Source organism: Salmo salar, chromosome ssa16 (genome assembly GCF_905237065.1).
Source record: "Salmo salar chromosome ssa16, Ssal_v3.1, whole genome shotgun sequence".
In the NCBI taxonomy this organism is placed as follows: Eukaryota; Metazoa; Chordata; class Actinopteri; order Salmoniformes; family Salmonidae; genus Salmo; species Salmo salar.
In genome coordinates, this window is record NC_059457.1 from 30,470,513 (window position 1) to 30,712,370 (window position 241,858).

The 241,858-nt window shown below is 43.7% G+C and overlaps 2 protein-coding genes and 1 pseudogene across 4 annotated transcripts; 2 read left to right on the plus strand and 1 right to left on the minus strand.

The window, feature by feature from the left end:
* Nucleotides 1-1,609: 1,609 nt before the first annotated feature.
* On the plus strand, nt 1,610-83,348 carry hydin (HYDIN axonemal central pair apparatus protein). 2 transcript variants are annotated; one of them, XM_014149087.2, is made up of 85 exons: nt 1,610-1,691; nt 3,569-3,753; nt 4,093-4,218; nt 6,466-6,585; nt 15,905-16,039; nt 16,872-17,071; nt 17,182-17,306; nt 29,416-29,617; nt 29,849-30,032; nt 31,576-31,675; nt 32,102-32,220; nt 32,981-33,204; nt 38,403-38,470; nt 40,105-40,337; nt 41,541-41,641; nt 41,920-42,055; nt 42,278-42,442; nt 42,664-42,816; nt 47,927-48,165; nt 48,284-48,545; nt 49,791-49,934; nt 51,568-51,711; nt 51,880-52,193; nt 53,733-53,852; nt 55,190-55,478; nt 56,015-56,224; nt 56,507-56,644; nt 56,761-56,935; nt 57,026-57,153; nt 57,432-57,562; nt 57,663-57,799; nt 57,902-58,029; nt 58,216-58,410; nt 59,332-59,481; nt 60,014-60,253; nt 60,393-60,519; nt 60,775-60,927; nt 61,123-61,293; nt 61,380-61,553; nt 63,577-63,776; nt 63,849-63,986; nt 64,124-64,307; nt 64,402-64,543; nt 64,686-64,848; nt 65,246-65,461; nt 65,671-66,120; nt 66,243-66,452; nt 67,152-67,348; nt 67,425-67,607; nt 68,532-68,651; nt 68,755-68,914; nt 69,140-69,312; nt 69,479-69,677; nt 69,793-69,892; nt 70,050-70,149; nt 70,259-70,427; nt 70,531-70,772; nt 70,891-70,999; nt 71,152-71,356; nt 71,472-71,707; nt 71,809-71,960; nt 72,048-72,243; nt 72,343-72,451; nt 72,574-72,807; nt 72,914-73,275; nt 73,511-73,671; nt 73,779-73,873; nt 73,996-74,209; nt 74,324-74,545; nt 74,631-74,757; nt 74,926-75,091; nt 75,256-75,403; nt 75,555-75,765; nt 75,957-76,178; nt 76,296-76,465; nt 76,701-76,899; nt 76,993-77,151; nt 77,354-77,634; nt 80,442-80,661; nt 80,804-81,016; nt 81,254-81,417; nt 81,546-81,696; nt 81,890-82,120; nt 82,244-82,468; nt 82,710-83,348. In XM_014149087.2, the coding sequence occupies exons 2-85, from the start codon at nt 3,619-3,621 to the stop codon at nt 83,217-83,219; spliced, it is 15,333 nt and encodes a 5,110-aa protein (XP_014004562.2). In that variant the 5' UTR covers nt 1,610-1,691; nt 3,569-3,618; the 3' UTR covers nt 83,220-83,348. The 2 variants fall into 2 exon arrangements, with proteins under 2 accessions (XP_014004562.2, XP_014004563.2); XM_014149088.2 differs by having other exon boundaries at nt 63,867-63,986.
* Nucleotides 83,349-85,614: 2,266 nt separating this feature from the next.
* On the plus strand, nt 85,615-215,614 carry necab2 (N-terminal EF-hand calcium binding protein 2). Of its 2 annotated transcripts, XM_014149085.2 has the most exons (13): nt 85,617-86,003; nt 92,982-93,006; nt 129,409-129,517; nt 132,002-132,027; nt 132,695-132,792; nt 177,948-178,087; nt 179,902-180,029; nt 183,865-183,944; nt 190,928-190,984; nt 205,750-205,862; nt 209,423-209,500; nt 212,544-212,635; nt 213,611-215,614. In XM_014149085.2, the coding sequence occupies exons 1-13, from the start codon at nt 85,686-85,688 to the stop codon at nt 213,637-213,639; spliced, it is 1,293 nt and encodes a 430-aa protein (XP_014004560.1). In that variant the 5' UTR covers nt 85,617-85,685; the 3' UTR covers nt 213,640-215,614. The 2 variants fall into 2 exon arrangements, with proteins under 2 accessions (XP_014004561.1, XP_014004560.1); XM_014149086.2 differs by lacking the exon at nt 190,928-190,984 and having other exon boundaries at nt 85,615-86,003.
* Nucleotides 215,615-233,374: 17,760 nt separating this feature from the next.
* On the minus strand, nt 233,375-240,619 carry LOC123727829 (putative sodium-coupled neutral amino acid transporter 8; annotated as a pseudogene).
* Between the last annotated feature and the right edge of the window lie 1,239 nt (nt 240,620-241,858).

A 241,858-nucleotide genomic window follows, 5' to 3' on the forward strand; every position in this document is an offset into this window, starting at 1 on the left:
TCCACCCTTTTAACTATTACACACATAAGGGCTACACAAATGTTTTCACAGTTCTTAAGTGGAAAATCCAATGACAGAGCTTAAGCAGAGGGCACATAGTTGCTGGTGTATAATAGTGTGATGAACCTCTAGGAACCTCTAAACAGTCACCACTCGAGGAACAAGATTTACGAAACGCTACAAAATCAATATGTGGGCAAGCAGAGCTAGGCATATTTGTTATAAGGATAAAACTAATAGGATTTGTAAGCATGAAACGGAAAGCAAATTCCCCTCCTGTCATCCCTGTTCTATTTCTACTTTCCCTGAGAGACACCCCGTCCCCCACAGAGACACCCCATCCCTCGTGCAAAGGCTGGGCCGCCTCTGAAATACCAGACATCTCAAATAAAACTGAAGCTTTCTGGTCAGAGTTCCAATGAGGGTGTGTAGATGTGACACACAGTGAATGCACTATAGTAGCTTTGGGATTACAGTAAATTACAGTTTGTAAAATTAAATTACATTAACAAATAGTTACAATTTCTTATACATGCTGCCTGCCTCTTTCGACATGAATGAATTGTGCAATCTGGTAAATCTCTCCAAGATTATATTGTATTGTGAAATAATAACAATGAAATAAACTACCGTTTCAACCTCTGCATGACACATTGAGATAAATGAAAACAAATTACAGGTCACTAAAATGGAAAGTTGGAGGCCTTCTATGGGAACTTGGTGGGAACCAACTGAGTTAGTAGAAATGAGGCGACTTCATGAGAGTTTGTTGTAAATGAGGAGAAGAATTTTAGAACTACTACTACTGAATTGAAATAGGGAGAAATTAGCTATTTCTATAAAAAAACATTGTGTATTATTAATTTATTAGGCCACTTTTGCTGAAGTCAATCCCCTACACTGTTGTAATGTTCTAACTCAACCTGACATATGATATTTTATCAATGAACGTGGCATAGGGAGTTAGGCCTGGACTCATACTGTAATATTTTGGTGATGCAGAATAGTCATGTGTATTTTGAGAGAAATCCCCTGGTATCAGGGTCTTCAGGACAAAATAGTCTGCTACTCTATTATTCATTATCTTTCACACGTTCTACTACCTAGTGCATACTCATGCATATGTCTACTGGGATCAAATAACTGTTAAAGAAACATTAAACATCCTCTGTGTATTTGATAGCAAACATTACAAATATGCTGGCACCACAATTTATAGAGAAATACCCCAAATGTAGCATACATATTGTCTAACAAGACTTCCAAACTGTTTCACTTGTAGTTTGAGTGCTCAGAAAGGAATGCATGCACAGCCTACAAATTAAGCCTAGTTAGATAAATCTAACATTTGCCATCTTGATACACAATTAGAATGATTCACTTTGATCATATCTATTGAATTCAATTATTTACTTAATAATGGGCTACATAGGCTAGATAGAAGACTGGTCACTCTAATATCAGAGTATGGGTGGGGGGTTGGGTCGTCTCAGAGGTCCATTTGGATACATTGTTTCTGTTGGCTCGCGAACACCCACCCTTTTATTCCCGCTTTGGACACGTGACCAATGAGGACCACGTGACCAATGAGAACGACCCAGAACGCCCATAGAGTCGGTGCCATGGTAACGGCTAAATGCGCTACAAACTCAAAGGAGAGAAAAAGAGGGACAACTATTGGTGACTATTCTGTAAGTTTCAAAACAAATGCCAATGCCTGGTTATTAGGAATATAAAGAACCTAGAACTGAATATAAAATGTTTCAACTGGCTTGATAATGTAGACACATTTACTGAAGTTTATAGCTAAAGTTAGCTAGTTGCTAACGTTAGTTGGTATAACGTTATTGTACTGTTTGCAGATTTGGACGCCAGACGAAATATTGACACATTTGGATGGATTCAATATACCTTCGTTACCAATAATATTAAGTTACTCAGCCAAAGTAAAGACGATTCTAGCTACAGTGCTGAAGAACTGTTATCTGTGCGCACAGGCTGTAATTTATCCAAAACACGAAATAAATTACTTTTGAGCACTGTTTATCACCAGACTTGCCAAGTAACGTAACTTCAGTCAGAGAGAGGCCCAACTCCGCGGGAAATCTCTCATTCAAGCAGGTTTCGTTTTTTCGCCCACAAGGAATTCGTTTTTTGTATGGCGATTAATGAGAGAGTGGTGAATTTGGTCAACAAAAAATGAATGGCTTATTTGCTAAGTTACTTGAGGTTTATTTGATCGAATAGAAGTTTCGTAATGCTTAAGTTGTTACGAGTGTACTGATATAAGTAGGACACGAGACATCCAGGTGTTGTGCCGAAAATCTCCCCCCTGCCAGAATTCTCCACCCTTCGCGTTCTTCATTGCTGCGACTTGCTTGCTAGTTGAGATTTCTGCTCTTCACTCCGTTGTCAGTTTAGCTTACTGATCTAAATAACAGAAAGCATTTTTGGCTGCAGTTTTCGGTTTGCCGATTTGTTTCAAGTGTATGTGGCGGTTCTAGCTTATATGGCGCCCTGAGCGAACCCCCCCTTCAGTTCCCGCACGGGGGGGGGGGCGCCCGTTTCCGGCACCGGCAACAGACGCCTCACAAGTCCTCAACTGGCAGCTTCATTAAATAGTACCCGTAAAACACCAGTCTCAACGTCAACAGTGAAGAGGCGACTCCAGGATGCTGGCCTTCTAGGCAGAGTTGCAAAGAAAAAGACATATCTCAGACTGGCCAATAAAAATAAAAGTATCTTCACTGTTGATGTTGAGACTGGTGTTTTGTGGGTACTATTTAATGAACCTGTCAGTTGAGGACTTGTGAGAGGTCTGTTTTTCAAACTAGACACTCTAATGTACTTGTCCTCTTGCTCAGTTGTGCACTGGGGCCTCCCACTCCTCTTTCTATTCTGGTTAGAGCCAGTTTGCGCTGTTTTGTGAAGGGAGTAGTACACAGCGTTGTACGAAGAAAGGACTTTTTTTCTGGCCATTTTGAGCCTGTAATTGAACCCACAAATGCCGTGCTCCAGATATTCAACTAGTCTAAAGAACACAGCGTTGTTTCAGAAAAAATGTCTTTGTTTCTGGCCATTTTGAGCCTGTAATCGAACCCACAAATGCCGATGCTCCAGATACTGAACTAGTCTAAAGAAGGCAAGTTATATTGCTTCTTAATCAGAACAACAGTTTTCAGCTGTGCTAACATAATTGCAGAAGGGTTTTCTAATGATCAATTAGCCTTTTACATGATAAACTTGGATTACCTAACACAACGTGCCTTTGGAACACAGGAGCGATGGTTGCTGATAATGGGCCTCTGTACTCCTATGTAGATATTCTATTACAAATCTGCCGTCTTTAGCTACAATTGTCATTTACAACATTAACAATGTCTCCAGTGTATTTCTGATCATTTTGATGTTATTTTAATTGACAAAAAAAAAAAGGTTTTCTTTCAAAAACAAGGACATTACTAAGTGACGCCAAACTTTTGAAGGGTAGTGTACCTACTAGAATAAAGACTCTTAGTGAGTCTGTCTTGTTGCTTTCTAAATAAATTAATATGTTCATATTCAACAGGATCCGCTGTATTCTCAAACTAACTAAACAAAGAAAGATCCAACTTTGCAATGCCCACCTCCAAGGTTCAGGCATCCCATGCGGCTCTGCCAAGCCTGCCTCTGAAAATACCAGAGGGATTCAAGAGCAAAGTGGTGGCACCCAGGAATCCCAAACTAGTTAGAATAGAGGATAGGCCTAAAAGAGTGAGTACATTCATATGGAGTGTATGTTTTCAATATACACATAACTTGCAGCTATTATTGAATATATCCTCCTACTTCATTATTCATTTATATTTCAAGTAAAATAAAAAATGTGTCTCTGACCTTGAAATGAGTGCAGTTCTATGTTTACCTATTGATGAACTAACTGATGGAGAGATGTTATTGTGGGGGAAATTAAGCAGAATATGTGTTTGAGTTGGCCTCTTCTAAAAGGGGAGAATAATAACATTCCAGGAATATGTCTGTGGTCAAGGATGGACATTTTTATTTAATGATCACTCATGGATTCTGTTAATTGAATTCCCTTTCTCAATGTAGCTGACACCATCTGCTTTTGCACAAGAGATGTCTCAATCTACGGAGGAGCGGCTGGCAAATACACATGAGATGCACCCACCACGCATTCTAGAGCTGATAGACATGAGTGAGACCACTCACCAGAAGGTAAAGTCTATGCAAATGCACTACAACAGGACTTCACAACTAGCGGCCAGCTGGCCGAGTTTGGCCTGCGGGTGATTTTACAAGTTTTCTGAGCAAAAATAAATACATTTCCGAAGTATTCCCACACATACTAGAAATATACAGTATATGTGATTGTATACAAATGTAAGCAAGGTTTGAATTTATTATGTTTTAGTCTAATATTATATATGTTTGGGCTCCGGGGTCACGTTAATGCAGATTGAGTTTTTCACATAGAACAAAATATATAAAACGCATAAGTAATATCTTGCTGGCCTCCTGAGTGGCGCAGTGGTCTAAGGCACTGAATCACAGTGCTAGCTGTGCCACTAGAGATTCTGGGTTCGAGTCCAGACTCTGTCGCAGCCGGCCGCGACCAGGAAACCCATGGGGCGGTGCACAATTGGCCCATCGTCATCCGGGTTAGGGGAGGGATGTCCTTGTCCCATCGCGCACTAGTGACTCCTGTGGCGGGCCGGGCGCAGTGCATACTGACACAGTCGCCAGGTGTACCGTGTTTCCTCTGACACATTGGTGTGGCTGGCTTCCGTGTTAAGTGGGCATTGTGTCAAGAAGCATTGCGGCTTAGTTTGGTTGTGTTTCGGAGGGCGCACAGCTCTCGACCATCGGCTCTCCCAAGTCCGTACGGGAGTTGCAGCAATGAGACAAGACTGTAACTACCAATTGGGGGGTAAAAGAAGGGAAAGAAATATATTAAAAAATGAATATCTTGAAGCGTTTTGTAAACGCAGATCTAAAATGCTTCTTATTGTAATTTCTGCTCGTCATCAGACCAACGTTAATTTTGTGCTTCAGTAGGACGTTTCCACTCTGATGAGAATTCATGAACAGGCATTCTATGAGCAGATGTGTAGCTACCTTTCTCCGGTACTTTTCGTGCAAGATTAACTTCCTGCAAAACATTAGGAAATGTAGCTGGCTACATTCATTCTAAGATAAACAGAAATATGATGGCCATGCATCGTTTTTGCAAAAAATACCTTGCTTTTTCATTGTAAGCTCATTTACTTGTGTGGCTGCTAGCCGAATAGCATTGCACTTCTGTTATCATCTGATGAAAATGAAGCTATTTTCTGTCGAATGTGTTGCACTAATGTATTTTCTGTGAAGGAAAACCATAGTTTCACGCCACGTTCACTTGATTGAAGGAAAAAAAGACTGCTGACTTTTAATATAAAACACAGGTGAAATGGTTTAAAACACAGTTCATGATCCCTGCACTATAAACTCAAAGTCAAGCTTTCTTTATGATCACTTAGGATGCAGTATTACCACTTAGCTGTTTTTGTTGGCTTGGAGAATCATTTATTTGTAGATAATACTGATAATGCACAGGCCAAAAGCTTGTGTCGATTATCAAACCACAAGAAAACAACTAATCAGATCCTAGGTCACCCATCTCAACCTGATTGATGTTGGAAGCCTATGGTTAAAACACAATATTATTGCTCAGCCTTTACACCATCAAAAGGGCCCTGGTAGGGCTTTATGTCACTTCATCTTATCCATTGAACGTGCATCTGTAAATAGGACTGTGCATCCACCCCCTCTTCCTCCCTTGGAACATAAACTGGATTTAATTGGATTGATTATAGAGGCAAATCATTTAATTTACTGTAGGAATGTGAAAGAAGTACACATTTTCTCATCTTATAAAGCATCTGCTCTCTGCACCTCTCTCTCTCTCTCTCTTTGCCCCTTTCTACCTCTAGCGTTTTCTTGCCTCTGTAATACTAATGTTAGCTAATATAATTATTTTCCAACCAGCGTGTCCTTAAATCAGAGCCCATCTTCTAAAATTGTATACAAAATTAAGTCAAATAGGATGAAGGGGGTTCAAATCAAGGCATTCTCTTTTTCACTTACAAGCTGGCCGATTGTGTGGAGTAAAGTTCCACAGTTGCAGAATACAGAATGCATCATCATTATGACATGAAGGTCATTTTGACATAATTGATATTAAGTTTATGAACCAGGCCTGTAAGCAGCCTTCCCTTAGTCAGCGTTGTCTGATGTGACCTTACTGTAGTAGAGGCCATCAAATGTGACTTAAACAATTACAATTGTCTACAATTATTATGGAATATTCTTTTGTAATATGTGTGTTAGTAAAGAAAGGCACAATGTGGCTTGCTCAAAAAAGTATGTTATTGTTCCTGCCCTAAGAATCCTGTCTTTTTTACTTTTCCTCTGTGCTGTTCTCAGTTCTCTACCATTGATGTGGACCAGGCCATGTTCCAGCCATACCCCTCGGAGATTGTGTTCCAGAATTATACGCCCTCAGAGACCTATGCAATTTCACTGATTCTCCGTAACAATGACAAGGTAGGGCAGGGCGGGTTTGGGTACCAGGGAAGCGTAGAAGGTTGATGTGGACATTAGATTGCCAATACCTGGCTGAGCGAGCAGCCATGTGGAGAGTGGGTAGTTCTGGAGATTTTCTTGATCCATCTGACTTCCCAGTGATAATTGTACAGCATACGTTATTAGGACACAATGCCCACTGGTCTTTAGTTACAACCCCATATGTGCAACACCAATATGTGATTGGATTCTCTATTAAAAAGTGCTCCACAGCAAACACTCAATAAACTGTAATTAATCAGATAAAAGGGCTGAATCATGCATGGATCTATCATTTAAATGCGCTCAATTACAGTTAGAAAATATGTCTCTCCTAAAACCCTGTCATGGCGTCAGAGATAAGACAAGGAAATATATTGTTAGGCGTAGCCTATACATTTAATGCATAACCTACCTAGGATTTAGAAGAAATATCCAAATGTAACTGTCAGTCCATTATTAAAAGGTGTAAGGGTACTGTGCATGAAATCTGGAGAATTTCTGTTTTCGACACATGAAAAGGCATAACTGTAACGCCCTGGCCATAGAGAGGGTTTTTAAAAATTTTTTAAAATTTAGGTTACATTTACATTTACATTTAAGTCATTTAGCAGACGCTCTTATCCAGAGCGACTTACAGATTGGTGCATTCACCTTATAATATCCAGTGGAACAACCACTTTACAATAGTGCATCTAAATCTTTTAAGGGGGGGGTTAGAAGGATTACTTTATCCTATCCCAGGTATTCCTTAAAGAGGTGGGGTTTCAGGTGTCTCCGGAAGGTGGTGATTGACTCCGCTGTCCTGGCGTCGTGAGGGAGCTTGTTCCACCATTGGGGTGCCAGAGCAGCGAACAGTTTTGACTGGGCTGAGCGGGAACTGTGCTTCCTCAGAGGTAGGGAGGCGAGCAGGCCAGAGGTGGATGAACGCAGTGCCCTTGTTTGGGTGTAGGGCCTGATCAGAGCCTGAAGGTACGGAGGTGCCGTTCCCCTCACAGCTCCGTAGGCAAGCACCATGGTCTTGTAGCGGATGCGAGCTTCAACTGGAAGCCAGTGGAGAGAGCGGAGGAGCGGGGTGACGTGAGAGAACTTGGGAAGGTTGAACACCAGACGGGCTGCGGCGTTCTGGATGAGTTGTAGGGGTTTAATGGCACAGGCAGGGAGCCCAGCCAACAGCGAGTTGCAGTAATCCAGACGGGAGATGACAAGTGCCTGGATTAGGACCTGCGCCGCTTCCTGTGTGAGGCAGGGTCGTACTCTGCGAATGTTGTAGAGCATGAACCTACAGGATCGGGTCACCGCCTTGATGTTAGGCCAGGGTGTTACATTGGGTGGGCGTTCTATGTTCTTTTTCTATGTTTTTGTATTTCTTTGTTTTGGGCCGTGTGTTGCTCCCAATCAGGCACAGCTGAAGTTCATTGTTGTTGATTTGGAGTCACACATAAGGAGCATGTGTTTTCTTTGGGTTTTGTGGGGGCTTATTTCTGTTTAGTGTTTACTGTTTGGCTGTCGGTTTTCTTGTTTGTTTTGTATAGTGTTCTTACGTAATTAAAAATACAAAGATGAACACTAACTCCGCTGCGTATTGGTCCACTTTCTCGGACGATTACTTCTCTGTTTCGTCTGACGAAGAAGACAGCCGTTACAGAATCCCCCACCAACAACGGACCAAGCAGCGGAGGAAGGAGCAGCGCCAGGAGGAGCAAGAATCCTGGACCAGGGAGAGAAAAGACTGGACATGGGAGGACATCCTGGAAGGCAAGGGATCCTACACTTGGGAGGAGATCCTGGTCGGAAGGGATCACCTCCCATGGGAACAGGTAGAGGCACTCAGAAGAGTGGAGGCAGCAGGAAAAAGGACCAAAGGTATGAGGGAACACGGCTGGGTAGGAAGCCCGAGAGGCAGCCCCAAAAAATGTTTTGGGGGGGGCACACGGGGAGTGTGGCAGAGTCAGGTTGGAGACCTGAGCCAGCTCCCCGTGCTTACAGGAGGCAGCGCATTACTGGTCAGACACCGTGTTATGCGGTAAAGCGCACGGTGTCCCCAGTACGCGTGGAGAGCCCGGTGCGCTACATCCTAGCTCCTAACATCTGCTGGGGGAGGTTGGGCATCGAGCCAGGACGGGTTGTGCAGGCCGTGCGCTCTAGACCTCCAGTGCGTCTTCTGGACCCGGTCCGTCCTGTGCCACCTCCCAGGACTAGGCCTCCAGTGGGTCTCCCTATCCTGGTCTGTCCTGTGCCTGCTCCACGGACCAGGCCTCCAGTGGGTCTCCCCATCCTGGTTAAGCCTGTGCCTCCTCCTCGGACCAGGCCTCCAGTGGGTCTCCCCATCCTGGTCTGTCCTGTGCCTGCTCCACGGACCAGGCCTCCAGTGGGTCTCCCCATCCTGGTCCGTCCTGTGCCACCTCCGGAGCCGCCAGAGCCGCCCGCCAGTCAGGAGCTGCCAGAGCCGCCCGCCAGTCAGGAGCTGCCAGAGAGGCCCGCCTGTTCGGGCTGCCAGAGTGGCCCGCCTGTTCGGAGCTGCCAGAGTGGCCCGCCTGTTCGGAGCTGCCAGAGTGGCCCGCCTGTTCGGAGCTGCCAGAGTGGCCCGCCTGTTCGGAGCTGCCAGAGTGGCCCGCCTGTTCGGATCTGCCAGAGTGGCCCGCCTGTTCGGATCTGCCAGAGTGGCCCGCCTGTTCGGAGCTGCCAGAGTGGCCCCGCCTGTCCGGATCTGCCAGAATGGCCCGCCTGTCCGGATCTGCCAGAGTGCCCCGCCTGTCCCGATCTGCCATCGCCGCACGCCAGCCGGGCGCAGCCAGGGGCATCCGCCAGTCGGGCGCAGCCATCGCTGCCCGCCAGCCGGGCGCAGCCAGGGTCGTCCACCAGCCGGGCGCAACAAGGGTCGCCCGCCAGCCGGGCGAAGTCAGGGTCGCCCACCAGACCTTCGGCGCGGCCAGGTGCGCCACCTAAGAGGGCGACGCCAAGGGTGGGGCAGAGGCCACGTCCCGCACCTGAGCCGCCGCCATGAGAAGGCCCACCCGGACCCTCTCCTTCACTGTTTTGCGGCCGGAGTCCGCACCATGGGGGGGGGGGGTACTGTAACGCCCTGGCCATAGAGAGGGTTTTTTTTGTTCTTTATTTTGGTTAGGCCAGGGTGTTACATTGGGTGGGCGTTCTATGTTCTTTTTCTATGTTTTTGTATTTCTTTGTTTTGGGCCGTCCCATGTCTCCTCCGCGCGCCTGAACCAGTCGTCCACCGCAGGAGCCTCGATCTGACTCTGATGCCAAGGCGCCAGAACCGGCTGGTACCCCAGTACGCACTGGAAGGGGGAGAGGTTAGTGGAGGAGTGGCGGAGAGAGTTCTGAGCCATCTCGGCCCAGGGCACGAACGCCGCCCACTCCCCCGGCCAGTCCTGGCAATAAGACCGCAGAAACCTACCCACATCCTGGTTCACTCTCTCAACCTGCCCATTACTCTCGGGGTGAAAACCCGAGGTAAGGCTGATCGAGACCCCCAGACGTTCCATGAACGCCCTCCAGACCCTCGACGTGAACTGGGGACCCCGATCAGACACTATATCCTCAGGCACCCCGTAGTGCCGGAAGTCTGTAGAGCCATAGGGAGACCGGGCAGAGGGAGGAGACGGCAGGACTTAGAGAAACGAACCACAACGACCAGGATCGGTGAGGAAATCGACCAACAGGTGCGACCATAGTCGTTGTGGAACGGGTAAGGGGTGTAGCTTACCTCTGGGCAGGTGCCAAGGAGCCTTACACTGGGCACACACCGAGCAGGAGGAAACATAAACCCTCACGTCCTTGGCCAAGATAGGCCACCAGTACTTCCTACTCAAACAGCGCACCGTCCGACCGATGCCTGGATGACCAGTGGAGGGTGACGTGTGGACCCAATAGATCAACAGGTCACGGACAGCAGACGGAACGTACAGACGCCCAGTGGGACACTGGAGGGGAGCGGGCTCTGCATGTAATGCCTGCTCACTGTCCGCATCCAGCTCCCATACTTCCGGCGCCACCAGGCAGGAGGCCGGGGGTATGGGGGTAGGATCCATGGGCCGCTCCTCTGTGTCATACAGCCGGGACAGTGCGTCTGCCTTCACATTCTGGGAACCTGGTCTGTAGGAAAGGGTGAAAACAAAACGGGTAAAAAACATGGCCCACTTTGCCTGACGAGGATTCAGTCTCCTCGCTGCCCGGATGTACTCCAGGTTGCGGTGGTCAGTCCAGATGAGAAAGGGGTGTTTAGCCCCCTCAAACCAATGTCTCCTTGCCTTCAGTGCCTTGACAACAGCCAACAACTCCCGGTCCCCCACATCATAGTTTCGTTCCGCCGGGCTGAGCTTCCTCGAGAAGAAGGCACAGGGGCGGTGCTTCGGTGGCGTGCCCGAGCACTGAGAGAGCACGGCTCCTATCCCAGCCTCGGACGCGTCCACCTCCACTGTGAATGCCAAAGAGGGATCCGGATGGGCCAGCACGGGAGCCGAGGTAAACAGAGCCCTTAGGTGACCAAAAGCCCTGTCCGCCTCAGCCGACTACTGCAAACGTACCGGGCCCCCCTTCAACAGTGAGGTAATAGGAGCCTAGCTGACCAAAACCCCGGATAAACCTCCGGTAGTAATTGGCAAACCCTAGAAACCGCTGCACCTCCTTTACCGTTGTGGGAGTCGGCCAATTACGCACGGCTGAAATGCAGTCACTCTCCATCTCCACCCCTGAGGTAGAAATGCGGTACCCTAGGAAGGAGACGGACTGCTGGAAGAACAGGCATTTCTCAGCATTGACGTACAGGTCATGCTCCAACAGTCAACCAAGCACCCTGCGCACCAGGGAGACATGCTCGGCGCGTGCAGCGGAGTATATCAGAACGTCATCAATATACACCACTACGCCCTGCCCGTGCAGGTCCCTGAAAATCTTGTCTACAAAGGCTTGGAAGACTGATGGAGCATTCATCCATCCGTAAGGCATGACGGGGTACTCATAATAACCTGACGTAGTACTGAACGCCGTCTTCCACTCGTCTCCCTCCCGGATACGCACCAGGTTGTAAGCGCTCCTGAGATCTAGTTTGGTGAAGAAGCGCACCCCGTGCATTGACTCAATCGCTGTGGCTATGAGAGGTAGCGGGTAACTGTACTTCACAGTGATCTGGTTTAGGGCTCGATAGTCAATACACGGGCACAGACCTCCCTCCTTCTTCACAAAAAATAAACTCGAGGAGGCGGGTGAAGTGGAGGACCGAATGTACCCCTGACGCAGGGATTCGGAAACATATGTTTCCATAGCCGCCGTCTCTGCCTGTGACAGGGGATACACGTGACTCCTGGGAAGTGCGGCGTCTACCTGGAGGTTTATCGCACAATCCCCCCGACGATGGGGTGGTAATTGAGTCGCCCTCTTCTTAGAGAAGGAGAGAGCCAAATCGGATTATTCGGGGGGAATGCGCACAGTGGAGACCTGGTCTGGACTTTCTACCATAGTAGCACCAACGGAAACCCCTAAACACCTCCCCGAGCACTCTCGCGACCACCCCGTGAGAGCCCTCTGTTGCCATGAAATAGTGGGGTCATGACAAGCTAACCAGGGAAGGCCTAGCACCAACGGGAAATGCAGGAGAGTCAATGAGGAAGAGACTGATTCTCTCCTCGTGACCCCCCTGCATCACCATGCCCAGGGGAGTGGTGGCCTCCCTAATCAACCCGGACCCTAATGGTCGACTGTCCAGAGCATGAACTGGGAAGGGACTAACCACTGGAACAATAGGGATCCCTAAACTATGGGCGAATGCTCTGTCGATAAAATTCCCAGCCGCACCTGTATCGACGAGCGCCTTATGCTGGGAATGCGGGGAAAACTCATGAAAGTTAACATGCAAAAACAGGTGTGCAACAGAAGGCTCTGGATGAGAATGGTGCAGGCTCACCTGGGGTGACGCCAGAGTGCCCTGCCTGCTGCCTCGACCCCCAGAGGAACCAACCCGACACCGACCGGCAGTGTGACCTCTGCGGCCATAGATGGTGCACGTGAAGGCCCCTCCTCCGGCCTCCCTGAGCGCAGCACCTCCCAGCTCCATAAGCACCGGAGCGGTGGTGCTGGGAGAGGGAACCGACAGAGCCCTCTCTGAACATCTGCGAGTGGCCAGCAGGTTATCCAGCCGAATGGACAGGTCCACCAGCTAGTCAAAGGTGAGGGTGGTATCCCTCTGACATCCTCGAGCAGGCTGCAGTGATAGTGGTCAATAAGGGCCCTGTCGTTCCATCCCGCTCCGGCGGCCAGGGTCCGAAAGTCCAGGGCGAGATCCTGGGCGCTCCTCGTCCCCTGCCTCAGGTGGAAGAGACGTTCACCCGCCACTCTACCCTTGGGCGGACTGTCGAAGACTGCCCGGAAGTGGCGGGTGAACTCCTCGAAGTAGTCCAGCGCCACATCTCCTTCTACCCACACGGCGTTAGCCCACTCCAGGGCTTTCCCCGAGAGGCACGAGACGAGGGCGGACACCCTCTCACGTCCCGAAGGAGCCGGGTAGACGGTCGCCAGGTACAGGTCCAGCTGCAGCAGGAAAGCCCTGGCAGCGTGCCGCCGTCCCATCATATTCCCCGGGAAGGGCGAGACGAATCCCACTGAGACCGGGTGCAGGAGGGGCGAGTAGTGGTGACCCCTGTTGTGCTGGTGGAGGCGCTGGAGGGACTCCCTGTCTCTCCCAGCGGTCCATAGTCTGAACGACGCGGTCCATAACGGCGCCGAGATGGTGGAGCAACAGGTACCCCCTACAACAGGGGTACCTGCTCCTGCTGACTCCATAAGATGGTGTGGTATTCTGTCAGAGTATGCGCAAATGGTCGAAGGAAGTCAGGTGCAGGAGAGCAGAGATGAGTGAACAGGCACACTTTATTCAGGCAGAGGAAAACAGCCGGACGCAACAGCGTCACAACACTCCGGCCCAAGGAAAAAGCGATAGCGCACAAATTACACAAATAGGTACAAATAACAAAACCACTGGTTACAACAATACCCGGCACAAAACCAACCTGTAGCGTCACACACGTAACGAACGAACATACCACACACAGACATGGGGGGAACAGAGGATAATATACACGTAGAGTAATGAGGGGATGTAAACCAGGTGTGCGGGAAAACAAGACAAAACAAATGGAAAATAAAAGGTGGAGCGGCGATGGCTAGAAGACCGGTGACGTCGACCGCCGAATGCCGCTTGAACAAGGAGAGGGACCGACTTCGGCGGGAGTCGTAACAATTATTACCCCTTTTCTTATAGGCTACAGTGCATTATTACCCCTTTTCTTATAGGCTACAGTGCATTCGCAATATTCCTCTCACAATAACATAGCTCTCTTTCCCCTACACTCATCCTTTCAAATTCCAACTATTTCTACCGGTTTCATCCTTTCAGAACAGTGAAACTCATTAGTAACTACATTATGTGTTTTTTAATTAGGCCATTTTTTATAGTTTGAACAAAAAGTATTGTGATGAAAGGATTATATAGTGTCAACTGATTTGGTAGTCTACAACCTACATATTTTCTCCCAACCATTTACCTTTCAGGGAGATGGGGTAGGGTGGGGGTAGTAGTGAGATAGTGTGGTAGAGAGAGACATACTGTAATAAATATGTATATTAATTCCCTGGAAAAACAACCTCTTTGTTCAATTTATTCATGACCACATTGAAGCTGTAATGCATACAGTAGTTGGATTTAAAATGCAAGGAGAAAATATATGAAAGATTTAGCTTCGTAGTCAAATGTCTCACCTTCTCACTGCAGTCCCATGTTGATGGCAAATAGATAGGCCTAGAAACAGTTATTGGCAGTAGAGTCAAAGCCACAATTCCTTTTATTTATTGGTCATTTAAATCCTGAATGTCTAAATATACTATGTTGCATGCCTGTCCAAACCCCAAACTCTTTTTTAGGATGTATAGCATTTGGCTGAGTTTTATATCAAACAGAAGTTAAACAAGTGAACTTTTACGTTGATGCATTTGGTGACATACTGTTTTGTTCCAGTGTTAATTTCGTCAACAATAACTATGATGAAAAATATTTGTCAACAACCTATTTTTCCTCACGAAAACTATTGACGATAGCGAGACGAGATGCATGAAAAAAACAATAGCTTTAGTAACAAATTAGTTTTCATTTTAGTTGACGAAAATGTGACGAGACGAGACTTCCACATGAGACTAATGGACATTCAATTAGACATTAATATTTTTTGTCCAATCATAAGCATTCATGTCTTTGCAGAATATTTAATGCAATCCTCTCATTGGCAGAATTAACAGCTTTTCAGTCACACAGCTCCTGGGCAGTCACTTCAGTCACTCGTAAATATTTTGAACTGATGCACAGCCAGCGAACCAGGACACTTTAATTGTAACTAACCTCAACTAAAAACTATAATGTTTACTCTCTTACTTTCATGTTGGCTATTTTCGCTTTGATCACATCACATGCTCCATTTTCCCATGTGTGCTGTTATTCATCTGGGTTGCCGCACTTGCGGTCGGCAAATGCGAGTCACTGTTATTTACCCCCATCCCAAGGTTATGATTGGGAGAAAAGAGCTGTATGCTTAAATTGTTTAACCTGTTGCCAAGACTTTGTAGCCTATGGTAAGTCATGGCTGGCATTGGTTACAATCTGCCAAAATAGCAATGTGCCAGCTATATGAGGGGATAGTAGGCCTCGTTGGACAAGGCTATCTTAATGTGCACATGATGGAAGTTACAAGTAAATTATTTAATGGGAAAAAAATGCACTGACGAATATTTGACACAAATGACTGTGACTAAAACTACACTAAAATTGTCCTGAGTTTAAGTCGACTGATAATAACTAAAACTAAGGAGGATGAAATGACTAAAATGTGACTGAGACTAAAACTAAATCTAAAATTGCTGCCAAAATGAACACAGTTCTGTACCTTAGTATGGTCTGCCAAACTGCCACCAGCTTGTTGAAATATATATTTTTTTAAAACAGAGGAAGGAATATCATTTCTTATGTTCTTTTTGCAGTTATTTTTCTTAAATATGTTTCTTGTCTTTGAGCTTCTTTTGGGGCTTAGGAGAGTAGGGAGTAGGGATGTTGCAAATTCAAAGTGGAGAGTTAGTCATTATGTCCCCCTCTCTCTTTCTCTTTCTTTTTCTTTCTCTCTCTTTGTCTCTCTCTCTCTTTCTTTCTTTCTCTCTCTATTTCTTTGTGTGTGCGCGTGTATGTGCGTGCATGCATGTGCATATGTGTGTGTGTTTGTGTGTGTGTCTTTTTGGTCTTTAGATCCCACGGCTGGTGAAGGTGGTGGAGGGAGACTCTCTGTATTTTAAAGTGGTCAGTCCAGTGGATGTATGTAGCAAAGTGGCCCCAGGGATGGCGTCCACATTCAGTGTCCTCTTTACACCTCAGGAGAACAAGGTACTGTCAACACAAATAAAATAAAAATGATATGGCAACACACTTAACAAACAGTTAGAACACTGTAAAGTGCAATAAACTATTACGTTTTCTTTTAATTCTATGGATCAAAGCAAACAAGTGTTTCCAACTTTATTCAATCTGTTTATGAAATTTCCTCTTTCTGATTTAAAAAGAAAACAGCTTTCTTATGTTCTGAACATTACTGAAAGAAATGTAGGCCTAGTTATGAAACCAGTCTCATTCATTACCCTTGGTCTGAAGGAAAGATTTCAATGCTTCAGGTTTTCCTCTTCAGTAATGACAACACGGTGAAACATATTCCTTGTTAATGCGCCTCTGCACTGTAATTCTATCAGAGAATGTGCTTTGATGAGCATGGGCATGACAGGGAATGTTTCCACCACCGCCTACTCTCACTCCATTAGCTGCCATTCTCCAGGCTCTAATATGGCCTGGTAATCTGCTTTGCTCTGCTTGCACATTAATACAGAGTGCAGTTGTTAGAGAGATTCAGGGCCCTTGGTAACATAATCAGGCCTGGAGCCAACTCATCTGTATGGAGACAATAGGGAGAGATGAGGACTGTTTGGATGACAGACCCACAAAAAAACAACGTACTTGACAAGATGTGAACATTTGGAGCAGCAGTGAACCTTTGGTTATGCATGTGTTATAGTTCCAAGACATTGTTGATCAGGACATGTCCTTCATTGCACCACATGAGACAGAATCCAATAAGAAACTGATCAAAGTTGAATCTGAAGTCTACCTCTGTGCTGTCCTGTCCTTGTGAACTTCATAAAGTAACCTCTCCTCCCCCGTCTCCCAGGACTACATCCACAGGCTCATCTGTGTGACAGAGAGGGAGAGGTTTGAGGTTCCTATCCGGGCGATTGGGGCGCGGGCCATCCTAGACTTCCCTGACCACCTGCACTTCTCTCTGTGCCCTGTGAAGTGCTCCTCACAGAAGACCCTGCTGGTGCGCAACATTGGCAACTGTGAGGCCAAGTTTCAGCTAAGCACACACAGGTGAGAGATGATCTATGATAGGAGTCTGTTCTAGCCTCTAGTCTGTTCTAGCCCAAGTACTCCATGCTAAACCAACCATTTCTACCTGTCCATGCCTTTGTTCTGTCAAGCCCTTTTTCAGTGGAGCCCCCTCTTGGAACTATTGGTGTTGGAGAGAGCATGCAGGTGACAGTTGACTTTCTACCCAAGACTGCAGGAGACCACAGCCAGGATCTGCTGCTTCACTACCATACAGGTGCAAGACCATTACTATAAAGCAGCTACACCGCACAGGTCTGGCTAGACAAGATTCAGTATCCTTGGAGTCTTTATAGTCACCATTATACAGATGTTACACATGCATCTATACTCTACAATCATCTACATCCAAAATTCCCCCCACAAAGTACAAACCATATACAATATACAATGTACAAAACATTAGGAACACCTTCCTAATATTGAGTTGCACCCTCCCCTTTTGCCCTCAGAACAGCCTGAATTAGTTGGGAAATGGACTCTACAAGGTGGCGAAAGCGTTCCACAGGGATGCTGGCCCATATTGACTCCAATGCTTCCCACAGTTGTGTCAAGATGGCTGGATGTCTTTTGGGTGGTGGACATTTCTTGATAAACACGGGATTCTGTTGAGCATGAAAAACCCATCAGCGTTGTGCGGTGTAGCTGCGCCTGGCACCTACTACCATACCCTGTTCAAAGGCACATATCTTTTGTCTTGCCCATTCACCCTCTGAATGGGACACATACACAATCAATGTCTCAATTGTCTCAAGGCTTCAAAATCCTTCTTTAAGCTGTACGTCCCCTTCATTTACACCGATTGAAGTGGATTTAACAAGTGACATAAATAAGGGATCGTAGCTTTCACCTGGATTCACCTGGTCAGTCTATGTCATGGAAAGAGCAGGTGTTCTTAATGTTTTGTACACTCAATGTACACGTCTCCCCAGAGTCCCCACCGATAGACCCACTCACTTTGCATTACGCTAGCACACAAGTACTTGCTCTACACCAGTAAGGTACTTCATAGAAACAGATGCATACACACTCACATTTTCTGCATAAGATAATCAACTACATCAAATGGAGTGGAACTAAAAGGATGAATCTGTTTACCATACATTCACTTTGAACACAATAATAAAATATCCCCATCGTAATGACCCTGCAGCAGGAATGGTAAAACAGTGTTAATCATTTCAGGGGCATTTATTCACAGTCTTTAATCTCTGCTCTTTCACACAGGTTGCACCCAGCGTATAGGGAAAACACCCTAATTAGCATATATCCTATTAACAGATGTATGAGTGTGGATGGCTGGGTGTGCTGGTGTTATCTGTTGCCTATTGCTATAGTGTGGTCAGCCCAGTTAGAATGGACAGCCCCTGGACAGCCCCTGGAGACACGTCTGTCTTGTTTTGTTTGATTATACCAGCTAATGGTTTGAGATATTGATAGAACTCCATTGGAAACCCCAATATGTTTTATTTTCCAGCTGGAATGTAAGCGGATGTTGAATTATTTTTGGCTCAATTCAAGATCTTAAACTGTCCCACGTTTGTGATTGTGATGATGGGTAGTGCTGGCAAAGGGACCTTATAGGATTCCAAGGTGATTGCAGTGTTAAAGATTGATAAAAGTGTTTTTATGCTGTGGTGAAATCCAGATTTGATGGAGGATTTAGAGTAGTCCCCCTTTATCACTTAATTATTTTGACAAGCCTTTGGTAGAATTGAAAGTTGATAAAAGGTGAATTTGCAATGTGATGGAGAACTATATCTGTGTGAGATACAGTAAACCAATTAAGAGCCAGAGGAGTACTTGAGTGTGTGTGTGTGTGTGTCATGTTTATGTGTGTGCTTGTGCGTGTGTGTGCGTGCGAGTGCATCCCTGCGTGCATTCGTGTTTGTGCGCGTGTAAACGCATGTGTGTGTGTGTTTGGCTCAGGTGGTGCTTGGTGGTCTGCTGTCTCACTGCATACACACTCAGGTCTAGTGAAGGGCAGCAGTATTAACATTTTATAATGTGCTCTACTCTAAAAAGACCACTGCAGGCCCATCAGGGTTGTATCATTTTTAATTCAGCACCTTTCCCCGTCTCCTTCTCATGTATGCTTCAGTTGAAGCTGCTCTGGAGGCTACCCTCTGGAACCAGTGAACGCAGCAAATCATGAGTATCTTCTCAAGTACTACTGTACATTTTTGACCCATGAACATGTAATTTCAAACATGGTCCAATTTTTGCAGGGGTGGTTAAGCAGTGATTCTACTGTACATACAGTGTCCATCTATTGTAATCAATCCATCTATTGATTTATTAATATGCCCTTTAGTAGCCTTCATCTAGGACACATTTACATATTGTATATTTTATTGGATAGTAGCCGAAGCGTGACAAATTAGGCTCCTTTGCTCAAGGGTGTGACTGCTAATACTGAGATTCAATATGACAACTATATAGCTATATATGAATCCAGCTCCCCAGTCACTGCTATGTAATTTACTAAAATTAACACAATAATGCAAACAGATGTCAGGTTTCTTTCATTGCTCCTGCCTGGATAGTCGGCTTCTACTTGACAGGAGACAAGAAGTGGTACGTACTCTCTCTCGTTCTTGATGTGCTAGATCAGGGGTCCCCAATTACATTCAGCCGTGGGCCGGTTTTTCCTTGAGTGGATGGGAGGGAGCGAGGGCGGAACATAGTTATATATATTTTATACACTGCAAATTGACTGCAAACAGATATAGTATTTGACAAAAACAGAATAATTTCAAACCTTGATTACACTGGGATACGATCACATATGCCTCTCTATTTATGCATGGGAATACTTGGGAACAGATTTCCTAAATTAAACGAAAATACAGTTTTATTAAATTTTTTTACTTGAGGGGCCAAATAAAATCACCCGTGGGCCAATTTGGCTGCCTATTGGGGAACAATGTTCACAAAGAAAAAACCCTCAAAGTCAATTCTGGTGAGAAATGCTATCAGTGGGTTTAAGACAGGCTTCCTTTGCTACTGAAATTAATGAATTAGTAATAGTCTTTTAGCTGCTCTCGTATTTAGGAGCAAATAGTTCCTTGGTGAGTTTACCCTAGACTCTGCCTCTGCCTTGACTATCTGCAGTCTTTTAGGAAATCGCAGGCACACACACACACACGTCTGTTTTAGTATTGTCACGGTCGTCGTAAGGAGTGGACCAAAATGCAGCGGGTATATTTATCATCTTCTTTTTTATTGAAGGAAAAAACACTTAAACAAAACAAACGACAAAAACAGTCCCGTAAGATGCACAGACTATACAGGAAACAACCACCCACAAAACACAAGTGAAACAAACCCCAACTAAATATGGGCTCGAATTAGAGGCAACGACAACCAGCTGCCTCTAATTGGAGGTCCTACCAAAATCCCAACATAGAAATAGAAAAACTAGATAAACACATAGAAATAGAAAATGTAGAACATAAACCAAAAAACCCGAACCACACAAAACAAACACCCCCTGCCACGCCCTGACCAAACTACAATAACAAATAACCCCTTTTACTGGTCAGGACGTGACAAGTATCCTTAATGCCAAATCCCTAACTCCTTACCCTAAACCTAACCACTAACCATAATTCTAACCCTAATCCTAATTGTATCCCTAACCATAAACCTAACTAACCCCTTAGCTCTGCTCACCCTCTCCTCATCAGCAGCACTCCAGCAGAATCTTCAGAATTTTTTCAAGAGCTGTTCACTGAGGACTCAAGTCTCCTGTCAAATGCAGCATGGGCAATCAAAGGGAGAACTTTCAACATTAGTATCGGCTGAGGTTAAAATGTCCTCTGCGTAGCCTGGAAACTGATGGCCGTGCAGAATTAATCTCTTGAGGAAATTAGATGATGGAAGCATGATATTGGCTCGACCAGTGGGAGAGAGAGGCACATTTTTCTTGCCCATCAACCGTTGTCATAGCATCGGGATCTCAGCGATAATTATGGTCCCTCCATTTTCCCCTATTTTCTATTCTTTCTTTTTTGTAGGACACATCTTACAGCCTTATTGCACATGACAGGCTTGTCGTCATTAATATGTGCTGGTTTTAAGTGTATATTTGCTTTGGTGATGCTACTAATCATCTACGGTTCCTCCTGAGACAACATTAGGTTCTTTAACTGGGCAGCAACTACCTTAGCGAGCATGCTCACCCACCATGCGTTGTCCTTTGATCCCAAAAGAGTGCCGTTCACCGAGATATCACAGTCACACCACTGTAATAGGTCTACTTGGGTGTTCCACAAGAGTGGATAAAAGGAAAAGTGGATAGATTTATGAGGTTGTGACATTGATATTCATGTCTTAAAGTAAAAGCTTATTTCCCTGGATTTTGTACTTCATCTTACTTTGATGAAGACTTATTTACTTTGACTTTATTTGCAACACCCATTTAAGAGACATACTGTCAAGCCAATCCTTTATAGTAAGGTCTTTGAATTGATTTTGTTATAATGTGATTATTGTACAGTACTGTATAGCCTAATCCACATCCCTAATAAAGGATATATGGTTACAGGAGGCCTATATAATGGTTTAAGTGCATCTATCTTTTTTGACTAATCTTTTGAAGAGGTAGAGTACAGTATGCATACTTATTTGATAGAGACCGACTGTTTTCCAGCATTGGATTTAGGCCTACTGTTGTACCAGGCTAGCCTGGGTACCAGTCTTTTTAGCTAACATTACATTCCTTGCCACTCCTGTCATTTGCCAAAGAGACTGCAGGGTGGTGACCAAGAACACAATGGTCACTCTGACAGAGCTCCAGAGTTCCTCTGTGGAGATGGAAGAACCTTCCAGAAGGACAACCATCTCAGCAGCACTCCACCAATCAGGCCTTTATGGTAGAGTGGCCAGACGGTGTCACGGTTGTCGTCGGGAAAGGAGGACCAAAACGCAGCAGGGATGTGGATGCTCATCTTGATATTTATTTATAAAATAAAGTGAACACCAAAATAATAAACACGGAAAAACGCACGAACAACCAAACAGTCTTGTAAGGCTCACACACGCAAAACAAGAGACAATCTCCCACAAACACTAAACCAAACACATACCCATATATAGGACTCTCAATCAGAGGCAACGAGAAAGCACCTGCCTCCAATTGAGTGTCCAACCCCCCATTAACCTAAACATAGAAATACAACTAACTAGACTAAACATAGAAATACATTAACAAGGAACAGTGCCCAAAAACCCCGGAATACCTAAATCAAATACCCTTCTACAAAAAACACCACCCGAACCACATAAAACAAATACCCTCTGCCACGTCCTGACCAAACTACAATAACAAATAACCCTTATACTGGTCAGGACGTGACAGTACCCCCCCCCAAAGGTGCAGACCCCGGATGCACCTCATAAATAAATAAAACCCAAAACAACAACAACATAAAATCCCCCTAAACTAAAGGGAGGGAAGGGAGGGTGGCTGCCGTCACCGACGGCACTTGTGCTACACCCCCCCCTCCCCAACCCACCTATACAGGTGGTGGTTCAGGCTCCGGCCTACTGTCCTCCAGAATGCAGACAGACTTAATCCGTTTCGGGCCGTAGGCAGACTCCCCTCGTTCCGGATCGTAGGCAGACCTCTTCCATTCCACACTGTCGGCAGACTCATTTGAAACACAGTTACTTATATTTAGTTCTGGATCATTAATAGACTTACTCAGTTCCGAGTTGCTGCTAGACTCCTTCGGTTCCGGGTCACAGGCAGACCCCCTCGGTTCCGGGTCACAGGCAGACCCCCTCGGTTCCGGGTAGACGGGCCACTCTGGCAGCTTCGGGCAGGCGGGCCACTCTGGCAGATCTGGCGCGGCGGGCCACTCTGGCAGATCCGGCGCGGCGGGCCCCTCTGGCAGATCCGGGCAGGCGGGCCACTCTGGCAGATCTGGCGCGGCGGGCCACTCTGGCAGATCCAGGCAGACGGGCCACTCTGGCTGATCCGGGTAGACGGGCCACTCTGGCTGATCCGGGCAGACGGGCCACTCTGGCTGATCCGGGCAGACGGGCCACTCTGGCATCTCCGGGCAGACGGGCCACTCTGGCTGATCCAGGCAGACGGGCCACTCTGGCATCTCCGGGCAGACGGGCCACTCTGGCAGCTCCTGACTAGCGGGCGGCTCTGGCAGCTCCTGACTAGCGGGCGGCTCTGGCGACTCCTGACTGGCGGGCGGCTCTGGCGACTCCTGACTGGCGGGCGGCTCTGGCGACTCCTGACTGGCGGGCAGCTCTGGCGACTCCTGACTGGCGGGCAGCTCTGGCGACTCCTTACTGGACACTGTTGCCAGATACTCTGGACTGCACACTGTTGCCGGATACTCTGGACTGCACATTACTGCCGAACTCTCGAGGCTGGGCTGACGCACTGGAAGCCTGATGCGTGGTGCTGGTACTGGAGGTATCAGCCTGGGGACACGCACCTCAGGGCTAGTGCGGGTTGCGGGAACAGGCCGAGTCGGACTGGGTTGACGCACTGGAAGCCTGGTGCGTGGTGCTGGTACTGGACGTGCCAGACTGGGGACACGCACCTCAGGGCTAGTGCGGGGAGCGGGAACAGGACGAGTCGGACTGGGCTGTCGCACTGGAAGCCTGGTGCGTGGTGCTGGTACTGGACGTGCCAGACTGGGGTTTCGCACTTCCGGGCTAGTGCGGGGAGCGGGAACAGGACGAGTCGGACTGGGCTGACGCACTGGAAGCCTGGTACGTGGTGCTGGTACTGGACGTGCCAGACTGGGAACACGCACCTCCGAGTCCGCACGAGAGACAGGAACTGGAAACACCGGGCCATGGAGGCGCACAGGCGGTCTTGATCTCACCTCCTGCACAACCCGTCCTGGCTGGATGGAACTAGTAGCCCTGTACGAGCGGGGTGCTAGTACAGGGCGAACTGGGCTGTGCATGCGTATGGGCGAGATTGTGCGCACTTCAGCAAAACACGGCGCCCTCCACTCCATACGGTCCTCCATATAAACACGGGTAGCTGGCTTATGGCTCATCCTTGGCCCAGCCAAACTACCCGTGTGCCCCCCCCAAAACATTTCTTGGGGGTGCCACTCGTGCTTCTCCCTCGGCACGTACAAGGCCTCGTACATCCGCCTCTCCGCCTTGGCTGCCTCGATTTCCTCCCTTGGGCGACGGTATTCCCCAGCCTGGTGCCCAGGTCCAGCCCCGTCCAGCATTTCCTCCCAGGTCCATTTCTCCCGCCAGTCCATCTCGAAATCCCTTTGCTCCTTAAAGTCCACCTGTTGCTCCTTCCTCCGCTGCTTGGTCCGTATGTGGTGGGAGATTCTGTCACGGTTGTCGTCGGGAAAAGAGGACCAAAACGCAGCAGGGATGTGGATGCTCATCTTGATATTTATTTATAAAATAAAGTGAACACCAAAATAATAAACACGGAAAAACGTACGAACAACCAAACAGTCTTGTAAGGCTCACACACGCAAAACAAGAGACAATCTCCCACAAACACTAAACCAAACACATACCCATATATAGGACTCTCAATCAGAGGCAACGAGAAAGCGCCTGCCTCCAATTGAGAGTCCAACCCCCCATTAACCTAAACATAGAAATACATTAACAAGGAACAGTGCCCAAAACCCCCGGAATACCTAAATCAAATACCCTTCTACAAAAAACACCACCCCGAACCACATAAAACAAATACCCCCTGCCACGTCCTGACCAAACTACAATAACAAATAACCCTTATACTGGTCAGGACGTGACAGACGGAAGCCACTCCTCAGTAAAAGGCACATGACAGCCCGCTTGGAGTTTTCCAAAAGGCACCTAAAGACTCTCAGACCATGAGAAAAAAAGATTCTCTGGTCTGATTGAACTCTTTAGCCTGATTGCCAAGCGTCAAATCTGGAGGAAACCTGGCACCATCCCTACGGTGAAGCATGGTTGTAGCAGCATAATGCTGTGGGGATATTTTTCAGCGGCAGGGACTGGGAGACTAGTCAGGATCGAGGGAAAGATGAGCGGAGCAAAGTAAAGAGAGATCCCTGATGAAAACCTGCTCCAGAGCGCTCAGGACCTCATACTGGGGCGAAGGTTCACCTTCCAACAGGACAACGACCCAAAGCACACAGCCAAGACAACACAGTAGTAGTCTCTGAATTTCCTTGAGTGGCCCAGCGCAGAGCCCGGACTTGAACCCGATTGAACATTTCTTGAGAGACCGGAAAATAGCTGTGCAGCGGTGCTCCCCATCCAACCTGACATAGCTTGAGATGTCCTGCATAGAAGAATGGGAGAAACTCCACAAATACAGGTGCTCCTAGCTTGTAGCATCTATATATACGTATACACTACCGGTCAACAGTTGGAGAACATCTACTCATTCAAGGGTTTTTCTTTATTTTGACTATTTTCTACATTGTAGAATAATAGTGAAGACATCAAAACTATGAAATAACACATATGGAATCATGTAGTAAAGTATCAAGTTACTTATTGGAAAACGTTTAGACTGCTTGTTATTTATGTTTCACTTCCTGAATTATTTACTCACATTTGCTTTAGTGGAATCAAGGCTAGTAAAACCACTGTGACAGTGTGGGCCTGAGAGAAAAGAAAGTTAAAAAAAAAGAACATTTTTATTTGTGTGTATGTGCTGGGCTTCATGGATTGTTTATTTGTATGTGTTGGGCTTTAGCTGAGATTATTCTTTAAGGAGTCAAGCATATTTGTCCTGGCCTCAATTGTTCCTTGACTAGCATTAATTCTTGCTGTCTATAATTCAAACCTTTTAACTTCTAATAGTAACTGTATCTACTGGCAAATTGGGAGAGAGTGGGGCGATTGCCCTCTAAGGGCCAACATATATTTTTGCCTGCCAGCAGTAATCATTTCTGATTGATTGAGAGATTTAAGAAGCTATCATCGTTAATTAACATAGTAGATGCAACGCATTGAATATTTACATTCGCACTTCGTAATGAATTTTGTAACTTTGTCCCGGAAGCATTTAACTGCAGGGCACTTCCACATCATATGAAGGAATGTGCCCATCTGATTTAGGGGACAGAGTGAACAGTTGGGAGTTTGGGCCAATTTCATCCTAAACCTTTCCTTGGTTTTACAGTCTGTGAACAAAACAAAGTTGATGCTTCGGATTACGGGATGCCAAGGTTATATTTTTCCATATTTTGTTCCAGTTAAAGGGTTGTTCAGATTCACTTAGCTCTGTGGCCCATACTTTTTTAATGGCTAGCTCAGAATATGAGCTTTCCAAAAGTTGTTTATATATAATAGAGATCAGTCCTTTTGGGAGTCCAGATCATTTATTTATAAATCCCAACATTGGATGGTTTGGTAGTTGGTTTTCCCAAGGAAATCCATATGCCAGCATAGCTGACCTAAGTTGTAAATATAGCAAAAAGAAGTTTCCTGTTAATGTGTATGTGTCTTTCAAATCTCAGAATGTTCTCAAACCATTACTGTCCATGATATCGGCAAGGGTAAGGATTCCAAATTTGGACCATTGGGGGGATGGAAATGGCTGCCCTCCAGAACGCAAGGCATGCCATTTTGATTTTCAGTTACATTGTTTTTCAATTTTGCGCCACATAAAAATTGTGTGTGCAATAATAGGACCAAAGCGTAGTTTACATTGTTTAAGGGATATATTGTATCAGTGTAGACCACCTCTTCCAGGGGAATAAGATATACCGTTTTTCTCTCTATACTCAGCCAGAGAGTGGAAGAATCATGTCTAAAGCAAATTAGGATGGGACAAAATGCTAGTTCCTGGAAATACAATTTAAAGTTTGGTACGGATAGTCCCTCTACGTCTCTCCCTCATTGTAAGTTTGTTAATTTTATCCAGAGTCACTTACCTTGCCATATATATAACCATATGCATTTTGAAACCGCACTATCGATTTTATCCTTATAGCCAGAAAGGGGAGACAAGGGAAGCATAGAACTACAGAAATTAATCTGTGGCAATATATTCATTTTAAAAATAGATATTCTGCCGGTTAACCTCTTACATCTAGACGTTCCGCTAGCGGAACACCTGCTCCAATATCCAATGATAGGAGTGGCGCGAATTACAAATTCCTCAAAAATACAAAAACTTCAATTTTTCAAACATATGACTATTTCACAGCATTTTAAAGACAAGACTCTCCTTTATCTAACCACACTGTCCGATTTCAAAAAGGCTTTACAGCGAAAGCAAAACATTAGATTATGTCAGCAGAGTACCAAGCCAGAAATAATCAGACACCCATTTTTCAAGCTAGCATATAATGTCACAAAAACCCAGAAGACAGCTAAATGCAGCACTAACCTTTGATGATCTTCATCAGATGACACACCTAGGACATTAAGTTATACAATACATGCATGTTTTGTTCAATCAAGTTCATATTTATATCAAAAAACAGCTTTTTACATTAGCATGTGACGTTCAGAACTAGCATACCCCCGCAAACTTCCGGAGGAATTTGCTAACAATTTACTAAATTACTCACGATAAACGTTCACAAAAAGCATAACAATTATTTTAAGAATTATAGATACAGACCTCCTCTATGCACTCGATATGTCCGATTTTAAAATAGCTTTTTGGTGAAAGCACATTTTGCAATATTCTAAGTACATAGCCCAGGCATCACGGGCTAGCTATTTAGACACCCGGCAAGTTTAGCACTCACCAATATCAGATTTACTATTATAAAAGTTTGATTACCTTTTGTTGTCTTCGTCAGAATGCACTCCCAGGACTGCCACTTCAATAACAAATGTTGGGTTGGTCCAAAATAATCCATCGTTATATCCGAATAGCGGCGTTTTGTTCGTGCGTCCCAGACACTATCCGAATGGTAAAGAAGGGTCGCGCGCATGGCGCAATTCGTGACAAAAAAATTCTAAATATTCCATTACCGTACTTCGAAGCATGTCAACCGCTGTTTAAAATCAATTTTTATGCCATTTTTCTCGTAGAAAAGCGATAATATTCCGACCGGGAATCTCCTTTTCGGCAAACAGAGGAAAAAATCACAAAGACGGGGGCAGCCAGGTCACGCGCCTAAGCCCACAGTCCCTTGATCGGCCACTTGAGAAAGGCGATAATGTTTTTCAGCCTGGGGCTGGGATGACGACATTCTGTTTTTTCCCGGGCTCTGAGCGCCTATGGACAACGTAGGAAGTGTCACGTTAGAGCAGAGATCCTTTGTAAAAGATAGAGATGGCAAAGAAGTTCCAGAAATGGTCAGACAGGCCACTTCCTGTAAAGGAATCTCTCAGGTTTTGACCTGCCATTTGAGTTCTGTTATACTCACAGACACCATTCAAACAGTTTTAGAAACTTTAGGGTGTTTTCTATCCATATATAATAAGTATATGAATATTCTAGTTACTGGGTAGGATTAGTAACCAGATTAAATCGGGTACGTTTTTTATCCAGCCGTGAAAATACTGCCCCCTAGCCATAAGAGGTTATAGCAACTGGGATATTAGACCGTCTTCTGAGGTCAGATTGAATTGATTTAAGCATTCTGTAAAAGATTTGATGAAAATATGAATCATGTAATGTACGACTATACTGTTGTGGAAACATTGTTAGAATAATACACCATATTTGGTAATGATCCACAGCATCACATTGGGTTTACTTGTGGTGTATTACTCTGAATTTAACATGAACCATGTTTTTGCTTAATGAAGTTTGATGGCTGCCTGGTGCTTACTGCCTGTTTAAAACTCAGGATGCAATTTGAATACCAGCCTATTTCATTTTGGGTTAAATTTTTGCTCGGTTCACTCATTAGGGTCAGGTCAGGATCTCTGCTAAAGCACCATGGCTCTGCTTTGAATGTAACCAAACTAGCCAAACAAAAAGCTAGAGGTATTTACATATTCCACATGCTGATTTATGCAATGATTTTGCATTGTGTTTTTTTTTCTTCATTCTGTTGGCTGCTCCGGTGGGAACCATGTGACTTGTGTTAATGTCACTGGGTCCCAGAGAGATTGTGTTATTGTTGTGGATGGCTCAGACAGTATAGTCTACATGTCATGCTAATCCAACAGCGCCATCTCCATGACCAATTATGAAGCACCGACCAATAATAGCACGCTGACTAGCCTATAGCATCACATTTGGGGCTTTGCCATAAAGTCCTGAAAAATAATAGGCTGTATAGAAAAGCCTGTATTTTAGAACTACCCACATGTACTTTTGACTTTCTATAAATATATTGGACAGCTACAGTGCTCTTGAATAATTCAGTTGCTGTTTGTGTCTGGGCTTTGTTGTTTCTCCTAAGGGGAGGATGTTGGCATCAGTCTGTATGGAGCGTCTGCAGACGTGAATGTGAGGCTGGACAGGAACTCTGTCATAGTGGAGAAAACCTACATCTCCATGGCCAACCAACGCTCAGTCTCCATAGTGAACAGGAGTGATACTCTAGTTCACTATCAGTGGAAGAGCTTGGCCACTAAAGAGGAGGAAGAGCAGCAGAAGCTAAGGTGGGATGTCTGTTCATGCTCATCTCCATGATGTACATAATATTAACATGATCAACACATCAACAGACATTGATTTCCTGTAAACAAACATCTGAAGTGACCCTTAGCTAATGGATCATCAGAAAAGCTTGAGGATCAGTCCAGATCAATGCTGTTCTATGTAGCCTGTTCAGATGCTCCTCTGTCCTCATCCCCCACTCTCTCTCTCTGTGTATCTCTGCTCTGCTCTAGGTTCTGTTCCGAACTGCAGCGGGAGGAGGAGGATGACATGGATCAGTTCCTGACAGAGTGTGACGCAGACCCCACTCTACGTGACCGTCTCTCCCTGCTCTCACGCACCTTCCAGGACCGACGCAGGCAGCTGAAGGAGGAACGGCTGTCCTTCTCAGACAACTACATCACAGTGGAACCTCTGGTGTGTGATGTAGAGAGAGGGTAGAGGGAGGGGCATTTACCGTGTACTGATAGCAAATGTTTTGTTATATACCGTAAAGTACAATTTTCCTGTCATACAGGACTTTGTGCACGCACACAGTCAAACAAAAGATGAATTACATGATATAATCACTCCTGGTGATCCTCCTCTAGTAAACCTACAGTATGTGTTGAGTCACGAAGTGCAGTGCATTGAAGGCACAGTTTTCTCAAATATCATCATATTTTCTTATACAGCAGTAGCCATGCCTTCTTGCATGCCAAAATCCTCAATAATTGTTGGTTTGCATTGCAATGTCTAAGGAAACTTTATACACTAAATTAATGGATGCACTTTATTACACCACACCCTGTACTAGTATTCTGTACCTACCACTATAACCCAGTGTGGTGTCTGCAGCATAGGGCTTTGTTTTTCCATTGCCTGGCTCACACCTCCAGCCTCAGGTGACAGTGACAGATCTGGCTCTGTGGATTACTCAGCTGTGGTGGAAGACAAACCGCAGCCTTTAAAGCACATTTAAAATGCTCTGCTTATAATTCTGCCACTTAGCAGTGAGTCACTGCTCCACAGCAGCTATAGAAGTCCCATGAATATTCCTATATTTCATTTCATATTCTTCAACCCTATTTGTGTTTGTGGCAATGCACTTATGAGGGGCCATGTGTTCTTGTGTGTGTGAGAAGTATCAGTGTTCCCAAACACTGTGGGAGACTGCCTGATGAGTCAGAGGCATGGCCACGTGGATCTGATTAGCCTCTAACCTGATTTCACCTGCTGTCTCTGAGTCTGACCAATGGGCTGAGACGCCCCTGGGGAGACAGCCACTCATTCTCTCATCCATCCTGACGAAACCCAACTCGCCCTAGGCATCTGTTAAGCACACTAGGTCCTAAGGGAACTCTCACAATCATTTGACCTTGATGCCTCACTGTCAGAGAGATGGAAAACAGAGGGGAAAACAAACTCAACCCCCCCCCCCAAAAAAGCAAGGCATCCAAAAAAGCCAAGCTTTCCAGGGACAAACTCTGCAAGCAAATATTCTGTAAAGCACCTTGAAGAGGGGTGCTCCATCAGCACAGAGTGAGGCCCGAACCCCACCGTTACCCCAAGGCAAACGTGTCCTTCTGCTCTCCAGAGCTCTGCTGGTTATGACTGCATTAGTGTCTTTCTAACTAATAAGTGCTACATTCATGAGCACTCAGCTGCTTTTATTTTCCACTTGATGACTATCTATTTGACAGACACTATCATTTGGACAGAAGCTTTATACATATCTTTCATCAGTGTTGAGTTGTCTTTGCTCTTGCAGAATCACAAGTGTATAAGGGGAAGTATTATAATATATCATTTAAAATTATATATCAAAAGTATATCATTTAGCTACTCTACACTGTCTTGACACATTTGACACATGATGGATTGTACCACTTTCTCCTCCAGCAGGATTTCAGTAATCATGTTGCTACTGTAAGATGCACATTGTTTAAAGTTGCCTCTGTTGCCTTTGTGTTACTTGCAGGAGGGGGACATTTGGCCAAACACCACCTCAGAGGTCAACATCATTTTCAAACCACAGGAGGCAAAGATTTATCAACAGACGGTCTATTGCGACATCACAGGTGAAGTTTGATGCCATTAGATCAGAGAGAGGGCTCATGGATTATAGTCGAATCATATAGCCTACAAGCCATAAGGCAAAAAACGTGTTAGTTCACAATTATATTTCTATCCTCTCATACTGACAAAGCAGTTGTTGGTTGATTTGCATTTGGTATCCATCTATATTTCCGGTGCCGGAGGTCAGATTTCCATTAATTTCCATGACTGACAGAGTTTCATGGGCAGGTGGTGACCTCAATAACACAAGTCATAGAGAGTTGATTTTTGCCTAAAGGGCAATGTACAGTATGTCTAGATGTTTTCATTACACACCTGTGTTCTGCAGATGTGCTTGATTCATGCTCATTTGTTTACATATATTCAGTTTGTTTATTTAATTCCGTCTTTGTATTCTCTGCCTTCGTGCTCTTCGTTATCCACATTAGGCCGTGAGTCTCGCCTACCACTACGGATAAAGGGGGAGGGGTTAGGCCCCAAATTACAATTCAACTTTGACCTCCTTGACATGGGTACCATCTTTATTGGCTCCAAACACAGCTATGAGGTACTTAACCTTAGTTAGGAGATGTACTAACAATATTAAACAAAGCTAAGACACAAATCTTTCTACACTTACACTGAATGAGAGTTACAGAGTTTTGTTTTACACCTTTGTTCCAGATTATCAGCCCTCCCAACAAATGAGACTCATAATGTGCAAGGTCCCAGCTGTTGGAGGTGCAGAAGAGTTAGACAGGAAATAGAGATGTACTAGAAATAACAGCACTGTGATTATCCCCTGTAATAAGATGTGTCTCACATCAAAATAAATCACATTATTGCTGCTGGTTGTCTGCAGATACCCATACTTTTGAGTAATTTAAGTATAATTGTTACAACTGTTAGTCTTATAATAGAACAGCACATGGCAGGCTCTCTTTGAATTCACTGTTAGATTAATTATTTAAGGTATGCCTACCCAGTCAGCCCCTTTTGTTTTTAGGGCATTCATGGCAGCCTTGCTGTAAAACCCTGTGAAACTGGTTCCCACAGAACAAGACTGTAGGATCATGCATTGTTACCATATTACTAGCTTTCCAAAGCCAGCAAACAAGTATAGATAAGACCATGGAATATACACTGCAGTCACAATACACATGAATTCTGATTAGGCTAAATAAAAAAGTGAGAATATGAACACACAGAAAACAGTGCTTGGTTAATCAAATTCTATATTTACATAGTTTGGTTTTCCCTACAAATGTCCCCTCTCCCTGTTTAAACCTGATTTGACTCCACTATCCATCCATGCACTCTCTTCTCAGGTGCTTCTGTCTAACAATGGGCTCATCGAGGCCACCTTCAAGCTGGTGCCTCCCAGCTCAGGGTTTGGCCAGTGTTTCTCCTTCAGCCCTACTGAGGGGATGGTTCCCCCTGGGGCCTGCCAAGCCATGGAGGTCTGCTTCTCCTCCAGCACCCTGGGGGTCTTCTCTGAGGAGTTCATCTTCACTGTGGGGGGAAACCCACAGCCTATCAGCCTCACGTTTAGGTAACACTCGCCCTATCACCCCTCTCATCCATCCCAGCACAGTTCTCAACCTCCTCATCATTGTCTTGTTAGGGTCTGTACAGTACATCACCACTGTGGTAGATAAAGCATTGGCGAGCATGTCCAGACACATATATCAGCTGGGTGATTCTCATGAAACCAGCTTTAAACATGTCTGTAGCAAATTGAGTTACAAAACCATGAAGCATCTGCAAAAATCAACTATCATTCTAAAGACAAAGATGTCTAGTGTTTGGCAAATTGTCTAATTTTAAATTACATTTTACATTTTCGCCAGAATTTAGAAAACCTTCACCCCAAATTCTCATTACCGAAATTTGTCCGGATTAAATCTCAGATCATTTTATACAATTTTACATAACTTATTTGAATAAAACTAAAAATATGTAACGGATAACAAACGAGGGGTTATGCATTCTATGGAACATAATTAATGACGTGGAAGGTGTGTTCCACGACACGCTAGTGGAGTAGAACTGACCTTCCACGGAGTTGCATTATTTTCCATAGAACGCATAGAGCCCCGAGTTGATTATCCCTTTTTTACAATGGCTATAATTGAACACATTTTCCGTTTGCCGGTAGAAATGTGTTCAGCATTCACTGAAGTAGCTAGCAAGTTTACTAGATAGCTGCAGTAGTTGCCAAGGTAACCAAACAAACAAACTTGGCTTAACAAACCATCTGTCCTAGCTTGCCACGATGAAAATCGAATTCAACAATGCCAATAACGTTTTCAATTCGACTTTTGCTTTCAAAAGCAGCTCAAACACAGAACGTGTAAGAATGAACTATAGCCATTGCATTCTACTGACCAAATATACCATGTGTTATAGGGAAATAATTTACACTCTAGAATACCAATGCCATGGTATATGTTACTGTAGTTTAACCATATATCATAAAAATAGGAGTAGATCTAAAGGAGTAGTCCTTAGATGAGCACAAGTTCAGTTAATTTATTTGCTTAAATGCCCTCAAAATGATGTTCTTATTCTCAAACACCCCCTTTACCCCACTGTGCCTTCTCATGACCAAAATGGCTAAAAAGCTCAAATTGGGAAAAAGTCAGAGAACCATTACCTTACCAACATGGAGAGTATGAATGGGCTTAGTGATGTGGTCAATTGCTTGCTCACTCATTACAGCTGTCTCCTATTACTTGCAGATTAAGCTAAGGTCCTCTCATTACCGAAACACAAATGTCTCATTACCGCGTCATTTTTAGGTCCGTTTCATTAATGAGAACCTTCATTTCTGTATTGATTATATGCTAATTGTAATGTATAGTCAATGGGTGTGCTGTGCTGGTAACTTTATTTATTTACTAGGACCACATACCTATTGTATAGATTTTTTATAAAACAAAGTTATTTGACTAAGTAGGGTTTGTCAAGAAATATGGGATGTATAAACCCCATTTAACTTACTTTAAGCCACAATCTGCAATTTGTGTTTCAGCAAAGAGTAACCCCCCCATGGTGACATGTGTACCTGTTTTCACACTTAAGTACACTGAGTGTACAAACATTAGGAACACCTACCTAATATTGAGTTGCACTCCCTTTTACCCTCAGAACAGCCTCAATTTGTCGGGGCATGGACTCTACAAAAGTGTTCTAAAGGGATGCTTGCCCATGTTGACTCCAATGCTTCCCACAGTTGTGTCAAGTTGGTTAGATGTCCTTTGGGTGGTGGACCATTCTTGATACACACAGGAAACTGTTGAGTGTGAAAAACCCAGCAGCAACAAGTGTGAAAAACCCAGCAGCGTTGCAGTTTTTGCACACTCAAACCAGTGCGCCTGGCACCTACTACCATACCCCGTTCAAAGGCACTTAAACACACTGCTCAAAAAAATAAAGGGAACACTTAAACAACACAATGTAACTCCAAGTCAATCACACTTAGGAAGCAACACTGATTGACAATAAATTTCACATGCTGTTGTGCAAATGGAATAGACAACAGGTGGAAATTATAGGCAATTAGCAAGACACCCCCAATAAAGGAGTGGTTCTGCAGGTGGTGACCACAGACCACTTCTCAGTTCCTATGCTTCCTGGCTGATATTTTGGTCACTTTTGAATGCTGGCGGTGCTTTCACTCTAGTGGTAGCATGAGACGGAGTCTACAACCCACACAAGTGGCTCAGGTAGTGCAGCTCATCCAGGATGGCACATCAATGCGAGCTGTGGCAAGAAGGTTTGCTGTGTCTGTCAGCGTAGTGTCCAGAGCATGGAGGCGCTACCAGGAGACAGGCCAGTACATCAGGAGACGTGGAGGAGGCCGTAGGAGGGCAACAACTCAGCAGCAGGACCGCTACCTCCGCCTTTGTGCAAGGAGGAGCAGGAGGAGCACTGCCAGAGCCATGCAAAATGACCTCCAGCAGGCCACAAATGTGCATGTGTCTGCTCAAACGGTCAGAACAGACTCCATGAGGGTGGTATGAGGGCCCGACGTCCACAGATGGGGGTTGTGCTTACAGCCCAACACCGTGCAGGACGTTTGGCATTTGCCAGAGAACACCAAGATTGGCAAATTCGCCACTGGTGCCCTGTGCTCTTCACAGATGAAAACAGGTTCACACTGAGCACATGTGACAGACGTGACAGAGTCTGGAGACGCCGTGGAGAACGTTCTGCTGCCTGCAACATCCTCCAGCATGACCGGTTTGGCGGTGGATCAGTCATGGTGTGGGGTGGCATTTCTTTGGGGGGCCGCACAGCCCTCCATGTGCTCGCCAGAGGTAGCCTGACTGCCATTAGGTACCGAGATGAGATCCTCAGACCCCTTGTGAGACCATATGCTGGTGCGGTTGGCCCTGGGTTCCTCCTAATGCAAGACAATGCTAGACCTCATGTGGCTCATGTGGCTCGTTCCTGCAAGAGGAAGGCATTGATGCTATGGACTGGCCCGCCCGTTCCCCAGACCTGAATCCAATTGACCACATCTGGGACATCATGTCTCGCTCCATCCACCAACGCCACGTTGCACCACAGACTGTCCAGGAGTTGGCGGATGCTTTAGTCCAGGTCTGGGAGGAGATCCCTCAGGAGACCATCCGCCACCTCATCAGGAGCATGCCCAGGCGTTGTAGGGAGGTCATACAGGCACGTGGAGGCCACACACACTACTGAGCCTCATTTTGACTTGTTTTAAGGACATTACATCAAAGTTGGATCAGCCTGTAGTGTGGTTTTCCACTTTAATTTTGAGTGTGACTCCAAATCCAGACCTCCATGGGTTGATAAATTGGATTTCCATTGATTATTTTTGTGTGATTTTGTTGTCAGCACATTCAACTATGTAAAGAAAAAAGTATTTAATAAGATTATTTCATTCATTCAGATCTAGGATGTGTTATTTTAGTGTTCCCTTTATTTTTTTGAGCAGTATATTTTGTCTTGCCCATTCACCCCCTGAATGGCACACATACACAATCCATGTATCAATTGTCTCAAGGCTTAAAAATAATTATTTTACCTGTCTCCTCCCCTTCATCTACACTAATTGAAGTGGATTTATCAATAAGGGATCATAGCTTTCACCTGGAATCACCTGGTCAGTGGATTCACAATGTCATGGAAAGTATACAAATACTTTTTGAGATCAACTGACACTAACCAAAGAGTTTATCAAATTGAACAACTCCTGTTTAATTTACATGTTCCTAATGTTTTGTACACTCAGTATATTTTTTATTTTAATTTATTTAACTAGGCAAGTCAGTTAAGAACAAATTCTTATTTTACAATGATGGCCTACCCCAGCCAAACCCTCCCCTAACCCAGACAACACTGGGCCTAATGTGCATCGCCCTATGGCGGGCCCCGATCACAGCCGGTTGTGATACAACCCGGGATTGAACCAGGGTCTGTAGTGACGCCTCTAGCACTGAGATGCAGTGCCTTAGTCTGCTGCTCCACTCAGGAGCCTAAAAATACTGTTGTTGTTTGATATCCCAAGAAAAATGTTGGTCCATATCTCACGTATTTACAGTAGGTACTTTATAGGCATATTGTGTTATATATAAAATTCCTTACAACCATAAATATCCACGTACTAATACACCAATATTACCTGTAAAGACCTTGGATATTTTTTTGGGTCACTTTGTTACGTTTTAGTCTACTTTTGACTTTTGAAAATACTGTACGTGCATGTACTTACATTACTTATACTGAAATAAGGGGTATTTTAGTAAATTGCATTAAGATCAGGGATTTTAGTATTATGCAAGTCATTTGGGATTAACAAATGGCACACTTTGATGATTTGTTGGCTTACTGAATCTCTGATAAAGATCAGTAAAATTTTGCTAAACTATGCAACACTCATTATCAAAACATGTAGTCTCATCTCCGAAACCTGCTTATCATTACCGTAATGCACCAATATTTAGGAAATATTAAGAAAAATGTAACTTTAATTTAGCAATTTTGGCTTAATCGCATAGTGTGTTTTTGTTCTTTATCCAAATATGTGTGCATAAATAAAATGCATACATAAGTGATTATGACAAAAAAATATTCTAAAAAGGTTATGTGTTAAGGTAATGAGATAAATTACAAAATAAATGTTAATAATTTATTCGTAAATATTTACATTTTCAGAGTTATGTTTAATTTAGGTCTTTTCTTTAGACTTTGAAAACTGTTGTGGTAATGAGAATTTTTGCATTGTCACGGTATTTGTGGAAATTGTGGTAAAATACATAATATCTGATCCAAAAACATAATAATAATAATTATTAAATAAATAACTACAGATCCTAATCTCAGTGGTCCAAGAGGAAATTTCATGAAAAATGACAGTTTCGTGAGAATGACCCAGCAATACTTTTTTGAAACTACTTTTCTGAAAAATATGACCTACATTAATCCAACGAATGCTTTGTCTCCTGAATGCTTGAATACTTGCTCTCCCTGACTTACACGTTTGATTAGCACATTTTATACTCTAGGTTTGAGTAAATGACTCCCTTAAGGTTGTGTTTAAATTACAGAATTACCCTTCCACACTGTCATCCAAGAAATTGACTGATCTTGTTTTTTTCTTCAGTTGCTCTATACTTGCCCAACCCAGTGTAATTATTATGCATTGCCCAGTGACCTTCATGCTTGCTGGTCAACACAAATGTATTCTGTATTTCCTGGCTTTTTTATCTCTTGTAGGGGTTGCGTAATAGGCCCCACTTTTCACTTCAGCGTTTCAGAGCTCAACTTTGGGGATGTGTCCTTCGGTGAGTTAAGCTATGGTTTGTTTTTCATTAATCCTCATTGATGATGCCTGTGATGCTTGTGTTTGGCTTGGGGGCAGATTTATCAAACAGTGCATTTGAGACACACTGATAATACCTTCTGCTTTGTATTTACAGTATAAAGCACAAGCATAGCAATGAATAACAAACGCAAATAAACAACCATTACTGCAAGTCTACGAAATAGATGTAGCCCACAATATACACTGAGTGTACAAAACATTAGGAACACCTTCCTAATATTGAGTTGCACCTCCTTTTGCCCTCAGAACAGCTTCAATTAATCAGTTAGGGACTCTCTAAAAGGTGTCAAAAGCGTTCTACAGGTATACTGGCCCATGTTGACGCCAATGCTTCCCATAGTTGTGTCAAGTTAGCTGGATGTCCTTTGGATGGTGGACCATTCTTGATACACACAGGAAACCTTTGAGCGTGAAAAACCCAGCAGCGTAGCAGTTCTTGACACACTCAAACCGGTGTGCCTGGCACCTACTACCATGCCCTGTTCAAAGGTACTTAAATCTTTTGTCTTGCCCATTCACCTTCTGAATGGCCATGTCTCAATTGTCTCAAGGCTTAAAAATCCTTCTTTAGCCTGTCTCCTCCCCTTCATCTACACTGATTGAAGTGGAGTTAACAAGTGACCTCAATAAGGGATCAAAGCTTTCACCTGGATTCACCTGGTCAGTCTATGTCATGGAAAGAACAGGTGTCCCTAATTTTTTGTACACTCAGTGTATAATTAACCAATAAGGCCCGAGGGGGTGTGGTATATGGCCAATATACCACGGCTAAGGCCTGTTTTTACACACAACGCAACGCGGAGTGCTAGGACACAGCCCTTAACTGTGGTATATTGGCCATATATCACAAACCCTCGAGGTGCGTTATTGCTATTATAAACTGGTTACCAACGTAAAAATAAATGTTTTGCCATGCTCGTGGTATATGGTCGGATATACTATGGCTTTCAGCCAATCAGCATTCAGGGCTCTAACCACCCAGTTTATAATTGGCAATGTGTATTGTTTTGCAGTAATAGTCCCATACAAACATTATTGGCACACTATACCTTCTTGCAACATTTACTGCACACATTTACTCCCACTCCTCACTGCAAAGTTGTCATTTTGGATCTCCTAAAATAGGCCTTACTCACTATTTGACCCTTCCAAAAATTGTCATTGGCATTGGATTTATTTTGAGCAGGCCTATCTCTCCTACATTTTTATGGTCCACTTAATACTTTGCCTGCAATGCATCATGCATGTGCATGGCTTACAAATGGCTTACTGTAGAATGAGACTAACACACTATCAGCCACGGTAGAATGCACATTTTTCTTGTGATCAATAACAGCAAAGGTCTTCGCAGACATAATATTTAAGTATGCTATGACACTTTTTTAATCTCAGTGGTTATTTTTGTGGCCATTTTCCTCACACAAACCATACATTTTAAAACCTTACAGATAAATCAAAGTCTTGATTATGAGTTGCCCTGTGGCATTGCAGCTGTATATCAGATAACAGTGTTTGGAATTATCTCTGCACTAACCCTTAGAACTGTAACATTGCTTGCTCTGTGTTTCATTCCTTATCCCTCCTATCCTCCAGGTTTCCCGCACACACTGACCTGCAGTTTGAACAATACTTCTCTGGTTCCTATCAACTTTGGGCTGAGGGTTCCAGGGGATGGCAGTGGCCCTCCCAGCATCACCAGTGTCTCCCAGGTGTCAGACCTGAGTAGGACAGAGTGGAGCTCCAGTACTGTACCAGACCGGCCCATTGAGTTCACCCTGACACCCGACTCAGGAACCGTGCGTCCTCAGGGACTGGTTGACATCCAGGTGTGTTAAAGGAGCAGGGAGCATTACCAGAAAGTAATCAAACATTATTCCAATGAAAATGTGCTTATGTACTCACTGTAGAAGAGTACCATTTAATTATGTTATTAATTGCGGTGCTGTTGGGTCATGCTGAGTCAGCTAGCTTTCCAATTAGTGCTAAAGTGTATGCTGTAGGTTTTTCATTTGAGATTTAGAATAAACTATTCATTGGATTAATTACCCCTAATCGAAACGGATTTAATCAATGATAGCCCCCGAGGGGGGCAGACCGTAATTATAATCATCCTGTGGAGAAGTTGAATATAAAAAAAAATCTGTTGCAGATAAATCCCTGGGGAAGCTGCCTTTCTCCTTGTGGCTCTGCAGAGCTCTGATTATTACATCAGCCTGCTCTGGCTGCCTTTTGTTACTGAGTGTCATACGCTGGTCTTTTCCTATCAATGGGAGACTGTTTGGTCTTTTCCCATCACTTTTAGCTGTCAGCAGCCCTGCAGCGGGCGTATCAGGGAATCTGTGCAGCTGTCTTCGGTGCTTTGTATAGGGTGTCTCCTGTCTGCTGCCCTCCCTTTGGCTGTCTGCAGCACGCTGCTCTGCTCTCCAGCCTAGTGACAGCACTGTGGCACTCCGGGGCTCTAATGAGATCTCTTACAAGACCAGAATAATGTATGTAGAAGAGGTCAGGGGAAGTCAAATGTGCTGGAGGGAGATAATCTTCATCACCTAGACCAGGAAATGGGCCCTGGCTAACCTTTCAAAGTATAGGAAGTTACTCATGGATTGACCATGCAGTCTACTCTACATCCTCTGATGAAAGTAGCTTAGTAGGGTTCTACTGTATGTAATATAGGCTATGTCAAGAAGTGTAAAGAAAAAACTAAAGGAACATGATTGCAAATGATTGCAAATTAAAAAAGTAGTGTAAACTAAATATATTTTCAGGGTTCTCCCCCAGATTTTTGAAGAAGGCGGTGCTGCTGAGTACGTCCGGGGGAAGGCCCAGAGGGCGGAAGTTTAGAGCAAAAAGTGGTCTTATATGATAACACATAAGTACTTCTTTTTTTTTACAAGGTGGAGCAGCGCCTCTCTTACATTCTTTGGGGAGAACCCTGATTTGCCAAACAAGCACAGTAGAGGTACCATGGTTATGTCATGGCTATGTTTGTTTGTTTAACCAGTATGTCTGCTGTGTACCTACATCTGTAGGTGACCCTGTGCTCCAACAGTGTGCAGCGCTACAGCCTGGCTCTAGTAGTGGACGTACAAGGGGTTGGGGAGGATGTGCTGGCCCTACCCATCAATGCCAGGTTAGAGTTCTAGATCCAGGGTCAAACACACCTCTTAGCTACAATAATGTCCTGATTTATGATCAGGGGGGGGAACTCCTCATTCAGAGCAGATGATTAATAGTCCTTTCATTCATTTCAATGTCAGAGACTCCTTATAGAAAACTACTTCATAACCTCAACACATCAATGTGGAGCTGTAAGCACATAGGGATAATTGTTCTACTGTGCAGGCCAATATGTGTGTAACCTAAAAGGTGAGTGGTGTATTAAGCTTGGGTAAATGTCTGTGTCCGTAGGTGTGTCATACCAAATGTTCTTCTGGATACCCCAGTACTACAGTTCCAGAGATGTTTCCTGAGTTACCCTTACGAGCAGTCAGTGAAGCTTACTAATGACAGTGACCTGCCTGCATGCTATGGCCTTCTGTTCCAGGTTAGATTTGAAGTGTTCTGTTTTTTATAGTGTTTCAGTGTCTCTGACTTTCTCGTCTCTCCACCATCCATTTGTCTTTGCTCTACGCTTGGCTTCCCTTGATCACTGCCAAGGGGCCATTCTATTGTCTTTGACAGACAAGTTTATCAGGCCACTTACTCTCTGGGTGTTTCAGTGCTTCAGGCATTTCTCTAACACTGTGTCTGTGGTCCCTCTCTCCAGGAGTATGAGGAGTACCCGTCTCTGCTCTACTCCAGTGCCCACCCACGAGGGGTCATTCAGCCCCACAGTGCTGTGGACATCCCCCTGGCTCTGCGGGCTAAGACTGTTGGCAGGCTTCAACAAACGGCACAGATTGCTATATTTGGGAAGAAGGAGCCTCCTTTGGTGAGATTATGTCTGTGCTAGTGTGTGTGTGTGTGTGTGTGTGTGTGTGTGTGTGTGTGTGTGTGTGTGTGTGTGTGTGTGTGTGTGTGTGTGTGTGTGTGTGTGTGTGTGTGTGTGTGTGTGTGTGCGTGCGTGTGTGCGCGTGTGTGTGTGTGTGTGTGTGTGTGTGTGTAGCCTTGCATTTATACCCCTGGTCCCTCTAATTTCTTGTAATTCCATAGAACCTGCTCCTGTCCTGCATTGGGGAGGGTCCGGTAGTCCATGTGATGACCACAGAGGTGGCCTTTGGCAGCATACCAGTTCTGACCGATGTCTCCAGAACACTGCAGCTCTCAAACCAGTCCCCGATACCAGCACGGTTTGTGGGTCAAATGGTGGGTCAAACTTAACAAGGGTAAATTCTCTCTCCCTTTAACCGTTGGCTCTGTTTCCCTCTGCTCATTTTCTGCTACATGCTGCCTCTGATTCATTTCTAACCTAATTCAGTGTGTAATTAATGACTTAATTGGTTCAATGCTTTGTTAGCTTTCTAGATATCAGGCTGCCAGTGCAATCTAATCCCAATAGCAACTCATCAGACTTTTACATTTGCTCCATGGCCCTTCCTTTATTACCGTGTTACATCTGTCCTCCTAAATCTTCATAGTCTTCAAATTCGAAACATAACAATCATAATTTCATCGTCTTCAATTAATTAATTCTGCAGACTTTTTGCGATAGATGGGGCTTTGTTTACTCTCGCCCTAAGATTTTTTACACAGTAATGTGGGTTTGTTCTATTACACATACTGTACATCGTGTTACTAATGAATCCACTGAGTATAGTGTTTGCTCTGTCTCTATTTCTGTTTGATGCCTCTTTTTTTGATTGGAACCCTGCTATGCTGGGGCCTTCTAGTACTGCAGTCTACACACACACACACACACACACACACACACACACACACACACACACACACACACACACGGTATCTTGGATTGCGCTTAAATCCTTAAAGTGCAGTGCTGTGGAAATGCGCAAACCCTCTTTTCTCCTCCAAGGCTAAAGAGCTGTGTGTTAATAAGGCAGGAGTTTTTACAGAGCAATTTCAAGCATCAATCGTTGGTGATTCTTCCAGAATTATATTAGAGTCGATCGATAGCATGGCAAAGAGCCAGCCAACTGGGCACAGACGTCAGTTCACCATCTAGTTTTGATTTACATTTGGTTGACTTGTCAACTAGCGTGAATCCAACGTGAAATCAACAAAAAATGTCACCATGTCATTGGATTTAGATGAAAAGTTGGGTGAAAAGAAATACGAAATTCCTTTACATTGATAACTTTTTAAAAACCGATCCATTTTCCATGTTCATTCAATGTCATCACATTGAATGTATTTGTTAAAATAACATGGAAACAACATTGATTCAACCAGTCTTTGCCCAGTGGGAAGTAATACTGGATCGCAAAAGAATGTGAAAGATTTAAAAACAAAGCATACATTCTATTTGTACTTTGTCATTAGTATATTCTAGACTTTTCATGATGCTGTTCAATTTACTGAGTTTTGCAGTGGTTTCCATAGGCAGCCCAATTCTGATCTTTTTCCCAATCACATTAGATCTTTCACATCAGATCTTTTTCAGAGCTGATCTGCTTGGTCAAAATACCAATTAGTGAAAAAAAGATCAGAATTGGGCTGCCTGTGTAAACGCAGCATTTGACATGCCATGGTTCAAAACAATCAATTTTATTAAACCTCTCTAATGCACGTCTGATCTGATTATTGAAATTTCAGCTGGGTTGTTCTTCACTCAGTTCCCCCTCTCAGCGAAGACACCCCTCCATGATCACCTTTGTATCGACCGGCAGCTCATCTCTCACTAGCTCTCTGCCACATAAAGCCTGAGAAAGTGAACTATGACGCTCAGGCTGTGTTTACACAGGCAGCCTAATTCTGATGTTTCTTTCACTAATCATATCAGCTCTGAAAAACATCTGATGCGATTGGTCAAAAGACTAATTAGTGGAAAAAAGATCAGATGACTCCAGAATTCACACAACGCTCACATGGATGGTTAGCGTGTGTCTTCTATGTGAGGTGTAGTGGATCATTGTCTCAAGGGCAGTTTACTCCCCTTTCTCTGCAGGTCTATCTGTAATGAGCTGACATGCCACTTTGAACTGCAAGTGAATATAAAATACACTGTAGTGTACGCTCTTAGATAAAAAGGTGCTATGTAGAACCTTAAAGGGTTCTTCGGCTGTCCCCATAGGAGAACCCTTTGAATAATAATTTTTGGTTGCAGGTGTTCCATGTCCAATCCTTTCTACAGAGGGTTCAACATGAAACCCAAAACGGTTCTACCTGGAACCAAAAATGGTTCTCCTATGGGGGTAGCTGAAGAACCCGTTTGGAACCATTTTTTGTGGGTTCCAAAAGAGTGTAGAGAGTCTATTAGAATATATTCATTATGACTAGACATCTTCCTAAAAATGTACCCTCATTCTGTCTTACAGGCTGGCAGAATATGTTTATGTCTGAATGATCGGTTGGTTCTACATGACTGCTAGTAACATTAAGATCTTCTGTCGCCAGCAGACCATGCTCTGTTCAATAAGGTCTCCTCCACACTCGAACACACACTGAAACTCCAATTAAATCCAATGCATTGCACAATGTCAGTGTAAGGAAGTTGCATGTTGTAAAAGTGAGTATTACTGCCCTTGCTTATCTAGTTTGTAGACTAGCGAGTTTGTTAGATAAGATAAGCCCCCTGCAAACACTGAGCTCATTCAGGTTCTTTGGTTGGTTGCTGTTCAAAAGCAAACGTCATGATGGCAGTCAATTGTGATGATTCTGCTTAGTCCATGGAAGCATCCAGACAGTTGGATGAGGCCTCCAGTGTGGTGGTGAAATAAAGCATCATCTATCAGAATCCCAGAGCTGGATTCAGTCGGAATATCCCAATTAAAGCATTATGTGTATCAATCAGGATGCTGCTGCATGGATAATTGATTTTAGTCCTCTTTCAGCTAATAGCTAAGATATAGAGAGCTGCTGGTGCACTTTGGGCTTATCGCTAGATGTGAACAAGGCTGAAGATGTGGTTGTAGAGAAGATTAATGTGTCTTCTTTTTAGATTAGTTCCTTATTGAATGTAAATTCATTCAAATCGATCAGAAATCTGGAATGGAGCAGAATAGGATGGGGAAAGTAGGTTTCTCAGCTTTTTTTCTTTAGATGAAACACATTTTCAGATAAAGATCCAATTCTCAAACTGAATTAGAAGGAAGACTATTAGTGAAAAACAAGCATAGCGGGGTGATCCTTGTATCTATATCAACACAGCGTTTGGGCTGTTGATCTGAATAAACCTCAGCCTGTCTGTTATTGTTTCAATTAGCAGCTTCACATTCTCTGTAAAACTGATAGACGAGTGAGCATCCCCACTGCAGACTTCCTCTGCCTCCACCAGGCTCCCAAGAGGCCCACAGATAAGACAGTATAAGTTGGGAAGAGACTGGAGGGAGCCCGGACTTGCTATTACTATATGGCCTCTCATTGTAAAACACTGCATGGCTCTAGAGCCAGATAAGGTTCTGCTAAAGGTGTCAAATTGCTTCTTGTGTGCTGCCCTCGTTTTATTTCTCAATCTAAAGCACTCAGACCCTCTGTAAGAATGGGCCAATAATAGAGTTTAATAGAACATACAGTGAGGGAAAAAAGTATTTGATCCCCTGCTGATTTTGTACGTTTGCCCACTGACAAAGAAATGATCAGTCTATAATTTTAATGGTAGGTTTATTTGAACAGTGAGAGACAGAATAACAACCAAAAAATCCAGAATGTCAAAAATGTTATAAAATGATTTGCATTTTAATGAGGGAAATAAGTATTTGACCCCTCTGCAAAACATGACAGTACTTGGTGGCAAAACCCTTGTTGGCAATCACAGAGGTCAGACATTTCTTGTAGTTGGCCACCAGGTTTTTACACATCTCAGGAGGGATTTTGTCCCACTCCTCTTTGCAGATCTTCTCCAAGTCATTAAGGTTTCGAGGTTGACGTTTAGCAACACGAACCTTCAGCTCCCTCCACAGATTTTCTATGGGATTAAGGTCTGGAGACTGGCTAGGCCTCTCCAGGACCTTAATGTGCTTCTTCTTGAGCCACTCCTTTGTTGCCTTGGCCGTGTGTTTTGGGTCATTGTCATGCTGGAATACCAATCCACGACCCATTTTCAATGCCCTGGCTGAGGGAAGGAGGTTCTCACCCACGATTTGACGGTTTATGGCCCCGTCCATCGTCCCTTTGATGCGGTGAAGTTGTCTTGTCCCCTTAGCAGAAAAACACCCCCAAAACATAATGTTTCCACCTCCATGTTTGACGGTGGGGATGGTGTTCTTGGGGTCATAGGCAGCATTCCTCCTCCTCCAAACACGGCGAGTTGAGTTGATGCCAAAGAGCTCCATTTTGGTCTCATCTGACCACAACACTTTCACCCAGTTGTCCTCACTTCAGACGGGCATGTATATGTGCTTTCTTGAGCAGGGGGACCTTGCGGGCGCTGCAGGATTTCAGTCCTTCACGGCGTAGTGTGTTACCAATTGTTTTCTTGGTGACTATGGTCCCAGCTGCCTTGAGATCATTGACAAGATCCTCCCGTGTAGTTCTGGGCTGATTCCTCACCGTTCTCATGATCATTGCAACTCCACGAGGTGAGATCTTGCATGGAGCCCCAGGCCGAGGGAGATTGACAGTTATTTTGTGTTTCTTCCATTTGTGAATAATCGCATCAACTGTTGTCACCTTCTCACCAAGCTGCTTGGCGATGGTCTTGTAGCCCATTCCAGCCTTGTGTAGGTCTACAATCTTGTCCCTGACATCCTTGGAGAGCTCTTTGGTCATGGCCATAGTGGAGAGTTTGGAATCTGATTGATTGATTGTTTCTGTGGACAGGTGTCTTTTATACAGTTAACAAGCTGAGATTAGGAGCACTCCCTTTCAGAGTGTGCTCCTAATCTCAGCTCGTTACCTGTATAAAAGACACCTGGGAGCCAGAAATCGTTCTGATTGAGAGGGGGTCAAATACTTATTTCCCTCATTAAATGGGTTTTTCTGGATTTTTTGGTTGTTATTCTGTCTCTCACTGTTCAAATAAACCTACCATTAAAATTATAGACTGATCATTTCTTTGTCAGTGGGCAAACGTACAAAATCAGCAGGGGATCAAATACTTTTTTCCCTCACTGTATGATCTCTATTCATAAAAGGGTTCAATGTCTGTTGTTGCCTTTGGCTAACCTCATGGATGTTTGGCTAACCTGAGGATGTTTAATCAAAATTACAAACATACTCTTACAAAGCCCCTCAGTGAATCTATCGTGCATCTGTTTTGGCTCACTGCATACTTTATACGGTATGGTACGTGATTCTTTTTCTATTACCACCTCAAATGTTAGAACTTATGTAACAGAAGTCCACTGTATTTTTCCAGGTGCGCAGCAGGTCCCTGTGGCGGGTGGAGCCAAGTGAGGGAGAGGTTCCACCCCAGGGGAAGCTAGAGCTGAGGCTAGTGGCTCACCTGGATGACACCCTGCATTTCCAGGACAAGCTGCACCTGTCCATCCAGAATAGTGAAACACACACCATCCCTCTCTCTGCTACTGGCAAGGGTACTACTATTGTCACCAACCGCCCTTTTGCCCCCAGTCTGGACTTGGGAGCCCATTTCAGGTAGGCATAGCTACGACTGACTGAAAGTGCATACGTTTACATATTCAATCAAGTCAGTCATTCAAATCCTTTTTATTCTTTCCCCCTGAAACCTTGTCTTCTGTCCTCTCATCCCCAGCTCTGGTCCATGTCAGTACCATTTTAGAGTGACCAACCGAGGTCGCCGCTCCCACCAGCTGTACTGGACAACGGAGGGGTACCCCCAGTTTCGCCGAAGAGTTCCCCCACCCGCCAACACCACCAGGGAGGGAAAGGGTCGCAGCTCCCTGGTACCCCCACCTGCAGATGGGCCAGTCTTCAGCCTGCACCCCATGCGTATGGAGCTGGCCCCGGGACACACTGCCGACATGGTGCTGGAGGGCTCCTCTGACTCTCCCAAGGTGGGAACATGAGACAATGGTGTTAAACACTCCTCTGTCAGACACAACCTAGATATTCAGTTGAGATCTAGAAACATACACACTCCCTCAAAATACACATACGGTATGCTTCTCAATGAAAATCTATGCGGATCGTGCATTGTGTGTTAGGGAAAAAATGCTTTGGAGTCGACATTGACGACAATGGTCTACCTCAACACCTAAAGTTGTTGAACTTTGTATAAATTATTGAATTTTCTTCCCAAGACCTACTATGTTTCACCATATTATACCTTTATGAACTCCAGTTTGTTCAGTGTTTGATGATAGTAATCACAGCTGGTTATTAACATTTGATAACATTTGAACAAACGTGAAATACAGTCAGTGCACTCTTAGCTAGCATATTAGATCATGACACAGGGTGTTCAAGGTTGAATTCTACAGAGATAAAGGTGTAGAATCTTCCCAAAGTAACACTGCACAGGCCTGGGTGTTGACTTCCTCTCTGGGGTATTACTGGGATGCCTATTGATTGAAAGAAGGAGAGGGAAAGAAGCAAGAACCAGAGATAAGCCCACGCCACTGCAGCCTCTGCTGATCCCCTATATCTTTGAATGGCTATTGTGGAGTTGTAATTCAGGAAAGCCCAAGCAAAGCAGAGCGTGGCTATGTCTTTGAAAAGCTTTGGCAGGGCTGTATTTCTGTTGAGTAGTTATAGGAAACTATGTCACGTTTATACCTAAACAAGGTCAAAAGCTGAGCTTAAGTGCAGAATTGTATCTGCCGGTATAAAGGTTGTGATAGCAGTTGATGTTATTTTTCAATAACACAGACCCCAAAGCAAATCAGGGTTGGAAAAATAGGTTTATTCAAGAGAACAAATCAAAGTTGTTATGCTGGGACAGATGTTCTTTCTTCCCTGTCCTCAGTGATTCTCCACAGAACAAAGAGACAGGATGTAAGTTATAACCCATCCCTAGCTTGTGGTTGACCAATTAGAATTCCTTGCAGTAAAATTGGGCCAATGGTCAAATACCAAGTATCCTGTTTCAGGTTCAATGTATAGACAATTCGAACCAATGAGAACTTGCCACATGTAGCTATGAGTCCAGGACTGAAACCCCATACACAGATTCTAAACAGATGTTGAACTGAAAAACAACTATTTCCATTGATCGTTAATTTCCTATTGTCTTAAAATATTCTTATAGTTGTCTTGAGCTAATGGGACGTGTGTACTGAATACCTGTGTTTCTAACCCAGGTGGTCCGAGAGAGGCTGGTGTGTCACGCCATCCTAGGTCACCAGAGTGGGAAGGAGCGCATCATGACGGTGGACGTCACATGTCGGTTTGTCTCACCCATCCTGGACATCTCCTCCCAGCAGCTCAGCTTCTATGTGGAGAAGGTGTGTGACACCAATCACCCATCATCCACATTTGCTGCCTCTCTGCTCACACCTTACATAGCAGAAGCAAGCATTGGTGCAAGTGCATTGAAGCCTTAGTGCATGGAATTCTTCTCATAAGTTTCTACAGTCATGGTGTATTTCATAATGCTTGCAGTGTTTCCCCTATATGCATTTAGCAGCGGCGTACCGTCACTGCTAAATCATGGCCGCCACTGTAAAAAATGTTTTATATATAATGTAGATGTATAGATGTATGCCACAGGGTGACCCCGTCCGCCGCCCCGCAGGAAGACCCATCCCCCCTACTAACTCTGCCACCGCTGCTGAAAAAAATCCTAGGGGAAACACTGGCTTGAAACATTAGACCTCACATCAGTCATTTGTTCATTGAAGGCATTCAATGTTCAGCAGATCAGTGGCTGAGTTCTGTTGAGAGATTGTGTTTATTCAATGTTCTCCAGCTCCAGTGTCAGGAGTCGATTGCTCCATGAAGCTGGATCATAGTAATTATCTCCTAAGGAAATTATACTGTATGCTTCTGCACCAGTTCGTTCCTGATTTATGATGTGAAGATGGCAATGGTTCTGACAGAGCACAAAGCTTTGCCCCAGATTATGTTAGTGTAACCAATAATATATGGACCCAGTGGACAGGAGAGGAAGTTGTTGACCAGAGGGGTTCGGCTCAAATCCAAAATTAGTCCACTTATTGCAGTATGCTTAAACCTGAATACACATTATGCCTATTGGAAGATGAACTTGGCTTTAAGCTATTTTCAAGGATTCAATGGCGATAGCAAAAAGCACTTTGCACTCTCCATCTCATATCATCAGAATGATTGAATTCTGAATGAGAGAAAGAATGAGGCGTCACCACTATCATCATAATGAAATGATTTCCTGTCCCCCCTATTTTACTTTTATTATCACTAGCACAAACTCTATCGCAATGTTTGTATTAACGCCCCTTTTCATGCTGAACCTGTGCATATTTTTACACATACCTAACATCTCCTGGAAGCTGCTTTCAGGTTCTGTTGCTGATCAGCCTTTCAGAAATAAAAGTTATAATTTATTTCAGTGGAATTCTTTTATCTGACTCTGTCCCATTCATCTATGTGTTGACAGCCTTGCCTCTAGATTTACAGGCTGCTTGTGCAGCAGTGCTCTCCGGGATAAAGCAATTAGAGAGAGGGAAATGGGATAGGGGAAGGAATGGAGAGGGAGAGGGGGAGGGGGGAAAAGGAATGGGTAAGGAGAGACAGCAAGAAATAAAGGGATAAGAAATGCAGTAGAGTTGAGAGGACGAGGGAGAGAGGCTGAGAATGAATTGCAGATGTATAAGGCCTGCTGTACATTGTGTTGCCCACACAAGAAAGTGATAGATAGAGATTATAGATTGAGTTATTTCTTCTTTGCTTAACCTTTATTAAGAAGTTACTAACTGCAGGGCAGCTTTTATATGGGCATTATAGTCAGTTGACTCCCAGTCTCTAGAGTTTACTGTATTGAATACCGGTAGTTACTCTTAACTTATTTAATTCATCTTCACAATCAGTCTTATCTTTCCTTTTCTAATGTGTTTGTGTGTTACAATTCTGAACGTGTGACTGTTGGTGCCCCCACTGCAGGCTCCAGGTGTCTCTCTGCTTCCTCTCTACCAAAAGCTGCTCCTGAGGAATGTGTCGTCTCTGGCCCTCTCTCTGCAGCTCACTTTGGCTGAGCCCTTTGGTCTGTCTGACCACGATGGTGATCACACATGTGTCACTTCTAAGGTACATCCTTCTGCAGGCAATACTTGTACAATACATCACAGGGATTATAGCCTTGGTTCATACTTAACATAATCTGACACGGTTGATTATTTAAACATTTTAGGTGGGTATCTGTGCCTAGTATTGAGGGGCAGGTACCATATTATGTCCATGTCTCTGTGTTGGTAGACTTTGGTACTGGCTGTAGGAGTGCAGACGGAGCAGTGGGTGCGCTTCGACCCCTTATACCGCCAGGACAGTATGACGCGGGTGGCTGAGGAGGTGCTGGAGGTGCGCTACTCAGACCATCCTCAGCAGGACACGGTGGGCCTGAGGGGAGAGGTCCACTTCCCCAACCTGCACTTCTCAAGCGCGACCCTGGACTTTGGCTGTGTACTGAACCACACGGAGGTTCAGCGCCAGCTCACCATGACCAACTGCAGCCCTCTGTCTGTGTCCTACCACTGGGCCTTCCTGGTCGACCAGCAACAGTACAATATCAGGTAGAGAGCCTAGTCCACCTCAACAACATCACTGTTAGACTTGTTTAGCCACCATCCCTGGGAAAGAAAACTCAGGAATTAAGCAGAGAATATCCCTGACCTTTGTATGTGTACTCCTAAAAACTTCATTACCTTCCTTATATTGGATGGCTTATTGTTATAAATGGTTGGGGACATTGTTTATTGTGGTTCCACTGTTTATTTGAGATTCTATTGAGGCATAGGAGGGCTCCAGTTTTCATGTAGTTCCAGGAGGGGACAGATGGTGCAGTAGCAGCTGGCATAGCCGAGGAAAGGAACTCCTTATTAAGACTCCATTTAATCAAGCTGTTCATTTCCCCCTCAACTGAAAAGATGCTGAGCACCAGACTGCTCATCAAGCCACTTTCCTTCCTCCTAAGAGGCTGATACGAAGTTCCACTCCTGTAAACTGTGTGTTTGAAATGTGTAAGCACCTACCATAATGTACTGTACTGGAGTGGCCACCTCTGGGATTATGGATTTAAAGTTGTCTGAGATGGGAAAAGCAAGATGATTGCACCTTTAGTAAGGCCAAATCCAGCCATTCTCTAAGGAAACCAACAGGAAAAAATTATCTGAGACGCTTCAATAAAAAGTTTGATCTACTGACGGTGCACACATATTGCTATTTTCATCTACATCTCTACCTTGGCAGCCATTCCTTGGATCCATCTTGAGAACACAATGTAAACCAGTCCAAAAGCCTGTCCTTGGAAGTGACTACTCAGCACCACACTCCCTTAATCTCCTCACACCAGTCAAGAAGGGATCCAATCTGTTACACTACAACTATTTGGCTACTATTTCAAGCTATCTATTTTGAGGGAATATGAACCTCAAGCAGCTCCACAATATGTAGTTGCCTTCAGTAGATATCAGTTCATTGTGCACCGAGATATATAGACTCCATATCAGTGATGTCCTGCTTTTTGTGATCACAGCAGGGTTTCTGTAGTGTGTACAGATAACAGATTTTCTGCAAAATAATTTGATTGTAGAAATTATTATAAGTGAACTAGAAAAGAAAAAATACTACACTCTAAGCACTCAAAGTAGTCAAAAGGCCCATGCTGGCTTTGATGTTAAATCTGAGCTGTCAATACAGCTCCAATCTCTGGCAGTGTATTGTTGAGTTTTTATAGTTTTTAATTGTTCTTCAGCTGCTGCCATGTCCTGCCTCAGAGGAATCAATAGCGCTGTCTGTGGGGCTATAGTGCGGGCCAGGGAAGATTTATCACTCAGCCTCCTGCTTTTCATTTCTCCAGACCCACCCCTTAGAAGTGGATGACCCTTCCTATCAATATTCACAGGGTTTACACAATGCACAGGCCAACCTGCTAATTAAATACCTATCAGTAATTCAATCATTGGTGATCCTGCTATTATTATTGCACCATTTTCATCCGCTTAGCTAACTGATTTACGGCGTGTATGTTGCTGACGGACAGTTTGTCTTGACCAGCTCAAGCCCCTTGCTGTCCATTTCTGATTTGGTGCTGATGGATTACACTTCCTCAGGTTTCCAGAGCAGACCAACGTGAGTGAGGGAAGAGTGACCACCACACATGAGGAGGAGAGGGATACACGATGGGACCTGTCCAAAAATAGAAACATTGACATCAGAGTGGACTCAAACAGGTCTGATCCTGCCGTTCACCAAGCTCCAGTACTTGCACCCTGTTTCTGAATAGAATGAGCAATATAATGTATTTATATCATGCCAACATATAGAGAGATATTTGAGATCAGAGATTCACAGCAGGCTTATTTCATACGATAGTGACTGCATATAGAATCCCATTTTTTTAACTTCACATTAACTGGAAATAATTCCAAATGGTTGAAGAACTGGATTGTCAGCATCTAGCCCAATTATAGCAGAGAATAATCATTTCAGCGTCTCCCATGAGGGTCTTCACTTCAGTCAATCTTTGAAAAGGCATTGGGCTTCGTGGGCTACATAAACGATATAAAAAAAATCTACTTTTCTCTCTGCTGATAGTTTTGTGTAATTGAAATGTTATTTGTTCCAGAGACTTCTGAGGTGTCTGGGGATTAGTGTGATGGAATGTCAGCACATACACACACTCGTGCACAGACACACACATGCACATACATGTGCACTCACACACACACACACACACACACACACACACACACACACACACACACACACACACACACACACACACACACACACACACACACACACACAAATGCTTACAAATGAGAGCAATGGGACAAGATAGAAAGCTTAAAATCCTATATTGTATAGTGAGAGAAAATATGGTGGTTCTTCCTGACAGTGGTCCTCTGGAGAATATTCATTTTACTTGTTAAATGATCTTTGCTGGTGGCACGAACTGCCATAGAATTCCCCATACAACACTGCCCCCTGCTGTTACTCCCCAAAACACCTACTCTTACTATAGTCTGCAGGCACTACCTGCTTTGTCTCTTTCATCACCATGTCTCCTTGTATTTTGTATCTCTGTATGTATCTGTGTTTCTCTATGTCGCCATTTCACTACATTTCTGTCAATGTGCATGTCTGTCTCTCATTTATTATCTGGCAATATCTGTCCGGTCCCCTTTCTTGCAAAATATGTTTTCAGTTCATTGGAGCAGTTCTATTAAAATGGCAGTAATTAATGAGCGTTCTGTAATGAATTAACCTCATGGATGTACCAAGCGTGTAGCTACCGAGGAGGGGACAGGGAGAGAGAGAGACGAGAGAGTGTTGTTGGGGGAGGATCAGGAAGCTTCTGAGAGGACTTACTGTGCTAGAATGAATTCTTTCACTGATTTATTTTATTGCTCATTTTAATAGATAAATTCAACTTTATTTTTTACTTTGTTAATGTGTCTGTTACTTGGATCCCTTACTTGATCCAAGATTAAATATCCAGTGAGTTGTCTTTATTACAGTTCAATACTGTAGATATAACATAACACAATATATACTTATTCTTCAGGGAAATTGAGGTTCCCAAACTGTTCCTGGATGAGAAGGTGGAGGAAGAGAAGGGAGACCAAGAGAATGAGACTAAGGAGGGGAAGGGCACTCCCAAAGATCCCCTGTCAGCTCCAGTCACACTCACTCTCATCACAGAAGGGAGGCAGAGCCAGGGGCGAGGCAGCTACAACACCAGCAGACAGGAGATCAGCAGGACCTCACCAGCACAGTGGCCAGCCAGTACTGATCAGAACACAGGCACAGCAAGCCGCACTACAAAGGACCACCCCAGTGTTGGAGTGGAGGAGGTACAGTACACACTATCAGGTGCCCAGCTGATAAGCTTTCCTCTCTGTTTTGGTAGGATGGAGTTTTGGCCTTCCATGGTGACATCACCAGGTGGTAAATTAATTAATAGACCAATACAAAAGAGTTCCGAACCTCTCTGCCAATAACAGCTAGTTTTCAGTTTTCCCCTCCCCACTCAGACCAGGCAGTCCTAGCAGAATTCTTGTTTGAGAAATTGATCTTTGCTAAGAAGCTATTTTCGATTATTTTTCACCATTTTAATTGAAATCAATCACAGTAAGGTACTTAATTGTTACTCAGAAATGATTTAATATTGAGAGAAAATGGCTGCATTGGAACCAACAGAGAACATTGTTGAATTGAATTACAGTATTGAATCAAAGTTTCTCACCTCTTATCAACTATTCCTTTGTGCATCCCTAACCCTCTCACTGTTGTTCTATCCATATGTCCTTGCCTTTCTCTATCGGTCTATCATTGTTCTGACCTACTGTATACCTCCTTATATGTCTCTCCTCCTCTCTCCTTGATGCAGGTGTTTGATATCCTACCTATATATGGGGTGCTGGAGCCAGGTGAAAGCCAGCTGGTGTCCTTCTCCTTTTACGGTCATGCTGACATCAGTGGTCAGGTTCTGGCTCTGTGTGAGGTCGAGGAGGGCCCCACGTATGAAATCACACTCAAAGGAGAGGCTTCACTAGTCACCTACAGCCTGAACAGAACAGAGATAGACTTTGGCCTTCAGGTATTTGTACTATGGTCACCCTGAGGCTGTGTTAGTTGAGTCCAGTTCACTTGTGAAGGATAGAGGTATCTGTGTTGGCTTTCTTTGCTTGTGTTTTTCATTCGTCCCTGTTTGGGTATGCAATGAATGCATTCAGGTAATTATCATTGATATTCAAACAAGGACTTATTGATTTTTTTATTTTTAAAGGAGTGAATCAGCAGAATCTTATCCTTGCCGGTTCAGCATACATTGTTTGGATCCATTCCCGCTCTTCTTCTTCTTCCCTTCTTTCTCCTGCAGTTGTTTGACCATGTGGCCGAGGCAGAGATCACCCTGAGGAACACAGGGAAGGTGGGCTTTCAGTTCAGTGCTCTGTTGGGGGAGAAGGATGTGTGTGAGGACCCTCGGCCTGGACATCCCCTGGTCATCCCCAAAATGGTGAGACAGCCCACAGCACAGGGGATCCCTCCCTTTCGCTACCAATCCTTTAGTGTAACTACATACACCCTTTATGTATTTTATGTAACCCTTTGTTTGTCTCTCATTACTCAAAGGGTTACATCGAGGCGAATGCAGAGCAGAAGCTTTCAGTGTACTATCTCCCTGGGGTCCCTGAGGTTTTCCACAAGACTTTCCAGCTGCAGGTGGCTTTCTTTGAGCCAGAGAGCATCACTCTCAGAGGAGAGGGCATCTTCCCCAGGGTGTGCCTGGACCTACCCAGAGAGCTCAGTATGTGCCTTTGGTCATTGTGGAGGTCTATCTCGATACTCCAAAACTGTTTTGTTGCAGTGTGTAACTTGCTATTCTTGTATTGTGTAGATGATGAGAGGTATACTGCAGTGGTGAAGGAGGCCAAGGAGGCTCTGGAGGAGGACAGGAGGGAAGTGGGCATCAGCCGGCCTGCTACTGGAAATGGCCACCTGTCAGACAAGGACTACATCCCTACAGTCAGTACCTACTGTAATACAATCACTCATCACTTTCACCTTGATTCATGTACAGTGTATTTGGAAAGTATTCAGACCCTTTGACTTTTTCCACATTTTGTTACATTACAGCCTTATTCTAAAATGTATTAAAATGTATTTTGTTTTACATAGATCTCACCATTATGATTGTCTTCATAAGACGAAACAAAGCTGTGTTCAGTTTGTATGGCAGACATGATACCTGTGCTGTGTGGCCAGATGTGTGTGAAAATGTATTTCTGTCTCTCTGTGTGCAGTATGATGCCCTGCTGCAGATGGAGGTAGAGAGGCTCTTGGTGAAACAGAATGCCATGGCTGTTGAGAACAGACAAGTGGACAATAGAGACACACCTGCGTCCACTAGCAAGTGGCGCAAGAAGCTTAGCAGGTAGGCTCACATGCAAATGCACCATCTCTCCTCCATGGCTATGCATACTGTATATTTGACTCATTACTGAAAGTGGGATCTCATTGTGTCTCATGTTTAGATTTCTCCTGCCGGAGTACACACTGGATTTTGGCTATGTGATCCATGGTAGTGTTCCTAACCACATAGTCAAAGTGACAAACACTGGACCCATGTCTGTGTCCTTCCGGGCTGACCGCCGCCCACTCACAGGCACAGGTAGGTTCTCCAGTATTCCTTAAAGTAGCTACATATGGAGCTGTGTGGCTGTTTGGGGAATATTATGGATCATTTTTAACAATAGATTCGTTTTTTTTCTAGGATTTGTTGTAGAGCTGGATAGAGTGAAGAATCTGCCCTATTGTGAGACTGAGACCTTTGAAGTGAAGTTTGACCCAAGTGGAGCAAATCTGAATTTAGGGGAGATCAACACTGTCATGCCTATACAGGTACAGTAGGGAAACTGTACCTGTAGTTCTCTACTTCATTATATCACATTTATTTCCTAAAGCTTCTTGAGTGTATTTTAAGTTTTATTGCTTTCCCACCACATTAAATATTTAGACCCATCTTTTTTAAGGTCAAACAGGCTGAATGTGCCATGGTGTCATTATGCTGTGTGTTGTGATTACCAGGTGGTTGGGGGCCCTGCAGTGCAGGTCCATCTGTGTGCCGTAGTCACCATGCCCTCCCTCACAGTCTCCACGGATACGCTGCAGTTTGACAGCATCCAGTGTGGGCTGTGTCAGGTAACCACCGTCCAGCTGTTCAACCCCGAGCCTGTCCCCTGTGAGTGGAGCATCACAGAGGAGCAACGGCCCAGGAAGAAGGTACAATACCCAACTTATGCACCAGTATACTGTACTGTATTGCCTCCTGGTATTTTAGATTCTTGCGCTTTTTAACTTTTTACTGCAGTGGGCTAAATCAGGGTCACACAGAGTGTTTCTTGGTAGTCTTGAAATCTACTTTGAAACAAAAGTATACACCTCACACACATGGTTATGGGCTTAGAAAAAGAAGACACCAGTACCATGTCAGATACAGAGTTGAAATGTATTACATTTTGAGTTTGCATCCCAATATTACACTTTATATACATCACAGAAGACTGAAATGTAACAAAAGTGTTTAAATAGAAACATCATATTTTCAGCGTTGTATTTTATTAATACAACATATTAAAACCATTCCACCCATGAGGCCAATAGAGGGCGATTTGGTCATTTGACCGGAGGAAAAGCCAAACAGTAGGCAGCAACACTGTAGAGTAAAAAATAACACGACCTTCAAATAGAGTGTGTTCAACCTAAATTATGTGCTGTTACCGTTAACACAAATAGCTAATTAAGGGCATTTTTGTTCATTATCTCGTGTTTTATGATGGATTAAAGCTTTTAAAACTGGATATTAAGGGCATTAGCTGCAAGGCTTTGGCTCATTTTACTTCTTGTCTTGTGTCTTCAGAGGATAATTATAGACCCCAGGCCCCACACTGAGTCTACTGAGGGGCAGTCAAGCTCATCTCATTCATATTTTGGTCTTTATCTTTACCAATAAGACGTCCTAGTATTACAGAGCATGCCGACATCATGATACATAAATTCCTCTTCAGTAATGACGTTATCCACATAGTTATTCATTTGGGATTCTCTAATTAGTCTAGGGTATAGATATTGTATCTCTGTTATTTATGACCTGTTAATAATTGTTAAAAACTCAAGGAATATGTGTCTATGGCCTGTGTGTAGATTGACAAGCATGTCCCCCTCCACCTGAGACGGAAGGCCAGATTGGAACAGTGTCCTCCTCCAGTGGTATTTGAAATGCTACCTTCAACAGGCGTGCTGTGTCCAGGAGATAGAGTCAACGTCCAGGTCAAATTCAGCCCAGCCGAGGGGGTAAGGAAAACCAGGGGCCCATAACAGTTCAATATATTTCATCTGTCATGACTACAAGGAACACTGTTCTCTCATAATGACAGAAACAGTTTGACCCTGTGTCTTGTTTGTTCTGTTAACACTGCATGTCGACATTTGCACAATATTTCCAGAGCTCATCTTTCTCATGAATGATGGAGTCAGGTTGAGCTGGGAGACACAGATAAGAGACCAGACTCACAGAGGGCCTTATCTCTCTCTGCTGCAGTATGGATCTCCTCCATCAGATACACACACACCACACACACCCCAAAGACAGGTCTGCTGAGAGTCTTGATGGTGTCTCGTGGAGATTAGCTGAACCTAGCTAAAAGCTTGGTGAAGCCTCTACAGTACATGACTTGTTGGTCTAAGTAATGTTGAAGAGTCCAGGAGAGACATACACCACAGGGAATACTGCGAGAGAGAGACTGTTGGCTGGGCTGCAGATGGTGTCTGGTTGCTTCCCTGTGATGTACTGTAACTGTCATCTTGGCTGTGTTGTTCGCCATAGAGGACGTACAGCCAGAGGCTGGTGGTGTCAGTGGCCCAAAGCACCCAGAGGATGTTGCTGCTGGCCCAGGGGCAGGGAGAGGAACCCCAGCTGGAGTTCTCCTCCTCTGTGCTGGAGCTGGGACCCACCCTGCCATTCAGTGCTGGAGAGGAGGCTGAAGTGATCGTACGGAACCCCTGCCCCTTTCCCATTGAGTTCTACTCCCTGGAGTTTGACAAGAAATACCTGGAGGAAGATAAGGTGAAATCAATTGGCTGCCTCTAATGGTTCACTCTGGAAGACATGGTTCTTTTAACACATTTCTCCTTTGTTCCATTTCTGTTTTCTTACCTTTCAAGCACTAAGAAAGAATGTTTGGATTTAATCTCTCCCTCTCAAGATTCTGCGTATGATGAAGGGCTATGATGTCCAGAACGTCCTGCTGTTGCCCCCACGCGCCCCGGGAGAGTCACTACCTCCTGAGCTAATCGACTATTACAATGAACACAACTGTGAGGAGGAGAATGGTAGGTCTGCTCTGCAGTGGAACCACACTCTCATTCTGCAACCAGACTGTTCAATTATCTCTTATCAGGATGGATAAGACACATCTACAAAATGGGAGCCTCTGCAGAGCAGTAGATTAATATTTACTGATGGCTTACTTATTTAGAGGTCATGTATAATCCATAGGGGTGAGCTCTGGGACTTACTGTGTAAAGGGCCTAGTTTGAGCTGCAGTGTAAGCTTTGATTTGATCAGAGCTTTGTCTGGTTCCCCAGAGTCCAAGGCTGGCTCCCCTAAAGATGAGGAGGCGTCTGAGGCAGGGGACAAAGGAGAGCAGGAGGAGGAGCTAGCCACCCCACCCCTTCTAGAACGATTCGTGGAGGAGGAGAAAGAGGCAGCTCCCTCCAAGGATGGGACTCCATGTGGAGGTACTGAACAAGACCAAATATATAACATTAACATCACAACACTCAGAACAGTACAGATTACCTTGAAGAAACAGACAGAATAGCTGAACAGCTCTCACGCTGCTCACAGTACACAACTTTGCCACAGGATACCACGGACACTGTAATAGTTATAGAGATCAAAGACAGCAGGTATCATGTTGCATTCTGTCACAGACCTGATCAAAGACACAGTGGAAAGCAGGACTGCCAGTGTGGGGGACATGGAGGTCAACCCAGTGTCCAGAGCTATTGCACGCCACATGGGCATTGACCTGTCACCTGAGGGCCAGGCTGCACGAAACCGCCGGGGCATCGCAATCATTGTGCATGGGGCTCCCCTCTCAGGTAAAGAGTTGCACATCCACCAAAAGATTTCAACACTTTCAACACTCTGTTTTTTCTTTCAACCATTTGCATGTATCTCTGTGCAGGTAAAACAGGCACAGCAGTGACTCTGGCCAAATACTATGGTGCAGCGTGTCTGAGCGTTGATGCTGTAGTGCTGGAGGCAATGTCCTCAGGGATGACCTCTGCTGGCCTGCGGGCCCGAGAGCTGTGTGCCAAGGCTGCTATGGAGCATGCTCAGAAGAGGGTGGAGGAGGCCGGTGAGTCTCAGCTTAATGGATAGGTATTTTTGGTGTGTCTCACTCTCTCAGCCAATGATAACTGTATCAAACAAATGGTCATTTATGGCATTAAAGCCCAACAGTAAACTATCTGTGGATGAACTAGGCTATTTTTTAAATTTTAATTTCACCTTTATTTAACCAGGTAGGCTTGTTGAGAACAAGTTCTCATTTGCAACTGCGACCTGGCCAAGATAAAGCAAAGCAATTTGACACATACAACAACACAGAGTTACACATGGAATAAACAAAACATACAGTCAATAATACAGTAGAACAAAATAAAACAAAAAGTCTATATACAGTGAGTGCAAATGAGGTAAGATAAGGCAATAAATAGGCCATGGTGGCGAAGTAATTACAATATAGCAATTAAACACTGGAATTGTAGATGTGCAGAAGATGAATGTGCAAGTAGAGATACTGGGGTGCAAAGGAGCAAGATAAATAAATACAGTTTGGGGATGAGGTAGGTAGATAGATGGGCTGTTTACAGATGGGCTATGTACAGGTGCAGTGATCTGTGAGCTGCTCTGACAGCTGGTGCTTAAAGCTAGTGAGGGAGATATGAGTCTCCAGCTTCAGAGGTTTTTGCAGTTCGTTCCAGTCATTGGCAGCAGAGAACTGGAAGGAAAGACGACCAAAGGAGGAATTGGCTTTGGGGGTGACCAGTGAGATATACCTGCTGGAGCGCGTGCTACGAGTGGTTGCTGCTATGGTGACCAGTGAGCTGAGATAAGGCGGGGCTTTACCTAGCAGAGACTTGTAGATAACCTGTAGCCAGTGGGTTTGGCGATGAGTATGAAGCGAGGGCCAACCAACGAGAGCGTACAGGTCGCAATGGTGGGTAGTGTATGGGGCTTTGGTGACAAAACGGATGGCACTGTGATAGACTGCATCCAGTTTGTTGAGTAGAGTGTTGGAGGCTATTTTATAGATGACATCACCGAGGTCGAGGATCGGTAGGATGGTCAGTTTGGAAGGAGAGTTTACAGTCTAACCAGACACCCAGGTATTTGTAGTTGTCCACGTATTCTAAGTCAGAGCCGTCCAGAGTAGTGATGCTGGACAGGCGAGCAGGTGCGGGCAGTGATCGATTGAATAGCATTCATTTAGTTTTACTTGCGTTTAAGAGCAGTTGGAGGCCACGGAAGGAGAGTTGTATGGCATTGAGGCTCGTCTGGAGGTTAGTTAACACAGTGTCCAAAGAGGGGCCAGAAGTATACAGAATGGTGTCGTCTGAGTAGAGGTGGATCAGAGAATCACCAGCAGCAAGAGCAACATCATTGATGTATACAGAGAAGAGAGTCGGCCCGAGAATTGAACCCTGTGGCACCCCCATAGATACTGCCAGAGGTCCAGACAACAGGCCCTCCGATTTGACACACTGAACTCTATCAGAGAAGTAGTTGGTAAACCAGGCGAGGCAATCATTTGAGAAACCAAGGCTGTCGAGTCTGCCAATAAGAATGTGGTGATTGACAGAGTCGAAAGCCTTGGCCAGGTCGATGAATACGGCTGCACAGTAATGTCTCTTATCGATGGCGGTTATGATGTCGTTTAGGACCTTGAGCGTGGCTGAGGTGCACCCATGACCAGCTCTGAAAAAAGTTTGCATAGCGGGAGAAGGTACGGTGGGATTCGAAATGGTCGGTAATCTGTTTGTTAACTTGGCTTTCGAAGACCTTAGAAAGACAGGGTAGGATAGATATAGGTCTGTAGCAGTTTGGATCTAGAGTGTCACCCCCTTTGAAGAGGGGGATGACCGTGGCAGCTTTCCAATCTTTGGGAATCTCAGACGATACGAAAGAGAGGTTTAACTAGGCTAGTAATAGGGGTTGCAACAATTTCGGCAGATAATTTTACGAATTTTTTGTCTAACTGTAGGTGTAATGTGTGTGTGTGTGTGTGTGTGTGTGTGTGTGTGTGTGTGTGTGTGTGTGTGTGTGTGTGTGTGTGTGTGTGTGTGTGTGTGTGTGTGTGTGTGTGTGTGTGTGTACAGCCCAGGCTGTGGTGGAGGTGATGGGGCCTGCTGGTCAGGGTGCTGGTACTCTGAGTGTGGAGGCTGTAGCCAAACACACAGCTGAGGGCAGTCAAGTCATTGACCCCAAAGCTCTAGCCTCTTCCATCTCTACACGTAACAAGAACAGTGTTGTGGGAGGGAAGAGGATCGACGGATCACAGCCCACCGCCCCCTCAATGGTACCCTGATCATCACAATAGTGTGTATTACTATATCAAAGCTAGGACACAGTTTGTAATGCCTCTTATTAGTGCATGCTTTCTGTGCAGGGTGGTGGTCCTATCCACCGGCAGCTCAGCATCAGTGTGAGCCAGGTGGGCGAGCTGGGCCTGATGAGCTGCCTGCTACCAGACCAACTGCTGGTGGGCATCCTCTCAGAGAGACTGCAGGTGATATACAGTACTGAGAGACACAGAGCCTATATGGGCCTCCCAGTCCTTGGTCTGGGATGGACCCTCAATGAATCTCCTGTGTGATCCTCGAGAGTGTTGATGATGAATGGAATGTATGTGTTGTCCCCTGGCAGCTGAGTGACTGTCACCGGGGTGTTGTGATGGACGGGCTGGAGACGCTGTACAGCCTCTCCCCCAGCAGCACCCTACAGATCATCCTCAAGGCCTTCAACAACAGATCCTTCATCTACATGGTCAATCTCTCCAACAACTACTATGCCTTCAAGGCCAAGGAGAGGGCACAGAGAGAGGCAGAGGGTGAGGACAAGCTTGATCTGGGAGCTGTGCCAAACTAAACAATAGTTTGAGGTAATTACTACAGTGACTGGTAATAACACTCCTTCCTTCACAGAGGTCTTACAGAGGGAGCACGCTGAGAAGGAGAAGCTGCGCTTGCAAGAAATGGATGAGGAGGAGTATGATGCCCTGCCAGAGGAGGAGAAAGAGAGCATCGACCTCAGACACCTTGTGGCACTGAGAGAACGAAAGCGCAGGTATTGGATGAAAAATACTTATGCAAATATTAGGTATAGCAATGTGTCTGACTTAGAGAGTGGTTTAAACAGACTGGAATGTGAATAATTATGTATGTAATTGTAGAGTTTATGTTAATGTAAATGTATGTAAATGTGATAGGGAACAAGAGCGGGCAGAAAGGGAACAGGAGGAGAGGAGACAACAAGAGGAGCTAGAGAGAGTGAGAGAAGAAGAGGAGATGAAAAAGAAAAACAAGAAAGGCAAGAAGGAGCCTGCCAAGGACGACTCATCAGGGAAGAAGAGTCAGCTTGGAGGAAAACAGGTCAGTGTTTCGTCAGATCAGCCAACTGTGTCACACTGTATTATAGAAGCATTGGAACTGTAAATCTGTATATTCTCTGTTATATTATGTGAATATTGGCTATAGTTGAAGCGTAATTTGCATTATCTGTGACTACATATTATAATTGTTTTTTGTTTTTATTATTGGAAATGTGAGGACTTTTTTCTGTTGTTAATGTTTGATTGTTGTTGAGGGGGGGTGGGAAAAAATAAAATAGTATTTCTGTAATTGTTGATTGTCCAATTTAGAACTAATAAAAATGTCTTTAAAAGAAACTGCATCACACGGTGCTCATTGCAGCGCATAGGAGAAGTGGTAGCATAACAAATTACATTTCTTAATGTTTTCCTCCCTTATTTCCACTTTACACTGACAGTCTGCAAGTGCCCTACGCTCAGAGACAAAACTGGACCAGCCGGTGAAAGATGGGAGAAAAATGTCCTCCTGTGCTGACGGCAAGGAGTATAAAGACTCTCCCACAGAGGGCACTAGGGAACCAGAGGAGGGACCCAAGAAGAAGAAGCCCAAAGAGGGCAAGGCAGGGGGTCAGGATGAGTCTCCATTACCAAGCGAGGACCCAGAGAGGGAGCTGGTATGATACCCTTATAAATAAAGTGAAGCATAAGAACGCACAGCCATTACGTGACAAACAACTTTTGAATATGAGCTAGTTCCTCTCCTCCTTTTACGATTGTACCTCATATCTTTTAAACAATAGCTGACATCCAGATGAATGAAACATTTAATAGCTGTTTAACTGGCATGTAATTGAAACTCCTCTACTCCTTCTGTTCCCTGTAGTCTAGTGAGGGTGACCGACTGCTGCTGTCTCGGTTCAGGCTCTACGAGCAGAGCCAGCCCCAGCTTCTCCACATCCTACAGTTCTGGGATCGAGCCCAGGGTCAACTCCTCCAGCCCCTGTTCTCTGAAGACAACATCCAGGAGCCAGAGGAAGTAGTCCCTGAGAGACAGGCCCCCTCTGGCAAGAAGACCAAGAAAGAGCGGGAGAAGGAGAAGGTAGAGAAGGAGAAGGAGCGCTTGGAGAAGGAGAAGTTGAAGGCAGATGCCACAGATGTGAAGCTGGTGTCTCCAGCCCCTAGCCAGGCCCTTCTAGCAGTGGAGGGGTCTGAGGGAGGGGACAGGGAGGCTGCACCTGAGACTGTGCCCCACATCCTCCTGTCTGTTACTGGGAGGGACTATCTTAGCGGAATAGAGATCCTGAAGAGCAACAAACTGCCGCATCTTGAAGAGGTACAGTAGATACTTATTTCCTTATTTATTGCAGTAATACTCTCCCTTCATTTTATATTTTATCCCTATGACGATCTTTGATAAAAAAGCTTTAAATGATGTCCACCTACTCTGTCCCTCAGGTGTTGGATGGTTTAGGCCTGGGACCCAAGGGCCCTCCTATCCCCCCCTCCACTATCTTCTCTGTCACACCCTACCCTAAGAAGAGGCCTGTGCCCAGTGCACAGCAGATCACTAGTTGCTTCACCTTCATGGTGCCCTCAGTTCCAGAGGATCCAACAGGGGAGAAGAAGGATGCAGACATGGAGGCTGAAGCTCAAGGCTCAGTCAAGGTATAATTGGTCCTCCATGGAAAATAGCATAACCTCACACATCAAACCACTATTGCCACCATATTCACTCGTTTATATTTTTTACTTATTGCTCACTTTAAAAAACACCATTGATGACACAGTAATAACACTATGTCTAGAGCAGGGATGGACAACTGGCGGCCCAACTCAGTAGGGATCTCAACTTACTGTTGAGAGTTAGAATAGTAGGATACACAAGGTGCAATTTCGAAATTTGGTTGTACATCAGCAGTTGTTCTCTTATGTCAGTCACTTACACAATTCTTACTCAATTTGCCCATGTCAGCTAACATTTTTTAGATTGGTAAGTTAGTCTAGCGGCCAGCTATCTAAACTTATTAATGGTTGAATTACCGCCCGGGGGGCCCCCATTGATTTTATGAGTTACTCTCACTTAGATATCATATTAAATACTGCAAACATTTCTCTCCACCCTATGGCAAAATGTGAAGAATTGCAAGAAATGTGTTATAAAATTGCTAAATCTTCTCTACGCCCCATGGAAAAATGTGTAGAGTTGCAGGAAATTAACTCTAAAACTGCTTAAATGTTTTGCTCACAAAATTGCATGTGTGGGTATGGACGTGTGTACACAGACCTGCGAGCCACTGCATCCTCTCTTGGTTTAATTAATGAAGCTATTCATCATAGTCGGGTCTAACTGAATGGGTCTTACAGGAAGAAGTGGTGACCCCTACCAAAGGACGGGGGAAGAAGGCAGACCCAGGCAGAGAGAGTCAGAAAGACAAGAGACGCACCCCAGCCAAAAAGGGGGCCAGGTCCAATGAGTCTCGCTCCCCTCCTCTCAACGCTGTGACCCCCTTATCTGACACTGAGCAGTGCCAACAGGAGTCCCAACAGGAGCGCAACCAGCGGTGAGACAATCTATACACTACATAAGAATACACCCTAATGTGCATAAATGTGACTTAAATGTGTTGTTTTCTATAGGCTCACCACATTCCGCTGGAATGTCCCACCCAATGGAGAGGTGACGCTGAAGATCTGGTTCCATTCCCAATTGCCTGGCAAGTTTGACCAAACACTGAACTTTGAGTTGTTGGGTACAAAGAGACGGTACCAAATGTACTGTAGGGGCATCTGTGCATATCCATCCATCAGCAAAGACGTAAAGTGAGTATTGTTATTTGTTTCTAGAAGACATTTGTGAAATAGAACCAATGTATATACTTAAAGATGCACTATGCAGAAGTCGCGCCATATCCTGGTTGCTAAAATTCAAATAGTTAGCCTAATTTCAGTTTATGCGACAAAACAAGCGAGTATCATGTAGAGAATCATTGTACTATCTAAACCGGTGTGAAATATATTTTCCATAAACAGAAAATATTGTATTTTCAGCTGTTTGAAGCCGAAAGTAAAAGACTAAAAAACAAAACATAAGAATGGGAAGCATAGAAATAGCACACATAGAAAAGATCTACCACTTCTTAGACTTGCTTTCAATTAGAATGACAGATCTATAACACACATGTCTATGTGAATTTGGTCAGGTCACCCAAAAAGTTACATATTGCAGCTTTTAAAGGTCCAATGCAGCTGTTTTTATCTTAATAACAAAAAATGTCAGGGTAACAATTAAGTACCTTACTGTGATAGTTTTCAATTAAAATGTTCAAAAAGAAACAAAAATAGCTTAGCAAAGATCAATTTCTCACACAAGAATTTTGCTAGGACTGTCTGGGAGTGGTCTGAGTGGGGAGGGGAAAATGGAAAACTAGATGTTATTGGCAGAGAGGTTTGGAACTCTCTTTCTTATTGGTCTATTAGCTAATTTACACATTTTTACAATTTCACAGTGTGGACCCTCATAGTGTGGACCCTCATAGTGTGGAACCTCATCGCGTGGAAATATATATATATATATATATATATATATATATATATATATATATAAACACATCAAAATCACATTTTTGACTGCACTGGGCCTTTAACTGAATTATGTCAGAGCTGTTCTAAGTTTTATTATAGGTTTATATGTTTTATTATCACTGTAAATGATGTGTTGAGTGTGTGTCGTTTGGTCTCTCCCAGGATGGTGTTTTCCCACAGTAAGCGGGTCCTTCAGTCTGATGAGGTTCTGCAGAAGACCTACATCATCCGCTCTGGCCTCTATGAGTTTGGCCCGCTGCTCTGTGGGAAGACCAGAGATAGGTAAGGGAATTATTTTCCACTACCCTACTCTGTGAGTTTATTCACTGTAACTCCATAGAGGACAACATGTGTGATGCATGCCTGTGTGTTACCTGTGCCATAGGTATAAAGAGAGGAAGTATCCAGAGAACATGGAAAGGCTGGTGATACACAACAACTCCCCACTGGATGCTGAGATTCACTTCTGCTTCCAGCATGACACCAAGGCTACCACCTACCTATTGGACCCTCCCAACATGACCCTCAAACCCACTGAGAGACAAGTAGCCAATCAGAACTACTCATAACATAGTTGAATGTAGTCTGAGCTGTCAGAGTTGTGATACGAACATACCAGGAAGGTGTCATTGTCACTAATATTATCAATGAACAGTTTCACATCCATACATTTTTGATGTTATCAGTATACAACTGTAATAACCACATTTTGTTATGAAACTTTGTATGGTAATCACAGAGTACCACTTATCCATGTTGTGCCCTTGCAGGAGCTGACAGTGTGGGCGTACCCTACGAGCCCGGGACAGATAGAGGACAGTGTGGTGTGCTGTATTAAAGAGAACCCAGAGCCAGCCATCTTCCGCTTCTCCTGTCGCGGTGTCCGGCCCGAGCTCGAGATCGAACGCAAGCAGCTGCATTTTGATAAGATTCTACTGCACAGGTCAGGGAATGAATTAATGCTGTAGTCCACATTGCACAGAACTACTGTAGTGCTTTTTAACGTGTCAGTTTCAAAGTAGAGGCATTTGTTTTTGTCATGGTAGTTTTCTGTTGATTTTCCTTTTGCCACTATACTCCATTCTCCCTGTGCTGGTTGTGAATCTCAGGAAGGACACCAGGAATCTGTGCCTGCGTAACAACACGCTGCTGCCTGCAGCCTGGAGGCTGAGTGGGCTGGAGGTGCTGGGGGATGAGTTCAGTGTGTCTCAGGACCAGGGCATCATCCTGCCACACTCTGAGTTCTGCTTGCAGATGCATTTCAGAGCCATGAAGCCCATCAACCTGAAGAGAGCCATTCGCCTCGAGGTACAGTACTGGATGATAATTGATTTGATGATTGCTATCATCATGTTGCATTATTCCTGTTTATCTCATATTGTTGTTGTGTGACTTTCTGTCTGTGTGTTGCTGTGTGTGTTAGGTGTCTGATGTGGAGAACATCCTGGGTATTGTCCATACAGAGAACATACAGATCCTTGCTGAGGCCTATGACGTGGCTCTGGACATCACCTTCCCTAAAGGTCTTTACAGGAGTTCTCACAGACAGATATGCTTGTTTCTTTCACACATGCATCATTTTACCAGCTCCCTTTGATTTGGATGAATTCCTTTTCATGTTTGTGAAAGGGAAATGAATGCTGTTTCCCTTGATCTACCGTACGTGTGTCTGTATTTTAGGGGCTGACGGCGGTCTAGACTTTGGAACCATCAAAGTATCTGAGGAGGTCAAGCTTTCTGTGAACATGAAAAACAAGGGCAAATATGAGATAGCTTTCAAGTGAGTATCAATCAACATACACTATCCTAAAGCTAACTGTTAATCATATAATTGTTGACCAAATTAAGCACATTATCCACCAGCCCTCCCTCTGCCTCCACTTTCCCAGGTTTATCCTGGAGGCCACAGACCCAACCGTGCCAGACCTGAACCAGATCTTCACCATCACACCACAGAAGGGCTCCCTCAACCCCAACGACCGGCCCACATGCGTCCAGTTTGTGTTCCGCCACAACAAGGAGGTGTCCATCCGAGAGCAACCAATTCTGCGCTGTCAAGTTAGTAGACTCATGAAATAAAACTTGTGAAGAGTTTCAGTAGTATGCTGTTTCAGTTTCAGTATCCACTGGTGCCTTTAAAGGTGTCTGCTTTTTCTCACAGGTGATTGAGCCAAATATTGCAGAGGGTGGAGAGACCATTGCCATCATTCCCATCAAAGTATCAGTCCAGTCCCTCTTCTCAAAATACAACATCATGCCCTCCAGTGACATTAACTTTGGCCCACTAGTCTACGGCTGCCGCAAGACACAAACCTTCACCATAGAGAACAAGGGAGACTTTGAGATCCGCTTCAACATCAGCAGGATGTGTAAAGACCTGCCACAGCCTGCCCAGAGGAGAGGGTATGATCACCATCATGAACTCTGACCTTACTGTATCTCACTCCTAATACTTCCTGTATTTTAGCTCTTTCTCTGTATAACCCAAAGTCATGGAATGCCTCTTTATGTCTCACTGCAGCATTGTGGGGAAGAGAACATCACGTGAGAACCACTCTGCTAAACCCCTCACTGGAAACAAAGTGCGGCGAGCTGAATCCATCCAGAAGGACATGGGCATGTCCACTCTGGTAAGAGTTCCTCCTAGTATTACAACATACCTAAAAATTAGGGACTAACTTCAGCAGATGTAAATGACCTTAATGAAGAGAAACATTTGAATATGTATCCATAATCCACCACTGCCCCATCCCCATGCCTCCCTCTTTTCCCCGGTGTTCAGGCCCGTTTCACCATGGGCGTGTTCTCATTGGTGCCTGGTTTTGGTATCCTGGCGCCGGGCGCTCACCAGGTGGTCACGGTAGACTGTGTGGCAGAGCAGGTAGGACGCTGGCAGGAGTGCCTGGCCCTGGACATCACCGACCGAGACCCCTCAGACAATCCAGGCGGTATCCCCTACCGGCTTGTGGCTGAAGTCTGCATGTCAGGTGTGTATATGAGTTAGCAATGGTTGAGAAGGAAATGTGATGTAACGTTACCCCTGGTCCTGAGCGCTTATGTTGAAATTGGGACTCACTTCCCAAAGGTCTGTTTTTTCTACAGGGATTGCATACAAAGACATTGCCTCTATTTTTGAGGAGCACCGTATCTGCAAGACCAGCACCATGTTGTACTGTGAGCAGTTCCGTGATTCCATGGGCATCTATATCCAGGATGAGAACAAATTTGTTTTCAATAATGTTCTGGTGGGTCGTCCGGCCAAAGCCCGCTTCCGCCTCACCAACAACGGCAAGGTGCCCTGCGAGCTGAGCCTCGCAGTTAAACCTGTCCTTACGAAGGTATGGGTGGTTTTCTGATGAACATGTTTATGAAACAGAGATTGATTGTGTTTGTAGGCTGTAAGGCAGCAGGGCGAGCAGTGACTATTTGTCTGTTACAGATATCAGTGCGTAGCACGGAGGTGTTTGAGTTGACGCCTGGCAGGCTTTCTATACCCAGTCACTCTCATGCCTTTGCCATCATCACCTTCGCCCCTCAGACCATGCAGACCTACCATGCTGTGTTTGAGGCCACCCTGGAGGGAGCTACCAGGTACATACCTCAGTTTGCGTGTGTGTGTGCATACCTGTGTGTGTGGGTAAACTTTTCTCTCATCATTCACTCTCCTGTATTTCCTAGTCTGCAACCCATGGCCAAGTCCAAGGTGTTGGTGTTTGATCTGATGGGTGATGGCAATCTGCCCAGTGTGGCTATTCTGAGACCAGTCCTGAGGACCAGCCGTGGACACCCTCTGCTGCAGTTCAAACGGCTGCTGGTGGGCCGGGCCCAGACCCTGCCCCTGGTGCTGAAGAATGATGTCAATGTACCTGCTCAGGTGAGAACATCCTCTGTTTATATTACGTTTCCATTGAAATAGTTGTGATTAAATGGAACAGTGCTGTTTATACATTGGCATTATTTGACTGCTTTGCAGATTCACATTGATCTTCTGGATAAGATGGGGGTTTTCACTTTGAGAGCTGCTCCCAACACCATCTGCAGCAACATCTCCTCATCACAGATAGATGCAGAGGTCGGGACAGGTTGGTACAGTATACGACTGGTCCATGAGAAAACCAGCAGAGACACTGTATAGAGACACTGTATAGTAATACGATTGTTTCAACTGTAAAGTTCATCCTATCCATCCTTCCTCTCCCCTTAGAGAGACAGATGGCGCACACTGCCTCCTTGGTGCTGTTAGGCGGTCAGCAGGCAGAGTTTGAGGTGGAGTTTAGTCCTGTGGTGGCTCAGAGCTTCGAGGCCAACATGCGCCTCCTAGTGGTGGACAACCAGTATGAGGAGACAGTGGTGCGGCTGCTGGGGGAGGGCTACCATGACGTCATCTCCCTGGACAACATCAACAGCAAGGCTCAGCAACAGGAGTACTCACCAGATGGTAAGGTCTCAAAGCTTTTTAGAATGATACAGCAAAGGTGTACATGTTTTCCACTACTTCAGGCCCTTAGTTGAATATGTGTCCCTCCCTTGTATTTTGTCCCCAGGTAAGGGGGACCTGCTGTTCTTTGGAGACTGTGACGTGTCCAGGCCCTACCAGGAGACCTTCACCATGACCAACCTGAGCAGCAATAACGTGCTGAGGTTCGAGTGGCCCGCTGACGGCCCCCAGGTCTGCTTCTCCCCCCAGGTGGGCCACCTCCATGCAGGCTGTGCCAAGGAGGTGACTGTGACCTTCTGCTCAGAGCAGCCTGTGGTGCTGATCGCCCAGCCTATGAAGTGTAAGCTGTGCAGGGTGGTGTTCCAGCAGCCTGTGGACCAGGTTCCAGACTGGGACGACCGCCTCAGGACCATCAAGTGGGTCGACTCTGGAAAACAAGTGGGCAGTCAACAGCCTACAAAGAAGAAGGTGAAGTCACTCAAAGATCTGTGACTGACCGCCCAGTCATAAAGCAGCTGGGATAAAGCAGAATCTTTCCTGATCTTTTTTTAATTTATAAAATGGAAACACATTTTATTTATCCAGAAGCTTTACTTGCACTGTATTTATGTGTATAATGACCCATGAAGGAATGAGAGGCAATTCAATTTAAACACTGATAGAGAGCTCAATATTAAATTGAGTGTGTCCTGTCTGTCCCCAGGTGATTGAGACAGACCCAGAGCCAGTCCACTCTGTAGTAGAGAAGTCATTCAGGGAGACGGAGCTGCGCATCAGTGCTGTGTGTGATTATGCTAAGTTCACCTGCAACGCAGAGACCATCCGCTTTAAGGACACACTGCTCTATCAGACCAGAATGTTCCAGTAAGTTAATGTCTATTTGGGTTTCTGTGCCTTTCATATGTAAGTCTGAAATAAAAAATGATGTCATTTTAGTTCCTCTAATCTTCATCATGTCCCATGGTGTGCAGGCTCCAGATGGTGAACAAAGGCAGTGTGAAGCTGGAGTACTCATGGCAGGTCCTGATGGACAGATATGGAAAAGGTGTCAACTTTGATCATGGAGGTAACTTTCAGACACTGCCTTCTGGTTTTGAGGGAAAATGTAAAAATATGCTATCAATATACTGTATGTACTGTATATCAGCAGACCTTGTAACTGACATGATCTGTGCTCTATATTTCCAGACGTTAGCCCTCGCTCCTGTCAGAGCAGTAGATTAGGGGTGAGACCTGCCAGCTCTTTAGAGAGCGTGTCATGCCTGATGCTGGGTGACCCAGACCTGCCACCCTTCTCCGTGGAGCCCAGTGTGGGTATCATCAGCCCTGGAGCCACCCAGACCTTCAGGATCAAGTTCTCCCCCTTGGAGGTAGCAGAGTGTGAGGCCAGGCTGGTCTGCAGGTCAGGATTAGTAACATAGACACACTTACAAATCAAGGCGGAGTGAATTTTTGATGTGTGCTTTCGCACTTCCATCATCTCAAATATTGTATTTATGTGTGTGTTTTATGACAGCATCCCCAACCTGAAAGATGAGCAGAGCCCCACCATGGTGGTGTGTGGTCGCAGTTTACTGCCCTACTGCCACTTCCACCTGGAGGACTCAGACTACATCAGTGGAAACAGACGTAACCCAGAACTGCGTGGTCCTCATGGGGCCCTGCCCAGGGCCCCCCTGGACCCCAACACCAGGGTCATAGAGTTCAGATCTGTGGGCATTGGCTCCTCCATCCTTAGGTGGGTTGTAGCTTGATCACTCATGCCATAAACATGTTCACTACTTTTGAATAGTATATTTCACTGTATCTTTTCCCCCATACAGGCAGTTCAGCATTGTAAACCCCACCAACAAGCCTTACTCCTTTATCTGGAGATGTGAGGATGCAGGTGCCTCCCCTTTCCAATGTCTCACACCCAATAACTCCATTCAGCCTGGGAAGAAAGTAGAGGTATGGCTTGTGTATATTGTGCTTCACTTTGAGGTCCTTGATCAGTGATAAAATGTCAGCTACTCTTACTGCTTTTAGTGCAGCTCCAGCGAACCCTGTTCTCTGTTGTTTTACTATTTTACTGTGAGAAAATGTCAGCTGTAAAATCTCTAATTCTTCCTGCTGCAGGTATCTTTTGAGTTCCAGGCCCAGGAGCCAGATACAGTGGAGTCATTCTGGACCTTCCTGATCCCAGATCAGAACCTGTCTGTGCCCTTCCTGCTTGTTGGAACAGCTAGTGAGCCTGTTGTCTACATGGACCATGCCCATCTTAACCTGGGAAACCTGCTAGTGGGTAAGTGCAATACAGCAACTAAGGTAGAAAATACCCACTGCACTAGAATCATTATCATATGAGATAATTCTTAATAACATTATCCTAAACACAACATCAGTCTTATATATATAACCTGGGAACATTTGTTGTGACAACATGTCTCTGTGAATATGTATCTGTAGGACACAAGGCTCACCGAACAGTGTATGTGCTGAATGGAGAGAATCAGCCCTTTCAGTTCTTCATTAAGGAAACGTCCCGTTACTCAGAGGCCTTCCTGGACAGCCTGCAGCTGGAGCCCCTGGAGGGGGTGGTGCCACCTAAAGACAGGTGTGTACCTCAACTTCATCGGTGATACACCTGAATCTAATTTAATAGAATGGTGTATCAGCCTAAGAGGGAATGTCTGTAGTTATGGTTACTGTATTGTCAGAGTGATACCCTTGACACAAAACATCCTCTCTCTCCTGGTGTCTTGCAGGTTCCCTGTGCTTGTGTCTTTCACCCCGACACAAGATGGAGTGGTGACCTTTAACCTGCTGGTCCAGGTGAAGGGGAAGGTCCAGCCCCTCAATATGAACGTCAAGGCAGAGGGTTACAGCATGAATGCCTGTGTGCAATGTGAGAGCACCGAGGGAGGCGTCACCGAGCTGTCTCCAGGCAACTCTTATCATCAGGTGGACTTCAAACAAGTGAGAAATTTCTACTTCAAAGCTTAAGACTCAGACAGAAAGGCTAATTATACACCGAACTCCCCGTAAGCCTTTGTTGTGTGAAGTACAAAAATCATGCAAATTCAGAGGTACTTTTTCTCCCCTTTGCCCTATTTCAGGTTTTATAATGACATTTTGTTCTCTTCCTTTTGCTTTTTGTCCTTGTTCAGGTGGAGCTCAGTGATACGACATTGTGTACCTTCTTAGTGTCCAACCTGGGGAAGTTCAGTCTGGATGTTCAGTATGAGTTATGGGGCTCGGCGGAGATGCAGCGCCACCTAAAGGTGGAGACAGACAAGGGGAGTGTTGAGGTGGGCAGACAAAGCCGCTGTACTGTCACATTCTTCCCTCTGCAGAAGTGTGTGCTCAAAGACGTGGGCCTCAACATCAAGGTGAGCATCTCATCTTAGCATCATTGCTCTCCCTTTTCCTCCTTATATATCTACTGTGTGTATGATTCCAATCTATGAATGATTCCATCTCTCTTTCTCTCTCTCACTTCTCTTCAGATTAAGAACGGGCCTGTGTTCAGCTGCTCCATCCTGGGTTCAGCGGTTGCCCCTGGCCTGGATTTCTCCTTCTTGAAACACAACTTTGGAATGAGCTTTATCTACTGTGCAGGGATGGTGCCAGCCACACATACACTGATCATAAGCAACAAGGGAGAGAGAGGGATCAGGTACCAGCTGACAGGTTGTCTGGCACTTTGCCTGTGTTTGAGCGACAACTTCAAAACCTAAACAAAACAGCATATATCCATTGTCAGGCTCGCTGTCAGACCATTTAATTTCCTCTCAAACTACCAAATGAAATGTAATGAAAAAGGCCTCACTGCACTGACAGGGAAAGGCATACTTTATATATCAGTGTTTCTCATTGAGGGAGCTGCCATAGCAGGTTATTGTCCTCTCCAGTCTAGATTGTCAGTTCTCCAACACCCCATTCCTGGAGGTGGGCTTCCAGCCAGAGGTGCTGCCCCCTGGTGGGTCCATGGAGGTGCCCATCACCTTTTACCCACGGGAGGCCATGCGCTACCATGAGAGAGTGGTCTTCGAGATCAATGACTGTGCCAAGCAGATGGTCGAGATCCTAGGTCAAGGCATTGAGATGAAGGTGAGGAGTGCGTGTGTGGGAGCTTGCGTGTGTGTGTGTTTATGCTTGTGTGTGTCTTTATGCATACCTCCCCTGTGAACTTCCTGCTATCAGGTTGACTTTGAGGACCCCAGACACAAGCTGGTGAATCTGGGGGCTCTGCAGATTGGTCAGAAGATCAGGAGGGTGATTCCCCTTGTGAACAACAGCCACTCCTCTCTAACCTTCTCCCTGCTACTCAGCTCTACTGTACACACTCTGCTGGACTCCAGGGTACGCCTCACAGCCACCTCCACACCACTGACACTATTCCCTCTCACTGACACACAAGTAGTACAGTTGCTAGATTAATGTATATTTTGCTCAGAATTAATCAATAAAGAGAACACAGTTGAGCCAAAAATAGTGTTCCTTTTCATGGGGTTGTCATTCTAGATGTGAGTGTGATGAGACGTGTTCCTCTCCTGTACCGTAGGTGCTGTCAGTGAACCCGCCAGGTGAGGTGACCCTGAAGCCGTTTGGGGGCCGCTGTCTGGTGGAGGTGCTGTTCTCTCCCAGGCAGCGCATGGCTCCCTTCACGTCAGAGCTGCAGTTTGAGTGTCTGGGCACGGTTCGCCCCCTGTTGGTACTGAAGGGCTGCTGTCAGGGAGTGGAGGTCAAGCTGGACCAGGACTACCTGCCCTTTGGAGCTGTCGCTCAGCGCTGCAAGGTCACAAGACGCATCATCATGCAGAACACTGGAGACATCGGAGCCAGGTAGGTACTCTGACACTAATGCTGAGTGATTAGTGCTTTTTGAGGTCCATTCGGTTTCGATTCAATTATTAAAAAACAATCACGGTTAAAAAAAAAATAGTTTTGCACTATGCATTATGTGGGTTGAATGCTGTAACAACACAGCATTAAAAAAAATGTGTCCCATGATGGTAGTGACTGCTCATTACTGCTTATCACTTAATAACCATCATTTATTCACATTACTTGAATAAAATATTTCAGTTGTTGTGTATATTACATTTGTTTTTTTTAATTTGATGACTTTATTATTTCATTCTAAGTCATCTCATCTCTAGAGCTTCTGCCTATGCTGTCTGACATCACTATTTTAGCCGTTCTTCTAAGTAAATAAGGCATACTTATAAAACATTAAGAACACCTGCTGTTTCCATGACATAGACTGACCAGGTGAATCCAGGTGAAAGCTATGATCCCTTATTGATGTCACTTGTTAAATCCACTTCAATCAGTGTAGATGAAGGGGAGTAGATGGGTTAAAGAAGGATTTTTAAGCCTTGAGACAATTGAGACATGGATTGCATATATTTATTTATTTTATTTAACCTTTATTTAACTAGGCAGTTAAGTTAAGTTAAGAACAAATTAAGTTAAGTTAAGAACAATTTCTTATTTACAATGACGGCCTGGCCTGGCCAAACCCTAAGGACGCTGGGACAATTGTGCGCCGCCCTATGGGACTCCCAATCACGGCCAGTTGTGATACAGCCTGGAATCAAACCAGGGTCTGTTGTGATGCCTCTAGCACTGAGATGCAGTGCCTTAGACTGCTGCGCCACCCGGGAGCAAATATATGTGCCATTCAGAGGGTGAACCGGCAAGACAAAAGATTTAAGTACCTTTAAATTGGGTATGGTAGTGGGTGCCAGCCACACCAGTTTGTGTCAAGAACTGCAACGCTGCTGGTTTTTCACGCACAACATGGGCCAGCATCCCTGTGGAATGCTTTTGACACCTTGTAGAGACCATGCCCTGACGAGGGCAAAACGGAGAATGCAACTCAATATTAAGAAGGTGTTCCTAATGTATACTCAGTGTATATGACTGCTGAAAACCAACTATCAATCACTTAGATCATGTATTTTCAGGTAGAGATACACTATATATACAAAAGTATGTGGACACCCCTTTAAATTTGTGAATTTGGCTATTTTAGGCCACACCCGTTGCTGACAGGTGTATAAAATCGAGCACACAGACATGCAATCTCCATAGACAAACATTGGCAGTAGAATGGCCTTACTGAAGAGCTCAATGACTTTCAACGTGGCACCGTCATAGGATGCCACCTTTCCAACAAGTCAGTTCGTCAAATTTCTGCCCTGCTAGAGCTGCCCCGATCAACTGTAAGGGCTATTATTGTGAAGTGGAAACATCTAGAAGCAACAACAGCTCAACCGCGAAGTAGTAGGCCACACAAGCTCACAGAACCAGACCGGCGAGTGCTGAAGTGCGTAGTGCGTAAAATTAGTCTGTCCTCAGTTGCAACACTCCCTACCGATTTCCAAGCTGCCTCTGAAAACAACGTCAGCACAAGAACTGTTCTTCGGGAGCTTCATGAAATGGGTTTCCATGGCCGAGCTGGCGCAGACAAGCCTAAGATGACCATGTGCAATGCCAAGCGTCGGATGGAATGGTGGAAAGCTCGCCGCCATTGGACTCTGGAGCAGTGGAAACTCGTTCTCTGGAGTGATGAATCACGCTTCACCATCTGGCAATCCGACGGATTAATCTGGTTTTGGCGGATGCCAGGAGAACGCTACCTGCCCCAATGCATAATGTCAACTAAAGTTTGTTGGAGGAGGAATGATGTGATGTGGGGATGTTTTTCATGGTTCGGACAAGGCCCCTTAGTTCCAGTGAAGGGAAATCTTAAAGCTACAGCATACAATAACATTCTAGATGATTATGTGCTTCCATCTTTGTGGCAACAGTTTGGGGAAGGCCTGTTCCTGATTCAGCATGACTATGCCCTCGTGCACAAAGCAAGGTCCATACAGAAATGGTTTGTTGAGATTGGTGTGGAGGAACTGCACAGAGCCCTGACCTCAACCCCATCGAACACCTTTGGGATGAATTGGAACGCCGACTGCGAGCCAGGCCTAATCGCTCAACATCAGTGCCTGACCTCACTAATGCTCTTGTGGCTGAATGGAAGCAAGTCCCAGCAGCAACGTTCCAACATCTAGTGGAAAGCCTTCCCAGAAGAGTGGAGGCTGTTATAGCAGCAAACTGGTGACCAACTCTATATTAATGCCCATGATTTTGGAATGAGACGTTCGACGAGCAGGTGTCCACATACTTTTGGTCATGTTGTGTACCTTGTGAGGCAACTGCTCTCTATCCCTCTCGATCACACGTTTTTCTCTCTTCTCTCCATCTCTGGGCCCACACACAGCGGACAAGTAGGCATGTAATGGATTATGTAGTTAATTACCACGTTTTCTGCACTAAACTATGTAGAATATTGGCCTGTTAAAAACTTCAACCCCATGTTACATCACACAGTTCGGGCTTGATCTGATTTCTCTAGATAAACTGCGCATTGAGCTGACAAACCCCCAAAATAAATGGAATTCAAATAATTGAACCGATGTCAGTCAATGATAAAGTTGAATACTTTATTAGATACTGTATGCTCTCCTATTATTGATGGTCATAAAAATGTAAAGTATGCTATGTTACTGCTTGATACTTATACTATAGGTAATAATGGCCATTATCTAGCATCCGTTTTTTTGATGTATCCATCCTTGTGACTGTGTCAGGTTCCAGTGGGAAATGAAGAGGTTTGGCAGAGACTTCTCCATCACCCCTGTAGAGGGCTACATCTGCCCCGGCATGGAGGTGCCTTTTGAGGTGACCTTTTCCCCTGTGGAGCTGAGCCATGAGCTGAGATATGATGACCTGCCCTGCTCTATAGAAGGAGCCAAGCCCATCAAACTCACCCTGGCAGGCTCCTGTATCCTACCCCCGGTCACCAAAGAGGTAAGGCTGCTTGGAAATCTCTTTAATACAACGCATGTGCACAATATAAACCCAAAATCTGCATAGAAAATGAGACCTGCATTTATTAATGATTGTTCCCTATTGCTTGTTCCCCTTTCTCTACCCCTCTCATTCTTCACAGGTGTTGCATTTTGTGTGTCAGGTGCGCTGTCAGCACATCCAGTCACTGACCCTGTCCAACCGCACCAACCAGCGCTGGACTCTGAAGCCTGTGATGGAAGGGGAGCACTGGAGTGGCCCTCCCTCCTTCATCATCGAGCCCTACCAGCAGAACAAGGCCTACGAGATCACATACAAACCCATGGTCACGACCGCCGATGGCAAGAAGCACCTGGTGAGACACTTTCACTGCAGCGCTTTCTTGGCTCTAGAACAGACTGAGCATATGTGTAGTGTGAAGAGCCTTGAATAGGATGACAAATCATTATTGTTGCCGACAATTAACATATTTTGGTTTTAGTCAAATAATATGTTCATATGATACAGCATATTATAGCATTATGTACTATAGATGCATTCTGTGATTTGTCTCTGTTGCTTGACCATAGGTGTCCTCCTCTCCCTCTTCCAGGGCTCTGTATTCTTCTCCTTTCCAGATGGGACAGGCATGCTCTACACTCTGCATGGCACTGCTGAGGCCCCCAAGGCTGTAGCCACCATCACCCACGAGATGCCCTCCAAGACCCAGTACACTGAGATGGTTCCCGTCCAGAACTGGCTCTCCAAACCTCAGAGGTACCACCATACTACTACTTTAGCAGGACGTCTATCAGCAGCTTACTGATTCTACCACTGTCACACTACACTCCTAATACGGTGCCACAATTTTGTTAGCTGCCAGTGTTAAGCTGTTCTGTGTGCAGGTTCCGTGCTATAGTGGAGATCATGAAGCCAGAGAGGCCAGACAGCACTGTGTCCCTGAAGGGCCTGGACTATCTGGATGTACCAGCTCTGGCCAAGAGGGACTACAAGGTCTCCTTCTTCACCTACAAGGAGGGCCAGTACAACGCCAAGGTGAGTGGAGATCTACATTATAAATGCATACAGGCGAATACTATCTATCTTCAGGTATGTTTAGATTGCAAAACCCAGATCAATAATCTACCATGCTAACTACACATAGATGAAGAATGCCAAAGGCAGCTGTTTTCCAAGTTGACTTGTATTTAACCATGTGTCCTGTCCTCCTGTACTCCCTGCCCTCCAGGTGACATTTCGTAATGAGTCTACAGGGGAGTACCTGTTTTACTACCTGAACTTCAAGGCCACAGCGCCGGGTGTCATCAGCACCATAGAAATGGTGACTCCGGTGCGCCAGACAGCCTCTGCCTCTGTCAGGGTGGAAAACCCCCTCCCCATTAGCCTGTTCTTCAGTGCTGAGTGCCGCAGTCCAGACGTCAGTGTGCCTCCACAGCTCTCTACGCCTGCACTCTCCAAGGTGGGTCTACATGCACCTGACTTCATCTATTATCTTGACTATGATTGCTTTTCCTTAGCATATACACTGTATCAAACCAATGCATGATTGTTCCATTTCTGTTTGGTTTTATTTAAATCGCAGGCCACTCTTTCATTTGAGTACCAGCCGCTGCGTGCGGGCGAGTCCACTGCTCGTCTCATTCTTCATAATGGAGAGTTGGGCTACTTCCACTATGAGCTGTTGCTGAAAGCCCTGCCAGCGTCGCATGAGAAACCGCTCTACTTCCGTGCTCCGCTGGGCAGCGGACACTCCGTCTCTGCCAAGTTTACCAACTACTCTCGCATCAAGGCAGAGTATGCCTGCAAGGTACTGGATCCACCTGCAATCATATACCCACACAGCCAGGCACACAGCTCATGGTTGATGACCACTGTTACCTGGAAACCTGTTGTCTTACTGCCTTTCTCTACAAATTGTACTTTTTATAGAATATCTTGTAGACATTGGACAATACAAGCTATAGCATTTCCATTATAGATTTAATTCATTATCTCGGGGAATGCATGATCATAAAATTATGTCTCTGATGATATGATTTCTCTCTTAGACGGACAGTCCTGACTTCATTGTGGAGAAGAACATCAACGCTGCAGCTGGCTACCAGGCGGGCACAGACATCAGCCTGGAGGTTTACTTTGAGCCCTGTCAGTTGGGAGAGATCCGTGGCATGCTCACCCTCTCTTCAGGGTTTGGTGGAGAATACATGTTCCCTCTCTTTGGGTGCTGCACCCCTCCCAAAGCCCAGGGCCCCTTCACCATCCGCGCCGGATCCAGCGTGTCCATCCCCTTTAAGAATGTGTTTGTCCAGACCACAGCCTTCTCCTTCCAGGTGGACAGCCCATCCTTCACTGTGAAGGGCGTGGAGACCATCCGGCCCAAGAAGACCCATAACATTCTTGTTATGTTCGAGGGGCCTCCCCCTGGCTCCCGAGGGCCCTGCAGTGGTAAGCTGACCATCTCCAGCCCGCGCTCCGAGGGCCACGGCCAGAGCATCTCCTGGGTCTTCTACCTGAAGGGCTACTGCCCTGAGCTGGCCCAGAGGGACAAGACCTCCTAGAGGAGGGTGGACCTCTTCTATACAGTATCTACAGTCCAATGCACATTGTGGTTGATACTACAATATGTTTACTCCACACTGATATAGTTTTAAGCAAATGTCAAGCTAATAAATGTCATATAGATGGGTGTTTTTCTTCTGTTGCACTTACATTTTTACTTTGAGCACGGAATTGTATTTGTTGAATGTATTGATTTTACAAATAATAATGTGTTGTTGTCCTATTTATAAAGCCTTAGGAGATTTATACATTGTGAGACTAAATATTAAATATATTTATAGCAGAAATGGTCTATCGTATCAGCTCTGTTGGGCATTATCTCTTCTAGATCATGTCCCTCTCAGAGCCACTAGGGAGAGCACTTACTCCTTCAAATAGCAATCATTACGTGTCAGCACCAGTGACTTCCTACATTCATTTGTGGGAACAGGATGGGTGTTCAAGGTGCATGAAATATAAAAAGAGTTTCAATTTGCATAAACAGCCGTTGAATAGGTGTGTCAGAACAAGAGAGCGTGTGTGTGTGTGTGTGTGTGTGTGTGTGTGTGTGTGTGTGTGTGTGTGTGTGTGTGTGTGTGTGTGTGTGTGTGTGTGTGTGTGTGTGTGTGTGTGTGTGAGCGTGCAGTTAGCAAGCAGGATGAGTCCCTGTGTTTTGGGACAGATAACTATTGCAATTTTCCCTCATTCTCTCAATCAATGAGTTGTTAAATTCTTTCATATTTAAATATTGCGCAGGGGGTTGAAGTCTCCTGGCAGAGCTTTTAATCTGGTGAGTAGGAGAGCTTTAATGAGGGAGTGGGAGGGTATTGTACAGGCACACACATATATTGGCTCTTTTTCCTAACCACGGAATTCAAATTGTTCTTTCATTTTTTTCACAGGATTGTAAATCCACTGTTTCTTTGCTGCCGTGTCAGCTGTCCCTCTGCCAGAACTAACTTAGTACCGTGGGCTGTGCTATGTAGGCTATCAGCTCAATAGGGGTGGATGGCATAACCACCACTTTCCCACTGTATGTCTCCCTCCCACCCCCACTGCATAGCCTTTGGGTCTATTTGATGGGCTTGTTATATGATCAGATTGTTCTTGATACCCCTATCTTGTGCGGTCTCTATAGAAGACGGTGACCAGAAGAGGAAGAACAGTTTTGACAGAAAGGGCATGTGTTGTGTTTATGATTGTCGGTTTCAAACTGGCTTAGCGTTATGATGCAGCTGAACTGTAATCAGAGTAGACAGATAAGATGATCCAGTGAAGGAGCTCTCTCTCCCCTCTATGGAACGCTCCCAGCTCTTTGCTAAGGGGCATCACATCCATCTGGGCCTGACCACAGGAGAGGCCTGTCTATGCTGGGCTGCCTGTATTGGGCTTGTTTGCCTGATCTGTGTGGGGAAGCAATGAGGCAGATGAGGCTCAAGTAACCAGAGTCACATAAACAGAAGTCCTGTTGAGACCCATTTAGTGTAACCCAGCCAGGTCTGACTGGCTGTGCTCTGCTGGGCACCAGGCCTTCTGTCAGAGACCGGAGGCGGATGGATGCACTTCTAGTCGCCTGAGGCAAGACTTCCTCTAAGAATGGGTTCCTCCTCAACTGCTGTGGAGGATTTCCGTATGCAGTTTTATGCCACAAATTGAAATGCCAATAATTATATATAAAGATTTCTAAAGGCAGAGCATTCTTCCTACTCTGGTGGATTTGGCTAATTAAAGAGAGAGGCCTGGAATGACTTAATCACCTCTCTGAAAAGGGCAGGACCAGGGAGTCTTTCAACTCACAAAGGTTATCCTGCATGGGCCTTTATAGTAGCACACATCACACACTAGTAATGAGGGACATTCCTCAAAATTTAGAGGGGCTCAGATGAAACATGTAGGTGGGGCATTCTGCGCTCTAGGGTGAGGCCCAATGTCTCTGATCATCATCAGCCAAACTTTTCATCTAGCAGAGATTATGAATGCAACAGGGGGCCTAATCAGTGGCTTAATTAATGAACCATATACACTGGGTGACATCACCCCACTCAACCATGACACTATCCTAATGGAAACCTAGTTAGCTAGTGACTTGATTCATTTGCCCCACAACTGATAGAGGTCTGTTAGAGGTAGTGTTTAAAGGACTCATATACTTTTCTTTAACTTAATTCATGGTGCTTCAGTCCACTTTGTACAATGTCTCTCAACATGTTTACTTACATTTCTTTACAATTACTTCTACATATACAATAACCTCTCATATATTTAAGCAGTAGACCTGTATCAGGCAGGATGCTGATTATGTCTAATCAATATTGCCAAGGCATCAATAGACAGTCACCTGGAACAGTATACTAACCCTCTTAAAGTTTGAAGTGATGTTGAGGAGAGGTGTGTTTTCGGAAATGTTCGGAGGGTCGATGATGATGTAAGAGGGGAGGGAGGGATTGGCCCCATAGCGCTCAGCATGAACGCTCCGGTGCAAAAGGATGTGTGAGCAAGCAGCGCGCTACTGCAGGGACGGTGTCCACAAACTGCTCCAAAAAGAACAACCGAAACTCCGGGCTCAGGACAGCAAAGAGCAACCAAAACCAGTGGACCAGGACAGCGAGTCAGCAACGGCTGCACAGTCCGGAAACAGCGGCGCCCAGCCCGGTGCAATTGACGGGCTTGTCCGCTGGATAGTCACCAAGATGAGCGACAACAAAAGCATCTCTACCCGGGAATACGCGAAGGAGGAGGCGTCAGTTGCCCAAGAGCAGTTCTTCGCACCAGAGCCACGGAAAGGCATCTCTGTTATATTGGATGTAGGTATCGCTAACTTGATTGTAGCCTTACCAGTTATTTTACCTGCACATGATTCGTTGATATGGTGGCTGAGGTGGAATAGTTTGCGGGAGAAAGTCCCATTTTAATTCAGTGCGCACTTACGCGCAAAGATCAACCTCAATGTTGTGCAAATACTGTATATTAATTCTAGCTTCTCTGAATACATATGCACTCACTATAAATATCTTGAAAATAAAGTTTCTCTGTAATCTGTTGGCCTATCTGGCCCATATTTTCCATAAATAGTGGAATAATTCTAAGCACCCATAAACAAATCAAATAGGCTACTCAGAGTTACGTCCCCCCCATATTGGCTTTGAGTGGTGTTTATAGGCTATACATCCTAGAATATGTATCACACCCGGCCGTGATTGGGAGTCCCGTAGGGCGGCGCACAATTGGCCCAGCGTCGTCCAGGTTTGGCCGGGGTAGGCCTTCATTGTAAATAAGAATTTGTTATTAATTGACTTTCCTAGTTTAAAAAAAAAAAAAAAGGGTTTTATCCATGTTCCAAATTCATATCAATAGATGTAAATGCTCCTAGATGTGTGCAGTTTGTTACATAATTGGCCTTTGATTTCACAGCATGCATATAAAGTCATTTAAAGCTACAATATGCAACTTTTTGAGTGACCCGGACAAATTCACATAGAAATGGAATTTATAGATTTGTCATTCTTATTGAAATCAAGTTTAAGAAGTGGTAGATATGTTATAGGTGCGCTATTTCTATGCTTCCTGTTCTTAAGTTTCGTTTTTGGTCTTTTACTTTCAGTTTTGTACACCAGCTTCAAACAGCTAAAAATACAATATTTTTAGGCGTGAAAAATATATTTGACAGAGGTTTAGATGGTGCAATGATTCTTTAAACTATACTTGCTTGTTTTGTCACAAACTGAAATTAGGAAAACTATTAGAATTTTAACAACCAGGAAATGGCAGAGGGATTTCTGCATAGTGCATCTTTAAATGTTGTCTTAATAAAAAAATCTTATAAAGAGCTATAGAATAACATATGACTGATAGACATTTTGTCTTTAACATGCACTAGCACATCCTGGACAGGCATATCTTATTTTTTATAATTTATTACGCTTTTGCAGTGTACCCAGCAATTTGCCTACACTGTCGGGTAGGCTGCTGAAGCTGGTCTCACCAGTGTTGATTTAGTAGGTCAAAGTGTTGCCATAGTATTAGTCATAATTGCCTTATGTATATCTGATGCTCGTTTCTCTAGGGATCTACATATTGCTTTTAGGGATAAAAAAAACCTGAGAGAGTGAGAGAAACTAGTTCACTTTTAGACCAAGACCCAGATAAGATGATAAAGAAGTGGTGCATGGAAACTGATTATAGGAGACCAGAGGAGTAGAAGTATCCGTGTGTGTGTGTGTGTGTGTGTGTGTGTGTGTGTGTGTGTGTGTGTGTGTGTGTGTGTGTGTGTGTGTGTGTGTGTGTGTGTGTGTGTGTGTGTGTGTGTGTGTGTGTGTGTGTGTGTGTGTGTGTGTGTGCGCGCGCGTGCGCATGGGAGAGAGCAAGAGAAAAAGAGAGGGGAGAGAGAGTACTCAGTATTTGAAAGTGAGAGAGACAGAGTGGTACAGGGTGGCCATTTAAAACCAGATAAGACATTCTCTGCAGAGCCCACTTTTAAGTTCACAATAACTTGCCCAGCTGATACTGTATAAAGTCTTGACTGCACCTAGTGTACACTGAATGACAATGCAGCTTCATACAGTATACTAGATATACAGTATTAGCAATGTAGTTTGCTTCTGCATTTGCCTGTCGATGTAGTGTATTGCTCTAGGACATTCTAGCTCTGTGAGTGACTTAGAGGTGATGATTGAAGGTTTTTAATTAAACTGTCCATATAGATCCAGCAAGTGAAATTTACAGAAGATTTTAGTTGGATTATTGGCCATGAAATGCAAATGTTGTTGTCATTTGCACCGTTTTTAGCCTCAGCCATACCAGACTTTACTACTTGCTTTAATTGCATGTTATCTCTTTTTGAAGGACAAACATATCGTATTAATTAATATTATTTATTGCTTGCTATGTGCCAGGATTTTTTTTTAAATAAAATGAGGCTGAGACAGGAGGGGTCAGGAGACACTGTGGCCCCATCCGACGATACCCCCGGACAGGGCCAAACAGGAAGGATATAACCCCACCCACTTTGCCAAAGCACAGCCCCCACACCACTAGAGGGATACCTTCAACCACCAACTTACCATCCTGAGACAAGGCCGAGTATAGCCCACAAAGATCTCCGCCACGGCACAACCCAAGGGGGGGCACCAACCCAGACAGGAAGACCACGTCAGTGACTCAACCCACTCAAGTGACGCACCCCTCCTAGGGACGGCATGGAAGAACACCAATAAGCCAGTGACTCAGCCCCTGTAATAGGGTTAGAGGCAGAGAATCCCAGTGGAGAGAGGGGAACCGGCCAGGCAGAGACAGCAAGGGCGGTTCGTTGCTCCAGAGCCTTTCCTTTCACCTTCACACTCCTGGGCCAGACTACACTCAATCATAGGACCCACTGAAGAGATGAGTCTTCAGTAAAGACTTAAAGGTTGAGACCGAGTCTGCATCTCTCACATGGGTAGGCAGACTATTATATACAAATGGAGCTCTATAGGAGAAAGCCCTGCCTCCAGCTGTTTGCTTAGAAATTCTAGGGACAATTAGGAGGCCTGCGTCTTGTGACCGTAGCGTACGTGTAGGTATGTACGGCAGGACCAAATCGGAAAGATAGGTAGGAGCAAGCCCATGTAATGCTTTGTAGGGTAGCAGTAAAACCTTGAAATCAGCCCTTGCCTTAACAGGAAGCCAGTGTAGGGAGGCTAACACTGGAATAATATGATCACATTTTTTGGTTCTAGTCAGGATTCTAGCAGCCGTATTTAGCACTAACTGAATGCCAGCATTGGTTTGTGGTGGGCAGCTACGAAAAATATAGATGACAACTCTCTTGGTAAATGGTATGGTCTACAGCTTATCATAAGGTATTCTAACTCGTTATAGCAAAAAACTTGAGACTTCCAGGACCTACTGTATATTTAAATGTATGTGAGTATTGAAACCCCATCTGATTAGAAGAGAAAACTCACAGTAGCTGTTCTTTGTACAGTATTCCTTACAGCCCCATTATTCTCCTTTCTTCTCTCCTCCACACCCCTCCTCCACACAGCAGTGACTGCCTAGGGAAAACAGATCCATCCATTCTTAATGAGGAAAAAAGTCAGGGAGAACGCTGCCTCTCTCTCTCTCGCCCTGTTCCCACCATTCTGTGGTCGCTCTTTCTCACACATTTTCTTGCTTATTGTTTGTCATGTCTCTTATTCTTTTCCTCTGTCTCTCATTATTACCTGCTTCTTAATGCTTAATTCTGCCTTGCATGTTACTCAAGTCTCCATCCATCCATGACACCTCCGTTCTTTTTCTCTTTGCCAAGACATTCTCATTTGGTGTTTTCAATTTATCACATTAATCGTTTTGGCTAATGCTCTGCTGAACTGTACAGAATAGGTCAGTTTCCTCTATTTACTGTAAACCAAGCTCATCTGTATTGTTTTCTGTTGTATTTGTATTTTTTATGGATCGCCACTACTCTACTACCACTTAATATCTACACCACAAAATCCATGTGTATGTGTGTGTATAGTGCGTATGTTATCGTGTGTGTATGTATGTGTATGTCCATGCCTGTGTGTGTGTCTCTTCACAGTCCCTGTTCCATAAGGTGTTTTTTTAATCTGATTTTACTGCTTGTATGACGCATTATTTGATGTGGTGGTCCCCTTTGTACGACCCGCGTTACAGCGCCTCCCATAGTCTGTTCTGGACTTGGAGACTGAAGACATTTTACATTTACATTTTAGTAATTTAGCAGACAGTCTTATCCAGAGCAACTTACAGTACAGCAAAGCACAGGGTGGCTTTTTGAAGAATCTCAAATATAAAATATATTTTGATTTGTTTAACACTTGTTTGGTTACTACAGTGAGGGGAAAAAGTATTTGATCCCCTGCTGATTTTGTACGTTTGCCCACTGACAAAGAAATGATCAGTCTATAATTTTAATGGTAGGTTTATTTGAAGAGTGAGAGACAGAATAACAACAAAAATCCATAAAATCGCATGTCAAAAATGTTATAAAATGATTTGCATTTTAATGAGGGAAATAAGTATTTGACCCCTCTGCAAAACATGACTTAGTACTTGGTGGCAAAACCCTTATTGGCAATCACAGAGGTCAGACATTTCTTGTAGTTGGCCACCAGGTTTGCACACATCTCAGGAGGGATTTTGTCCCACTCCTCTTTGCAGATCTTCTCCAAGTCATTAAGGTTTCGAGGCTGACGTTTGGCAACTCGAACCTTCAGCTCCCTCCACAGATTTTCTATGGGATTAAGGTCTGGAGACTGGCTAGGCCACTCCAGGACCTTAATGTGTTTCTTCTTGAGCCACTCCTTTGTTGCCTTGGCCGTGTGTTTTGGGTCATTGTCATGCTGGAATACCCATCCACGACCCATTTTCAATGGAGATAATTTCTTGTGACAAATGTTTTTTGTTTTTAGAGGATATTACACAACGTTAAATTTAGATCCTTGGTTAGGTGGTTAACTGATTTTTTTTTAACTCCGACATCCTTGGGTAGGTGGCAGAAGTCTGGAAGGGCACCTAGGAATCTTTGGGTTGTCCGAGAATTTAAAGTGCGGCTTATTATAATCCTTGGTTGGGGTCTGAGCAGATTATTTCTTGTGATTGCGAACGTAATAAGATGGTGTTCAGGTAGTCCAGGAATATGAGGAAAAACATTTAGATCCACAATATTTATTCCAGGGTATGACTGTGGCAATGCGTAGGGACGGAGACAAGTTGGACAAAACCCACTGAGTCGATGATGGCTCTGAAAGCCTTTTGGATTGGTTCTGTGCACTTTTCCATGTGAATATTGAAGTCACAAAAAATTAGAAAATTCTCCCATGACTACAAGGTCCGATAGGATTTCAGGGAACTCAGTGAGGAATGCTGTATGTGGCCCAGGCGGCCTGTAGTAACTGTAGCTATAAAAAGTGATTGAGTAGGCTGCATAATAACCGTTCTGTTCTTGAACAGTATTGATCACTTTCATTCTCGGTTCTGTTCCTCTGAAAAACATATTTTACGGTTTTCAGTTCTGTTCCCTGAACCAGTTCCAAATGCTGGATAAGACAATAGCAAACCACACACTGGCCCCTGGGAACTGAGCTGCTCTAGTTGGTTAATACTTGTCTTAGTAAGTGATACTCTTTGATGTCGTTTTCATTCTATATATTTTAGAGGAGCAGTGTGTGCATTTGGTGTTTGTCCCCTTTTTTTGTCAAATATGTTTTTTAAAAATCTGAAACGGAGTGAAATTGGGTCACCTACATTATGTGACAGCATGCTGGTAGGCCTGACAAATGGATGATCAGACAAGCCCCTCAACACCAAATTGGCCAATTTTATACACACACGCCTGCCACTTTTATCATATTATTCCCCACTTCTGTTGCTTTAATTGTGGTTTACATTTTGCATGATATGTAATATTTTAATGCACCTTTTCTAATCGTGTCAGTGAGGATGAGTCTTTCTGGAGAGTAGGTACCTGTATTTCTTTTGCACATTAGCGTTTTACATCATGAATCTTGTTCTTGAGGCAGCTCACAAAGTCATAAAATCTGATTTTGAACCTAACCTTAACCCTAACATTAACCACAATGCTAACCCTAAAGCCTAAACCTAATCTAAAATGAAGCCAATTTTGACTTTGCAACTGGCCCATCTAGCAGTAATCGCTCAGTTCTGCCTCCAGGACAAGACTCATCCCAATAAATGTCAACCTGCAATTCTTGCTCTCTCCCCATCTAATTTCCGCAATCCTTATTTATCTCTCTCTCCCTCTGTCTCTCTCTCTCTCAAAACGGATTATTTCATCCACCTCTTGTGCTTGATCTCAAAATGATCTCCTTTCCATTATCTTTGTATCGCAAAGCAATTCTCCGATAGCAGTAGATATGAACGATTAAGCTCAGCAAACACCATCACTTCCAAATGATTTCAATAGTGCTCTAGCAGTGCCTTTCAGGTGGAGTGGAAGATTGTGGTATTGATCTGAAATCGTTCCCAAGACGTTTTGCTCAGCTTACTTCACCCTCAGATGCCAAAGATAAACATGTCACAGACTTGTTATAAAGGCTTCAATCATCTGCAGTCACATAATAAAGCCATAGTAATGTATGGTGTGCTCTCTTAGTCACCTGTCCATTGTCTTTTACTTTGTTTTACCTTTCACGGTTTATTCACTCATTGGACCACATTGACAGGCCTCCTGTCAGGTTTCTATGGAGCTTTTCCCAATGTGCATGGTCAATTATTTACCCCTGATTTGTTTTATTAAAACTGCTAAAGTGCTCATCAATCTGGTGAAGCAAATAGATAGTATCAACAAAGGCACAAAGGACAAACACCTACAGTATACACAGTATTTTATACTGTTAAGCTCATTCATGGATGAAATGCACTCACCGCTTTCAAAAGCATAGAAAGAAACAACACATGAATATGTATCCCCCACCAGATATAACAATGGTTACAGAAAATGTATTAGTGTTTTAAACTGGTGTGAATACTGCTTTTCCAGTGACAAACGAATGCTTTTTCTTCCTCTACCCTGCAGCCTTAACTGTGCTATTACACATGTGAGTGCACAATGTGGTCAGGCTTTTTAAACAAGACTACACTGAGTTTTCACTTACTCTTAACTAGCCATTCAGGCAGGCTTATTTACTGTCTCTGTGTCTGTTGCCAGTATCTTTTTAGGCGTTATGGTATCATTGACCTTTTTATCATGTTTCATGTTTTGACACTTTTCACATGACTAGTCCCTTCGCTAATGCAGAGCTCCTGTTTTGTCTTAACAGATTTTCCGGAGAGCTGATAAGGATGGTAAGTGTGTTTTTGTTTGTTAAACTGATCTGTTATCATGTTGTCTGTGCCCTGTCAGTGAGGTAGCCACCCTGCCCAGTGTTGTGGGTTATTTGGGTGTTGGTTAATTTCCAGGCTAGTACAGCGTTTTGTTTGGTGCCAGCGCTTCCCTCATTCCCTCTGTCACTTGTTTGTTCTGCTGTCGTCTCTTGGAGCCTTTGACAGAAGAAAACAAACAAAGAGACAACTTAAAAAGCTCAGTTTTCATACCAGCCAGATGGCCTTCTTCGTGTGTGTGTGTGTGTGTGTGTGTGTGTGTGTGTGTGTGTGTGTGTGTGTGTGTGTGTGTGTGTGTGTGTGTGTGTGTGTGTGTGTGTGTGTGTGTGTGTGTGTGTGTGTGTGTGTGTGAGCGTGCAGTTAGCAAGCAGGATGAGTGCCTGTGTTTTGGGACAGATAACTATTGCAATTTTCCCTCATTCTCTCAATCAATGAGTTGTTAAATTCTGTGTGTATGTTTGTTACTAACACAGTAGATACACTACATGGTCAATACACCAAAGTTAATTGTATCTCTTGCAATTTAAGTGTGTGTAACACTTTTGCACGGACACCCAACAATTCTGTAAATGCAAGTTCCCTTTTACCAAATCATTTTCTGTTCTAAAACCAGTGATTTGTCCTTGGTTTTGTTTTACTCAGAGGAATATGGGCTTTTTCCTGTGGGTTCATGAGTAAGCTTCGCAATGGTGAAATCTAACTATTTATTTTTCAAAGGGAAAAACAGCTAATCACTGTGAAAAGGACCACAGCTGCCAAAAGCACATAGTTAAAGAGAATCCTTGTTATTTGATGTATGGAACAAGCTCAGTTTGTGCTATTTTTACCCTCCTCTCCTGGGAAATGTTCTGTGGCTGTTTTAACGAGAGAGAGAGAGATGCTAAACACACACACAGAGAGAGATTACTTTCTAAATGTAATCTGCTACACACTGCTAACTAATATGTGAGAACAATCTTTTTTGTGAACAAATGTTTAGTTTTGTCGTTATAATAAAGTTGGTAGCAACATGTAAAAATCTTGGTGGAAATCTGTTCCAGCTCAAGTCGACTACAAAACCCATAATGCAATGCTCTCTCTATGGTAGCTAGCTATCAAATGTAGCTACACACAATAATACCAAAATAAATATCAGCATGTGAAGTAGCTACAGTAGCTGTAAAATCACCTAAACAAACTGCATTATCAATTTACGAGTCTACAATCTTAACATGTTCAACATGCAGATCGATGTGCCTCGCAGAGTGGAGTCTAACATTCACAATGGCCATGCAACGGCACCATGCAATGCACCTTGGACTGAAGAGGCAGACAAATAGGAGAAATGTGGTGGATTTTCTGTTAAACTACACATTTCTCGAGGTTGGAATATCGCAAAAAATATGGTCAATGGCTCATTCGAGAGAAGACAACCTCCTACGTTATGACGTCGGCCAGTATTGAAATCTGACATGTATGATAGACGTTTTTGAGATCTAAAAGTAATATTCCTATTAACTTTCTGTGTAGTGAGAGAGACTTTATCACGGTGCTATATCATACCGGACGGATTTCTGCCTGCTTGAACAGATACACATGAAGACATGAGAACATGAAATTACCCTGGGAATCAATAGAGCATCTCTCAGAGATGCACTAACACAATATAACATTCAAAATGGTTGAATCTTTCCTTTAAGACAAAAAATATAAAAGAAAATTCCTACAGTTTTACAATATAATACATTTTTACTTTGCAGATAGCGAAGACAAGACTCATGCAAATAAATATCAACCTGCTTATGAAGAGGCAATACAAGACAAAAATGAGTATAACCAATTGAACAACATATTGCAGGATACATCAATGTTACAGTTTATACATAGCTGGAAATACATTTATGTTGCATTTTACTATATGGGTTTGGTTATATAAACTCAGCAAAAAAAGAAACATCCTCTCACTGTCAACTGCGTTTATTTCCAGCAAACTTAACATGTGTAAATATTTGTATGAACATAACAAGATTCAACAACTGAGACATAAACTGAACAAGTTCCACAGACATGTGACTAACAGAAATTGAATAATGTGTCCCTGAACAAAGGCCCCCCCCTCAAAATCCAAAGTAACTGTCAGTATCTGGTGTGGCCACCAGCTGCATTAAGTACTGCAGTGCATCTCCTCCTCATGGACTGCACCAGATTTGCCAGTTCTTGCTGTGAGATGTTACCCCACTCTTCCACCAAGGCACCTGCACGACCCTCACCCTCCGATCCAACAGGTCCCAGACGAGCTCAATGGGATTGAGATCCGGGCTCTTCGCATGCCATGGCAGAACACTGTCATTCCTGTCTTTCAGGAAATCACACACAGAACGAGCTGTATGGCTGGTGGCATTGTCATCCTGGAGGGTCATGTCAGGATGAGCCTGCAGGAAGGGTACCACATGAGGGAGGAGGATGTGTTCCCTGTAACGCACAGTGTTGAGATTGCCTGCAATGACAACAAGCTCAGTCCGATGATGCTGTGACACACCGCCCCAGACCATGACGGACCCTCCACCTCCAAATCGATCCCGCTCCAGAGTACAGGCCTCGGTGTAACGCTCATTCCTTCGACGATGAACGCGAATCCGACCATCACCCCTGGTGAGACAAAACCGCAGTTCGTCAGTGAAGAGCACTTTTTGCCAGTCCTGTCTGGTCCAGCGACGGTGGGTTTGTGCCCATAGGCGACGTTGTTGTCGGTGATGTCTGGTGAGGACCTGCTTACAACAGCCCTACAAGCCCTCAGTCCAGCCTCTCTCAGCCTATTGCGGACAGTCTGAGCACTGATGGAGGGATTGTGCGTTCCTGTTGTAACTCCGGCAGTTGTTGTTGCCATCCTGTACCTGTCCCGCAGGTGTGATGTTCGGATGTACTGATCCTGTGCAGGTGTTGTTACACGTGGTCTGCCACTGCGAGGACGATCAGCTGTCCGTCCTATCTCCCTGTAGCGCTGTCTTAGGCGTATCACAGTACAGACATTGAAATGTATTGCCCTGGCCTCATCTGCAGTCCTCATGTCTCCTTGCAGCATGCCTAAGGCACGTTCACGCAGATGAGCAGGGACACTGGACATCTTTCTTTTGGTGTTTTTCAGAGTCAGTAGAAAGGCCTCTTAAATGTCCTAAGTTTTCATAACTGTGACCTTAATTCGCATACCCTCTGTAAGCTGTTAGTGTCTTAATGACCGTTCCACGGGTGCATGCTCATTAATTGTTTACTGTTCATTGAACAAGCATGGGAAACAGTGTTTAAACCCTTTACAATGAAGATCTGTGAAGTTATTTGGATTTTTACAAATTATCTTTGAAAGACAGGGTCCTGAAAATGGGCGTTTCTTTTTTTGCTGAGTTTAGGTGTCTTCTAACCCATTGCTTTCTACTACAGATAATAATATAATTAGGCTATATCTTTACATTAAAAACAACAGTCCGTCAGATTTCCAGTCATTCCGATTCATTTAATACCCCTTGATATTCAAGAATAGGACTTGGAAATATAGATTAGCCAAATTGTTTTACCTGAGCATAACCCAAAAACTAAGACCTAATTAACCTACTCTGTTGTTTATGATTTTGTTATCACGGAGGAATGCTTCAAATTGAAGAAATGCTGCTCTGGGACTGAATTACTTTCGGTTACTTTTAGATTTTTTTCCCCTTAAGAGGCGCAGGTTAGAAGTTTCCGTTATGAATCTTGTTCTGGAGGCAGCTCTACAGTGTGGTCACTAGCTGGCAGAGTCACAAAGTCATAAAATCTGATTTTAAACCGAACCTTAACCACACTGCTAACCCTAATGTCTAATCCTAACCTTAAATTAAAGGAAAAATCTACTAATTCTTATAATTTAGTGTTAAAAAACACTAATATGAGAGAACAATCATTTTCGTGAACAAATGTTTAATTTAATTTAATACCCCTTGATATTCAAGTATAGGACTTGGAAATATAGATTAGCCAAATTGTTTCACCTGAGCATAACCCAAAAACTAAGACCTAATTAGCCTACTCTGTTGTTTATGATTTTGTTGTCATGGAGGACTGCTTCAAATCGAAGAAATGCTGCTCTGGGAATTTCATGCTTTGATCACTACCGAAATGTATGCTGCATATGCTGCATTTGCTATAGGCCTATTGTTTACATTTTGCAGCTGTTTAAGTCTATCAAAAGTGTATGTGTTTCAGCATGTGTCCGTTAGGCCTATGGATTATTATTTTAAAATTGTTTTATCAGCACGAATTAGATTTAGAAAGAAGTAACTCCCTCAAACTTGTATTCCATAGGCTGGGATCCACACTATGCAGCTGTTGCAAGAGCGCATTTTTCACTGGCTGTCCACTGTGGCGTAACCTATTCATTATGCTGATTCTTTTGCAAAACGTTTCTTAAGCGGAAGTGAACTGAACGAAAGGGAGAGGGATCTACCTGAATTGGTCCAATAGAAACTTTCGTTTTGCTCAGTTTGCTTCCATTTGGTTCTTAAATAGTAAACAATTTCTGTAATGAATACATCCCTCGTCGCAAAAACATTGATTGATGGGCAGCTTAAACTTCTTCAATTCAACCATTATAGGGTTAAAATACACACACACACACACACACACACACACACACACACACACACACACACACACACACACACACACACACACACACACACACACACACACATTATGATGACTTACGGAGGACATCCTCCAACCTATCAGAGCTCTTGCAGCATGAACTGACATGCTGTCCACCCAATCAAAGGATTATAGAATGAATCTAGTACTGAAAGCATAATCAACGGCTATCTAGCAGTGCAGTGCATAAAATGTGGTACCGTGATTGTAGCAGGTTTACTAACGTGTTAGTTCTAGTAGCTATGTTGACTATGACGTTAGCTAATATGGTGAGAACGATATAGGCTGTGTGTAGCGGTTAGCAGTTATGGTATGAAGGTTTGGCTTGGAAAGGTTTTGTCACCTGGCCACAGGCGTCTGTTGTGTTGTGCACTGAAGTCCACAAGTGAAGGGAAAATGTGAGAGGAGAAGGAATTATACAACGAGCAAAGTGATGATGCTGTTTGTATGTGGCTGCTATTAAAGTGAACTGTGTTCGGGTGATTATAGGTGTATTCATTCCGCCGATTCTGTTGAAAACGTTTCTTAAACGTAACCAAACGGGGATTAACCTACCTAAATTTGTCCAATAGAAACTCTTGTTTGCAATTGTTTGGACTAATGATTACACCCTAGGCGGTATTGAATGTGTCGTTATCTGTCACCTTGAATACACCAATTTGTCTCTCGACCTGTGCACCTACGTTATAAACTTTAATTTGAAGGCTAGGTTGTAGCATGTTACATTTGAGCTAGTTGAATGGATTATGAATGACAGTCATCCAATATGCTGTAATAGAAATAAGGCCATGTTCATAAAAAAAAATGTGTCCTCCCTAAACGTAAATGGCACTGACCGGCACTGACCTACAGTATAGGACTACATTTGTGAACAGCCATCCACAACAACCACAATATAGCAAAATGAGAAAGCAGCAGTGTGAGTCACATCAATGTGCCATGTGTCCTAGATATCAATAATAAGTTATATCTGTATCGCCCATATGCTACACCACTGCTGTTGGCCTTATCTCCTAGCCTTTATTTAAGTTGGATAATCTTTGGATGCCGACAGCAGTCGCACCATTGGAAGACAGCCTGGACTGTAGCCTATACAAAAGCCTATTCCTGCTCTTTTACCACGATCCATCAAACACATTTAGTGTGTCATCATAGGGGTCTCTGCTCAGGTGGAACACATTTTTGCTAATTTGAATGTAATTGAGAATCAGCAAACATCCTTTCTGAATTTAAAAGTAATCATCTAGTTTTCAAAGTATCTGTAATCTGATTACAATATTTTTGCTGGTAACATAATGGATTCTTTTTTTTGTAATCCGTTACATATGGGGGGGGGCGATACTGTATTGCCTCTCCCTTCCTGCCCACCTCCAAAAGGGCACCTGCTAAAGAAGCCTATGGTCATTTTCATGAGGACCAAATTTGGTGTCAAATGATAGCTAAGAGTCTATATTTTTGGGAAATGAAGGCATAGATAAAAAATAATAATAACAAACATATTAAAAATGTGGCATAGGTAACGGCTTTGATTTCTGATCAAACAGATGGAAAAGGAGTCTTAGAAAACATCTACCAGAAAAAGTATTAAAAGGTATTAGAAATACATCAAAACACAATAATGTTGAAGCAAAGACCCCTGCCAACTAATATCAACACATATTTATTTGTGGAGACATTTCTCTACCTTCTGTAAGTTTAACTTCGGGATAGCCTCATTTTTTTAAACATTTCACCTAAATGACATACCCAAATCTAACTGCCTGTAACTCAGGCCCTGAAGCAAGGATATGCATATTCTTGGTACTATTTGAAAGGAAACACTTTGAAGTTTGTGGAAATGTGAATTGAATGTAGGAGAATGTAACACAATAGATCTGGTAGAAGAAAATACAAAGAAAAAACTAACCAGTCTTTTTCTATCACCATCTTTGAAATGCAAGAGAAAGGTCATAGTTATAGCCTTCACTCTGGTTGTAATTCCGAAAGTATCCACAAGATAGCAGCAGTGTATGGGCAAAGTTTCAGATGGATAACTTGAAAAATGAGTGAACAACAAGACTTTTAGTGTGAAGTCCCCAGGTACATTTGAGCAAATCGTGAAGGAGAGATTCGCATTCATATTCCATTTTTATGCAAGAATATCGTCAAATCTGTGTACTTGGACTTTTAGCTTTCCAAGACTTAGTAGCCATATTATAAGTTCAACATTTGCAAAACAACCAGTTTTCATAACTTCATAACTCTGAATATCCTTATAATTTTTGTCCAAAATGAAAAGGCATGCTGTCGTACAAGGTTAGTTGCTACATTTTACGACATATATTTGACAAAGATACAGTTGTTCAAGTGATGGCCGCTCGCGTTATCGGCGTGCCTTGAAGGCGTTGCTCTCTGACCAAATATGGTGTCCTATAGGATATACTACACCCCTAATGAAATAGTGAAGTCTTGTTACCTTCTAGGAACTTGGAGGAATAGATACGAACGTGATTTGACTCGTTGAAACAACGTTTAGGGTGAGATTTTCATAATTCCTTTCTTTGCAAATTGAACGAGTGGAAATCGATCGTGCATGCTATATGGATCTTTTTAGGATATATTTAAAAGGATTTTATCTAAAAAAATGACACTTCATTACATTTTTACATTTTAGCAGACGCTCTTATCCAGAGCGACTTACAGTAGTGAATGCATACATTTCACATATTTTTTTCTCCGTACTGGTCCCCCGTGGGAATTGAACCCACAACCCTGGCGTTGCAAACACCATGCTCTACCAACTGAGCCACACGGGACCATAACACTTCATGTTATCGCTGGGACCCTTTGGATGATAAATCAGAGCAAGATATCAGAATGTAAGTACACATTTCACCTTCAGAGGTGAATTTATCAAACCTATTGCAAAGAAAAGTGTTTTGTGGTTAGAAGCTCTCCTCAAACAATAGCATGGCATTTTTTTCGCAGTAATAGTTACTGTTAATTGGACAGTGCAGTTATATTAACAAGAATTTAAGCTTTCAGCCGATATAAGACACTTATATGTACCGACATTTGTTTCTCTCAAATCTGCAATCTTGACATTACGCTCTGCATGATTTACAACTGTCCCATTGACAGAACGCCAATCCTTAAGAAGTTCTAACCACTTGAGTACCTGCTGCCCCAAAATGGCCAATATAGCACGGCTAAGTCTGTATCCAGGCACTCCGTGTTGCGTCGTACATAAAAACAGCCCTTAGCCATGGTATATTGGCAATATACCACAACCTCTCTTGCCTTATTGCTTAATTAAGTGATTCAACTTGTAATTCTGTTACCAAATTGGTAACTGAATTACAGAAAAATCTGTAAGGTAATTACTGCAATTGAATTATCTACAATGGGAAATTATAGTAGTCACAATCCACAGTTGGTGGTTAAAACTTGGTTAGCCCGCCCTGGCCTTGATTTCAACATCCACAGACGTCGTTGTTTGGGCAAGTCCGGACCAGCCATGATTTCAACGTCTACATTTTATTACCGGAAATGATTTGGCCAAAACATAGACATCCATGATTGGTGACCGGACCAAATCTGAACCAATCATAGATGTCTATGTTTCACAAGTTTGGACAGCACAGTACAGTACTGTACAGTACAGTGAAGCACAGTCCAGTACAGAAAAGTACTGTATAGATCAGTACAGTAGTGCACACTAGAGTACAGTATAATGTACTATACTGTACTGAACTGTACTCTACTGAACTCTACTGTGATGTGCTGTACTCTACTGAACTCTACTGTGATGTGCTGTACTCTACTGAACTCTACTGTGATGTGCTGTACTCTACTGAACTCTACTGTGATGTGCTGTACTCTACTGAACTCTACTGTGATGTACTGTACTGTACTCTACTGTGATGTACTGAACTCTACTGTGATGTGCTGTACTGTACTGAACTCTACTGTGATGTGCTGTACTGTACTGTACTCTACTGTGATGTGCTGTACTGTACTGAACTCTACTGTGATGTGCTGTACTGTACTGAACTCTACTGTGATGTGCTGTACTGTACTGAACTCTACTGTGATGTGCTGTACTGTACTGTACTCTACTGTGATGTGCTGTACTGTACTGAACTCTACTGTGCTACTCTGTGATGTTCAAACTTGTAAAACATAGACGTCTATGATTGGTTCAGATTTGGTCCGGCCTAACCAAATTTGGTCTTGTTTGGGAATAATAGCCAGTGTGTAGAATAATACCCATAAATGCAAAGGATGATGTTGCATACAGTGCATTCGGAAAGTATTCAAACCCCATTACTTTTTCTGTTACGTTCCAGCCTTATTCTAAAATGGATAAAAAAAAATGTAAATCCTCATCAATCTACACACAATACCCCATAATGAGAAAGCGAAAACAGGTTTTTAGAAATTTTTAGAAATGTATTAAAAATAATACTGAAATACCTTATTTACATAAGTATTCAGACCCTTTGCTATGAGACTCGAAATTGAGCTCAGGTGCATCCAGGTGTTTCCATTGATCATTTCTTGAGATTTTTCTACAACTTGGAGTCCACCTGTGGTAAATTCAATTGACTGGACATGATTTGGAAAGGCACACAGCTGTCTATATAAGGTCCCACAGTTGACAGTGCACAAACCAAGCCATGAGGTCAAAGGAATTGTCCGTAGAGCGCCGAGGCAGGATTGTGTCGAGGCACAGATCTGGGGAAGGGTACCAAAACATTGGGGATGTTTTTCAGAGTCAAGGACTGGGAGACTAGGGAAAGATGAATGGAGCAAAGTACAGAGAGATCCTTGATGAAAACCTGCTCCAGAGCGCTCAGGACTTCAGACTGGGGTGAAGGTTCACCTTCCAACAGGACAACGACCCTAAGCACACAGCCAAGACAACTCAGGAGTGGCTTTGGGACAAGTCTCTGAATGTTCTTGAGTGGACCCAGCCAGAGCCCGGTACTTGAACCCGATCAAACATCTCTAAAGAGACCTGAAAATAGTTGCGCAGCGACACTCCCCATCCAACATGACAGAGCTTGAGAGGATCTGCAGAGAAGAATCAAAGAAACTCCCCAAATACAGGTGTGCCAAGCTTGTAGCGTCATACCCAAGAAGACTTGAGGCTGTAATCGCTGCCATAGGTGCTTCAACAAAGTACTGAGCAAAGGGTCTGAATACTTATGTAAATGTGATTTATAATTTAGTCATTCTTTTTCTAAATTTGCAAAAAAATCAAAAACGGTTTTGGATTTGTCATTATGGTTTATTGTGTGTAGATTGATGAGGGATTTTTTTAAATCAATCTTAGAATAAGGCTGTAACATAACAAATGTGGAAAATGTCTGAATACTTTCTGAATGCACTGTATTTCTACCTATTCAGGATACATCACCATGAAGAGAATGACCTTCATGACCATAATTATGCATTTCTGTGTAGTACAGATCAGGGACCCAGGATGTAATTCCGTTACCGTAATTCTTTTACTGGGTTATGCACTTCACTTACAGTAGTTCAATAACCAAGATATTTTTCAAACTCAAGGTGTCATGTCATATCTGACACCCCATTCTTTCTGTGGAGTAGAGTTTTTGGAAAACGTGATCACATTACAAATTTAGGGAGATTTTACCATAATTCTGTTGCCATACTTTGCATCTGCACAGTTCTTCCAGTAAATGTGTTTTTGTGAAATTCTCTGTGTTAATTGTTCAAAGTAGTCATTGTGCATATAGTTCAATCAATCAAATGTATACATCAGCCGGTATCACAAAGTGCTATACAGAAACCCAGCCTAAAACCCCAAACAGCAAGCAATGCAGATGTAGAAGCACGGTGGCTAGGAAAAACTCCCTAGAAAGGCAGGAACCTAGGAAGAAACCTAGAGAGGAACCAGGCTCTGAGGGGTGGCCAGTACTCTTCTGGCTGTGCCGGGTGGAGATTATAACAGAACATGGCCAAGATGTGCAAACGTTCATAGATGACCAGCAGGGTCAAATAATAATAATAATCACAGTGGTTGTAAAGGGTGCAACAGGTCAGCACCTCAGGAGTAAATGTGAGTTGGCTTTTTATAGCCGATCATTCAGAGTTAGAGACAGTAGGTGCGGTAGAGAGAGAGAGAGTCGAAAACAGCAGGTCCGGGAATGGTTTGTATGGTTTATTAAACTTTTAAATCAATGTTTTTTGTTTGGCATACATTTTAAAGTGAAATATATGCATAATTACGTTACCATGGAATTGCCCCTACATGTCTCCAAGCGTTAATAACGCAGTTGCAGTGAGAATGGTAATCATTAGTGTGTGTTTTCTAGCTGAGCTGACATGCTCCTTTGGCCCTGGAGCTTTTATGGCTACAGACGAGCTCTGCTTGCCAGGCCCTGATTAGAGGTTCTGACCCCGCAGTGTAATGCTTCTGGGCCCACCGTCAGAGAGTGGGACGCATCACGCCCCTTTAAATGTGGAAGTCCTGTAAGGGAAACTCTTCCCTGAGAGAGAGGTATCAGTAATTATAGACAGTGGGTGGTAATGGACATTTAATTGGCTTCTTTCTCCCACTTTAAATTCTGAGCACAGCTGCCAATGCTATTCTATGCTCCATTCCCGAAACTGCTCAGGGGGTGCGTGAGTGTTTTCCATCCAGCATTACAGGAAATATCTGTAACAGCACCGCTAGTTTGTGGGAGAGTGTAAGCCTGTGTACCTGATTAGTGATTTACATGCCTAGATCATTGTGGAGTTCTTATTCTGTTTTTTTGACTGGCTTGCAGAGAGTATCCCACTGCCTATCATATAATAGTTTTTCAGAAAGTTTTCAGAAATGTTCTTTTATTGAAGCACAATGAGGAAATGCTTGCAAATTTCAGCCTTTGAGCCACTAGATTTAGTGTTGAAGTAATTGTTTTTCTGAGAGGTTTGATCCTAGCGTTGCCTTAGGTTTCAGTGTGAATGGAATGTTTGCATCATACAGTATGTTCTATCCTAGGATGAAAAGTATTTTTGCCATTGGCTAGTATAGCTGTGTGTTGCTGTGTGTTGCCTCTCAGCGTTTTGTCTCCTCTCGTCTGAACATATCTAGTGAGACAGATCACTCTGCTGACGGAATGGAGGGAAGTGTTCTGCTTCAAAGTGACAGGCTACTGACATTTTCATGAGAGAGTGAAGATGGAAACGGAGAGAGCAAGAGAAGTAAATGAGAGAGAGAGATAATGAGAAATTGAGTGAGAGAGAAAAGAAGAAAGAAGCAGAGAGAGAGTGAGTGCTGCTCTTTGGAAAGTGGAGAGAAGTCTAGAGGGGTGGATTCACAAAGGTTTCTTCTTGCCCTATTTTCCTCTCCTCTCCATGGGCAGACTGCGGGGAAAGTCCCTCTCACAACCCCACAGAGAGCAGCATGAATCTGACCTGCTAACCCAACACTTCTTCCTCTGCTATAATGCTCTTTTTGTTCCCCTCTTTATTCCAGTATTTTGGCTCTTGTGCCTTTTGGTGAGCTCACAGGAGTGTTCAATCAATCAAATTTATTTATAAAGCCCTTACTGATGTCACAAAGTGCTGTACAAAAACCCAGCCTAAAACCCCGAACAGCAAGCAATGCAGGTGTAAAAGCACGGTGGCTAGGAAAAACTCCCTAGAAAGGCCAGAAACTAGGAAGAAACCTAGAGAGGAACCAGGCTATGAGGGGTGGCCAGTACTCTTCTGGCTGTGCCGGGTGGAGATTATAACAGAACATGGCCAAGATGTACAAATGTTGATAGATGACCAGCAGGGTCAAATAATAATAATCACAGTGTTTGTCGAGGGTGCAACAGGTCAGCACCTCAGGAGTAAATGTCAGTTGGCTTTTCATAGCCGATCATTCAGAGTATCTCTACCGCTCCTGCTGTCTCTAGAGAGTTGAAAACAGCAGGTCTGGGACAAGGTAGCACGTCCAGTGAACAGGTCAGGGTTCCATAGCCGCAGGCAGAACAGTTGAAACTGGAGCAGCAGCACGGCCAGGTAGTCCTGAGGCATGGTCCTAGGGCTCAGGTACTCCAAGAGAAAGAAAGAAAGAGAGAAAGAAAGAGAGAAAGAGAGAGCAAATTAGAGAGAGCATACTTAAATTCACACAGGACACCGGATAAGACAGGAGAAATACTCCAGATATAACAGACTGACCCTAGCCCCCCGACACACAAACTACTGCAGCATAAATACTGGAGGCTGAGACAGGAGGGGTCGGGAGACACTGTGGCCCCATCTGACGATACCCCCGGACAGGGCCAAACAGGCAGGATATAACCCCACCCACTTTGCCAAAGCACAGCCCCCACACCACTAGAGGGATACCTTGAAACACCAACTTACCATCCTGAGACAAGGCCGAGTATAGCCCACAAAGATCTCCGCCACGGCACAACCCAAGGGGGGGGGGTCAACCCGGACAGGAAGATCACGTCAGTGACTCAACCCAGTGAAGCGACGCACCCCTCCTAGGGATGGCATGGAAGAGCACCAGTAAGCCAGTGACTCAGCCCCTGTAATAGGGTTAGAGGCAGAGAATCCCAGTGGAGAGAGGGGAACCGGCCAGGCAGAGACAGCAAGGGCGGTTCGTTGTTCCAGTGCCTTTCTGTTCACCTTCACACTCCTGGGCCAGACTACACTCAATCATAGGAACTACTGAGGAGATTAGTCTTCAATAAAAACTTAAAGGTTGAGACTGAGTCTGCGTCTCTCACATGGGTAGGCAGACCATTCCATAAAAATGTTGCTCTATAGGAGAAATTCTAGGGACAGTAAGGAGGCCTGCGTCTTGTGACCGTAGCGTACGTGTAGGTATGTACGGCAGGACCAAATCGGAAAGATAGGTAGGAGCAAGCCCATGTAATGCTTTGTAGGTTAGCAGTAAAACCTTGAAATCAGCCCTTGCCTTAACAGGAAGCTAGTGTAGAGAGGCTAGCACTGGAGTAATATGATCAGATTTTTTGGTTCTAGTCAAGATTCTAGCAGCCGTGATAAGCACTAACGGAAGTTTATTTAGTGCTTTATCCGGGTAGCCGGAAAGTAGAGCATTGCAGTAGTCTCACCTAGAAGTGACAAAAGCATGGATTCATTTTTCTGCATCATTTTTGGACAGAAAGTTTCTGATTGTTGCAATGTTACGTAGATGGAAAAAAGCTGTCCTTCAAACAGTCTTGATATGTTCGTCAAAAGAGAGATCAGGGTCCAGAGTAACGCAGAGGTCCTTCACAGTTTTATTTGAGACGACTGTACAACCATCAAGATTAATTGTCAGGTTCAACAGAAGATAACTTTGTTTCTTAGGACCTAGAACAAGCATCTCTGTTTTGTCCGAGTTTAAAAGTAGAACATTTGCAGCCATCCACTTCCTTATGTCTGAAACACAGGCTTCCAAGGAGGGCAATTTTGGAGCTTCACCATGTTTCATCGAAATGTACAGCTGTGAGTCATCCGCATAGTAGTGAAAGTTAACATTATGTTTCTGAATGACATCACCATGAGGTAAAATATATAGTGAAAACAATAGTGGTCCTAAAACGGAACCTTGAGGAACACCGAAATTGACAGTTGCCGTGTTGCTTAGAGAACGGCAGTTGTTCTAGTTCCAGCCTACTGATAGAAATGTGCCCATAGAGTGAGTCCTCTATCCCAGCAGTAAGGGGAACTGCACAGAATGCTAACAGAGGTGACCTTGAAGTCTGCTCTATTTGCTGTTGTTTGTGCTGTGTACATGCCCTGGTTATCTCTGTTAGCAGTGGTCACTGTCCCTACATGGTGTCCTCTATACTTGCCACCTCCCTGCAGGGTAGGCTGATCAGAGTCCCTTCTGCCCCATCACAGAGCTTACTTTCCCTGGCCACAGATAGGACAGGAGTCAGGACAGAAGAGGCTGGGGAGCTGCACAGGTGAGCTGGAAGCTGATGAAGTGAACAGATAGAGCTGCTACACTCCTCCCTGTCTTGTCCTCTGTTCAGCATCATCTATTATTCAGGGGCCTCTTTGGGAGTTAGAACATCATCTGAACCAGGGCTGTCGCCAGTGTCAGGAAAGGACAGTGCGCATACACACGTACCCATGCATTTCTACCTCATCCATTTTCCTCTCCCTCTTTCTCTCTCTCTCTGTCTACCTGCCACTCTCTCGCTCACCCTGTGTCTGTCTTTCTCTCTCAAAGTTACCATAAAGTGTACTGTATAAACAAAGATATACACAAAGTGTACACACACACGCACACACTCTCTCGCTCTCCCTCACTCTCAGTGACTTTCCCTCTTGTATGTGTTTGTCATCATCCCTGTGTGAATACCTGTCAGACACCTCTCCTCCCAGCAGGATAAATTCCTGTCTCTACGCTGCCTGCTGCCTGGTGCCCTTGTCTTGTCCCTCTCTTTTTGGGTTTAATTATTGTTTGTGATGCTCCGTAGATTTCTGACTCATTTAGCTTGAGGTAATTATTGTAACTCACGGCGATAAGGAGTCAACAGTCATTTAGGGACGTTTGTTTATCCAATATTTTCTACATCTGCCTACATAGTGGTTTCAGAATTGGGCTAGGGTGAATGGTGGTTGTAATGGTGTGGTAATGGTGATTGTTGGACCTAAATGAGCAGCATTACCTCTGTGAACACTTGTAAACATGTGTTCCTCTAACAGCCAGTCCCAACCTTGCTCATTTATTAATTAACCTGCAGTCAGGCTGGGGATAGTGCTTAGGAGTGGAAAGGGCTGGAGAGAGAGGAGACTGTGGAAGAGAAGCGCAGGGTGCTCATGGTTTATTCAGCATCAACAGCCAGCATGATAGAATCTGCTCACTAACCTTGAGCCTCAGATAGACCATTCTATTCCCCCTGACCAGACCAGGGCCCGGTTTCCCAAAAGCATCTTAACCTTTCTGGGAAGGGGGTTCCGCTAGCGGAACACCTGGCCTACAGCCAGTGAAATTGCAGGGCGCCATATTCAAACAACAGAAATCTCATAATTAAAATTCCTCAAACATACAGGTATTATACACCATTTTAAAGATAAACTTCTCGTTAATCCAACCACATGTCCGATTTCAAAAAGGCTTTACGGTGAAAGCACACCATGCGATTATGTTAGGTCAGCGTCTAGCCACAAAAAAACAGCCATTTTCCAAAGAAGGAGAGGTGTCACAAAAGTCAGAAATAGCGTTAAAATGAATCACTAACCTTTGATCTTCATCTGGTGGCACTCCCAGGACTCCATGTTAGACAATAAATGTTTGTTTTGTTCGATAAAGTTAATCTTTATGTCCAAAAACCTCATTTGAAATTGGCGTGTTACGTTCAAAAATGCATTGTCTCAAACAAACATCTGGTGAAAATGCAGAGAGCCACATCAAATTACAGAAATACTCATCATAAACATTGATATAAGATACAAGTGTTACACATAGGATTAAAGATACACTTCTTGTTAACCCCTGTGCGGCCTCGGGACAGACATCCAGCGAAAAATCATATCGCCATTAGCATAACAAAATTTTATACACATTTTTTTCAATTTTTTTTTCAAATTATAGCGTTTTATAGATACTCCTCTCCTGAATCGAACCACGTTGTCCGATTTCAAAAAGGCTTTACAGCAAAAGCAAAACATTAGATTATGTTAGAGGAGTATATCGTAAAAGTAGCCACATAGCCATTTTCCGACCAACCACATGCATCACAAATAACCAAAAAACAGCTAAATGCAGCACTAACCTTTGACAATCTTCATCAGATGACACACCTAGGACATCATGTTACACAATACATGCATTCTTTTGTTCGATAAAGTTCATATTTATATATAAAAACAGCATTTTACATCGGTGCGTAACGCTGACTAACTATTTTCCCTCAAATGCATCCGATGAAACAGAGCTACAATTTACTAAATTACTATTCGAAAACATTTTTAAAATGTAATATTGTCATTCTAAGATTTATAGATGAATATCTCTTGCAAGCACCTGTAATGCCAGATTTAAAATTAACTTTACTGGGTAATCATACTTTGCGATGAAACGGGATGCGATACTCTGAAAAATAGGCTAACGTTACAGGTCAGCGCCATCTTGGAACAATCGCATATCACATCTAGTCTTGTATACTATTGTCAATAATCCCTTACCTTTGGTTGTCTTCATCAGAAAGCACTTCCAGGAATCCCAGGTCCACAACAAATGTATTTTAGTTCGAAAAAATTACTCCTTTATGTTCCAAGAGCTTGTTCTTGTTAGCGCGTCTGAAGGCTGATCAAAATGCTTCGTCGGCCACGGGACAGCCATTTCGAGAAAATGCATTTTTTTCCCATTTAGGTTCGTTCAAACATGTCAAACGTTGTATAACATAAATCTTCAGGGCGTTTTTCAACAAGAGAGCCAATAAGATTCGAGGGGGACGATTGCATTGTGTTTCAAAATGTTTCGAAAGGGGAGGGTAACCAGGGGCGTCATAATGGTGATGGCCCTCTCCGTGTGACCACGTTCCACAGCGTCTCATTCATTCAGTTTTAACAGTAGAAGGCTCAAATCACTTTGTAAAGACTGGGGACATCTAGTGGAAGCAATAGGAAGTGCTCAATGAACCATAGCTCACGGTGTGATTTAATAGGCAACGTGATGAAGTTGAGTTCGCAATTCAGAATTCCACTTCCTGTTTCCATCTGTCTCGGGGTTTTGACTGCCATATGAGTTCTGTTATACTCACAGACACCGTTCAAACCGTTTTAGAAACTTTAGGGTGTTTTCTATCCACAAGTATTAATTATATGCATATCCTAGCTTCTGAGTTTGAGTAGGAGGCCGTTTAAAATGGGCACAAATTTTTTTCTAAAATCGCTTTAGCGACCCCTATCCTAGGGGAACGCCAAGAGGTTAATCCAGCCGTTGTCCGATTTCAAAAAGGCTTTACGGTGAAAGCACACCATGCGATTATGTTAGGTCAGCGCCTAGCCACAAAAACCATACAGCCATTTTCCAACCAAGGCGAGGTGTCACAAAAGTCAGAAATAGCATTAAAATGAATCACTTACCTTTGATCTTCATCTGATGGCACTCCCAGGTCTCCATGTTAGACAATAAATGTTTGTTTTGTTCGATAAAGTTCATCTTTATGTCCAAATACCTCCTTTTTGTTCGCACGTTTAGTCCAGTAATCCAAATGTACAAAGCGCGGGCACAAAGTCTAGACGAAAAGCCAAAAAAGTTCAATTTGAGTTCGTAGAAACATGTCAAATGATGTTTCTAATCAATCCTTAGGGAGTTTTTATCATAAATATTCAATAATGTTACAACCAGACAATACTGTTTTCATTAGAAAGGAAAGGGAACGGAGCTCTCGGCCATGCGCGTGACTAAACTAAAGGCTTTCACCTGGGCCATCTGCTTAGAGTGCTCTATTCGCTCCCCTTTCACAATAGAAGCCTGAAACAACTTCTAAAGACTGTTGACATCTAGTGGAAGCCTTGGGAAGTCCAATCTGACCCCACAGACACTGAATATTCGATAGGCATTCACTTGAAAACTTCAACCTCAGAATTCCCACTTCCTGGTTGGATTTTTCTCAGGTTTTTGCCTGACATATGAGTTCTGTTATACTCACAGACATTATTTTAACAGTTTTGGAAACTTTAGAGTGGTTTCTATCCAAATCTACTAATTCTATGCATATTCTAGCTTCTGGGCCCGAGTAACAGGCAGTTTACTATGGGCACGCTTTTCATCCAAACTTCCCAATGCTGCTCCTTATCCCTAAAGAGTTTTAAGGCTAAGCTCATGGTTAGAACCTTCGTAGGAGCATCGTTAAATCTCCAAGATGTATCGCAAAACCATCGTTAACGTTGCACTTGAAAACGCACGTAATATAACGCCTGCCTCAGAACACTCGTAGAACAGCTAAGTGCGTCGTTAGATCATTTTTTTCTCTCCCTCCCACGTCACTTTATAGAAATAGGATCTCTGCTAAATATAGAATCACATGGTTTATCCGTCTCTCTGTGACCGCCGATAGCTTCAGAACAAAGTTGACTACAAATACAAAGTTACCAACGTCTTTGCAATTATACAGTACAAACAAGCGAAGTATAAAAATATGCTTCAAATAAAAATATGACTGCATTATAATGTATACATTAAGCTATAGGCTTATTTCAATCATATTGAAATACATTTCATGTTCAATTAATTGAGTTCTATTTTGCTACTTGTAGACTACTGTCTGTGTCTCAATATATTTCATGATGTGTAGCCGAATGTGTGCAATGATGTGCCAAATCGGTGTATTTTTATTGGTTAGACAATATTTGCAGCCAGAGGTGGTAATATCTCTCTAAAAGCTGATCCGTCGTCAATATTGAGAAATAATTATAATGTTAAGGTTACATTTTTAAATAGAGAAAGCTGATCTGAAAGCTGATCTGTCCTGTATACATTGTCAATGGGGAGGGAGAGCTATGCCACTGAAGTTTAGTGCTCAGCGAAACCAAGACTTCCAGCAAATGAAGGAAACAAAAATCACCTTAGCTGTGTTAGAATACCCATACTAACCTACTGTATACTACATACTTAATGAGGATATACTACATACTATTAGTTCATTTTAGTATACTGTAAACTAAAGGTATCCTTTAAGTTGAGTGTACTAGCGCTTCACCTGTGTACTGGAAGTTGATGCTGTTGCTATGCAACTTCTTGCTAGCTTGTTAGCATAACAAATTACTAGCTAGACATCTTACGACTTTATTAACAATGTCCATTGAGAATGAACAACGACTATAAAACTTAGCTAGGCCAAGAATGACGTGAATAATCAAGTCATTAAACGTTGGGTAGTTAGTTAGATAGCATATAGTTAATATACTGGCAAGTTCGATGTATTAGTAGCCAACTAACGTTAGGTAGTTAACTAACATACCGGTACATACAAGCAATTATTGTAGTTATATGCTCTGCTGTTTGTAAGGCTAGTGTAGCAAAACAAATTGTCAGCCAACATAACGTGTAACATAACTTATTTAAAAAGTCATTACTTTTTTATTACATTGCTCAACATTTTCTTAACATTTATCATAATTAGTTAAAGCAATTAATATTTACTTTTTGTACTTATATTTGTATCCGCTCTCGTTGGACTTCGGCTGCATATTTTCCGCCATTTTCTTGAAATCTGAAAATGTTGTGAAACCACGCCCATTTTCGGAAGAATTGCATTATGGGCTCAAAGCACGGAATTGGTGTCCACTGTTTGTATACTTTAGAATTTTGGCGAATGTAGTACGACATCCGGGAACATTTGGCATAGTAACTTTATCCATACTATGACCGATAAGCTTACTACATACTCAATTTACAAATAGTAAGGTTAGTGAGGTTAGTATGAGTATTCGAACACAGCTCTTGTAACATTGCAGCAGCAGAAGCCGAACAACTGTGAAACATCAAAAATCATCAGGAATCTTTTAAAGGTGTTTGAAAATGATTTTGGCACCCGCAGGTCTGTTGAAGTCTCACTACCCAATGCCAGGAGTTGCTGGCTAATTAAAACACACTTTGGGCCTCAAGCAAAGAGCTTTGGGTTTGTTCCCATTTTATATTGTTCTGTTTTTTTCCCCTTCTCTCTTTCCAGTACTCTATCCAGATTAATTAGGTTTAGATTGTTGTTCTCAGAATAAGCAACAGAGCGCTGCTGTTTTTGAATGTAGAAGTATCAAAAAACGGTAAGCAGGAATGTTTGGGTTTGTGATAAGCACAGTGTTCAGTGGGGCCTACTGGGCAAATAGAAGGGTGTGTTTCTGACTTTCCTCCAAAGCTGTCTGTCTCCCTGCAGTGTTTAATCACACACAGAGAAACCCTGAATCACAATGCCCTGAAACCATGCAGCACATCAAGAGCAACCCAAATCTGTGTTTTCAGACAGACCCAACATCCTTAAGGATGTTTGGATTTTTGACTGATGCGTTGGTGGTACCTCTCTCAGTAAATGCCTATGGGAGTGAGTCAGAGCCATCCCGGAGCTGTGCTGTGCATACATACTCTAGGGGATTTAATGGCCACTGTCCCATCAGACCACACCAGGGAAGAGGAGAGACAGTGGAGTGATTAGATGGCTGGGAGCTGCTTGGTGTGTCTGAGGGGGATTGATGCTGGAACTGGACAAGACCTTAGGTCAGCACCACTGTTTATTTGTTTTGCATTTAGTGTCTACGGACCACAGTCCCTGTTTAAATGAGAGGGAAAAATCATCATACAACCTTTTAGTTTTAATCAGTACCTCTTCTCTTATACGAGGCCATAGATCCAGGTTCTCCCTATCTAGACTCTATTGCAGCCTTGCCATGCAGACTGCTTATCTCTGTGTTATAGCTACTGTATATACAGTATAACATACATTATTACCCAATGATACATCCTACTACATTCTGAAAATGTGTTAGGCTTTGATTGGAGTGAAGAGAGACTAAAAGAGTCTGATATTTTCATGAAATGTCTTTGATTTTATGTATTTTGGATCAAAGGCTCAAAGTTAAGATGCCCTTTTGAAGATTTTTTCTCTACCTGAACCTTCTTAAGGTGCTGAAAAGCTTAGCACTGAGAAGAAGGCTTTGCCATCCATTCCCCTGTGAGCTGTAACATCCATACTCTGAGCATTCATGATATGATTCAACATTGGCTAGTATGGAGTCAAATCCGATTCAAAAGTTGAATGTGCGCGAGATTGTGCGCACCAGCAAGATGAAACATCATTGCACAAGTCGAGAGAGAAGAAATGTGGTTGAGGGAATCAGAGGACGGTCCTACGAGTGCACAGGCCAGTTGAGAGTGCAAATTAAATGTATACATATACATTAGAACTGTAAGCAAAGAAACGTGATTCAAATTTATAAAAAATACACTTGAACACATTAAATTGCCAACCAGCGATAGTCCCAAATTGCTCTCTCTCTCAAGTCTTGGCACCTTTTGGGTTTGGATTTCTGGCAGATGGGGGGCAGGCTTAAAAGCGGGTGTGTGTCTAGAAACCTTAGATCGATGACTTTCACTGGCGTGAAGGACAAACTAACAAATTCCTGCCCCTGGCCAGTCCAGTGTTGTGATTGGCTATTACGCTGCCTGAAACCCGTCGTGTGATTGGTTGAGCCTTCTGTTTTTTGGCTCTCAAATAGATGCACTGCAGAGCTGTCTGTTAAGCTATCTGAGCAGTAAACACCGAATGGCTTGGGAAACACAGCAGCTTGATAGCCAAATTATTTGGGAAATAAATTTAAATAGGTGTACTATACCTTGATTTGAGTGGAATCTACTTGCTAAAGTTAGCTAGCTAATTACTTGTTAACCAGAAACGTTCGTCTGTCAACCGAAAAGCAGACAGTCAGCTCTAGCAAACACCATAAAACGAGTCCACTAATTTAAGGCAGGAACCAATATTTAAGGTATTAAGCCCAAGGACACACACACGAACAGCACATGGGGATTTTTAATTATATGAAGACACAAAGGGGATAATCTGCTGCTACAGTTCATACAGTAAATAAACAGTCCCAAATAATAGAATGTAAACTGACATATGATAAACCTGCTAAACTCAGGTTAACATGTCAGAATCAGCTTTATTCGCCAAATACATTTGCATGTACAGGAAGTTGACTCTGTGAAATGGTGTTAGCAAAATAAACAGAATATACTGACAAAATGTATAGACACAGAATTTCCACAGATCCACATACACTATGAACACTAAGCTAAAAACTATAGACTACACTATGAAAACTATAAGCTACATTTTAAATTATGCAAGAGATGTGCAAAGAATAATGTGCAGTTCTGTGATGATAGTGCAGGGTGCATGGTCTGTGGATGAATAGTGCAGAGTGCAAAGTCCATGGATGACAGGACCATCGTGGAACAGGTGGCCGGACGGTGAGGGCCACGGTGCAGGGGAAGAAACTGTTCAGGTGGCGGGAGGTTTTGGTCTTTGGAAGAGGGGGTGGAAGGAGTTGGCGATGATCTTTCCTGCATGCTTCCTTGCCCTGGAGATGTGCAGGAGATTTATGGAGGGCAGGTGGCAGCCAATGACCCTCACAGAAGCCCAGACAATCCGTTGCGGTGATCGAGGAGGTGAGGATGGAATGTGTACTGAATCAGTACACACAGTATTTAAAAGGAGGACTGAGGACAAAACAAAGCCATGCATTCACCAAACATGGTGCTGATGAAAACCGATTTGTTTTATAGTAATTATCTGATTGGGAACTACCATTGTCTATCACCCTCAAAATCAACTCTGGACCTCCAAAGCCAGTTCCACTCCTTTTTTTCATTGTTACCCTCTAATCAGGGACTGATTTTAGACCTGGGACACCAGGTGGGTGCAATTAATTATCAAGTAGAGCAGAAAAACAGCAGGCTCCGGACCTCGTAGGGTAAGAGTTGAATACCCCTGGTCTGTCAATTACAGAATCTCAAATTATTTCAATCTGGCATATTCGCCTCCCCCCCCGTTATCTGATAAAAAAATATATGTACAGTTTGGAAACCCCTACCCATTGCAGGGTTTTTGTTTATTTTTACTATTTTCTACATTGTAGAATAATAGTGAAGACATCAAAACTATGGAATAACACATAAGGAATCATGTAGTAACCAAAAAAGTGTTAAACAAATCAAAATATATTTTAGATTTTAGATTCTTCAAAGTAGCCACCCTTTGCCTTGATGACAGCTTTGCACACTCTTGGCATTCTCTCAACCAGCGTCATGAGGAGTGCTTTTCCAACAGTCTTGAAGGAGTTCCCACATGTGTTGAGCACTTGTTGGCTGCTTTTCCTTCACTCTGCGGTCCAACTCAACTGGGTTGAGGTCGGGTATTTGTGGAGGCCAGGTCATCTGATGCAGCACTCCATCACTCCATCACTCCTTGGTCAAATAGCCCTTACACAGCCTGGAGGTGTGTTTTGGGTCACTGTTCTGTTGAAAAACAAATGATAGCTCCACTAAGCGCAAACCAGATGGGATGTCGTATCGCTGCAGAATGCTGTGGTAGCCATGCTGGTTAAGTGTGCCTTGAATTTTAAATAAATTACTGACAGTTTCACCATAAAGCACCCCATCACACCTCCTCCTCCATGCTTCACAGTGGGAACCACCCATGTGAAAATCATCCGTTCACCTACTCTGCGTCTCACAAAGACATGGCGGTTGGAACCAAACCATGATACCAAAGGACAGATTACCACCGGTCTAATGTCTATTGCTCGTGTTTCTTGGCCCAAGCAAGTGTCTTCTACTTATTGGTGTCCTGTAGTAATGCTTTCTTGGCAGCAATACGACCATGAAGGCCTGATTCACGCAATCTCCTCTGAACAGTTGACGTTGAGATGTGTCTGTTACTTGAACTCTGTGAAGCATTTATTTGGGCTACAATTTCCTAGGCTGGTAACTACATTGAACTACAATGAACTTATCCTCTGCAGCAGAGGTAACTCTGGGTCTTCCATTCCTGTGGCGGTCCTCATGAGAGCCAAATTCATCATAGCGCTTGATGGTTTTTGCGACTGCACTTGAAGACATTTTCAAAGTTCTTGACATTTTCCGTATTGACTGACCTTCATGGCTTAAAGTAATGAGGGACTGTCGTTTCTCTTTGCTTATTTGAGCTGTTCTTACCATAATATGGACTTGGTCTTTTACCAAATAGGGCCATCTTCTGTATACCACCCCTACCTTGTCACAACACAACTGATTGGCTCAAATGCATTAAGAAGGAAAGGAATTCCACAAATTAACTTTTAACAAGGCACACCTGTTAATTGAAATGCATTCCAGGTGACTACCTCATGAAGCTGGTTGAGAGAATGCCAAGAGTGTGCAAAGCTGTCATCAAGGCAAAGGGTGGCTACTTTGAAGAATCTCAAATATCAAATATATTTTGATTTGTTTAACATTTTTTTGCTTACTTCATGATACCACATGTGTTATTTCATAGTTTTGATATCTTCACTATTATTCTACAATGTAGAAAATAGTAAAAAATATATAAAAAATTAGTTGGTGTCCAAACTTTTAAAGACATTAAGGATGTTCTCTCAAGTGTGCTGTTTAGTAGGTAGCACATTTAGGCCTGCCTCTTTAAATGTTTGCTGTTGTGGCTTTCAGTAAGGTTCATGGAATTTGCTACTCAACCATCATAGCTAATGCTATTTTCTCTCTCTAACCCATGTGTCTTATGCCTCTTTCTCTCAGCTGTACCGTCTGTGAAGTTCTCCTACTGTAGCAAGCTTGGTTGCCAGCTGTAGCAAGAGAGTTGTATACATGTGGCAGTGTACAGTATAGCCCTATAAGTATGCACAAGTATAGTAGTATGTGTCCACTGAGACAAGTGACTGAGATTCTCAGAGCAATTTATCTCAAATGCATTGATGTGAATATAACCTTTTATAGTAGCTTGAGGACATTTTCCTATCTCAGTAAAAGGCCTGTGTCTCACCAGTGATCTCAGAATGTCTTCCTCTGCGTCCTGCAGGGTGGATATATAGTATTTACGTAGCCTAACACCACTATCATATGCCATCCTACTGGCAGTACTGTCACTGGCAGCCTGGGGGAGGGAGTGGGCAGAGACCGCCCTATCCGAAACTCCTCTCCAGCGATCGCTCACAGCAAGGATCACGATTCTCCATTTAATTATGTGCTTATTTAACTGGAAGAGAGTGAGGACTGCCAGCAGGGGAGACGTTATGAAATAACGAGATTCAGCAAAACTGTTGTTGAAGCCATTTGGTTGTTGCTGCGGGGGGACTGTGCTGAACACAGGTTCATGCAGCATACAGTCTGAGATATACTGTATACTGTAGATAAAATACCTGTGCAGTACACACAGTGAATGCACACTGTCAATGCATAAGAACATGCATACCAGCAAAATAAGTGCTTGCCTGTAGTATTATTATTTTATTTTACTTTCATACTCAAATTAAGCAATAGATCCCAGTTGTCCATCCAATTTCCTGTCAGGTGTAGGAGTGAATCATAAATGGGACCTTTCTGCTCAAAGCCTCTTAGAAACAGACAGATAGTCTCTCTGACCTTTTTACTAACCAGAACAAACAAACCACTCAATACGACAGGACTACAGCACTGCACTGTGTGTCCTGGCATAGATTACATTATATATGCCATTTAGCAGACGCTTTTATCCAAAGCGACTTACAGTCAGTGGTGGAAACAGTACTAAATTGTCATACTTGAGTAAAAGTAAAGATACCTTAATAGAAAATGACTCAAGTAAAAGTGAAAGTCAGCCAGTAAAATACTACTTGAGTAAAAGTATTTCGTTTTAAAAATACCTAAGTATCAAAAGTAAATGGAATTGCTAAAATGTGCTTAAGTATCAAAATGTAAAAGTATAAATCATTTCAAATTCCTTATTAGGCAAACCAGACAGCACAATTTTCTTGTTTTTTTTAAATTGATGGATAGCCAGGGGCACACTCCAACACTCAGACATAATTTACAAATGAAGCATGTGTGTTTAGTGAGTCCACCAGATCAGATGCAGTAGGGATGACCAGAGATGGTCTCTTGATAAGTGTGTGAATTGGACAATTGTCCTGTCAAAATGTAATGAGTACTTTTGGGTGTCAGGGAAAAAAGTACATAATTGTATTCAGGAATGAAGTAAAACTAAACGTTGCCAGAAAATATAAATAGTAAAGTACAGATACCTCCAAAAAATTACTTAAGTAAAAATACTTTAAAGTACTACTTAAGTACTTTACACCACTGCTTACAGTCATGCATGCACCCAAATCGACCAAGGGTGTCAGGTAGCAGGATGGAAGAGTAGAGGCGACAGGGTGGCTGAGTTAGACTGAAGGTGGTGGTTAGAATCAGCCTTGGTCGATTTGGGTGCATGCATTTTCATCATCATCAGCTCTTTCTCTCTATGCTTCACATTTATTTTAGAGCACAGGGGTTGGTGGCAGCCAATGAAGTGCTAACATGAGATGATGACATTAAGGAAGATTTGAAATATAAATAATATGATTGACATGGCTGGTAAGTGGCCAGAGTGTTGAGATTATCTATGTTTGTTCTCTGGCGAGGTATGTAAACCATCCTGAGGGTAATCTATCTGTGTGTTTCTGTTAATGACTGCCCTTTCTGTGCTCTCACTAATGAGCTGCGGTCATGATGGTGTCAATCACATGACATGGGGCATGGCTGGATGTGATGTGCTTCTCTGCGCCAGGGCTCAGCAGGGTAATTAACCAGGCTGCCTTGCTGTGTGTTTGTTTGTGTGTGTGTGTCTCAGAACTCTGTGTGATATCACAAAAGTGTGTGTGTGTGTGTGTGTGTGTGTGTGTGTGTGTGTGTGTGTGTGTGTCTCTCTCAGAATTCTGTGTGATGTTAAAAAATGAAACCTCCCCGAAGGTAGCCTTTGAGAATGGTAAAAAATGTCATAGGTTGAGCCTTGGAGGAAAAACAGCCCTCCAACCTCTTCCTCTGTCTCTCTTTTTCTCCCATGACCACTGTTGTTCAGGAGCAACTTTTATCACTGAAGGAGACTTTTGTCCCTCCAAATGATGCCCCCCAGCATATGGAGACCTTGACCTAACAAACGATAATTGCCTTGACATCTACAGGCGACAGGAATACAGCAGTGGCAGCCTGTAGTCAAGTTGAAAGAACTCATTGCAGCAGCTGTACCCTTTCTCTAGTCCAGGGTTTCATAAACTATGGGTCGGGACCCAAAGTGGGCCCTGGGTCACGGGTTATGAGACTATATCTATAATCACACACAATTTCTTCTTAATTTGGGGGAGGACGGTGAATTTCTCATTTGGGTCTCGAGCTGAAAAAGTGTCAGAACACCTGCTCTAGACAATGACTTTGAGGGAACTCCCCGTTATATTCCAAGTGCATCTAGTGGTCAAGTAGGGTGTATAGTTTCAGCCAACAAAATGGGTGAGGGAGGCACGGGGAGGGTTGTCAATAGCATTGGCACAGAATTGGCAATTATGGTGGTGGAAGGGGGTAAACATACTTTATGTCTGTAGCACTTTATCCACAGACCAATTTCAGTGCCAATTTTGTACTGTATATGGTGTGTTGCCTCGGCTGCTTTCTCAGACTTATTTTTCTCTCTGACTATGAAGAGTTTAGAATTTAAACTGGCACAGTACAGTGCATGTTGCAACAGTGATAACAAGAAAGTAGTCTGACCCTGGTTGTTGTTCTGACTTAGAATATGTGGACAACTACAAATACCTAGGTGTCTGGTTAGACCGTAAACTCTCCTTCCAGACTCACATCAAACATCTCCAATCCAAAGTTAAATCTAGAATTGGCTTCCTATTTCGCAACAAAGCATCTTTCACTCATGCTGCCAAACATACCCTCGTAAAACTGACCATCCTACCGATCCTCGACTTCGACGATGTCATTTACAAAATAGCCTCCAATACCCTACTCAATAAATTGGATGCAGTCTATCCCAGTGCCATCCATTTTGTCACCAAAGCCCCATATACTACCCACCACTGCGACCTGTACAGCTCTCGCTGGCTGGCCCTCACTTCATACTCGTCGCCAAACCCACTGGCTCCAGGTCATCTGCAAGACCTTGCTAGGTAAAGTTCCCCCTTATCTCAGCTCGCTGGTCACCATAGCAGGACCCACCTGTAGCACGCGCTCCAGCAGGTATATCTCACTGGTCACCCCCAAAGCCAATTCCTCCTTCGGCCGCCTCTCCTTCCATTTCTCTGCTGCCAATGACTGGAACGAACTACACAAATCTCTAATACTTGAAACACTTATCTCCCTCACTAGCTTTAAGCACCAGCTGTCAGAGCAGCTCACAGATCACTGCACCTGTACATAGCCCATCTATAAATTAGCCCAAACAACTACCTCTTCCACTACTGTATTTATTTATTTATTTATTTATTTTGCTCCTTTGCACCCCATTATTTCTATTTCTACTTTGCACTTACACTGCAAATCTACCATTCCAGTGTTTTACTTGCTATATTGTATTTACTTCGCCACCATGGCATTTTTTGCCTTTACCTCCCTTATCTCACCTCATTTGCTCACTTTGTATATAGACTTATTTTTCTACTATATTATTGACTGTATGTTTGTTTTACTCCATGTGTAACTCTGTGTTGTTGTATGTGTCAAACTGCTTGCTTTATCTTGGCCAGGTCGCAATTGTAAATGAGAACTTGTTTTCAACTTTCCTACCTGGTTAAATAAAGGTGAAATAAAATAAATAAAAAATAAATATTGAGGATTGCAGTAAGAGCACTGTGTGAGGTCTGAGGGTGAAGTGACAGCTTGTAGAAGAGCTTTGAAACTTTTCAATTGACTTTATTAGAATGTCCACTCCCCACCAACCTCCCAGTGCCCAGTTGCCCCTAGTTACAGCACTCTGGAATCCTTCTTCTCCCATGAGGCCATTCAGCTCGCTGTTACCATGGCGTCACATTCATCCCTCTAAAATTGCATACTGTATCTCCAGATGGCTGAATGCTTTAATGAAATGAAAATCCAATCCAAGGTCAGATCCTGGCCTGATCTCATGTGTATTATATCTCCATAGAGGTTTGTATCTGCTGATTGAGTAGCACATCCTACGTTGTTTTATTCAGAATGTTCATTAACCGTGTAACGATCCTTCCCTTTGCCCTTACCTCATGGAAAACCTGCCATTGAACAGTAGCCTGGTTTAATTAAATCGTTCCTTCCAGGGATTTTTCTTCATGTCTGTTGGTTTCAAAGTGCATGTCCAGTCCAATGTATTCAAATGCTTTCACTACTTCACAGACTAAGGATTTTCACCACACAGCATGAACCAAAAAATAATTGAAAATGTTTCATCCTCTGAGGAAATAAAAGTGTCTTATTAGATTAGTGCTCCTCTGAGTGAGTGGGAGTAGAATGTTGGATGTTATTATTGTCTACAGTCCAGTGTATTGATGGGCTATTCAAATTCTCTCCATTTACACCCCCTCCTCCTCCTTTCTTCTTTTATTTCTCTCTTTTACCCCCTCCTTGGTCTGTAAGGTTCCAACTTCCAAGTGACATTTCTGGTACAATATTAGATACCTCCATATTGCCAATTATAAAGGCCATTTAGAGACTTAATTTAACCTGCGGAGGAAAAAAAACTTCTGGTTGTGAAATACGTTTTTTTAACAGCAAACGACCATAATGCAGCAACACTACCACCATACGACCTCCTTTGTGCCCTCAACATTCTATATTATATTATTAACCATATAACATAATTACTCAACATACAGTGCATTCGGAAAGTTTTCAGACCCCTTGACTTTTTCCACATTTTGAGACATTACAGCCTTATTCTAAAATGGATAAACTTTTAAAAAATCCTCATCATTCTACACACAATACCCCATAATGACAAAACACAAACATGTATACATTTTTTTGCTCATTAATAAAAACTTCAAAACAGAAATACTGTATTTACATAAGTATTTAGACCTTTTGCTATGAGACTCGAAATTGAGCTCAGGTGCATCCTGTTTCCATTGATCATCCTTGAGATTGATTGATTGGAGTCCACCTGTGGTAAATTCAATTGATTAGACATGATTTGGAAAGGCACACACCTGTCTATATAAGGTCCCACAGTTGTCAGTGTATGTCAGAACAAAAACCAAGCCATGAGGTCGAAGGAATTGTCCGTAGAGCTCCGAGACAGGATTGTGTTGAGGCACAGAGCTGGGAAAGGTTACCAAAACATTTCTGCAGCATTTAAGGTCCCCAAGATCACAGTGGCTTCCATCATTATTAAATGGAAGAAGTTTGGAACCACCAAGACTCTTCCTAGAGCTGGACGCCCGGACAAACTGAGCAATTGGGGGAGAAGGGCCTTGGTCAGGGAGGTGACCAAGAACGCGATGGTCACTCTGACAGAGCTCCAGAAGGACAACCATCTCTGCAGCACTGCACCAATCAGGCCTGTATGGTAGAGTGGAGCCAGACTGAAGCCATTCCTCAGTAAAAGGCACATGACAGCCCGCTTGGAGTCTTCCAAAAGGCACCTAAAAGTCTCTCATACCATGAGAAACAAGATTCTCTGGTCTGATGAAACCAAGATTGAACTCTTTGGCCTGAATGCCAAGCGTCATGTCTGGAGGAAAACATTTTAAAAACCTGTTTTTACTTTGTCATTATGGGGCATTGTGTGTAGATTGATGAGTGAAAAAAAAACGATTTAATCAATTTTAGAATAAGGCTGTAACGTAACAATATGTGGAGAAAGTGAAGGGGTCTGAATACTTTCCGAATGCACTGTAAAGCCACATTATTGACCATGAGACATTATAACTGACCATAATGACCATGAGACATCATTCGTGAAAATGAAATCTCCCCTGACCATGGAATGGTGTTAGGAACAATCAGAGCCCTTCTCCCATCGCTGCATGAATCTTAATCAACTTGACACATTGCTATTTTTGACTATAAAACATAATTACCGTAATTTCCGGACTATTAAGCGCACCTGAATATAAGCCGCACCCACTGAATTTAAAAAATATATATATTTTGAACATAACTAACTAACATACATAACTAACATAACATGTCTATAAGCCGCAGGTGCCTACCGGTACATTGAAACAAATGAACTTTACACAGGCTTTAACAAAACACGGCTTGTAACAAAAATAAATAGGCTTTAACAAAACACGGCTTGTAACAAAAAATAAGAAATTAGCAGTAAGCTTTAGTTGTCTTTTTGCACTGAGTCAATTCCTCACGCTGCTGTTTCCAACGTCTTATCATCGACTCATTAAGACCAAGCTCCCGTGCAGCAGCTCTATTTCCTTTTCCAACAGCCAGATCAATCGCCTTCAACTTGAAAGCTGCATCATATGCATTTCTCCGTGTCTTTGCCATGATGAGGGAGACAAAATGACTACCGTAATCACAATGATGGAAAGTTTGAGAGCGCTCGATTTAATCTAAACAGTAAACAAAAAAGTTGTTTGACCTTAACCCGTTCGGCAATTTCATTGGTCTAATGAAAGCTTCATGCCGCCAAAAAACCGAGCACGTCACAGAATGTGTTTTTTTGGAGAAAAAACATTTGAAAGCGGGAAAAATCCATATATTAGCCGCGTCATTGTTTAAGCCGCGAGGTTCAAAGCCTGGGAAAAAAGTTGCGGCTTATAGTCCGGAATTTACGGTACTTAAAACAGCATTATGGATATTTGCATGCACGTACACACGTACGCTGCGTGTGTGCACACATGCACAATTTGTACTGGGCAGGGACTATTGTTGATCTACTTGATTGATGATGATTACATGAAAGTCAGTGCCATTTCAATCAGCTCTTCACCGCTGAATAAGAGGAAATGGTGATCATTTATTAACGCTTCTTCACCCATCATATCTCCATAAAAAGTCTTAATGTACTGGATTATTATCTTTGATCATGCTAAATTTCCCATTGGTAGTCTGAGCACAGTGTCCTTTGTTATGATTTTGGGGGTGACTGATTTTGTATGTTACGATAAGATTGGTTTGACTTCTTAGTAAGTATATTAGGATCCGATTGGTTGGGAGTGCTGTGTGTGCTCGGCTTCTATTGGCAGGTTGCCTATGCTGTGGGCTACTGTTCAGAGGTGTTCAGTTTAATCCGTTCACCACAGCCTCATCCAGGCCACTCTGAGACCATGTAGCAGGAGTAGTGTAGATTACATCTGAATAATATTGGGTTATTGTTAATGAATTGATCCTGTCAGTGATGCTGCAGATCATAATGATGCAGGGTAGGGATGGGATGCAGTAATGAGGGTTGCGCTCCCTCCCCTGTTCCCATCATGACAGATGGTAGCCACTCAGAGGAGACATGGGACTTATACTATAGATAACTCAATCTCTGTCTCTACCAAGCTCTGTACTGTAGGAGTCTGCAGTATCACCGCTTCATAAAACCACTAATGATACAGTATGTTGATGTATGCTTCACACCTACGCTAAATTATTTTATGTGGTAACATCTGTTGGTGAGCATCTGTCCTGTGAGGAGTTTGTTGTGTTTCTTTATCGTGGCAGACAGGGCAGGTTTGGCTGTGCTGATTTGATGGACGGCAATAAGGAAAGCTGACAGCCTTGTGAGAGCCACTTGTGTTCCTCATATATCAGCCAAAACCGGTCTCTGGGACCGGCCCTGGCTCTGTGTGGGGCCGATCCTCGTTGTGCGTGCACACACGCTATCATTTTCAGACTCTCTCTGTATGTATTTATTAAGATCCCCATTGTAGCAGCTACTCGTTCTGGGCTCTAAACACGAATGAGACAATTATCACAACGAAACAACGGCCTCCATCGTAACAATACATTATACAATACATTGTTACATTATAACTCTATTACAAATGTACAATATTACAATGTGTGGGTGTGTAGAGTCCATGTGTTAGTGTGTGTGTGAGTCCGCGTTGTTTTAAGATGTAAGTTACTTAATGTGGAAGAGTTCCATGTAGTCGTGGCTCTATGTAGTACTGTGCATTTCCCAGAGTCTGTTCTGGACTGTGAAGAGACCCCTGGTGTCAGCTCTTGTGGGGTAAGTTATGGGTGTCTGAGCTGTGTGATAGTCGTTTGAACAGACAGCTCGCTGCTTTCAACATGTCAACACCTCACACAAAGACAAGTAGTGATGCAGTCAATCTCTTCTCTTCTTTGAGCCAGGAGAGATTGGCATGAGTGTTATTGATATTAGCCTTCGGTGTACATTTTAAGGGCCAGCTGTGCTGCACTGTTCTAACTGTAATTTGCCGATGTCCTGCTTTGTGGCACTTCACCATATAACTGGGCAGTAGTCCAGGTGTGATAAAACCTGTAGGACTTGTTTTGTTGATTGTGATGTCAAGAAAGCAGAGTAGCACTTTATCATGGACAGACCTCTCCCCATCCCCATCTTAGCTACCATTGATTAATCTGTCACACACACACACACACACACACACACACACACACACACACACACACACACACACACACACACACACACACACACACACACACACACACACACACACACACACACACACACACACACACACACACACACCTTCACTTTCAGACACTCCCAACCACAACTTTTTCTCTAATGAAATGTCCTGTCAGTCCATCAGGGAAGATATTCCTGTGTGGGGTAATCTAATGTCCTGTCAGTCCATCAGGGAAGATATTCCTGTGTGTGGTAATCTAATGTCCTGTCAGTCCATCAGGGAAGATATTCCTGTGTGGGGTAATCTAATGTCCTGTCAGTCCATCAGGGATATTCCTGTGTGTGGTAATCTAATGTCCTGTCAGTCCATCAGGGATATTCCTGTGTGTGGTAATCTTGCTTGGCAGGGGGTTATTCTCCTGTTCTGAATTGATGGATCACACAGACCATCTCAGGCAGGAGATACAAGCTGTAAAAAGGTCCTTTATTAGTCTAGGACAAAAAAAGGAATTGTAAAGAGAGAAAAGATGGGTCACTGGAAATGGGTCTCTACACCCTTTTCCTGGATTGGGTCATTAGAAATGAGGAAGATGGAGAATAGAGGAAAAGGGGAGAGATGCACACGGAGTCTGGTTGCCACGACAACCTGGAAGCCCAGCACCCCAACAAATTATGATAAAGGATAGAAATGAAATACAGAGTCTATGTCTGTTCTTATTCTTAGAAGAGTGCAGGATGTGAGAGCCCTGCTGGAAGTAAAAGTGCTAATTGCATCCCTTTTATCTGTAGCACCGAGGTCTGCATAGTGTCATCTGTATTGCCGTCTGCCCACTCAGACACATTAGCTGAACCATTCCCATCTGTCTGATGTACCCCTGTCTGTCCTCACTTCCTCCCCTCACTTCCTCCCCACACGCACATCACATTTTATTACAAAATAACACCACTGGCTATGAGGTCTTTTCATTGCTTTGAATCTAATCTGGGCTCTATCGGAAAAACGTGACCATCTGAGCAGAGCTTTTCAGGCAGCTTGGGGTTTATACTGTGTCTTTATCAGATCCTGATGCTTGCATACTGTATGAGTTATAGTCCACCTATCAGCCCGGAACACAGAGAATGTTCTTCCCTTTCCCTTTGGTGAACAGAGATAACACTGGAACCAGAGATCTGCCCACATCAGAACCTGATGTCCAGCCCATATCCCACTGTACCCACTGAGCTGCAGTAGTGGCCATATCCTCCAGGCCATATCCTCCAGCACACTCTAATTTGGAGAAGATAGGGCTGGGCTGGCGTGCTTATTCATGCGCATGGTATTCCTTAGTGGGAGTACTGCGGTAAAAGTGGGTCAGTGTTTAATTAACTGCTGGTGCAGTTGTGCTGTTCTGAGACTCTACTGCCTCATATGGAAACAGGGTAAGACAGGGGGACACAGAAGAGAGGTGGAGATGAGCCTGTGTTTAGTAGAAAGATGTTTCTCCTCTGTATCCATCCTCACCCTCTGTTCCAGCAGTTCACTCAGCTCTTAAGTGCCTATGCCTGTCTCTCAGGCGCAAATAAAAAATAAATGACAGTGACCGTGGAGAGAGGAGAGAGAGGGGGACAGAAAGAGCAACGATGAAGGTAGAGAGAAGAGAAAGAACAGGGGAGGGATATCAATAGGATAGAGAGGAGGGCAGAAATAGACAGATGATGAGAGAGAGATGGAGGGAGAAAGAGAGAGGGGAACGTGCTGCTGCAGCCAAGAATGAGGGCCAGTTTTAATTCAAAGGACCACATTGAAAAGCTTTTCCCTTCAAATGTCCCAATAGTTCTGTTAGGTGGCAATAACGAAAACCACTCTCTTTATTTTGGCTTGCACGGTAGTCATTTTCATACACTGGAGTTTAGAGCCTACAATGGCTCCAATAGCCAAAAGTCCAGTTGAACAGCTTCAAGGGCAAACACAGTGGTTTCTCATTCACGTGGTGCACCAGGCCACAGCATGGCTCCACAGACTCCTGTAGTCCTAATAATGCTGACTGGAGTCCTCCTGGATGGGGCTGGGCCTGGAGTCTGGTTCCTGGGGCTGGGCCCGAGGGCTAAGTTTGAGGGCTAGGACCTGGCCTGGTTCTGGGGTCTTAGTCTGGTTCTAGTTCTGATCTTGGGTGTAGGGCCTCTCACTGGGTCCAGAGTGGCTCAGTGGGAGCCTGATGGATCAGGAGCCAGCCCTTGTAGCAGTACTGTACATCATTCTGGAATCAATAATTACTGATCCGCAGAGAGCTGACCGGTCTGTAACAAAAGCTCTGCAAGTGGTGGCCTCTCAAATGATTTTCACTTTGTTGATCTTACAGCTTGCAAATGCCCAGAGCATTGTGTAAATTCTTTACCATAATCTATAATGGTTCAGCATTGATGGAAGACTGCAGGGTGATTGTGATAGATCACGATGCGGAGGAGGAAGATGACGATGATGATGATTATCGTTATTATGGCGATGATGATTATGGCTATTATGACATTGTTGGTAATGATTCCGGTGATAATGACGATAATGATATCATGATAAAGACCATGTTCATTGATCACTGTGTGTATACATATTATCACAATGAGCCCAGTGGTAATGACGGTGATCATGGTGTGTAGCTGCATGGTTTATATCCGCTGTTAACCTGATGGATGTCTCCACCTTTCCTCTTCTCCTCCTCTCCTCCTGCAGATGATGGAAAGCTGTCTCTGGACGAGTTCCAGGCATTCTTCTCTGACGGAACGCTGAATGAGGAGGAGCTGGAGAATCTGTTTCACTCCATTGACTCAGACAACACAAGGTGAGAGCATCATCACACTGCTGAAGCAGAGGTATTGACCTGACCATTTGGGTCTGGAGCGAAGGGAGGAGATAGCATTGAGATATATGAAACGATCACAAGTCATCCTCTAGTTTCGGTCTACTTTTGTCCATAGCTGAGACATGCCAGGACCTTTATGTCCCTCTTTTCATGCTAGGAGCCTATTCACTAACATAAGGGCTGATGAGGATGTGCATGTGTGCATGTGCGTGTGTGTTTGTGTCTGCATATGTGAGCAAATGGACCTATCCGACAGGGCTGTGTATATATTATATATGCAGTACTGTTTAGTAGGCCAGCCCAGCCTGTGTGGATTTTGCCACATTTCTCCCCCGCTCAGTGTCAGGCTGCCTCAGGAGGGTATGCTGCTCCACTGTGTGCATTGTCTTTAATCACATTTCAGATTGAATTATGTAAAAGGGAGGAGACGAGTGCAGCTGCTGAGCTCAAGTCCCTGTTTGCCAGGTCTAGCGCTTCCCTCTCATTAAATGATGAACCAGTACAGCCAGCCGTGAACAATGCCTTAGCAAGGAGCAGAAGGGAGGAGGGGAGGGAACAGAGAGGAGAGGAGGTGAGAGGGAAAAAGGAATAGGACAGGGATGACAGTAGTAGGGTGGAATGGGGTGGATGAGGGTCACTCTTAGAAAAAAAGGTGCTATCTAGAACCTAAAAGGGTTCTTTGGCTGACCCCATAGGAGAACCCTTTGAAGATCCCTAGAGTATCTCAGACAGTATGCACTATGTTTTTACATGATCTATCTCAAATAGTATGTGTTATCTATCTATATTATCTTCAATATGTAGATCATAATCTGCTTTCTAGTTGTGATCAGGACTGTTCTAATAAAGTGTGTTACATTTAGGGGGAAATGTCACTGGTCTGAGATGGTGTGTGTGTATGTGTTTGCTTGCAAAGTATACAATTGATCTGCACTCATAAATGTCATATCCACCTTTTCAAGATCTTTTGATATGATTTGGTGTGACCTTTAGCTGACAGGCCTTTGTTGATGACACCTCTTAATTCAAAATTGAAAAAGAGAATGATGAAGAGAAAGATGAAACACCAGGGAAGAGAGAGAGGATGATGAAAGAATTGCAGAGTAAGGACCGTCCTCCAGTTCCGGTGTTACCTGTGGTCTCATCCTCTTATCTCCACCCTCTCTTCCTTTTTCTCTTTCACCTTCTTTCACTGTCCTTCCGGCTGGCATTTTACAGTACTCCTGACTGTCCATGTCATCAGCCTTGTTATTTTCAGACACTAAATGCGTTCTCTCTTTAGAATATTGATTGAAAAAAAGATTGTTCCGCTCAATTTCTCTTTAATCATGAATAAATGCTTTTTATGTCATATATATTTAGAATTTACCCGAAGGTTTTCTTTCCCTTCGTTACTCAGAAGTATAACCAGTTACTGTTGGGAGATTGTTTAAAACGTTAAATTACAATGTAAGCATTTGATATTGTTGGATTCTGGGTAAAGTTTGAACATTGCTATACTAGAGAGATGATAGATCAGAAGTATGGTTTCTGAGGGATGATAGATGATAGAGACTGGTTTTTACATCAGAAGTGAATGTTATCTGTAGGAGTCAGATGGTTTTGGAATGTGTAGGAGAGACGGGTGGAGATCTTAGAAACGAACAATGTCACTGAGGGAGAGAGGGTAATGTATAACGTTTACATTATGTCAGGATATGTTACTGTTAGCCATCAGGGATCCTCTGGGAGGAGAAGAGACACAGTCTGGTATCAATAACCATGACAGCCTTGAGTTGGGGATGAGTGAGCACTTTGGGGTAGAGGTCAGAAAGATGAAATGAGAAAGAACCGATATAACTAAGGTTCTGTCTAGCAACAGAGATGCATTGGCTGTTCAGTTGTGGAGGAGGAGACTCAGCCTAGGAGAAAGGGTTAAATATCAGTGCTTGTGTGAAATGTGATGTCTGAATACAGCTGTGTCAACCCTTTGGGAATAATTAAACTTGGTTAAGCTTCTCTAGTGTCCGTGAGTTATTTACTCTGGAAAAATAAGAACCTAACAATATTTAATGCCAATCTGATTTATCGACTGCCCAGACCACAGCAAGCAAAGATGAACTGTTCTCCTTATTCCTGCTCCTCATCAATCTGGTTCCTACACTGCGCCTTTGTAGAGATTTTTTATCAGTGATTTATAGCAGCATCTTCTATGCCAAAGAATAATAAGATACAAAATGAATAAAGATTTAGTAACCTGAAGCTGAATTCATGAGAACAGATACGCTTCTGATTTAGGTTAGGGTTTTGTCAAATTATTGTGGACCTGCTGCTCCCCCCTGATGGAGCAATATAGATATACATGGTTATAGATCATGTTGTGTTGCATGCCAGCCTTGCCTGTTTCTTACCGCATTCTCCCACTGCCTCTTCCCTCTCTCTCTCTCTCCCTATGCTGCTCCTAACTAACCTGTGGTGTGTTAGTAATGTTGACACTAAGGAACTCTGTGGTAAGTATTAACAGATTAATCTGTGTGTGTATTTGTGAGCTTTACTTGTGTTTGTGTGTGTCTTTGGATGTATTGGATGTATTGTATAGGCCATGTATAGTTTTCTGGCTTCACAATAATCCCAAACTTCCCAGTAGAATATCTGATTTTGTAGTATTCAAATGAAGAATTGATTAATCACGTAGCTAGTCGGTAGTCCCCTAAGTGTGTGTGCGCCTGTATGCATGTGTATTTGTGTGTACTAGAGCCCGACCTATATGTTTTTTGGGGTCCAACATGATTCCGATTTTTGGGGGGACACAACTTACCGATAAATCTGCTGATATACTATTTTAGATCGGGGAAATTAAAAAGTGTAATTTTTCCACACTGAATTCTCATAAATTCTCATCCAAAACAGCAATTGTCCAATAACTATGCTTCAAATGTTGATTTCAAACATTGTGATAATAATGACACATCATGAGAACTGCAGCAAGTGTTCAGATAAGATTGAGATTCCATTTTTTTCATCCTATTTGTTGAATACCGGTTATTGTGGAATTACCATCTGATACTGATATAGCAGTAAAAGGCCAATGTCAGCTGATAATATCGGTAAACCGATATATCGGTCGGGCTCTAGTGTGTACACCTCTTACCTCTGTCCTTTCACCTTTCCTTCCAGACTACTTTGTCAAACACATGGGTGACTATGAGGGTGTACTGGCCTCCCTGGAGACTCTCAACCTGTCCATCCTCAGAGCCATGGACTTCACCAAGAAGGTGAGTGTCAACCCAGTACGCTATGCTATTAGATGTGTGTAGGCATGTCTGTCTTGCCTGTTTGTCCTGTCTGTACTACTATTAATTTGCATGAGTTTTCAATGTGGTTTACATTGCAAGATGGGGACTCATCTCATCCAACACCAGAAAACATTGCTTTGGAGCTGAGTCTACTTATGCTGAGGATTTTCATTCTTATAGACATTTCCTAGCAATAGGGGGCTGAAAGCTACTCTTTCCACCAGTCATCTAATGTATAGCCCATGTGCTGCAGAGAGGACTGGGAGTTACAGTAGATGTGTGTGGTAAGCTAATGTGTTAGTGTGGCAGCAGCTCAGATAGGGGCTATTTATAGCCTGTCGTTTCAGAGCTTCACTTCCATATTCTGTTTGTGCCTGGCTTCTAATTAGCATTGTGTCTGGGTTCAACCTAATGATTCTACTCTGTAGCTCTGAGCTCCAGGGCATCCAGCGACGCAAAGCCAACAGCTAGTTACCTCTCCTCATTATAATGAATAACTGCTGTTTTATGTATCAGCTTTCACCACTGCCCTCCTTGTAATTAATGGAACCAAGCTACAGGGCCGGTCCGCCCATTAGGCAGGGTTAGGCAACCGCCTAGTGTGGCAGATTGACGAGGGCAGCAAATTCCAAGCTAAACTGACCAAGACAACACCTTACATAATTCTTCCCAAAAAACAATGACAATCTCTCTCACCCAGTGGCATATGGGCTATTTAGGGGAGTGTTGATACCACCCCGTGACAAGCAGTGCCCTCTTTGTTAAAGGCAGGGGCGCAAAATATTTAGCATGTCCATGCCCGGCGCGTCTCTCCAGGGTGCTGTTGGAGAGACACACCGCTGCAGCGTTCCATCATTGTTTCATCAAAAAATGATCGAACATAAATCACGTATCCTATAGCCTATGGTAGAATGGGTATGTGGCGTTTTCTGTAGCCTGTCATGAGACACATGTTACATCATGCACGTTTCTCAGATCAAATAGCCTAACCTGGCACTCAATGAAATACAAACTTGTGCTTCAATGTGGAAATGACATATCAGCAATATATGCTGTATCAAACAATATATCCTATATCAAACAATATATCCTAAAACAGGACAGGTCCAAGTAAAATGGAGAATATGGAATGACAAATGAAGCTACTCACAACTGTTGTCCAGGAGTTTCACCCTCTGGGCTAAATTGTCATGATAATCAGTGATTTTAAGTTTGTATTCATAATTTATGACAAGCTGCATAATAGCGAAAAAGAAAATACTTCTGCATTTCCCGCTGTGTAAACACATGGATTCTCTTTGCAAATACAGTGCCTTAAGAAAGTATTCATACCCCTTATTGTGTATTCATACCCACTTTGTTGTGTTTCAGCCTGAATTCAATATTGATTACATTCGTTTTGTCTCACCCCATAATGAGAAAGTGAAAACATGTTTTTGACATTTTGTCAAATTGATTGAAAATGAAATACAGAAATATCTCTTTTACATATCTATTCACACCTCTGAGTCAATACATGTTAGAATGGCCTTTGGCAGCAATTATAGCTGTGAGTATTTCTGGGTAAGCCTCTAAGAGCTTTGCACAACTGGATTGTTCAATATTTGCACATTATTTTTTTAATTCTTCAAGCTGTGTCAAGTTAGTTGTAACTAGCCCACTCAGGAACTTTCAATGTCGTCTTGGTAAGCAACTCCAGTGAACGTACAAAACATTAAGAACACCTGCTCTTTCCATGACATAGACTGTCCAGGTGAATCCAGGTGAATGCTATGATCCATTATTGATGTCACTTGTTAAATCCACTTCAATCAGTGTAAATTAAGGATTTTTAAGCATTGAGACATGGATTGTGTATGTGTGCCAAAAAATAGGGTGAATGGGAAAGGAAAAAGATTTAAGTGCCTTTGAATGAGGTATGTGCCAGACTCACCGGTTTGAGTGTGTCAAGAACTGCAACGCTGCTGTTTTTTTTTTTTACACTAAACAGTTTCCAGTGTGTATCAAAAATGGTCCACAACCCAAAAGACATCCAAACAACTTGACACAACCTTGGGAAGCATTGGACTCAACATGGGCCAGGATCCCTGTGGAACGCTTGACACCTTGTAGAGTCCATGTTCCGACGAATTGAGGCTGTTCCGAGGGCAAAAGGGGGTGCAACTTAATATTAAGGTGCACCTAACGTTTTCTACACTAAGTGTAAATTTGGCCTTGGGTTTTCCTCTAGGATTTTGCCAGTACTTAGCTCTATTCCGTTTATTTTTATCCTAGAAAAACGTCCTAGTTCTTGCCGAAAATAAGCATACCCATAAACAAGCATACCCATAACATGATGCAGCTACCACCTACCACCATGCTTGAATATATGAAGAGCGGTACTCAGTGATGTGTTGTGTTGGATTTGCCCCAAACATAACACTTTGTATTCAGGACAAAGTACATTTCTTTGCCACAGTTTTTGTAGTTTAGTGCCTTACTGCAAACAGGATGCATGTTTTGGAATATTTGTATTCTGTACAGGCTTCCTTCTTTTCACTCTGTAATTTAGGTTAGTATTGTGGAGTAACTACAATGTTGTTGATCCGTCCTCAGTTTTCTCCTATCACAGCCATTAAACTCTGTAATTGTTTTAGTCACCAATGGCCTCATGGTGAAATCCCTAAGCGGTTTCCTTCCTCTCTGGCAAGTGAGTTAAGAAGGATGCCTGTTAAGGTGTGTGAATACTTGCTGAAGGCACTGTAGGTTCAGGATAACTCCTGATAAAGTTGGGTAGCTGATGCAGAGCCTAAATAGCCAAAATGATTAGTCACAGGAATCAGGACTAATAAACCCAATGCAACTGCCTGTTTTACAAACGGTAGGCCGACCACGTGGATGGGCATTCCAAAAATTATATTGCGAGCCGATAGTGTTGGCTACACTATTCTAGTTTTGCATGGGAGGAAGGCGGCATTTGTTTTGTCTGCCTAGGGTGGCATCAAGGACCAGGACAGGGCTTGCCAAGCTATATATAAGTACTGCAGGTTAGTCCTTAAAGAGTTGATGGAATGAATGGCTGTTGTAAACTATATACGTACACAAGCTGAGTTTACTCTTTAAATATTTACGGTGACTTCGGAAAGTATTCAGGCCCCCTGACTTTTTCCACATTTTGTTACGTTACAGCCTTATTCTAAAATTGATATACTTTTTTTTATTTATTCATCAATCTACACACAATAACCGATAATGACAAAGCAAAAACAGGTTTTTAGAAATTCTAGCTAATTTCTTAAAAATAAAAAACGGAAATATCACATATGCATAAGTATTCAGACCCTTTACTCAGTACTTTGTGGAAGCACCTTTGACAGCGATTACAGCATTGAGTCTTCTTGGGTATGACACTACAAGCTTGGCACACCTATATTTAGGGAATTTTCTCCCATTCTTCTCTGCAGATCCTCTCAATCTCTGTCAGGTTGGATGGGGAGCATTGCTGCACAACTATTTTCAGGTCTTTCCAGAGATGTTTGATCGGGTTCAAGTTCAGGCTCTGGCTGGGCCCCTCAAGGACATTCAGAGACTTGTCCCGAAGCCACTCCTGCATTGTCTTGGCTTTGTCCTGTTGGGTCGTTGTCCTGTTGGAAGGTGAACCTTTGCCCCAATCAATTTTGAGGTCCTGAGCGCTCTGGAGCAGGTTTTCATCAAGGATCTCTCTGTACTTTGCTCCATTAATCTTCGTCTCAATTCTGCCTAGTCTCCCAGTCCCTGATGCTGAAAAACATCCCCACAGCATGATGCTGCCAAACACCAATCTTGGTTACATCAGACCAGAAAATCTGGTATCTCATGATCTGAGTCTTTAGCTGCCTTTTGGCTGTCATGCGCCTTTTACTGAGGAGTGGTTTCCGTCTGGCCACTCTACCATACAGGCCTGATTTGTGGAGTGCTGCAGAGATGGTTATCCTTCTGGAAGGTTCTCCCATCTCCACAGAGGAACTATAGAGCTCTGTCAGAGTATCCATCGGTTCTTGGTCACCTCCCTGACCAAGGCCCTTCTCCCCCGATTGCTCAGTTTGGCCGGACGGCCACCTCTAGAAAGATTCTTGGTGGTTCTAAACTTCGGATCTCTGCGGACAATTCCTTTGACATCATGGCTTGGTTTTTGCTCTGACATGCACTGTCAACTGTGGGACCTTATATAGACAGGTGTGTGCCTTTCCAAATCATGTCCAATCAATTGAATTGACCACAGGTGGACTCCAATCAAGTTGTAGAAACATCTGACACACATACTCATTCAAGGGTTTTCCTTTATTTTTACTATTTTCTACATTATAGAATAATAGTGAAGACATCAAAACTATGAAATAGCACATATGGAATCATGTAGTAACCAAACAAGTGTTAAATAAATCAAAATATATTTTATATTTGAGATATAAAATTCTTTCAACCAGCTTCATGAGTTATTCACCTGGAATGCATTTCAATCAACAGGTGTGCCTTGTTAATTTGTGGAATTTCTTTCCTTCTTAATGCGTTTGAGCCAATCAGTTGTGTTGTGACAAGGAAGGGGTGGTATACAGAAGATAGCCCTATTTGGTAAAAGACCAAGTCCATATTATGGCAAGAACAGCTCAAATAAGCAAAGAGAAATGACAGTCCATCATTTCTTTAAGACTTGAAAGTCAGTCAATGCGGGAAATTTAAAGAACTTTGAAAGTTTCTTCAAGTGCAGTCGCAAAAACCATCAAGCGCTATGATGAAACTGGCTCTAATCACCTCTGCTGCAGAGGATAAGTTGCAGCCCAAATAAATGCTTCACAGAGTTCAAGTAGCAGACACATCTCAACATCAACTGTTCGGAGAGTACTGCATGAATCAGGCCTTCATGGTCGAATTGCTGCCAAGAAACCACTACTAAAGGACACCAATAAGAAGAAGAGACTTGCTTGGGCCAAGAAACACGAGCAATGGACATTAGACCGGTGGAAATCTGTCCTTTGGTCTGATGAGTCCAAATGTTTTGATTTTTGGTTCCACCCACCGTGTCTTTGTGAGACGCATAGTAGGTGAACTGGTGATCTCCGCATGTGTAGTTCCCACCGTGAAGCATGGAGGAAGATGTGTGATGGTGTGGGGGTGCTTTGCTGGTGACACTGTCTGTGATTTATTTAGAATTCAAGGCACACTTAACCAGCATGGCTACCACAGAATTCTACAGCAATACGACATCCCATCTGGTTCGCGCTTAGTGGGACTATAATTTGTTTTTCAACAGGACAATGACCCAACACACTGTTGGAAAAGCATTCCAGGTGAAGCTGGTTGAGAGAATGCCAAGAGTGTGCAAAGCTGTCATCAAGGCCATGGTTGGCTACTTTGAAGAATCTCAAGTATTACAAATATTTTGATTTGTTTAACCCTTTTATGTTACTACATGATTCCGTGTTATTTCATAGTTTTGATGTCTTCACTATTCTTCTGCAATGTAGAAAATAGTACAAATAAATTAAAACCCTTGAATGATTAGGTGTGTCCAAACTTTTGATTAGTACTGTATATCTTCTCATTCTCTCTTTTAGTTATTTTTCCTTCTCTCACAGCAGTTGTTCCTGTTCTGCTCTCTTCTCTTGCAGCACAGACTCTGCTGCTATGCTCTGATGTTTCCCTCTTTACGGAGTGTGAAATTCCCCAGGGTAAAGAGAAAATTAAATAATGCTGCTTTCATGCTTAAAATGTCTGCCCTATGGTTTGCAGCACAATCCTGCTGTTTGCTGACATTTTACACTCTCTTGTTCTCTCCCTCTCCTGAGTATCGGAAAGGCTATATGGACATGCCTGGTGCCCCAATGGATGAAGTATGGTCGCACTGCGAGAGTTGAGTGGAGATGAACGAATTCGGTTCAGTCAGTTCATTCAGTCGTCCTGATGAGCCCTTCCCAGCTAGCTAGTTTATGTTTGTGGCTAGAAACTTCGTTGAGAATTTGAAACTTGTCTGCCAAAGTTGGAACTTGGGGGAGTGTTCAGAATCGTTCCATTTATCGGAGTAATTGTTTGCTTTTTTGTTTCACAAAAATGTAGACGTTAATGCCGTAGTTGTACATTTTCAAGGAAAATCGCGGTCACCCTGACATGATATACAGTATACTGCAGCAAGTGGGAGCAAAGTCCACCGTGCCCCATTTTGTTGTGTGGCTGGCTTGCAGCACAAACTCTACCCATTGAGTAGGCTGTATCACGGTGACATCCAGATGGCTACGACCAATATTACAAGGTATTTCTTGCTTCCCACTCAACTAATGCCGAGTGGGTAGCAACTCACAACGGCAACTACCTCGATTCAACACCGTTGTAGTGGTCATTCGCACCGGCTTGTCGATATGTTAGCTAATTGGCATGTCACGGTGACATCCAGATGTTGACCAATAGGCCTACTTCGCTGATATAAACATCACTTTCTTTTCCAAGTTTTAACTAGCGCAATGCTGCTGTTGTTGCCAGCATAAACTAGCTAGCTGGGAAGGGCTCATCAGCAGCTCGACTGACTGAACCGAATCCATTCGTCTCCATACTCGACTCTCAGCTGCACGACATACTGTACGTCATCAATTTGGGCACCAACCGTGTCCATATAGCATCTCCCTCTGAGTGTATACCCTCTAGACAGGCTTCAATGACTGACATTAACCCCTCCCTTTGAATTAAGCAGCTGTGTTCTGCTTTCTACCTTTGAACTTTGGACGCAGTATTGAGTTCCACATCACTTGAGTTTGACTGCAATCATGTTAATTTTGGCGTTTCTCCTGGAGAGTGTGTCAGGTGTTTTCTCTCGCCTCACTGGCGAATAAAGCCCAGGAGATTGATGTGTATTTGATGTTGGCTAATCGAACAACCCAGGCTCAAATCCATGTGGTGTTTGCGTGATCGCCTGACTGGTTTATAGAAGAAGCTATTGAGAGTCCCATCACTCACAGTCTATCCTTCACATCTCAAGGGACACACCACCAATAATTCATGTAAATGTGATATTTCCATTCACTTCATTAAATATTAATCCTGTGACAGTCTACGTGTCAATTAGAGGGACAGTTGTAATCCCTTTTTAGGATGGAAATGAAATATGCAAAACAATTCTCAACAGTGGTTATTAAGTAACTTATAAACAGGTGCTTGAAATGATGCATCCTAACCTTTCACACAAATCTTTGGTAAATAAGAATAATGAAGTTGTGTTTAATGGGAAAGTAGGGAGTGATTTACGTCTCTGCCTTCTAGTGGTACAGTAGTTTTAACACCTTGTCTGTGTCAAGCTGCAGGATTACTCATGTGGTTAAATACTATGCATGCCAGTCTCTCTTGGCTAAGAGTTGAGGAGAGACTGACTGCATCACTTAATGTGTTGAAAATCCCAAAATTGTTTGCATAGTCAACTTAAACCATAGGGCGGCGCACAATTGGCCCAGCGTCGTTAGGGTTTCGCCAGGGTAGGCCGTCATTGTAAATGAGAATTTGATCTTAACTGACTTGCCTAGTTAAATAAAGGTTAAATAAAATTTTTTAAACACAGCTCTGACACACACACACACTCACACACACACACACACACACTTACCCCACCAGGCATGCCACCAGGGGTCTTTTCACAGTCCCCATATCCAGAACAAATTCAAGAAAGCGTACAGTATTATATAGAGCCATTATTGCATGGAACTCCGTTACATCTCATATTGCTCAAATGAACAGCAAATCTGGATTAAAAAACAGATACAGCAATAACTCACGGCACAACACCTCTCCCCTATTTGACCTAGATAGTTTGTGTGTATGTATTGATATGTAGGCTACGTGTGCCTTTTTGAATATTGATGTAGTTCTGTCCTTGAGCTGTTCTTGTCTATTAATGTTCTTTATTATGTTATGTTTCATGTTTTGTGTGGACCCCAGGAAGAGTAGCTGCTGCTTTCGCAACAGCTAATGGGGATCCTAATAAAATACCAAAGGATCATTCATTTGTTAAACTCCTGATCTCTTGGGTATTACATGCAAGTCCCACCTTAGTCTCGACAGTGCTGTAATTTTTATTTTATTTTATTTTATTTCACCTTTATTTAACCAGGTAGGCAAGTTGAGAACAAGTTCTCATTTACAATTGCGACCTGGCCAAGATAAAGCAAAGCAGTTCGACAACATACAAAAACACAGAGTTACACATGGAGTAAAACAACATACAATCAATGATGCAGTAGAAAAAATATATAAAAAAAATAAGATTATATACAATGTGAGCAAATGATGTGAGATAAGGGAGGTAAAGGCAAAAAAATGCCATGGTGGCAAAGTAAATAAAGTATAGCAAGAAAAACACTGGAATGGTAGATTTGTAGTTTGAAGAAAGTTCAGAGATAAAATATAAATAATATGGTGCAAAGGAGCAAAATAAATTAAATAAATAAATACAGTAGGGGAAGAGGTAGTAGTTTGGGCTAAATTAATAGATGGGCTATGTACAGGTGCAGTGATCTGTGAGCTGCTCTGACAGCTGGTGCTTAAAGCTAGTGAGGGAGATAAGTGTTTCCAGTTTCAGAGATTTTTGTAGTTCGTTCCAGTCATTGGCAGCAGAGAACTGGAAGGAGAGACGACCAAAGGAGGAATTGGCTTTAGGGGTGACCAGAGAGATATACCTGCAGGAGCGCGTGCTACAGGTGGGTGCTGCTATGGTGACCAGTGAGCGGAGATAAGGGGGGACTTTACCTAGCAGGGTCTTGTAGATGACCTGGAGCCAATGTGTTTGGCGACGATTATGAAGCGAAGGCCAGCCAACGAGAGCGTACAGGTCGCAGTGGTGGGTAGTATATGGGGCTTTGGTGACAAAACGGATGGCACTGTGATAGACTACATCCAGCTTGTTGAGTAGGGTATTGGAAGCTATTTTGTAAATGACATCGCCAAAGTCGAGGATTGGTAGGATGGTCAGTTTTACGAGGGTATGTTTGGCAGCATGAGTGAAGGATGCTTTGTTGCGAAATAGGAAGCCAATTCGAGATTTCACTTTGGATTGGAGATGATTGATGTGAGTCTGGAAGGAGAGTTTACAGTCTAACCAGACACCTAGGTATTTGTAGTTGTCCACAAATTCTAAGTTAGAACCGTCCAGAGAAGTGATGCTGGACAGGCGGGCAGGTGCAGGCAGCGATCGGTTGAAGAGCATGCATTTAGTTTTACTTGTGTTTAGGAGCAGTTGGAGACCACGGAAGGAGAGTTGAATGGCATTGAAGCTCGTCTGGAGGGTTGTTAACACAGTGTCCAAAGAAGGGCCAGAAGTGTACAGAATGGTGTCGTCTGCGTAGAGGTGGATCAGAGATTCACCAGCAGCAAGAGCGACATCATTTATGTATACAGAGAAAAGAGTTGGCCCAAGAATTGAACCCTGTGGTACCCCCATAGAGACTGCCAGAGGTCCAGACAGTAGGCCCTCCGATTTGACACACTGAACTCTGTCAGAGAAGTAGTTGGTGAACCAGGCGACGCAATCGTTTGAGAAACCAAGGCTACTGAGTCTGCCGATGAGGATGTGGTGATTAACAGAGTCAAAAGCTTTGGCCAGGTCAATGAATACGGCAGCACAGTATTGTTTCTTATCGATGGCGGTTACGATGTCGTTTAGGACCTTGAGCGTGGCTGAGGTGCACCCATGACCAGCTCTGAAACCAGATTGCATAGCGGAGAGGGTGCGGTGGGATTCGAAATGGTCGGTAATCTGTTTGTTAACTTGGCTTTCGAAGACCTTAGAAAGGCAGGGTAGGATGGATATAGGTCTGTAGCAATTTGGGTCAAGAGTGTCACCTCCTTTGAAGAGGGGGATGACAGCAGCTGCTTTCCAATCTATGGGAATCTCAGACGACACGAAAGAGAGGTTGAACAGGCTAGTAATAGGGGTTGCAATAATTTCGGCAGATAATTTTAGAAAGAAAGGGTCCAGATTGTCAAGCCCAGCTGATTTGTAGGGGTCCAGATTTTGCAGCTCTTTCAGAACATCAGCTGAATGGATTTGGGAGAGGGAGAAATGGGGGAGGCTTGGGCGAGTAGCTGTGGGGGGTGCAGTGCTGTTGAATGCAGTAGGGGTAGTTAGATGGAAAGCATGGCCAGCCGTAGAAAAATGCTTGTTGAAATTCTCAATTATAGTGGGCTTATCGGTGGTGACAGAGTTTCCTATCCTCAGTGCAGTGGGCAGTTGGGAGGAGGTGTTCTTATTCTCCATGGACTTTACAATGTCCCAGAACTTTTTAGAGTTGGAGTTGCACGAAGCGAATTTCTGTTTGAAAAAGCTAGCCTTGGCGTTTCTAACTGCCTGTGTGTATTGGTTTCTAACTTCCCTAAAAAGTTGCATATCGCGGGGGCAGTTCGATGCTAATGCAGAACGCCACAGGATATTTTTGTGTTGGTTAAGGGCAGTCAGGTCTGGGGAGAACCAAGGGCTATATCTGTTCCTGGTTCTAAATTTCTTGAAAGGGGCATGCTTATTTAAGATGGAGAGGAAGGCATTTAAAAAAAAAAAACAGGCATCCTCTACTGACGGGATGAGGTCAATATCCTTCCAGGATACCAGGGCCAGGTCGATTAGAAAGGCTTGCTCGTTGAAATGTTTCAGGGAGCGTTTGACAGTGATGAGTGGAGGTCGTTTGACCGCTGACCCATTACGGGTGCAGGCAATGAGGCAGTGATCGCTGAGATCTTGGTTGAAAACAGCAGAGGTGTATTTAGAGGGCACGTTGGTTAGGATGATATCTATGAGGGTGCCAGTGTTTGCGGCTTTGGGGTTGTACCTGGTGGGTTCATTAATAATTTGTGTGAGATTGAGGGCATCAAGCTTGGATTGTAGGATGGCTGGGGTGTTAAGCATGTCCCAGTTTAGGTCACCTAGTAGCACGAGCTCTGAAGATAGATGGGGGCAATCAGTTCACATATGGTGTCCAGAGCACAACTAGGGGCCGAGGGGGGGTCTATAGCAGGCGGCAACGGTGAGAGACTTGTTTTTGGAGAGGTGGATTTTTAAAAGTAGAAGTTCAAATTGTTTGGGTACAGACCTGGATAGCAGGACAGAACTCTGCAGGCTATCTCTGCAGTAGATTGCAACACCGCCCCCTTTGGTCGTTCTATCTTGTCTGAAAACGTTGTAGTTAGGGATGAAGATTTCAGAGTTTTTGGTGGACTTCCTAAGCCAAGATTCAGACACAGCTAGGACATCCGGGTTGGCAGAGTGTGCTAAAGCAGTGAATAAAACAAACTTAGGGAGGAGGCTTCTAATGTTAACATGCATGAAACCAAGGTTATTACGGTTACAGAAGTCATCAAAGAGAGCGCCTGGGGAGTAGGAGTGGAGCCAGGCACTGCAGGGCCTGGATTCACCTCTACATCCCCAGAGGAGCAGAGAAGAATAAGTATGAGGGTACGGCTAAAAGCTATAAGAATTGGTCATCTGTGACGTCCAGAATAGAGAGAAAAAGGAGCAGGTTTCTGGGGGCGATAAAATAGCTTCAAGGTATAATGTACAGACAAAGGTATGGTGGGATGTGAGTACAGAGGAGGTAAACCTAGGCATTTAGTGATTATGAGAGAGATATTGTCTCTAGAAACATCATTGAAACCAGAAGATGTCATAGCATGTGTGGGTGGAGGAACTGAGAGGTTGGATAAGGTATAATGAGCAGGGCTAGAGGCTCTACAGTGAAATAAGCCAATAAACACTAACCAGAACAGCAATGGAGAAGGCATATTGACATTAAGGAGAGGCATGCTTAGCCGAGTGATCAAAGGGTCCAGTGAGATTCAGACAGCTAGCCGGGCCATAGGTAGCAAGCTGGTGGAAGATGGGAGGGAGGTCTGTTTTTAGCCACCTCGTGCGTTTCCGTCTGTGGGTTAGTGGGGTTCCGTGTGGAAGGGGGGACCAGTCCAAGTTGGCAAAATAGTTAGTTATAGTGGCCCAAGAAAAGTGTCCGATAGACCTATTCAGATCGCAGCCGAAAAGACAGCTAACGATTAGCGGGCCGCAGATGGGCGATCAGGTTACGTCGCGACGGAGGGGCCAGTTGGATAACTCCCTCGGGCAGATAACGTCGGTGGTCCAGTCGTGAAGACCCGATGGGGCTCCGCATCGGCAGTAAAACGGGTCAGGATAGGTGAGTTGTAGCCCAGGAGACACTTCAGCTGGCTAGCTCAGGAATAGCCCAGGAGTGGCTGACGGAACTCTTCAGCTGGCTAGCTGGCTAGCTCCGTAATAATGTGTGTTAATTCCGTGACCGACGTTGCCAATAGTCACTCAGGTAGCAGCTAGTTAGCTGCAAGATCCAGGTGTAAATGTCCAGAGCCTGCGGTAGAAATCGGGGAAAGGAGAGAGAATAGGTCCGGTATGCTCTGGTCTGAGTCGCGCTGTACAAAAACTGGCGATAGCTTTTCGAGCTAATGGATAGCTGAGGACAGCTAACCGTGGCTAGCTGAACTTCAACGTTAGCCAGTGAAAATGGCTAACCTCTTGCTAGCTTCTGTTGTGGAATTCAGATGAGGTAAATAATACTTTCTTTTTTAAATTGGTGAGGCGGGTTGCAGGAGAGTGCTTTGAGGTTGAGTTTTTAGAATTAAAAAAAATATATATATATAAAAAGATAAGTGAAGAAAAATATGTAAATATATATATACACGGGACACGACAAGAGGAGGGTAGAGGACGTCTGAACTGCTACGCCATCTTGGGAAAAAAAAGAGTAAGGAGTGCAGAGACAGTTGACTATTGAGAAAGTCAGTCAGAGACAGTGTTTGTTTGGTGTACCCAGGGCGGGTGCTGTTCCGTTCCCAGCTGCATGCTGAACCCCAGAGCTACCATCGACAAATTCCCCAACAAATGATCCCAATAAGAGAGCGCTCATGTCAGAGCTCCACAGCACTCTCCTCCTATACTCCTCTCTTTTCCTCCTCTCCATCTCTCCTCTCCTTTATTTACATGCCCAATGTATGGGAGTAAAGAGAAATCATCCGTCAAAACAGATTGCCTTTCCTTGGTTTTATTGATTATAGATAGTCACGTCTATATTAGGCATTGGATGAAGCTCTCTCTACCATCATATCTAAGACAATATGACACCAATCACAATGAAAATATGCAAATCAACTTGATTAGAGGTGCACAACACACTCCCCGCCTCTAGTCATCCATTCGTTACCGAGAACCAGATACCGGATTTTTTAACAGGGTCTTTAGAAATTTAATTTTAAGACTATTTATTGCGCCTACCTAGCTCAAATTCTAGACATTGGATTAAAATGAGACTATAGTGTCCATAAAGTGACCATTGGATTAAAGAAATACCGGATTGACAAAATTTGTAGGGGCAACAGTTTTGTCCATTAAGTAACAACAATGTGCTAACACCAGGTCAGTTGCTCGGCAACACAACTGCTTGCACCATGCTGCCAATCATAAGAAATGTATGCAAACTAGGGTTGACCCCAATTAGTCGACTGGTTGATTGTTTGGTTTTACAGGGATTTCTGTCATCCAATATAGAATGATTCTCATATTAACTGCCCAGTAATAATATTGAAAGTTTGGAATTGCTATACCACCCTGGGGACGAGATCTCTGCAATATGCTCTTACATATCCAAGGGTTTTTCTTGTTCCAGATAAAAGCGGATATCAGTTTATCTATGGAGATAACAAATACTTGGCCAGAAAGATAGGAATACATTGAAATAAGTATGAAAATGTACGTAATACATTCATTTAAACAGTGTTAATTCTTCCTCCCAAGGAAAGAGAAAGTAAATCCCAGCATTCAAGATCCTGTTTCAGACAACAATCAAGGGAGGGAAATTGGCTTTATAGAGATCTTTGAAATTGTGAATGACCAAATGTCTTTAGTAGAACCTGGATCTCTGGAAGACCAGTTAAAGGGTCAGATATATATATATATACACTGCTCAAAAAAATAAAGGGAACACTAAAATAACACATCCTAGATCTGAATGAATGAAATAATCTGATTAAATACTTTTTTCTTTACATAGTTGAATGTGCTGACAACAAAATCACACAAAAATAATCAGTGGAAATCCAATTTATCAACCCATGGAGGTCTGGATTTGGAGTCACACTCAAAATTAAAGTGGAAAACCACACTACAGGCTGATCCAACTTTGATGTAATGTCCTTAAAACAAGTCAAAATGAGGCTCAGTAGTGTGTGTGGCCTCCACGTGCCTGTATGACCTCCCTACAACGCCTGGGCATGCTCCTGATGAGGTGGCGGATGGTCTCCTGAGGGATGCCTTCCTCTTGCAGGAACTGCTGACACACTCCAGCCACATGAGGTCTAGCATTGTCTTGCATTAGGAGGAACCCAGGGCCAACCGCACCAGCATATGGTCTCACAAGGGGTCTGAGGATCTCATCTCGGTACCTAATGGCAGTCAGACTACCTCTGGTGAGCACATGGAGGGCTGTGCGGCCCCCCCAAAGAAATGCCACCCCACACCATGACTGACCCACCGCCAAACTGGTCATGCTGGAGGATGTTGCAGGCAGCAGAACATTCTCCACGGCGTCTCCAGACTGTCACGTCTGTCACGTGCTCAGTGTGAACCTGCTTTCATCTGTGAAGAGCACAGGGCGCCAGTGGCGAATTTGCCAATCTTGGTGTTCTCTGGCAAATGCCAAACGTCCTGCACGGTGTTGGGCTGTAAGCACAACCCCCACCTGTGGACGTCGGGCCCTCATACCACCCTCATGGAGTCTGTTTCTGACCGTTTGAGCAGACACATGCACATTTGTGGCCTGCTGGAGGTCATTTTGCAGGGCTCTGGCAGTGCTCCTCCTGCTCCTCCTTGCACAAAGGCGGAGGTAGCGGTCCTGCTGCTGGGTTGTTGACCTCCTACGGCCTCCTCCACGTCTCCTGATGTACTGGCCTGTCTCCTGGTAGCGCCTCCATGCTCTGGACACTACGCTGACAGACACAGCAAACCTTCTTGCCACAGCTCGCATTGATGTGCCATCCTGGATGAGCTGCACTACCTGAGCCACTTGTGTGGGTTGTAGACTCCGTCTCATGCTACCACTAGAGTGAAACCACCGCCAGCATTCAAAAGTGACCAAAACATCAGCCAGGAAGCATAGGAACTGAGAAGTGGTCTGTGGTTACTACCTGCAGAACCACTCCTTTATTGGGGGTGTCTTGCTAATTGCCTATAATTTCCACCTGTTGTCTATTCCATTTGCACAACAACATGTGAAATTTATTGTCAATCAGTGTTGCTTCCTAAGTGGACAGTTTGATTTCACAGAAGTGTGATTGACTTGGAGTTACATTGTGTTGTTTAAGTGTTCCCTTCATTTTTTTGAGCAGTATATATATATATAATAGCATGACATCCGCATAGAGTGAAACTTTATGTTCTAAGCCCCCACTTCGAATACCTTTGATACTGGTGTTATTATGTATTGCTATGGCGAAAGGCTCAATTGCGGTGGCAAACAGCTGAGGGGATAGAGGACAACCCTGTCTTGTCCCACGTTGAAGTTGGAAATAGGATGGAAGGTTATTATTTGTGTGCACTGCAGCCATAGGGGAAGAGTAAAGGACTTTGATCCAGGACATAAAATTGGGACCGAATCCAAATTGTTTGAGAATATAAAATAGATAATCAAACTCCACCTGATCAAACACCTTTTCAGCATCAAGTGATAACAATATCTCTGGAGTGTCAGTTGAAGAGGGAATTAAAACCATTAAAAAAACAATACTCTGAAGTCTGGTATGAAAAAGAAAACCCACCCTGGTCAGGTCACCTAATAGAACAAGTTAACCGCTAATCCCCAAACAAAGATATCCACACATAATGTGCTTGTAGTGGGGAACACTAAACCTATCGAGTAGAGAGCCCTGCTGAAATAGTGAAGGATTTAAAACAAGTTATGCATAATAAATCAATAAGAAATACTTACTTACAACCCCAAACTGGGCTGTTTTAAAAGAAAGTATAAATAATTTTATAAATCACATCTTACAGCAATACCACTAAATTAGCAATTAAATCGTATTGGTCACATACATTACATTACATTTACATTTAAGTCATTTAGCAGACGCTCTTATCCAGAGCGACTTACAAATTGGTGCATTCACCTTATGATATCCAGTGGAACAACCACTTTACAATAGTGCATCTAAATCTTTTAAGGGGGGGTTAGAAGGATTACTTTATCCTATCCTAGGTATTCCTTAAAGAGGTGGGGTTTCAGGTGTCTCCGGAAGGTGGTGATTGACTCCGCTGTCCTGGTGTCGTGAGGGAGCTTGTTCCACCATTGGGGTGCCAGAGCAGCGAACAGTTTTGACTGGGCTGAGCGGGAACTGTGCTTCCTCAGAGGTAGGGAGGCGAGCAGGCCAGAGGTGGATGAACGCAGTGCCCTTGTTTGGGTGTAGGGCCTGATCAGAGCCTGAAGGTATGGAGGTGCCGTTCCCTTCACAGCTCCGTAGGCAATCACCATGGTCTTTTAGCGGATGCGAGCTTCAACTGGAAGCCAGTGGAGAGAGCGGAGGAGCGGGGTGACGTGAGAGAACTTGGGAAGGTTGAACACCAGACGGGCTGCGGCGTTCTGGATGAGTTGTAGGGGTTTAATGGCACGTGCAGGGAGCCCAGCCAACAGCGAGTTGCAGTAATCCAGACGGGAGATGACAAGTGCCTGGATTAGGACCTGCGCCGCTTCCTGTGTGAGGCAGGGTCGTACTCTGCGAATGTTGTAGAGCATGAACCTACAGGGTCGGGTCACCGCCTTGATGTTAGTGGAGAATGACAGGGTGTTGTCCAGGATCACGCCAAGGTTCTTAGCACTCTGGGAGGAGGACACAAGGGAGTTGTCAACCGTGATGGCGAGATCATGGAACGGGCAGTCCTTCCCCGGGAGGAAGAGCAGCTCCGTCTTGCCGAGGTTCAGCTTGAGGTGGTGATCCGTCATCCACACTGATATGTCTGACAGACATGCAGAGATGCGATTCGCCGCCTGGTTATCAGAAGGGGGAAAGGAGAAGATTAATTGTGTTTTACATACACATGGTTAACAGATGTTAATGTGAGTGTAGCGAAATGCTTGTAGCAGCAACATCTTTAAAGAAATGATATAACCTAATAATAGCACTGTGCTTTGTCTACCCTGGATACGGGTACCATCGATAAATAGAAATGAGCAGCTTCATGGTAATAAAATGAACATTAAAACAAAAGAAGAATTGACTCACCAGAACTAAGGCACTAACGTAACCTAATAATTACATATCAACTGATACCACTGGCAACGCTATACAGTATCTACAAAAGAGAGACTGAGTCTGCAGTGGTAGACACATTCGTCCATTACCCTAATCGCCAAATAGGTGAACATTCAGCCATTAACTTTGTCTGCCCTCGGTAGAATGTTCGCCTTTACGAAAGCCATCGCCATATGGGGATCTTGGAACTATGTTATACGGAGTCTGGCAGGAAAAGACACACCATACCGAATGTCGGTCCGTCCACGGAGCAGACTCTTGACATCGTTGAAAGCGGCACGGGCACAAGTAACACTGGGGGCATAGTCTGGGTAGACAGAGATGAGTGCTCCGTTGCATCAAAGTGGGCCAAATTCTCTGGCACGCCGAAGAACATCAATACAGTCCTGATAGTAGTGTAGTTCAGCCACAATGACGCAAGGTTTCTGCCAGGCTTTCTTGCTTGAGAGCCCCGATGTGAGCGTCTACAAATACAGTTGAAGTCGGAAGTTTACATACACTTAGGTTGGAGTCATTAAAACTTGTTTTTCAACCACTCCACAAATTTCTTGTTAACAAACTATAGTTTTGGGAAGTCGGTTAGGACATCTACTTTGTGCATGACACAAGTCATTTTTCCAACAATTGTTTACAGACAGATTATTTCACTTAAAATTCACTGTATCACAATTCCAGTGGGTCAGATGTTTACATACACTAAGTTGACTGTGCCTTTAAACAGCTTGGAAAATTCCAGAAAATGATGCCATGGCTTTAGAAGCTTCTGATAGGCTAATTGACATAATTTGAGTCAATTGGAGGTGTACCTGTGGATGTATTTCAGGGCCTACCTTCAAACTCAGTGCCTCTTTGCTTGACATCATGGGAAAATAAAAGGAAATCAGCCAAGACCTCAGAAAAAAATGGTAGACCTCCACAAGTCTGGTTCATCCTTGGGAGCAATTTCCAAATGCCTGAATGTACCACGTTCATCTGTACAAATAATATTACGCAAGTATAAACACCACGGGACCAAGCAGCCGTCATACTGCTCAGGAAGGAGACGCGTTCCGTCTCCTAGAGATGAACGTACTTTGGTGCGAAAAGTGCAAATCAATCCCAGAACAACAGCAAAGGACCCTGTGAAGATGCTGGAGGAAACCAGTACAAAAGTATCTATATCCAAAGTAAAACGAGTCCTATATTGACATAACCTGAAAGACCACTCAGCAAGGAAGGAGCCACTGCTCCAAAACCGCCATAAAAAGCCAGACTACGTTTTGCAACTACACATGGGGACATAGATCATACTTATTGGAGAAATGTCCTGTGGTCTGATGAAACAAAAATAGAACTGTTTGGCCATAATGACCATCGTTATGTTAGGAGGAAAAAGGGGGAGGCTTGCAAGCCGAAGAATACCTTCCCAACTGTGAAGCACGGGGGTGGCAGCATCATGTTGTGGGGGTGCTTTGCTGCAGGAGGGACTGGTGCTCTTCACAAAGTAGATGGCGTCATGAGGATGGAAAATGATGTGGCTATATTGAAGCAACATCTCAAGACTTCAGTCAGGAAGTTAAATATTGGTGGCAAATGGGTCTTCCAAATGGACAATGACCCCAAGCATACTTCCAAAGTTGTGGAAAAATGGCTTAAGGACAACAAAGTCAAAGTATTGGAGTGGCCATCACAAAGCCCTGACCTCAATCCCATAGAAAATTTGTGGGCAGAACTGAAAAAGCTTGTGCGAGCAAGGAGGCCTACAAACCTGACTCAGTTACACAAGCTTTGTTAGGAGGAATGGGCCAAAATGCACCCAACTTATTGTGGGAAGCTTGTGGAAGGCTACCCAAAATGTTTTACCCAAGTTAAACAATTTTAAAGGCAATGCTACCAAATACTAATTGAGTGTATGTAAACTTCTGACCCACTTGGAATGTGATGAAAGAAATAAAAGCTGAAATAAATCATTCTCTCTAATATTATTCTGATATTTCACATTCTTAAAATAAAGTGGTGGTCCTAACTGACCTAAGACAAGGCATTTTTACTAGGATTGAATGCCAGGAATTGTGAAAAACTGAGTTGAAATCTATTTGGCTAAGGTGTATGTAAACTTCCGACTTCAACTGCATCTGAGGTACTGTGTCTAACACACAACCTGTTGTTATGTTGGGCACCTGCTGACCAAAAAAGGATGTTATTATGATATTTTTTCTAATGGCATGTTTGCTAATATAAAGGTTTAAGGTATACAGGCATGCACCACATTACTACAAGACAAAACAGCACAATCAAGCCTGATGGTCTTGCAAGTATAAAAGCAAAGCTTGCTTTCACAAAAGCATGAAAGGTAGTGTAATGGGATAATGTCTTACAGTGGTGTGTGAAGAATCCAATACTTTACCTTGCATGCAGTACAAATCACATTATTGTGGAAGCACCACCTCTAAGAGTATGAATTGGGCTGTTTTAAAAAGTTTGAATCCTAAGCAACCTGCCTACACATAGTTTGAAGTACAATACCAACGTAGCTACTGTAGCTGGTCAAAGCTGTGTGCTGGGAAACCTTGAGCATGGGTGGAAAAGGCATTGTGGCGCTCATGTGAGTTTCCTTTCTTTTTTGGCTTCAAACCAATGCTTATTCTTACTTAAAACATTTTATTTTGTTTTTAATTGTATAGATACTGACGTCACAACAATGTGCATGTTCTCTCTTATGTATTCTTTGTTGTTGTTAGTGTAATCCACTTCACAAAGGAGTAGACAGATGGAAATGTCAGTGAAGTGTTTTGAGCCATATCCAAATGTAGCTGCTATACCTGTATGTATCCCTAGCCTCTTGATGTTCTAGAGCTGCCTGTGAACATGTCAGTAGCAGTGTGGGGAGCCGACACCATATGGGATTGTAACTGCTGGGCTGAATTGCTGCTGATGACAAGCACGTCACAATGATTGCTCTCATCCCTGTACAGCCAGACTGCTGTGATGTGATTTTTTTTTCTGTGTCTGTCTGTATCCTTCCCTCAGAGCTGGTAGGAGGCTGTGGGTCAGTCAGGGGCTGTCATTAAGAAAAGATTGGCAGCTCTCTCCCCAACAGGGATTAGTCATCCCTCACCCTGCAGCTGACATACTGACCCAACACTGGACCACCAGGATTCACTGTAATTATCTGAATGGCAGGGAATGGGTTTGGCGCTGGTGGGACGAGATGATGAGCTAAAGATACAGTAACTCCTTTGGGGAAAAGCTTCCATCCCCATATGACAGTCAGTTAGACTCCATGACAACCAAACAGACAACATACAAATATGTACCCAAATAAATACACAGAACATGTGTGTTGACTATTCCAACACCAACACATGTACTTTTAAAGCAGTTATACTAATAAGGTAGTCTGAAATGTTTCCATAACATTTTTAATTGGCTCTTTAGCAGGTAGAAATAACTAATGGACACTCCCATTGGGAGAGGATAGGAGTAAAATTAAACTGAGAATTCATTAAACACATCTCATCTTCTCCTGTCCGTCCTGCACACATACTGTTTAATGAGCTACTGTAATTATCCTCTTATTTATTCAAGCCTTGACCCAGCACACACACACACACACAAACACACTCTATTTCTGAATCCACTCAGGACAATTTGTTTAATTTTGCTAAGTGACCATCCAAGTTCAGCAGCTTTTCCAATATTACATTTATTCCACTGGCCTGTTGTTGTTCTTTTTTTCGATTTTCTGTCCTTTCTTTCCTGTGCACCACTTTCATCTTCTCTCTATTCTCCACCCCTCCCCTCCCCGTCTTGAGAGATGGGGATTGTTTATTTTTGTGCTTTTTTTTATGGCAATGTCACAGGCGTGCAGGGTGAGGTTAAGCTATTGTTTAAAATGGCAATGTAGAGAGACTCGTTTAAAGCTGCAGAGCTGGTGTAGCAGCCCTTTGAACCAGCTCCTCCTGATATATCTACAGTGCCTTCAGAAAGTATTCATACCATTCGACTTATTCCACATTTTGTTGTGTTACGGCCTGAATTTTAAATGGATTAAATTGATGTTTTTTCTCTCCTATCTACACACAATGCGCCCATAATGACATAGTGACAACATATTTCTAGAAATTATTGCACATTTATTGAAAATGAAATACATAATATCTCATTTACATAATTCACACCTCTGAGTCAATACATGTTAGAATCACCTTTGGCGCAGTTACAGCGGTGAGTCCTTCTGGGTAAGTCTCTAAGAGCTTTGTACACCCGGATTGTACAATATTTGCACATTATTATTTTTTAAATTCTTCAAGCTCTGTCAAATTGGTTGTTGATCATTGCTAGACATCCATTTCCAAGTCCTGCCATAAATTGTCATGCCGATTTAAGTCCAAATTCGATGTCGTATATTTGGGTATATTTGGCCTTGTGTTTTAGGTTATTGTCCTGCTGAAAGGGACGTTTGTCTCCCATTGTCTGCTGGAAAGCAGGTTTTCCTCTAGGATTTTGCCTGTGTTTTAGCTCTATTTCGTTTATTTTTATCCTAATAAACTCCCTGGTCCTTTCTGACGACAAGCATACCCATAACATGATGCAGCAACCACCATGCTTGGAAAATATGAACTGGTACTTTGTTGTGTTGGATTTGCCCCAAACATGACACTTTCTATTCAGGACATAAAGTTTATGTCTTTGCCACATTTTTTGGTACCTTATTGCCAACATGATTTATGTTTTGGAACATTTTTATTCTGTACAGGCTTCTTTCTTTTCGCTCTGTCTTTTAGGTTAGTATTGTGGAGTAACTTGTTGATCCGTCCTCAGTTTTATCCTATCACAGCTATTAAAGTCTGTAACAGTTTTAAAGTCACCATTGGCCACAGGGTGAAATCCTTGAGCGGTTTCCTTCCGTTAGGAAGGGCGCCTGTATCTTTGTAGTGACTGGGTGTATTGATACAGCATCCAAAGTGTAATTAATAACTTCACCATGCTCAAAGGGATATTGTGTCTACTTTTATTCTTACCCATCTACCAATTGGTGTCCTTCTTTGCAAAATATTGGAAAACCTCCTTGGTCTTTGTGGTTGAATCTGTGTTTGAAATTCACTGCTCGACTGAGGGCCCTTTCAGATAATTGTATGTGTGGTGTACAGAGATGAGGTAGTCATTCAAAAATCATGTTAAACACTATTATTGCACACAGAGTGAGTCCATGCAACTTATTATGTGACTTGTTAAGGAAATGTTTACTCCTAAACTAATTTAGGCTTGCCATGACAAAGGGATTTGTTGTGTTGGGTTTGAAGACTTATTGACTCAAGACATTCCAGCTTTTAATGTTTTATTAATTTGTAAACATTCCTAAAAACATAATTCCATATTGACATTATGGGGCCAGTGACACAAAATCTAAATTTAATTCATTTTAAATTCAGGCTGTAACACAACAAAATGTGGAAAAAGTAATACTTTCTGAAGGCGCTGTATCTCCTCCAGTCATGTCTCATTGATCTAGGTTCCTATTCATGCAGCTCCAGTGTATCATAGTCATCTCCCCACCACTTCCTATGTGTAAATGCGTCCCTCTCTCTGACATGGTTGCACAGCAGGGGAGTTATTTCTGAACTATTTTGTTGTTGATGTGTATCTCTGTGAGTTAGTTGACTGATGTGGTAGGTCGTATTCCTCCACTCCCATGCCCTGAAGGAGAGATAGATGCCTGTCAGCTACTATCCAGTCTATTCCAGCACATTGCTAATGTAGGTGAGACCAGTGTTGTTGTCACACTTTTTACTCTTGTGTGTATTTCTCAGGATCATTATATCTTACAAGAATATTTTCAATATGAGGAGAAAGACCAAGGTCTTGGGTTGAAATGGGGACCCTTTATCCTTAAATCTTAATCCAACATGGAGTTATTAGCCATTAAACACATTCTGTCCACTTGTGACAACCAGCCCCATCACAGGGTTGGATTTCACACAGTATGGGGTTGGGTGTCACAATGTTTGCTAGTAACTAGAGCAATATAGCAAACAGAGTCTTAGAAATATAAATATAAATTGATCAAACAAAATTCGGAATTTTATGCCTTGAGAATATCATTTGACCTTTTTTGTAAATTTGTGTGTGTGTGTTTGCACATGCATGTGTGTGGGTGTGTGATTTATTGTATATTGGCAGTGGTAAAGTTGATAGTGACGACCAACCCCACAGTTCATGTGACAGCCATCCCCAACCACTCCCCCCAATGTTAATTAAGATGCTAGTTACCGCATGGCTTGACCTAGACATTCAGAAATTGGTTTGAAATATATCTCTCCCTTTCCTCTTTTCAGCAAACATAATTATTCATGGATACTCCCATAATTCAAACATTTACAAAGAAAATACCAAGATATATATTTTTTTACTTTCACCTATGAAAGAAACATAGATTCCCTTTACCTCAATGTTTTGTCATGCTAACATGACCAGGTGGATGAGTCCTTTCAAAGAATTCAGACATTTTAAACTTACAATTATTACACAGCACCATTTAGATTGGGAGTATCACTGTGACAACCAACCCGTGAGACAACCAACCCCGTTCGTCCCTATCACTCTTTGAGTGTAAAACAAGAATAGCTGTATCGGGGCAGTAGTTAGAGCATATTGCTATACAACCCCATTTGAAGTGTGTATGTTATATATATATATATATATATATGATGCTGTATGGATTCTTGCTCAATCCTTTCTTCAGTGTTGTATGCTTTTTTAAACGAGGGACAGTGTAGCTTCAGTGTATTTTCAATGCTGACACACAGGTCAAACGTAGCGATAAGTCCACTTAAGTGCTTCTGTTTTTGTTTTCCAACTACTTTTCCTCGGATGAGATCATAAATAGTGGTAAATAAGGTTTCCTGAAAATAAGATTCTCAATAGCACCTTGCTTATTTTATGTTTACTGTTGAAGTCAGAGTGTTTTGGTTTGTGTAGCAGTGACGTGATATTAACCATGGCCCTGTGTGCACTCTAGCAGCACCTGCTCTCCTTTCCTCTCGCATAATCAAACCTGGTGACTAGGGTTACTGTGTAACCATGGGAACAGGAGGCACCCATCAAGAAGCCCTGGCTGGCCTTGCTGTAAACCAGAGTTGTTGGAGGGGAAAGCCAAGGGATTGATCCTTACAGTGCCTCTGTTTTGTCCTTATCCTTCAGGCTCTGGACATATTTCATTAGCAGTGTGTAAATGATTTTGTCATGAAAGTCGTTTGATGGGTAGGTCATGCAACCAACTGTCACATTAGCATCTGTTTATCAGCAAAGGTCCCAGTGTGTGTCTGTCTAAGCCTGGCTCTCTGAGTAATAAAGTTCCACCCAGTAAATGAATAATGTAGTGGAATGTAAAAGAGAGAGCAAATAGAGGGAGGAAGGAGTGAGGAAGCTAGACTTCAAGGCAGGGTTAGTGTGTTTCTCAGGGGAGGGCACATCCAGAAGAAGCTCTCTCTCTCATTTGTTCTCTTTCCTCAGGAACGTGCTGCTGCTGAGGTGCACAGGGCTCTCACAGATCTGTCTACGTCTGAATAATCTAATTGGGGAGCTCATTTGAATTTCTATATAGATTACAGGGTTAGTGGTGAGTGTTAGATTTGAATATAAGTCTACAGATGACAGGTTACTGTGCAGCTAGGTCTTCTGTTGGCTAATTTATTGTATGTACAGAATAGACAGAAGCTTGTGTTGCTCCCTTAACTATTGTGATGGGTGGTACCACCAATAGTATATCCTGTTTCTCTACCCCACTCATTCCTTTCTTTTCTCCACTCAATGGATGTTTTGGTCTAGTTAGAGGGAAGGAGAGGTACATCTGAGAGACAAATAATGTATGCATGAGTAATGTCTGTCACTCCCAACTAGAACATGTTCATTTCCTCCGTGGTTTCATATTATATAGATGGGGATGAGATTGTCCTGGTACCCTTCCATGGAGGATGCGAGTGGTGACCAGTGCCATATGAAGTAGACCGAGACATAGCTGAGCAGTAAATCTGTGAGGGATTCCCTCAAACACCCTGGTATAAACCATAGCAAGATTCATCACCTCCAATACTGCCCATTCTATTGGGGTAGATTGCTGCTGCTTTCTGCTCTCTGACAGAACCAATGATGTATATTAAACCTGGATTGCTGATGCTATGTACTGGCCAGTGAGAGAGGCTTTGAAGCCACTAGTCGGCCATATTGCCACAGCCCAGAAGGAGCAGTTGTCCATAGGAATGAATGGCATTCTACAGTATTTCAATTAAATGTTTAAACGACAGAATGACATGTATTTATTTTTGTTGTTGTAGTGGGGACAGTGTCACTAGAACATAAAAAAAATTACACTTTAAGGAAAATGTTTTTATATATGTTTTCATTTTTTATTTCTATGTTTATGTCACATAATATCATTTAAAATGATGCATTAAGGTGTCTGTAACAGAATAAATGTGTCAAAAACAAATGTAGACATTAATAAATGCATTTCTTTAGCTTCCAATATATTTTTACAACGGTGGGGGAGTGCCAAGATGGAGGCGTGTTGGCTTTAAAACAGCGCCTCCTGTCAGTCATCTAGTGTATATATAAATCATTGGTCAGAACACATACCTATTTATGTGGAGAGCAGCATGGAATATACACTGCTCAAAAAAATAAAGGGAACACTTAAACAACACAATGTAACTCCAAGTCAATCACACTTCTGTGAAATCAAACTGTCCACTTAGCAACACTGATTGACAATAAATTTCACATGCTGTTGTGCAAATGGAATAGACAACAGGTGGAAATTATAGGCAATTAGCAAGACACCCCCAATAAAGGAGTGGTTCTGCAGGTGGGGACCACAGACCACTTCTCAGTTCCTATGCTTCCTGGCTGATGTTTTGGTCATTTTTGAATGCTGGCGGTGCTTTCACTCTAGTGGTAGCATGAGACGGAGTCTACAACCCACACAAGTGGCTCAGGTAGTGCAGCTCATCCAGGATGGCACATCAATGCGACCTGTGGCAAGAAGGTTTGCTGTGTCTGTCAGCGTAGTGTCCAGAGCATGGAGGCGCTACCAGGAGACAGGCCAGTACATCAGGAGACGTGGAGGAGGCTGTAGGAGGGCAACAACCCAGCAGCAGGACCGCTACCTCCGCCTTTGTGCAAGGAGGAGCAGGAGAAGCACTGCCAGAGCCATGCAAAATGACCTCCAGCAGGCCACGAATGTGCATGTGTCTGCTCAAACGGTCAGAAACAGACACCATGAGGGTGGTATGAGGGCCCGACGTCCACAGGTGGGGGTTGTGCTTACAGCCCAACACCGTGCAGGACGTTTGGCATTTGCCAGAGAACACCAAGATTGGCAAATTCGCCACTGGCGCCCTGTGCTCTTCACAGATAAAAGCAGGTTCACACTGAGCACGTGACAGACGTGACAGAGTCTGGAGACGCCGTGGAAAACGTTCTGCTGCCTGCAACATCCTCCAGCATGACCGGTTTGGCGGTGGGTCAGTCATGGTGTGGGGTGGCATTTATTTGGGGGGCCGCACAGCCCTCCATGTGCTCACCAGAGGTAGCCTGACTGCCATTAGGTACCGAGATGAGATCCTCAGACCCCTTGTGAGACCATATGCTGGTGCGGTTGGCCCTGGGTTCCTCCTAATGCAAGACAATACTAGACCTCATGTGGCTGGAGTGTGTCAGCAGTTCCTGCAAGAGGAAGGCATTGATGCTATGGACTGGCCCGCCCGTTCCCCAGACCTGAATCCAATTGAGCACATCTGGGATATCATGTCTCACTCCATCCACCAACGCCACGTTGCACCACAGACTGTCCAGGAGTTGGCGGATGCTTTAGTCCAGGTCTGGGAGGAGATCCCTCAGGAGACCATCCGCCACCTCATCAGGAGCATGCCCAGGTGTTGTAGGGAGGTCATACAGGCACGTGGAGGCCACACACACTACTGAGCCTCATTTTGACTTGTTTTAAGGACATTACATCAAAGTTGGATCAGCCTGTAGTGTGGTTTTCCACTTTAATTTTGAGTGTGACTCCAAATCCAGACCTCCATGGGTTGATAAATTGGATTTCCATTGATTATTTTTGTGTGATTTTGTTGTCAACACATTCAACTATGTAAAGAAAAAAGTATTTAATAAGATTATTTCTTTCATTCAGATCTAGGATGTGTTGTTTAAGTGTTCCCTTTATTTTTTTGAGCAGTATATATTAATTGTTGCCAGTGACTACTAGGAGCTATATTTAGTGCTAATGAACCTGGCATCATATCTAAAGGCGCCTTATGTTTTAGATGTTTTAGACTGCCATCGTACCATCATCACACCTTAAACAGACATGGTCAATCTGTACCCGGATTCAGAACTAAACCAATAAGCAACCATGGAATTTGAGTATTCATCAGCATCTGACATGACTTTGAGCTCTTGGCATGGAGAATGGCATGAAACATATCTAGAATTCCTTGATCATCAGTGAATAGCACACGTATGATTCTGCAAGGAGATTGTTGAGGGTATGAATGTGCCATCGAACACCAACTATAATGTATGTGTCTCAGTGAGCCATTGAGCCATTATAGTACATGTTATCCTTATATCATATCTCCTTGTTAACTTCTTAGATAGGATTGATGAAAGCCAAATGGAGGACCTTCTACCTTGCCTAATGATGCAGGTAGTCATGCACTCCAGAGTGGCGCAGCGGTCTAAGACACTGCATCTCAGTGCTAGAGGCTACACTACAGACCCTGGTTTGATCCCGGGCTGTGTCACAACCGGCCGTGATCGGGAGTCTGGGTTAATAGGGGAGGGATTGGCTGGGGTAGGCCTTCATTGTAAAATAAGAATTTGTTCTTAACTGACTTGCCTAGTTAAATAAATCTAGTCCTGTCTGATCACAGAGCATGGAGAGATAGGATACAGGGAATCAAAGATGTATTTATTTATCAAGTTCATTACTACACTATGTCACCAAATTTAGCAACAGCAGACCATTCATTAGTCATGTGCCCATTTCAAGCAGAATTTGTTTTAAAGTTGGAAACAGAGGTTAGATTTATACTTACTTATCTTTCCTTAGTCCTGCCGATGACCTTATTGATAGTGTGTATCTCGTGTGAATGTAAAAATAAACCATACACGACAACACATAATCCTACCAGCTACCTTTTAATAAAGAATTCTGTTTGAATTCTCTCTCCAGCCTAGCCATAAAGCTACTGGCTGTATTGGATTTGTTTAGGGGCACCCCACAGTTACCCTCTATCTCCATCCCTCTCTCTCCATCAGTCCCTATCACATCCCCCTGTTCAAGAGAGAAAGAACCCATTTCCTTTTGGGAATAGAAACCAAAAAAGATTAAATCCTGTAATCTATAATTCATTGAGGTCAGTGACCTCTGGAGAGTCACTGCATCGCCCCCTCTATCTGGGATGTTGATTTGCTTTGTTTTCATGGTACTCCTCACCTCCTGTTGTGGTTGGGCTGTTGTGCTGCTAACACACAGCTAGGACACTCTAGTCTACAAACTCTATCACCCAATAGTGAAATTCAGTAATGTAATCTACTTGAATCTAATTTCCATACCTATGCATTTAAGATGAATACTTTTTCAGTGTTCTGATTTTAACATAACCTGTGAATTGAAATGCTACAGTATATCAGAAATGGCCATCAGGTACTGAATCAGCTAGTCAATCCATCTGCAGTGCTTTTCACATTGACTGACTAATGATTAGATTTCACCACTCACTATCTTTAACTTCAGTTTGGTCCAATTACAGTCCAGGATAATGATGACTGGATTGTTACTGCTTGATGAATAGTACTAGTGAATTGAATAATAAGATTAGAATAATCTTTGCTCGACTCAACTCTTTTCTTCACCAGAGAGAGAAGGGAGAGAATAGGGCATGGCTTGACTGTCACTTTGTGTGTTTATAATTACATTTCATCAGTTTGAAATAGGTCAGGGTGTCAAGGATTCTCTCTCTGTCTCTTCATCACTTGTTGTACTCACCTTTATTTGGAGTTTGAGTGTCCCTATCCAAGAAGAGGGTGCTTTAGTAACTTCTGTTGAAGTATCACTCGGGGCTCCCGAGTGGCGCAGTGGTCTAAGGCACTGCATCTCAGTGCTAGAGGCGTCACTACAGACCCTGGCTCAATTCCAGGCTGTATCACAACTGGCCGTGATTGGGAGTCCCATAGAGTGGCGCACAATTGGCGAACGGGTTAGGGTTTGGCCGGGGTAGGCCGTCATTGTAAATAAGAATTTGTTCTTAACTGACTTGCCTAGTTAAATAAAGGTTAATAATAAAATCAACATGGAGGGGGCACTGAGAGTGCTAGTCCATTAAACATCACTGTCTAACATCTAACATCGCTGCTGTCTGCCTCAGAATAGAAAAGTGGAAAATGGAGTTGGGACAATGAGAGACTGAGGTAGGTGGTATGTCAGGAGGATGAGAGATGGAGAGAGGTGTGTATGGAGGATGGGGGAAATAGGTACAAGGGGTGTAGGGAATTTGGGTAAGAGAGGTAGAGGGGTGTAGGGAGGATGGGACAGTGTGGGTGAGGGGTATAGGGAGCCTGGGAGTATGGGGGTGAGGGCATAGGGAAGTTGGGAGAGTTGGTAGATAGGTTTAGTGAGGATGGGCAATGTACTGTAGGCAGGATGGGAAAGTGGAGTAGAGAGATGTTGGTAGCATGGGTGAGTGTGGGAGAGCGATATCTTTAGGGCAGCAGCAGGGTCTGGGGTGTGGAGGATGTGGAGGATGAGGATGTATGTGGTGGAGCAGCAGCAGGGTCTGGGGTATGGAGGGTGAGGATGTATGTGGTGGAAAGCAGCACTATGTGGGTCGGCCCATCCCTGGCTAATAGAGGAGGGAAAGTTCTGCCACAGCTCTTTCGTTAAGCCTGGGAGCCTCCTGCTCTACAGTAAATCTCTCTGGGGCTTTTCTATATTGCTGCAGGCTGCAGTCAGCAAGACAGACTCCTTCACTCTCTCCACCCGTCTTTAGTGATGCTGCAGGAGCATGTTTGGCGTCCGGCAGACTGGTTAGCTGTCTGAAACGTGGGCAGTTATTCCCCTGAAGTGATCCCTGTCTGAAATATACATGGCATGTGAATTGAAGAGACTGTCAGAGGAGTTTGCCTGTGCACTTGTGGGACTTTTATGTACTTCCTTACTTTACTTACCACACTGCAGTGGAGTTCTCCTTTCATGCAATCATACAATATTGTCTCGTTATTCCCTTTTGAAGAGGCAGTTGGTCAGTTCTGTGATTTTACTGAATGCAGTCCTTCTGCATCATTACATTCCATTATTTCATTGGCTTGACAAAATAACTACAGCAATGACAATAAGTTAGCCAATCTACAGTGTGCCTCATCAGTAACCCTTCTTCTGTGGCAGGGGGTACAGTAGGCACACGTGAAACCCAGACTGGATCCAGAGATACAGCTGCGCTGCATCATGTCTTAATCAAAGGCGATACAAAAAAGCCCCCATAGAGAATGATTTGTTTTCCAGCCTTCACCACTGTCCTAACGAAAGCCTTATCGTTACACAATCCCAGGAATTTTTAATGGTGATTCCTCAAAATAACCCTGCCTGATTAAAATTGCCTTGAAAAAGGGCAGTGAGCAGCGATTATAATTAGGCTCTGGACAGGACTCATTTGGTGGTATTTGGGGCCATTGTTTGTCGTTACCTCCTGCTGCCTTGATGGTGGGTTATAAGGTCTTCACTGGGAGAGAGGTACACCCAGCTGGAGACCACTCTGCACCTGCTAAACTATCAGTCCCAACCTCACACAGAGAACTGCAGAACTACCTCTCTTTCACTGTTCTTTTACTATTACTGTTAATGCTACTGCTTTCACTGTTTTTTTACTATTACTTTTAATGCTACTGCTTTCACTGTTCTTTTACTATTACTTTTAATGCTACTGCTTTCACTGTTTTTTTACTATTACTTTTAATGCTACTGCTTTCACTGTTTTTTTACTATTACTTTTAATGCTACTGCTTTCACTGTTTTTTTACTATTACTTTTAATGCTACTGCTTTCACTGTTTTTTACAGGTTTATGTATTTGACTCATGCTTGGGCAATGCTTTAGTTTATTGATTGTGTATTCATCAGAATTCAGTATGGATGTGGAGATAATGTCAAGAGAGCCTGTAGTGTTCTTAATGTTTTTCTAGGCCTGGTTTGTATACTATTGGACGCCCCCTCTGGTGAATTGGCAGTCTTCCTACAGTACTTCGATCCACACCTGTACAGTATGTCATTTTCCCATATTGACAGTCAAAGGTTTAGCCTTTTCTTATTGAATACTTTGTTTGGAAATTACACTATATGACTCTCTCCTAGAGGTAAAATCTTTGAATACCAATATCTACATTGCTTCAAACTTTTCTATCATTTCTGTCATATTAATGGCTAAAGATTGTCCCTTAAAGGGAGCTGCTACATCCATTTTTGGAAATATACCCATTGATTCTTGAAGAATATGCCTTCAAAATATCTAATGAGCTTAGTGTAACTGTTGTATCCCATCAGAACCCAAAATAATATATGCCTCTTTTACTCCAATGTTTGTAAACATTGTAAATGTAAACAAACACTGTATAGCCTCAAAACATGCTTGAAACTATCATTTTGATATCATGGATGTTCAGGCCTTGCATCCATACCTCTGTCTAATAATTTGAGAGTGGTTACATTTCGCCAGTCCCATCCCTCAGCTTTTTACCAAAACAGAAGTAGGGTGTCCACTTTGTAATTTTTTCAACTACGGATTGGCCCTTTAAGTCCTCTCATCCACAAACCTTTGAATATGAAGGTGGACCATAGCAGGTTTCATCTTCGCTGAAGGTGTGACAAATTATATTGTGAGAAGTCTCCTTTCTGCAGTTTTTTTAGGTGCGAAAGTAAAAAGGAAAAAAAGTCGAAAGCTTGTTGTAGATGTAAATACAGCTGTAGCCTATTGAATATTATTATAGAATATGAATAAAATTAAATCTCCAATTGCAACGTCTGCTAATGCCCACATGTATTGTCTCAATACGTTTTTATATTTTTAATACCCTCAAATACCAAGTTAGGCTACCTAATTTCAAAATAATAATTATTCAAGTTTTACCAGTGAAAGTCTGCATCTCCATGCCAATCATTTGATTTCAATCAGTTTCACGGAATATGCATTTATATTTTCTTGAATTACTGTTTTGTGAGCAAATTAGAGCAGATGGTGTTAATTAGCCTTTCTTGTATTTAGCTTCAATCGAAGCATATATCCTGCCTAGTGGTGCACACTGTTAAGTTTTGGTCACCTGAGAAAATAAATGTGACTATTCAGCTTCAGCTAACCATCATAAAATCTCACTAGAAATTAGGAGGTGTTTTTGGTTTAACAGTAATGTTCTAGGCCTACTATGCTATGCTATTATATTCAGTTCTGTTTGTAAAATACTAATGACCCACTGGGCATGGAAGTCAATTCAACGTCTATTCCACGTTGGTTCAGTGTCATTTCATTGAAATGACGTGGAAACAACATTGATTCAAACAGTGTGCGCCCAGTGGGTCATCATTATGCAATCTTGCGAGACACTGATTCAGCTTCACAAATGATTTTCCAGAAATATTTTGACCAGCTCCTTGTATTCTCAAATTGAAATCCCTTGTACACTGGCAGCACCACTCCCTTGCCTTTCTGGTAGAACTGCTGCAGAGTTCTGTAGAGTAGAAGGGGATGATAAAAGCCCCCCTATGGTTTCTCTCAGTGTTCTGAGGTCACTGAGGCTCAAGTTAACAACAAGCTTAGTTGGCTAGGTTATTTTATAAATGTAATCCGTTACAGTTACTAGCTACCTGCCCAAAATTGTAATCGGTAACGTAACTTTTGGATTACCCAAACTCAGTAACATCATCTGATTACATTTTGTTACTTTTAGATGACTTTCCCCTTAAGAGGCATTAGAAGAAGACAAAAATGTATGTTAACAATTGAACGACATCTATGGTAGGATAAATCAATGTTAAAGTTTACATAGCTGGCCATATATGGATGTTAAATTGTACTTTATAGGTTGGTTATGTAGGCTTCTTCTAACCCATCTCTTTCTACTACATATAATACGATTCCCTGATATTTTACATTAAAAACCGAAGTCTATCAGAATTCCAGTCATTCCAATAAATGTTATACCCCTTGATCTTCAAGAATAGGACTTGGAAGTATAGATTAGCAAAATTGTTTTACCTGAGCTAAGGACTTATTTGCCAACCCTACTCTGCTGTTTATGATTTTGTTGTCATGGAGGACTGATTTGGCTCATTGATTTGAGTTGAAAAATAAATGTTGTGCTCATGGAATGGCATGCTTTACAGAAAAGTGCTATTTACATGTGAAAAATGAATGACAGATGCTGCATTTTCTGTAGGCCTATTGTTTATTAGACACTCTAATGTACTTGTCCTCTTGCTCAGTTGTGCACTGGGACCTCCCACTCCTCTTTCTATTCTGGTTAGAGCCAGTTTGCGCTGTTCTGTGAAGGGAGTAGTACACCGCGTTGTACGAGATCTTCAGTTTCTTGGCAATTTCTCGCATGGAATAGCCTTAATTTCTCGGAACAAGAATAGGCTGACAAGTTTCATTAGAAAGTCTTTGTTTCTGGCCATTTTGAGCCTGTAATCGAACCCACAATTGCTGATGCTCCAGATACTCAACTAGTCTAAAGAAGGCCAGTTTTATTGCTTCTTTAAATCACCACAACAGTTTTCAGCTGTGCTAACATAATTGCAAAAGGGTTTTCTAATGATCAATTAGCCTTTTCAAATGATTAACTTGGAGTAGGTAACATAACGTGCCATTGGAACACAGGAGTGATGTTTTCTGATACTGTAATGGGCCTCTGTACGCCTATGTAGATATTCCATAAAAAATCTGCCTTTTCCAGCTACAATAGTTATTTACAACATTAACAATGTCTACACTGTATTTCTGATCAATTTGATGTTATTTTAATGGACGGAAATGTTGCTTTTCTTTAAAAAACAAGGACATTTCTAAGTGACCCCAAACTTTTGAATGGTAGTGTATGTAAATGTTATATATGTGTGTATATATATGTATATGTGTGTAATTTATAAGTAAAAAAATGTATGTAGCAATTACAGATTGCCCCTTTAAATATATCAAAAGTGTGTGAGTTTGAGCATGTGTCCATTAGGCCTATGGACTTTTAAAAAAGTAAGCATGAATTAGATTGAGCAATAAAAGCCCCACTTTTCTTCCATATGCTTGGATCCTCACTATGCAGCTGTTACAAGAGTGAATTCTTCACTGGCTGTCCACTGGTTTCAAAAACAATGATTGATAGGCAGCTTAAAGTTCTTGAATTCAACCATTATTAGGTTCAAATACACATTTAGATTTGTGAACAACCATCCACAACAACCACAATACGTAAGGCGCAAATAGCTAAATGAGAGAGCAGCAGTGTGATTCACATCGATGCGCTATGTAGATATCAATAATAAGTGATATCCGTATCGCCGTAGACTACACCTCTGCTGTCATCCTTACCTCCAGGTGTTTATTCAAGTTGGATAATCTTTGGATGTCGACAGCAATCGCACCATTGGAAGACATAGCTTACAACTTTAGCCTACAAAAGCCTATTCCTGCGCTTTTACCGTGATCCATCAAACACATCTGGTGTGTCATCATAGTGGTCTCTGACTTATGGTCAGACTCGCTCAGGTGGAACAAACTTAAACTTTTGCCTTTTTTCAATGCTGATTTGAATGTCAGTGACATTTTTTTTTTCGCAAACACCCTTTCTGATTTTAAAAGTAATCCTCAAAGTAATAATCTAGTTTTTCAAAAGTATCTGTAATCTGATTACAATATTTTTGCTGGTAATGTAACAGATTACAGTTACCGTTTTTTGTTGTTGTAATTCCTTACATGTAACTGATTACATGTAATCCGTTACTTCCCAACTCCCCAAGACAGGGTCAGCCTGACCTGCAGAAACTCACACAGCCATAGAATGACAGACATCTGCAGCAAGTGGACGAAGAAAACAGAGACTTCATTTCACATTGTGGATTCACATACACACACAAACACACACAATGGAAGAGACTCAGCTTAATCATTGGCTTCTTTGAGAGGAGGCTCCTCATCTCCTCCGTTCATTTTCTCCAGCAGTAGATCTAATCCCAGTCTTGTAAAGTCTCTACGACATAGATCCAGCAGCCGCTGAATGGTTGTATCAGTGCCTGAATAACTGGATTATGTCCTGACTCCTGCTTTTAAGCCTGGCTAATGCGATTGAGATTGAATCTTTTCTTTCATTTTCTCGGAAGCTTTGTCTAACTGGTTCTGCAGCAGGACCAGATCAGCTCTACTGATGCAGGCAGCACAGCACCTTTACCTGTCTGTCACTGTTCAGACTCCATCATGCAGGGAATGAGTTTAAACCCAGAGAAAATGACAAACCTTTCTTCAGCCACTCGAGAATGTGATAGTGTGAAAGTGTAACACTCCGTACCTGTGAACTTTACCTCATAATACAATAGATGAAATACATTGTGACAAGTCCAACTTCGTCCTTGCCTAACTTCCCATATATCCGTCAATTTCAGGTTATGATAATGATATTTTGCAATGATTAAGTACACAACAGACGCCAGGTTGTCATGAAATATTCTTTAATATTGATATTGGTTTTGCTTTCAGTCTTATGCAGAGCCTATTCTACAGCAAAGCCTTCCTCAGTCTTGCTCTCTCTCCATAGTCCAGCTAGTATGTAAACCTACCGACAAACATGTGATCTCTGTTGGGAGATAAATATGCAAAGATAACTTGTGTTTTTAACTATTGAGGTGTAAACATTCCTAGTTACACACTCCAAAGTCGCTGTTAGCTGACTTGAACCAATTAATAGTATCCTAGCAACAGTAGTCAATATGTTTCTCAGCAACACCATTTAGATATGCAAAAATTATATTTAAACTATATTTAAGCTTCCAATAAAGTATTTGACGATGCCAAGGCTACGGCTCACACATTATCATTAAGGAATCGTCAGGCACCGTCATCTTAGCAGTCGTAAAAATATGGGTTTCCAGGAGGTTATGTCTAGAAATGGATAAAAGTAACAAATATCACTCAACTCAATCCAGCTCTCTCTCTGTCTCATACCACATTCAACCCTCAGTATGTCTCACACAGTGACTCTTAGACCTTTCCTGTCTATGTCTGTATCTGTCCCTGGAGGGAGACCCTGTTAATAAAGAGACCATAGTCCTCAACAGGCTCTTCAGCTCACGCACACAGAGCAGCAATTAGACCTCTATCACTGCTCATCATCATTAATCAGCCCACAGCAGCCAGGCTTAATGTTATCTATTAATTATCTCTCTCTCCCTGTGTGAAGACCAACAGTGATGGGATCGGTGGCTGGCTGGGCTTTGTCTCAGGTGCAACCTGCTACTCACTGCACACTAATATTTCATATTTAACAATCCCATTAGTTAAAACAAACGCCTTGACTGGTTTACCCACCTCTGAATTGCACTCATTTTACAGGTACACCCAATACAAGATATACCTTATGGATGGCTCGGAACTGTATTAGAGATTTTTTTAAATGAGCCCTACAGTATTCACATGCATTTAGAGGTTGTGGCTATTTATCCAAGCCTGCCATTTGAATAATCACTTCTCCAGATGCATGTCATTTTCCTCAACCCTCACATAGAGCTAGGAACCTCGTAACTTGTTAACGGTGCACGCTTTTGAACCCACATCCTTTAACAGTCTGCACTCTGCACACACACCCTTCCCTGAGTGTGCTAGATGACCTCTGTGTAATAGAATATGGGCCTGTGAGCCAACACTGTAGTATTCCCCCTGCCTGTGTTACTATTACACTACTAATGGACCTCTCTGTCTGTCTTCCCTAGAGGACTGTTCAGCAGGCTGACCATTAGTGCAGTACACAAGGCCAACCACACACAGATATAATTGCAAGATAAGCACCCTCCTTTCATGTATCATATTTTTCTCTACTTGTGTCTCATTTTGCTTAGGACAGTCAAATAGTTTCTGTCTGTGCATGCAATATAGTATACCAGAGCATACCAAACATTAGCAACCCCTTCCTAATATTGAGTTGCACCCCCCACCCCCCCACCCTTTGCCCTCAGAACAGCTTCAATTAACATACGCACAATACACTATGCACTATACACACACGTACACCTGGATTTTGTGTTGATATGTGGTAGTGGAGTAGGGCCTGAGGACACACACTTAGTGTTTGGAAATCTGTTGTGAATGCATTGTAATGTTTTTAAAATTGTATAACTGCCTTAATTTTTCAGGACCCCAGGAAGAGTAGCTGCTACAAATACAAATTTGTCGGGGCATCAACTACAAGGTGTCGAAAGCATTCAGGGATGCTGGCCCATGTTGACTCCAATGCTTCCCACAGTTGTGTTAAGATGGCTGGATGTCCTTTGGGTGGTGGACCATTCTTGATACACGTAGGAAACTGTTGAACGTGACCCAGTAGCGTTGCAGTTCTTGACACACTCAAACCAGTGCACCTGGCACCTACTACCATACCCCGTTCAAAGGCACTTCAATATTTTGTCTTGCCCATTCACCTTCTGAATGGCACACATGCACAATCCATGTCTCAATTGTCTCAAGGCTTAAAAAACATTATTTAACCTATCTCCTCCCCTTCATCTACACTGATTTGAAGTGCATTTAACAGGTGACATCAATAAGGTATCAAAGCTTTCACCTGGATTCACCTGGTCAGTCTATGTCATGGAAAGAGCAGGTGTTCCTAATGTTTTGTACACTCAGTGTATTTCCAATCCGTTGCATATATTTCTGATATTGTCACTACATTCCATCCTGCACTTGTAAACAACATTGTATCACTGTTTTGATTGTTTTTAATGAAAATACTGGCATGGTTGATTGCTATCTGGTTTACAGTATGAAGGCTCTCAGTATTACTTTAGTGTAGTGTAGTTCTTTTGACCCTGTGTGCAAATGGAATCCTTCATCTCCATCCTCTCTCTGAGTGCTGCCAAGAGGGCTGACCAGAGACGGGGCAATGTTAGAGGCTGGACAGAAACGGGGACAACAGCGGCAGTGGCAGGGGAAAGCAGATGCAGAGAACGGTAGAGGAATGACCACACTCTTAAGCCTCCTCCTTCCTGATGTATCCCTATAACCTGAACTCTACAACCTCAAAAACACATTTGATGCTGATGAAACATGGCCACGGTGCCAACCACAGATCAAATCAAATCAAATTGTATTTGTCACATGCGCCGAATACAACAGGTGTAGACCTTACAGTGAAATGCTTACTTACAGGCTCTAACCAATAGTGCAAAAAAGGTATTAGGTGAACAATAGGTAGGTAAAGAAATAAAACAACAGTAAAAAGACAGGATATATACAGTAGCGAGGCTATAAAAGTAGCGAGGCTACATACAGACACCGGTTAGTCAGGCTGATTGAGGTAGTATGTACATGTAAATATGGTTAAAGTGACTATGCATATATGATGAACAGAGAGTAGCAGTAGCTTAAAAGAGGGGGTTGGCGGGTAGTTTAGCATCTGCTTCATCTGACCACTTTTTTATTGACCAAGTCACTGGTGCTTCCTGCTTTAATTTTTGCTTGTAAGCAGGAATCAGGAGGATAGAGTTGTGGTCTGATTTACCAAATGGAGGGAGAGCTTTGTACGCATCTCTGTGTGTGGAGTACAGGTGATCTAGAATTTTTTTCCCTCTGGTTGCACATTTAACATGTTGATGGAAATTTGGTAGAACTGATTTAAGTTTCCCTGCATTAAAGTCTCCGGCCACTAGGAGCGCCGCCTCTGGGTGAGTGGTTTCCTGTTTGCACTCAGTCAGCTGTATAAGGAAATAAGCAATCTTAGTGCCAGCATCTGTCTGTTGTGGTAAATAAACAGCCACGAAAAGTATAGCTGAAAACTCTCTAGGCAAGTAGTGTGACCTGCAATTTATCACAATATACTCTACTTCAGGCGAGCAAAATCTAGAGCCTTCCTTAGATTTCGTGCGTTGTTTACAAATATGCACAGACCGCCCCCCTCATCTTACCGGAGTGTACTATTCTATCTTGCCGGTGCAGTGTATATCCCGCTAGCTGAATATCCATGTCGTCATTCAAACATAGGATATAGGATAACATAGGATATTACAGTTTTTGATGTCCCGTTGGTAGGATATTCGTGATCGAACCTCATCTAGTTTATTGTCCAATGATTGCACGTTGGCGCGTAGTATTGACGGTAATGGAAGCTTTCCCACCCGCCTTTTCCTGGTCCTGACCAGGCATCCGGCTCTTTGTCCTCTGTACCTGCGTCGCTTCCTCTTGCAAATAACGGGGATGTTGGCCCTGTCGGGTGTTTGGAGAATGTCTTGTGCGTCTTGCTTGTTGAAGAAAAAAATCTTTGTCTAATCCGAGGTGAGTGATCGCTGTCCTGATATCCAGAAGCTCTTTTTTTGCCGTAAGATACGGTTGCAGAAACATTATGTAAAAAATAAGTTACAAATAACGCGGAAAAAAACACATAATAGCACAATTGGTTGGGCGCCCGTAAAACTGCTGCTATTTCTTCCGGCGCCATTTTGTATAATCAACTTGTACTTGTCACATGCGCCGAATACAACAGGTGTAGATCTTACAGTGAAATGCTTACTTACAAGCCCTTAACCAAGAATGCAGTTTGAAAATAACCCCCCCCCCCTCCCAAAAAAGTAAGAGATAAGAATAACAAATAATTAAAGAGCAACAGTAAATAACAATAGCGGGGCTATATACAGGGGGTACCGGTACAGAGTCAATGTCAATGTGCGGGGGCACCGGTGTAATATGTACATGTAGGTAGAGTTAAAGTGACTATGCATAGAAAATAACAGAGTAGCAGCAGCGTTCTGGGGGAGGGGGTGGGGGGCAATGCAAATAGTTTGGGTAGCCATTTGATTAGCTGTTCAGGAGTCTTATGGCTTGGGGGTAGAAGCTATTTAGGAGCCTCTTGGACCTAGACTTGGCGCTTCGGTACCGCTTGCCATGCGGTAGCAGAGAGAACAGTCTATGACAAGGGTGGCTGGTGTCTTTGACAATTTTTAGGGCCTTCCTCTGACCGCCTGGTATAGAGGTCCTAGATGGCAGGAAGCTTGGCCTCAGTGATGTACTGGGCCATACACACTACCCTCTGTAGTGCCTTGCGGTCGGAGGCCGAGCAGTTGCCATACCAGGCAGTGATGCAACCCATCAGGATGCTCTCGATGGTGCAGCAGTAAAACCTTTTGAGGATCTGAGGACCCATGCCAAATCTTTTCAGTCTCCTGAATAGGTTTTGTCATGCCCTCTTCATGACTGTCTTGGTGTGCTTGGACCGTGTTAGTTTGTTGGTGATGTGGACGCCAAGGGACTTGAAGCTCTCAACCCGCTCCACTACAGCCCCGTCGATGAGAATGGGGGCATGCTCTGTCCTCCTTTTCCTGTAGTCCACAATCATCTTCTTTGTCTTGATCACGTTGAGGGAATGGTTGTTGTCCTGGCACCACATGGTCAGGTCTCTGACCTCCTCCCTATAGGCTGTCTCATTGTTGTCGGTGATCAGGCCTACCACTGTTGTGTCATCAGCAAACTTAATGATGGTGTTGGAGTCGTGCCTGGCCGTGCAGTCATGAGTGAACAGGGAGTACAGGAGGGGGCTGAGCACGCACCCTTGAGGGGCCCCGTGTTGACGATCAACGTAGCGGATGTGTTGTTACTTACCCATACCACCTGGGGGCGGCCCTTTCAGAGGTCCAGGATCCAGTTGCAGAGGGAGGTGCTTAGTCCCAGGATCCTTAGCTCTGTGAGGAGCTTTGAGGGTAATATGGTGTTGAACGCTGAGCTGTAGTCAATGAATAGCATTCTCACATAGGTGTTCCTTTTGTCCAGCTGTGAAAGGGCAGTGTGGAGTGCAATAGAGATTGCATCATCTGTGGATCTGTTGGTGCGGTATGCAAATTGGAGTGGGTTTAGGGTTTCTGGGATAATGGTGTTGATATGAGCCATGACCAGCCTTTCAAAGCATTTCATGGCTACAGACGTGAGTGCTACGGATCGGTAGTCATTTAGGCAGGTTACCTTAGTTTTCTTGGGCACAGGGACTATGGTGGTCTGCTTGAAACATGTTGGTATTGCAGACTCAGACAGGCAAAGGTTGAAAATGTCAGTGAAGACACTTGCCAGTTGGTCAGCGCATGCTCGGAGTACACATTCTGGTAATCAATCCATCTGGCCCGGGTCCTTGTGAACATTGACCTTTCTGAATGTCTTACTCACGTCAGCTGCGGAGAGCGTTATCACACAGTCATCCGAAACAGCTGATGCTCTAATGCATGTTTCAGTGTTACTTGCCTCGAAGCGAGCATAGAAGTTATTTAGCTCGTCTGGTAGGCTCGTGTCACTGGGCAGCTCTCGGCTGTGCTTCCCTTTATAGTCTGTAATAGTTTGCAAACCCTGCCACTTAGTCCTGTATTGACGCTTTGCCTGTTTGATGGTTCGTCGGAGGGCATAGCGGGATTTCTTATAAGCTTCCGGGTTAGCGTCCCGCTCCTTGAAAGCCTCAGCTTTACCCTTTAGCTCAGTGTGAATTTTGCCTGTAATCCATGGCTTCTGGTTAGGGTATGTACGTACAGTCACTGTAGGGATGACGGATGTGGTGTACTCCTCAATGACATCGGAAGAATCCCTGAAAATATTCCAGTCTGTACTAGCAAAGCAGTCCTGTAGTTTAGCATCTGCTTCATTTGACCACGTTTTTTATAGACCGAGTCACTGGTGCTTCCTGCTTTAATTTTTGCTTGTAAGCAGGAATCAGGAGAATAGAATTATGGTCAGATTTGCCAAATGGAGGGCAAGGGAGAGCTTTGTACGTGTCTCTATGTGTGAAGTAAAGGTGGTCTAGAATTTTCTTTCCTCTGGTTGCACATTTAACATACTGATAGAAATGAGGTAAAACTGATATAAGTTTCCCTGCATTGAAGTCCCCAGCCACTAGGAGCACCTCCTCTGGATGAGCATTTTCCTGTTTGCTTATGGCGGTATACAGCTCATTGAGTGCGGTTTTAGTGCCAGCATCGGTCTGTGGTGGTATGTAGACAGCTATGTAAAATACAGATGAAAACTCTCTAGGTAGATAGTCTGGTCTACAGCTTATCATGAGGACTCTACCTCAGGCGAGCAAAACCTCGAGAGTTCCTTAGATATCGTGCACCAGCTGTTGTTCACATATATGCATAGGCCCATTCCATTCTGTCTGCATCTTTACTATACCAGCTCCGCAATGTCCATAGTGTGCAATTTGAGTACACATTTATAACTGTTCTATCAGACAGCTTCAGTAGCTTCTCTAATGTCACATTTAAATACATATTTCATATTTGATGATCAGACATGGATTAATATTAATTATTTGGTATTAAATCACCAGAAATACCAATACAAAGATTCAGCACATTGCCTCACTTTTTCTTTTCATACCAGTATGAAAACTTTTTCTGAACCTCCAGTCGTGGCCAAAAGTTTTGAGAATGACAAATATTAATTTCCACAAAGTTTGCTGCTTCAGTGTCTTTAGATATTTTTGTCAGATGTTACTATGGAATACTGAAGTGTAATTACAAGCATTTCATAAGTGTCAAAGGCTTTTATTGACAATTACATGAAGTTGATGCAAAGAGTCAATATTTGCAGTGTTGACCCTTCTTTTTCAAGACCTCTGCAATCCGCCCTGGAATGCTGTCAATTAACTTCTGGGCCACATCCTGACTGATGGCAGCCCATTCTTGCATAATCAATGCTTGGATTTTGTCAGAATTTGTGGGGTTTTGTTTGTCCACCCACCTTTTGAGGATTGACCACAAGTTCTCAATGGGATTAAGGTCTGGGGAGTTTCCTGGCCATGGACCCAAAATATCGAAGTTTTGTTCCCCGAGCCACTTAGTTATCACTTTTGCCTTATGGCAAGGTGCTCATGCTGGAAAAGGCATTGTTCGTCACCAAACTGTTCCTGGATGGTTGGGAGAAGTTGCTCTCGGAGGATGTGTTGGTACCATTCTTTATTCATGGCTGTGATCTTAGGAAAAATTGTGAGTGAGCCCACTCCCTTGGCTGAGAAGCAACCTCACACATGAATGGTCTCAGGATGCTTTACTGTTGGCATGACACAGGACTGATGGTAGTGCTCACCTTGTCTTCTCCGGACAAGCTTTTTTCCGGATGCCCCAAACAATCGGAAAGGGGATTCATCAGAGAAAATTACTTTACCCCAGTCCTCAGCAGTCCAATCCCTGGACCTTTTGCAGAATATCAGTCTGTCCCTGATGTTTTTCCTGGAGAGAAGTGTCTTCTTTGCTGCCCTTCTTGACACCAGGCCATCCTCCAAAAGTCTTCGCCTCACTGTGCGTGCAGATGCATTCACACCTGTCTGCTGCCATTCCTGAATAAGCTCTGTACTGGTGGTGCCCCGATCCCGCAGTTGAATCAACTTTTGGAGATGGTCCTGGCGCTTGCTGGACTTTCTTGGGCGCCCTGAAGCCTTCTTCACAACAATTGAACCGCTCTCCTTGAAGTTCTTGATGATCCGATAAATGGTTGATTTAGGTGCAATCTTACTGGCTGCAATATCCTTGCCTTTGAAGTCCTTTTTGTGCAAAGCAATGATGACGGCATGTGTTTCCTTGCAAGTAACCATGTTTGACAGAGGAAGAACAATGATTCCAAGCACCACCCTCCTTTTGAAGCTTCCAGTCTGTTATTCAAACTCACTCAGCATGACAGAGTGATCTCCAGCCTTGTCCTCGTCAACACTCACACCTGTGTTAACGAGAGAATCACTGACATGATGTCAGCTGGTCCTTTTGTGGCAGGGCTGAAATGCAATGGAAATGTTGTTTGGGGATTCAGTTCATTTGCATGGCAAAGAGGGACCTTGCAATTAATTGCAATTCATCTGATCACTGTTCATAACATTCTGGAGCATAAGCTAATTGCCATCATACAAACTGAGGCAGCAGACTTTGTGAAAATTAATATTTGTGTCATTCTCAAAACTTTTGGCCACGACTGTACAGCCGCCATTTGCTGAGATAACGGAATTTGATATTCACTTTCTGTTTTCTTGGCCTGTTTTTCTGTCATAAAAAATGATCAGTCTGATGTAACAAAGTGTTCCAATTATCTCAATAATCTTAGTGTGTGTCTGCTTACAAGTGCTGACTATGAAGTTTATCGCAAATAATATAAAGCTTGTTTGACAGCATGGACCATTTTCCCACAATGACAAAGCAGGAAGAATATTGATTATTTCAACCAGTTAAATTAACCTGACAATAGATGAGTATGGCCAAGGCTGCATCCTAGCGGACTACTGCCTTTGAAACAGAAACTGTCCTTAGATCTGTCTGACTGTGCAGTTCTGAGCCAGGTTATAAACTCCTTAAATGTTATCACCCTATTTTTCGTATTTTTCTCTTAAGCTTAGAGAAAGTGTCTGTCTTCAACTTTGAAAAACCCTTAAACACTCAGAAACTTTGAAATGTGCATTTGGCAAAAAGCACTCTGTAGGAGGGAAGCTTTCATAGGCAGTGAAAGACATAGAGAGGGACTTACCTGATATGTGTTCAGGCGATGTGCAGAAAGGTGCCAAGGCTTCTCTCATTCTCTCTTCTCTCCCCAGGTGTACGAGCGAGGGACCAACGTGGAGCAATTTGTTACTCGCTTCCTGTTGAAGGAATCAGCAAATCAGATCCAGTCTCTGCTAAACTCGGTGGAAAGTGCTGTGGATGCTATTGATGAGCAGCATTGTAGCCAATCAGGGTGAGTTGTCAAGGGAGGAGGGAAAGGGAAAGGGGGATACCTAGTCAGTTGTACAACTGAATGCGTTCAACTGAAAAGTGTCTTCCGCATTTAACCCAACCCCTCTGAATCAGAGAGGTGCGGGGGGCTGCCTTAATCAATATCCACGTCTTCGGCACCCGGGGAACAGTGGGTTAACTGCCTTGCTCAGGGGCAGAACGACAGATTTTTACCTTGTCAGGACGCCACTGCTGTGTCATGTCATTATGTGTGAAATTGAGACTGGCAGTTCCCCAAATCAAAAGCCACTCAGGTTCCTAGCTACACTACATTACTAAAAGTATGTGGACACCTGCTTGTTGAACATCTCATTCCAAAATCATGGGCATTAATATAGAGTTGGTCACCCGTTTGCTGCTATAACAGCCTCCACTCTTCTGGGAAGGCTTTCCAATAGATGTTGGAATATTGCTGCGGGAACTTGCTTCCATTCAGCCACAAGAGCATTTGTGAGTTCAGGCACTGATGTTGGGCGATTAGGCTTGGCTCGCAGTCGGTGTTCCAATTAATCCCAAAGGTGTTCGATGGGGTTGAGGTCAGGGCTCTGTGCAGGCCAGTCAAGTTCTCCAACACCGATTTTGAAAAAACATTTCTGTATGGTCCTCGCTTTGTGCACAGATGCATTGTCCCTGTAGCTCAGTTGGTAGAGCATGGTGTTTGCAACACCAGGGTTGTGGGTTCGATTCCCACGGGGGGCCAGCACAGAAAAAAAAAAAAAAAAATGTATGAAATTGTATGAAATGTATGCATTCACTACTGTAAGTCGCTCTGGATAAGAGCGTCTGCTAAATGACTAAAATGTAAATGTAAAATGTAAATTGTCATGCTGAAACAGGAACGGGCCTTCTCCAAACCGTTGCCACAAAGTTGAAACCACAGAATCGTCAAGAATGTCATTGTATGCTGTAGCGTTAAGATTTCCCTTCACTGGAACTAAGGGGCTTAACAGCCCCAGACCATTATTCCTCCTCCACCAAACTTGACAGTTGGCACTATGCATTTGGACAGGTAGTGTTCTTCTGGCATCCGCCAAACCCAGAGTAGTCCATCAGACTGCCAGATGGTGAAGCATGATTCATCACTACAGAGAACGTGTTTTCACTGCTCCAGAGTCTAATGGCGGTGAGATTTACACCACTCCAGCCGATGCTTGGCATTGCGCATAGTGATTTTAGGCTTGTTTACGGCTGCTCGGACATGGAAACCCATTTCATGAAGCTCCCAACGAACAGTTATTGTGCTGACGTTGCTTCCAGAGGCAGTTTGGAACTCTGTAGTGAGTGTTGCAAACGAGGACAGATGATTTTTATGCGCTACACGCTTCAGCACTCGGCGGTCCCGTTCTGTGAGCTTGTGTGGCTTACCACTTCACAGCTGAGTCGTTGTTGATCCTAAAAGTTTCCACTTCACAATAACGGCACTTACAGTTGAACGGCCAGCACTAGCAGGGCAGAAATTTGATGAACTGACTTGTTGGAAAGGTGGCATCCTATGACAGTGCCACGTTGAAAGTCACTGAGCTCTTCAGTAAAGCCATTCTACTGACAATGTTTGTTTATGGGGATTGCATGGCTGTGTGCTCAATTTTATACACCTGTCAGCAACGAGTGTGGCAGAAATAGCCGAATCCAGTAATTTCAAAGGGTGTCCACATACTTTTGTATATATAGTGTATGTGCCTTCTCTACTTACTGTGTTCCTCCCTCACCCTCCCTCTCTCTCTCATGCCGCTCTCTCTTTATCTCTCTCTCTCATCCCTCTCTCTCTATGTGAAGGTATCCCACTAAGGTCAGTCCACGGGTTCCAGAGAAACGGTATGAAAAACCAGTGCCTGACTACCCTCCTAACAACAGAGTCCGTACTGCCAAGGATGTTGCCCCGAGGAACATCAACACTGCTACAGGTCAGACCTCTGCATGTGTCACGCACATGCTACACTGATGTACATCTCTCATTGACGTAGGTTTGTATTGATTGCAGTCGATTATCCAGCCGCTTCTTCAATCTGCAGATTAATTTAAGTGATGTACTCTAACTTTTTTCTCCTTTAGTCTCCCCAGAGACACATCACATTTAAGCATAATGTAGCCTTGTCACCTAAACCAAATGCAATGCAAATGCTTTCTGAATGAAGTGTGACACATTTGTCGGTTGCATTTGTAATTAGCTTGAAGAGAAGCATGGGAGCATTAATCAAGTGCAATGGATATCAAAAACTCTGTTCTCTTCAGGCAGAGTGATTTATTTCCCATTTTCTATCTCAATTTCAATCAATCATCTACAGAAACATGGAGATGTGCCTGGCAGCTCTAGCTCTCCCACAGAGGAGAGAAGTAGAAGGGAGGGAGGGAGGCAGAGAGAGGGAGGCAGAGAGAGGGAGGAAGTGAGGGAGTCAGAGCGAGGGAGGGAGGCAGAGCGAGGGAGGGAGGCAGAGCGAGGGAGGCAGGCAAGCAGAGCGAGGGAGGGGGGCAGACAGAGGGAGGCAGAAAAAGGGAGGGAGGGGCTATACAATGACACAGATCGATCAAAAAGGCACATATATTCTGCACTGCAGCCCTCACTTCGGTTCGGAGGCAAGCCACTGTAGAGAAGGTTTAAGCACAAACAGCTAGTATATTTATGGCTATCAGTAGCAATAACAAAATGGTCTTCTAAAACCATTGTATATGCCAGACACCATAATTTTTTTAGTTTTCCTTCATTTGGAACCACAATGAAATGTAAGCTGTTTCATGGTGCTTCTGTCTCAAACACGATTCTTGAATCAATCCATTTAAATCAGATTGCATAACGTACAGCATTCAGAGCAGTTACAAAAGCCATAAACAAAGAGTGCCCAGTTATCATGCATGCAGTAGATAAGCATTACGTAAGTATCCAGTGGTTTGGAAGTAGACCATAAGTGCTGAAAACGGTAACTTTTCAATGGGGATAAATAATCCCTATTTCCCTGAATCCATTCCTGTATTTCAATTAGAGCACGGCTCCACTGTAAAGCTGGAGCTTCTGCCTATGGCCTCACAAATTAATTCCAGTTTTTTTGTGACGCAGATAGAGGCCAATAATTCCCTTTGAAGTTTAGCAGTGTTTTCTACCCATCTTCCTCTCTCTTCTCTTCCTCCCTGCTATAGTTTCCATCTCGATCCATGTGTAATGAAACACTCAGACAGCTTCTTAACACTGACTCACATACTGTGAATACTCATAGGCTATTCATACTCCCTTCCACTCACTTGCTGTAACAAATGATATGTTGTTAGAAGTGCCACTTTTGAAGGGTTTTGAGAGGTATTCAGTAACTTAATTGATTTAGGAATGATGCGCATAGAGAAGGAGGGCTATGAGATTGATTAGCAGTATATCATGAAGTAGCCATTTCATTGCCGGGCTACCCAGACTCCTTGCTCCGGATAAACGCTACGCCACGCCCATGGATGTTAGTTTCTTCTCCGCAATAAGTCTGGATCTGAGTACTTGCCCAACCCTTCAACAAACGCGAACACATTTGGGTCCGTCTGATTGGTCCAGAAACTGATGGGTTGGGCCAGAGCCAGAACACTAGAGGATAAAGCGGCAGTTTGAAAATGTGTCATTGGCTTTGATACTCTGATTGGTTAAAGACAATCCAATCGCGTTTTACTTTGTTTTTTACAACACCCCTCGTGCCTCTCGTCACCACAAATGACTTCAATGATGGCAGTCTCAGACTAAAGTATGTAGCAAACAACATAGAAGAGGACAATTTAGTGTGAGCCGTCAGGCTAGCCTTTTCACACATGGCCTTATGCGGCTTTCCTGATAATGTACTCTACTTGACAAGAAAAGTTACCGTTGGCCAAGTTGTAACAATTAATTATAACCCAAATTCAAAATTGCTCTCCTTTGATTAACCACTGTGCAAATATTGGTTGAATCGATGTTGTTTCCACATCATTTGAACAAAATAATTAAATGTGATGTCATTGAATCAACTTGGAAAACTGATTGGATTTGCAAAAACATAAGCAACATTTTTATAGCCCAACTTTTAACCTAAATCCTGTGATGTGATTTTTGTTGTTGTTGATTTCATGTTAAATTAACTTTAGTTGACATTGAACTGACTTTGGTGCCCAGAGGGAACAGTCTTTATAGAATTGTACTGCAGTTAAATTAACACTTAATTCTGACACCAGTTTAAAATGTCCTGTTTGGGCCATAAAAGCCAGTATTACAGCTGTCAGAGGCTGGGGAGAGGACCTTGATTGGATCCAGCTTTGTCTGGGGAGAGGACCTTGATTGGATCCAGCTTTGTCTGGGGAGAGGACCTTGATTGGATCCAGCTTTGTCTGGGGAGAGGACCTTGATTGGATCCAGCTTTGTCTGGGGAGAGGACCTTGATTGGATCCAGCTTTGTCTGGGGAGAGGACCTTGATTGGATCCAGCTTTGTCTGGGGAGAGGACCTTGATTGGATCCAGCTTTGTCTGGCCTGTCATTTGAGAACACTAGAAAGAAAATATTGATCAATATCTCCCTATGCCCCCCTCTCTCTGTTTCTCACTCTCACATTCACTTGTTCTTCTCTCGCTATCCCCCTCTCTCGTTCTCTTTCTCCCATTCGCACTTTTGTCAACTATATTTATTCTTGCTGTTTGTCCTACTGTTTCTTTTGCTATATCTCTTTTTTTTATCATGGCAGGCAATACATTCTGGTTGCAGAATCTGTCTGTGCTCTCTGTTTACTGATCAGAGAATACTTTGCCAGTGAAAATGCTAAATGTAAACATTCAGTTTTGTAACTGCAGGAGTATTTGACACCTTGGGTGAAAAGTTATTTTTAAATGAGCCATTGTTCATTGTGCAATGCTACCTGAGGCAAGGAACACTCCCCCGTGCATTTTGACAAGAGTGTGTGTCTGTTTGTGCTTGTGTGTGTGAGTGTGCAGGCACCAGCCTGAGTCATGTACATTTTCCTTGCTCACAGCTTATCTGCAACTGTGCCATATGTTAGACAGTATGCTGAGACAGCTGCACATGGAGACAGCTGTCTGTCGTTACCATGGCTAGTCAAGACTAATGACTGCTCTCCTGCATTTGACAAAGACCATGCTCAAATAGCTTGGACTGCCATTCAAGCCCAACTGACCAAATGTGCCCGCTTCAAATGTCTCTATGGTTACGGCTGGTAGGTTCCAAAACGCAGGGGGAAGTGTCATCCTCTAATTGGCTTGGCACCTCGAGAGGTGATGATTTTAAAGAGCAGGAAGCCCTTTTTCCACCACTAATTGTCTGTGTGGCATCACATAGAGGGGAGAAGAATGGAATGATTAATATTGTCTCATATTTATTTCTGCCTCAATGAAGCCTCCTATTCCAGGGCTTCTAAGTGTATTTGACTCTACTGGCCTTTACAGCACATACTACTATCCGGGGTGACTTAAAAAGGCAAAGCTAATGACAAGAGCCAGGTGCGCTAGAATACAATGTATTATTGCTTTCTAAACAGAGCTGAAAAGCAATAAAGACCCTTCACTTCTGAGGCACTGTGAATATATTTCAACTTCAAACCTTGAATAGACATGATTTTTCCTGATTAACAAATGCAGTTGCCTATTTATCAGACCTGGTTGGAACTCTTTATTTCTGTCAAATATTCATATACTGTGGAGAAAAGGATCTGTATCATGGTCTCTATCATAAAATGTGTTGAATGCTGGGAGTGTGTTGGCGTCAGGTGGTGTGTGCTCTGTTCAATCAGGGGTGGTGGAGGTGAGGAAAGAGACTCTGGAGGCACAGATCAACCGACTGGCTGAGCTGATTGGACGCCTTGAGAACAAGGTAAGAACCCCCCCACCCTACTCTACATTACTTCAGGTACAAAGGTAATCTGTCCTGGCTTTGGTAAGTGGTCACATGTAATACACTTTTCATTGATGTCATGACTGGCTTCTTCAACACAGCCTCGGTCCTCAGCTAGTTAACTCACCTCTGCCGTATCAAAATTATTTATCAATATGGGTCTCCCAACAAAGGTCATTAGCAGTAATAACACCACACAACAGATGAGATACTTGGCGCAACTTGCGCTGTAGTATGGTCAGAATACAGAGCTGGCCTATCTCTAGCACATTCCAGGGCGGCAGGTAGCCTAGGGGTTAAGAGCGTTGGGCCAGTAACCGAAAGGTTGCTGGTTCAAATCTATCGATGTGCCCTTGAGCAAGGCACTAAACCCTAAATTGCTCCTGTAACTCATGAAATTACTAAAATGTCAAATAAAATGGTGCCTCTTTAGCACATCTCCAATGACACATCTCATCTGTGCTGCACCTCCCAGTAATTATGCTGAGAGAAACCCAGGGACCTGAGATGAGATTCAGGCTGTGTTGGGGAAAGCATTACTGTAAACCCAGTTATTACTGCTCTCTCTCCCCCAGTGGGGGATGTGGCGGGAAGGGATGTGAAAGAAAAATACAAAGGAAGGAATTATTGAGCCTTGATGAACTATTGCAATATGTTTAGCTATTTCTTTCACCTATCCCTCCCTCTCACTCACTAGCTCTCTTCTCCCTCATGCCCTCCCACTACTCTTTTCCTCATGCTCTCTCTCTCTCTCTCTCTCGCTCTCTCTCATTCTTTGTTCTTTCTTTATCTATCCATCTCTCTCTGCTCTGCTCTTTGTCTCTCCCCATTGCCCATGTCTTGTAGGCAGTAAGCATGGTAGACTAATGGAGTCCCCAGTTAATTCTGTTGTCTCTGGCAGGCAGGCAAGTTCTTATTGCAGCTAAGAATAGCTGAACGGGTTTATTCCACGCTCGATGAAGCACCCCTTAGAGAACAGGGAAGGAGCTGTCAGATCCCAGTAAAGATTCCTAAATGGGAGGATTTCTGAGTCACAGTGCTAGGCGCGATCCTGAAGCAGTTAACTGTACTGTACGTCTGTGGTGGGAGCAGACAAACGTTCCCTCACAGGAAAAATGTATTAGCAGTGGGCGGGGCTGTTTGCCACAAGTGCTTATTATCCATGTTATAGGAGAGGGACTGTACAAATTCCCGGGTGTGAAAACAATTATTACAAAATGGTTTAGAACGGAGCGAGAATTTTGTTTACTGGATGCAGTTATGACTAACATGCATCGCACAAATTGAGTTGTCTGCTGCCTCACGAGATCAAAGTAGTAATCCCCTCAGCTATCTCTGTGTGCTATCTCTGTGTGCTATCTCCATATGGAAAAAGCCAATCTTATACAAGTGAATGTAATGGTTAACTCTTTTTGGGTTTGATTTCTCACACAAGCAGACATATGCTTTAAATTGCTAGTCCTAAACAATGTGCCTAATTTGCACACACTGAAGGCCCTGATTTTCATAGCCATGTCCCATCTAGTCATTGTATATTATCTGCAGGATGATTTTACCCAGAGGTGACCTCAGGCCCATCCCAGATGTGCTCTTGTTGTCTGTAGAATGCTTGCCTGCTGCTTCAAGAAGCATAATTTCCTTTTCCCGTTGTGTCATTATAAAGACCTCAATTACCGTGGCAACTGGAGCACCAGCCCGCTTTCTTCCACAAGCAGCCCTCGTATTGCTACAGTATTTGGTTCTGTATGAAAGAAAATTCCAGGATCTCAAACTCACATTGAGACACATCTGCGTTGAGTCATCATGCACCATTATGCACTCAGTAAGACATTTGTGGGAAGGATTCTGCTATACAATACAGTGTTTCACTCCACTCCCACCGGAAAGCAGAGAGTAACTTCAGAAACACCACAGAATGTGACATTTTCTCAGTTTTCAATAGTTGCGGTCCATATGCGGCCTGCTGTAGACTTCAGAATAATAGGACACAGAGTGACTGCATTGCTCATGCCATTGTTACCTGACTCAGTTGATCCAGCCCATGTTCTCCTATCACTGCTTTGGATTGGATTTAATACTGGGCGATGGGAAATATAGCTCTCCAATACAGTGGTGCCTTTTCTGGGCTTTACGTCTCTGATTAAGATCTCTGTGATTACTTGTTTGAGCTCTTGATCTCTAATGTCAACACATGCACTATTAAATGTAGTGTCTACACATGCAATTTTAAATGTTATCTTAAAGGCCCTTCCACATTATCCTGTGTGATAACTACCCTCTGCAGTGTAACATTTTCCTCTACAGATCTGTGAGTATATTAGCTAGCTAAACGATATAGCATGTCACATTATTCAAGTCAGATGTCTGTTCAAAAGGAAATCAAGCCTTTCTCTCATTACAGCGACAATCCATTATAGGGGTGGGGGTGTAGTTTGACAGTTTGAAGGGAACTCCTTTGTTAACTGTAATAAAGGGGTCATAAAGCAGCAATGAAAGTATAATTCATGACTACCTTAGTTACTGCAGTTTTTATTCACTGCCTAACCAGATGAATATAATGCTCATGGTTTATGAGCAATATAGTGATTATGTGTTTATGTATTCCAGAAGAGTATTGTTGAATTTCTTGTTATCTTTCTCAATTTTGTCATCTGACACATGTATATTATAAAAATATATATATAACAGTACCAGTCAAAAGTTTGGACACACCTACTCATTCAAGGATTTTTCTTTATTTTTACTATTTTCTACAATGTAGAATAATAGTGAAGACATCAGAACTATGAAATAACACATATGGAATCATGTCGTAACCAAAAAAGTGTTAAACAAATCAAAATATATTTTAGATTCTTCAAAGTAGCCACCCTTTGCCTTGATGACAGCTTTGCACACTCTTGGCATTCTCTCAACCAGCTTCATCTGGAATGATTTTCCAACAGTCTTCAAGGAGTTCCCACATATGCTGAGCACTTGTTGGCTGCTTTTCCTTCACTCTGCGGTCCAACTCATCCCAAACCATCTCAAATGGGTTGAGGTCGGGTGACTGTGGAGGCCAGGTCATCTGATGCAGCACTCCATCACTCTCCTTCTTGGTCAAATAGCCCTTACATAGCCTGGAGATGTGTTTGGTCATTGTCCTATTGAAAAACAAATTATAGTCCCAATAAGAGCAAACCTGATGAGATGGTGTATCGCTGCAGAATGCTGTGGTAGCCATGCTGGTTAACCCCTGTGCGGGACGGACATCCAGCGAAAAATCATATCGCCATTAGCATAACAAAATGTAATAATTAATAAAAATAATAATAATTGAAATTATATTGTTTTATAGATACACCTCTCCTGAATCGAACCACGTTGTCCGATTTCAAAAAGGCTTTACAGCAAAAGCAAAACATTAGATTATGTTAGAGGAGTATATCGTAAAAGTAGCCACATAGCCATTTTCCGACCAACCACATGCATCACAAATAACCAAAAAACAGCTAAATGCAGCACTAACCTTTGACAATCTTCATCAGATGACACACCTAGGACATCATGTTACACAATACATGCATTCTTTTGTTCGATAAAGTTCATATTTATATATAAAAACAGCATTTTACATCGGTGTGTAACGTTGACTAACTATTTTCCCTCAAATGCATCCGATGAAACAGAGCTACAATTTACTAAATTACTATTCGAAAACATTTTTTAAATGTAATATTGTCATTCTAAGATTTATAGATGAATATCTCTTGAAAGCACCTGTAATGCCAGATTTAAAAATAACTTTACTGGGTAATCACACTTTGCGATAAAAGGGGATGCGATACTCAGAACAATAGGCTAGCAATAGCAATAGGCTAGCCATCTTGGAACAATCGCATATCACATCTAGTCTTGTATACTATTGTCAATAATCCCTTACCTTTGGTTGTCTTCATCAGAAAGCACTTCCAGGAATCCCAGGTCCACAACAAATGTATTTTCGTTCGAAAAAATTACTCCTTTATGTTCCAAGAGCTTGTTCTTGTTAGCGCGTCTGAAGGCTGATCCAAATGCTTCGTCGGCCACGGGACAGCCATTTCGAGAAAATGCATTTTTTCCCCATTTAGGTTAGTTCAAACATGTCAAACGTTGTATAACATAAATCTTCAGGGCGTTTTTCAACAAGAGAGCCAATAAGATTCGAGGGGGACGATTGCATTGTGTTTAAAACGTTTCGAAAGGGGAGGGTAACCAGGGGCGCCGGCGTCATAATGGTGATGGCCCTCTCCGTGTGACCACGTTCCACAGCGTCTCATTCATTCAATTTTAACAGTAGAAGGCTCAAACCAATTTGTGAAGACTGGGGACATCTAGTGGAAGCAATAGGAAGTGCTCAATGAACCATAGCTCACGGTGTGATTAATAGGCAACGTGATGAAGTTGAGTTCGCAATTCAGAATTCCACTTCCTGTTTCCATCTGTCTCAGGGTTTTGACTGCCATATGAGTTCTGTTATACTCACAGACACCATTCAAACAGTTTTAGAAACTTTAGGGTGTTTTCTATCCACAAGTATTAATTATATGCATGTCCTAGCTTCTGAGTGTGAGTAGGAGGCCGTTTAAAATGGGCACAATTTTTTTTCAAAAATCGCTTTAGCTTCCCCTATCCTAGGGGAACGCCCAGAGGTTAAGTGTTCCTTGAATTCTAAATAAATCACTGACAGTGTCACCAGCAAAGCACCATCACACCTCCTCCTCCATGCTTCACAGTGGGAACCACACATGCAGAGATCATGTGTCTCACAAAAACACGGCAGTTGGAACCCAAAATCTCACATTTGGACTCATCAGACCAAAGGACAAATTTACACCTCTCTAATGTCCATTGCTCGTGTTTCTTGGCCCAAGGAAGTCTCTTCTTATTATTGGTATCCTTTAGTAGTGGTTTCTTTGCAGTAATTCGACCAAGAAGGCCTGATTCACGCTGTCTCTTCTGACCAGTTCTTGCCATAATATGTACTTTTAACAAGGCACACCTGCTAATTGAAATGCATTCCAGGTGACTACCTCATGAAGCTGGTTGAGAGAATTCCAAGAATGTTTCCAAGCTGTCATCAATGCTACTTTGAAGAATCTAAAATCTGAGAGAGAGAGACGGGGTCAGTCATCAGAACAGTATGAAAGCAAGTCTTGAGTCTGCTGTGACAATCTAGAGAGGAAATCACTGGATGAAAATATATACACTGCTCAAAAAAATAAAGGGAACACTTAAACAACACAATGTAACTCCAAGTCAATCACACTTCTGTGAAATCAAACTGTCCACTTAGGAAGCAACACTGATTGACAATACATTTCACATGCTGTTGTGCAAATGGAATAGACAACAGGTGGAAATTATAGGCAATTAGCAAGACACCCCCAATAAAGGAGTGGTTCTGCAGGTGGGGACCACAGACCACTTCTCAGTTCCTATGCTTCCTGGCTGATGTTTTGGTCACTTTTGAATGCTGGCGGTGCTTTCACTCTAGTGGTAGCATGAGACGGAGTCTACAACCCACACAAGTGGCTCAGGTAGTGCAGCTCATCCAGGATGGCACATCAATGCGAGCTGTGGCAAGAAGGTTTGCTGTGTCTGTCAGCGTAGTGTCCAGAGCATGGAGGCGCTACCAGGAGACAGGCCAGTACATCAGGAGACGTGGAGGAGGCCGTAGGAGGTCAACAACCCAGCAGCAGGACCGCTACCTCCGCCTTTGTGCAAGGAGGAGCAGGAGAAGCACTGCCAGAGCCCTGCAAAATGACCTCCAGCAGGCCACAAATGTGCATGTGTCTGCTCAAACAATCAGAAACAGACTCCATGAGGGTGGTATGAGGGCCCGACGTACACAGGTGGGGGTTGTGCTTACAGCCCAACACCGTGCAGGACGTTTGGCATTTGCCAGAGAACACCAAGATTGGCAAATTTGCCACTGGCGCCCTGTGCTCTTCACAGATGAAAGCAGGTTCACACTGAGCACGTGACAGACGTGACAGAGTCTGGAGACGCCGTGGAGAACGTTCTGCTGCCTGCAACATCCTCCAGCATGACCGGTTTGGCGGTGGGTCAGTCATGGTGTGGGGTGGCATTTCTTTGGGGGGCCGCACAGCCCTCCATGTGCTCGCCAGAGACTGCCATTAGGTACTGAGATGAGATCCTCAGACCCCTTGTGAGACCATATGCTGGTGCGGTTGGCCCTGGGTTCCTCCTAATGCAAGACAATGCTAGACCTCATGTGGCTGGAGTGTGTCAGCAGTTCCTGCAAGAGGAAGGCATTGATGCTATGGACTGGCCCGCCCGTTCCCCAGACCTGAATCCAATTGAGCACATCTGGGACATCATGTCTCGCTCCATCCACCAACGCCACGTTGCACCACAGACTGTCCAGGAGTTGGCGGATGCTTTAGTCCAGGTCTGGGAGGAGATCCCTCAGGAGACCATCCACCACCTCATCAGGAGCATGCCCAGGCGTTGTAGGGAGGTCATACAGGCACGTGGAGGCCACACACACTACTGGGCCTCATTCTGACTTGTTTTAAGGACATTACATCAAAGTTGGATCAGCCTGTAGTGTGGTTTTCCACTTTAATTTTGAGTGTGACTCCAAATCCAGACCTCCATGGGTTGATAAATTGGATTTCCATTCATTATTTTTGTGTGATTTTGTTGTCAGCACATTGAACTATGTAAAGAAAAAAGTATTTAATAAGATTATTTCTTTCATTCAGATCTAGGATGTGTTGTTTGTGTTCCCTTTATTTTTTTGAGCAGTATATATTTTAACATTTCTGTTCAGTTGCAAATAAGAAATGTGAGGTGAAAAAACCTGCCCAACTGGGTTTATGCAGTGCAGAGTAGGGTTCCTCTGTTCCCCTGTTCCAGTGCTGCTTAGGGTTAACGCTAATGCAATTGTGGTTCTTGTGTTTTGGTTCTTATTGCAGACAGTTTGGTTTGACCTGCATCAGAGGCTAACAGACACTGATGGCACAGCCAGCGCAGTAAGTAGCATCGTTATGCCTGAGAGCCTAGTAGGGGGGCACTGTATGGCAGTGACACTGTGGAGGACTCGCTGCTCCACCACTCTCTACTCCTCACAACCCCCCATAGACACATCTCCATTCTGAATTTCCCAGCATGCACAGGGAATCATTGGCATCTCATATCCAACTCCTCTCCAGCAGAAAGCAGCCAATAAGGTTACCTCAAATTTATTTCCCATTTCAATCATGTCTAAAAGTTGCTTTTCGTCTCCATGCATGAAGAGCATGAGTGCATGTCATTTATTTTTTGCTATCAATGTACCGTAGTCAGATTCAGTGCTTCAGTTCAAAATATGTATTTTAAGTGTCTCCCATGGGGGGGGGGTTCTTTTACACTGCAACCTTAGGGCAAGCACACAGTCTGTTCATATTGTTGGCATGGCCTTATGCTTCCATATAAACAATTGCTAAACAATCTGGACTGTTTCCTGCAGTATAGCTAACTTCTTTAAATCAAATAAAATACTTCAACAAAATCGAAAAGACTCAAATGTTTATTTACCGTTTGTGTAGTCTGCGACAAGCATACTCTCCAAATGCCAAATGCTATTATGCTCTTATGACCCTTTCATAATTTTTCTTTGATTAAAGAGGCCAAAGTTTCTCCATCTGGTTCATGAAATAGATTCTCTTAATATATATATTTATAAATCTCTCCCTCAGCAGCATGACTGTATGAGATGTGGAGGCAGTGGCCTGTAGAGCTGACAGTATGAGTAAGATGGAGAGATGGCAGTTCACACAGGGACAATCAGAGGTCTGATGGCTCTGATGAAAAATACATGGGCTGGTGTGTCTAACTGAGCATCAGTGCAGCTCCCCTTCCTCCGCTTGCTCCTAGGGTCCTACTGCAGCAGTGCACTGGCAGCTCCTGCTCTGAATCTGAACCAAGACACCTGTAACCTACCTCCGAATGTCTTCTGCCTTATTGATGCTTGAGGGATCAGAGCAAATTTAATTATTCCTTTTCACCCATTAATCTTGTTAGCGTCTAGAGCTATCATTTGCACTGACAAACAGGATTACAGCAGGCTTCACCTGTCAGCTGGGCGGTCTGATTGGTGTGGGGCTGCTCGTGCGCCCAAAGCTCAGTAGGGGCACATTGGTAGCCCGATGGGTATTCTTAAAGTGGGAGAGAAGACTGAACCTTTTGACCCACCGTACTCTCAGCAGGGTTTCTCTTAGTGCTGTGAACATTACTGAAAGTGAGCCATCAGCTCAGCATACGATCAAGAATAGAAATATATTGTCGAGAGTAATGTTTTTTACAAAAGCATGTACAGCGGAGGTGCTGGAGTTCGCCATCCACACTTGAAATTCCTTTTTGTATGGCATTTTGATACTGATATGGTACCATTACTGTATGTGTATTATGCAATGTTTCTTAATGCAAATCCATCCCCCGCAAAAACTGAATCGTTCCAGTAATTTCCCCCTCCTCTCCAGCACCCAGGTCACACATATATGAGACTGGGGTCTGATTATTAGCTCTTTGATATGCCTTAGTCCCTATTTAATAAAATGCTAGCTTCCAACTTACTGTGCTACAGCTAATGATGCTCTGGCTTTGTTTTCTTGCTGTTTACTGAATGATACAAACATTCCCATTTTACAAATTGATTGCCTGCTTGAGAAATTGCTAGGTATTTTACATGTTATCCTAGAGGGGGTGGCAATGTGGTAAAATATTGATTGACATAAAATGGGGGGGGGGCATGCCCTCAAGTAGCACTCGGTAACGCATACAGCAACCTCATTACTTACTGGTTTATCTGATTTTACAGAGAGGAAAACCAAGGCCAGTCTATAGCCTAACCTGGCAGAACAGAGCGTGTGTTTGAAATTCACTGCTCGACTGAGGGACCTTACAGATAATTATGTGTGGCGTACAGAGATTAGTTAGTCATTAACAAATCATGTTAAACACGATTATTGCAGTTCGTGCGACTTATTATGCAATTTGTTAAGCACATTTTAGGCTTGCCATAACAAAGAGGTGTAATACTGTCATAAGGCACTTTATATTAAATGTATTTATTAGACCAACTTTTCTAGTGTTAATAACCTACATGACCAAAAGTATGTGGACACCTGCTAATCGAACATCTCATTCCAAAATCATGGGCATTAATATGGAGTTGGTCCCCCTTTGCTGCTATAACAGCTTCCACTCTTCTGGGAAGGCTTTCCACTAGATGTTGGAACATTGCTGCGGGACTTTCTTCCATTCAGCCACAAGAGCATTAGTGAGGTCGGGCACTGATGTTGGGCGATTAGGCCTGGCTCGCAGTCGGCGTTCCAATTCATCCCAAAGGTGTTCGATTGGGTTGAAGTCAGGGCTCTGTGCAGGCCAGACAAGTTCTTCCACACTGATCTCGACAAGCCATTTCTGTATGGATCTCGCTTTGTTTACGGGGTGCATTGTCATGTTGAAACAAGAAAGGGCATTCTCCAAACTGTTGCCACAAAGTTATCAGCACCGAATCATCTAGAATGTAATTGTATGCTGTAGCATTAAGATGTTCTTTCACTGGAACTAAGGGGCCTAGCCTGAACCATGAAAAACAGCCCCAGACCATTATTCCTCTTCCACCTAACTTTACAGTTGGCACTATGCATTGGGGCAGGTAGCATTCTCCTGGCATCCACCAAACCCAGATTTGTCCATCAGACTGCCAGATGGTGTAGCGTGATGGCATTGCGCATGGTGATCTTAGGCTTGTGTGCGGCTGCTCGGCCATGGAAAGCTATTTCATGAAGCTCCCGACGAACAGTTCTTGTGCTGACATTTCTTCCAGAGGAAGTTTGTAACTCGGTAATGAGAGTAATGAGTGTTGCAACCGGTCCCGTTCTGTGTGCTTGTGTGACCTACCACTTCGCAGCTGAGCCGTTGTTGCTCCTAGACGTTTCCACTTCTCAATAACATCACTTACAGTTGACCGGAGCAGCTCTAGCAGGGCAGAAATTTGACGAACTGACTTGTTGGTAAGGTCCTATGACGGTGCCATGTTGAAAGTCACTGAGCTCTTCAGCAAGGCCATTCTACTGCCGAAGTTTGTCTTTGGAGATTGTACGGCTGTGTGCTCGATTTATACATTTGTCAGCAAGGGGTGTGTCTGAAATAGCCGAATCCACTAATTTGAAAGGGTGTCCACATACCTTTGCATATACAGTACCAGTCAAAAGTTTGGACACACCTACTCATTCCAGGGTTTTTCTTTATTTTTTATATTTTCTACATTGTAGAATAATAGTGAAAAAAGGAAAAAGGAAACCGCACACTGCTCTTGATAGTATCACTGATATTTAATAAGCTTACGTATCGGCCTAACGGCCTTCGTCAGAGCTATAATAGAGAATAATACTGAAGACATCAGAACCATGAAATAACACATATTGTCACGACTTCCGCCGAAGTCGGTCCCTCTCCTTGTTCGGGCGGCGTTCGGTGGTCGACGTCACCCGCCTTCTAGCCATCACCGATCCACTTTTCATTTTCCATTTGTTTTGTCTTTGCTTTACACACCTGGTTTCAATTCGCCAATTACATGTTCATTATTTAACCCTTTGTTTTCCCCATGGTTTTTGTGCGTGATTGTTTTATGTATGTTCGGTCCGTTATTGTGGGCTTGGTATTACGACATGTTATTGGAATATTTGAGTAAAGTTACTTGTGTTACTCATCTCTGCTGTCCTGCGCCTGACTCCTCTTCACCAGCTACACCCAGACCACTACACATATGGAATCATGTAGTAACTAAAAAATGTTTTAAACAATCAAAATATATTTTAGATTTTAGATTCTTCAAAGTAGCCACGCTTTGCCTTGATGACAGCTTTGCACACTCTTGGCGTTCTCCCAACCAACTTCATGAGGAATGATTTTTCAACAGTCTTGAAGGAGTTCCCACGTATGCTGAAGACTTGTTGGCTGCTTTTCCTTCACAAACAGTGTCACCAGCAAAGCACCCCCACACCATCACACCTCCTCCTCCATGCTTCACGGTGGGAACCACACATGCGGAGATCATCCGTTCACCTACTCTGTGTCTCACAAAGACACGGCAGTTGGAACCCAAAATCTCAAATTTGATTCATCAGACCAAAGGACACATTTCCACTGCTCTAATGTCCATTGCTTGTGTTTCGTGGCACGAACAAGTATCTTCTTCTTATTGGTTTCCTTTAGTAAATCAAATCAAATCAAATGCTATTGGTCACATACACATGGTTAGCAGATGTTATTGCGAGTGTAGCGAAATGCTTGTGCTTCTAGTTCCAACAGTGCAGCAATATCTAACAATTCCACAATAAATACCTAATACACACATATCTAAGTAAGGACTGGAATAAGAATATAGAAATATATTGATGAGCAATGTCAGTGCGGCATAGGCTAAGATGCAATAGATAGTATAGAATACAGTATATACATATGAGATGAGTAATGCAAGATATGTAAACATTACTAAAGTGAATAGTGTTCCATTTATTAAAGTGGCCAATGGTTACAAGTCTGTATGTAGCCAGCAGCCTCTCTGTGCTAGTGATGGCTTTTTAGCAGTCTGATGGCCTTGAGATATAAGCTGTTTTTCAGTCTCTCAGTCCCAGCTTTGATGCATCTGTACTGACCTCCCCTTCTGGATGGTAGTGGGGTGAACAGGCAGTGGCTCGGGTGGTTGTTGTCCTTGATGATACTTTTGGCCTTCCTGTGACATCTGGTGATGTAGGTGTCATGGAGGGCAGGTAGTTTGCCACCGGTAATGCGTTGTGCACACCGCACCACTCTCTGGAGAGCCTTGAGGTTGTGGGCGGTGCAGTTGCCGTACCAGGCGGTGATATAGCCCAACCGGATGCTCTCAATTGTGCATCTGTAAAAGTTTGAGAGTCTTTGGTGACAAGCCAAATTTCTTCAGCCCCCTGTGGTTGAAGAGACGCTGTTGCGCCTTCTTCACCACACTGTCTGTGTGGGTGGACCTTTTCAGTTTGTCAGTGATATGCACACCGAGGAACATATAACTTTCCACCTTCTCCACTGCTGACCTGTCTGTGGACAAGGGGGTGCTCCCTCTGCTGTTTCCTGAAGTCCACGATCATCTCCTTTGTTTTGTTGAGTGAGAGGTTATTTTCCTGACACCGCACTCCGAGAGCCCTTACCTCCTCCCTATAGGCTGTCTCGTCGTTGTTGGTAATCAATCCTACTACCGTTGTGTTGTCGGCAAACTTGATGATTGAGTTGGAGGCGTGCGTGGTCACGCAGTCATGGGTGAACAGGGAGTACAGGAGGGGGCTGAGCACACACCCTTGTGGGGCCCCAGTGTTGAGGAACAGCGAAGTGGAGATGTTGTTTCCTTCATTCAACACCTGAGGGCGGCCCGACAGGAAGTCCAGGACCCAATTGCACAGGGCGGGGTTCAGACCTAGAGCCTCAAGCTTAATGATGGGCTTGGAGGGTACTATGGTGTTGAATGCTGAGCTATAGTCAATGAACAGCATTCTAACATCGGTATTCCTCTTGTCCAGATGGGATAGGGCAGTGTGCAGTGTGATGGCGATTGCATCGTCTGTGGACCTGTTGGAGCCATAAGCCATGTAATGTAATGTAATGTAAATGTAATAAGCAAATTGAAGTGGGTCTAGGGTGACAGGTAAGGTGGAGGTGATATGATCCTTGACTAGTCTCTCAAAGCACTTCATGATGAGAGAAGTGAGTGCTATGGGGCGATAGACATTTAGTCCAGTTACCTTTGCATTCTTGGGTACAGGAACAATAGTGGCCATCTTGAAGCATTTGTGGACAGCAGACTGGGATAGGAAGAGATTGAATATGTCCGTAAACACACCAGCCAGCTGGCCTGCGCATGCTCTGAGGACACGACTAGGAATGCCGTTTGGGCCGGCAGCCTTGCGAGGGTTAACACGTTTAAATGTCTTACTCACGTCGGCCACAGAGAAGGAGAGCCCATAGACCTTGGTAGCGGGCTGCGTCGGTGGCACTGTATTATGCTCAAAGCTGGCATTTTGCTTATTTGATTGCCTTGCGGAGGGAATGACTACTCTGTTTGTATTCTGCCGTATTCCAAGTCGCCTTGCCATGGTTGAATGCGGTGGTAAGCGCTTTCAGTTTTGGCGAATGCTGCCTTCTATCCACGGTTTCTGGTTAGGGTAGGTTTTAAGTCACAGTGGGTACAACATCTGCTATACACTTCCTTATAAACTCACTCACCGAATACGTCGATATCATTCTCTGAGGCTACCCGGAACCTATCCCAGTCCGCGTGATCAAAACAATCTTGAAGCGTGGATTCCGATTCGTCAGAACTGTGTTGAATAGTCCTTAGCACGGGTACTTCCTGTTTGAGTTTCTGCCTATAGGAAGAGAGGAGCAAAATGGAGTTGTGGTCAGATTCACCAAAAGGAGGGCGGGGGAGGGCCTTGTATACATTGCGGAAGTTAGAGTAACAATGGTCCAGTGTTTCTCCAGCGCTACAGTCGATATGCTGATAGAATTTAGGTAGCCTTTTCCTTAAAATTGCTTTGTTAAAAACCCCAGCTACAATAATTGCAGCCTCAGGATACAGTTGAAGTCGGAAGTTTACATGCACCTTAGCCAAATACATTTAAACTCAGTTTTTCACAATTCCTGACATTTAATCCTAGTAAAAATTCCCTGTTTTAGGTCAGTTAGGGTCACCACTTTATTTTAAGAATGTGAAATGTCAGAATAATAGTAGAGAGAATTATTTATTTCAGCTTTTATTTCTTTCATCACATTCCCAGTGGGTCAAAGGTTTACATACACTCAATTAGTATTTGGTAACATTGCCTTTAAATTGTTTACCTTGGGTCAAACATTTCGGGTAGCCTTTTGGCCCATTCCTCCTGACAGAGCTGGTGTAACTGAATCAGGTTTGTAGGCCTCCTTGCTCGCATACGCTTTTTCAGTTCTGCCCACACATTTTCTATAGGATTGAGGTCAGGACTTTGTGATGGCCACTCCAATACCTTGACTTTGTTGTCCTTAAGCCATTTTGCCACAACTTTGGAAGTATGCTTGGGGTCATTGTCCATTCGGAAGTCCCATTTGCGACCAAGCTATAAGTTCCTGATTGATGTCTTGAGATGTTGCTTCAATATATCCACTTAATTTTCCCTACTCATAATGCCATCTATTTTGTGAAGTGCACCAGTCCCTCCTGCAGCAAAGCACCCCCACAACATGATGTTGCCACCCCCGTGCTTCACGGTTGGGATGGTGTTCTTCGGCTTGCAAGCGTCCCCCTTTTTCCTCCAAACATATCGAGGGTCATTATGGCCAAACAGTTCTATTTTTGTTTCATCAGACCAGAGGACATTTCTCCAAAAAGTATGATCTTCGTCCCCATGTGCAGTTGCAAACCGTAGTCTGGCTTTTTTATGGCGGTTTTGGAGCAGTGGCTTCTTCCTTGCTGAGCGGCCTTTCAGGTTATGACGATGTAGGACTCGTTTTACTTTGGATATAGATACTTTTGTACCTGTTTCCTCCAGCACCTTCACAAGGTCCTCTGCTGTTGTCTGGGATTGATTTGCACTTTTCGCACCAAAGTACGTTCATCTCTAGGAGACAGAACGCGTCTCCTTCCTGGGTTTATACTTGCGTACTATTGTTTGTACAGATACACGAGGTACCTTCAGGCATTTGGAAATTGCTCCCAAGGATGAACCAGACTTGTGGAGGTCTACAATTCTTTTCCTAAGGTCTTGGCTGATTTTCTTTTGATTTTCCCATGATGTCAAGCAGAGGCACTGAGTTTGAATATAGGCCTTGAAATACATCCACAGGTACACCTCCAACTGACTCAAATTATGTCAATTAGCCCATCAGAAGCTTCTAAAGCCATGACATCATTTTCTGGAATTTTCCAAGCTGTTTAAAGGCACAGTCAACTTAATGTATGTAAACTTCTGACCCACTGGAATTGTGATACAGCGAATTTTAAGTTAAATAATCTGTCTGTAAACAATTGTTGGAAAAATGACTTGTGTCATGCACAAAGTAGATGTCCTAACCGACTTGCCAAAACTATAGTTTGTTAACAAGATATTTGTGTAGTGGTTGAAAAACAAGTTTTAATGACTCCAACCTAAGTGGACTCCAACCAACCTAAGCCTAGTTGTTAGAGTGTTGGGCCAGTAACCGAAAGGTTGCTAGATCAAATCCCCGAGCTGACAAGGTCAAGCTCTGTCATTCTGCCCCTGAACAAGGCAGTTAACCCACTGTTCCTATGCCCTTATTGTAAATAAGACTTTTTAGTTAAATAAAGGTAAAATTACAAATTAAAAAAACTTCCGACTTCAACTGTTTATGGTTTCTAGTTTGCATAAAGTCCAGTGAAGTTCCTTGGGAGCTGTCTTGGTATCGGCTTGAGGGGGGATATACACGGCTGTGACAATAAACTAAGAGAATTCTCCTGGGAAATAATACGGTCGGCATTTGATTGTGAGGAATTCTAGGTCAGGTGTTGTTACAATTACACCATGAGTCGTTAATCATGAAACATACATCCCTGCCCTTCTTCTTCCCAGGAAGATTTGTATTCCTGTCAGCGCAATGTACTGAGAATCCCGGTGGCTGTACCGACTCCGACAGCATATCCTGAGAGAGCCATGTTTCCGTGAAACAGAGTATGTTACAATCCCTGATGTCTCTCTGGAAAGCAACCCTTGCCCTGATTTCGTCAACTTTGTTATCTAAGGACTGGACATTAGCGAGTAATATACTCGGAAGCGGTGGGTGGTGTGCGCGCCTCCGACGTCTGACTAGAAGACCGAACCGACTCCCTCTGCTCCAGCGGCGTTGTTTTGGGTCGGCCTCTGGAATCAGTTCAAATGCCCTGGGTGGTGCGGATAAAGACTCCGCTTTGGGAAAGTTGTATTCCTGGTCGTAGTGCTGGTAAGTTGACGCCACTCTGATATCCAATAGTTCTTCCCGGTTGTATGTTATAACACAAGATTTTCTGGGCTAACAATGTCAAAAAAACGAAATACTGCAAAGTTTCCTAAGGACTAGAAGCGAGGCAGCCCTCACTGTCTGCGCTATTTTCATTAAGTAGTGGTTTCTTTGGAGCAATTCGACCATGAAGGCCTGATTCACGCAGTGTCATCTGAACAGTTGATGTTGAGATGTGTCACTTGAGCTCTGTGAAGCATTTATTTGGGCTGCATTTTCTGAGGCTGGTAACTCTAATGAACTTATCTTCCGCAGCAGAGGTGACTCTGGGTCTTCCTTTCCTGTGGCGAACGTCATGAGAGCCAAATTCATCATAGCGCTGGATGGTTTTTGCGACTGCACTTGAAGAAACGTTCAAAGTTTTCCGTATTGACTGACCTTCATTACTTAAAGTAATGATATGGACTGTCGTTTCTCTTTGCTTATTTGAGCTGTTCATGGCAAAATATGGACTGGGTCTTTTACCAAATAGTGCTATCTTCTGTATACCACCCCTTCCTTGTCACAACACAACTGATTGGCTCAAACGCATTAAGAAGGAAAGAATTTCCACAAATTAACTTTTAACAAGTCACACCTGTTAATTGAAATGCATTCCAGGTGACTACCTCATGAAGCTGGTTGAGAGAATGCCAAGAGTGTGCAAAGCTGTCATCAATGCAAAGGGTGGCTACTTTGAAGAATCTCAAATCTAAAATAGATGTTGATTTGTTTAACACTTTTTTGGTTACTGCATGATTCCATATGTGTTATTTCGTCGTTTTGATATCTTCACTATTATTCTACAATGTAGAAAATAGTACAAATAAAGAAAAACCCAAACTTTTGACTGGTACTGTATATAAATATATACATGCAGGATTGGAAATTATGCAGACAATTACATTGATAGAACCCACAATCTATTTACAATATTAAAGCTGATCCACCCATTTGGGGTTTTTTTAAATAAAAAAAAGTGGGGTAAGGTGCGTCAACAGGTGCGTCATAGGTCAAGTCACATAGATAGATTTCTAGGAATTTCTAAATAATTGGTGTTATAATTTTTTTATTACCATGCGCAGAGGAGTTAATTAATTGAGATGTACGTGAGTTACTTGCTGGATAAAAACACCAGAGAGTACTCAAATTCTGTGAGACACCCGACTCAAACGCTGAACAGTCAGAACTTAATTAAATATACGGATTTCTGTGGTTATCATGACGTCACATGCATCAATGACCCACATGCCCAGACGACAGGGAAGTGGGGAAATCCGTTTACTTTGCATCTCCACGAGAGGAGTGGTCACCGTGTGGTTCCCCAGATCTGACATCCATCCTGCCTCCGGGGCCGGGAGCTCTTCCATCACTCAACTCACCTGCTGGGCAGTACTCCGAGAGAAGAAACTCGTACGACTGAATCAGACACAATGTACATTCATCCAGTACAGGATTGAAGACGCCCAGCAAGGAAAGTACAGGGTGGTGTACACAGACCAGCAGCGCCTAGAGCTAGAGAAGGAGTTCCAGTACAGCCGCTACATCACCATCAGGAGGAAGACAGAGCTGGCCCTGAGCCTCAGCCTCTCAGAGAGATAGGTACAGATCTGGTTCCAGTACAGCCGCTACATCACCATCAGGAGGAAGACAGAGCTGGCCCTGAGCCTCAGCCTCTCAGAGAGATAGCTACAGATCTGGTCCCAGTACAGCCGCTACATCACCATCAGGAGGAAGACAGAGCTGGCCCTGAGCCTCAGCCTCTCAGAGAGACAGATACAGATCTGGTTCCAGAACAGCCGCTACATCACCATCAGGAGGAAGACATAGCTGGCCCTGAGCCTCAGCCTCTCAGAGAGACAGGTACAGATCTGGTTCCAGTACAGCCGCTAAATCACCATCAGGAGGAAGACATAGCTGGCCCTGAGCCTCAGCCTCTCAGAGAGACAGGTACAGATCTGGTTCCAGAACAGCCGCTACATCACCATCAGGAGGAAGACATAGCTGGCCCTGAGCCTCAGCCTCTCAGAGAGACAGGTACAGATCTGGTTTCAGAACAGGTGAGCCAAGGAGCTGTCCCAGCAGGCCTCTAAGACCACAACCACCCTGACCCTTACCCCATCCAGCCTTGCTGACCCCGGAAATGGCTCCATGGCAACCAGCTCCAACAGCAGCAGCTTGTTGTCAGAGACAATATCAATCAAAGAGGAGTACTGAGTTCCTTTACTGTGGACAAACTGTACAGCTCTTGAATAACCATATTAAACTGCTGTTCCCATAAATAAATAAAAAGATAGCTAGGTGGGACAACCAAATATTACTGGCATAGTAAGTACACTTTTCCTCAGTAAATTAGCTATCAGCAAAGCCGGGGGTCAAGTGCAAGTGTTGGTTCGGGGGGCGAACCAACACTTGCAAAAGGGCGATTGTAAACCCAGGAAAAAATACTCTACCCTCCCCATAGCAAAAAATATATATTAGACAACCCTCCCCTATTTTGGACCCCCCTCAACCCAGTAAATTATGAACTCTCCCTAAAGATAACACATTAATCCTGAAGATAGCGCAAACATTATGCAAATTAGTTTTGTTTATAGAGTAAGAGAGGGGTATGACAATAATTAGTTCTCTTTCATATGCCTAAGCTCTTTCCTAATGCTTATATTCAGTGGGAATATCCTACTTGATATTGCTGGATTAGCCTTAACCATTACTTTCTATTGGCAACTGATCTGGCAAAAATGGCAATCTGCAATACCATGATTACCACAGATAACACTGCTACTCCTACTGCTCTCTCTTCATCTGCCCACGTGTTCTCGCATACCCCTAGAGCATCGAGCCAGCGGGGTGGTGGCACTGGAATCCTCATCTCTCCCAAGTGGACATTCTCTCTTTCTCCCCTGACCCATCTGTCTATCTCCTCATTTGAATTCCATGCTGTCACAGTTACCAGCCCTTTCAAGCTTAACATCCTTATCATTTATCGCCCTCCAGGTTCCCTTGGAGAGTTCATCAATGAGCTTGACGCCTTGATAAGTTCCTTTCCTGAGGATGGCTCACCTCTCACAGTTCTGGGTGACTTTAACCTCCCCACGTCTACCTTTGACTCATTCCTCTCTGCCTCCTTCTTTCCACTCCTCTCCTCTTTTGACCTCACCCTCTCACCTTCCCCCCCTACTCACAAGGCAGGCAATACGCTTGACCTCATCTTTACTAGATGCTGTTCTTCCACTAATCTCATTGCAACTCCCCTCCAAATCTCCGACCACTACCTTGTATCCTTTTCCCTCTTGCTCTCATCCAACACTTCTCACTCTGCCCCTACTCGGATGGTATTGCGCCGTCCCAACCTTCGCTCTCTCTCCCGCTACTCTCTCCTCTTCCATCCTATCATCTCTTCCCTCTGCTCAAACCTTCTCCAACCTATCTCCTGATTCTGCCTCCTCAACCCTCCTCTCCTCCCTTTCTGCATCCTTTGATTTTCTCTGTCCCCTATCCTCCAGGCCGGCTCGGTCCTCCCCTCCTGCTCCGTGGCTCGACGACTCACTACGAGCTCACAGAACAGGGCTCCGGGCAGCCGAGCGGAAATGGAGGAAAACTCGCCTCCCTGCGGACCTGGCATCCTTTCACTCACTCCTCTCTACATTCTCCTCTTCTGTCTCTGCTGCTAAAGCCACTTTCTACCACTCTAAATTCCAAGCATCTGCCTCTAACCCTAGGAAGCTCTTTGCTACCTTCTCCTCCCTCCTGAATCCTCCTCCCCCTCCCCCCCTCCTCCCTCTCTGCGGATGACTTCGTCAACCATTTTGAAAAGAAGGTTGACGATATCCGATCCTCGTTTGCTAAGTCAAACGACACCGCTGGTCCTGCTCACACTGCCCTACCCTGTGCTTTGACCTCTTTCTCCCCTCTCTCTCCAGATGAAATCTCGCGTCTTGTGACGGCCGGCCGCCCAACAACCTGCCCACTTGACCCTATCCCCTCCTCTCTTCTCCAGACCATTTCCGGAGACCTTCTCCCCTTCCTCACCTCGCTCATCAACTCATCCTTGACCGCTGGCTACGTCCCTTCTGTCTTCAAGAGAGCGAGAGTTGCACCCCTTCTGAAAAAACCTACACTCGATCCCTCCGATGTCAACAACTACAGACCAGTATCCCTTCTTTCTTTTCTCTCCAAAACTCTTGAACGTGCCGTCCTTGGCCAGCTCTCCTGCTATCTCTCTCAGAATGACCTTCTTGATCCTAATCAGTCAGGTTTCAAGACTGGGCATTCAACTGAGACTGCTCTTCTCTGTGTCACGGAGGCTCTCTGCACTGCTAAAGCTAACTCTCTCTCCTCTGCTCTCATACTTCTAGACCTATCTGCTGCCTTTGATACTGTGAACCATCAGATCCTCCTCTCCACCCTCTCCGAGTTGGGCATCTCCGGCGCGGCCCACGCTTGGATTGCGTCCTACCTGACAGGTCGCTCCTACCAGGTGGCGTGGCGAGAATCTGTCTCCGCACCATGCGCTCTCACCACTGGTGTCCCCCAGGGCTCTGTTCTAGGCCCTCTCCTATTCTCGCTATACACCAAGTCACTTGGCTCTGTCATATCCTCACATGGTCTCTCCTATCATTGCTATGCAGACGACACACAATTAATCTTCTCCTTTCCCCCTTCTGATAACCAGGCGGCGAATCGCATCTCTGCATGTCTGTCAGACATATCAGTGTGGATGACGGATCACCAGCTCAAGCTGAACCTCGGCAAGACGGAGCTGCTCTTCCTCCCGGGGAAGGACTGCCCGTTCCATGATCTCGCCATCACGGTTGACAACTCCCTTGTGTCCTCCTCCCAGAGTGCTAAGAACCTTGGCGTGATCCTGGACAACACCCTGTCGTTCTCCACTAACATCAAGGCGGTGACCCGATCCTGTAGGTTCATGCTCTACAACATTCGCAGAGTACGACCCTGCCTCACACAGGAAGCGGCGCAGGTCCTAATCCAGGCACTTGTCATCTCCCGTCTGGATTACTGCAACTCGCTGTTGGCTGGGCTCCCTGCCTGTGCCATTAAACCCCTACAACTCATCCAGAACGCCGCAGCCCGTCTGGTGTTCAACCTTCCCAAGTTCTCTCACGTCACCCCGCTCCTCCGCTCTCTCCACTGGCTTCCAGTTGAAGCTCGCATCCGCTACAAGACCATGGTGATTGCCTACGGAGCTGTGAAGGGAACGGCACCTCCATACCTTCAGGCTCTGATCAGGCCCTACACCCAAACAAGGGCACTGCGTTCATCCACCACTGGCCTGCTGGCCCCCCTACCTCTGAGGAAGCACAGTTCCCGCTCAGCCCAGTCAAAACTGTTCGCTGCTCTGGCACCCCAATGGTGGAACAAGCTCCTTCACGACACCAGGACAGCGGAGTCAATCACCACCTTCCGGAGACACCTGAAACCCCACCTCTTTAAGGAATACCTAGGATAGGATAAAGTAATCCTTCTAACCCCCCCTTAAAATATTTAGATGCACTATTGTAAAGTGGTTGTTCCACTGGATATCATAAGGTGAATGCACCATTTTGTAAGTCGCTCTGGATAAGAGCGTCTGCTAAATGACTTAAATGTAATGTAATGTAAATGTTATATGGCAGACTGCAAGCACTCCACAGAGCATTCCCATCACACGATATAATGGATTTTGTTTCCTCTCTGTTTTTATCTACCTCTTTTTCTCAACCCCTCTCTCTTCCTTTGTCTTTCTCTCTCCCAGTCCCTGTACTTGATTCGTCAGGAGATGGCGGTATCCCAGAAGCAGCTGGGAGAGTTCTGCGAGGCCCTGAAGCAGTACCTGAAGAATGTCTCTGCCCAAAGAGACTGCTTCCAGTGGGTCCACCTATTTCCCTTTATCTGTCATTGTCAATCTTTCATAATAGTGACCTTTTGTCTGCTGTGTGTGTGTTTTATTTATGGCTGATCTATTCCCAACCTAACTGGTTATTTGTGGAACCCTGCTCAAGTACTTTAGCAATCCTCAATACACATTTTAATATGCGAGACTGATGCTTGACGCCAGTGACTTCTGCACTGACACATTTCTTTGTTAACACGATTGTGTCATGCCTTTACAAATCCTCATATTCATCTCTGGAGTGATGGGCTGTGCCTTCATAATGCTTGTTTTGTCACAATGCTCAGCAAGGTACTAAACCCATCCCCCGGTATAATGGCAGGAAGCTCAGGGGAGAGAACATGAATAGATATGAGTAAATAAAGAGGACAAATAAGTCAACATTACAGTGACCTTGGTTGAGGGAGATGGGGAGAGACAGAGAGCCTCTGAGTGCTGGTGTGTGCAGGTTAGTAATGGCTGAGAATCCATCTGACAGAGAAAGGATGTGCTGCATGTGGACTGAAGAGGCAATCAGACCTGTGAAAGGTGTCTGGCCGCTAGATAAACCTGTTAGACACGCTGTTCTCCTCTGCCTCGCCACAACCATCATCAACTAGGAGGAATCTCCATGTGACAAGGGACCATGGAGTGGAAAATAGGGTTGAGCAGATTAGAGAAAGCTGGATTTAGTTGGACAGAGACCCTGATCTTTTGCTCTGAGGTAGCCTACTACACAACCTCCAAATACACTAGAGCATTGCTGTCGTAGCGAGGATATTTATTTATCAAGAGCTGCTTTGTAGAGAAGATGACATGTACAGTTGAAGTCAGAAGTTTACATACACTTAGGTTGGAGTCATTAAAACTTGTTTTACTGAGTGGAATTCATTATTGATCTATGTCATTAAGTTGTGCTCTGATTTTATATATATATTTATATTATATTATGGATTGTACTACACGTACTCCACAAATTTCTATAGTTTTGGCAAGTCGGTTAGGACATCTACTTTGTGCATGACACAAGTAATTTTCCCAACAATTGTTTACAGACAGATTATTTCCCTTATAATTCACTGTATCACAATTCCAGTGGGTCAGAAGTTTACATACACTAAGTTGACTGTGCCTTTTAAACAGCTTGGAAAATTCCAGAAAATGATGTCATGGCTTTTGAAGCTTCTGATAGACTAATTGACATAATTTGAGTCAGTTGGAGGTGTACCTGTGGATGTATTTCAAGGCCTACCTTCAAACTCAGAGCCTCTTTGCTTGACATCATGGGAAAATCAAAAGAAATCAGCCAAGACCTCAAGAAAAAAAATGTAGACCTCCACAAGTCTGGTTCATCCTTGGGAGCAATTTCCAAACACCTGAAGGTACCCCGTTTATCTGTACAAACAATAGTACGCAAGTATAAACACCATGGGTGTCACGCCCTGACCTGAGAGAGACGTTTTATTTCTCTATTTTGTTAGGTCAGGGTGTGGGTTGGCATTCTATGTGTTATATTTCTATGTTGTTTTTTTCCTTTGATTGGCCTAGTATGGTTTTCAATCAGAGGCAGCTGTCTATCGTTGTCTCTGATTGGGAATCATACTTAGGCAGCCCTTTTCCCTCCTTCAGTGTGGGATCTTGTTTTTGTACAGCTCAGTAAGCCTGCAGAACGTGACGTTAGTTTTTCGTTGTTTATTATTTTGATTTAGTGTTTTGAGTTAAATAAAATAGAAATATGAACACTTACCACGCTGCACCTTGGTCTTCTCCTTACGACGATCGTCACAATGAGACCACGCAGCCGTCATACCGCTCAGGAAGGAGATGCCTTCTGTCTCCTAGAGATGAACGTACTTTGGTGCGAAAAGTGCAAATCAATCCCAGAACAACAGTAAAGGACCTTGTGAAGATGCTGGAGGAAACAGGTACAAAAGTATCTATATCCAAAGTAAAACAAGTCCTATATAGACATAACCTGAAAGGCCGCTCAGCAAGGAAGAAGCCACTGCTCCAAAACCGCCATAAAAAAGCCCAACTACGGTTTGCAACTGCACATGGGGAGAAAGATCGTACTTTTTGGAGAAATGTCCTCTGGTCTGATGAAACAAAAATAGAACTGTTTGGACATAACGACCACCGTTATGTTTGGAGGAAAAAGGGGGAGGTTTGCAAGCCGAAGAACACCATCCCAACCGTGATGCATGGGGTTGGCAGCATCATGTTGTGGGGGTGCTTTGCTGCAGGAGGGACTAGTGCACTTAACAAAATAGATGGCATCATGAGTAAGGAAAATTATTTGGATATATAGCAAAATCTCAAGACATCAGTCAGGAAGTTAAAGCTTGGTCGCAAATGGGCTGAAATAAATCCTTTTCTCTACTATTATTCTGACATTTCACAGTCTTAAAATAAAGTGGTGGTCCTAACTGACCTAAGACAGGGAATTTTTATGAGGATTAAATTTCAGGAATTGTGAAAAACTGAGTTTAAATGTATTTGGCTAAGGTGTATGCAAACTTCCGACTTCAAATGTATCTTATTTCCTATCATGTAAATCAATGTAGCAGCAGATTCTTAGGCCGTGTAAGACTCAGTTCAAAAGGACGAGTTCCTCTACAGTCCGTTTCAGAAAGACTCCCTTGAGCCAAGTCCAGGAAATGGGCCGCGTGTTGTCAGCAGCGTTTTGTAATCTCATCATAATGCACATAGGGTCGGTGAATAATTTATCACTGAGGAATTGGACTCTGAGTCTGTACTGCTTCTACTGCTGCTGCTGAATAGGCAATTTTCTTGTGTCTTTTCTAGTCTCACACACCACCACAATCTAGGTCTGACACTTTCTTTTCCTCCCTCTCATCGCTTTACTCTTGGTTCCTATAAGTGCTTATATATGGTACTAATACATCCTGTCAAACTCCATAAGAATATGTCCTTCTTTTTAGTCATTGAACTCAGACTCAAATACACACAAACGCTGGCAAAGTTATGGGAAGGAAGCACATAAATTAATGCACAGACGCACACTAAATCAACCTCCCACTGTCCACAGCTTTCTTTTAGATGGACACACACTGGCTTGGACATAATGTTTCTTTGGTTTGATTAATGTGATTGTTGAGCCTTGCACAGCATCTGCCCTTCAAATGAAACAATGTAGTGGTCTAATATAGATGTTACCTCCGACAGAGAGCTGCTAGCCGTAATGGAAGCATTCAGCGGGTCAATAAGACATGTCAGGAGTCTCTCCAGTGGAGTTGTGAGCTCCACTGTGATGGAAGCAATTATAAAACCCAGCTCATACAGTAGAACTGTTCTACTGCACTAAACCCGAGGCACAACTCATCCACTACTGCCCTCCAGTGGAAGACTATGGGTGTCTACTGCTATGGTTTATGTGGTGTGAAAGTGTTTCTTTGCTTAACTACCACACATAACTACTTCTACATATGCTTATTGGCAATTAACTCTATTAGAATATTTCAAAGTTCTCCAATTTCCACTGCGCATTATTGACTTTCCAATGTCTTACTCTCTTTTTTATTCCTTTCTTTCTCAGTGTGACTGCAGTGCGGCTGCCGGATGGACTCTCCTTCGTGGTGTATGAGTTCTGGGATGGAGAGGAGGAGTGGAAAAAGTAAGACCTAGATATGTGTCAGATTTGACCTTGTTCCTCTCTCTCCCACATCTCCTGAACCTTGACTCATTGGTCTTCTTATAATCCCATAGGTCCAATTCCCAGAAAAGATGGAATCAATAATGCACAATCATTTGATATTTTTGTATCATTATCTACATCCGATCCGAATTAGTGAATAACTACTATTTTGTATGCACGGTTCTTTTATGAGATACAGTCGCTAGTGAAAGTCTACACACCCCTTGCAGTCTTCACATTTTTCTGCTTTAAAACTTAATCTCAAAAGGGATTAAAAAACTTTTAAATTCTACCGATCTACACAACCTACTACACACTTTCAAAGTTAAAGAAAAAGTATAAAACATTTTCCAAAGGAATAAAAGATCAAGATAAAAATAAATATCAAAGGAGCAAAGGCCAGATAAAAAAGTTAGTCTTCTAGATACCTTACCCCTGGGATAGTTTTCTTTTTTTAGCGTGACAATTACACACATGTTAATGCAAAAGACACACTGGAATGGCTTTCCAATAGGTGTTGTGTGTTCCTGAATGGTCCTGTCTCATTCCAGAGACAAGGTTTGAATATTGCTATCCATCAATGACTCCCAACCAAATTTACTGAGCTTGAACAATTTTGACAAAAACAATAGATTTACACTGAGTGTACAAAACATTATGAACACCGCTCTTTCCATGACATAGGTGAATCCAGATGAAATCTACATTATGGTCCCTTATTAATGTCAGTTGTTTAATCCACTTCAAATCGGTGTAGATGAAGGGGAGGAGACAGGTTAAAGAAGGATTTTTAAGCCTTGAGAGAATTGAGACATGGATTGTGCCATTCAGAGGGTGAATGGTCAGGACAAAAGATTTAAGTGCCTTTGAACGGGGTATGGTAGTAAATGCCTGGCACAGCGGTTTGTGTCAAGAACTGCAACGCTTCTGGGTTTTTCATGCTCAACAGTTTCCCATGTGTATCAGGAATTGTCCACCACCCAAAGTTGGTAGAATCTTATTCAAAATGTTTCGCAGCTGTAATGGCTGCCAAAGGTGCTTCCACCAAGTATTAACTCTGGGGTGTGAAGACATCCTTTAAAAAAATATGTAAATCATTAATTTGGAAAATATCCTGTACTTTTTCTTAAACTATAGAAGTGTGGAGTACAAAAACCTAATTAATTTCAAAAATATATTTTAAGGCAGCAAAATGTGAAGACTGCAAGGGATGTGTAGACTCACTATGCACTGTGTGTGTATTTCTTACATGATTGAGTAGATGAATACAGAAGAGCCATCGTTGCTTAGTGTTTTTGTTGTTCATACTAAGGTAACATCTGGAGTCAGTCTCTGGTTAAGTAGACTCCTGAGGTCAGTGGAGGCTCCTCAGAGGAGGAAGAGGATGACCATCCTCCTCAGTGAATTTCATAAAAATAAAAATAGTGAAACATTTAAAAAGTTATAATTTTTAGATAAAACTATATTAAATATATTCACGTGACCAAATAACTGATAAAATACACTGTTCTGCTATTCAGGTCTACAGTAGCCTCAATGGCTGACAATGTAAAAATCTGTCATTCTTCCCCTGAACAAGGCAGTTAACCCACTGTTCCTAGGCCTTCATTGTAAATAAGAATTTGTTCTTAACTGACTTGCCTAGGTAAATAATGGTTAAATAGAAAAAAAACAGCAGTCTGTATGGTAGCACCATGGTGTAGCCAGAGGACAGCTAGCTTCCGTCCTCCTCTGGGTACATTGACTTCAATACAAAACCTAGGAGGCTCATGGTTCTCACCCCCTTCCATAGCCTTACACAGTAATTATGTCAACTTCCCGGAGGACGTCCTCTAACCGATCAGAGCTCTTTCAGCATAAACTGACATGTTGTCCACCCAAACAAAGGATCAGAGAATGAATCTAGTCCTGAAAGCATAAGCTACAGCTAGCTAGCACTGCAGTGCATGAAATGTGGTGAGTAGTTGACTCAAAGAGAGAGAAAAACAGTAATTAATTTCTGAAAAAATGAAGGAGAAGCAAGAGAGAGATATTTAGTCTTTTTTTTCATTTTCACTTTCACTTACTTAGCTAGCAAATGCAGCTAGACAGTTTAGCCTACTAAAACACCCGGCTCAAATAGAGGGATGTATGTTAGTTAGCTAACTATGACTATCCAACACAATACTATGACTTTTCCAAGTCAGGGTAAGCTTTTGGTTTTATTCATTTATTGTCACCGGGGCCCACCGGTGTAAATGCTAAACTGCTTACTAACTGTATACTGTACAAATGATTGTAGCCAGTTGACATGTGTGCACCTACAGTATGTTGTAAACTTTCATTCATAGGGAAAATGTGAGTATAATGTAGTAGCCTAAACCTATCGACGTTACATTGAGCTGGGTGAATGGAATATGAATGACAGTCATCCAATATGCTGTAATAAAAACAAAAAAGAATCATCCTCCCTCATCTTAAACGGCACAGACCACCAGATGTACAGTATGTGACTCTACAGCAGCAGGGATCAAATCAAATCAAAGTCTATTTGTCATGTGCGCCGAATACAACAGGTGTAGACCTTATAGTGAAATGCTTACTTACAGGCTCTAACCAATAGTGCAAAAAAGGTATTAGGTGAACAATGGGTAGGTAAAGAAATAAAACAACAGTAAAAAGACAGGATATATACAGTAGCGAGGCTATAAAAGTAGTGAGGCTACATACAGACACCGGTTAGTCAGGCTGATTGAGGTAGTATGTACATGTAGATATGGTTAAAGTGACTATGCATATATGATGAACAGAGAGTAGCAGTAGCGTAATCTAGCTACAGCTAGAATAAGGCTGACATAATTACTTATTGATGTTTTTGGGGATGTGCTGAGGCTGTAATGCATCTTTATCTTGTATGTTCTCATTAATATTTTACTGCTCACAATCACAATATAATCTATGGGGCATACTGAAGAAGTGAGTGAGCGTGCATGTGTCCGCGTCTGTCTTTGTGTGATCTTATGCCCTCCACCTCTGTCCTCAGACACCTCCAGACTGCGTCCTCCAAGGCCTTTCAACATGTTAAAGTGGACACTCTGTGCCAGCCTGAGGCTGTGTCTACTGTTGCTGTGCCAGGTTAGTCTCCTGAGAGGGCAACCAGGTCTCAGAGAATTTCATATTGTTCTGTACATAAATCTGAGACACTCGATTTAGTATGATATGTTACGTTTGCTATGGTTACATAAGACAGACACTTACATAAGGCAAAACAAAAGGAGGGTGGTTGGTCGGGGTAGATGGGTGGGCGTATAATGCAAATGTCTAGTAACACAAAAGTTGCGAGTTTGAATCTCATCACAGACAACTTTAGCATTTTAGCTTACTTACTACTTTTTTGCTACTTTCCAACTACTTAGCATGTTAGCTAACCCTTTTCCTAACCTTAACTATTTTATCTAACCCTTCACCTAAAGCTAACCCTTTTAGCTAACCCTTCCCCTAACCCTAACCGTTTAACCTAACTCCTAAACTGAACCCTAACCCTAACCCAGCTAACATTATCCACCTAGCTATTATCCGTAACATATCATACGAATTGTAATTCGTAACATATCATATGAAATTGGTGATGGACATCCACAAATGAATACATACCATACAAAACGTAGCATATTGTACTAAATGGAGTGTCTTGGATATACGTAGGAATAATACGAAATGCTCTGAGTCCAGGTTGGAGAGGGATGCTGGCATAGTGCCATGTGTCTGGGATGGATGGGGAGCCCTTAATGCAAGGGAACCTACTGGGGAGAGATCTGTTCAATATAGAGCAGGAACAGTCAGGGAAAGCACATGCCTTGATATTTATTGTTGTGGACTTATTGTTATTGGCATGAACGCATAAGGCCTTAGCCCAGACAAACCTGAAAATGTATGACATTCAATTTGAATTATATTACGCAGTGTATCATCACTGTATTATCACATTTGAGCAGAGAAACAGTAGATGTGAGTGTCAATGTGTGAGTGTGTTAATGATAGACTTGTTTTTCTGTATTCCTGAGTTGCTTGTGTCTTAACTGAACTCCTACTCTGTCTCTCTCCCTGCAGCCGCCTGGTGCAGCCTGAGCAGAGACTGACTGGGGTGGGGCCAGATTGCCTGAGTCTGCAACACCCCCCATCCTTAGCTCCCCCTTAACCCTCACCCTCTCTCTCACCCTCACAACCCCTCTCTTTCTCTCTTTTGTAAGTACATGTTTACACAGTGTCTGTTTGATATTGAGGCAAAATGGAATGCGTCAATTGCAGTGAATATTGAACAGTGCATTAAAGCGAGATTACCTCCATCCAATGCATTTCTTCATCGTATCGTTCACCCTCAAGTCATGGTAGAAATGAGGTGAACAGTTAACCTGCTTTTGAGGCTCTCGTGCATGTCATCCATTTTGACTAAAGACATGAACCTGCTACTGCTAATGGTAGACTAATAGAGCGCTCAACATTCGTCTCTATCAAGCAGTTAAGGTTGTTTTTTCCGTTGTGTTAAAAGTACATGTATGAATCAGCACTGGATATATTAGCTGTTAAAGTCTAGTAAAATTATATGAAAAAATGTTATATTATAATTATATTTGTATTGACGTCTTTAGTGATACAGTGCAAAATTATGAAGAAAAAGCAATTACTACAAAAGTAGCAAAACTTGGTTTGCTGCAGCAGTTCCCTTTTTGACCAACACAATCTCAAGCCTTAAACATCAGCATATGGTTGAGGTTGTAAGTGGGTACCTAGGTAGGATTTCCCATAAACACACACTAATTAGATTTTAAACATCTAACGCACAGCCCCATATTACAATCACAATGTTCATTGCAATTGAGCAAAAAGGAGATGTTTACACGCCTATCAAGCAAAATGATAGTAACAGAAAATATATCAGAATGTTCACCCACCAACCCAGTTAGAGAGGAACCTCTTGTGCACATCTAGGACCATGACGACTTTGTCCAACCCCAATTTCACCAACCTGAAATCAACATGATCATACAGAGACCCAGTCAAAAACCACAATGTACATTCATGGAATATAGCGATTAAAGATATATAAAGTATTAGAAATTATCAAAATATGAATGTTATAAAGAATAATGTATGAATCACTCATCTTGATCAACCTTTAGAGGGCGGACTATTTCACCTACTTCGCCATTGAATTTCTTAGTTTGTCCTGTAAGCACATGAAGGTCATGGCAAGCCTGTCCTTAACCTCTCCCTCCCCAGGATAACATTCTCAGAAAATATCAAGTAAGTAATAACAAATACTATCCTTGTGCACTGTAAAATAAATAAAACGGTTTGTTTACTTGCCTTTGATCATAACTAGGACCACCACTGAAATGGAATGAACTCATGTCCAGTTCAATCTCTGGTGCTAGGCCACATTACACTTTACCTTGAGAGAACCCTGGACTTCTCAGTGTTAATGCACCTGTGATATTAATCAATAACTAATAGCACGCCTTGGGCTTTATATTAGCCTCAGCATCAGTATTACAGAATGGAGCAAGAGCATGGATCCCTTGTTGACAGACATGGGGAAATTCTACTGGAAAGGTTTTCTATTTATCCGTTGCTTCTGTTGGGTTCTGTATGAACAGGTCAGAGCCAGCCAGACAAAAAAAAATGCCAATACTATTTCTATAACATTCCTGGCTGTTCCCTAAACTGTGCAATCAATTTTTTTCTCCTTATCCCTCACTTGAGTGCATGTTAAAATGAATGTCCAGTAACTTATTTGCTGTAGTATTTAGCCATGCTATTTTCAATGGGTTTTGTGCATTTCTTATTTTTCTTTTATAGTATTCCTATAAAGGACAGACAAAACAAAAATATATATGAATAGAAAATGCCATACAGAATGAACATTCACTTTTATGGCAATGTTTAATGAAATACTAATTCTTATACTTATGTATGTTTCAGTAAAATGGCTTTCTCTCTTTGAGTGTAGAGACTTATTGCAGGGATGCAAGTTCTATATTTAGTCTTAACGTTGTTGAAATTCTAGACAATGTAGAGTGATGCAACTCAATAAAATGGTAATACTGAAATAAACCATGAATCTGTTGCTTGATTGCTTTACATTTCTGGGAAAGCATGCAGGCGTCATGTTGTATGAACACAAGCGAAACAAGTGCCAGTGCATATTTCCTATTAAACATTTTTTTACTTCTGACAAACATGTCAATACAATGATGAATATCAATATACTGTACACAGAAGGCAGAATTGTATCTTGAGTTAGCAATCTACACGAGAATACACAATTTGTTCATTCAAAATATCAATGCAAACACCTTTATACACAAGACAAACATTTAGGGCAGCAGGAAGCCTTGCACTTAAGAGCGATGGGCCAGTAACCGAAAGGTCGCTGTTACGAATCCCAGAGTCGACTAGGTAAAAAAAAGATCTATTGATGTGCCTTTGAGCAAGGCACTTAACCCTAATTGCTCCACGTCTAGAACCAACAGAACCCTGAACAGCATCTACCCCCAAACCATAAAACTGCTAAATAGTTAATGAAATAGCTACCCGCATCTGCATTGACCCTTTTTGCACAAACTGTTTTTACTAATCTCATACACCTCTGCTACTGTTTATTATATGTGACTTTATTCCTATTCTACCTCAATTACTTGGTACCCCTGCACATCGACTTGGTACTGGTACCCTGCGCCAAGTTATCATTACTCTGTGTTTTTATTATTACGTGTTTTACTTTTCTATTATCTTTCTCTCTGCATTGTTGGGAAGGGCTCATAAGCATTTCACCGTTAGTCTACCACGGTTGTTTACGAAGCATGTGACTAATATCATTTGATTTGAAGTTGCTCTGGATAAGAGTGTTTGCTAAATGACTACAATGTAAATCTAAATTTACAAAAAGTGAAAATAACTCACTTTCTCCCCCACCCCCCATGACATGCTCACTCTATGGCCATTCTGTCAACATGTTATGGCTAAAAATACTGGTAAAAAAATGTTTTACCAATTATGTAAACCTTTCATTCGTATTTCCTTCAAATCAAGTTTTATTGGTCACATACATACGGTTATCAGATATTGTGAGTGTAGCGAAATGCTTGTGCTTCTAGTTCCGACAGTGCAGCAATATCTAACATGTAATTTAACAATTCCACAACAACTACCTAATACAGACAAATCTAAGTAAAGGAATGGAATAAGAATATATACATATAAATATATGGATGAGCAATGACAGAGCGGCATAGGCAAGATGCAATAGATGGTATAAAATACAGTATATACATATGAGATGAGTGATGCAAGATATATAAACATTATTAAAGTGGCATTATTAAAGTCACTAGTGTCATGACTGTCCTGATCAGGTCAGGTTACAGGAGACCACAACCCTACAGAGTATCTCTCAACCCCCAACAGAGGAGGAGAGATCTAGGTGTCTGAAGATGTGGGGATTTTATGACTCCTCACGCCCATGATAAATCTTAGGCCAGAGAGAAATTCCTTTGTCCTCACTATGGAGAACTGGCCTCAGAACATTAAACATGCAATAAAGGGACTTTGGAACAATGGTTTCCGTCAGCCACAGTGGTGGTCATGACGATAGATGGAATATGAAAATGTATGTAATTTTTGTCTTGTTGTTAAAGGTTATGACGTTATTATGAAAACATTGTACCTTTAAGAGTTTTCCCAGTATATGCCTGATGTTTATACATTGTACGTTGTGTGGAAAATATCCAAATCAAAGAGAATGTTTTGGTAAAGATGAAATGTGAAGTTAGTTGTCTAAAATTGGATTTGAGTCAAATCTAGGCCTTGCCTCTCAACTTGATACGCCCAGAGAATTGCCCTAAAGGCGGTTACGCCCACTTCTGACCCGAAGGTATAAGACATGTGAGTTAAGAATTAACATATCAGACTAAAGTGACCCCAGGCTGCAGCCAAGGTCTAATAAAAGTTTTACGAAATCCAAAACGCAACACAAGGTTGAAGACAAAGAAATCTTTTTCTACCCAAGCTACGGATGAGTAGCTGTGTCTAAGCGGGTGAATTCAAGCCGAACCACCTAGCCTCCGCTCTTCATCGAATCGTGATATCTACGCTGTTACATTCCTACTCTGTGAGCTCTGATATACAGAACTGTCTGTCCTCAGACGACACTATCAGAGAAAGGGAGAGAAATCAGACCACTAAGCCAAAAGGGACACTGACATCGTGAGGACAACCAGAGAGTTGTGTCGGAGAAGTGCGTCCTTGAGCAGCCTAAACAAGCCACGCGGAGCTTCCCATCTGAGACCTCCAACACGTAATTACATCATTATATTCTGACCCATAAGAGCGGCAATTCGGGGCAAGGCTAGGGTTAAAATAAGCATAGCTGACAAATGCACCCAAATGTATATTTCTCTCGTGTACTTTCCTTTTTTCTCTCTCTTTTAAATCCCCATTTTGGGTAACACGCGCCATAGTGTGTTGGCCCGTTATACTAAGTCCTAATCAATAGCCTAGACTGTGTTTTGTGTATGCGTATCTTTTATCATCAAGTTAGCTTGCTAGTAAATAAATAATCAACTAAGATTGGTGTGGTAAACTCATTGGTGGGACCCGGGTCCGTGCAAATTCCCGGATTATGCGACGTTCAGAATGAGACTATTCGAGGAAATTGATTAATTAGCGACTGTTGTAAAATCGATATTATGATATTCTTTGAGTTGATTTGGGAAATAGAAACTCAATAAAACTAATTTTCCCATGGTGCCCCAGGTTAATGAGTTAATAATTGCTTGATTCATTGCTTGATTCATTTAATCACGCAATTATAAACCGTTAATCATTCGATGAGCAACAGTCGTCACATTAACTAATACAACGTCACAACATATTGGTGCCCCCTGTGAGGAGTCTAAGATAGGACTAGGCCGCACTATTGGGTAATACCATATCAATTGTGTAGCAAGATATATACATTCCATTAATAGCTATAGCCAGGACTAGTGCGGGAGAGAAGTGTGTGTGTGTGTGTGTGTCGTTCCATTTCACCCAGATACTGGTCGGGAGAGAGCGACCCCCGTGGTATATCTGACGGAAGCCAGTGTGAGGGGGGTCTACTGAATGCTACGAGCTAGGGCATATGTACCAGCCGATGCAGGCATTCTGAGAATAATACTAGTTGGGCCCAACGTACTGTTATTTCTGTCGGTCGCTTTCAGGAGTGATCTGATTCGGTCATAAGCAATTCCTAGAGCAGAGGACATATGAGCCAGCCATTACGGAAATTAGAGTAGATATATTAGTTTGACCGGAGCGAAGTTATTATCTCTCTACCTCTCGCGTTTGGTAACGTGAAGAGTTTCAGGGTTGAATGTGAGACATCACCTAGTAAACCTGTTCCCTTGTTGGAGGGAACTTCCCTTGTGTGGCGAGGTGGAAACCCCGCGCAAGGAAAGCTAAGCATTGCGCCAGATGCTAAGCTAACAAAGGGGAGCAGCCATTTTTGTTTTCCCCTTTGTTCATAGTGAATTCTCGCGCTAGGCGGGAATCCTGTGAGATCTCAGCTTGCGCTATCCATAACCTCTGGCGAAAAATCGCCAGTCATTTTTCGTGAAATAATTCAGGTTACGCTGTAAGATATCAAACCAGTCTTAACTGATTGGATATCATTGTCTCATTCAATTTTATACATACATTAAATTGATACACTACCTTTCCAGGTTGGTTATGGGAATAATACACACACGAATGTGTCATAACCAATGAGACATGGTTAAACTGTTCCACGTTAACTGAGATATAGCAACTATTTCAGGTTAATTAAAGCTAATTCCTTTAGCCTATACAGGGTTGACTAATCATTCAAATTGATTAATAGAATAAATCTGTTTTACCAGCTTAATGGTGTTTAGGGAGACCTTTTTAACAGTATTGTGAAATTCTACCTTCACTGGTACCTGGTCGATTTAGCTTGTGTTAACAGTGACCTCCGGTGGTGAAGAATCACCAGTAATTATTTAAAAATAATTCAGGTTATGCTGTACGATATCTAACCAGTCTCAACTGATTGGATATCATTGTCTCATTCAATTTATACATACATTAAATTGCTACATTATGCAAACTGTGTTCTAACCAATGAGACATCGTTAAACTTTTCAAACGTTAACTTAGGGATAGCAACTCTTTCAGGTGAATTAAAGTTAAAATTCCCAAATAGCCTATACAGGTTAGATTTATCATTAAAATCGATTTAATCAATTAAAAACTGTTTTGGCAAGTTCAGTAATAACCAACTCACATTACTGACCCAGTCTTGATGATTCATTGACGTTTACAAACTGAGTTATATCGTGTTTGCAGCCTCCAACTCAAAAACCCAAACATTACGTAAATTGAAATAACTGATAAGCATAACAATGAGCAATCCATCAGATGGGTTTCCACCCATTTCTCCTCTAATCAGTGGACCTTCACCCACGGAAAGATTGATCTCTGACCTCAGCAACGATGCATATCCTAACTATGCCGAGGGGCTGAAAATGTCAGATTTCGATGCCATAAGCGAGAAAAATGCAGACATTGCGACAGACGCTATTCAAAATAGACCATCAGGCGGAGGCCTTGTGAAGGTTCTCTCCAGTTTAGCCCTCAACTATGCCCACCAGCAGAGGTGGACAGTGCACCAGTACCTCAGTGCCCAGCAGAGGCACGAGCAGGAAGCTGGGGAGTTCAGGGCACAGGTGGAGAGAACCAGGGAGCTGGCATCGAAAGCCGAAAAAGATAAGCTACTGCTAGCCGAGGATCTGTGTGTGAGAACAGATAAATTGGAAGATCTGTCTAACACTTATAACAAAGAAAGCGAACCAACTCTTGACCAAGTCTGTATTTTAAAGGAACAACTCGTTTTAGCCAAAACTAAATACGATGAAGTCCACGCAAAACTAGATGAATCGGACGAGCTAGCTAGAAAATGGGGCGAGCAACTTGATGCCCTGCAAACGGTTGTGAATGAAACCACTCAAAGCAATGATGCTCTATTCCAACAGCTGAAACAGGCCGAGCGGAGCAAGGGCGACACCTACGTGTCTAAAATAAACACCCTCAATTCCCAGGTGGACTCTGCAATGCAGCAGAACACCACCCTTAGGTATCATCTGGAGAAACTCCAGAACAGTCATGCGCTATCGCGGGACAACCAAACCAAGCAACCTAGCTCACATCCGGAGCTCAGAGAACGAGGGAATGTAGATGACAGGAGATTTCAGCCTCTTTCTCTTGGCCATTTGGCCCACAGTGAATTGGGGGCCTCCTCGCCAACACAACCACAGCTTGACTTTTCCTCTTGGCCTCTCGGCCCACAATTCCCCACGGGAGAGTGCAGATGCTCCCCGCGCACTTGGCGGGGATCGTCTTGACAAAATCGTCAAAACCTTCCGCCTCTTCGACCCTGTTCCAGGAAAGCCAAACGACACTGAGACATTCTTAGCAGCCTTGGATGGCTACCCAAACGCTACGAATGCAGACAGGCTCTACCTTTTGAAGTGAACGTCCAACAGACACATGACAAGGTTCATCCGTCTACAAGAGCAACACGTGCAAAACGACTAATGCTAAACTTGCCACGGTTTTGAAAATAGAATTCAGTGGTTCTGCGACTCGCAAACACGATAGCTCGTTGGCTAACAATATCAGACAAGCTCGAAATGAACACCCACAAGCCTACTATCACCGGCTTCGTTCAGCTTACTTTGGCATGCTCACTGAAACAGGAATGGAAGACCTATTACCATTCAAACAACTGTTCCTGTCAAACATGTCTCCAAACTTCATTAACTACTTGGGCCCTACTGCCCAAGTTGGGTTGCCAATCTCGACGCTCCGAGAGCTTGCAAGCACCGCTTTTGAAGCATCAAAAGCAAGCCGAGCTAAGAGCCCGGACACCTCGACTTTTGAGCATAGGCGGGAACCATCACTCGAATTAGAAGGTGCTGCATCAGGGACATGTGCGGTAAAAGATGATGATCAAAGGGGGTGGCTACCAAGTAACCACCACCCCGACAATCACCGCCGTAACAATAGCTACGATGAACGTCCCCAATCTAACAGGTCCCGTAGAGATCAACCTAGCCGACATGCCCCTGTGCCTAACTCTCACAAAGGGTCAGGACACAAGGGTAACAAGCGTAACAAGGGCAACAAAGTGTTCAACAATGATCTAAACGCTAACCGAAACGATATCGAAGCTCTGATAAGAGATGTACTGCATCGTAAGAAATTTGAGAAAGAGGACAAGGATAAGTCATCATGACTAGGCATAAAATCGTTGGAAACCAAGTCTGCCGAAACTCACGCAATTCAAGAGGACGCAAACATTTCCATTACCCCCGCCCCCACTCAAATCCCTGTCCAGGAACCACTCGTTCTAGACACAAGCCCGCAGGTTTTGTCTACAGACTTGGACACGGAGGTGGAGATGCACCAGATAAGCAGTTTTGCAACAGATGATTCCTCTCCCATTCCGATAGAGGACCCACTGGGTCACGTAGGTGACTTATCTGTCTTGGAAATCGACACAGATTACAAACCGCTCCGTTTTCCCAACCCACTCCATTTTGTTGGGGATATGACGAGAAAAAACAACTCAAACAGGCCATACCTCAGAACAGTCCTGGAGGACTGTTTGACCTGTCACGCTCTGATAGTTTCGGGTTCGACAATTTCCCTCATATCCGAAACCTTGCTGGATGAACTAAAAAGGGCAGTGGACCCAGCAAAATGTTGGTTGAAAACGGAACATTGCGATACGAATCTTCGAGGTTTCACTCAAGCTACCTCGCCCCTAACCAAACGTCTCCAACTTAAACTCAACTTTGAAAGCGTGCCACTGATCCCCCCCGTGTATGTGACTAGCATCATAATCGAACGGATGCTGATTGGGATTGATTTAATTGACGGTTTGGTACCACTAATGGATTGGAAAACCAATCAAATCTGGTCACAAATACCTATGCCAACTCCATTGACTTCCAAGGCTATCTGCCATACATTGTGCAACGACGTGGGTTCGACGTCAGCATCTGACGCAAACCCGGTGAACTTGGCCATGAGCCCGCCATTGGTGGCAAATGACAAGGTGAGTTCAACTCGGAACTTAACCGAACATGAGGTTTTCCTGTGTGGCTTGGGTGATTCACCAGCCGACACTTACCGCCCTTCTATGATAGGGGGCGTGTGCCTAAACGGCACTATGGCTGAGGATACCAGGCTGGCAACCTGGTCAGAAAAATCCGCAATCAGTTTGGAAATGTTCAACAAAATTTCAAAAACGGCTAACTGCCATCCCCTTGTGCCATTTAGATTTCCACTGGCAACGACTCCCCAGACGATGCTCACCGCAATAGGGGTGTGTGCGCTATCGATCCGCATTGGAACCAAGGAAGTATCTCACTACCTACTGGTTGTCGCGGACCTCCCACATACAGTCTATGTGGGAGCGGACATTTTGTAAGATTGGGTGTTAAACTCGATACCATACACCAAGTTCTTTGGTCTTTGGCGCAGCCAAACCAACATGTCTTGTCTTTCGACCCGGTGCGAATGGCATCCGGGCAGACTATTCCTGAGGTTTGCAAGGTGATAACTGAGTCCGCCATGTTGATTTCGGCAAGAACCACAGAGGTTTCTGTAAGACTGAACCTGTCGCCCGGATACCGGATGGAAGGCACCACTGCGTTCTTCCAACCCTCTCCGCAACTATTCGACTTGGGGCTAACTATAAATGGCAACCCGCTGTTGGAACTAACCGCTAGATCCACTTACCTCCTGGTACAAAATCTGACTCAAGCGGATATTTCCATTTCTCGGCACACTCAGCTAGGAACATTGATCGATTACTCCTTCCATGATTTTGAACTGGTTGTTCCCGTGATTGGGCCTCTTCCGTCCTCCCTAGACCTAGATGGCGAGGGAGGTACGCTGTTTACTTGTCAGTCAAAAGCAATCGCACTAACTCCCGTATTCCCACTTGACGACACATCAACGTTCAGACTGGATGTCGATTCTGACAGCAACCTGTTAATATACTCCATCGTCACGGAGGATGATATCGCGTCTCCTCCTGCATGCAAAGTACACTCTTGTGAGGTAACAACCGATGACTCTTCCAAAAGTGACATGCCGTCACCACCCGATGAAGACCTGTACAATGTCGCCAAACCATATCCTGGTTTCCATGCACAGGTAATACAACTACTGTCTTAGGCTGATGCTCTTGTCAATGACACTGAACGCCATCAGTTGAGAGAATTGTATAACAAACACAGTGAGATCTGGTCGACAGACTCGCTGGATTGCGGGGTTACGGGTATCCATGTGGTGCGTATTCCTACGCCACCCGGAACAACTCCTACGTTTGTTAGACAATACAAAATCCCACTCGCAGCATACGCAGTGGTACAAGAGATTATCGATTCCTTATTAGCTAAACGGATAATCAGGGAATGTAACAGTACGTACAGCGCTCCCGTGTGGCCCGTTCTAAAACCAACGGGTAAATGGCGTCTTACCATTGACTATAGACAACTCAACAAACTTGTTCCGTTGTCTCGTTGGCCAATGACACAGCTCGACCAAGAGTTGCCAAAGGTGGCAAACGCCAAGTACTTCTCCACCGTCGACGTGGCGAATGGTTTCTGGACCATGACAGTCGACCCTCGTGACCAACACAAGTTGGCTTTCTCTTTCTCGAACAAGCTCTTCACGTTCAATCGTTGCCCATTCGGGTATGCAAAGTCCCCCTCAGAGTTCAACATCTTCCTGCACAAGGCAATGCCCGACGCAGCCTCTAGGGGGACGATCATTTACGTGGACGACGTTCTCATGAGAAGTGAGACTTGGTCACATCACCTCAATGAAATGGACCACGTTCTCACCCAACTCGGGACTGCAGGGGCTAAGTTGGCCATCTTGAAAGGACAATGGTGCAGGACCAAGGTAAACTACGTTGGGCTTCTGGTGGGTGCCGAGGGCATCCTGCCACAGTCTAACAGAATCCAAGCAGTCCGCAACATCAAAACACCTACAAACCTTCACGAGGTGCGCAGCTTCTTGGGAGTATGTAATTACTCCCATCAATTCATCAAAAACTACGCTGACTTGTCAAAACCATTGACTCGTCTTCTTCAGAAAGACACCCCATTCGTTTGGGATGCCACTCACAACGAAGCTGTGGCTTCCTTGAAAAACCTGCTTTGCGAGGTATCCTGCCTGGTATACCCCAACAAAGACAAGACATTCTTTTTGGAAGTCGGTTTCTCAGAGCACTGCCTTAGCGCTGGGTTGTACCAAAAATACGACCAAGACAAACGTGTGGTTGCTTACGCGAGCAAAACACTCAACCCTGCTGAACACAAATACTCAGACTGCGAAAAAGCGCTGCTGTCAACAGTCTGGGCAATCAAACACTTCACCAGTTATGTCGGCGGACAAAAAGTGATCATAGAAACATGTCACCAGCCTGTGACTTTTCTGAAAAGCCAACGAATCCGTGAGGGTGCTGTACACAACAGCAGGATAGCGGCTTGGCTCATGACGCTGCAGAGCCATGATGTAGTAATCAACTACGCAAAAGCGAAAAACCTGCCTTTGGGCAGTGCTTTGGTGGTGTGTCAACACTGTGGGGACGATGAAACCGACTCCGCACCACCCCCGCGTGACATCGCTCCGCCATTGCCTTCGAACCATCACTATTTTGAAGAGAACGTGTTTCTCGACATGCCGATGGCATTTGTAGATGGCTGTTCTTACCGCCGTCTAGACCACTTGCAAGCTGGGGTGGGATTGGTATGGCACAACGACATCCCGTGCAAACCACTTCAATTTCAGCTTGGCAACAAGACCAGCCAGTTGGCAGAAGTGGCTGGCGTGCTGATCACCCTGCAAACGGCGGTGAAACACGAATTGTCAGAACTGGCGATCTGCACCGACTCAAACTACGCGAGACTCACCTTCTTATGCCACTTGCCGTTTTGGAAACAAAAGCACATGATTACTTCAAGTGGTAAAGAGGTGAAAAACAAAGAGCTCATTCTAGCTTGTGATGACCTCATCACCAAACACGACATACAGGTGTATTGGAAGAAAGTCAAGGGACACTCCAAATCACCTGGTCGTGACAAACTTGGCAACGACCATGCCGACAACATGGCGAAATCCAGTGCAATTCACGGCACCCCTTGGGTGCTTGATGCTCGAGATGAAAAACCCACTGAGGAAGTTATGGTGTCTGCGGTAACGCGTAGCCATGTCGCACCACGGAAAATGTCTTCACACGAACATAATGTGTTGCTAACGCATTAATTCCTGAATGGCGACCTGGTAGCAATGCAACACCAAGATGAGTCCCTCGCCACTTTGATGGCGTTCCTGCCGGATCCTGTCAACCACCCAGTGTCCGAACTGGCTTTGGCAGGTTCACACGACTTGCGTTCGCTGTACGCAACTAAACAGCACCTCACACTTGTAGATGACCTACTGGTGTATGTTTCAGAAACCGACACCGCTCGAAGGTGGGTGGTTCCTAAAACACAGAGGGGGATAATAATAGCCCATGCCCACGACGAGCCATGTGGAGGCCATAGGGGGGTCAAGGCTACATGTGAAACATTGCGACAGGTGGCCTCACATGGAGCATGACGTGGCACAATACGTGAGGGGGTGTCTAGTTTGCTGCCAGCTTCAACCCTCCAAGCCACTTCACAGAGCACCCCTGCAACGCAAGGGTGTGTCTTACCCCTGGAGCTTGATCCAGATCGACTGGGTCGGCCCAGTTGCCAGGTCGGCCAGAGGCAACAAGTATCTCCTCACAGTGACTTGGGCATTCACAAAGTGGGTGGAGTGCCTGCCGGCGACCAATGACACAGCGGAAACCACAGCCGTTCTTTTGCTAAACCACGTTTTCAGTCGTTTCGGCCTGCCAGGAGAAACCGTGGACAGCAACAGAGGAACCCACTTTTCGGGCAGCTGTAATGACCGAACTGTGGAGGCTTCTGGGAGTCAAAGCTAAACTCCACATCACATACCACCCTAGGAGCTCGGGGAGGGTAGAAAGGAACCAAACAATTGTCAGAATCTTGAGGAAATATGTGGCAACCAACCACAATGATTGGGACCTCAAACTCCCATTGGTACTGATGGCGATCAGAGCCACATGCAACAGGTCTACGGGAATAACACCCTTCGAAATGATGACGGGCCGGCAAATGACAATTCCACTGCATCTCCTGTACCAACCGGGAGATGTCGCTGCAGCCACCGCCTACACGGCTCATCAATACGTGACCGACTTGCAGAACCATCTCCAGACTACCTTTGCGTATGCTCAAGGACAGTTGGAAAGAAGTGCAGAAGGTGACAAGACCTATTACGACAAAAAAGCCTCACACCAGGTGTTCGAGGTCGGGGATAAGGTGTGGTACTACATATACACCAAACCCGCGGGCGTCACAACAAAGTTCCTGCCCCACTGGACGGGGCCACACGAGATTGTGGTGAAGCTATCACCTGTAGCTTACCAGATCAAAATCAGCAAAGGTTCCCCCTACGGGAACTGTTCTCCGCGATGATCCAGGACTCCTCATAACTAACTGCAGAGTACACACGCAGAGGATATATGTATGCCTAGATGCAGAGAATGTGTACTGCCAACACATTCCACCTGCGGCACATTTGAGTTGGGCCGGGGCTGACTGGACCAGCCAGGCAATTAAACACGCCCAGCTAGACACTGCCCATATGTTGGCCCAACTCCAAAAGTTCACAGTAACCCAGTCAGAACTAGCGATTCGTCGGGGTGCTACTATCGATAGGGGCAGCTGTAGGGTCACTATTTGCCCTAGGCACCACTGCCATCAACGCAGTCAGTCTAGCCACAGTCAAGAGGAATGTTAGGGAGATTACTGAAGAGATGCCACGTATCCAGCAGCAGATGAAGGCACAAGCCCTCAGGTTGCAACATGTGGGAAAGTCTCTCCAGGACACTATTCTGGTGGTCAACACACACGCTACTCTCCTGAACAAAACTATCCTGTCTGTAGGAAAGCTAGCAGAGGTCATGAACCATGACTATGCCCATGTCCAATTGGTACGATTGTTACTGGAGGATTTTCTCCGTGAAGTTAGCTCTTCTATGGACCACTTGGCCATGAATAGAATCCCCTCATATCTAGTGCCCCTCTCAATGGTGCACGACATATTGACCTCAGCTACTTCAACCACGATAAGGCCGTTACAGTCACATTTGGCCTATAGTCTGGGGTCGGCCATCCCAATACATGTTGATGTTGATCGTAATGAAGTGGGTTTTCTACTGACGCTGCCGGTTGTTGAACTGGAGAATATCTATAGATTGAAAACGGTTGTCAATGTAGGATTTTGGCGCGACAGTACCCACGTAAAGATTGCCACGCCCCCAGTTGTAGCTTACCAGGAAAACAACCCAGATTTCTATCTCACCCCTAACCTGCTAATGTGTACTCTAACCAAAGATGTCCACTACCTCTGTCCTAGCAAACCGTTTGTCAGGGATAACACTGAGCGTCTTTGTGGTATTAAAGCTATCACCAGCGAAGAACGCTGTAGAGCCAAACTAACAGCCAGGGAGGGGGCCACCACCACACAAGTGGAGGTGGTAGGGAACCGATGGTTGGTCAACACACCGTTCCCGTCCGCCACTATGACTTACGAACGCCATGACTCCATCTCCCAATTGAACCTCCCCAATCAGACTGTTTTTGTTAAGGTACCAGAGGGGGTGATTATTCACGTAGACAACCTCGCTCTCTACCACCTTCCCGACGACAGGATAGACACAGAGATTGAAATGCCGGACGCTTTTGCTAAACGTTCCCTTGAGTTACCACAAGCCATTCAATACCAAATCTAGTACGAGGGAGCCTTGACTGTTGATCTTAGCGTACTGGATGAGGCACTTTCAGTCGACCTGTAGCGGCCGTCGTCGCAATGAGACCAAGGTGCAGCGGAGGATGTGTTCATCATTAGGAATTTTAATAAATTAATGAACACTACAAACGAAACATGAAAAGAAAACGACAGCCAAACAGTCCTGTCAGGATTAACACTAAACAGAAAACAATCACCCACAAACCCCAAAGGAAAAACAGGCTGCGTATGTATGACTCTCAATCAGCAACAACAATCTACAGCTGTTCCTGATTGAGAGCCACACACGGCCAAACCAAAGAAACAAACCAACATAGAAAAATAAACATAGAACGCCCACCCATGTAACACCCTGGCCTAACCAAAATAGAGAACAAAAAAAACTCTCTATGGCCAGGGCGTTACAGTACCCCCACCCCCAAAGGTGCGGACTCCGGCCACAAAACCTGACTCTAAAGGGGAGGGTCCGAGTGGGCCTTCCTACGGCGGCGGCTCTGGTGCGGGACGTGGTCCCCGCTCCACCCTCGGCTTGGCCCACTTACGTGGCGCCCCTGGCTGTGCCGGAGGACTGGCGGGCGACCCTGGCTGCGCCCGGCTGGCGGGCGGCTCTGGCGGCTCCGGGCTGGCGGGCGGCTCTGGCGGCTCCAGACAGGCAGGCGGCTCTGGCGGCTCCGGACAGGCGGGCGGCTCTGGTGGCTCCGGAGTGGCGGGCGGCTCTGGCGGCTCCGGACTGGCGGGCGGCTCTGGCGGCCCTGGCCCAGGATTCACCAGGCTGGGGAGACATGCAGGAGGCCTGGCTCTGGGCGCAGGCACAGGACTCACCAGGCTGGGGAGACCCACAGGAGGCCTGGTCCTGGGAGGAGGCACAGGATAGACCAGGCTGGAGAGACCCCCTGGAGGCCTGGTCCTGGGAGGAGGCACAGGATAGACCAGGCTGGAGAGACCCACTGGAGGCCTGGTCCTGGGAGGAGGCACAGGATAGACCAGGCTGGAGAGACCCACTGGAGGCCTGGTCCTGGGAGGAGGCACAGGATAGAACAGGCTGGAGAGACCCACTGGAGGCCTGGTCCTGGGAGGAGGCACAGGATAGAACAGGCTGGAGAGACCCACTGGAGGCCTGGTCCGGGGAGGAGGCACAGGATAAACCGGGCTGTGGGGGAGCACTGGAGTTCTGGTGCGTAGGCTTGCCACCCATACTCCAGGCTGAATGCCCACTCTTGCCCGGCACGGGCGGAGCGCAGGCATAGGGCGAACTGAGCCCTCCCAGCGCCCCAGAGACACAGTGCGCAGAGCCGGCGCAGGATAACCTGGACCGAAACGGCGCACTGGAGACCAGACGCGCTGAGCTGGCACAATCCGCCCTGGCTCGATGCCCACACTCGCATGGCACTTGCGGGGGGCTGGCCTATAGCGCACCGGGCTATGAGTGCGCACTGGAGACACCGTGCGCTTCATAGCATAACACGGTGCCTGACCAGTACCACGCTGCTTCCGGTAAGCACGGGGGGTTGGCTCAGGTCTCCAACCTGACTCTGCCACACTTCCCGTGTGCCCCCCCCAAAAAATGTTGGGGCTGCCTCTCGTGCCTGTTGCGCTCCCTTGCCTCATACCAGCGCCTCTCAGCTTTCGCTGCCTCGATCTCCCACTGTTGCGCTCCCTTGCCTCATACCAGCGCCTCTCAGCTTTCGCTGCCTCGATCTCCCACTGCGGGCGGCGATACTCCCCAGCTTGAGCCCATGGTCCTTTTCCGTCCAGTAATTCCTCCCACTTCCAGGAATCCTGAATGCTCTTCTCCTGGTGCTGCTCCTTCCTCCGCTGCTTGGTCCTTTTCTGGTGGGTGATTCTGTAGCGGCCGTCGTCGCAATGAGACCAAGGTGCAGCGGAGGATGTGTTCATCATTAGGAATTTTAATAAATGAATGAACACTACAAACGAAACACGAAAAGAAAACGACAGCCAAACAGTATTGTCAGGATTAACACTAAACAGAAAACAATCACCCACAAACCCCAAAGGAAAAACAGGCTGCCTATGTATGACTCTCAATCAGCAACAACGATCTACAGCTGTTCCTGATTGAGAGCCACACACGGCCAAACCAAAGAAACAAACCAACATAAAAAAATAAACATAGAACACCCTGGCCTAACCAAAATAGAGAACAAAAAAACCCTCTCTATGGCCAGGGCATTACACGACCCGACTGACTACAGACCAAAAGATTGGTCTGTCGCCCGCTCTTGGACGGTGCCGGACAGTATCCTGACTGTTACTATGATCCTTGGCCTTATTTCACTTGGCGTGTGCACCTACTACGTACACAGGCGCACACGTGCAATGGAAGACCTAATGAGGTCTTATACTAGGATCACCTGTGGGACGGAAGCGATCCCGATTTTTGGAAAGTTGGCAATGGATCCGGAAACCCCCTTAGGGGGCCCAGTCCAAGCCTCCTCTCCCGAACTCGCTAGGTCAGCCCAGTAATGTCCCCGATGTAAGCTTTGGCCTTCAGGGGCCAAGTTTTTCCAAGTGCCTTAACTATCCACCTGCAAGTAGGATCACCCTAGACATGACATTAGAGACAATGCCATGATAGAGCCATTTAGCCAAGACCCTAGACATATATAGAACATAGTCCATATTAGATGATTAAGGTGTGGTAGACACATTTTGTATACTTTCATGCTTCTATTCCAATTTTTCGTTTCATTTCCTTTGACACTTAGGAAGCAGTAGAGCCAAAACACCGCTCGTTTGGGGAGGAAATGTAATGATGTATTGCCTGAGTGTTGTGCGTTATTAACGTCTGCCAAGTTACTGCCTAGGTCCACTAGCCGGGATAACCGGACGACGGGCCAGAACACAGAGCCACTGCCAGACCTCCTAGGTCCATTCTGGTGATGATCCACAGCTTGCGGAAATCCTACCAGGGTGAACCACCAAGGGGGGGGGGGCTGCTATGATGATCCACAAACTAGGACATCCGATGGTCATTCTTATGGCGGGTTGCAACATGCAGAATCATTCCAAGTTGAACCTACCAGAGTGGGACTGTCATGACTGTCCTGATCAGGTCAGGTTACAGGAGACCACAACCCTACAGAGTATCTCTCAACCCCCAACAGAGGAGGAGAGATCTAGGGGTCTGAAGATGTGGGGGTTTTATGACCCCTCACGCCCATGATAAATCTTAGGCCACATAGAAATTCCTTTGTCCTCACTATGGAGAACTGGCCTCAGAACATTAAACATGCAATAAAGGGACTTTGGAACAATGGTTTCCGTCAGCCAGAATGGTGGTCGTGACGATAGATGGAATATGAAAATGTATGTAATTTTTGTCTTATTGTTAAAGGTTAATAGATGACGTTATTATGAAAACATTGTTCCTTTAAGAGTTTTCCCAGTATATGCCTGATGTTTATACATTGTACGTTGTGTGGAAAATATCCAAATCAAAGAGAATGTTTTGGTAAAGATGAAATGTGAAGTTAGTTGTCTAAATTGGATTTGAGTAAAATCTAGGCCTTGCCTCTTAACTTGATACGCCCAGAGAATTGCCCTAAATGCGGTTACGCCCACTTCTGACCCGAAGGTATAAGACATGTGAGTTAAGATTTAACATATCAGACTAAAGTGACCCCAGGCTGCAGCCAAGGTCTAATAAAAGTTCCACGAAATCCAAAACGCAACACAAGGTTGAAGACAAAGAAATCTTTTTCTACCCAAGCTACGGATGAGTAGCTGTGTCTAAGCGGGTGAATTCAAGCCGAACCACCTAGCCTCCACTCTTCATCAAACCGTGGTATGTATCTACGCTGTTTCATTCCTACGCTGTGAGCTCTGAGCTACAGAGCTGTCTGTCCTCAGACGACACTATCAGAGAAAGGGGGAGAAATCAGACCACTAAGCCAAAAGGGACACTGACATCGTGAGGACAACCAGAGAGTTGCGTCGGAGAAGTGCGTCCTTGAGCAGCCTAAACGAGCCACGCGGAGCTTCCCATCTGAGACCTCCAACACGTAATTACATCATTATATTCTGACCCAAATAATCAACTAAGATTGGTGTGGTAAACTCATTGGTGGGACCCGGGTCCTTGCAGATTCCCGGATTATGCGACGTTCAGAATGAGACTATTAGAGGAAATTGATTAATTAGCGACTGTTGTAAAATCCATATTATGATATTCTTTGAGTTAATTTGGGAAATAGAAACTCAATAAAACTAATCTTCCCATGGTGCCCCAGGTTAATGATTTAATAATTGCTTGATTCATTGCTTGATTCATTTAAACACGCAATTATAAACCGTTAATCATTCGATGAGCAACAGTCGTCATATTAACTAATACAACGTCACGACACTAGTGATCCATTTAATAAAGTGGCCAATAATTTGAAGTCTGTATGTAGGCAGCAGCCTCTCTGTGTTAGTGATGGCTGTTTAACAGTCTGATGGTCTTAAGATAAAAGCTGTTTTTCAGTCTCTCGGTCCCAGCTTTGATGCCTGTGATACCTGTTCTGACCTCGACTTCTGGATAGTAGCGGGGTGAACAGGCAGTGGCTCGGATGGTTGTTGTCCTTGATGATCTGAAATAACAAACTAAAAAGAAGAAGCTTACTACAAAACTCTCCCCATGTCCTACCCAGCCAACAGATCTCACACAATGAAGACATACCAGTTAGTCCAGACACCTGGAGAGTAAGTGGGAGAAAAGGTGAAATGTAACAGAGTTCAGAGGACATAACACACAACCCTCAGAATAAAGGGCTCCAAAAAGAGCTCTGTGTTTCCAAAGGTGATGAGGATGAAAAGCCATCAGGCATTTAACAAGATGTCCATGATAAATAAGGGTGATGAAGATAAGGGTTAGATCTTAGTGAGGAGCTGCATTATGGCAGTGGTGGTGCTCTGTCCAAAGATGAAGGCTCCACAGATCAGAGTGATATCATCCCCATGTTGTTACAGTAGGACCACTCTGAGAGGGAATGGGGGAGGGGTTAGTGAGAAAATAAAGGAGAGAAATTGAGTATATTTTTTAAGGATTTGGATGAATGAATGGTTTGAATGAGTGACCATGATTGGTTTAAACTTGCCTTGTTATGAAAGATACTGTCTCTGACTGCATGTCAAATACAAGATATAATCCTGCAGACAAGCAGAGCAAGCAAACATATCTCTGCTGCTTCGATTTACATGCAACCATGTGGGAGATAGTGGTGTGAAAGAGGGAGAATTTTCCCACCTAGGAAAATTAAGATGAAAAATGTGCTTATTCCTCCGATGACACTGATCACCTTGCTAATGTCTGGGATGAACATGGCGATGAGGACGGTGACAGTGATCCAGGCTATAGTCAGCCCCACATGGCTACGGTTCTCATACGACTCCGTCACCATGTGGAAGTGCAGACGGAAACTCAGCAGTGAGTCCTGAATCACTGACCTGTGTGCAGGAAGTCAGACACACTGCAATGAGACTCACTGGGCCAAACAGGCAAATTTACTAACAAGTTATTTATTTTGGCTCATATGCTCTGATTGAATGGCTAATGAATGCCCATTATTAAATGCTCTCCAGCCATGATGTTACCTTCCTACCAGGAGGATGATGATGATGAGGTAGATGGTGATGATAGAGATCCCAAAGAGCAGTCTTGCAATGATCATGAGGACATCATTCCCTGTGTATGACATCAGAATATCTGCTGTAACATCCTTGCCAAATGTCAGGTATCTGTAAACACCTGAACCAAAAAGGGAGGGGGAATGCATTCAGACACCAACTTTGCATACACTTTTAGACAAAAAAGGTGATTTGTAGAACCTAAAAGGGTTCACGTAATAATAAGGAATTCCCCTCGACCGCGCACACAAATTTAGGAAAACAAATATTCTTTCCGTTGACCCTGTGTAAAAGAGTCAACGTTGTTGTTGAATTTATGTTATACAGAAATAACAAAACATGCTGAAGAAGCTGCTGTGTTGTTCAATGTACATGTAACCAGGTCAAAAATCCCAACCTATGGTTCGCAATGCTCCCACGTAGGGAAATAGAGGACGTGAGAAGAGCCCTGTGACTTCAGGCTATTCAGCTTGGGAGAGTGGGAAATGTGGGGACCCGGTGTCCAAATAGGCTACACGTAGCTAGCTATGTGTGTGGAAAACATTTAATCACAGATAAGACATTTAACTTCTTTTGTACAGTCCGTTTGTAACTCCACTCACTACTTGTAGCTGTATAGTCCGTTTGTTTGTGTTGTTGGTCTTGGCTAGCTTAATGTTCCGGTCGGTAGCTAACTAGCACTCACTCACTTGGCTGTTACATTATCATGAAAAGGGGCATGAGGGAAGCCCTACACTATTACCTTTTTCTAAGTGTTGAGAACAGGAGCAAATGGGCTATGTTGAAAAGCAACCTTTAGATACAGTGGGGGGGAAAAGTATTTAGTCAGCCAACCAATTGTGCAAGTTCTCCCACTTAAAAAAATGAGAGAGGCCTGTAATTTTCATCATAGGTACACTTCAACGATGACAGACAAAATGAGAAAACAAATCCAGAAAATCACATTGTAGGATTTTTAATGAATTTATTTGCAAATTATGGTGGAAAATAAGTATTTAGTATTTTACACAATTGGTGGCTGACTAAATACTTTTTTCCCCCACTGTATGTTGTACTTCTCTAAAATGTAGTTTTGTAATTTACTAAAACAAGCCGACAACAACAAAATTGAGTTTTAAAAGGTCATGTTTTTGCTGTGAGTCAAAGTAGTAACCTAGGTAACCACAGGTTGTTTTCACCACAGGCGGGCAGGGCCGCGACGTTCTATCTAATACCGACTGGGTCGATAGGAAAACCCTTTGAAGAACCCGTTTTGGTTCCAGGTAGAACCCTTTCCACAGGGGGTTCTACATGGAGACCAAAAGGGTTCTACCTGAAACCAAAAAGGGTTCTACCTGAAACCAAAAAGGGTTCTACTATGGAACCCTTTTTTCTAAGAGTGTGCAGTCGTATAGTCGCTGTGTTCACTACAATCACTTGGTGCTATCAGATAAAGTATTGAAAGGATGAGCCTCACAAATTAGGGAGTAGATGATCAGGGAGAAGAACATGGACACCACAGAGATGAACACCCAGTGGGAGAGGCTTTTGTTCTCCATGCTGCTGCATGCTGCTGTAGATGGCTGTGCAAGCCTCGTGACACTGGAGCACAGAATGATACAGAACAGGACATGGCAGACTCAGAATGCAAAGCACAGATAAACATGGCTACATAGACCTGAGACTGAGACTTGTGTCACTCATAGAGCTCTAATTTTCACAGACAGTGCCCACAGGAAAAAGAGCCCTGACACTTAATCCTTTGAATCATTCTGGTGTCCAGTTAGTCTCAATGTAAGAGCCAGAGAAGCGATCAATAGTATGGGGCTCTGATAAAGGAATTTATATGTGTAAAGTAATGACTAAAGAATTCCACCCTGAAACTGTATAACTGTGTGAAATGTATTATAATAATAAGACTATAATCCAATAATGTGTGTGTAAGACAAGTTAAGACAAAAAACATTGTGTTACTATGTAGCAATGTGAGAAATGTATAGTTGAGACAACAAAGGACAACTGAACTACAGATGACCTAGTTATAACTCTGTAAACTGACAACAGGAAAGAGGCACCTTCAAAGGCCCCTCTAATCTAGGGAGGAGAGTAACAGCTAGAAACTGCCAGGCTGGTACAAAAGTGATAAACTAGGAATGTGAACTGTGGGACAAATACAGCATGCCTAAAAGAAAGGTAGAGTTTCTATTGATAAGAATTCAGTTGTGTGTGTGTGTTATACAAAGACTGCGTTCTCATTTTTTGATTTCAGAGCTCTCTGAATAAAGAACTAACCTTTTGCAGAATCTGAGACTTTGCCTAATTCATATATTGAACCCGAGCCTTACAACCTCGGGGAATTGATCAAAGCTTAAGTGATTGTTGAGTTATTATCATTGGGAGTGAAAATTCTCGTGACAGGCTCCAAAGCTGTTAATGCTCCAAGTCATAGAACGTCAAAGCCTTTGTCATGAGCTGAGACAAGCTTCCAATTCAACAGTATACATTACATAAGCAAAGTTCTCCCAGGTTTACTCAATATGCTCCTCCAACATTCCTCCATCCCACCTTCCTTCAGGATCTCCATCATTCCTTTTTCTTCTCCAGCTAAGTAATCAATCAGCCTGGGGGTGCAGGGGCTCAGCTAGCTGGGCTTTGTGGGCCTCTTTTAGCTTCGTATGAACCTTCCTGATCTCGCAAGCTTACGTTCTGTTTCGTTAAACGGATAGCTAAACAGAATGTAAGCTTGAGAGATCAGGATGGTTCGTACAACACTAGTCCTCTCTCCCACTGCCCTTTAATTGCATTTCTGATCATCCTACTGTGTTCCCTTGGGTACTCAGAAGATTACTAAAAACTACCTCTGGAAGAAAAGTGGAAAATAACACTTATTTTCAATATTGAACAGAGAACCAGCTCTCCTCAGTCATTTTAAAGAGCAGGATAGCCTGAGGCTCGGCAGGACTGTGATGGGTTTTCAGACAGCTCCTCAATTGACCAGAATTTGGGGTAAATGCCAGACCTTTAACCATTGGCTTCATAAAGAAAATAATCTAACCTCACTAGTAACCTCTTTGAAAACCAGACATGATTGAAACCGTACTCACCTGAAAGCAGATGGTCGGGATAACACTGAACATCAAAGGCATATTTTTATTTTAGTTAAAAACAAATTCTTATTTTCAATGACGGCCTAGGAATAGTGGGTAAACTGCCTGTTCAGGGGCAGAACGACAGATTTGTACCTTGTCAGCTCAGGGATTTGAACTTGCAACCTTTCAGTTACTAGTCCAACGCGCTAACCACAAGGCTACCCTGCCGCCCCATAGAGCTTATTCTACAGAGAGCCAACAACAAAACTCTGGAAAGGCTTTTTCTAAAGTACCTGGTCTGACCTTTGATGTCAGTCTTTTACAGTTCATGTGTCAATCACACTGACAAATTACAATGTGTGGGTGGCTGATGGCCATGACTTCACTCCCAAACAGTCAAAATGTTGTTGAAAATGAAACTACCTTTAACAAGAGCAGAAGGTGTAAGAGCAACTTTTATTAAAAGATCATCTTATATCCTGATCTCACAGACCTAATGACCTAGAGGCATAAAAGGCTACATTTAACTTTGACAGCATTTTTCTACCTTTTATTTTATTTATTTTTATTTCACCTTTATTTAAACAGGTAGGCAAGTTGAGAACAAGTTCTCATTTACAACTGCAACCTGGCCAAGATAAAGCAAAGCAGTGTGACACAGACAACAACACGGAGTTACACATGGAATAAACAATAAACAAGCCAATAACACAATAAACAAGTCAATGACACAGTAGAAAAAAATGAAAGTCTATATACAGTGTGTGCAAAAGGCATGAGGAGGTAGGCAATAAATAGGCCATAGGAGCGAATAATTACAATTTAGCAGATTAACACTGGAGTGATAAATGAGCATATGATGATGTGCAAATAGAAATACTGGTGTGCAAAAGAGCAGAAAAGTAAATAAAATAAAAACAGTATGGGGATGAGGTAGGTAGATTGGGTGGGCAATTTACAGATGGACTATGTACAGCTGCAGCGACCGGTTAGCAGCTCAGGTAGCTGATGTTTAAAGTTGGTGAGGGAAATAAAAGTCTCCAACTTCAGCGATTTTTGCAATTCGTTCCAGTCACTGGCAGCAGAGAACTGGAAGGAAAGGCGGCCAAATGATGTGTTGGCTTTGGGGATGATCAGTGAGATATACCTGCTGGAACGTGTGCTATGGGTGGGTGTTGTTATCGTGACCAGTGAACTGAGATAAGGCGGAGCTTTACCGAGCATAGACGTATAGATGACCTGGAGCCAGTGGGTCTGGCGACGAATATGTAGCGAGGGCCAGCCGACTAGAGCATTCAGGTCGCATTGGTGGGTGGTATAAGGTGATTTGGTAACAAAACGGATGGCACTGTGATAGACTGCATCCAGTTGGCTGAGTAGAGTAATGGAAGCTATTTTGTAGATGACATCGCCGAAGTCGAGGATCGGTAGGATAGTCAGTTTTACTAGGGTAAGTTTGGTGGCGTGAGTGAAGGAGGCTTTGTTGCGAAATAGAAATCCGATTCTAGATTTGATTTTGGATTGAAGATGCTTAATGTGAGTCTGGAAGGAGGGTTTACAGTCTAACCAGACACCTAGGTATTTATAGTTGTCCACATATTCTAGGTCGGAACCGTCCATGGTGGTGATGCTAGCCGGGCGGGCAGGTGCGGGCAGCGAACGGTTGAAAAGCATGCATTTGGTTTTACTAGCGTTTAAGAGCAGTTGGAGGCCACGGAAGGAGTGTTGTATGGCATTGAAGCTCGTTTGGAGGTTTGTTAGCGCAGTGTCCAAGGAAGGGCCAGAAGTATACAGAAGGGTGTCGTCTGCGTAGAGGTGGATCAAGGAATCGCCCGCAGCAAGAGCGACATCATTGATATATACAGAGAAAAGAGTCGGCCCGAGAATTGAACCCTGTGGTACCCCCATAGAGACTGCCAGAGGTCCGGACAACATGCCCTCCGATTTGACACATTGAACTCTGTCTGCAAAGTAGTTGGTGAACCAGGCGAGGCAATCATTAGAAAAACCAAGGCTATTGAGTCTGCCGATAAGAATACAGTGATTGACAGAGTCGAAAGCCTTGGCCTTACCTAGCACATAGACCTATCATAGAGGCCTATCATAAACTCATATCTATTGTTCACCTCAGATTATATAACAAAGATAGAAATGACACATATTAATTGGGATTACAAGCACTCACCCACTACTGTAGAGGGTGGATATGTGCACCTCACGGTCCTCTCTTGTGTGAAATTTCACAACAATGGCCACTGTTAGGTATGTAGCGGCCAGAGTACCTAAAATCTAAAATACTTCAAAGAGGGGGAAAGGCTTGAGTATAACATGATATTGAATATGGCAGCAACAGCCATGTCAATATTGCAATGTTATGCATCAAGTAGTCTTTGCAATGCCGTATTACACTGCCCATAAATACCTCTGTCACGACTTCCGCCGAAGTCGGTTCCTCTCCTTGTTCGGGCGGCGTTCGGCGGTCGACGTCACCGGTCTTCTAGCCATCGCCGATCCACCTTTCATTTTCTATTTGTTTTGTCTTGTTTTCCCGCACACCTGGTTTACATTCCCTCATCACTTGACGTGTATATAACCCTCTGTTCCCCCCATATCTGTGTGTGGAATTGTTTGTTGTAAGTGTTTTGTGTATTTAGACTGGTTTGCGACGGGTATTTCAACCCGTATTTTGCTGTTCTGGGTGCAGTTTGGTTTTTGCATCATTAAAGTGCTCCGGTTGTTACTCATTTCTGCTCTCCTGCGCCTGACTTCCCTGCAGCCAGTTACGCATCGCTTACAACTTCACCTGATGTACTTCTGAATACTGATCTCTTTAGGGATGGAGAGAGGGAGGATGAGGAAGACACATAGGAGGATGAGGACAAAATGCGGGTCTGTGTACCAGTGGTATGGCATGTCTGCTTCGTGCAATCCAGTTATCAACAGAAATACATAAATGACATCATGAAACATGTATCAGATAGGATGTTGACAATCTATATCATTAACCCATTTCCTATCAGCATCATTACATAATGAGAAGGATGGGTGAAAACAAAATTAGATGATTTCAAAGGCTCCAGAAGAAATAGTTCAGGAAGGAATTACTATAACATAATCCAGCAAGAGATCTCAGGGAGTCATGTGGTCATGGAGATGACTCGCATTTCTCCAGCTGGTCCGTTACTATGACCAGGAAAGCCACAGAGATCATGAAGAGGTTGAAGACGAACACGACCTCACAGAGTTGCCCGATCGCAGGCCCACACACATCCTTCACCACGGCTTGGTATGTGTTCTGACCACTGATGCAGGAGGAGTAGCCCAGGATTACCAGGCCACTGATGAGGAACACCAGGGACACCTGGGGCGGAGGAGGGATACAAATACAATCAAGAGGTTGCTCAGTGGGAGAAGAGAGACATGATTGATCAATGAATTAGAGAGTAGGCCTATGTAACCGATGTGAAAGGGCTAGTTAGTTAGCGGTGGTGCGCGCTAATAGCGTTTCAATCAGTGACATCACTCGCTCTGAGACCTGAAGTGGTTGTTCCCCTTGCGTTGCAAGGGCCGCGGCTTTTGTGGTGCGATGGGTAACGATGCTTCGTGGGTGTCAGTTGATGATGTGTGCAAGGGTCCCTGGTTCGAGCCCAGGTTGGGGCGAAGAGAGGGACGGAACCTACATTGTTACATTGATGCTGTTGACCCGGATCATTGGTTGCTGCGGAAAAGGAGGAGGTCAAAAGGGGGGTGAGTGTAACCGATGTGAAATGGCTAGTTAGTTAGCGGTGGTGTGCGCTAATAGTGTTTCAATCAGTGACGTCACTCGCTCTGAGACCTGAAGTGGTTGTTCCCCTTGCGTTGCAAGAGCCGCGGCTTTTGTGGCGCGATGGGTAACGATGCTTCGTGGGTGTCAGTTGTTGATGTGTGCAAGGGTCCCTGGTTCGAGCCCAGGTTGGGGCGTAGAGAGGGACGGAACCTACACTGTTACACCTATGAAGGATAAAAGTGATGAGAGGAAGGGATAACCAGAGGGAATGTCAGAGAGAGGTGAATATCAGTTATTACACTAGTCTATAGAATGACTGGTGTTCTTGATATTGATTCTATATAAAATGCAAAAACTGGAAATCATTTGACCTTTCCCAAAAATAATCACCAACACCCAATTCCAGAAGGTTCACCAGCGCATTAAATTACATGTCAAGTAAATCAATGGGATTTAGTAGAGATAGAGTAGATTGGATTGTTTAAATTGGTTTGAATTAAGTTTAAAAACAGGAGGAGATGGTTAGTGATAGTTGTAATTGAGTTAAAGAACAGGAATATAGGCTACACATGTTTTGTCTACCAGGGTCAGCAACCTGGTCTCAGAGCATTTAGTATTATTCTGTATGTAAATCTGAGACACTCCATTTAGTATGATATGTTACATTTCGTATGGTATGTATTAATTTGTGGATGTCCATCACACCCATTTCATATATGTTACGAATTACAATTCGAATTATCGGTTACAAATTTTCAAAACATACAATATGCTACGAATTTGCAAAATGTACAATATGCTATATGTTACGAATATGTTACGTATATGTTACGAATTCTAGCTAGGTGGCTAACGTTAGTAGCACGTTAGCTAGGCTAGGGGTTAGGTTTAAAG

Coding starts and splice junctions, on each gene's coding strand:
- hydin (XM_014149087.2), top strand. CDS start 3,619: ATGCCCACCTCCAAGGTTCAGGCATCCCATGCGGCTCTGCCAAGCCTG. Junction 58,411..59,331: donor AGCAACGGCCCAGGAAGAAG/GTACAATACCCA, acceptor GCCTGTGTGTAG/ATTGACAAGCATGTCCCCCT. Junction 74,210..74,323: donor GAGGCCAGGCTGGTCTGCAG/GTCAGGATTAGT, acceptor GTTTTATGACAG/CATCCCCAACCTGAAAGATG.
- necab2 (XM_014149085.2), top strand. CDS start 85,686: ATGTGTGAGCAAGCAGCGCGCTACTGCAGGGACGGTGTCCACAAACTG. Junction 132,793..177,947: donor CCATGGACTTCACCAAGAAG/GTGAGTGTCAAC, acceptor TTCTCTCCCCAG/GTGTACGAGCGAGGGACCAA. Junction 212,636..213,610: donor GTCTACTGTTGCTGTGCCAG/GTTAGTCTCCTG, acceptor CTCTCCCTGCAG/CCGCCTGGTGCAGCCTGAGC.